General features: G+C 45.3%; 3 protein-coding genes across 6 annotated transcripts; 1 reads left to right on the top strand and 2 right to left on the bottom strand.

The window, feature by feature from the left end:
* Nucleotides 1-10,943: 10,943 nt before the first annotated feature.
* Nucleotides 10,944-32,690, bottom strand: syt13 (synaptotagmin XIII). The gene is made up of 6 exons (XM_078221368.1): nt 32,505-32,690; nt 23,939-24,161; nt 18,979-19,113; nt 16,415-16,725; nt 14,292-14,415; nt 10,944-11,248 (listed from the first exon to the last, which is right to left on the bottom strand). The coding sequence occupies exons 1-6, from the start codon at nt 32,688-32,690 to the stop codon at nt 10,944-10,946; spliced, it is 1,284 nt and encodes a 427-aa protein (XP_078077494.1).
* Nucleotides 32,691-47,073: 14,383 nt separating this feature from the next.
* On the top strand, nt 47,074-68,919 carry commd9 (COMM domain containing 9). The gene is made up of 6 exons (XM_078221225.1): nt 47,074-47,161; nt 55,593-55,718; nt 62,081-62,220; nt 63,764-63,798; nt 63,975-64,078; nt 67,642-68,919. Exons 1-6 carry the CDS (start codon nt 47,123-47,125, stop codon nt 67,780-67,782), a joined length of 585 nt encoding a protein of 194 aa, XP_078077351.1. The 5' UTR covers nt 47,074-47,122; the 3' UTR covers nt 67,783-68,919.
* A 49,031-nt stretch (nt 68,920-117,950) lies between these two features.
* On the bottom strand, nt 117,951-243,901 carry ldlrad3 (low density lipoprotein receptor class A domain containing 3). 4 transcript variants are annotated; one of them, XM_078220391.1, is made up of 6 exons: nt 243,462-243,901; nt 186,052-186,198; nt 180,925-181,050; nt 176,082-176,213; nt 120,282-120,645; nt 117,951-118,767 (listed from the first exon to the last, which is right to left on the bottom strand). In XM_078220391.1, exons 1-6 carry the CDS (start codon nt 243,565-243,567, stop codon nt 118,578-118,580), a joined length of 1,065 nt encoding a protein of 354 aa, XP_078076517.1. In that variant the 5' UTR covers nt 243,568-243,901; the 3' UTR covers nt 117,951-118,577. The 4 variants fall into 4 exon arrangements, with proteins under 4 accessions (XP_078076517.1, XP_078076514.1, XP_078076515.1 ...); XM_078220388.1 differs by having other exon boundaries at nt 176,082-176,216; nt 243,462-243,896; XM_078220389.1 differs by having other exon boundaries at nt 117,952-118,764; nt 176,082-176,216; nt 243,462-243,821.
* Nucleotides 243,902-266,165: the final 22,264 nt, after the last annotated feature.

Genomic DNA, 266,165 nt, shown 5'->3' with positions numbered 1-266,165 from the left:
ACACACAACGGTGGTCCATATAGGACAAAGGCACAACTGAGGTCCACCACAATGCAATACCCCCAGTCCTGTGTGTTTCAATTTTACATGCTAATTTCTTATGTTGGGCTTTGTCAAAAACCTTCCAAAAGTCTAAATAAACCATTGGTTTCTCCTCATTAACTCTGCTAGTTGCATCCTCGAAGAATTTCCAGTAGATTTGTCAAGCATGATTTTCTTTTTGTAACTCCATGCTGACTCTGTTCAATCCTGCTCTAAAATCCTTGATAATGTACTCTAGAACTTTCCCCACTACCAACGTCAGGCTGACTGGTCTATAATTATAATTAGTAAGGGTTAATGTGGGACTTGGGAAACAATACCATTCACGTTATGATGTAGAGTTATGTGACAGTAGACAGGGACAGGGCGGTGCAAAGAGGATCTGAGGGAAGTCGACATGATGATAGCACCTAGATAGGGCTAAATCTTGCAGATATGTATTTAGTTATGGGTTACCATTAAACAGTTTATGTTCAATCACACAAGCCTCCAGACCTCTAAGTAAGACACCAAACATCCTTACAACAGATGGAAGAATTCAGCTTAAGCAATTGTGGACATTGTGGTCACAGTCCATTGTGAGATGTCTGTCATGGGTATAGTTTATAGTGGAACTTCAATCACGACAAGCTTACCATTCCCTGCTGGCTCAGAGTATGGCCATTGCAGACTGTGGAGGCCAACATGTCTGTGCCTTAAACAGGATGACAGCACCACACTGATTTATGCTAAGCAGTTCCCCTGCAGAGGGTAGGAGTGAAGCGCTACTGATCCAGGAGAGGGATGATGCCTGACAATTGAAACATCATTCAAAGTGCCACCACATCTCATCCATTGCCTCCCCCTCAACATATACTCAACTTACTGCTTCCTTTAACAAGGGCTGATACTGTCCCTTCAAAAATGCAAGTTGAGCAGTCTTGGCTCCAACACTCAGGGCTTGTCAGCCAAGAGCATCTCAATGTCAGAACAGGGATCATAGTAACCCCTACCTCTGCTGAAGCCACCAGGATTGCATGTCATTGGAAAGGTGGGAGAAGGAAATGAGAAGCTTTGTGATTCACCAAGGGTATGCATATGACTGTGAAAATGCTACATGTGGAATTTTAAAATTAATTTTCCCTACTTTCCCATGTTCACCATTCTTCCCAATTGATTAGCAACTTGCCTTTTCAGTTTCTTGGTGATGATGGTGAGAACTTGAATTGTTGGGGACCAGTTGGGACATATGCAATGGGTGAATGGTTGGTTACAGGACAGCTTTGTGCCAGTGAGTGCAAGGGTTGTAGGTGAAATGGAAAGGCTCAGGGATGATAGTAACTTGGGCCCAGCGTAAATGGCAAACTGAATCTTTGTGTTATTATGGAATCCCTGACATTCCAAGAGGCAATGTGAGGGTGATGTCCGATGCTTTGCCTTCACTGTCCTCCTCACTGTCCTCTCTATGGGAATCCATTTCAGATCAGCACTGCTGAGCAGCTTGTCTCTCCTGTATCTTTCACCCTCTCTGCTTTCCTACACTGTACAGAATACAGGATGCAACAACTATCCCAGACAGCCTCGCTGACCAGTCCAGGCAACTAAGATTTGTCCCCAGCAGGTTTAGACAGATGTAGCAACACAATATTCTGTTAGGTGGTTGTCATTGCAGTAGTCATCCCTAAAGGTGTTTCCAGGCTTCAACGGGACAGGAATGTTGGACTGCTGCAGTATCATAGTTCACAGGGAACCTAGTACAGACCTGCATGATCCTTTACTAGCTAAACATTGATGGAATGAAATTGTCTGTGATTGACCAATGTTCCCAGCTGACCACTGTGCCATTGAATTCTGAATTTGGTGTGACATGTGTCTGCAGTGAACATGTAACATAGTGACCTGATCCAGATTTATAAACCTCTAATTTTTCCGTTGTATTTATATTTTTTGTGCTCATCAAGAGGATGGCAATATTTTCCCACTTTTGTTCCCATCAGGCACTAACAGGTCAGTTAAAGTGCGGTTTTTGGATGGGGATCCTGGCTTAATTTTTCTTCTGCTCAATAAAGAGATTTGAAACCAATTGTCGTACTCCAATTGCTGTCCCAGCTGAGATGAGACAACTTGCCGATGACGTGAGCTTTTTAGTCTATAGGAACTTCACTCTCCTGACATCGCATTATGACATTTCCTTTCGCCTCACCAACCTTCCTAGTGGCCTCTCCAATTTTTTTTGGCATGTGCCGTAACCACTGAGACAGGCAATAGCTTCTGCAGTGGCTAAATGGAACTCCCTGGGCCCTTTGGTGAATTTTGTTAGGGGACAGTCCTCATTGATGTTATTGATTGGGGTGGACCACAGTTGCAGTCCTGGTTCTCTGTCAGGTCCCATTTGTGCCTTGGCCAGTGTGGAATTGGTTGAGGAGTGCCCAATGTTGGCGTGGCAGGTTGAAGTCAGGTGGGCAGGCTGTGATGAGGATGTGGTTTTTAATGGTGGTGCATTTGTTGCAGTCCTGCCACTATTATAGGGCTTCTGTTGTTATTCCTTGGCATAGTGGTTTTAGCCATTCAGGCTGTCGTGAAGGGAGGTGTGATTGGTAAGGTCCTTGTGTAGCAGCAGGGTTGTGGTGATGTCAACCTTCTGCAAGCTACACAGTGAGATTCTCTAATGACTGGTGCTGGGTTATGGGCAAATTTGTGCTGTGACTGGCCATCAATTCTCACCCACGAGCTCATAGCTCGTGGACATCAGGGCAATTTAATCCAAAAAAAAACTAGACAAAGAGGTATATTAATGGCTTTATTCCCCACCAAGGAGGGAGTTCCAACCTTATTCTCCAATCTTGATATAAAGTGGCACTGATGACTGTACCTAAATTGTGATCATTTGTCATTTTCTTTTTCTTACAACCAATGCAGTTCAGTTGTATTTCACTCCCTTCAAGTCAAAACATGATCTTCTGTTGAACATAAACTGACATCAGTACTTGGGTGAACAAAGCGACGTTTTATTGTCACGAGCTAGCAAACAAAAATTCAAACAGCACTTCAGAAGACAAATTGTATCAGCCATGCCAAACACTGTATGTAGCAAACCAAATGACTGAAGAGGTGTGTTGATCAATATAATTAAATATAGCAGCAAGCAGTAAAAACCAGCATGTTGGGCAGGCTCATAGCGTTAGACAAATTAGCCAAATAGATCAGTTGAAAATGTATTTGCTGGCCTCAACATCATAGAATGTTTGCAGCACAGAAGGAGGCCATTGACCATTGACTTTGTACCAACACTCTGCAAGAGTAACTAGAACCCCACTACCCTAACCTTTCCCCATCGCCCAGTAACTTTTTTCCATTAGGTGCTTTTGCAATTCCCTTTTCAAAGCGTTATTGAATCTGCTTCCACCACACACTCTCAGGCAGTACATTCCAGATTCTAACTGCCCCCTGTGTAAAAATGTTTTTCCTCTTCTTACCACTTCTTTTGCCAATCATCTTAAATCTATGACCTCTGTTTCTCTATCCTTCTGCCAATGGGAACAGTTTCTCTCTACCTCCTCTGCCCAGACTCCTCATTTCTCGAACAAATCCCATCAACCTTCCCTTTTCCATGGATGGATCCAGCTTCTCTAATCTTTTCTTGTATCTGAAGCTCCTGATACCTGGAACCGACCATGTCAATCTTTGCTGCACCTTCATCAATGCTGTCACATCACTCCTAAAGTTCTAGAACCATTTACATCACAGAAGGAGGCCATTCAGTTCAACATTTCAAGTTCTCTGTGCTTCTGTCAGTCTGACTCCCCCGCCCCCCCCCCCCCCCCCCCCCCCCGGAACCCCAAATCCCTATAGATATATCTCTTTTAGGTGCTCATTCAATACCCTTTTGAAATTATTGACTAGTTCCACGTCCACCACCCTGGTGGGCAGTGAGTTACAGGTCATTACCACCCACTGTGTAAGTAGAGTTCCTCTTCACATTCTTCTTGCATTTCTTGTCCAATACCCCAGACCTGTCTCCTCTAGTCCTGTACTATCAGTTAATGGGAACAGTTATTCCTTGTCCAAATCTGTTATAATCCTCCACCTCTCTCAAATCTTCCCTCAATCTCCTTTGTTCCAAGGAGAACAACCCTAGCTTCTCCAATCCAACCAAATCTCCCATCCCTGAATAATAATACATGTCAGAAAGGAACTACAGAGTTATTCCTAAATTGAACACAGTCTTTGCTGGAATTACACGTACCCAGAACCAAAATACCCCCCTCCCGTGAATCATGGCCAGATAACTGAACTGTTGATAACTGAATTGAAATGAGATGGATTTTTTATCCTCATACCATTTTTGAAAACAGATCCTGCTTTGAAAATCATTTTGGAAGACTCGCCTAATCTACTTGACAGTTGCCAACAACCTTCATAATCGATAAATATAAAGGCCTGAAAATACCAGCCTGTGGTGTTAATGCATATTGATATTATTCTGAGCTATTTGCTATTTTGTATTGACACTTACTTCAAAGCACCTTAACTTGCTTTAGATTGAGCCACTTGCAGCCTCCTTGCTTAAATCACAACAATTGATTCCAGTGGCAGATTCAATATTGTCACTAAAATGTTTGCATTTTGTTTTTCTTGAAGTCAGTGGAAAAGGAAGTTGAGGGCAATGTAAAATAAACATGCCAATTCATCATGAACGTGTATGTATTGCTGAAAAAAGAGTGGGATTCTACCCTTCCTCGCCCCCAGCACCCTCCCTGACATGTTTTGTGGCAGCAGAGGTGGTTCACCATTGGTCAGCAGTGGGATCTTCCCGTCCCACCACTTGTCAATGAGGTTTTCCGTTGTTCACACCTCTGCAGACAACACATGGTGGGGTGGGGGTGGGGTCATCGGCAGCGGGAGTGGAAGATCTCACCACTTGGAATGGCCGGAAAATCCCTCACATTGTTTGTCGAAACTTTTCATCTTGTACTCATCAGGATATTCACAAGAATATGACGTAAGAGAAATCAATGTTAATTTTGCTTTTTCTCTTTCTTCTGCAGAGGAGATTGAGGGGAGATTTGAGAGAGGTGTAGAGGATTATGACAGGTTTGGACAGGAATAACTTCCCATTATCTGATAGTACAGGACGACTAGGGGAGACAGATCTGAGGCTTTGGACAAGAAATGTAACGAGAATCCCCGAGTTCTGTACTACCAAACAACTATTTAAACACGTTTGTGTTATTATCAGAGACCAATTTCACCTTCAAAGGATTACCATAGATCTTTCATCTCTGAGGCTAACCTTCTTATTTTTAAATTAATTACATTTTAAATGTATTTTTTAATGTAAGAAACACTGTTTAAAAACAGAAACCAAGAACAAAATATTTTAGTCACAGCAAACATTGCTGGCTGATGCCCTATTCCTTCTTGAAAGGGCATGCTGATTACTGGCATGACTGACTTGCTCTATGTTTTAAAATATTCTTCAGCCTGCTGAACTGTTTTTCTCTTTGGAAAGGATAACATCACTTATTACCAACTTATGAGTTAGAGCTTCATCTAAGAACATTATATATTAACTTACTTTTTGGATTCAGTAAATGCCAAAATGCCAGCTTTGTTTATGGTCACTTAGCCTTTGCCAAGTGTTAATTCCCAACTGGATCACATGAGCTTGGCTGCACTCTTATTGGTAGGCATCACGTGACAAAGAATCATAGATAGACTCATAGATAGTGTAAAGGTAGGGAACTCTGGATGACTCGGGATATTGAGACCCTGGTCAAGAAGAAGGAGGCACATGACATGCATAGGCAGTTGGGATCAAGTGGATCCCTTGAAAAATAAAGAGGGTGTACGAGTAGGGTTAAGAGAGAAATCAGGAGGGCAAAAAGGAGACACGAGATTGTTTTGGCAGATAAGGCAAATGAGAATCCAAAGAGCTTCTACAAATACATAAAGGCCAAAAGAGTAACTTGGGAGAAAGTGGGACCTCTTAAGGATCAACAAGGTTATCTACGTGCAGATCCACAAGAGATGAGTGAGAGCCTAAATTAATATTTCTCATCAGTATTCACTGTTGAAAAAAGCATGGATGTTAGGGAACCTGGGAAACAAATAGTGATGTTTTGAGGAGTGTACATATAACAGAGGAGGGGGTGCTGGAAGTTTTAATGTGCATCAAAGTAGATAAATCCCGGAGACCTGACGAAGTATATCCCAGGACACTGTGGGAGGCTAGGGAGGAAATTGCAGGTTCCCTAGCAGAGATATTTGAATCATCTATAGTCACAGGTGAGGTGCCTGAAGATTGGAGGATGGCAAATGTTGTACCTTTAAGAAGGGCTGCAGGGAAAAGCCTGGGAACTACAGGCCGGTGAACTTCACATCTGTAGTGGGCAAGTTGTTAGAAGGTATTTTGAGAGACAGGATCTACAGGCATTTAGAGAGGCAAGGACTGATTAGGAATAGTCAGCATAGCTTTGTGAGTGGAAAATCATGCCTCACAAATTTGATTGAGTTTTTTGAAGGAGTAACAAGAAGGTAGATGAGGGCAGTGCAGCTGATGTTGTCCATATGGACTTTAGCAAGGCCTTTGACAAGGTACCACATGGTAGGTTGCTGCACAAGGTTAAATCTCACGGAATCCAGGTTGAGGTAGCAAATGGATACAAAATTGGCTTGATGACAGAAGACAGAGGGTTGTTTTTCAAACTGGAGGCCTGTGACCAGCGGGGTGCCTCAGGGATTGCTGCTGGGTCCACTGTTATTTGTCATTTATATTAATGATTTGGATGAGAATTTAGTAGGCATGGTTAGTAAGTTTGAAGATGACACCAAGATTGGTGGCATAGTGGACAGTGAAGAACATTATCTAGGAATGCAATGGGATCTTGATCAATTGGGCCAGTGGGCTGACGAATGGCAGATGGAGTTTAATTTAGATAAATGCGAGGTGATGCATTTTGGTCGATTATTTTGGGCAGGACTAATTCAGTTAATGATAGGGCTTTGGGGAGAGTTATAGAACAAAGAGATCTAGGGGTACATGTTCATAGCTCCTTGAAAGTGGAGTCACAGGTGGACAAAGTGGTGAAGAAGGCATCCGGCATGCTTGGTTTCATTGGTCAGAACATTGAATACAGGAGTTGGGACATCTTGTTGAAGTTGTACAAGACATTGGTACGGCCACACTTGGAATATTGTGTGCAATGCTATTATAGAAAGGATATTATTAAACTAGAAAGAGTGCAGAAAAGATTTACTAGGATGCTACCTGAACTTGATGGTTTGAGTTATAAGGAGAGGCTATAGACTAGGGACTTTTTTCTCTGGAGCGTAGGAGGCTTAGGGGTGATCTTATAGAGGTCTATAAAATAATGAGGGGCATAGATCAGCTAGATAGTCAATATCTTTTCCTAAAGGTAGAGGAGTCTAAAACTAGAGGGCTTGGGTTTAGGGTGAGAGGGGAGAGATACAAAAGGGTCCAGAGGGGCAATTTTTTCACACAGAGGGTGGAGAGTGTCTGGAACAAGCTGCCTTCTAACAGTAGTAGAGGCGGGTACAATTTTGTCTTTTAAAAAGACAAGTTGCATGGGTAAAATGGGTATAGAGGGATATGGACCAAACGCAGACAATTGGGACTAGCTTAGGGATTAAAAAAAGGGGCGGCATGGACAAGTTGGGCCGAAGGGCCTGTTTCCCTGCTGTAAACCTCTATGACTCTATCCCCTACAGTGCGGAAGGAGCCCATTCAGCCCATTGAGTCTGCACCAACTCTCTAACAGAGCATCTTACCGAGGTTCTATCCCTGTAACCCCACATATTTACCCCACTAAGTGACCTAACCTTCACATCTTTGGACACTAAGGAGCAATTTACCATGGTCAATCCACCTAACTTGCAGTGGCCTGGCAATGTCCCCTGGCACTACCCCCCTGGCACAGGTTGGCACTACCAGGTTGGCACCATGCCCATGCCAACCAGGTAGTGCCAACATGGTAGTACCAACTTGTGCCAAGGAGCAGACCCCAGTGGGACTCTATCCCCTACAGTGCAGAAGGAGGCCATTCAGCCCATCGAGTCTGCACCAACTCTCCAACAGAGCATCTTACCCAAGTTCTATCCCTATAACCCCACATATTTATCCCACTAAGTGACCTAACCTTCACATCTTTGTACACTAACGAGCAATTTACCATGGTCAATCCACCTAACTTGCAGAGGCCTGACATTGTCCCTGGCACTACCCCTTGGCACAGGTTGGCACTACCAGGTTGGCACCATGCCCATGCCAACCAGGCAGTGCCAACATGGCAGTGCCAACTTGTGCCAAGGAGCAGACCCCAGTGAGAGCATATGAGGAGTGAGGAGGGTTAATTTAGAATTGGTTGTGGGTCGGGAGCAGATGGAGGAGCAGGGGATGCCAGCAATGGCCATTGTGGATGGGGAGAGGGATGTGGCAAAGTGGATTCCGGCTCTGACTTGGGAGGGGGGGGGGGGGGGATGGGGGAAGGGGCTGATGATCAGGGAGGTGGTGGGGCCATGGTCGGGGAGGGAGGGGAAGGGCCAACTCCAATCAGGAGTGGGAACAGGAGCCCCTGAGATGTCCATGCTTTGTTGGGGAGAAGGTTTCACAGAATCCCTACAGTGCAGAAGGAGCCATTCGGCCCATCAAGCCTGCACCGACAACAACCCACCCGACCCCCGTAATTCCATGTACTTACTCAATTAATCCCTCGACACCAAGGGGCAATTTAGCATGGCCAATCAACCTATCCCGCACATCTTCAGAGTGTGGGAGGAAACTGGAACACCCAACAGAAACCCACGCAGACATGGGGAGAATGTGCAAACTCCACATGGACAGTTTATTCATCTTCTGATCAGGGCGCCCTTTAAAGGTGTTCCTCCCCACTAATCTCAGTGCAGTTGGGTTTTGCTGGCGTTTTGAGGCCCCACCCCCTTACATGATGGCATGAATAATCACATCCCCTTGCTGTTTTTTGACAGAGTGTGGTAGAATCTGGAAAGAAAACCAACCTGTTTCTCTGGAGAAATACTCCAGTTTTCTCACCAGAAACAACACTGCCATTTTTTGGTAAGATTCTCCCCCTCTGTTTTTCTCTCCAGCTCCTAGTCCAGAGAGAGGAAATTCTAACAGGCTTTCCATGGATAAAACTTGATGCTGATCGGAATATTCAAAGAGAATGAACAATGAGAGCAAGCTGTTTGCCATTGCACTATGCAGCAGCTGCTATGTAGCACACAATGTTCAGTCCATGCAGGTTTCCCTAAATAATGTACTATTCAGTCCCTTGTTCAGTCAATACAGATCTTTTTGTGTAGTGCACTGCTCCATGTTACTCAGTCGCTTTCTTTAGCTAACTGGCAACTCAGTGGCAGATATCCAATGTGTATGCCATTCCAAAGAACCTGGTGATCAATTGGACATGATTTTGGAACATATGAACATGATTGTGTTTGTCTTAATGAGCTGAAGCATGAAAGAAAGGTTAATGTGTTCCTGAGTTCAATTCCCAATACCCAATATTGAAGTTGTAACAAAAACATTAGGAATTTTTAACATTAAGAATTCTTTCCATTCGTAATGCCCTTCTCCCCCACCCAATACAAACTGGCTATTCGAGAACTTCAATTCTGGGGGTGAACTTGGAATAATAATGCTTGAACATTTTTGGCCTCCATGATGTGTCCAAAGCACAATGATGTGAAATGCTGCATGACAGCACGTACTGTACTATATTTTTACAATGCTGATACATTCTGGTAAAGTTACAACCACTTGTCAAAGGGACATTTTGCTCGGGTGATTTTGTTGATCAGGAATTGGGAACTGCAACCAGGAAAGCCCATTTTGTTTTCGACACTGCACAGCACATGGATTGGACTACAAATTGACTGAATCACTAGGTCTGTAACTGTCTGCTTAACTGAAACCTAGAAACAGATTCCATATATGTCAGTGATGCATTTTACAACGTACGCATTTGTATAATTAGCTTTCCTGTCACTTACCAAGTTACCAAAGCTGAGCGATTTCCCAGCTGGAAACCAATTGACCCAAAGGCAAAACCAGACAGGTGTCTGTGAGGCACTTCAATCGATGGATTAATGAGGTGTCACCTTAATCAAATTATAACATTACATTTGTACCATAAAATACCACTTTGAAATTGGATAGTGTTGCACATTGGACACAGGGACTGATCCATTCACTGGAATGGGTAGGCTGAGTCACCTGATAGTGAGGCTTGGGCCTCATTGAGTTGTGAACTGTGAGCTACAGAAAGCTGCTGGGCATTCCCAGTCAGCTCATCAGAGAAGATAAATTTAGTTGCACCCCATCATATTACTGTCAGAGTCCTCAAGTAAGTGGGGGTGAAGAAATAGGCAAGGGCAAGCAGCACACAGAAGGAGGGGTGATCGGGAAAGCCAAGAGGCAAATTAGAAGAGGGAATGGTTTATTGGGAGAGGGATGGAGGTAATCAGTTGGGGGGGTGGGCGGGGAGGGGCGTTGAGTGATGGCAATGGTCATTTCACCACAATGGACTGCAGTGGGACAAACACTTCTTCACCTCCTGGCACCACATTCAAGTAAGTATCATTAAACCTACCTTTGTGGTGGAAGTTTTCAGTGGTTTCTTTTGGGCATATTTTCTTGAGTTCAGGGAACACAAGTTTTAAAAAGAGATCAATAGGCCCCAAATTGCATAATCAAAGGATCTAACACATTTCAAAGGCCACTTTGTTCATGCATTTACCAAAATGGCAGTGCATTTTGAGTGTGTAATGAGCCCACTTTTTGCTTGGAAAGCCATGTCCAATTTCCATGCCAATAGTTCAGGAAAAGGGATCTTGCTGGAGTCTTGCAGTTTGCTGGTGAATGCGGTGGAGCAGGAAGGGGATTATGCATGCAGTTTATGCCACATTGCAACCTGTTTCCTGGGCTTGTTTAGCATTTCCTGCCAGTGACTTAGCTCTAAGTCCTTGTTATTCAGACCCAGGCTACATTTGCCCAGTAAGTGGTTTTGCCCTGTACAGTCCTGGTTCAACACCTCCAGCTCAAGACAGGATTTAGACAGAAGCTCATAGGGCACCTCGAACATTATCATCTCGTTCCAGACTGGATTTATCTTGTGCTTCACATGTCCAGTATGTTTCTTCTTCAGCTTCAGAGACTGATGCATTAGGATGAGTTTGACTGATACATCTGCAAGAAAAAAATCACAAATTATTATGGCAGAGACTGGGTAACAAACTCTCCAACTAAAATATCACAGCTCTTAAGCTAGTGGTGGGCAATAAATGCTGGCCAGCGACTCCCACATGAATAAGAAAGAGCTAACACCAAGAGTAACTTAAAATTGGAACTATGCTATGATATTCCTTTTACAATTCAGCCCATTGAGTCTGCACAACAACAATTCCACCCAGGCCCTATCCCTACAATCCCACATATTTACCCAGCTAATCCCACTAACCTACGCATTTCTGGACACTAAGGGGCAATTTATCATGGCCAATCAACCTAACCCGCACATCTTTGAACTGTGGGAGGAAACCAGAGCACCTGGAGGAAACCCACGCAGGCACGTGGAGAATGTGCAAACTCCACACAGACAGTGACCCAAGCCGGGAATTGAACCCAGATCCCTGGAGCTGTGAGGCAGCAGTGCTAACCACTGTGCTACTGTGATGCCCCTTTAAAGTTATTGTGCCAGTTCCCAAACCTCTTTCCCCTCCGGTATAGACAGAAAATACTGGAAATACTCAATAGCCCTTGGAGAGAGCAACAAGAGTTAACGTTTCAGGTTCGTGACAGGTCTGATGATATACCACAGACCTGAAACATACCAGCCTGGCTTTTCAAGGAGTCAGGCTGATTCTGGTGGCATTTAAAAATTGGTCGGTGTGTCCCAATTCTGGGATTCCTACCCCCATTTCCAGTGCCAGTAATTTCTGCAAGGGTGCAGTTAGTGAGCCCGCACTCTGCACTCCAATGTGGCCAGCACCACTGCAGAGTTGGCATCTCACCCTACTGGAACCTTTCTGGAGTCGAGCCAGCTTCTGGATGACTCATGGTTCCTCTGAGGCGTCATGAACCATAGTCTGAATTCAGGAATCTCATAAAAGGTATGTTTAAAAATGTCTCAACCATCCCCCCCCCGTGCTCCTTTTATGTCTGTCATGGCCCTTCCATGCACCCTCACCCAGTATATACCATGTACAGATGAGTCCGTCTGACAGAGCCATTCATAGCATCAATAACAGAAGCTTTAGCTCACTTCAAACCTAAATCTTATCAAAATAAACATGCTAGTGAATCCCATAGAATCCCTGCAGTGCAGAAAGAGGCTGAAACAACACTTTATCCAGCACTATCCTCATGATCCATTTGCCAAGGCTAATCCTAACCTAACCTACACATCTATGGACACTAAGCATTTTAGCATAGCCAATCTCCCTAACCTACACATCTTTGGGCTGTGGGAGGAAACCAGAGCACCTAGAGGAAACCCACAAAGAAACGGGGAGAATGTACAGACTCCATACAGTCACCCAAGGCCAGAATCAAACCCGAGTCCCTGGCGCTGAGGCAGCAATGTTAACCACTGTGCCGCTCCCAGTCATTGACAAAATAGAACAAAAACTGAGTAATTTATTATAACCTCATAAAAATGTCAATCAAAGCACACACTCAACATCCACCTTTTGCAACAGAGCTCTTGCTAAGCTAATCCATTAGTGAGTCTTGGAGCTCAGCCAAACATTCATAATGAGGCTATCTGGAAATTGTATGGAGAGAAACAGATAGCCTGTCTCCTGCATGTGACAGGGCACTTTAAATTGAGACGGAAAGGAAAATTTCCTTACTTGAGTTAGCCAATAGTGAAAATCTGGCCTGTTAACTGTTTTGTTCCTCCAGAGATTCTGCCAGACTTACTGAATATTTCCAGAATCTTCTGTTCTTAAATCAGATTTCTTGCATCTTCAGTACTTTGCTTTTGTAGTACTGTTCGCTTCTCTTGGGTAAACACAAATGCCAATCCTACAACTTTTAACATCTGGCAGATATAAATATCTCATATAAAGGGCAGTTCTTATAAAGGACAAGTCTTTCTGATAGTCCTGTAATGAGGTTTTTAGTCTAGATTATGCACTCAAGTCTCTGGGAGACCTAAAACCTATAACTAGGTCGAATGTGGTCGACACTGCAGTTTAATTTTCCAGAGGTACTGAGGATATGCATTTTAATTCTTTTGCATTCTGTCTCAACTGAATTTCTGCATATTATTGAATTTGGTTTATGCTGTTGCTAGGTGGAAACATTAGAGCTTCTCTGCATTATTTAATTTGTTGTTAGAGAGTAAGAGCTCTTTTATAACAGGCCCCATTGACAAATTAGAATTAAATTAAACACAAAATGAGAAATGGTCAAATGCATTGAAGATTAATAATGCAGCAGTAGCTGTCATTCATCACCTTTGCAAATGCATTCACAATGGGCAGGGTTTTCCAGTTCCACCAATGTCTATGGCATTTTGCATGGCTCCCCCGTCCCGCCACTGGGGAACTTGCAGTGAGGGGGCCTTCAGAGAGACCGGAAGATCCAACCATTAGGAGGGGCTGGAAAATCCCACCCAATGGAACCCCTGCTTAGTGGCATTGGCATGAACTTTGTGACTGGGCACTTTCAGGTCTGATCCCTAAAACTGCCCTCCAATCTGATCTGCCAAAAGGTGCCAGGATATCTTCTGTCAGGTGTGTAGAGACGGCACACCACTCTTTAGGGGAGGTAAGACGTATTCGCCTGTCCTGCAAGTTTGGCTACCATAGGCCAACCGATGGCGATGCAGATTGTGAAACATCTGAATTAATAAAGGAGCTACAACCTTTATTGCAAAGATAGAAAAAACAGTGGTCATGGGTGGAATACATATATTCTGAAATGGCTGAAGGATAGGCAGCAAGGTGACACATAGTGATAATCATCTGATTTAAGTTTGCAGCTAAGCCAGAGGTACCTGAGGAGTGCAGGCAGAGGCCTAACCTGAAGAGACAGAACTGAGCTCACCACTAGAATAACTGTCAGTGGAGCTGGTAGCAGATGGCTCATCATTACCATACAGAACATGACACAATGCAGGAGCTTTGTCCAAAGAATAAATGGGCAAATTCCTGAAACATTGCATAGGAATTCTTTTTTTTAAGGGTATACACATGCATATCTAAACAAGTTGATGGTCTTTTACCTATCAAATCTTTCAGCTTATCTGAGTTTAAGTGCCGTGCCTTCATAACAACAACAATCAAACGGTTGGCAGCCGGTAGGTAGCTGATGGAAAGCAAAATCTCACCAGGCGATGTTACAGAATTCTAGAAAACAAGACACCAGTGACAATTCAAAGAAGTCTTAATCATCTATGTAGCTGCTTCATGTAGCAGTTTCTCTTCTTGTCAAAGCCATTTTACCCGGGAACATGAGGAGAAAAATCACATTGTAATTCCAATGTAATGTGCCAAATATAGATTAGGCAGCTCAATGGTGCTGCACTTAGTCACTCTTCTATTGAATTTCCGAGTATTGAACTGCACAATAATTTGAAAGCTGAGCAGAGCATCTCACACAGCTTCTGGTTTTACCTCTGGGACCTATAAACACTTCAGAATCACATGCAGCTGAACACAAGCTAATTTGATTTTCATCAATTCTTTTTAGAGAAAGGGAGAAAAACATGTTTACAGGTCCCATATGCCCAGGGCAAGATTTTATACTTCTTCCATTATTTTTAAGCAGACATAGAAAGGATGATTTGCTGTACAAGGAAAAGCTAAAAATCTAATTAAGGGTCATAAAGTAGATTTATTTTCTACAGCTGAATACTTAAAACCCACATGATTCCTACACTCTCTTTAACTAATTGTTGAGGATTTAAATTCCACATTCAGTGTCACGCTGCTGCTTGAGGTTGTGACAACTATCACTGTCTGGGCGGAGTTTGCACGTTCTCCCCGTGTCCGCGTGGTTTTCCTCCGGGTGCTCCGTTTTCCTCCCACATTACAAGATGTTCTGGTTAGGTTGATTGGCCATGTTAAATCATAGAAATCATAGAAACCCTACAGTGCAGAAGGAGGCCATTCGGCCCATCGAGTCTGCACCGACCACAATGCCACCCAGGCCCTACCCCCACATATTTACCCGCTAATCCCTCTAACCTATGCATCTCAGGACTCTAAGGGGCAATTTTTAACCTGGCCAATCAACCTAACCCGCACATCTTTGGACTGTGGGAGGAAACCGGAGCACCCGGAGGAAACCCACGCAGACACGAGGAGAATGTGCAAACTCCACACAGACAGTGACCCGAGCCGGGAATCGAACCCGGGACCCTGGAGCTGTGAAGCAGCAGTGCTAACCACTGTGCTACCGTGCCGCCCTAGTGTCAGGGGGATTTGTAAATCCCCCTGACACTAGGGAGTTGTAAATACTCCCTAGTGTCAGGGGGATTAGCAGGGTGAATGCGTTGGGTTATGGGAATAGAGTCTGGGTGGGATTGTGGTCGGTACAGACTCAATAGGCCAAATAGCCTCCTTCTGTACTGTAGGGATTCTATGAACTGCTGGACAGGCTTGGGGAGGTGGGAGGGAATAATCAATGCCTGGTGCTGCCCTCGCTCGCCTCCTGCAGGAAGGTGAGAGGGGACCAGTGCTGGACTCAAGACTGATGTGTTTCAGAAAGATGAAGGTCTCAGAACAGGTCAGCAGCAGCCTACCTTCCAGGCTGGTATTAGAGCATGACATGGAGAGAGACCGTAATGTATGTCAAAGGAAAGACACCCGAGAGTTCAAATCCCCCCTCCCCCTCCCATCTACCTCCAGTGTATCAGCTTATGTGGTGAACACTGACCCATTGAATTGTTGTAAGTGTGAGCTGGGCTTGTTTCTGGCTAGAACAGAGATCACCTGGTAAAAAGGTAGGCACTGTATTAATCGGGTGCATCACAGTTTTCTATAAAGGGCTTAGTGGACAAGAAGGTCTTTTCCTGTCATTGTTTTTATAAAGTAAGACAATAAGGGTATTTTACTATCTGTCATTGTTTACATAAAGTAAAACAAGAGACGGCTAAGGAAACACTGGTTAGTGTAAAGATATAGTATATCTTTTTTAACATTACGGTACTAGGCAATTCATTTTCCCTTTAAAAAAATCTTCATAACTCAAGATACATTTCCAGAACCTCTTAGCCTGACCAGTCCATTAATGATTCAGAAGTGGAGCTGCCTTGCAGCATTCGCTTACGCAGAGGCCTCACTATGACATGCATTGCAATCTCTATAAACAAGCTGAACTGAAGAGAAGGGAAAAATTTAATACCTTTTCCGGGGCCTTCAGATTTATCCAGGAATTGGTTCTAACATCCACAGCTACATCAGATAGATTCAGTTGTGCTTCCCCCACACAGTTATGCCTGGAATACTTATCACAGCTGTAGACGGCGAGTGTTAAAGTCCCCTCCTGCACATGTTCCTCAGAGATTGGGAATATCAGAGTCTCTTGCCAAACTGGGTATAAGGTCTTAGGTTGGTTGGAGGTCTCAGCCTTGGCCTTCCCAAGTTTCGTGGTCAAGGTGCCGACCACGTAGGTGTCGCAAGCATTCATGTTTTCCACCATATCTGCATACTGAGCTGGAGAGAGAAAGTTAAGGGAAAAGGGAGAAAGTTCAAATCTGGATTGATGGCAGCAATATTACTTTGTACCGGACTTAATGAATGAGGGGATCTGTACCCCTCAGAATGACTTCATGTCAAGCTAAAATAGTCACTGGCACAGCGGAGGTTTTTGGGCTCTCAGCTTTTTCAAATTTCTCAGTTTTACCAGTATTTTAAATATACTAAATAAAGAAACCAGATTTAAAAGTACAAATGACTGCTTGTTGAAGGAACAAGAGGTGTGGCGAAGACAAACACATTTCAAAATGGTGTCTGGAATGCCGGGGTGTTGGAATCCTGGGCTGCAGCTTTAGTGAGGTCCTGGACACCGATTCATGACTTTAGTAGCCTTCACCAAAGAGCACTCGTTTACAACAACCTCATTGTGGTAGAATATTAAACAGCCTCAGGACATTAGAGCTGTGAAGGTTAAGTGTGACGCGATGGAGCCTTTTATGATGGATTATAAGGGGTAAATGATAATACTACTGCTACTGCTCAGTGAAATAATGGGAGCTTTAAATACGTTTCTTTACACAGAGGGTAATTAGAAAGCACAAATCTCTAACAGAACAGAATTTGTAACTAATTTTAAAAGAGGTGCTTGATAAAGAGGAATGTATATGAGGAGTGAGAAAGGACATTGAATTAGTTGAGCTGGTTCATATGAAAGATACAACCAGCACAGATTTGAATGTCCAAATGGCCTGCTTCTCTTTGTTTTTCTATGATCTTATTTAATTGCTTTTATGAGACCCTGCTGCACACAAATTGACAATCATGTTTGACAGTAAAACAGTTCAGAAGTAATTTATTGGCTGTCAGGCACATTGGGACACTCTGCCAATGAGAAAGGCACAAGTGTTTCCTTTGTTTCCTTTCCCCAGAATGTGAAGGCAATCAAAGGGAGAAATTATGCTGGGATATCCTTATTTCTGGTTCGGAGTAGCACTGGTGAAGACTGGTGGTTAGCATTGTTGTCTCACAGCGCCAGGGACCGGGCTTCAATTCCGGCCTTGGGGTGACTGTGTGGAGTTTGCACATTCTTCCAGTGTCTGCGTGGGTTTCCTCCGGGTGCTCCAGTTTCCAGCCTCACTCCAAAGATGTGTGGGTTAAATTGATTGGTCATGATAAATTGTCCCTTAGTGTCAGGGGGATTAGCAGGGTAAATACGTGGGGTTACGGGGATAGGACATGGGTGGTATTGTTGTTGGCTCAGGCTTGATGGGCCAAATGGCCTCCTTCTGCACTGTAAAGATTCTATGATTCAAGATATTGGGGGAATTTTCCTGTCCCGCCCACCTCGGGAATAATAGCTGGCGGGGGGCGGACGATGCACAGGTCCGTTGACCTTGGGCAGGATTTTCTGGTCTTGGGGTGAATGCAGCCGGAAAATCCCACCCATTGGGTCAATCCACTGGCCTAACAAGTGTTAGGCTCAGAACATCCGGGAATGGAAGAAAATGGAGACGGGGAAGCAACTGCAATGATCATTCTATGAACCACAGTGGGTGGAGAGCAAGAAATTACTGAAGTAGCCTGTCATATCACTGCTATTTACAAATGGTAAACCACAAACAGCAAGGTGACTGGGGCAATTGGAGGCTCCACCACATCTGTAACAGTTCTGGAACAATGGAAGGCTATTCTTCAAAGGAGACATTAGTTCAAAAATGTTCTTGATACAAATGTCTTTCAGATTATTATTGCTTTTAGATATTGTTCGGAAGTAATGATTGGAATTGAAGATGGCTTTAAAAGTGACAGATCCACACATGGAGAATCATGACAATATTGTCACTGTGAATTTCTGAATAGCAAGTTCACCATCACCACACCATCTCAGATATAGCAGGAGGAGTGAGCTGTGATGAGCAGAGGCTACACAGAGTGCTGGATGGTGCACTCAGGATCCTAAGATGGAGAAAGAAAATGAAACTTTAAAATGTTCTTTATACCAAATGCAGATTATATATGTGTCACTGTGGGGATGCTTAATTGGACTCCACCATGCTGAAAAGTGTGTAAAGTTGTGCCTTGAGTTTATTAACAGGCTATATAGCAATATTATCTAACAGTATTCATATTACCGATTGCATTACTATATATCATTGCTTCAGTATGTTGGGTAATAACAAAACGCTCTGTTCTTCCAGTATGAAGTACTTATCACTGTGGCAACCACCTCCTTTACACTGTGCTCTCAATAGTACTGAACCAATGTTGCACCTTCAATAATGGTGAGATGCAGTTCCGACTTCTGGTAGTTATATTTCATTGCGTAATGCAGTTTCACAGCCTCCGTCCAATCCTCAGATATTTCACCCTTCATATTTTGTGATATAGGAGCAACATCAACAGCAGCTGACAGAAGAATCAGAAAGAAGGAATAGCAGTGGTTCAGATAAAGTATGTGGGAAAGTTTCTAATACAATATTACCACAGGTTCACCTATGATCAAGCACCTAACCAGTTGCAGTCATCTCCAAACCCAGTTCCTATGAACTGCAATGATTTTGGAACTGGTCCAAATTCTACAAAGCCCTACATCATGGCCTAATATCATGTGAAGTTTTACCTGTTAAACTGATCTCCAAGACCCTGCATGAGAGGCTAAAACCTCATGAAGTTAATCTCCCACTAACCGGAAGTAGCACAATATAGGCCACATGTAACTATCTGTAAAAGATATACATGAATAATTACCCAAACAGGCTAACTCCTAAATACCAGAGAGGGCAACCCTTACACAGAACCGTTGCATATAGACTCACCTCAGTCAAAACTTGATGTAGCATTTCTGCTTTTCCAAGCTCCACATTCAGGAAAGTATCAGTGTTACTGCTGTGCCTTGTCTGAACACAAGATGGTAAAAACAGATGAAATAGTTGGAGTGGGCTGTTTGGCCACTCAAGCCTATTCCACGATTCAGTACAATCATAGCTGATCTGATGTGGCCACTTTCCTGCTTGCCCCCCCACTCCCTCCTCCCGACACTCTTACATCAATCAAAATCTTGACTAATTCAGCCTTGACTCTGGTCTCTGTGCAAGAAAATTCCAAAGATTAATGATTCTGATGGAAGATATTCTTTTTCACATTCATTTCAAATAGGAGAGCCTTTATTTTGAAAACCATGTTCCTAGTTCTGGATTCCCTCCCATGAGGGGTAACATCCTCTCATCTACCCTGTTAAGTCCCATCAGAATCTTATGTTTCAATAAGATCATCACACATTCTTTTAAACTCCAATAAATCTAGGCCCAACCTGCTCAACCTTTTCTCATAAGATAATCCCTTCCTCCCAGGAATCAACCTTCTTCTGAACTGTCTCCAATGCAAGTATATTATTTCCAAAGTAAGGAGTACCTAAAGTACTGTGTACAGTACATTTTCACCAATGCCCTGTACAGTTGTAATAAGATTTTCCTATTTTTATACTCCGCCCCCCCCCCCCCCCCCCCCCCCTTGCGATAAAGGGTAACATTCCATTTACCTGTCTAATTATTTCCTGTACATGCATGCTTTTTCTGATTCATGTATGAGGACACACAGATCTCTTTGCATTCTGCAATCTCTCTCCATTTAGGTAATATCATGCTTATTTATTCTTTCTGCCAAGGTGGACAACCTCACATTTTCTACTTTATACTCTATTTGCCATTTTTTTTGCCCACTCACTTGACCCATCTATACCCCTACGCAAGCTCTGTGTCCTCCTCACAACTTGCTTTCCTTCCTATCTTTGATAGTTGGCAAAGTTGGCTACAATATACCCAATCCCTTCAAAGTAAAGTTTATTAGTTACAAGTAAGGCTTACATTAGCACTGCAATGAAATTACTGTGAAATTCCCCTAGAAATCCAGAACTAGGAACACAGTTTCAAAATAAGGGGTCTCCTATCTGAAATTCAATGGCATTAATATAGATGGAAAATAGTTGAGGGCCAGCACTGATCCCTGTGGCGCTCCACTAGTTGCAGTTTGCCGACCTGAAAACAACTCATCCATCCCGACTGTTTCCTGCTCATTAGCCAATCCTCTATGCATGCTAATGTATCACCTCCAACACCATGCGCTCCTTATGCAGTAACCATTTGTATGACACCTTACCAAATGCCTTTTGGAAATCGAAATAAACATCATCTACTGGTTCCCTTTTATTCAACCAACTGGTTGTTACAACTCGAATAAATTAGTCAAACATAATTTCTCTTCCACAAAACCATGTTGACTGCCAGATTTGATTATGATTTTCTAAATGTCCTGTTACAACCCCCTTAATAATGAATTCCAGCATTTTCCCAATGACAGATGTTAAGCATTGTTTCCTGTCTCTCTTCTGCCTTGATTAGTGGTGTTACATTTGCAAATTTCCATTCCACTTTTCAGACCTTTTCAGAACCTAAGGAAGTTAAAGTTTCCAACTAATGCATCCACTGTCTCTGCAGCCACTTCTTTTAAGACTCTAGGATCCAGGCCACCAGATTCAGTGGACTTGTCAGCCTTTCATCCCATTAGTTTTCCCAATACTTTTTCATAAGTGATAGTAATAGTCTTAAGTTCCTCCCTCCCTTCTACCTCATGATTTTATCCTATTATTATTGGAATGCTTTTTGTTTCTTCTACTGTGAAGATAGATGCAAAATACTTGTTCAAATTCTATGGGCAGGAATTTCCAGCCCCAACCACCAGTGGGATCTTCCGGTCCTGCCGAAGGCGACCCCTGGCAATGGCTTCCCCGGCGGCAAAACAGGCAAGCCACACAAAACGCTGTAGACATTAGCAGAACTGCAAGACCCCACTGGCAGCCAATGGCAATCTGCCACCGCCACTGGAAAACATTTCTCGGGCGAGGTTGGAAAATTCTTTACTATGAAATCATTCTTTACTCTTGTCTTATTACACATTAAAAGGTGTAAAATAGCCAGTTCCCTGATTAGTTCCAAAATGTATTGTTCTAAGATACTGTCCAGAATACATTCTATGAACTCATCTCCAAGGCCACCTTTGCCAATTTGATTTGTCCAATCTATATCAAGATTAAATCTCCCATGATTATTGCAGTTCCTTTCTTAAAAGCTCCCATTATTTGCAGATTTATACTCTGCCCTACACTGTAGCTAGTGTTAGGCCTGTAAACTACCCCCACCAGTGAGTTCTTCCTTTTACTAGTTTTTTTTAATTGACACCCAAATTAATTTGACATCTTGATCTCCTGTACCAAGATCATTTCTCACTATTGTACATCTTTATTAACAGAGCTACCGCACTTCCTTTTCCTTTCTCCTATCTTTCCAAAATGTCACAGACCCTCAAATATTCAGATGGTCTTTTTCTCTGTAATGGTTACCATACCATATCCATTATTTATATTTGCATTATCAATTCATCCATTTTGTTACAAATGCTGCATGCATTTAATTCTATCTTTTTACCATTTTTCTCTGATCTGACTCTATTTGCTGGTGCACTCTTACGTTTGTACACTTTGTTCCCTCCTGTCACACTCTGTTTATCAATCCCTGTATCATTACTCTGCATTATTGTTTTCTCCTTTGTTGTTAATTTTCTAAATCTTTTGAATGCTTGCCCGCCTACTTAGTTTACAGCCCTCTCTGCAGCCCTATTTATATGATTCTTAATACTCTGGTCCCAGGGGGAGTTTGAGTGAAGACTATCCCAAAATTACAGCTCTCTCTTTCCCCAGTACTGGTCCTGGTGACCCATCAATCAAACCTATTTCCCTCAAACCAATCTCTGAGCCACGCATTTAATTCTCTGATCTTATTTACCCTGTGTCAATTAGCACGTAGTTCAGGAAACAATCCAGAGATTATTATCCTTGCGATTCTACTTTTAAAATCTAGTCCTTTGTTGCTCACACTCCCTTATGAGAACCTCTTTCTTAGTCCTACCTATGTCGTTGGTGCCCACGTGGACATCAACTGGATCCTTTCCCTTCTGCTCCAAGATCCTCTCCAGCTTTTAGGAGATATCCTTAACCTGGTCATCGGGCAAGCAACAGCCGTTGGGACTCACACTCTCAGCAGCAGAGAACAGTGTCTATCTTCCTAATGAGACTGTCCTCTACCTCTAAATGCAATACCCTCCCCACCACTATACCATGGTGCTGTGGTCAATTTGCTCATCCTCCCTGCTTTCGTCCACACAAACTGCAAGAATGTTGTTAGGCAATTGCAACGGTTGTGGATCCTTTAGTGTTACCTTATGAATCCCTAGACTTCCCTCACTTGTAGTCACACCCTCCTGTCCCTGATTATAGACCAAATCTGAAATACCTAGACTAAGTTGGGGGGTGGGTGGCTGCCTTCTGGGCAAAGTATCCAGGACCCTTCCCCCTCCCTGATGCATTGCAGCTTCCAGAGCTTGGATTCCAGCTCATCAACTCTGAGCCAAGGTTCCTTGAGCAGCAGAACTTACTGCAGATGTGGTTGCTGTGGATCACATTGGAATCCACCATTGCCCATACGCTACAACTGCAACATATCACCTGCCCTGCCACCTATATTGTATTTCATTTAACCAATTAGGGTTTCATGTTTATAAAAAACACTTAATGATTAATTGTATTTATATCAAACAGGTTAAGGTATAAAATTGACACAATACTTGCATTAATGAGGTCTGCAGCCCAATCTTGGGGCTCATCATTTCAGGGTTGAAAATGGGCCTGAAGGAATTTTAACCCGTCTCACTAATTTTAACCCCTATTTCCCTTCCCAGAAGAAATGTTACCTTCACCTGTCCTGAGCACCTCCTGCCTTGACAACCTGACAAAGGTCAGGAACTCACAACAGTACACAGGCAAAATGGAACATTTTTCAATGATAAGAACCAATCAAACAACCCTTGGGATTAATAAAATGCAGCATTTTGTAAAATCTGTTCTACATCGCTATGTCATTCTGTCAGTATTGTTTCAATTTAAAAGATATTTCATCCACTTATAAGTCGCACTCTAGAATTTGTTAGAAATCGTGCCTTTATACACTTGCCCTTACACTGGGTGAAGTATGGCAGTCCCAATCATACACCAAATATAAAATAGTCAATCATTTTAGGCAGACTTATAAAACAAAATTGAAAATGTTGTTAATACACTAGTAATGTGTTAAAGTGTGGAGAATTCATAGCTCTCCATTTGCTCACTGGCTTCCCACCTTACCATTCTTCGAAACAACAAACAGTTCGTCAGATGAATCCATCATTAAACAGAATCTGTCAGCCTCCACCCTGTCAGCTGCCAGAGGGTCATTTGTCATTTCCAATGCGTAGTCGGTGTAATTAATGAACTCCGGTGATGTTGCCACTGGTTTAGGGCCGTAGATGTTTGGTGATGTTAGCCGGGTCCTCGGCTGAACTGGTTCGGTTGTCTTCTTCACTCTAAACTGTGACAGCAATTAAAGAACAAGAGTAGAATTCAGGCCCCCTTTTGTTGATAAGGAATTGAGCTTAGAACACTCTGGCAAGTTGTAGGTATCAGCTAATTTTTAATCATTTATTTGCAGCTTTGTGAATATATGCCCTTGGGCCACTTCCTGCTCACTTCCTTCCCCCGGTTTCTTTAGTTTGTAGAAAGTAGTACCTGAGGCTGGGAAGGAGATGATTAGTTGTTCCCGGCTCTACTACTGGTTAAGAAGCAAATCCATCTTAGCAGCACAGATGTGGGATTTTTTATTTTTCACTGACGGGATGTGAGCATCGCTGACAAGGCCAGCATATGTGCCCATCCGTAATTGCCCTTGAGAAGTCACATTCTCAAACCGCTGTGGTCGATGTGATGTATTAATGTGCTTTTAGAGGGGGAGTTCCAGCATTTCGACTCGGTGATGATGAAGGAACAAAGATATATTTCCAAGACAGGAACTTGCACGTGATGGTGTTCCCATGCATCTTCTGCCCTTGTCCTTCCTGATGGTAGGGGTCATGGGTTTGGAAGATGCTGTTGAAGAAGACTTGGCAAGTTCTTGCAGTGCATCTTCTGGATGCTGCACACTGCTACTACTACTACGTTGGTGGTAGAGGGAAGCAATGTTTAGGGAGTCCACAGAATTCCCATCCACTGGCTTGCTTTTGCAGTATTTATATGTCTGGTCAAGTTGAACATGTGGTCAATGTTAACATCCAGAACAAAGCAGCCATTTGCTTGACACTCCATGACTACCTTAAATATTCACACTTCTGCTACCAATGCACAGTGGCAGCAGTGTGTACCATCTCCAAGATGCACTGCAGCAACTTGCCAAGGCTCCCTCAGCAGCACATTCTAAACCCGCAATCTCTACCGGTACAGGGGCAACAGATGCATGGAAACATCACCCTCAAGTTCCACTCCAAGCCATGCACCATCCGGAATTTGAACTATATCTCAGTTCCTTCACTGTCACTGGGTCAAAATCCTGGAATTTTCATTCTAACAGCACTGTGGGTGTTTCCACAACATATGGACTGCAGCGATTCAAGAATGTCTCCTACCCCAGAGGACATTCTGTGCTCTTAATCCTTCTTCCAAGATGCATTCAACGTGGAGGAGTACTGATACATCAGCTGAGGGAGTGCAGTATGTGGTAATCGGCAGGAGGTTTCCTTGCTCATATTTGGTGTGACGTCATGAGACTCCATGGGGGTTCAGAGTCAATGCTGAAGACTTCCAGGGCAACTCCCTCCTCACTGTATAACACCATGCTGCCACCTCTGCTGGGACAGGACAAACAAAAGAAAAGAAAAAAGAACAGTACAGCACAGGAACAGGCCCTTCGGCCCTCCAAGCCTGCGCTGATCATGATGCCTGCCTAAACCAAAACCGTATGCACTTATGGAGTCGGTATCCTTCCATTCCCATCCTATTCATGTCTTTGTCTAGATGCTCCTTAAATACCACTATCATACCTGCTCCCACCACCTCCCCAGGCAGCGCGTTCCAGACATTCACCACTCTCTGTGTCAAAACTTGCCTCACACATCTCCTCTAAACAATTCCCCATGCACCTTAAACCTATGTCCCCTAATACTTGACTTTTCTACCCTAGGAAAGAGCATCTGACTATCCACTCTGTCCATGCCACTCATAATCTTGTAAACCTCTATCAGGTCACCCCTCAACCTCCGTCATTTCAGTGAGAACAAACCGAGTTTATCCAACCTCTCCTCATAGCTAGTACCCTCCAGACCAGGCAACATCTGGTAAACCTCTTCTGTACTTTCTCCAAAGCATCCACATCCTTCTGATAGTGTGGCGACCAGAATTGTACACAATATTCTAAATGAGGCCTAACTAAGGTTCTGTACACCTGCAGCATGACCTGCCAATTTTTATACTCAATGCCCCGACCGATGAAGGCAAGCATGCCATATGCCTTCTTGACTGCATTATCTATCTGCATTGCCACTTTCAGTAATCAGTGGACATGTACCCCTAGATCACTCTGCCTGTCAATACTCTTAAGGGTTCTACCATTTACTGTATAATTTCTACATGCATTGGACCTTCCAAAATGCATTATCTCACTCTTGTCCAGATTAAACTCCATCTGTCATTTCTCTGCCCAAGTCTCCAACTGGAGACATTGTCATACTCACCCAGGAATAGCTGTAAGGTATAATTTGATAGGTCCTGTCCCACTGGCAGGGCAGACCCAGCTGAGGTGGCAGCATGGTGTTATACAGTGAGGAGGGAGCTGCCTGGAAGTCCTCAACATTGACTCTGGACCGCATGAGGTCTCATGATGTCATGTCAAATCTCCAGAATTGGAAATTGACTGGGGATAGAGTAGATGTGGTGGGTAATGATGGGGAAGGGTGGTTTAAGAGCACCCACAGTCGGCAAGGTCAGGGATAGAAAGAGGGAGAGAGGGCACCCCCTGAGTGTAAGGACATAGGGGACATAACAGGTTTTGCAGCAGTTGTACACTTGATCGTATCCACACAGTCAGACCACTGGGAAGCAGTGTATATTGAGACCTCCTGGCTGAAGGTAACGAGGGTAAAATACTAAATGTCCAACCTGGTGCAGTAGTCTCATTCCCCCACTCATCCCCTTGAGCCCACTGGCCGTGTCCAACTCTGTACCCAACTAAATCCATCAAAATGCACTGCCCTGTGAAACCTCTCCCCAAATTACATTAATATTGGCTCAGTCGCCTTTTCAAAATTCCCCCACAATTTTCATTCCTACTGCGGTCAAAATAGTCTGATAATATTTTAGTTTCATTAAAGATAGTGCTCTTAATTGAAAACTGTAGGAACTGTTTGAGCTGGAGCTGGTTGTTATAGAAAATATTTCTGGGAACTATTGATTTTAAGATTGGATGAGGGAACTGTGAGGAAACTTTAGCTTCAGTGTACGGACATAAAACTTAATTTCACTGCAGCGCTTCAAGATTTTGGTCCAACAAATTAGATCTTCCCAGTTCATCCTGTTGTGTTAAATGTGATTGTGTATTAACCTAAGGCAATCAGACATTGCACAAAGTGCCCAGTCTCTGCCTACACCATCTCTCTTGTGAAGGAGACCCACATTCAACTGACATGCAATCATCTACATTGTCTCATTACTCAAAATGTTATAATGAGCGATAACTGTCTGCTGACCCGTCTCTGACAGCCTTCCTGTTTTTCCATGCTTACAGATCTAAACTGCTGATCAGAGGTAGCCTGGAGAAGAATTTGAAATGGAATATCCTCCTCAGTCACACAAATACATTTACATTCAGTGAAAATGATGGAAACAGAATAACAAAGCAGCCCGGTGGCACAGTGGTTAGCATTGCTGCCTTGCAGCTCCAGGGACCTAGTCCGATTCTGGTCTTAAATCACTCTCTGTGTGGAGTTTACACGTTCTCCATGTCTGTGCGAGTTTCTTCCAGTGCTCCGGTTTCCTCCCAAAGTCCAGAGGTGTGCAGATTAGGTGGATTGGCCACATTAAATTGCCCCTTAGTGTCCCAAGATGTGCAGGTTAGATACGATTAGCAATAGAAAACGTGCGGGATTACAGGGATAGGGCGGGGGAGAGGGCCTCGGTAAAATATTTTGTCAGAGAGTCGGTGCAGACTCAATGGGCTGAATTACCCCTTCTGCACTGTAGGGATTCGATGATTCTTCTATGATTCAAAGGACTTAGACTGGAACCAGCAGGTGATAAGTTTTTCATATCAGCTAAATAGACCATGGTGAGTGGAGCTTTGGTGTGAAAGTCTGTACAAATTTGTATGGTTCTACAGAGACTAGGGGTGAAGGCACGTACTTCCGGAACCTTGGGATGACATTGCGGTGAAGGATACACCACCCAAAACATGGGACAGAATTTTATGCTCCCCATAAAATGGGCAACTATTTGGCAAATGAAGTTCAACATAGATAAATGTGGGGTAGTAGATGTAGTAAATGTAGTAGATGTAGAGGATTTTCACAGTAACCTCATTGCAGTGTTAATGTAAGCCTACTTGTGACTAATAAATAAACATTTTAGTAGCTTTTGCTGAGAAGATCAGAAAGCTTTTTACTTGGAAGGTGTAAGTCGAGGTGGAGTAGAGGAACAAAGGGATCTTGGAGTACAAGCACATCAATCACTAAAAGTTGTGAAACTAGACAGCCAGATCATAAAAAAAACAAACCAACTACTAGGTTTCATTTCCATTGGGATCCAATTGAAAAGTAGAGAAGTTATGTTAAACCTGGATCAAACCTTGGTTATACCACATTGTTTTGCATGCAAAACTGCTTGCCATATTATAAAAAAGGATATAGAGGCACGGGAGAAGATGAAGAGAAGATTTACAAGAACAGTACTAGAAATGTGTGTGTATTCTTCCTTGGAAAGGATTGACAGGCCGAGCCTCTCGTCTCTTGAAAAAAGAAGTCTGAGGGTTGACTTCATGGAGATCTTTAAAATCATAAAAGGTTTTGACAGAGTGGATACATAGAGGATATTTCCCGTTCAGGGGAAGGGCATCACCAGAGGCCATGAATTTAGATCGTCACCAAGAAATCCAATAGGGAAATCAGAAGAAACTGCTTTACCCAAAGAGTGGTGAGAATGTGGAACTTGCTACCACAGGGAGTGATTGGAGCAAATTAGATTTATTAAAGGGGAAGCTAGATAATGTGTATGAGGGAGAAGGGAATAGATGGTTAAGATGGTAGATTCAGATGGGAAACTGAGGAAGCTCAAGTGAAGTATAAACACAGTATAGACTGGTTGGGCCAAATGGCCTATTTCTATAATAAGCTCACAAGGATGGATAGTAAGGAAAATGGAAAAATCACACTGTCCCCTGGAAGATGCTCAAGTGCAGTGCTGTGCAGGTATATATATTGGCCTCCTCCCTGTCTCGGGAGATGATGGGCGTGTTCCAATGGGTCACAGAAATGACCTCTCCATGGCACGTGCCTGGGCAGCATATATATCTGAGGGTTCTGGCTGCCCAAGTGTCAGAACCCCCTCTTGGCCTTACTGTTGGGGTCCAAAGGACTGCAAAGTATTACATTTGGCACCAGTTTTGGCTGCAGGAGCTGCCGGAACATGCTCCATTGCAGGCACACACACACTGACGGGCAGTTTTACCATGGTCAATCTGTCTAACCTGCACATCTTTGGAGTGCGCAGACACAGGTAGAATGTGCAAACTTCCACACAAACAGGCACCGGAGGCTGGAATCGAACCCGGTCCCCAGAGCTGTGAGGCAGCAGCACTAACCACTGTGCCACCATGCTGCCCTGTGCAAGTATAGTGGGAGCTTTAATTCTGCATTTGACACGTGCTTTATCTGACAAAAGATGAATTGGATGTTAAAACCCTGTAATTTCGCACTCAGTGGGAGTAAACAAGTGATAGCAAAGTGGTCAGCTATGTTTACACCTTGTATAGTTTTCTTCAGAGAAAAAGGGAATGAAAATTAAAACGGATTTTCAATTTGCTAACATCTGGTTTATGCCTGCTTGCTGAAGTTAAAATTACTGTCAGTGTGTTCCCAAAGTCACCTGCCCTCTGGGGAAGGGAGAGGAAATGGGGAGTGAGGGAAGTATTTGGCTGAGTTACATATTTGCAGCTTTTTTGATGTGCAGATTAATGTCAACTTGGTTCCTTAAGAGGGTCTGTTCATAGATAGTTAACCACAACGGCAAAAAATAACCTTTTTTATTAAAAATGTAACCAGACAGGAATTTATTATTCTTCATCAATTCTACCCAACATGTATTGTGAAGCATCATAGTGGTTTGGGAAAGGCTGGATAGACCAGAGGGTCGTTTCCTGCACGTCATTTTATGTTTGCAAAATGGCATTGTCTTTTCAGACTGTTTCGACTCACTTTACTTTGTTGTTTGATGATCTAATCTTACAAACAAAAACTATGAGCACCTCACCTCCAGACTAAATTACAGGGGGCACGTTTATTGCTACGGGGACAGTTATTTTACCCAACTGCCTTCAGTTCCAGCTGCCATTGCGCAATGTCCTGTCCACAGATCCTGCCGCCTCCTGATATTCAATACAGGTGGCACTGGGCGTAATTGGCAACTATCAAACCTTTTGACTTCTTTGTTAGTTTCCAGCTGATATTAACATTGGCAGGTCTTGAAAAATCTGACATTTTGGTACGAGACCATGACTACATTCAGTGTGTAAATGTTAATCGAACTGTTAGTTATTGTGCGAAAGTTTGCATATTTTAAATTTTTTTTCATTGGATTAGGCATTGCTGGCAAGGGCAGTATTTTGTTGCACTTATGCAGGTAAGTGGGGAATATCCCATTACACTCCTGATTTGTGCTTTGTACATAGTTGACAGACTTTGGGGAGTCAGGGAAGTGAGTTACTCTCCACAGATTTCCCACTCTTTGACCTGCTCTTTTAGCCACGTATTTATATGGCTGGAGCAGTTCAGTTTCTGGTCAATGTTAGTCCCCAGGATGTTGATAGTGGGAGATTCAGCAATGATAATGGAGATGGTTAGATTCCCTCCTGTAGGAGATGGGTATTGTCTGGCACTTGTGTGGTACAAATGTCGCTTGCTACTGATTAGGCCAAGCTCATGTTGCTGTACATGGATACTGCCTGCTTTAGGACCTGAGGAACGTGAATGGTAGTAAACATTGTGTTGTCATCAGCAAATATCGCTACCTCTAATTTCATGTTCGAGGGAAGGCCATTGATGAAGCAGCTGAAGATGTTTGCACCTAGAAAACTCCCTGTGGAACTTCTCAGCAATGTGCTGGAGCTGAGATTGGCATCCAACAATCATAACCACCTTCCTTTGTGCGAGGTAGGACCCCAATCAATGGAGAGATTTCCCCTGATTCTCATTGATTCCAGCTTTGCTAGGGCTCCTTGATACCATAGCTGGTCAAATGCTGCCTTCATGTCGAGGGCAGTCACTCTCAACTCACCTATGGCATTCAGCTCTTTTGTCCATGTTTGGACCAAGGCTGTATTGAGGTCAGGAGCTGAGTGACCCTGGTGAAACCAAAACTGAGCACCAGTGAGCAGGTTATTGCTGGGTAGGTATTGTTTGATAGCACTGTCGATGACCCCTTCCATCACTTTGCTGATGATTGATATTAAACTGATGGGGCAGTAGTTGACCACAATGCATTTGTACTGATTTTGTGGTCAGGACATACCTGGGGAAATTTCCACATTGCCAGGCAGATGCCAGTGTTGTAGCTGTACCGGAACAGCTTGGCTGAGGTAGGGTTAGTTGGGGATGTTTTGAAGCCTTCTCCTCACTTTGGTTGTTTAATTATTCATTGCCATTCATGGCTGGAAGTGACAGGACTGCAGAGCTTAGATCTGATCCATTGGTTGTAGCTAAGCTTGAACTCATGATTAAACTCAATTTTGCCACTTCTGCTGACACGGCGCCTTAAGGATGCCCTGATTCCTGATCAAATTTGGGAGTGGCGAAGGGGTTACAGTCCTAACTTAAGCATAATCCTATATTTCCAACTCCTTTATTTGTGCTCTGACTGACTTCAGTGTTGGTTACGGGACTTGAATAAAGAAATCATACAACAGACCAGTCCGATAACCTCTGGGAAGAAATTCATTGGTTCTATCAGTAACACAGTGAAACTTTGTCACATTAATTGTCAAGGGAGTCACTGAGTAGTTAGTGTCTCCCTGAAACTAAAGTATGGCTGCAGTCTGGACAGAGAAGTGTCCTATCTGTAGCACTCCCCCTGACTAACATAGAACCCCTACAGTGCAGAAGGAGGCCATTCAGCCCATCGAATCTGCACTGACCACAATCCCACCCAGACCCTATCCCCGTAACTCCATGCATTTACCCTGCTAATCCCCTGACACTCGGGTCAATTTAGCATGGCCAATCAATCTAACACGCACATCTTTGGACTGTGGGAGGAAACCGGAGCATCCGGAGGAAACCCACGCAGACACGAGGAGAATGTGCAAACTCCACACAGACAGTGAACCAAGGCTGGAATTGAACCCAGGTCTCTGGCACTGTGAGGCAGCAGTGCTAACCACTGTGTTACCGTGCCGCCCATATGCCTAATTTATATATGGCACAGGCAGCTTAGTTGAGAGAGCACCTTTGATCAGTAGCCAATGAATTCTCTGAGTGAATCTTTTTAATGTTTCCAAATGTATTTAGTTTCACACAAGATTCCTCGGGTGGGAAGTCTGAAAAGATTGAGTGAATATCTGTGAGTGCTGATATGGCACAAAGCAAAATCTCAACGTTTGGAAAAAGAGAGTTTCTTCACTTACCTGCTGCACCATGTGCACAATCTTACTCTGCCCGATGATACCCTCAGGTCCCTCATTCTCTGGGTCTTTAGAGACTCCTTTCTTCTTGAAACAGTGGCAAAGGAAGACTAGCACACAGATGACAATGAACCCGGCAACTGTGCCCAGTGTGCCCCCGACAGCGGCCAGTGGAAATGACACCACCATAATGCCAGGGCTTGAATTGTTCCAGCGATTCTCAGCTCAACTTTCACCTGGGAGAAATCTGCAGCATTCTCCTGGCTTCCCCGAACTGACCAACAGCTGAACTTATCCTTTCAACTACTCTGACCTGGGAGTTCAGTCCTCACACAAAACAAGCAGATAATTGGTCCGGTGTGGAGGAGATCCTGTGGACAGTCATCCTTAAGTCAGTCACAAGTGCTGTGGATTCAGTCAGAGGCAGCAGCATTTTATGTGGATTCATTCAGCGCAGAGCTCTGATCTCAGCAGTAGAGGCGGAGTTTGGTGATCTGATATTACCTGGGGCAACCAGTCAAAAAAAGAACTTATTGAGAAATGACATTTTATTAAGTGCATTAATATTAGTCGCATTTAACATTTCAAATGCACCCTCGAACTATCTGGAACCTCCTGTGTATTGATGATTTATTCACTAGTTAGCAGGAGAAAGAGAGGCAGGAGATACTGCAATGGTGCAGCAGGAAGATAATTTATTATTCATTAACTCCTAAATAGGTCCTGGCAACTACCGTAAGATAGGATGTATAAATAGCACTGGAAATACCTTTGTTTTAATGTCACTGATGCATTTGGTGATGTTTGCGCTCCACACAAGCAGGTAAGTACTGAAGGTAGAGCTGTTGTGGTCTATTTGAAAATCAATTATTCTATTCAATGTGAACGGAACAGTCAGATAAGTAGACAACAGATCCTGCTCTGTGCTCCAGCACTCTGTACAATGAACATGTAGTGTTAGAGAAAGGTAGCACCTCTCATGGCAGGCTTGCCGTACTCTCTGGAGTGACTCATCCTGTATAGGCATCACCCAAACAACCAGCTTTCCCCTTCGGCTCCAAGTACTCCCGGTAAACTATTGGGATGGGTCGGACAAACCAGGTGATGGTCGCCATTGGATATTCTACTCTCAGTGACTTACGTGTCTGTCTTCCTGGCATGAAGACTGATTCCAGTGGATTAGGTGGGTAAGACCAATCTAAGATCCAATGGTTTTAAAGATGCTGGGCTGTGGAATGCGTAAAGCTTGACAAGACACAGAAGACATCCTGGTCACTGGCCATTGTAACCAGATCTATATCCAGTCATCTAGACTCATTTTGTGACTGGACCAAGATAGACTAGGACAAAAGAGTGAGGCTGACGATGAGCACCTCTCCATTGCTATAACCCAATTCACACACAAGTCATGTTCATCATCTTTCTGTGAACTGCAATCCATCATCTGTTTCACCAGTCCTCTGGTGATTGTCAAGCACAGTAAGGAGTCTCACAACACCAGGTTAAAGTCCAACAGGTTTATTTGGTAGCACAAGCTTTTGGAGTCTCACTCCTTCTTCAGGTGAGTGAGGAGTTCTGTTCACAAACAGGGCACATATAGACACAAAACTCAATTTACAAGATAATGATTGGAATGCGAGTCTTTACAGGTAATCAAGTTTTAAAGGTACAGACAATGTGAGTGGAGAGAGGGTTAAACACAGGTTAAAGAGGTGTGAATTCTCTCCAGCCAGGACAGTTAGTGAGATTTTGCAAGCCCAGGCAAGTCATGGGGGTTACAGATAGTCTGACATGAAACCAAGATCCCGGTTGAGGCCGTCCTCATGTGTGCGGAACTTGGCTATCAGTCTCTGCTCAGCGACTCTGCGCTGTCGTGAAGGCCGCCTTGGAGAATGCTTACCCAAAGATCAGAGGCCGAATGCCCGTGACCGCTGAAATGTTCCCCAACAGGAAGAGAACACTCTTGCCTGGTGATTGTCGAGTGGTGTTCATTCATCCATTGTCGTAGCGTCTGCATGGTCTCCCCAATGTACCATGCTTCGGGACATCCTTTCCTGCAGCGTATCAGGTAGACAACGTTGGCCGAGTCACAAGAGTGTGTACCGTGTACCTGGTGGATGGTGTTCTAACGTGAGATGATGGCATCCGTGTCAATGATCCGGGGCACGTCTTGCAGAGGTTGCTGTGGCAGGGTTGTGTGGTGTTGTGGTCACTGTTCTCCTGAAGGCTGGGTAGTTTGCTGCGGACAATGGTCTGTTTGAGGTTGTGCGGTTGTTTGAAGACAAGAAGTGGGGGTGTGGAGATGGCCTTGGCGAGATGTTCATCTTCATCGATGACATGTTGAAGGCTCCGGAGAAGATGTCGTAGCTTCTCCGCTCTGGGGAAGTACTGGACGATGAAGGGTACTCTGTCCGCCGTGTCCCGTGTTTGTCTTCTGAGGAGGTCGGTGCGGTTTTTCGCTGTGGCGCGTCGGAACTGTTGATCAATGAGTCGAGTGCCATATCCTGTTCTTATGAGGGCATCTTTCAGTGTCTGTAGGTGTCTGTTGCGATCCTCCTCATCTGAGCAGATCCTGTGTATACGGAGAGTTTGTCCATAGGGGATGGCTTCTTTAACGTGTTTAGGGTGGAAGCTGGAGAAGTGGAGCATCGTGAGGTTATCCGTGGGCTTGCGGTACAGTGAAGTGCTGAGTTGACCATCCTTGATGGAGATGCGTGTGTCCAAGAATGTAACCGATTCCGGAGAGTAGTCCATGGTGAGTCTGATGGTGGGATGGAACTTGTTGATGTCATCTATAGTTGTTTCAATGATTGTTCGCCATGAGTCCAAAGGAAGAAAATGTCATCGATGTATCTAGTGTATAGCATCGGTTGAAGGTCCTGTGCGGTGAAGAGATCTTGTTAGAACCTATGCATGAAAATGTTGGCACATTGAGGTGCGAATGTGGTCCCCATGGCTGTTCCATGTGTCTGGATGAAGAACTGGTCTTTGAAGGTGAAGACATTGTGGTCCAGGATGAAGCAGATGAGTTCTAGAATTGCATCTGGAGATTGACAGTTGTCGGCGTTGAGTACTGAGGCAGTTGCAGCAATGCCGTCGTCATGGGGGATGCTGGTGTAGAGCGCCGAGACATCCATTGTGACGAGGAGTGCTCCTGGTTCAACTGCTCCATGTGTGCTGAGTTTCTGTAGGAAGTCCGTAGTGTCGCGACAGACGTCGGGGGTTCTTTGTACAATGGGTTTCAGGATGCCCTCGACGTAGCCGGAGAGGTTCTCACACAGGGTCCCATTGTCTGATACGATGGGACGGCCAGGTGTGTTGGCCTTGTGTATCTTCGGGAGGCAGTAGAGATCTCCAATGCGGGGAGTACGTGGGATGAGAGCACAGAAGGTGCTCTGAAGATCCGGATCAAAGGTTTTGATCAGTCTGTTGAATTGATGGGTGTGTTCTTTGTTTGGATCTGTGGGTGACTGTCTATAGTGTTCCTCGTTGTTCAGATGTCGGTACACTTCTTTGCAGTAATCCGTTCTGTTCAGTATGACAGTAGCCCCTGCTTTGTCTGCTGGTTTGATGACAATGTTGCGGTTGGTCTTGAGAGCGCGGATGACGTTGCGTTGTGCTTGGGTGACATTCAGGACTGTCTTGTGAGTGCGGCTGATGAATCTGGCATTGATGCACCTCCTGACGGCTTGGGCATACATGTCGAGCCAAGGGCAATGGCCTTCCGGAGGAGTCCAATTTGACTCTTTCCTCTTCGGTTGCTGCACCTCGGATCCCGCTGTCAGCTGTTCCGGTTCATTGGCTGTCTCATTGTGTTCACTGTTGGCCTCTTGGGGTTTGTGGAAGAATTCCCGCAGCCTCATTCGCCTGATGAATTCCTCTGTGTCTGCTGCGAGACTGATGGGGTCTATTTTGGTGGTGGGGCAGAAATTGAGCCCTCGCCTGAGAACTTCGATTTCATCTGGTTGACAATGGACTTCCCTGCAGTGGTACTGTTTTCTACTGTGGTACCGGCGGGGGGGGCTTGGTTGCTGCTGGTGGTGATGCTGAGTTTCTCCAGTTTCCTGTTCTTGGTGTGCATGTAGATGGCGTAGTTCCATTGTCTCGTCTGCTTGGCAGTGTTTCGCAGCTGGTCTGCGTCCTGAGCGCAAGTTGAGAATATGGACTCTATCTTGGTCTCATCTCCATTGAGCAGCATAGCAGTGGATTCACTGGGAACTGTAACTGTGACTCTGCACACAGGCTGCCTAGTCACGTGGAACTCAGCAATCCCGAGTGACTGAGCAGCTTCTTTTCTGCTCACCTCCTTGGTATGAGGAAGGGGTGAGAAAAGGTGCCCTAAACCATGTCTGCTTCACCTCCCTGGGCAGCGGGCTGCAGTTGGCAGCAATCCCAACAATGCGGTCATAAATCAATTCCTAAAAAGAAAGCTAAGGTGACACTAGTCACCACTGACAAATAGAACATATGAACCCTCATGACAATGTCATATATTTGGAGAATTAATATGTGGTATGGCCTCTTTAAGAGAATGGTCACATGATCACTCCATGACATTATTGGGTCTGAAGCCTGTACTGTGCACATCTAAAAATAAACATGCCTGTTTTTATTAAGATTTGTCTGAACCTCCTGAATTGAACTGATCTCTGCAGCCCCCCGAGCCATAGACAATACAACAGCCAATGCCACAGTCAACTGACCTGAGAGAAGAACGCTCTTGTCAGGAGGAATTGGCTAGGTACAACTTCCAGATCACCACCTTCAGCGGTACTCACCGACCTAAGGAGGGGCAGCTTAAGGAAATCGGTGCAGGCTACATCTTCTTTTGGAGTAATCATTTGAAAAAAGAATGATGTGAAGTTGAAATAGATGTTGCTCCCTTCATAAAATGATTTCATAGAATCCCTTCAGTGCAGAAAGAGGCCGTCTGGCCCATCGGGTCTGCATCGACTCTCCAAAAGATCATGCCACTCAGGCCCTCCCCTCCATGCAATCCCCATAATCTACCTAACCTGTACATCTTTGGACATAAAGGGGCAATTTAGCATGGCCAATCCACCTCATCTGCACATTTTTGGACTGTGGGAAGAAACTGGAACACCCAGAGGAAACCCATGCAAAAATGGGGAAAACGTGCAGACTCCAAGCAGACACCCAAGGTCAGAATTGAACCCAGTTCCCTGGTGCTGTGAGGCAGCAGTGCTAACCACTGTGCCACCTTGCCATCCCTTGAACCATCATGTCAGTAAGTTCCCTTCCCAAAGGTGTTAATGAGTGCCTGGTCAGAGGTAGGTTCTTCACTCAGAGAGTAGTAAGGGCGTGGAATGCTCTGCCTGCAGCAGTAGTGGACTCGTCAACATTAAGGGCATTTAAATGGTCATTGGATAAACATATGGATGATATTGGAATAGTGTAGGTTAGATGGGCTTTCGATTGGTTTCACTGGTCAGCGCAACATCGAGGGCCGAAGGGCCTGTACTGCGCTGTAATGTTCTATGGTGGTGCTTAACCTCCCCTGCACCATACCAGGCAAGCAACTCTCATTAGCATGTCTGCCTCTATCATGAACAACGCTAATGAAGTTGAGGATCAATTCTATGCTGACCTCCACTGTTCACTTGTTATGTGCCAAAGTCAGAGCAGCTAATCATTCCCGGTGACTTCAGATCACCAGGTGTGGAAAAGGGTCATCAGAACAATCATGGATGGCAGTCGTGAGATCAATGGTCTCCTCTTGCTGAAGAGCTCATAATCCCCAACACAATTTTCCACCTCCCTCATCACAACAAGATGTCTTGGATGCTCCTTCATTCTATGTATTTGCCTCTAATTGACTCTGTCATTGCTAGGCAGAGTGACAGGCAGGACGTTCACGTGATGAGAACCATGTGCGGCGCTGACTGCTGGATTGATCGTCATGTTATCATTTAAAAGATACACATCAAGATCTATTCACCCCTCCCCCATACATCTCGAGGCATGAAGGCCCAGAAGCATCTCAATGTCTCCAGACTCAAGCTTTTGAAGAATCTCTCTCTCTCTCAGAGAGGCTCACGAGTTGCCTGTGTACAATGAAAGTGGGCATTTACAGCTTTGAGGATGGTTGGACAACCTTCAGGGATATAATGTACTTCACTGCTCCAGAGGCCCTTGGCCTCTACCTCTCATAAACATCAAGATTGGTTCAATGAAAACAATGAGGGAATCTATAAACCATTGAAGGAGAGAAACATCATCTCTACAGCGTTCACCTCAATGACAAGTCATCACTATCCAAGCATGAAGCCCACTGAACTATCCGCAGGACTGTCCAATAGACTGACTCAGAAAGCAGACAAACTTCAGTCATATGCAGATCACAAACACTGTGATGCTCTGAAATGTGTCTATGGACACCAGTCCACTGGTTCATCACCAATCTTCAGTGCTGACAGGTCAACACTGCTCACAGGAAAAAAAACAAATTCTAGAAAGAAGGGGAGTGCACTCTAACCATGTCCTTAACTGGCTTTCATCCATCAGTGAAGAAGCAATCAACAGGCTGCCACAAGTCACTATCAACTGCTCTCTTGATGACCCTCCCACCCTGTGTAGCTGCAAAACCCTGGGAGCTAAAGCTATCCCAGAAGTGGTCTGAGAAGTTGGAGGTCAGTACCAGGCCAAGATGACCACTGAACTGTGGGAGAAATGAACCACCCCACAAGAATACAGAGGAGTCTCCACTGTTCACGTCGACAAGTGGGAAGCCATTTGCCAGAGCAAAATACTGCAGATGCTGGAAATCTGTAATAAAAACATAAAAATGCTGGAAATACTCAGGTCAGGCAGCATTTGTGGAGAGAAACTGAGTTGACATTTCAAGTTGAGATGACATTTCATCAGAACAGGGGAAGGATCATCTGGAAGGTACTTACCAATCGTGTGAGCATCAAAGAGGAAACTTACTCCTCTTCGTTGCCAGTAAAAGATTTACCACAATCATTCTGAATTGCTTAGTGCAACATCTAGACCAAGATCTTCTGCCAGAGTCAGAACGACTTCAGAAAATGTTGAGGAGCCACTGATATAATGTTGACAGCTCCAGGACACAACCAGTAATAGAACATAGACCTCTACACCACATTTGTTGACTTGACTAAGACCTTGGACATAGCCAACGGTGAGGGCCTTTGGAAGGTAATGGAGAAATTCATCACAATGATCTGCATGTTTTCCTCTTCCATGCTCTCTGATGCCTTCTGTAATGGTGATCCTGGCATCAAAAGCAGATATCACATAGACAGGAAGCTGCTCAATCTTAGATGACTCCAGGCAAAGACCAGGTTCTCCAAGGCAATGCTTCTTGTTTCCCTGTTTGTCAATGTCTTCCAGTTCAGTGTCAGATATGCAATGTAGCATGGACTTGTTCTCCACTGTATGCAATGTCTTTGGCCTTATGACAAGCAAAAAGAAAATTGAAGTAATGTACCAGCCTGCTCCAGGAAAACCCCATCTCAACCCCACAGTTTCAGTTCATGACAAGAACCTGTCAGCAGTTCACTTATCTTGGCAGCACACTCTCTCTCGAGCTGTCTATATTGATGACGGGACACAAGAATTTCCAAAAGCAAGCATAGCCTGCGGCAAACGTTGAACATCAGTCTGGGAAAGGAGTATGTCTGCCTCACAAACTGAAAGTCTATAGAACAATTGTCCTGCCCACTCTGCTCTACACAGGGTGAGTCTTGGACTGTATACCAGTGCCAAGTCAAGAAGCTCAACCATTTTCACTTGAGCTGCCTCCAGAAGCTTTTGAAGATCAGATGATAAGAAAAATATCAGACATTGAGGTGTTCCCTGAGTGGGCATATCAAGCATCCACACTATATTGGGACAGCCACAACTGAGTTGGGCTGGTTATGTAGCCAGGATACCTAACATTCACTTAGCAAAACAAATCTTCTTGGACAGCCTGAGTCTGGGGTGCAATCTCATGGTGATTAAAGGAAGGACACTCTGAAAGCTTAGCTAGGAATTTTGATATTGACTTTGACTCCTGGGAGAGGCTTGTCCAGGACTGCTGCATCTACATAACCAAATATAAAATGGTGCAGCCATCTTCAAACACAAACACATATCAGAGGCAGAGAGAAAATACAAGGAGAGGAAATCCTGAGACAGCAAATCATCCAAAACTCAATTGTCTGTGGTATCCTATCATATCTACAGCAGAACCTTCCAGGCACAGGTCAGTCTTAGCAGTCACGCACCACGGAAACCCTCTCAAACACTCCAGATGGTCATCTTCACCTTCAAAGGACAAACATGAAGACAGTAAGGGGACATGGTGGCAAAGTGATATTGTCACAAGACCAGGAGCCAGAGATCCAGACCAATATTTTGGGATCCCAGGTTTGAATCCCATCAAAGCAGATGCTGAAATTTGAGCTCAATAAAAATATGATTCAAAGTCTAATAATGACCATGAAACAATTGTCCTAAAAAACCCATCTAATTCATTCAAAGGAGTATGTCTGCCTCACAAACTGACAGTCTATAGAACAATTGTCCTGCCCACTCTGCTCTACACGTCTTGGACTGTATACCAGTGCCATGTCAAGAAGCCCAACCCCGTGGAACATTTCCCCAGCACTGCCCTGTGCAGTGCACAGACAGTGCCCGGCAATGGTCCTCCCCACTCTGGGGGCTTTACTCACCTGTGCATCTCCATAGGAATCGACTGAAACTGTGGTTGGGTTTGGAGGTTTATGCTTCTGTAAAGACAATCTAAACAATTTGTCAAAATTAGGCTCAATTTGTATCTTTTGTTGCCTGGCTAATTCAAATAGATGGCAGAGAATGGTTGCCTAAATGTGAAAGTTGGATACAATGGGGGAGATTTTCTACTCCTGCCTTTGGGGGGAATGGGGGATGGCAGAGGGGACGGAAAATAGTGTGCGAGTCCCAAAAAGGCTTTTACACTGACAGGATTTCCCCGATACATTATCCCTGCCCCCCACCAATGATGTAATGGGAATCCCTGGGATAAAAGTTGGATCCTCATTTATATCAATATAAACATGGTTATCAGGCCTTTCTGCTTGCTAATCCCTCCATGTTAAACTGTCTATTCATATTAGAGTGAGAGCATGCAAATGTGAATTGGGATAGGTCCCTCTCAAAATGCACCCGACAAGCAGTACCTGCTGGAAGCGCACAGGTGAGTACAGCCCCAGAGGGGAAGAGAAATATGCCCGGGCACTGCAGGGAGCAGAGCTAGGAGACAGCGCTGGGGAAATGTTTCATGGGGTGGCGGTGTGTGTGGTTGGGGGTGTGGCGGGGGGGGGGGGGGGGTGTTCTGCTGGCGGGGAAATGATGCAAAACTGGGTGTTGACTCACTATCGGCCACTTTGTTACTCTTTATAAAAGAATTATAGAATCTCTACAGTGCAGAAGGATGCCATTTGATCCATCGAGTCTGCACCAACAATCCCACCCAGGCCCTATTCCTGTAACCTCATGTATTTACCCAGCAAACCCCCCTGACACTAAGGGGCAATTTAGCATGGCCAATCAACCTAACCCACACAGCTTTGGACTGTGGGAAGCACCTGGAGGAAACCCATGCAGACACGGGAAGAACGTGCAAACTCCACACAGACACCCGAGGCTGGAATTGAACCCGGGTCCCTTGTGCTGTGAGGCAGCAGTGCTAACCACTGTGCCATCCCTTTTGCTGAGTCTCTAGGCTCACCCCCACCCTGCACCATCTTGTTTAAAATCTAGCCAAAGGTAGTCACAGTATAGGACTAATATTTCTCTGGGGCTGAGGATTCCTAATCGTCTATTGTAACGTTGGCCAAAAAAATCCATTGAAATTCCAGAGAAACAAAATAAAGGGTCTTTCACGAAATCCAATCCCTTAACTACTTCTAAAAATTATTTCTCTATGAATATTGCTGTCACACTTGCTCTGTTGTTGGAGCTTTTTATTTATTATTTATGTTTTTTTCTGTTTTAGGTGTAAATTCATCATGAATAACAGAATTTGTGTGACAGCTTTTGGGGGAAGAAGAATCCAGTTCTCAAGACCACATTGAACAGAGTTCAATTGCTTTGTAAATGCAATGATTTCTTCATAGCCACTTCCCTGAAATCAGTTGATTGCTCTGTGATTAATTATACTTAGAGAATCAGCATTAGACCTCCAGTCTCACCATTGTTACGGTCACTCTGCCTACTGCATGTCGGTGTAATGAAAGAAATACAAAACCTACATTTATACAGCATCTATCACATTGCTCCAAATTGCTTCACAGCCAATTAAATACTTTTGTGTTGTAGTCAGTGGTACAATGTGGGCAATGTTATCAAATGGCAGAGTAGGCTCGAGAGCATTAGAGATCTTGGCGTAAGAGGGTGCAATCATGGCTGGAGTTCTGTTCATTTTATTGCCAATGAAAGTTTGCTGTGAGTGGGTTTGTGGGATGAAATTGCCAGGACAGGAGTGTGTAATAGGCTCATAGTGAATCAGTAATCTGTTTTACACTGGACCTGATAGCAGGGTCACTTAGTTCCTCATTACTGGCAATATTATGTATGGATCAAAAGAGACATTAAACAGGAGCAGACTGAAACAATGGTTGTTGGATTTGGAGGTGCATGTCTGTAAGCTCTGTCTGTGTAAAATGAAAGCTTAGGAATGTGAAGATTAGACTGCAATTCCATTCTTCAAAGCCTAACTATCTGAAAAATATAACCATTCTGCAGCATGATGCCCATTTGACCCCCATCACCTGGGTGGCTGCGGGGTTGTGGGGGGGTTCCATCTGATGCTGCTTATCAGGGGTGAGGGGTCTTTCTGATGCAAAATATCCGGGACATGAGTCCTTCTGATGCTAATTGCGAGGGGGGTGCTCCATCTAGCCCTGACCATGCCATGGAGGGTCAGACTGACCCTGATCAATCACTCAGAGGTGGAGGAGTATTGGACAGTATTGGGGCGGCACGGTAGCACAGTGGTTAGCACTGCTGCTTCACAGCTCCAGGGACCTGGGTTCGATTCCCAGCTCGGGTCACTGTCTGTGTGGAGTTTGCACATTCTCGTTGTGTCTGCGTGGGTTTCCTCCGGGTGCTCCGGTTTCCTCCCACAGTCCAAAGATGTGCGGGTTAGGTTGATTGACCATGCTAAAATTGCCCCTTAGTCTCCTGAGATGTGTAGGTTAGAGGGATTAGCGGGTAAAATATGTAGGGATATGGGGGTAGAGCCTGGGTGGGATTGTGGTCGGTGCAGACTCGATGGGCCGAATGGCCTCTTTCTGTACTGTAGGGTTTCTATGATGATTCCTATGAGTTCCTGATCAATCATTCAGTGGACTTGTGGTGGGGATGGGGGAGCTTTCTGATCTGACCATGTGTGGAAGTGGGTCTTCCTCACCCTGATAGCAGTGCTCTCTAAGGGTGATTTGTTTTCGAGTGTAATGCTGCCCTCTGCTGTGGGAAAGGGAAGTTCTGGCCATCTGTTTTTCTCCTTTACTAACTTGGCTGAACTGAGACGAATTCCCAGTTCCTGAAAACTCAGAAACGTCACCAACAGCTGCCGTCCAAAAGAATGGTTTGTAATTTTGATTTGTAATAGTTGAAAATGAGTTTCTGTTCCTGAAGTTTACATTGAGCTTCATTTGGACTGTGTCACGGGACAAGGGCAGTGAATTAAAATGACAGGCTACTGAAGCATTAGGGTGACAACTGCAGACAGAAAGGTGTGAAGAGGTCCCCAAATCTGCCTTTCCTCTCCTCAGTGCAGAGGAAGCCATATTATCAGCAGTGAATACAGAAATACAAGCAAATCACTGCCTCACCCGAAAGGATTGTTTTGGGCCTTGGTTGGATGAGATGGGAGGAGGTGATGGGGGCAGGCATTGCTTTTCCTGGGGTTGCCTGAGAAGGTGCTATGAGAAGGGGCTATGAGAAGGGTGTTGCGGGTGATTGAGAAGTGGGACCAGGATGGCATGGAGGAAACTGTCCCTTTGGAATTCTGAAAGGGGACATTTTGATGGTGCTGTGACACTGGGGGATAATCCAATAAATATGGAGGACTGGTGGAGTGGAAGGTAAGCACAAAGGGAGCCCTTTTGTGGTTCTGGAAGGGAGGGGTGAGAGAAGAAGTGTGGGATATGGGAAGACATGGTCAAGCATCCTGTCAATGACATTGGAGAGGAATCCTCGGCTGAGGAAAAAGGAAAATATATTGGAAACGCAGGTTTCCTCCAGGTGTTCTGGTTTCCTCCCACAGTCCAAAGATGTCCAAACATCAGAACCCATTCCGGGGGGACGGAGAAACTGGGAGAATGAAATGAGATTCTTACAGGGAGCGGGGTAAAACTGGATGAAATGAGATTCTTACAGCAGGCGGAGTGTGAGGAAATGTAGTGAAAGTATTTGTGGGAGTCAATGGGCTTAGTGAATATTCGTTGATAGTCTATCCCCAGCAATCAAGATAGAGAAATCAAAGGGAAGAATCGGATAAATTATGTGAAGGTGAAGGAGGGGTGGGAATGTGAAGAAATTGCTATTTTCCAGTTCAGGGTGAGAGCAGGAAATATTACTATTACCAGAAAAAATAGTGAGGGAGTGGCCTGAGTTTGTTTAGAACAAAGAATGAGATCGAGTCCCATCCTTAAATTGTGAAAAGAGGATCTGCTTTGGAAAGCGATTATTAATCATCTGGATGTGCTGTCCAGACCATCAGGGCTGATTTCACATGATTGTGGTTGCGATACTGGGGGAGTTTTTTTTTACAAAATCTGGGAAGGGATCCTACCTCCCGTCTTCTAAAATGCCATCATTGTTTCATTTCGAGGATGATAAATCAATTTGTCGGAGCTTTAGAGGCATATCCCTTCCATCTGCTCTGAAGAAGATTCTCACATGAAATTTCCTGTACCACCTGCTACCTGTCAGCAAAGACAATCTTCTGAAGACCCCGTGTGGTTTCTGGACATCCAGGGAAACCAAAGACATAATCTTTGTCTCTTGACAAACCCAAAAGTATCTAGGACAATGCAAATAGCTCCACATGACATCTATTAATTGTCACAGGTCTTCCTGTCATTAGTCAGGAAGTTCTTTAAAAACAGAAAATGTTAGAAAATCTTTGGAAAGTCCTACGGAGTCCTTTTGTATCCAAATGAATGTGAAGCAATGCTGTGTGATTGCACCAACTTTTTTTCAATATTAATTTAGCTTAGTCACTGACTCATTCACGATCAACTTCCACAAGGTTCATCACTGAGTTTCAACTGGAGGGGAAGATTTTCAACCTCAACACACTGATGGCTAAGACTAAGGTGACTCTACAGCACATCCACAACTTACTTCATGTTGACGTCTGTGCACTTGTGGCCCAAATTGCAAACGATATTCAGTTTATCAGTATAATCACACATAGACTTATTACAGTATTGAAAGAGGTCATTCAGCCCATCATGTTTCACAGGCCCTCTGAATGAGCAATTCACTGTCATTCCCCAGCCTTGCCCTGCCCATTCTTCCTTTGCAGATTATAGAAACCCTACAGTGCAGAAGGCGGTCATTCAGCCCATCGAGTCTGCACCGACCACAATCCCACCCAGGCCCTATTCCCATAACCCCATGCATTTACCCCAGCTCATCCCCTGACACCAAGGGACAATTTAGCCTGGTCAATCCACCTAAGCCGCACATCTTTGGACTGTGGGAGGAAACCAGAGCACCCGGAGGAAACCCACACAGACACAGGGAGAATGTGCAAACTCCACACAGTGACCAAGCCGAGAATCAAACCCAGGTCCTGGCGCTGTGTGGCAGCAGTGCCACCGTAAGAAGTCTAACAACACCAGGTTAAAGTCCAACAGGCTTATTTGGTAGCAAAAGCCACACAAGCTTTCGGAACAGGCTGTCCCTTCCAGCCTGTTCCAAAAGCTAGTGGCTTTTGCTACCAAATAAACCTGTTGGACTTTACCCTGGTGTTGTGAGACTTCTGACTGTTTACCCCAGTCCAATGCCAGCATCTCCACATCATGACCACCATGCCACCCCAGATAAAGATCTAATTCCTTTGTGAGTGCTTCAATTGAACCTGCCTCCACCACACTCCCAGGTCACAATTGGCAGCCACCAATTATATTTGTAAATGGACAAGATTGTCTCAATTTATGTTCATAAATGGACATCCATGTGATACTGCGAAAAGAGATTGATTCTCCAGAGGAGTTTCCAGTGCTGATACTACAGGAACTGAACTATCAACATATCATAAACTCCTCTTCCCTCAGACACTACTCCCTACCAGCCTCTCCCACAATGCCCTCCGCAGACTCCTGCGCATTGGGTCGCAGAGATTGCAGCGCCTGCGCATTTAGACGTGGCCTGAGATTGCAGCGCCTGCGCAGTGGTTCATGAGCGGTAGGGATTTCTGCGCATGTGCAGTGGGTCATGTGCGACAGGGATTGTAGCGCCTGCGCAATGGGTCATGTGAGACAGGGATTGTGGCGCCTGCGCAATGGGTCATGTGAGACAGGGATTGTTGCGCCTGCGCAATGGGTCATGTGAGATAGGGATTGTAGCGCCTGCGCAATGGGTCATGTGAGGTCGGGAAGATGGCGACAGAGGTGGGAGCTTTGGAGCTGCTGCTGAAGGTAATAGAAAGCGAGAGGCGCTGGGAGCTTCGCCACTGTCCATTTACCCTTAGGGCTGGATTGTGCTAATGGCGCAGCAAACTCTGCCTGCCCAGAACTTTTAACAGATGGAGCTGTTGTTTTTCTATTGAAATTTGCTCCAGTCTCGCTTGTAAACTAAAACGAGTGAGTTTCACTTGAAGGATTTGTGTATTTTCGCCAAACTAGAGACTGATTGTTAGTTACCATGTCTTTCACTTTCTCTAATTAAATCGCCACATTTTACACACCAAGTTTAAACATGCAGAAATACAAAAGATTGTCATAGAGTAGAACATTCATTTTGCATGTTTCCAGTGAAATTGCAGGAACAGCTTTAAAAATGTAAAATTACAAAATTTATGAGGTTATGAAAGATGGATATTATTTCCTCTGGTTGTGAAATGGGTGATGAGTCCACAGAACCATAGCATCCCTGTAAAGAGCAGAAGGAGGCCATCAGGCCATTGTGTATGCACCAACTCTCTGAAAGATGGTTAACACAGTAAGAAGTTTAACAACACCAGGTTAAAGTCCAACAGGTTTATTTGGTAGCAAAAGCCACACAAGCTTTCGAGGCTCTGAGCCCCTTCTTCAGGTGAGTGGGAATTCTGTTCACAAACAGAACTTATAAGACACAGACTCAATTTACATGAATAATGGTTGGAATGCGAATACTTACAACTAATCCAGTCTTTAAGAAACAAAACAATGGGAGTGGAGAGAGCATCAAGACAGGCTAAAAAGATGTGTATTGTCTCCAGACAAGACAGCCAGTGAAACTCTGCAGGTCCACGCAACTGTGGGAGTTACAAATAGTGTGACATAAATTCTGATTCTAGGATCGCATGATAAAGACTCAGGAGGGAAAAAGCAGAAATATTTATGTGAAATAGTGTGACATAAACCCAATATCCCGGTTGAGGCCGTCCTTGTGTGTGCGGAACCTGGCTATCAGTTTCTGCTCAGCGACTCTGCGCTGTAGATGAAGACGAACATCTCGCCAAGGCCATCCCCACACCCCCACTTCTTGCCTTCAAACAACCGCACAACCTCAAACAGACCATTGTCCGCAGCAAACTACCCAGCCTTCAGGAGAACAGTGACCAAGACACCACACAACCCTGCCACAGCAACCTCTGCAAGACGTGCCGGATCATCGACACAGATGCCATCATCTCACGTGAGAACACCATCCACCAGGTACATCTCCACACAAAGATGGTTAATCCAGCTAACCACACCTTTTTTATTTATTTTTTATTAGTGTCACAGGTAGGCTTATATTAACACTGCAATGAAGTTACAGCACAGTGGTTAGCACTGTTGCCTCACAGCCCCTGGGACCTGTGTTTGATTCCTGGCTGGAGTCACTATCTATGTGGAGTCAGCATGTTCTTCCTGTGTCAGCATGGGTTTCCTCCAGAGTGTTCCGGTTTCCTCCCACAGTCCAAAAGATGTACTGGTTAGGTACACTGGCCATTCTAAATTCTCCTGCAGTGTACCTGAAAACAGATGCTGGAGTGAGGCGACGTGGAGATTTTCACAGTAACTTCATTGCATGTTAATGTAAGCCTATTTGTGACACTAATAAATCAACTTTGAACTACTGTGAAAATCTCCTAGTTGTCACACTCTGGCGCCTGTTCAGGTACACTGAGGGAGACTTTAGCATAGCCAATGCACCTAACCAGCACATCTTTCAGACTGTGGGAGGAAACCCTGGAGGAAACTCATGCAGACACGGGGGCAACATGCAGACTCCGTGCAAATAGTCACCAAGGCTGGAATTGAACCAGGGTCCCCAGTGCTGTGAGGCAGCAGTGCTAACCACTGAGTTGCCCATCACTATGTGAGGCAGGGATTGCCTCAATATAAAAGTTGTCACTGAGTGAGGAGAAGCGGTTAAGAGAAATCTGTTTACGTAATTTGTTCTGTACCTGAAGTGATTGAAGCAGAGAAATAAAATACTCGAATGGGAAGATACAGGGTAATAGAGTAAAAGAGCAGGGCAGTGTGATTAGTTTTGGATTGCTCGAGCAATGTCTGGGTTCTTATACAAGGTAAATGCATAGGGTTATGAGGTTAGGGCCTGGATGAAATTGTTGTCGGTGCAAGCTTGATGGGCCAAATGGCCTCTTTCTGTACTGTAGGAATTCTATGATTGTATTGGAAACTTTGTAGGAAATGTGTGTATAGTTGATGCAGGAGGAGACCCACTATTTTTAAGGGGTGCTGTCTTCCTGAAACATTTTGTGGCTGGAATAGCAGTTTGTAAATTTCTTAATTTCTGTTAAATTTTGATTAGGCTTGTATTATTGTTTCATGCTAACAAACAGTTGGACAAGGGTTCTCTAATTCTGTATGGAGCATAGGGTGGTTGTGAGAGTGCTTAATTAAATTTGTTTTAAGATCATGAATTTAGTAAAGGAAGGAGGTAGTCCTTTTTACCTCCAGTAGCTGATTAGAGAGTTCTGATTGGTTGGCAAGTGGACTTTGGTCGAGGGGTTTGTTTAGATTCAAATCGGGCAATAAACAAAATGTTGATAGTTAACATGCATTTCCATGGCAACATGTCTCTACTGATCAGTATCCACTTGCCAACCAATCAGCACTCTTCTCGTGCAGTATAAATTGTCGTTCCCTTTATACTTGGTATTCTTTTGAATCTGCCCTAATAAGTGAAAAACTTTGATAGCGTGTCCCTTTTTTCAGCAATACTCTGATATGATAGTAGACAAGCAATGCCTAGCATTTGGAGCGATTGCATAATTTGCAACAAACATGCATTCTGTTACAGTACAAAAATGGCTAATGTGAAGAATTAGAGATAGGATTAGACCAGAGGAAAAGACTTATAATGTTACCAAAAATAGCAGCAAGTCTGAGATTTGGGAGGTTTTATTTAAATTGACAAAAGAGGACAAAGAAATTTCTAAGGAAAGAGAACATGAGAATATACCAGCAAAAGACCTCGAAACAGGTAGGAAATGTTTTGGTAGGTATGCACGAAAGAGATTAGTGAAACTAAGCATGGAGCCATTGCAGGCCGAGAAGGCTGAAATCATTCTGGAGAATAAGGAAATAGCAGAGACATTAAACAAAGATTTTGTACCTATCTTTGCGATAGAAGACATAAAAAAAAACGCTTTGGAAATATTGGGGAACCGAGAGTCCAGTGAGAACGAGAAACTTAAAGAAATAGTCTGAAGAAATTAATGGGACTGATTGGTGACAAGCCCCTTGGACTTGATGGCCTGCACCCGAGAGTTAAGAGAGAAAGCTGCAGAGATAGTCAAGGCATTGGTTTTGATCTTCCAGAATTCCTGAGATTCTAAAACTGTTCCCAAGGATTGGAAGGTGGCAAACGTGACCCTGCTGTTTGAGAGGAGGGAGTGAGGAAATAGGGAACGATAGTTTGAAGTTTATTCGTGTCAGAAGTAGGCTTACATTAACACTACAATGAAGTTACTGTGGAAAATCCCCGAGCTGCCACACTCCGACGCCTGTTTGGGTACATTGAGGGAAAATTTAGCATGGCCAACGCACCTAACCAGCACATCTTTGGACTGTGGGAGGAAACCGGAGCACCCAGAGAAAACCCATGCAGCCATGGGGAGAATGTGCAAACTCCGCACAGACAGTGACCCGAAGTAGAAGTTGAACGCAGGTCCCTGGCGCTGTGAGGCAGCAGTGCTAATCACTGTGCCACCGTGCCACCTTAGCCAGTAAGCTTCACATCAGCAGTGAGAAAATGCTAGAAACTATTAGGAATATGGTAACAGAGTACTTAGAAAATACTATGATTAAACAACACACATTTATGAAAGAAACATAGAAAACAGAAACAGGAGTAGACCATTCGGCCCTTTGAACCTGCTCTGCCATTCATTTTGATCATGGCTGATCATCAAATTCAATATCCTGATCTTGCCTTCCTCGCATTATCCCTTGATCCCCTTAGCACCTAAAGCTACATCTAAGTTCTTCTTGAAATCTCTCAACGTTTTGGCCTCAACTACTTTTAAGTGGTAGTGAATTCCACAGATTCATCACTCTCTGGGTGAAGAAATTTCTCCCAACCCTCAGTTTGCCCCATATCCTCAAACTATGAGCTCTAGTTCTGCACTCACCCGCCATCGGGAACATTCTTTCTAAATCTGCCCTGTCTAATCCTGTTAGAACTTTATAAGTTTCTATGAGATCCCCTTTCTCTCTTCTAAACTCTGCTGAATACAATCCTGACATAGTCTCTCCTCATATGACAATCCTGCCTTCCCAAGAATCAGCCCGGTAAACCATCACTGCACTTCCTCTATAGCGAGGACATCCTTCCTCAGATAAGATAAATGGTGTTTGACAAACCTGTTAAAGAAGCTTTATGAGCATAGTAAGATGGATAAGGGAGAACCAGTGGATGCAGTGCAGTTAGATTTTCAAAAAAAGGTGTAGAAATCATAGAAACCCTACAGTGCAGAAGGAGGCCATTCGGCCCATCGAGTCTGCACCGACCACAATCCCACCCAGGCCCTACCCCCACATATTTACCCACTAATCCCTCTAACCTGCGCATCTCAGGACTCTAAGGGGCAATTTTTAACCTGGCCAATCAACCTAACCTGCACATCTTTGGACTGTGGGAGGAAACCGGAGCACCCGGAGGAAACCCACGCAGACACGAGGAGAATGTGCAAACTCCACACAGACAGTGACCCGAGCCGGGAATCGAACCCGGGACCCTGGAGCTGTGAAGCAGCAGTGCTAACCACTGTGCTACCATGCTGTAACATGACACTTTTATACAAAATTAGGATGAATGGAATTGGGAGTAATAGATTAGCATGGATCAGTGTTAATGGGGAAACGGGGAGAAAGGACCATTTTTAGGTTGTCAGGCTGTAACTAGCAGGGTCCTGCAAGGATGAGTAGACCTCAGCTACTATTCATCAATATTGATGACTTAGCCAAATTTTCTGATACTAAGCTAGGCAAGAAAGTACAGGTTGAAACGGATGCAAAGATGTTGCTGAGGGATATAGACAGGATGGGTGAGTGGGCCAGAACATTGTAAATGGAACAGAATATGGGAAGTTATCAACTCTGTTTGGAAAAATTTTAAAAAAGCAGTGTATCTTTTGAATGGCGATGACTGTAAAAGGTCTGCATTCAGAGGGACCCCTGGGTGCCCTTGTACATTAGTCACAGGAAGTCAACATGCAGGTACGACAAGCCGTTAGGAAGACACATAATATGGTAGATTTTGTTGTAATGGGGTTGGAGTGTAAAAGTAAAGAAGCCTTACTATAATTACACACGGAATTGGCCAGACTGGGAGTACTGTGCGCTGTTCTGGTCTCCTAACCCAGACAAGGACATAGTTGCCCTAAAGGAAGTGCAGCAAAGATTCTTGAGATGGGATGATTCTCCTGCACACAAGGAGCTGAGAATAAAAAGTGATGTAATTGAAACATATAAAATTGTTAAGGGCCTTAGCTGGGTGGGTAAACAGAGAATGTCTTCCCGAGCTGGGACTTAAGAGGTGGCCTACCTCTAGTGAGCACTGCGGCCTCACAGGGCCAGGGACCCAGGTGATCTGTATGGAGTTAGCTCCTTCTTTCCGTGTCTGTGTGGGTTTCCTCTGGGTGCTCCGGTTTCCTCTTGCAGATGTGCAGGTTAGGTGGATTGGTCATGCTAAATTAAAGTTTACTTATTTATTAGTGTCACAAGTAGGCTTACATTAAAGTTCCAATGAAGTTACTGTGAAAATCCCCTACTCACCACACTCCGGCACCTGTTCAGGTACACTGAGGGAGAATTTAGCCTGGGCCAATGCACCTAACCAGCTTATCTTTTGGACTGTGGGAGGAAACCGAAGCACCTGGAGAAAACCCATGCAGACACAGGGAGAACGTGCAGACTCTGCACGGACAGTGACCAAAGCCGGAATTGAACCCGGATCCCTGGCGCTGTGAGGCAGCAGTGCTAACCACTGAGCCACCCATAAATTGCCCTTAGTTTCAGAAGGACTAGCAGGGTAAATATGTGGGGTTACGAGGATAGAGCCTGAGTGGGATTGTTGTCAGTGCAGGCTCGGTGGGCTCAATAGCCACTTTCCGCACTTCCATGACATGGGATCGCAGTCCACAAATGCCACATAGACAGTTACACAAGGCTGGAGTTGAACCTGGGTCCCTGTATTTCTGTATATCTAAAAATGTTCAACTTGAGCAATCTGAGCTAAAGGACCCTCTGTATTTGTCTTTGTGTAAGGAACCAATCTCTTAAAGTCTTACACATTAATTATGGCTGAGGAAGGCCATTTAACCTATTTCCATCCAGAGGTATCTTAACATTTCTCCTTGTTAATCTTTGTACTGTGATAACAAAAGTACAACCCTATCAATTCTGATTCTGGAGGTCGCAGGATTCAAGTCGGAATGCAATTTAAACCATAAACTAGATGCTGAGGGGAATGCCTCGCTACCTGAGGTACTATCTTTCAGATGATCTTTAAACTAAACCGAGTCCCTGTCTCTCTCCTGGTGAATGGGAAGGATTCCATGGCACTATGAGAAGCGTGGGGAAATTCTCCCAGTGTCCTCGCCAAAACATCTCTCAACTAGCATCAGTTAAATGTGACTTCACAGCCATTTATCTCATTGTTGGCCCTTCCTGTGTGTAGATTTGCTTCAACTGCCATGTTGACTACACTGCAAAGCATTTCGTTTGGTGTGAAATGCTTTGGATTGGTGCTGAGAATAAATGGTACAATATAAATTGAAGTCCTCACTTCCTATCTCAACAGTTGTTCTCTAAATGATTCCAGAGTTTTTAACTTCTGTTCCATTTGGAAGGTCATTCCACAGATTGGTTTAATATGGATCTTTTCAAGTGTTGCTGTGATGACTATAGAATTTACTTTATGCCTAATTAATTTAAAAGGACTGCAGTTTCATTGATTCATGTGTCTCTGGGTGAGTAACCCCAGTCCTAAAGGATTTATACAATATCTCAGTCTTTTTGAAATAAAACCTTCAGTTGGCAAGGCTCCCAATCCTCCTTTGTGTTGTTGATTGCCTTTGCTGTGCAGTCATTCGGTCTCCCGAGTTACATTTCCATCAGTCTGCATTGCTGTATTGTGTTAATGACACTGGGAACTGTAAGATTTAAATCTTGTGTATTTCAGGAGTTGTGAGGCTCTTCTGTAAGCACTTGTATCCTTTTATTAAGATTTTATTTTTCACTTCTGCGGGTGTCAGTAGGATCTTTGTTCCACTGTCCTATAACATGAAAAATAATTGTTGTATAAGATGGTATTTATTAATTCTATTCTAACTGTAAGTATTTGAGATTCAGCTTCCAGAGAATGTGGATGCATCTCCCTTAGTGAGAAATGCAGATATTTAGTATTGCGAGCAACACCTCCTATACAGTGGATTCAGCTGTACTGTATCCTCCTCTTTGAGATTTGCTCTCGTTTGATGATGATTCTCCAGTTACAGACGTTTATCAAACTTCCCTTTTCTCTCTAAGCTGTGTCACTTTGCAATTGCCTCCTATCTCTGTCTGCCCCTCCTATTTCTCTCTCAAGCTCTACTGCCCATTTTCTGCCCTGCTCACCTCAAGCCTGTCCTTTGAAAGTTACCAGCAATGGACACTGGCTGTTACAATAGAAACTTCCCCTTCAAGCCTGCTTTGACACTCATGTCATGGATTAAGCCTTTATTCCCTCTGTGATCTAGCTGAATGGGCCTGTCCTTCTTTGGCATGTTCCTATCATTCCAAGTACTTCTCAATAGTCCCTCCTGCCTCCACACTGTGATCAGCTCATAACCTCCACACCCCTTGATCTTTATGCTGTCCCTCACTGGGATCAATAGGATAATTTTCCATGTGTATCCTGCTAACACCCAGTTCCACCTTTTCCATAGAACTCACTATAGGCTGTTGGACTATGTGTGCATGAGCCAGAATTTCATCAGAGCCATTTTAATACAGACTCCATCAAAGCTCTGTCCCTATGCCATCAACTCCATCCTATTCACAGACTATTACTCCAATGGAACTAGATTCTCTGTAATCTCGGAGTGTGCAACCTGTTTGACCAAGAGTTGCGCTTTGAAATGCAAGACTTGTATGACATATATACATATATCCAATCAGGTTTCTGCCCTGTCACAGTAGTTTTGTTCATTCATCTGGCCTCTGCAACTTGTCCTTCACTATGTTCCACTTTCTATGTTCCACCTTTCTCTCATAAACCTACACTGGTTCTTTGTCCCCAGTGCAGAGTGTTTAATATCATCATGCTCATCCACATGGACTTGTCTCAGTATTCCTCTTTTCCTATGTTAAAGGAGCTTCACATGAAGGCAGATAGTTGGTGATCGTTGACTTAAATTTCTGTCCTTAGGCATCTTCAAAGGATGTGGTCAGACATTTATGCCAGGAATGCTTTTCCCCTTTGGCGACCAACTCGGTCAGGTTAGTTGACAGCACTGTCAAGAGCTTATCGGTAACCCCCGAGGAGGCAAAGCAGGTAGGAGAAACCTTGAGTGTGCATGTATTATAATTATATATCTAATGTATGTATAGCCTTGCATTAAAATAGCGAATGATGTGAATTGAGAATGTAAAGCAGTATTGGATCCAAAACAAAAGGTTAGAGATAGGTGTGAGTTTGCCCGAATCACAGAACTCAGTATGAACCAGATATAAAGTCCATGTCTCTTGCTTTAACGAAAAATGTTTTAAGGCTGGGATTTAGAATTTTGGATCATTGGGATCTTTTCTGGGGAAGGGCTGATCTGTTCAAAAGGGATGGGTTACACCTGAACTGGAGGGGGACTAACATCCTGGCGGGGAGATTTGCTGGAGCCACTCGGGAGGGTTTAAACTAGTATGGCAGGGAGGTGGGATCCAAAGCAGTAGGGAGACAGAAGAAAAGATTGAGGACAGCACAGAAGTTAGAGCACATTAAGTAGTAACGGCAGTGTCAGCAATCCTAGTACCAGATAATCAAGCAAAAGCAAGACAGAGAGCAAGGGAAGTCCAGATTAAACTGCATTTATTTCAATGCAAGAGGCCTGACAGGCAAGGCAGATGAACTCAGGACATGGATGGCTACGTGGGATTGGGATATTATAGCAATTACTGAAACATAGCTAAGGGAGGGACAGGACTGGCAGCTCAATGTTCCAGGGTACAGATGCTATAGGAAAGATAGAACAGGAGGTAAGAGAGGAGCGGGAGTTGCACTTTTGATTAGGGAAAACATCACAACAGTACTCGAGGGATATATCCGAGGGTTCGGCCACTGAGTCTACATGGGCAGAACTGAGAAAAAAGAAGGGGGAAATCACTTTGATAGGGTTGTACTATAGGCCCCCAAATAGTCGGTGGGAAGTTGAGGAGCAAATATGTAAGGAGATTACAGATAGCTCCAAGAAAAATAGGGTGGTAATAATAGGGGATTTTAACTTTCCCAACATTGACTGGGACAGCCATAGTATTAGAAAGTTGGATGGAGAGAAATTTGTTGAGCGTATTCAGGAGGAATTTCTCATTCAGTATGTGGATGGCCCAACTGGAGAGGGGGCAAAACTTGATGACCTCTTGGGAAATAAGGAAGGGCAGGTGACAGAAGTATTAGTGAGGGATCGCTTTGGGACCAGTGACCGTAATTCCATTAGTTTTAAGATAGCGATGGAGAATGGTAGGTCTGGCCCAAAAGTTAAAATTCTAAATTGGGGTAAGGCCAATTTTGATGGTATCAGGCAGGAACTTTCAAAAGTTAATTGGGGGAGTCTGTAGGAAGGCAAAGGGACGTCTGGTAAGTGGGAGGCTTTCAGAAGTTGTTAACCAGGATTCAGGGTAAGCACATTCCTCTTAGAGTGAAGGGCAAGGCTGGTAGAAGTAGGAAACCTCGATGACTCGGGATATTGAGGTCCTGGTCAAGAAGGAGGAGGAGGCACATGACATGCATAGGCAGCTGGGGTCAAGTGAATCCCTTGAAGAGTATAGGGGGTGTTGGAGTAGAGTTAAGAGAGAAATCAGGAGGGCAAAAAGGGGATGGAAGATTGTTTTGACAGATAAGGCAAAGGAGAATCCAAAGAGCTTCTACAAATACATAAAGGGCAAAAGAGTAACAAGGGAGAGAGTAGGGCCTCTTAAGGATCAACAAGGTCATCTATGTGCAGATCCACAAGAGATGGGTGAGATCCTAAATGAATATTTCTCATCAGTATTTACCTTTGAGAAAAGCATGGATGTTAGGGAACTTGGGGAAACAAATAGTGATGTCTTGAGGAGTGTACATATTACAGAGAAAGAGGTGCTGGAAGTCTTAAAGCGCATCAAGGTAGATAAATCCCCGGGACCTGATGGGCTAGGGAGGAAATTGCGGGTCCCCTAGCAGAGATATTTGAATCATTGATAGTCACAGGTGAGGTGCCTGAAGAATGGAGGATGGCAAATGTGCCTTTGTTTAAAAAGGGCTGCAGGGAAAAGCCTGGGAACTATAGGCCAGTGAGCCTCACATCTGTGGTGGGTAAGTTGTTGGAAGGTATTTTGAGAGACAGGATCTATAGGCATTTAGAGACGCAAGGACTGATTAGGGACAGTCAGCATGGCTTTGTGAGTGGAAAATAATGTCTCATAAATTTGACTGAGTTTTTTGAAGGGCGAACCAAGAAGGTAGATGAGGGCAGTGCATTTGATGTTGTCTACATAGACTTTAACAAGGCCTTTGACAAGGTACCGCATGGTAGGTTGTTGCATAAGGTTAAATGTCAGGGGATCCAGGGCGAGGTATCTAAATGGATACAAAATTGGCTTCTTGACAGAAGCCAGAGGGTGGTTGTGGAGGGTTGTTTTTCAAACTGGAGGCCTGTGACCAGTGGTGTGCCTCAGGGATCAGTGCTGGGCCCACTGTTATTTGTCATTCATATTAATGATTTGGATGAGAATATAGGAGGCATGGTTAGTAAGTTTGCAGATGACACCAAGATTGGTGGCGCAGTGGACAGTGAAGAAAGTTATCTCCAATTGCAATGGGATATTGATCAATTGGGCCAGTGGGCTGATGAATGGCAGATGGAGTTTAATTTAGATAAATGCAAGGTAATGCATTTTGGTAGATTGAACCAGGGCAGGACTTACTCAGTTAATGGTAGGGCATTGGGGAGAACAAAGAGATCTAGGGGTACAGGTTCATAGCTCCTTGAAAGTGGGGTCACAGGTGGACAGAGTGGTGAAGAAGGCATTCAGCACGCTTGGTTTTATTGGTCAGAACATTAAATACAGGAGTTGGGACATCTTGTTGAAGTCGTACAGGACATTGGCAAGACCACACTTGGAATACTGTGTACAGTTCTGATCACCCTATTATAGAAAGGATATTATTAAACTAGAAAGAGTGCAGAAAAGATTTACTAGGATGTTACCGGGACTTGATGGTTTGACTTATAAGGAGAGGCTGGATAGACTGGGACTTTTTTCTCTGGAGTGTAGAAGGCAGAGGGGTGATCTTATAGAGGTCTATAAAATAATGAGTGGCATAGATCAACTAGATAGTCAATATATTTTCCCAAAGGTAGGGGAGTCTAAAACTAGAGGACATTGGTTTAAGGTGAGAGGGGAGAGATACAAAAGTGTCCAGAGAGGCAATTTTTTCACAGAGGGTGGTGAGTGTCTGGAACAAGCTGCCGGAGGTAGTAGTAGAGACGGGTACAATTTTGTCTTTTAAAAAGCATTTAGACAGTTACATGGGTAAGATGGGGATAGAGGGATATGGGCCAAATGCCGGCAGTTGAGATCAGCTTAGGGGTTTTAAAAAAAAGGGCGGCATGGACAAGTTGGGCCGAAGGACCTGTTTCCATGCTGCTTTTGTTTTTCCCCTACAGCAGATGTGGCTCCTTCACTCCTAAAACATGGATTTAAACTCAGCACAGCCTGAACCCTCACATGGCTGTAAATGAACTGCAGAATATGTTTCTGGCAGCAGTTCCCCCACAACATAACACGGTTGCAAATGTTTCAGATTTCCCCTGTTTCTCTTGTGTGGCAGATTCTCAACACCCCACTCCAGCAGCATGCACTGTCACAATGTGTACGGATTGGAGGCTTGATTACTCTGGAGGGGCTGGATATGGGCCGTCTAGTTTACCCTGGCAGCAGGATATTGGGCATTCCTAATACTGATAAGTGTAACCACCCATTTGTCAGCCTCATTCATATCGCAAGAAGTGCTGTAATACAAAACGGCAAAAGCTCCTGATGGGATAGAGCTGAAGTAGATCATTCATTCAAGTGGAGTACAGAGAAATTTGACAATGTCTGATGCTCAGTCTATACTCTTGTATAAAATATATACGTTATTCATACAATTTATAGAAGTACATTACATGATCGTTCAAAGTTTAACCTTGCAGAAGATGCATAACAAATCAGTTTCTTCCAATGTTGTATGTTACTCTCTACATTTATGGTTCATATTTCCAAGATTCGTTACATGACAAACATGCAGCCCAAGGAATTTTACCCAGTTTTCAGACCCTCGGTGTACAATAACTTAAAGGCTTTTGATGTGGCCGTTCTTCATTGCACCTCTGCTGCAGCTGCCCCAAGCTTTAATACGTCCTTAACACATCACTCTGGAACTTTTGAACATAGTAAGAAGTCTCACAACACCAGGTTAAAGTCCAACAGGTTTATTTGGTAGCAAAAGCCACTAGCTTTCAGAGCGCTGCCCCTTCGTCAGGTAAGTGGGAGTTCTGTTCGCAAACAGGGCATATAAAGACACAAACTCAATTTACAAAATAATGGTTGGAATGCGAGCCTTTACAGGTAATCAAGTCTTAAAGGTGCAGACAATGTGAGTGGAGAGAGGGTTAAGCACAGGTTAAAGAGATGTGTATTGTCTCCAGCCAGGACAATTAGTGAGATTTTGCAATCCCATGCAAGTCATGAGGGTTACAGATAGTGTGACATGAACCCAAGATCCCAGTTGAGGCCGTCCTCATGTGTGCGGAACTTGGCTATCGGTCTCTGCTCAGTGACTCTGCGTTGTCGTGTGTCGTGAAGGCCGCCTTGGAGAACGCTTACCCGAAGATCAGAGGCCGAATGCCCGTGACCACTGAAGTGGTCGAGCGGTGTTCATTCATCCGTTGTCATAGCGTCTGCATGGTTTCCCCAATGTACCATGCCCCGGGACATCCTTTCCTGCAGCGTATCAGGTAGACAATGTTGGCCGAGTTGCAAGAGTATGTACTGTGTACCTGGTGGATGGTGTTCTCAAGTGAGATGATGGCATCCGTGTCGATGATCCGGCATGTCTTGCAGAGGTTGCTGTGGCAGGGTTGTGTGGTGTCGTGGTCACTGTTCTCCTGAAGGCTGGGTAGTTTTCTGCAGACAATGGTTGTGCGGTTGTTTGAAGACAAGAAGTGGGGGTGTGGGAGTGGCCTTGGCGTGATGTTCATCTTCATCAATGACATGTTGAAGGCTCTGGAGAAGATGTCGTAGCTTCTCCGCTCCGGGGAAGTACTGGGCGACGAAGGGTACTCTGTCCACCGTGTCCCGTGTTTATCTTCTGAGGAGGTCGGTGCGATTTTTCGCTGTGGCGCGTCGGAACTGTCGATCGATGAGTCGAGCGCCATATCCTGTTCTTATGAGGGCATCTTTCAGCATCTGGAGGTGTCTGTTGTGATCCTCCTCATCTGAGCAGATTCTGTGTATACGGAGGGCTTGTCCGTAGGGGATGGCTTCTTTAACATGTTTAGGGTGGAAGCTGGAGAAGTGGAACATCGTGAGGTTATCCGTGGGACTTTTGAACATACCAGGCTGCAACACTTGGCCTTGGACAACTTTGCACTGGAAGCTCAGCAGGTTTCAAAGAGGTCTTTCACTAAATTGATGTTTATTTTGGTGTGCATCACTGGGAACCACCCACAGGACACACAGCCTTATGTCACGGACCTGCTCGGAATGAACCTCAATAAAAAAAACACTATATTTCTCTCTGATCATTTTGACAAAGGCCATTCCAGGCGATGGGTGATGGTTTCTTCCCCATCACAGCCACCTTGAGGGCACTATGTGTGAGACTACAAGTGTGTAGGAAAGATCTGGCACATGTCGTCTTTCTCATCACCAGCCAGGCTATGTCTTGGTCCTTGTTTGAAAGTTCTAGTGATGAGACATTCTGTCAAATAACTTCCACAGTCTATCCGACAGGATCCTCCACCACCTCCTCCCACAGGGCCCCAAGGGCATCACATGCAGAGCATTATCTGATGGAGTAGTGGCCAGAGTTGTTTTTCTGCATAAACCATTCTATGTAGGACACACAGCGCGGTCCGACTGCTTGGAGCATTCCACAGCAATGTGGCCAGACCCATCCTTTGAAACACTGGTTAAATAGAACCTCAGTGCATAATGGCACTTGGTGTTTGCATACAGCTTGATGCAGCCACACTCAAAGGTGGCCATCAGCATGAAGGCGATGTTGGGTATGTTTTTCCCCCCGCATTGTCTAGAGACTCTTGCATTGTGTCCTATGGACCTCATCCATTTTTGATTTTCAGGCAATGTGGAAGATGGCTCAGGTGATCGCCATGGCATAAGAGTGTGATATGAGCCAGACCTGTGCCACTATAACATCAAGAATCATAGAATCCCTACAGTGCAGAAGAAGGCCATTTGGCCTATCGAGTCTGCACCGACCACAATCCCACCCAGGCCCTATCCCCGTCACCCCACATTTAACATCAAGATTGCCTTGCTCTTGATGATGAGGTTCTTGGGTATTGTTTTGACTTCCCAATTTACTCTCTCAAGAGAAAAATGATTTTCTTCACAAAGCAGAATTATCTTATTTCTATTTCACTTCATTTCTACCTACAGTTGATCTGCTCCCTACATGGTTTCACACGGCAAGTTGTATTCCAAGGACTGACTTCAGCTGAAGAAATTCTCCCGCTCTTTCCTGATAACTTCCATCAAAACCTGAAGAATCTGTTAACTAAAATAATTCTTGAAAATATGTAAGTGCTTTTCTCTCTCCCTGTTGTGTTGCTGTCTGTTCTGCTGCACTCAGTTCAAAGGGAAAGTGCCAATTTGTTAAAACTGACAGTCAATCCAAATTCTCCTCTGGTTTAACTTGCTTGGGTTTTGTGTTCTTATTTGTGCGCCTGGGGTTTGGGGACTTGAGTACAATGTGATTTAAAATGTTAGAGATGTTTAAAATCCGAAGCAATTGCTTGTCAGCACTTGCAAATGGAATAAGTGATATAAACTACAGTAAATGAATATATACGTAAATTGTCTAAGATGAATATAATCTCAGAAAAGCCAATGCACAGAGTGGACAGGCCAAACCCTCAACCCATCTCTTTGCTTGCGCCAAAAACCAATTCAATTTGAATCCAATTCATGGTCCACACAAGATCTAAGTTGACAAGAAAGACATTGCACCCCATCTTGGGTTTGACCTGACGCTTGATCTTAGCCAAAAGGCTGAGACCAGAGAATTCATTGTGTTTAAGTATTATTAAGGGATGTCAACATTTCAAATTGGCAACAGAGTCAGTGCCTCTTAGTCCCGATAAATCCACCTTCCACTTCCTGTAATTTCATGGACAATAATTAGCTTCATGTACCTCCTCTAGACTTAACCATTCGAATGCTCCCTTGATTGGCTTCTCGACTTGCACCTTGCTTAAACTGTCTAAAACTATTGTCCATTATCTGAACTTACATCAAGTCCTGTTTATCCATCACCCTGTGTCAATGCCTTGATTTTAAAATTCTCATTGTTTTCAGACCACTTCCTACCTTGGCCCCTCCCTGTCACTAGCATCCTCCAGCCCTGTAACCCTCCAGGTTCTTTGTGTTCCACCAACTCTGGCCTCTTACACATCCCTTATTTTAATTGCTCCACCATCTGTAGCCAAGCTTTCAGCTGCCTTGGCCCTAAGTTCTGGAATTCCCTCCCACAACCCCTATGCCTCCATTCCTTCCTGTCCTTAAAATGCACCACTTTGACCAGACTTTGGTCACCTGTCCTAATATCTCCTAAAATAGCTCAGTATCAGATTGGTACAGTGGTTACATAGGTTTGGACAATTGTTTTACTTGTGGTGAACAGTACTTAAGCATGAGAATGGTCACTTCTCCCATCATGAGCAGCTTGAGAGAATCAGGACAAGAGTCTCCATGTGCACATGCAAAGTCACGAAATTTGGTGTACGTTTGCATGCGGAAACAGCAAAATTGCCCTCCTGAAAGAATGTGATCTGCACTCAGATAAAGCACTGCTCTGTCTGTATTCTATGCTGTGATGGCTTGAAACTCCCTCCCTAACAGCATTGTGAATGTACCTACACTTCATATACTGCACCAGTTCAAGAAGGCAACTCACTACCACCTTCTCAAGGGGAATTAGAGATGATGATTACTGGCCTAGCCAGCGAAGGCCACATTCCTTGAATGAATTAAAAAATACTGTTGCCTCAGATCTTCTTGTAATTTGGAGGAGGGATGGGCGATGTCTATTCTCTGAAAATTAATTCTAAATGTCTATTTCAGAGCTGCCTGGAGGAATGAAGCTCTTGCAAATCAAAGTAAGGGCAACTTTCTTTACTTGCCTTAATCCATATTCTATCCTTGTATATTCTGAGGTATGTCCATTGTATGTGATGAGATTCTTATGATATTCAATTCTTTCCCTCCAGTTACCATTACCTTAAGAATACTGATTGCTTACCCAATGTTTTCTTTTGTTGTTTCTCTCCCCTAGTTTCTCTACCCCATCTCATTGACATGGACTGGAGAGTGGATATCAAAACCTCCTCTGATAACGTCAGCAGAATGGCAGTGCCCACGTGCCTGCTCCAGATGAAGGTATTACTTTGTGATTCACATTCATAACATTTTGAGAATGCAGAGAAATCAACATCTCCTGGAAAAATATTTTTGAAGAATACTGGAGAGGCAATGGCAGGCATTCAAGGAACAAATAGGTGAACTCCAAAAATTTTATTCTTACTTGGAGCAAGAGTGGAAAAGGAACTGTGGCCAAACTATAGCTTACAAGTAGAGATAGTATTCAAAGAAGCGTCCAAATTGGCAAGAAAAAGCAATAGACCTGAGGGTTGAGAAGAGTTTAAAATTCAGCAAAGGTGGATCAATGGGTTGATTAAGAAGTGGAAAATTGAGTATGAAAGTAAGTTAGTGGGGAATATAAAAACAGAAAAAATTCTATAGGTATGTAAAGAGAAAAAGATTGACAAAAACAAATGTAGGCCCATTACAGTCAGAAACAGGGGAATTCATAATGGGGAACAAAGAAACGGCCGAGGAACTAAATTAGTACTTTGTTCATGTCTTCCTTGGTGAAAACAGAAACAATGTGCCGGAAGTTCTGAGAAACACAAGTTTTAGTGAAGAGCTGACAGAAATCAACATTACTAGAGAAATAGTCTGGGGGAAATTAATGGGATTGAAGATGGATAAATCTCCAGGGCCTGATAATCTTCATCCCAGAGTACTTAAGGATGTGGCCCTGGAAACAGTAGATACATTGGAAGTCATTTTCCAAAATTCTTTGGACACTGGAATGGTTCCTACAGATTGGAGGGTAGCTGATGTAAACCCACTATTCAAAAAGGGAGGTTGAGTGTAAACAAGGAATTATAGACTAGTGAACCCAACATCGGTAGAGGGAGGTTGTTAGTGTCCATTATCAAGGATTTCATAGCACAGCATTTGGAAGGCAGTGGTATAATCAAAGTCAGCGTGGATTTACAGAAGGGAAATCATGCTTGACAAATCTGTTGGAATTCTTTGAGGATGTGACTAGTAGAGTTGACCAAAGAGAACTGATGGATGTATATTTAGATTTTCAGAAGGCTTTTGACAAGGTCTCACATGGTGGATTACTATGTAATAATAAAGTGCATGGGATTGTAGATAGTCTTGAGATGGATAGAAAGCTGGTTAGGAGACAGGAAGCAAAGAGTTGGAATAAATGGGTCTTTTTCTGATTGGCAGGCAGGGACTAGTGGGGTGCCGCAGGGATCTGTGCTAGGACCCCAAATGTTCACACTATATATTAATGATTTGGACAAGGGAGCTAAGTGTATTGCCTCCGAATTTGCAAATGATACAAAGTTGTGTGGGAGGATGAACTGTGAGGAGGATGCAGTGATGCTTCAGCGTAATTTTAACAGGCTGAGTGCGTGGATATATGCATGGAAAATGCAGTATAATGTGGATAAATGTGAGGTAGAAAATATAGGAAGGCAGATTATTGTTTGAATGGGTGTAAATTCAGAGAGGTGGATGCTCAGCGAGACCATGGTGTCCTCATGCATTAGTTGCTGAAAGTGCACAAGTACAGCAGGCAGTAAAAAAGGCAAATGGTACGTTGGCCTTCATAGCGAGAGGATTTGAGTACAGGAATAGGGAAGTTTTACTGCAATTGTACAGGGCATTGGTGAGACCACATCTGGAGTATTGTGTGCAGTTCTGATGTCCTTATCTGAGGAAGGATGTTCTTGCTATAAAGGGAGTACAGTAAAGGTTTACCGGGCTAATTCCTGGGATTTCATATGAGGAGAGACTAAGTCGGTTAAGATTAATATTCATTGGAGTTTAGAAGAATGAGAGGGGATCTCGTAGAAACTTATAAAATTCTTACCGGGTTAGACAGAGCAGATTCTGAAAGAATGTTCCCGATGGTGGGAGAATCCAGAACTAGGGGTCATAGTTTAAGGATAAGGGGGTAAACCGTGTAGGACTGAGGTGCGGAGAAATTTCTTCACCCAGAGAGAGATTCACCAATCTCTGGGATTCACTACCACAGAAAGTAGTTGAGGCCAAAACATTGTGTGATTTCAAGAAGGAATTAGATTTAGCCCTTGGGGCTAACGGGATCAAGGGATATGGGTGGGGGGCGAGGTCAGGGTATTGAATTTGATGATCAGCCATCATCAAAATGAATGGTGGAGCAAACTTGAAGAGCTGAGTGGCCGACTCCTTCTATTTTCTATGTATGTTTCTATGCAGACACAGCACAATTTCAGCTGGGCTAATGTGGTTTTTCTCTTCAGTACTGTTAGCGTCAGGTAACTATGTTTACCACCTTATTGTGTTATAATCTATACTGTACTAATCATCCCTCCTATCTACTATTATTGTGTAGGATAACAATTTTATGAGGAGAAACCTATAAAATGAATATATTTGAGGCATGAAAATCAGACAAATTAATGACACGGTTTACAGTAAATTAAACTGTTCACGTCCAATGGAACAGCCTTTCCTTTCAGTGTTTCTCTGTGGAAAATATTAATTCACATGAATGATTTATGAAAACATTCTTTAATGTATAAATATCGATACAAAAAGTGAAAACCAGTATTCTATAAAAATGCAGAACTTGTAGCAGGATCTGTGAATTCACGGGAGCATCACATAATTTAAAATAGAATTCAAGTAGTATGCAGAGTTCTTGTTAATGGTTTTATTCATTATGGGGGTGTGATTTTCTTTGGGTGAAAGAGCATTCCTCATCCTTAATGTGTGGTGACATTAATGCAAGATTAATAGCTTTGAGCAAACGTTGTGAATTTTTAGAATAATTGCAGTTCATCAGGAAATCTTGTGCTCAGTAATTTTTCTTGTTCCGCATTAGACATGTACAGAATGTTGTTTTGGTGAGAATGTTGAAATTCAAAGCTGCACTTGCTGAGGGTCATACTAGATAGCTGCCACTGCCTAATTTCCATTCCATCTGACGAAGGAGCAGCGCTCCGAAAGCTTATGGTATTTGCTACCAAATAAACCTGTTGGACTTTAACCTGGTGTTGTGAGACTACTTACTGCCTAATTAGGACAGGTTGACTGTTGCCTCAGGACTTTAAGATACCAACACACAGTTGTCAGATAAAGGTTTCAATGCTATGGAACCATGACATTGGGATACAGTATGCGTTGCTGTCATTGGATTAGGTGCTGCCAACAATAATCATACCTGAATCCCAATAGAAGTATCTTCCTATTTGCACCCAAAAAGTAGGACTCTAATGGAGTACATTCCTTTTCAATTCTCGTGGATAGAATTCCAATTCAAGCATAAATTAGTCCCTGGTTTTCCCCATTTCATCTCATAAAAGAGTCAATATAGCTGATATTGGGTAGAGACAGCAGTAGCTTTGTGTAGATTAAATCAGAGTGGGTGACAAATTGACTCATTTATACAACTAATGCGATTGTGCAGCCTCTTAGAAAGCTGTTTATCCAGATTCAGCAAAATTGTAAAAAGGTCACTTTGTTAAATTGCATTCTGCTTGTGTCGTGTGTGAATAAAAAAATTTAACAACTCCTCATGTCGCAGCCACCTGCACTTCCTGGTTTAACAAAAAAGTTATGTTTATCTTTTCTAACTGTTGTGCTTCTGTCAGATTCAGGATGACGTCAACGTCAGTCGAGGTGGACCCATCATTTCCACTGTTTCTCTTGAGCTAAGTAAAGAAAAGCTGGATACAATGTTGGACGGACTCAGTCGGATCCGGGATCAGCTTTCAGCTGTGGCAAACAAGTAGCACGTTAGTTAACTGTTTCTGGAGGAGTGAAAATATCGGCAACGTCTAAAAGTATCATGTTTGGACCTGAAGACTTGTTCCGTTGCCCTGTTTCGTTATGTGGGACTTTGCACTGCTACGTTTTCACACTGTTTGAGAGTTAATTTCAAACACGTTAAATCAATGATTCCTGTAGATTTTCTCTTCCTTTCTTTGTCATTTGATGTAAAATATCGTATGCTTTTTCTGTGTTTTGTCACAACTTCTTTCTCCTGTGAATTTGAGCTTTGCATTGTATGTACTTGCCTGAGTTCCTCAGTTTGGTTGACTGAAGATCTCCAAATAGTGTAAAATATCCACAGAAGATCATTTTTGTAATTAAAAGCAATGTCAAAACCTATTACTATTTTTTAAAGAGCCTTTATTCCTTACATTGAGAAATCCTGTGTGAAGTGATTTAAGAGACAATGTGTAATTTATATTTTTTTAAAGATTGAATTGGAACTGCATAAGTAATGATCGGTCCTAGACTGAGGATTTTGCTGAACTGTATTAATGTGTGGCTGCATGTAAGTCTTCATGTTCACCCTAGCTTTTCAGAGCTGAACAGAATATGCTGTAATTGGCAGCCTCACTTGTGATTCGAGTAATACTGTACTGTTTAACCTTTGATCGGTCATCAGATTGAGGCATTGCGGAATGTGTTGCAAAGTGGAATCTGAATGCACTTGGGAACACCAATGCGGAATGGAGTTTAGGTTGCCTGTATCCTCCACTATTATAAGTTGATTTTATAATTTTTCAAGGTCCTGAATGCCCAGTAAAATATGAAATGAATGAGTAATAGGTCGCAAAAAACATATAACGGGCTTGGATTCAAAGTTGGTAATTTCACTGGCAGATTGAGATCATGATGAAAACCTTTCCCTTTTTCCCCACCCGTTATTTTTACACCTCTAACTATGTTGTATTTAACTGTATTAATTTCTTGTTTCAACTGAGACTGCAATTGCTGTGCCAACAAGCAGTCTTTTCTGCAAATGTAATGCTCCAAATTATGGAGGTAATTTCTTTTGCTAAATTTAGCTTATAACTTTCTCAATGTCCTTTGATTCAGCAAGCCTAAATTTTGTCTAAAATATCTCTTTGGTCACCTTTCTTTCTGTCTTCCTTATTTTTATGTTCAATATCCCATAGTTTTTTTTAAATGGAGTACATTTAATTTCCTTAGTGCTTCATATAAATGAACAGAATTTGAGCAGTGGTTTTGCCAGTTGCACACTATATTGTGATGAAGATTAATATTTCACTAGTCATCTCTCTCTCATTCCCCCCCCTCCTTGCTCTTGCCCCAAAGGTTTTATTTTTCATTGTCTCTCCTAAAAGTGTATGTCATGCAGCGGGGGTCAGTTTAAACAATGCCCACAGTGGTTCTGCTCTTCATGAATCCACTAAGATAATGTTAACAGGTTATTTGTCCACTCCAGACCCTGCAGACTTCAAGGAGGGCTCTTTGGATAGTTGTCGGGTGTGTGAAGTTTAACTAGTAAATAATGTTGAGCCCTGTAGGAATAGTGGGCAGGTATTGGTCTAGATGAAGGACTTGTATGCTTGTAGCCAGAAGGTGGTTATTGACAGTGGTAGTACTGTGTGGAAACCAGTAGCTAATGGTGCCGCATGTATTGGTGCTTGTCTTTCTGGTTGAAAATTTGGTAACTACCCACAAGGATGCTTTATACACAAGGGTTGAATGACCATAAATTAAAAAACTAGATCACCAGGAGTTTCAGATGGATGGGACAGGGAAGGATGTACCTGGTAGATTGTTCTATATTCAACCATATTAGACACTATGTAATTGGGTAGAGTATATGCCATGCATGTGTACATCATGTGGATTCTGTGCTGTTCAGTGTTAGTGCAATCACTTACAGGTTCAAAAGGTTGGATTCCTGAGTCTGGCCATATGGAAGATAGTTGGTACTGGGGGTGGGGATGATATTGTGCCATATTACAGCAGTCTCTTGTATTTACTTGGTCATCTTTGGGGCTGAGGATTTGGAGAGAAACTTTCCAGATTGACTGCTTTGTCTCTCTTTGCCACTACCAGAGAACTGCCCTGACATTGGTGGGAGGAATAGAGGACGTACAGATGGGGCACTGAAGTTGTGCCATGAGAATGGACAGCTGGTCTTCACTGTTTCCTTTTATGTATGTCCTCAGTGATTTCCCCTGTCTAGTCTGCTAACCAACCTGATACTAGTGAACTCAGCACCGACCAGCAATTGACAGAATGCACTGCATTTAACAACCCAAAGGTTGGGGGAGTCAGAAGCTGCTTGTTTCACTGAAACCACCTTTTGTGCTTATGTTCTTGTTTAAAGTTTAAGTTCCTTTATCTGAGGCCCATGGTGTAATTGGTATGTAGGGAGTCTCTGCACAGTAGTCTAATCTGTGGGAATAGATTTTGAGAAATTGTATATGGCACCAAGACTGGTGCTGATGACTATTTATTCCTTTCCCCTTGCACTTTTATATTAGAATTTTCTCATCTGCTTCAGTGGACCTTTGGCAAAATTCAAAGAGGTGTTATTCTTGTTGAGATTAATCAAATTGCCAAATCCTCTTTTTGCTTTGAAATTTTTCGCAAGATTGTTCTTTCTGAGGTTGAATCAAAGACCACCAGAGGGCGCATGTGCACTTTGGAAATATTTAGGTTTAGCTGTATGAGATGATGGAAAGTCTGGCAGCAAACTTAATTGAGCTTGGGTTTGACAAATTAATGCCCATCGTTTTGAACTTTTGGCCATTGGGTTTTCAGTCCGAGTCTTTGCATTGTTAGACTCATGATTTGACAAAGCTTCAAATTTTAAATTCTCCTGTGTTTTCAAATACCTGCATGCCCTCACTTCTCCCTTTAACCTTTTCCAGCTCTACAGTGACCTCCCCATCAGGGAGTCTGTGCTTCTCAAATTTGACCTCTTATTTTAGTCACTTCACCACAGCTGTGTGGGTGTTAAATTCTGAAATTTCCTCCCTAAACCCCTCTACCTCTTTTCCTGTGCTGCTTCCTAAATTCTACCTCTGGTCACATATTAGGACAGATGACTGACTGTAAAATGCTATTTAATTATGCTTCTGTAGAGTGCTTTGGGATGTTTTGCTATGTTAAAAGGCGCTTTCTAAATACAAGTCATTGTTGACAAGTAACGATCACTGTTGTACCGTGCCCAGGTTTACACTTTGATTCATCATTTGGCTCAGTTCCTGATTCCAGCTGTGATGTTGTTGTGAGATGGGCAGAATCACAGTGAGGTTTGCCCCCCCCCCCCAGCTTCCTGGTGGAGGTAGAATCGGAGCAGCATGGGGGGGGGAGTTGGGTTAAGGCTCTGGGATAAATTATCTGCCTCTCTTGTCTTACGAGCAGTGTTTGGCTTTGGGAGGCCAGTCCTTTTCTTAAAATTAATTTTAAGAAAATGCAAATGAGATTGTTTTAACAAAATCTATAATGTGAAGTATCCTATTTTTGCAGATATATCGGCACAAAGTTATATGGGCAAACATGGGGTGGAGGCAGCAGAGAGTTGGAATTTGAACCTATGCATCAAAGTGATAATGTCTCATTAGAATGTATAGCTGATCTTTTCATTTCAAATACTTGAACAGTGAATTATGGAGTAACAGGGTTTTGATATTGAATTTGTCTTTTCTAAGTGCTGTTGTAGAACGTTTGTTTTATAAGCTTCCAGTGTGATATTTCCATTGGTTCAGCTTTCTATGTGCTCAGTGCAGACATGTCATTGTATATATGGATGATAAACTGTCCTTGACAGAAAACTAGTTACTTGTGTAGGCAGCAAGTTAAGCTGGAGAGCCTAGATAGTAAATGCAAATTACAGCGACAGCCTTGTATGGGCAATGTTTGTACTTAGAGTAGAAGTTGTACTTGGAGGTGAACAGTCATGTTGCTGTCTTCTGATGTATTATTGTTCGTCCGCCTAGAACAATTTTTGCATTCGTTATAGTGGAGCTGAGGGCCCCTATTATACAAACAGGCACAGGAATGCTGTGTTGCAGACAGAATGCCTAATTATGTCTGGTTCAGTCAGCAGCAAGTGCCTGATATTGGCTACGCTATTCCTGCACTTTTCAGCAAGAAGAATAGAAAGCCCTGGGGCGAAGAATTTATTCCTGTAACTTGAAGGCTGATTGGAAATTTGAGGCTCAACTGGAAGAAGGTAGATGGCATGCTGAGAATCTGAGAAAGAATACTGAACAGGGAAGAAAAGTGTTGAGTTACAAAGCCTGTTATATTAGCATGTCCTTACTGTCTGTATCCACAGATGTAACTGGCTACCATCCACAGATGCGACGGGCCTTGTGCTGTTATTTTCAAAAGCAAATGCATGACTTGTAGCAGGTTATTGATGCTCCAGAATGTTCTGGACTCTTGAAAACCATGCAAACAAACATTGAGTGGCCCATGTTCCTGACCAATGATAGTCTTTTAAAATTGCCCTACTCACCTGTATCTCTAACGCTTAGTTACTTCAAGACTTTATTACCATAAAGGTAAGTTTTACTCAGTTTATTGCCCACCAGTCTTAAACATGTTCATCTCTGAGTGGCGCCCTGTTACATAGAACTTTGTGCCATGATATTTGTTAGGGACCAAATCAGAAGCCTGACTAGATCCCATTTTTTTTATTTTGGCATTAGTTTGAGGATAAGGAATTTCACTCCAGGTATGATTCTATTGACACACTGGGAAGTTTTTATCAAAACAAACTTTATTTAACAATACAGTTCAGACATTAATTAGCTTCACTTTTACAATTGAAATACTTAAATGGAACAAGATACAATTCTTAACTGCTAACCTTAGTTCCAATTTAAGCAATATTCCTCATGGACTGAAACTCCTCATCAAAATCAGTTTGCAAACAACACAGGCTTACATGCTGGTATGTGAGCTACCAGTCCTCAAGCCTTTGAACACTTTTGGAGATAGTGACAGAGAGACACTTGTGTTCTGATACTCAAACAGCAGCCTCCGGATAGAGAAACAATACCTATTGCTTCTTTCAGGGATCAAGCAGAAACTAAGCTGTTTACTCCTGTAAGCTTTGTTCCACCCATTCACATGACTCTGTCTCTTATCAATTAACCTAATTAAATCCTACTCTGAAACTCCAGGGGGAAAAAAACAAAAATAGACAAAAATGCATTCATTTAGAATTAAAACAAACACCCCATTATCTCGATCAATTATTCTCCTGCATTCTTAGCATGGAGCTGCCTGGTTTGCAGACAGATTGGCACCAGGTAAACCAAAGCTGAATTTTAAACATACCACTCACTAGAAACATTTCATAAAGGCACAGTATCATCACATTACATTAAAATCAAGGTGTTGCAGACAAAGAAACATAACCTCTATATTGGTCAGCAGTACCGTCGTTCAGGCAATGTCACAGGCCCATGTCACTATCTCCCTGGTTAAACTCAGGAGTTCATCCCTGCCATCGCATTGTGCTGTTTTTCAATGTGTGATGAAGTTGCATTATCTGTACTCAGTAAAGAATTCCAAGCTGTGCATTTGGCTGGGCTCTTAGCAGTTCTGGGGCATTGTGGTTCTGTGACACCAGCTTGTCATTCAAAAATCTAATTAATTGTGACTTCTCCCCTGGCGTGAGCTGGATGGCTTGGCTACTTTTGGCTTATTGGCCTGGCCTTGAAACCACTCTAGACAGATCTCATAAATCCCTCTTTGCTTGCTCCAAGGGTCGTTTGTGTGTGTTAAGCATGTGCTGGGTAATATCACACTGGTGGAGCAAGAGTTGTCACCGGTATTTTTGTTCACTCGATGCTTCCTTAACCAATGTTCCACCATTTTAAAAAAATATTGTGCACGGTGAAAATAGGACCGAGAACAATTGGCAGCTCACTGATAAAGCAAAAGAAATGCACACAGTCTGTGCCATGCAGGTGCCGCATCCTGTGGGAAGACAGTATAATGGAAGGCCACATCTTTCACACTGAATGTTTAATCAATTGTTTTGTCCACCTGACTATTGCTCTAGAATTAATTCATTGTAAGTAGTGTTTTGAGACATTTCAATGACATGATAAGGGGAGATGTAAATGTAAGATGGCTAGTGGAAGCAGCTGTTCCATAACCCACATTATCCCAGATTCAAAACACAAAGTTGGACTGGACCTGTAACCTGGCCCTTGTGCACCTGGCTTTTTTTTCTCAATTAAAATGCTGCCCAGGGCAGCTGAGCAGTAAATTTGTGAGAGATTATGGTAATAAAAATAAAATAAATTATGCAGAGGTTTCTATTATTTGACAATGTCAAACTTTGCCTGTCTTCAGGGACATGCTGCCTGGTATCGAGCAGAATTACATTTAAACGCACCTCACGTTGTAGACAGCGAAACATTTGTACAGTTACAGCTGCTCATTCAGGCAGCCTGATGTAATTCTCTGTTTTATCTTAAGGTTATCTGGTTTATGCTTTTTGTGCTTGTGACTATATATCAGTTTGGTAAAGAATAGTGCTTTGTATTGGAGGAGGCAGAAATGGCCTGTTGGGTTCATTTAACATGTTCATGGAAAGTGTTTTGCAATGAGCTAAATCTTGCTGCTTTTATTCTCCTCTGTTGGAAGGTGTCACACGCAAGCACTTGTTTACAGGAGAAGCCTGTACACTGGTTCTCACCATCGCATTTTTCTGGGTAGGTAATGCTAGTGTAAGGGAGCTAGTTTTAATCGTGTGAATTTGGGAAAAGAGCACATAAATGAGTCTGTGTTAAATGAGCAATAAAGGTGCCAAGGATTCACTTTAAAATTTGATTCCACCAGCCCTGCTTCAGTACAAGCAGATCAGAGAGTCGGGACTTGGATCAGGAGAAACATTTTGGGTTGTGTGCTATGACCATAGAATCCCCATAGTGCAGAAAGAGGCCATCCAGCCCATCAAGTCTGTACTGACTCTGAAAGATCATCCCACCCAAGCACCCCACCGCCCTCTGTCCCTGCCCCAGTCCTCTTCCTCACTCTATCCCCATAACCCCACACATTTACCATAGCCAATCCACCTAACCTGTATATCTTTGTACTGCACTGCCTGGGAGCAGACCTAGTAACTTTCAAAAGGGAATTTGATATCTGTATGAAAGGTATACAAATGCTTGCCATTAGGCGAAGAGCAGCTCTAATTGGATAGCTGTAAAGAGAACTAGCACAGCCACAGTGGGCCGAGTAGCCTCCTTCTGTGCTGTATCCTTTGTAAATTTATCTGGACCATGTTTTCATCGCTATGAAGGAATGACATTAGTTTTAGTGACATCTTTGCTGTCATGTGTTTGACAAACGAAAAAAGGAGCTTGGCACACCTTCAACAAATTCTTATCCAAAACTGCATGGTACTTTTAAAAACACTAGTGCTTCCAAATCACGGCTGATCTATCATATTCATGAGCTGTCAGCAAAAATAAAACATTAGAGAAGTGAAGATAACATGTAAATTGTTGAAGTGCAAATTCTCTGAGAAAGAGGCATTTCAGGACTCTTGTCTATATTGTAACACTCACCCAGGTCATTTTTATCAAGTTAGTGGGAAGTGGAGCAGGTGAGGTTATTATTCGATAATGTACAGTTGAAGGAGCGTAAAACTATACTGTGCTAAAGCACATCCTGTGATTATACTGCAGTATTTTATCATGTGATCATACATCTTTATAATTGATTAGACCCTCTATGCTATTCATTTTCCTGACACCACTGGCAATGTGAGCAAGCTTGTGTTGTATTTCCGTCACTCTCCAGCTCCTCCAAGCCATTTTCTTTATTCCAGTTTACACCCCATTGTGACCCGTGCATCCAGTTTTCCGATTGAACAGTGTTCCATCATTTCTCTTGTTCTGATTTGTGAAATTATTTTACCAGCTCCCACAATGAAGTTGAACCAAAATGCTCTGTGTTTGAACGGTTTTCCAGTTAGATGCTTAGAAAAGACCCAAGATGTGTGAGTTGGACAGGAGAACAATGCAGAAACAGAGGGCCTTGCAGTTTTAATGTTGCAACCCTAGATGTCAGTAGGACATTGAATAATCACACACATGCTGTAGGAAGCTAGCCGTGGAAGCATTCCCCCTTTTCTTCACTTTGGACCCTTAAAACTAAGAAATTAACATTATGCTGGGCAGATATATATTTGCTGTTTATGTCCCTTGCCAAACTAAATGACTGTGCTTTGGAGAAAGTGCCTTTTAACTTCTTTTAATTACCTTGCAGCCAGAATATACAACAACATTCTTCACTGTGCTTCAAAAAATAAATGAAAGAATGCCAGTTCGCATTACAAACTCCTACATCAGTGACTAAACTTCAATACTATTTCATGGTTGTGAGGTGCTTTTTGAAGCCCTGGGGGCATGAAAGGTACTAGGTGCTACATAAATGCAAGACTGTCTTTCTCAACTGTAGAAATAAGAGGCAGTAGTGGCAAAGAAGGGAGTGGGGTGCACTGGTTTGTTGGTGCACCCATTGTGCTGTGAATTTGTTAGTAAACAGGTGCCCATTGTTCTAATTTTAATGGTGTGGCTCTAGAATTAATCAGTGTGACTGTTGTTCTGTGACTGTGTTGGTACACATAGTAAGAAGTTTAACAACACCAGGTTAAAGTCCAACAGGTTTATTTGGTAGCAAAAGCATATACACATAGTATGTACACATAGCATGTACACATAGCCATGGCTCTATTAATTTATTGACTTTCTGATATGCTGACTGCGACATTGATTTATTAATTCATTGGTGTCTTTTTTCTCATTTTCTGATGTCTTTTGCTACTGCTGCATTAGTTTATTAATTCACTGGTGTCCACTGTAATCACAATTTATTTATTAACTTGGACGCACTGATCTACATACTATTGAGTCAGTGGTGCCGACACCTTCATTAAACGTTCCTACCTCTTCAGCTGTGCTTCAATGTTCAGCATTTTTGATATTAAAAATTGATGTCGGCGATGGGTGTGGTGGTAATGTACATGATGGGTGTTAGGAAAAGGACTAAACTAAAGCAACCAGACTGTGATGTTTTGGATTTTGTAATCAGAGTAATTGTACAGAAAGAGCAAGTACTATGAAGCTTGCATCTCAACATAATAAAAGTAGCAGATTATGTGGTAAATTGGATTAAACTTTGTATTTGTTCCCGTAATCTTCCAATAATTGATGTTGGTTCGCCAAAGCTTGATTTGGGTGACTAGAATTTATATCTTTATTATTTGGTCATGGGATCTGAATGCCAGTAGCAATCCCAACTTTTGTTGGCCACCCTGAATTGTCCTTGAGAAAGTGAAGTTGAGCAGCCTTCTTGAACTGCGCCAATCCTTGTAGTTGAGCGACATCCACAGTGCTGGTGGGAGGGGAGTTCCAGATTTTTGACCCAGCTACAGTGGAAGCATGTTGGTGTAGTTCCAAGCCAAGATGTTGTTTAGCTTGAAGGGAAAATGCAAGTGGTGGTGTTCCTATGCACCTGTTCTCCTTGTCCTTCCAGATGATAGATAGAGGTCATGGGTTTGGAAAATGTTGTCTGAAAGGCTCGATGCAACTTGTACCACTGGTGGAGGGAGTGAATGTTTAACGTGGTGGATGGTGTGGCCAATCAAGCGGACTACTTTTTTTCCCTGGATGATGTTTAGTTTCTTTAGTGCACACCTGACACAGCTCATTCCATGAATTTTTCATCTCCACTTTGAGGAGTTTCTGATGTCCTTTGTTTTCTAGTGTATCATTTTCACAATCTGAGAATTACATGGCAATGCTCTTGAAACATTGCAGAATCTTAACTTCCCATGTGCAGCACTGTTTTGTCGGCTAATGGTTGTGTGTAAAAAAAAAAATGTAACATACACACTCATCATTTTCCCATGATGTTGCACGCTGGGATACTTGACTAGGTGTAATCGGCATTTTTAAAAATTCATTCATGGGACATGGGCATCACTGGCTGGCCAGCATTTATTGCCAATCCCTAATTGCTCTTGGAGGGCAGTTGAGAGTCAACCACATTGCTGTGGCTCTGAAGTCACATGTAGGCCAGACCAGGTAAGGACTGCAGATTTCATTCGTGAACCAGATTGGTTTTCCCACAATCGACAATGGTTTCATAATCAGCAGTAGATTTGTAATTCCAGATTTTTTTAAAAATTGAATTCAAATTCCACCATCTGCCGTGGCGGGATTCAAACCCAGGTCCCCAGAACATTAGCTGAGTTTCTGGATTAATAGCCCAGTGTTAATAGCACTGGGCCATCGCCTCCCCTGGCAGAGGGATAATTGAAGCATGTTGTACACGCATAATTAAGTCCCTATTTTTAAATTCCATATCCTGTCCCTGTTTGTATATAATAATTTTTATATTATTACCAATAATACAATAAGTTTGGGAAGGATTGGGGTTTCTCAGTGTTATAGGTTGAGGGGCTGGGAGATGCAAACCTGAGACATTCTAACACTATCAGTGAAAAATTACAGTACAGCAAGTTGACATTGACACTTTACAAAGTGCGCGTATAATTGTTTAGACAGAAATGTCAAGCATACAAAAGATCAGGGAGAAGGATGTAATCATGGCATAAATGACAAGCTTCAGTTTCACAATTCTCCAGATCCCTTTTGATTTAATTACAGTACAAATCAAAGCCAAATTGGATATACTTCTCAACAGTAATTGATGACTTTCAAGTATTGTGGCAAGATCCACAACTGCAAAACACTCCAGTAACTTTACCTAAAAAGAGGACAGTAATTGATGCCTTTCAAGTATTGTGGCAAGATCCACAACTGCGAAACACTCCAGTAACTTTCCAATTTTTGCAAGGAAGTGAACCTTTTGGACATTTCCTTCATGCGTGTGCAGTGTACTGGCTGTATGAATATTCAAAGCTTCAATCTGTTGCCTGGCTTTTTGACCTCCAGTTCCTTTTCCAATGGCAGATCCACTTTCCCAGATGATTAAATCCAGTGTAGTTCCTTTCAAAACCTTCCACGGATGGTTCAGCTTGCAAGAAAATGACTGTTAAGTTGTGCTGGATACAATCAATGCCTGCAGTGAATTTTCAACATCAAAACCATTTGTGACTAAATGACAGAGAGTTGTTTTATGGACGGAAGGAGTAGATTGTGTTATTCCCACAGTCCAGCTTTATCTGCATCGTTTGTTTAACGGGAAGTACAAACCACACTCTATTGGCACTCAATCCAGCTTTCCATTCTCAAGCAGATAGACAATTCACCCTGTGTCAGTTCATGGCAGATGAAAATGTTTATTGATTTTTACTGTTGATCACAAAGTTCTCATAGAATCCCTACAGTGCAAAAGAGGCCATTCAGTCCATCGAGTCTGCACCAACTCTCTGACAGAGTATCTCACCCAACTCCCCTCCCTCACCCTATCCCTGTAACCCCACACATTTACCATGGCTAGTCCACCTAACCTACACTCCTTTGAGCCATTGACCTTAAAGTTTATTTATTATTTATTAGTCACAAATTGGTTTACATTAACAATGTAATGAAGTTACTGTGAAAATCCCCTTGTCGCCACACTCTGGCGCCTGTTCGGGTATACCAAGGGAGAATTTAGCGGAACCAATGCACCTAACCACCACATCTTTGGAGTGTGGGAGGAAACTGGAGCACCTGGAGGAAGAACCATGCAGCCATAAGGAGAACGTGCAAACTCCACACAGACAGTGACCCAAGCTGGGAATTGAACCCGGGTCCTTGATGCTGTGAGGCAGCAGTGCTAACCACTGTGCCACCACGCCTCCCCTTAAACAATGCCCAAGGACTTAGGTGTTGCTTAATTGATTACATCAGTTAGTTTGAGGCATCGTGGTATCAATGCTATATTCTATTTCATCTCGGCATTCTTAAATCTCAACTAAGATTTTCAACCTGAAGTTTGCATTTTACCCACGCGATGATCCAACATTGAAAGATATACATCATATTCTGTGTGTTAAACAACCATGTGGAACGATCTGCTGACTACTAAATATAATGCCTGGCCTGACAATTAAAGAAACTATTCATTTAGAAGGATTGGTTCTTGAAACAGGCCTTAACATCAAATCATTGATGGTGCAGCCCATTTTGACATGAGAATAGCTGAAAGTGTGTAAATTGAGGAAGAACTTCCAAGTTATTTTTAGTGGAGTCTGTCAAATTCTTTCAATGAAGTCTATCCTGTAGATATTTGCTGCCATTCTGCACTCGCACTCTGATTCGCAGTGCTTATTTATTTCATTCTGATGAAAGGGTTGCTGTCTCCTCGGCTGTATCAACCATAGCTTATTCTGCAGGCTGTCTGTGGGAAAACAAAGTGAAAATGGGTATATGAATGGATTTAAATGCATTTTGGGAGGAGGAGGAGGCAGGGAGACATGACTCCAATTGTAATGATGGCCATTACCTGCGCCAAAATACGTGGAAGGGAAACTACGGGATCAGGTTAAATGAATGGGTGAATTTAAAAGATGAATGATTGATCATGAGATTTAAGATTATAGCCAGCATAGTACAGAAGTACATAATCTTTGAATCTAATGTGGCTGTAGACATGGCATCTGTGGAATGTGGATTGACTGCAAGTTCAGTTGTTACCCAGAGTTTCACAACATTATTTGTGGTGTGGAATGGGCTGGGGGAGGGGGCGTAACTGGTGGCCACAAGTTCACGGAGCTTTTCTGTGTTTGATGTAGTGGAGCTGGCTGCAGAAGCAACGTTTAATTGCTGTCTCCCCACAATTATATTGTTTGAGGGTGCGACGTTTTACTTGACAACGATACAATTGCAACTTGCATATTCTGGTGTGAAATCTGCACACACAATCATGAAAAGGAACTTTTGTAATAAGTAAACTAAAAATAGTGAACAAAAGTTTCAGGAATCAGCAGTTGCTGCCATCTGATTCTCTTTCACTCAATCCTCTTGGGGATCCTGACTGCTTGGGGGCCCTATGCAGTCTGGTCCTAATTATGACATTCCTGTTGTGTAAAAGACCCAAGACATTGATAAGTCAGTAAGAAGTTTAACAACACCAGGTTAAAGTCCAACAGGTTTATTTGGTAGCAAAAGCCACACAAGCTTTCGAGGCTCTGAGCCCCTTCTTCAGGTGAGTGGGAATTCTGTTCACAAACAGAACTTATAAGACACAGACTCAATTTACATGAATAATGGTTGGAATGCGAATACTTACAACTAATCCAGTCTTTAAGAAACAAAACAATGGGAGTGGAGAGAGCATCAAGACAGGCTAAAAAGATGTGTATTGTCTCCAGACAAGACAGCCAGTGAAACTCTGCAGGTCCACGCAACTGTGGGAGTTACAAATAGTGTGACATAAATTCTGATTGATGGTGATTGACATGAGAATAGCTGAAAGTGTGTAAATTGAGGAAGAACTTCCAAGTTATTTTTAGTGGAGTCTGTCAAATTCTTTCAATGAAGTCTATCCTGTAGATATTTGCTGCCATTCTGCACTCGCACTCTGATTCGCAGTGCTTATTTATTTCATTCTGATGAAAGGGTTGCTGTCTCCTCGGCTGTATCAACCATAGCTTATTCTGCAGGCTGTCTCCGGAGCCTTCAACATGTCATTGATGAAGACGAACATCTCGCCAAGGCCATCCCCACACCCCCACTTCTTGCCTTCAAACAACCGCACAACCTCAAACAGACCATTGTCCGCAGCAAACTACCCAGCCTTCAGGAGAACAGTGACCAAGACACCACACAACCCTGCCACAGCAACCTCTGCAAGACGTGCCGGATCATCGACACAGATGCCATCATCTCACGTGAGAACACCATCCACCAGGTACACGGTACATACTCTTGCAACTCGGCCAACGTTGTCTACCTGATACGCTGCAAGAAAGGATGTCCCGAGGCATGGTACATTGGGGAAACTATGCAGACGCTGCGACAACGGATGAATGAACACCGCTCGACAATCACCAGGCAAGACTGTTCTCTTCCTGTTGGGGAGCACTTCAGCGGTCACGGGCATTCGGCCTCTGATATTCGGGTAAGCGTTCTCCAAGGCGGCCTTCGCGACACACGACAGCGCAGAGTCGCGGAGCAGAAACTGATAGCCAGGTTCCGCACACACAAGGACGGCCTCAACCGGGATATTGGGTTTATGTCACACTATTTCACATAAATATTTCTGCTTTTTTCCTCCTGAGTCTTTATCATGCGATCCTAGAATCAGAATTTATGTCACACTATTTGTAACTCCCACAGTTGCGTGGACCTGCAGAGTTTCACTGGCTGTCTTGTCTGGAGACAATACACATCTTTTTAGCCTGTCTTGATGCTCTCTCCACTCCCATTGTTTTGTTTCTTAAAGACTGGATTAGTTGTAAGTATTCGCATTCCAACCATTATTCATGTAAATTGAGTCTGTGTCTTATAAGTTCTGTTTGTGAACAGAATTCCCACTCACCTGAAGAAGGGGCTCAGAGCCTCGAAAGCTTGTGTGGCTTTTGCTACCAAATAAACCTGTTGGACTTTAACCTGGTGTTGTTAAACTTCTTACTGTGTTTACCCCAGTCCAACGCCGGCATCTCCACATCATTGATAAGTCAGCCAGTGGCCGAATGTGGTCTTTTCGAGGAAGCAGGACCAATGATTTAAGTTACTTTTTGTTATGGTTTGTTTTGCACTATACCCAGGGAGTCTTGGAGAGACAGTCCGATCATATTGGTAACTTAATAAAAATAAAATACAGCATCGAATGGAAATCTGAAATAAAAACAGAAAATGTTGGATAAACTCAGCAGGTCTGACAGAAACTGTGGGGAGAGAAACAGTTACCATTCTGAAGAAGTGTCGTATGGTATCGAATAAAGTTTTTCCAGCATTTTCTGTTTTTATTTCATGTTGGTAGCTTCTCTTACTTTTCATTCTTTTTAAAAAATAATCATAATGATAACTATTGAATACACTTTATACCATCTCTAATTTTTTTCATGCAATCAATTACTTTTAATGAACAGTCCCAATGCAGCCAAACAACATTAATGTAGTGGAATGTTTTGGACAATAAAGGCTTTGATCAGCTGTGTCAGTGCCGATTTGATGGGCCGAAGGGCCTTTTCTGCACTGTATGACTCTATGTAGTGTGACAGAAATACTTTGGCAGAGTTTAGCAAAAAACTGACTGATGATGAACCTGGTGCATACTCCGCCCAGGCAAGGTTCCCAGTACCACATAGTGATTGGCAGTTCAGATGTGAGTCAACAACATTGCTGTCATAAAAGCAGGGAGGTACAGACCGGCTAACCTAATATCAGTACGAGGGAAAATGCTAGAATTCTAAAGAATGCAATAACAGGACACTTCAAAAATATCAACAGGATTAGACAAAGTCAGCATGGATCTATGAAAGGGAAATCATATTTGAAAAACCGACTGGAGTTTCTTGAGGACGTAACTAGCAGAATAGATAAGGGAGAACCAGTGGATATGTTGCATTTGGATTTTCAGTAAGCTTTTAATAAAGTCCCACATAAGATCTTAAGTGTGCAAAATTAGAGTGCACGAGATTGGAGGTAATATATACTGGCATGGAGTAGAAATAAATGTTTTTTTCGGCATGTAGGGTGGAGTGACTAGTGGGGTATCACAGAGATCAACGCTTGGGTCCCAGTTATTGACAATATATATCAATGATTGGCCTTTTGGCTAAGATCAAGTGTAGTATCGACATGCTGTACTTGGTTGAAGTCATTAGGGTACATTTTAGCTTCATTTGAAGCAATTTTTAAAAGCAGTATCTCGGCCTTTTGGCTAAGATGCAAATGAGATCAAGCCTTGGAGGAGGTGCAATGCCTACTCCAATCAACTTGGATCATGTAGATCAAGCCCAAGACAGGAACAAAGAACAGTACAGCACAGGAAACAGGCCCTTCGGCCCTCCAAGCCTGTGCCGCTCATTGGTCCAGCTAGACCATTCGTTTGTATCCCTCCATTCCCAGATTGATCATGTGACTATCCAGGTAAGTCTTAAACGATGCCAGTGTGTCTGCCTCCACCACCCTACTTGGCAGCGCATTCCAGACCCCCACCACTCTGTGTAAAAAACGTCCCTCTGATATCTGAGTTATACCTCGCCCCTCTCACCTTGAGCCCGTGACCCCTCGTGATTGTCACCTCCAACCTGGGAAAAAGGTTCCCACTGTTCACCCTATCTATACCCTTCATAATTTTGTACACCTCTATTAGGTCTCCCCTCATTCTCCATCTTTCCAGGGAGAACAAGCCCAGTTTACCCAATCTCTCCTCATAGCTAAGACCCTCCATACCAGGCAACATCCTGGTAAACCTTGTCTGCACTCTCTCTAAAGCCTCCACGTCCTTCTGGTAGTGCGGCGACCAGAACTGGACGCAGTACTCCAAATGTGGCCTAACCAGCGTTCTATACAGCTGCAACATCAGACTCCAGCTTTTATACTCTATACCCCGTCCTATAAAGGCAAGCATACCATATGCCTTCTTCACCACCTTCTCCACCTATGTTGCCACCTTCAAGGATTTGTGGACTTGCACACCTGGGTCCCTCTGTGTTTCTATACTCTTGATGGCTCTGCCATTTATTGTATAACTCCCCCCTACATTAGTTCTTCCAAAATGCATCACTTCGCATTTATCCGGATTAAATTCCATAAAGGAGGTGAGAGCCCTGTCTTGTCAGCTTGGATCGGGAATGGCTCACTTGATGAGACTCTGAATTGGACTTTGATTGGATTGAATTGGATATATAAACGAAAAATGTTTTCCAAGTTGGCTAATAACACAAAACTAGGTGGAATTGTGAGTGATGTGGAGGAAGTAAAAAGCCTTCAACAAGTTGAGTGAGTGGGCAAAGACATGGTGGATGTATGATAATGTGGATAAGTGTGAAATTATCCACGTTGGTTGGAAAAACAGAATGGCAGAATATTATTTAAATGGTTATAGATTGGGAAATATTGATTTTCAAAGGGACCTGGGTGTCCTTGAATACCAGTCACTGAAACAAATATGCAGGTGCAACAAACAGGGAGCTAAATGGTACTTTGGCCTTCACTGCAAGAGGATTTGAGTACAGGAGCAAGGATGTCTTACTGCAGCTGTTCAGAGCTTTGTTGTGACCACATCTGGAGTATTGTGTGCAGTTTTCATAGAATCTACAGTGCAGAAGGAGGCCATTTGGCTCATCGAGTCTGCACCGACAACAATCCCACCCAGATCCTATCCCCATAACCGCACGTATTTACCTCCTAATCCCCCTGACACTAAGGGGCAATTTAGCATACCCAATCAACATAACCCATACATCTTTGGACTGCGGGAGGAAACTGGAGCACCCAGAGGAAACCCACGCAGACACGAGGAGAACATGCAAAGTCCACACAGTCACCCGAGGCCGGAATCGAACCCAGGTCCCTGACGCTGTGAGGCAGCAGTGCTAACCACTGTGCCACCCCTGTGCCACCGTGGACTAAGAAAAGGTATACTTGCCATTGTTATATATTTAAATTAGTTGCATTCTGCTGGCATAACATCACGTGACCTAAGCGGAGGTATTCGTAAGCTTCTGAGTCTCTTCCATCTAAGACAAGCAACATCTGAATAAACTTGCATCATGTTTGACTGAAATCCACAACTGTGGCACCTCATTACTTTTCCCTTTACTTTAACTTCCGGTCAATATTTAACAGCCATAGAGAAAGTGCAGCGAAGACTGATTCCTCGGATGGCAGGGATGTCATATGAGGAGGAATTGGGTTGACTAGGTCTACGGGTTTGGAAGAATGAGGGGGAATCTCATTGAAGCACACACAATCCAACAGAGCTGGACAGACTGGATGCAGGGAAGATGTCTCCTTTGGGTGAGGGGGTTATCTAAAACAAGGGGGTCACAGTCTCAGGATAAGGGGTTGGTCATTTAGGACTGAGATGAGGAGAAATTTCTTCACTCAGGTTGGTGAACCTGTGGAATTCTCGACCACATTACACTGTGGAGACCAAGTCACTGAATGTATTTAAGAAGGAAATAGATTTCTGGACACTAAAGGTGTCAAAAGATAGGGGGAGGGCACAGGAGTACGGTGTTGAGATAGAGAATCAGCTATGATCACATTGAATGATGGAGCAGGCTCGATGAGCTGAGTGGCCTACTCCTCCTATTATCTATGTTTCTCTGTCATGTACACATTGCAGTGATGATCAAAACCCACAGGAAAAGAAACTGAACTTCCTCTGGGCTCCCTGGACTTTCATTCCAGATTTCAAAAGATGCCTGATTTACAGTTTGGGATAAGTCAGCTCTGATAACACTCCTGATCAGATATCATAGAAATCATAGAAACCCTACAGTACAGAAAGAGGCCATTCGGCCTATTGAGTCTGCGCCAACCACAATCCCACCCGGGATACGCCTATATATTTACTCACTAATCCCTCTAACCTACACTTCTCAGGACACGAAGGGCAATTTTTAGCATGGCCAATCTCTTTGTTTAACTGGAGTGAGAGTGGGGGAGAGAGTCTTAGCAGGAGTGCTGAGAGTAAGCTAAGAAGTGATTTAATTATTCATTTATTCATTTAAGGGTATTCCTAGTATATTTCGCGGGCTTTTTTCAGGGTTTTGAATTGAGGAAGTGAGGTCAGCTGAAGGGGATTCTGGGAGGTTGAGTCTTAGTATAAAAGGCAGTTACCTGGGGGGTTCGTCGGGAGCATAAAAAGCCGTCTGCACTATACAGCGGGCAGCGTCGGGAGCGGGCAGTGGAGTGAGTGGGTAGCAGAGTGTGCATTATAAGGGCTTTGGCTCACAGGGCTTGGGCTAAAAGGGCAAGGCAAGGCTAGTTATTTTTTACCCAACCCTATAAAGGATAAGGGCAGGTATGAGTGATCGGCCAGTTCAGTGCTTCTGATGTGGGATGTGGGAGTTCCTGCAAACACCGAGCTTCCCAGAGGTTCACATATGTGCCAGGTGCGTGGAACTGCAGCTCTTGAGGGACCGTGTTAGGGAACTGGAGCTGCAGATCGCTGACCTTAGCCTAGTCAGGGAAAATGGGAGAAAAATTGACAGCAGTTATAGGCAACTAGTTACACCGGGGCATCGGGAGAATGACACGTGGGTCACAGTTAGGAGGAGTAAAGGGCAGAAGGGTAAAGTACAAGGGAGGTCTCCAGAGGTGTCTCAAAATAGGAAGGGCTTGGTGACAGGTGTGAGAGGGGAGGGGAGTGGACAGATAGAAGAAGGGTCACCTGTGGTTGTCCCACTCCAAAACAGGTACATTGTTTTAGATAGTGTGGAGGAGTGTGCCTCTCCAGGGGTAAGACACAGTGACCAGGTCACTGGCACACAGTCAGGCTCTGTGGCCCGGAAAGGGAAGAGAGGGGTTAGGAGAGCGATAGTGGTGGGGGATGCGTCAGTTAGAGGGACAGACAGGCGATTCTGTGGGGGCGAACGGGACTCCAGGATGGTAGTCTGCCTACCTGGTGCTGGGGTCACGGATGTCTCCGAGCGGATAGGAGGCATTTTAAAAGGGGAAGATAAAGAAACGGATGTCATTATACACATTGGTGGAAATGACGTAGATAGGAAGAGTAGGGGGGTCCTAAGAGAGCAATTCAGGGAGTTGGGAAATAGGTTAAAAAGTAGGGTCACTAGGGTGGCCATCTCTGGGCTGCTCCCAATGCCTCGTGCCAGTGAGGATAGGAATAGGGAGTTGGTTCAAATGAATGCCTGGCTAAAGGACTGGTCCAGGAGGGAGGGCTTTATTTTCATAGACCAATGGGAGGTTTTCAGGAGAGGATGGCACCTGTACAAGAGGGAGGGGTCACAACTAAGTTGGAAGGGCACAAATATCCTGGCTGGGAGCTTTGCTAATGCAGTTCGGGGGGGTTTAAACTAGTATGGCAGGGGGGTGGGGATCAAACTATTAGGTCTATAAGTGTGGTGGCTGGGGACGAGCTTGGGGCTGGGACAAGGCTGGCAAAGAAGAAGAGCACTCTGGGGGAGGACGACCTCACTGAGCCTGGGGGTCTGGAGTGCTTATACTTCAATGCAAGGAGCGTAGCAGGTAAAACAGACGAACTTGGGGCCTTAATGTGCACGAGGAATTTGGATGTGGTTGCGGTGACGGAGACTTGGTTGAAAGAGGGACAGGACTGGCAGCTGAATATTCCAGGGTACAAGTGTTTTAGGCGAGACAGAGGAGGGGCCAAAAGAGGTGGGGGAGTAGCGGTATTGGTTGGAGAGCATATTACAGCGGTGCAGAGGGAGGACAATTCGGAGGAGTCGTGTAGCGAGTCACTCTGGGTGGAGCTTAGAAACAGGAAAGGCGCAGTCACTATGTTGGGGGTGTACTACAGGCCCCCCAACAGCCCAAGGGAAGTGGAAGAATGGATATGTCAGGAGATACTGGATAGGTGCAGGAAATATAGGGTTGTTGTAGTGGGAGACTTCAATTTCCCTGGTATAGACTGGAAATCGCTGAGGGCAGGGACTCTGGATGGTGAGGAATTTGTAAAATGTGTACAGGAGGGTTCGTTGGAACAATATGTGGACAGCCCAACTAGAGAGGGGGCTATACTGGACCTGGTGCTGGGGAATGAGCCCGGTCAGGTCTTCAAAGTTTTGGTTGGGGAACATGTGGCAAATAGTGACCACAATTCTGTTAGCTTTAGGATAGTGATGGAAAAGGATGAGTGGTGTCCCAAGGGTAAGGTGTTGGATTGGGGGAAGGCTAACTTTATTGGGATCAGGCAGAAATTGGCAGCTCTTGATTGGGAGAGGCTGTTTGAGGGTAAATCCACATCTGGTATGTGGCAGTCTTTTAAGGAACGGTTGTTAGGGCTACAGGACAAGCATGTGCCTGTAAAAAATAAGGATAGGAAGGGTAGGATTAGAGAACCGTGGATAACCAGGGAAATTGAGGGACTGGTCAAAAGGAAAAGAGAGGCGTATGTTAGGTCCAAGCAGCTAAAAACGGAGGGAGCTCTGGAGGAGTATAATGAAAGTAGGAAAATACTCAAACGGGGAATTAGAAGAGCAAAAAGGGGTCACGAAATGTTCTTGGCAGACAGGATTAAGGAGAATCCCAAGGCATTTTATTCATACGTTAGGAACAAAAGGGTTGTTAGGGAAAAAATCGGACCTCTCAGGGACAAAAGTGGGGACTTATGCTTGGAGCCCAAAGAGGTAGGGGAGATCCTAAATGAATACTTTGCGTCGGTATTCACTAAGGAGAGGGATGTGTTGACTGGGAGTGTCTCAGAGGGGAGTGTTGAACGGTTGGAGAAAATCTCCATTACAAAGGAGGAAGTGTTAGGTTTGTTAGAGAATATAAAGACTGACAAATCCCCAGGGCCTGATGGAATCTATCCAAGGCTGCTCAGGGAGGCGAGAGGTGAAATCGTTGGGCCTCTGACGCAAATCTTTGTCTCGTCACTGGACACAGGTGAGGTCCCAGAGGATTGGAGGATAGCCAATGTGGTCCCGTTATTTAAGAAGGGTAGGAAGGATAACCCGGGTAATTATAGGCCGGTGAGCTTGACGTCCGTGGTGGGGAAGTTGTTGGAGAAGATTCTTAAAGATAGGATGTATGCGCATTTAGAAAGGAATAAACTCATTAACGATAGTCAACATGGTTTTGTGAGAGGGAGGTCATGCCTCACGAACCTGGTGGTGTTTTTTGAAGAAGTGACCAAAATGGTTGATGAAGGAAGGGCCGTGGATGTTGTCTATATGGACTTTAGTAAAGCATTTGACAAAGTCCCTCATGGTAGGCTAGTGAAAAAGGTTGGATCCCATGGGATAAAGGGGGAGGTGGCTAGATGGGTGGAGAACTGGCTTGGTCATAGAAGACAGAGGGTGGTAGTGGAAGGGTCTTTTTCCGGCTGGAGGCCTGTGACTAGTGGTGTACCGCAGGGCTCTGTATTGGGACCTCTGCTGTTTGTGATTTATATAAATGATCTGGAAGAAGGAGTAAATGGGGTGATCAGTAAGTTTGCGGACGACACAAAACTGGCAGGACTTGCAGATAGTGAGGAACATTGTCAGAGGCTACAGAAGGATATAGATAGGCTGGAAATTTGGGCAAGGAAATGGCAGATGGAGTTCAATCCTGATAAATGCAAAGTGATGCATTTTGGTGGGAATAATGTAGGGAGGAGCTACACGATAAATGGAAGAACCATAAAGGGTGTAGAGACGCAGAGGGACCTGGGTGTGCAAGTCCACAGATCTTTGAAGGTGACGTCACAGGTGGAGAAGGTGGTGAAGAAGGCATATGGCATGCTTGCCTTTATAGGACGGGGCATAGAGTATAAAAGTTGGGGTCTGATGTTGCAGATGTATAGAACGTTGGTTCGGCCGCATTTGGAATACTGCGTCCAGTTCTGGTCACCACACTACCAGAAGGACGTGGAGGCTTTGGAGAGAGTACAGAGGAGGTTTACCAGGATGTTGCCTGGTATGGAGGGGCTTGGTTATGAGGAGAGATTGGGGAAACTGGGGTTGTTCTCCTTGGAAAGACGGAGGATGAGGGGAGACTTAATAGAGGTGTATAAAATTATGAAAGGCATAGATAGGGTGAACGGTGGGAAGCTTTTCCCCGGGTCGGTGGTGACGTTCACGAGGGGTCATAGGTTCAAGGTGAAGGGGGGGAGGTTTAACACAGATATCAGAAGGACATATTTCACACAGAGGGTCGTGGGGGCCTGGAATGTGTTGCCGGGCAAGGTGGTGGAGGCGGACACACTGGGAATGTTTAAGACTTATCTAGACAGCTATATGAACGGAGTGGGAATGGAGGGATACAAAAGAGTGGTCTAGTTTGGACCAGGGAGCGGCGCGGGCTAATTGTTCCTGGTTTCTCGTTTCAAGGCTTCATTCTATGATCATCTTGCTGGTGCCAGTACAGAGTGAGACTGCGGATAGTTGGGAACCTGTCTCGGGGGCAGGGAATTCATATGGTGTTCGTGGAAGTGGAAATGACTAGGGTTGGGAAGCATTTTCCGATCGGGGCCATTGTGATCTCCTGGACTCGTTTCGATCGCCTCAGGGGGTCGGAGAGGAATTTCCCAGATTTTTTTTTCCCCATATTGGCCCTGGGGTTTTTCACTCTGGGTTTTCGCCTCTCCCTGGAGATCACATGGTCTGGAATGGGGGGGTGGGGGTAAGTTAATAGGTTGTAATGAACAAAGCATCGTAGCTGTGAGGGACAGCTCGGTGGATAGGATATTGGTATGTAGATAGGCTGGAAAATTGGGCGGGGATCCTGGATTCAGGATTCAATCCTGGACCGGGGAGCGGCGCGGGCTTGGGGGGCCGAAGGGCCTGTTCCTGTGCTGTATTGTTCTTTGTTCTTTGTTCAATCAACCTAACCCGCACATCCTTGTAAATCTATTCACATTCTTGGTGTTATGTTCAAACCCTCTCGATAAGAGTCCTGACATGGCAGCGTATGGTGCCGTGACAACAATGGTTTGACTGCACATGTTCCCTATTGCTGCAAAGAATCAGCCTGGTTCGTTCTGTGCCCTACATGGTTTAGAAGATCCTCATCACAGGCCTACAGGAACAGGTCCCTTTTTATTTTATTTAATTGGGCAAGACCCTCTTGTTGGGAGTCCCAATTCATCACTTTAACCTTTAAACAGGAAATAAAATCTGAAGAAAGGACTTGTTTCTCTGTGCTTGGTTAACAGCAGCTTGACTTTTCCAGCTTGAGTTACTCATTAGCTTTTCTCTTCATAGCACCAATGATTCGATCTCTCTATGCTAAATAGCCACTTGCATTGAATGTGCCAGTTAACTGATTCCAGCTGCTAAGAACCATATGAAGCACTCCCTTGCTCCTTGTAAACTGCAGCAATGCTAACTATCTGACAGCACAGCATAGAAACCTTCCACTCCACCTTTTACTTAACTGAGCCGTGCGCTGAATCCGTTGGAGCAGATGGATTCAATCTCATGGCGTAATGCGGATAAACTGGGATCTGGTGATTTGGATAAAGGTTTAGCCTGATCCAAGGCAGTATTTCACATTGCTGCTTCTGTTAAAATAATCTGGCAAACCCTCCTCCCTTCACTGGTGCTAACATAGTTAATGGAAAACGGTTTAAGCACACTAACTTTGTGAGATCCCTGCAGTATTTACAGCCTGTTCCAGTTGTCTGCTACTGTCTGACTCAGTGCTGCTGATGCACTGAAACATTTGCAGCATTGCTCAAAGCAATGCGAAAACCTAATGAAATGCTTGTAAAATTTGCCATGGAGGGTCCACAGTGAAACCTGCAAATCTTTTGTTCAGGAAATGAGACTGGGGAGAGGAGGTTGCGGAGGTTGTGATAAACCTTCACTCTTGTTGATTGTATGTTGTTAGGTCACGTTGGAAAGAAGCCCAAGTCAAGAGAGGAAATACCGACTTTCTGGCTCACAAGTGCATTAAAAGTCCCCAACAAATGGTCTTGGGCTCTTTTACTATGTTAAAGGTGCTGTATAAATCTAAAATAAAAACAGAGATTACTGGAAACCAGTGCAAAGAACAAGGGCAGCAGATGCTTAGGAACACAATCAGCTGCAAGCTGGTTACCCACCATCCTGAATTGGGAATATATCCCTGCTCCTTCACTATTGTTGGGACAAAATCCTGAACTCTTTCCCCAACAGCACTGTGCGGAGAACCTACAACACTTGGAGTGCAGCGGTTCAATAAGGTGGCTCACTACCGCCATTAGTCAGTTAACTAATCTGGTTTATTGTTCCTTACTAAACCTAAAATGGCTTACTCCCTTTCTTAATTCTAGGACACATTGGCTGGAATTTTCCATGTTTTCTGGTGGTGGAGGTGGCTCGCCGTTGGCTGCCGGTGGGATTTTCCAGTCTTGTCAAAGTCTGGCATTTTGTATGGCCCACCCGCTTTGTGGCTGGGGAACCCACTGTGGAGAGTCGCCTTGGACGAGACTGGAAGATCCCACTGGTGGGAAGGGCCAGAAAATCCCACCCATTGTTTCAGAAAGTTATTCCAGCCATACAGGAATTCACTAAATTTCTGATACGTGCTGGCCTGCTTATTTCAATCTATATGAAAGTATAAAAAGTTATATATATATAACTTTCAAATCTCAATCTATATAAAATTCCCCATGAGAGTCACTCTGCCTTTGCTGCATGCCTGTCCAATCTCTGCAGTTATATAAGCTCACTTCACAGATGCTGTCAGGCCTATGTGTAACTCCCACCACTGTCTTAAATCCTGTTCTTTTTCTTAATTCGAGCCATATGTATCCAGCCTCTGCTTACCTCTTACATCCTCCCTTATCACTGAAGTGATTTAATCACTGATCATTATTGCTACTCCCTTCCCTCTCTACCATGTTCCCCTGATGTCCCTTTTAACCTGATATATTTATTTAGTTTTCAGTGCTGACCATCTTGCAGCTATCTCTCTGTAATGGCTACCATATCTCCTTTCAAAGTTGAATTGGGGTCTGACGTTCATTCATTTTGTCCTTTTATGCTGTGGATTTATATAAAGAGGGTCTATATGTGCAATGCACCTCAACCTTTCTTTCTGCTCTCTCATTCTTTTTATTTCTTTCTCCTAGTTTAATCACTTTACACCTTTTAGTTTTCCCCTTTTCTCTGTGGTGCCTAAAGCACAATTTCTGGCTGTTATTCTACCCTCATTTGTTTTCAAACTATTATAACCTGAAAATCCCTGCGCAGGCCACGCACAAGTTACATTCTGTGTGCAGCCAAGCAACAAATGTAAAGTGGCCTCAAACTTAAATAAATCACCCACAGCCAAAAGAAATTAGAGGGAATAGTGAAACAGAACCCTTCTTTCCCACATTATTCCTTCAGCTACATCTTCATCTCCCTAATCAGCATATCCCAATGCCTATTTGCAATTGGTTGGTTGTGGGGGGGGGGGGGGGGGGGGGAGCAGGTTATAATCCTGAGATAAAAACCCTTGAGGTCCTATTGCTTAATTTAGCTTCTCTTTCTCAGTGCTCTCCAAACACAATCTCTTGCCAACTTTCCCCCATGTTATTGGCTCCAGAATGGATCATAATGAATGGATCCTCCCTCTTCCTCTGCAGTATCCTTTTGAGCTTTTTCAAGATGTCCCTCACCCTGGCATGAAATAGGCAACATACCATCAGGACTCTCAATCCTGCTTCCAAAGGATGTTAATCTCTTTAATTACTGAAGTCTCTACAACTACCACATTACCATTCCCCATCTCCTCCTCCCCACCCCCTTTACATGTCCTCCTACTCCAGGGTTCATGGCCTACATTCTGCCTGTCCTTCTGACAATTTTTCTCCTCTTTCTTTGGCAGTTTCTCAGGATTCAGGTTGATTTGCTTCCACTCTGGTTTGATGGTTCTGAAATAGTTGATAAATCTAATGCGTGATCTACAGACCCTCCCACATTATGAAGGGCTGGGTAGTTGGGTTGTTTGGAGTCTTGTGTGTTCCCTCTCATGCCTCAACTTCACCTCTATATGTTTCCAAGATGTCTATTGACATGGTTGGCATCTTCCCCAACGTTCTTCTCCATTTTGCACAGTCACAGGCCAGGGTCTCCTATGAGTCCGCGAGGATGTTTGACCCTTTCAGGGCTGCATTGAGGACATCCCAAAAGCATTTCCACAGTCTCTTGCCACAGTTGGGTTCTGAGTAAAGCAGTTGCTTCGGGGGTCTGGTGTTAGACATATGAACTATATTTGTCACCTGGTGGAGCTAGTTTTGGGTGATTAGTGTTTTGATACAGGTCAGGTGGGTTAGGAAGAGGATGCTGCTATTGGACAGTATTTCTTGCTAATAGATTTGGAGAATCTTGTGAAGGCGCCATTGACGAGACTTCTCCAGTGCTTTGAGATGCCTGCTGTAGGTTGTCCAAGTTTCTGAAGCCTATAGGAGCACAGGAATCACTTCTGTCCTGTAAACCATAACTTTCAAATCTCAATCCTTGTTTGGAATCCCACCTTAGCCTGTCTTGTTCCTCCCTCTTCAGTCTTCCTGCATCCCAGCGTACACCCTGATCTTCTGATTCTGCCCACACTCTGGATCCACTGACAGTTGCTTCTGGTCCCTACATTGTGGAGCTTACTCTCTGAAGCTCCATACTTTCTATCGCAACAACTTTCTCTACAGAGAAGGAACAGTTATTATGTGAAAGGCCTTATATAAGAGCAGGTTACATCACTGATGTTACAGATGGTTGAATTCTCCGCCAGCCGTGAGTTGAAATGATTGGATTGGAATGTTAGTCCATGTCCATGCAAAAAACTGAGCCAGTAACTTGTAAAATGCTGCGGTACAATTGATGTTAACAGCACCAGGCCTTTTGAATTTTGTCTGGTAGTCATGAAATGACTTTTATCTTCAGCTTTTATCTGTTGGGAATGTGACTTGTTCCTTGATGTTTGATGTTCGATAACAGTGGGTCTACCTTGTGAGGATTAGTATCTTGCTGCTTTATTTCTATGAGATAATGTTGTGTCCTAAATTGCACCAGATGTCTCCCCAGGCTCCTGCATTCCCCATATCCTTCCTAGGCCTTTGATATCCATATCCCTATCTCCAGCACTCCCTGTCTAAGAGTATAAGGAGTGATTAATGGACTTCAAGCTGCACATTGACAGGGAAGGGGAATCCTGTCCTGTGAATCTTTCCTGTTCTTGTGTGACAGTGTGAACTCAATCCCTTTCTTCCTTCTGAGGCACAGAAATGTTGTTCCAGATTATCTTTTCACTTTGATGAGGGGCTTTCATCTGTGGATCAGTTGACTGTTCTGTGACTGCCAGGTCCTAATGCGCTCTGTGCTCCGAGCTTTCACACGTGGATAACTCGCGTGTGATTGAACTATCTCAAACATTTGTGCATCCTGAAGGTCCCAGCTTCGGATTTTAAATCTTCAAGTCTGATCAAAGAACATTTCCCTAACTAAAGCTTTCCACTTCCTTTATGTTTACAAAAAAGATTCACTGGTAAGCAGAGAAATCACATTCTCTTTAAAGTGAATTAAATTCTTGTATCACCTTAGAAACGCCCAGCAAAGATCGAACAATATTAAGCACCTATCTAGCGATAATTCTTACATGTTTAAAAAGGTTTAATATTTAGTCGCGAGATGTTCATGTTTACAGTGCCTGCTTTCTATCTGGGTCAGACATTAAAACTCCGCCATCTCTGGTTGATTCTCAACCCAATGTTAAAAATATAGTCTTGTTCTAAAATGTTGTGGCTCATGCCGGGTGGTTCCCAGGACGTTGCCCAGTCATGAATGAACAACAGTAGGATACTTTACTCATGGGCATCGTAAAGGAGCCCCTATTCCTCTGTATTCCTGAATTAATCTACAGGCACACTCAGCAGGGAGGAGCGGATAATGATCAGAAGCTGGAACCTATGCTGATTTTTCTCACATTCCCAGCAAGGTGCCGCAGAAGCCCTCCAGTTATTCTGTACGATAAAAAGAGTTTTCTTTCAAAAAAAATAGATAATTACCATACTCTTAGATGTTTGGTGGATGAAAATCGCTTCTGGGCTGACACAGTTCCAGGGAAGGAATCACACAGAAAGAGATGAAAAAAACCCTAGCTGTCTGATAAGCTATTTCATATCACATCATGTACTTGTGCTGTGTGGTGGAGCACAATATATGATGGAGTGTTGGAAAATGTAGGACAATCATATCTCAAGCAGAATGTGAACACCCACTCTCAGTATGGATCTGTGCGGAGGAAGTTGGAAATGAAAGATTAATTCATGGGGCCCAGCCATGCATAATTCTGTTGCTTCTTAGTCTTTTGGCTAGGATCAAGCATCAGATCAAGCCCAAGATGGGGTGCAAAGACTTATCTTGTCAGTTTGGATCTTGTTTGTCTCTCTTGTGGGGACCATGAATATGATTCAATCCAAATCTGAATTTGGTTTTTGGAGCATGCAAGGAATGGATTTGGGTTTACCCAGTCCTCTCTGAGCAGTGGCTTTGCAACTTTAATGAAATTTTTTTTTCGTCTAACTCACCAATTGAGGAACCAACTCTGATCTTGTGTCAGTGTGAAAGCCTCTGACCCTTCTCCTCTCCTCCTATGCATCTCCCTTGCAGTAGATCAGGATAGGACTAGAATAATGGTCTAGATGCAGAAGAGGCCGGAAATCCTTGCACCTGGGACTACAGCAGTATAGAAGATCATTGCGCCTCCTCATAGGAATTCACTTCTGTTCATTAGAGTCACAAAATAGTTACAGCACAGAAGGAGGCAACTGGTCCGTCATGTTCATGCTGGCTGTCTATAAGAGCAACTCAGGCAATCTCACTCCCTCGGCCTTGTTCTGTCGACCTGCAAATATTTTCTTTTCAGTTGATCATCCAATTCCCTTGACCGGTTAGCTCAGTTGGTTAGAGCGTGGTGTTAATAATACCAAGATGGCAGGTTGGATCCCCGTAAAGACCAATACTTTGGGGATCGATTAGCTCAGTTGGCTGGATGGCTGGTTTGTGATGCAGAGCCACAGCAACAGTGTACCGGTTGAGGTTATTCATGAACTTCTCAACCTTGCCCCTCACTTGAGGTTTGCTGACCCTCAGGTTGAATCTCCACCAGTCACCCCTACCCCTCAAAGCCTGCTCTACCCTACATGCAACTTCAGATTCATAGCAATGTGTGACTGAAATGGAGGGCAGTTAGGGATGGTCAATAAATGCTGGTCCAGCCAGCGATGCTCTGCTTTTAAACACCTCTGCTAAATCTCCACAAACATTTGATCACTCCACCACTGACGAACAGTGTAAGCCGCGTGTACCATCCACGAGAAGCACAGCAGGAATTCACTAAGGCTCCTTAGGCAGCACCTTCCAAACCCACAACCACTTCCACCTAGAAGGACAAGGGCAGTAGATACCTTACCATCCTGACTTGGAAATATATCGCCTTTCCTTCACCATCGTTGGGTCAAAATCCTGGAGTTCTCTCCCTAACAGCATAGTGGATGTATCTGCACCTCAGAGACTGTAGCGGTTGAAGGAGACAGCTCACTATCACCTTCTGAAGGGCAACAAGGGATGGGCAATCAATGCTGATCTCGCCAGAGATACCCACACACTGTTAAATTAATTTAAAAAAAAAATAAAATTGTGATTTTAAATGAAGCAACTTTAAGTGAATCAAAGGTTCACATAGGAATCACTGGGGTTAATTCTGTTGGACATTTCTTGTCTGAAAATATTAAATAGAATAAATTGTAAAGTAAAAGAAATGACTAAATTTAAAATAAATACTGTATAAATTTAAATGGGATAGCACTCACCAGTCTCCTTTTTCTCAGGATTGAGGATGATTGGCTTCACTTTGGTTTGATGGGTCATCAGATGGCTAAGTTCAATGTGCCATCCACAGGCTCTGTCACAAGTAGGGCCATTGGTGCTTAGAGGCTGGGTAAATGAGTTGTTTGGAGGTTTGTTCATTTTCTCTGGCCCTCGACTTCATCTTTGCACATTTCCAATTAAGTCTCTCAATGTATTTGGCCCTTCCCTGGATGAACCTTCTCCATTTTGATAGGTCACAGACCAGAGGTCTCCCAGGAGTTGGTGGGAATTTTTGATCCCCTCAGGGAGATCATCCCTAAAGCATTTCACCAGAACTGATTTTGAGTGATTAGCACCTCGTTGCTGGGCAAGTTGGCTTGGGAGAGTACTCTACTGTTGGACCACCATTTTTTGTCACCGGATTTGGAGGATCTTGCAGAGGTGCCACTGGTGGGACTTCGCCCGAGGTGCTTGGTTGTTCAAGTCTCCGTGGTATATAGGAGCACGGTGCAATCACTGCTGTCTGGTAAACCAGTAATGTTTGTGGAGCTTGATAGTAGAAGTGGCAACTAATGAAGTTAATGGGATGAAGAGGTAAGAGTGTCACCGATCTTAAAAAATGTAGCCAAAGATTGTTGGACAGTTTTATTGTTCTTCTGTCAGTAGATCTTCTTGTAGCAGTCAATGCCATCATTGATTGCCCTGTTCATTTGAAGTTATGTTCTCTATTTGAAGTGTCCTCGGTGAAGATTTCCATTACTAATTCAATAAGTTGGAAAGCTCTTGGCAATTGTTTTGATGTTAATATTGAAGGAGGTAGTGTTTCAACACTGTGGTTGAAAACTTGATGCACACCAAGCAGAAGAGTTGGTGAGGCCACACCTAGAATATCGTATGCAGTTTTGGTTTCCTTTTCTGAGGAAGGATATTCTTGCTCTCGAGGGAGTGCAGCGAAGGTTTACCAGGCTGATTCCGGGTACGGCGTACTGATGTATGAGGAGAGATTGACTAGGTTAGGATTGTTTTCGCTGGAGTTCAGATGAATGAGGGGGAATCTCATTGAGACTTATAAAATTCTAACAGGTCTAGACAGGGTAGATGCAGGGGGGAGATTCCTGATGGTGGGAGTCCAAAACCAGGGGTCACAGTCTGAGGATTCAGGGTAGACCTTTAGGACAGAGGTGAGGAGACATTTCTTCACCCAAAGAGTGGTGAGCCTGTGGAATTCATTACCACAGAAAGTAGTTGATGCCAAAACATTGAATGTATTTAAGAGGCGGCTGGATATAGCACTTGAGGTGAATGGGATCAAAGGTTATAGGGAAAAAGCAGGTTAAGGCTATTGAGCTGGATGATCAGCCATGATCTTAATGAATGGTGGAGCAGGATCAAATGGCCTCCTGATTGTTTGTTTATTCTAACCACCAGTTACCTGGATGAACTGGGAGACGTTCGATGTAAATAATCAGCCTTGGACATCACTATTGTCCTCTGATCCTTGGAGTGTAGCTATTAAGTCATGTTAAGTGGCAAGAAAACTTGATTCACACCAAGCAGAAGAGTCCAATTTGTTGGGTTTAAATCCTGACATAGTCTTTTCACCTTTGGAAGTGTATGTTCTCAGTGGCATACGCTTCCAATAAAGCCCTGTCTCATCCACGTTAAAGACTTGTTGTGATAAGTAGCCACTCACTTTGTTGTTTTTCTCCAAATTGGCAGGGAATTCATCAACTGCTTCGAAATTGGCATTAGTTGTTCTATTAGTTACTCTGATGTTATGCAAATTGTTACACCTCTTAAGATGCTCCAGCCAACCAGGACCAGCACCAACACTTTCCAACTGTGAACTCTCATCCTGCTCATCTAAGTTGTCTTCGAAGCTTTTAAGATTTTGCCTGGATGGCCATCATACTATGAACATATAGCATTCGCTCTGGTCATCAATGCAGCATTCCCAAAGTCTTTCCATATTTTTCACTGCTTCTGATACGACTTATCTTGGTAACAATGAAAGACGTAATACTTAGTACACGTTTGAACAATGTAGTCATTAATGTTTGTGTGCAGGGTTGCTGAACAGGGTGAGACAAGGATGGGGTGGAGTTTGGGTTGGATGTAGAGATTCTGCAGGATATTACACTGGGAGGAAAAAGGAATTTTTCACAATCACCACTACACGTGCTGGAAATCCACGTGAGCTTTGCTATGTGGGGTTTTTCCCCCCAATGTTTCCTTTCAGTTGAGGCCTCAGTGAGCTATCCAGTTACTGAGCCAGGGGTATAACTATTGGGTTAGTAAGTGGGAAGCTGACAGACGGCTCTCTTTATGGGACGTGAATCATCTGTTACACAACCTGATGCTGAAACCAGAGCCCAGAGTGACATGTCCCTAAACGTGTGGTGCTATTGAATGTTCTGTCCAAACCAGCAGCAACATCAAAGGTTTAACACAATGTTACAACTGAAAATACAACTGAACGCTGGGAGAGAATGGAGAACAGCTCAGCGAGTGGGAGACTCCAGAGGAGTTGATCAATACCACAAAGAAAGTCAAATCAATAATGGTTGCAGGAATTTGCAGCCTAAATGAATCCTGAAACTGTGAGTAGGAGAGAAAAATGGGCATTGAAACCTAATTCTCCTGAGATTTTATGTGCAAGATCTTTCTTCAGGATTAATTCACAATGTGTATTATAATTGGATTTTCACTTAATTACAACATTCTTTTCTCTCATTGGTGAGCAGGACTCCACTTTTTTTTCGGACTTGCAATAAAGTAGAACATCTTCACCAGGATTGCAGTAAAGGGCAGATCTCACCATCAGAATTTTGTTATTTATTCATTCCTGGGATGCGAGTGGTGTTGGCTAGGCCGGCCGCCAGTCCCTAATTGAGAAGGTGGTAGTGAACTGCCTGCTTGACTGGCAGTGCTGTAGATATTTGAATAAAGGTTAAATCTTATAATTGAAACTAATAGTGAAAATGATATTAGCTGGGTCCCTGATTTTTTTTCCCTATTCATTCATGGGATGTGGGTATCGCTGGCTGGGCTGGCATTTATTCCCCATCCCTAATTACCCTCGAGCTGAGTGGCTTGCTAGGCCATTTCAAGGGGCAATTAAGAGTCAACCATGTTGTTTGGATCTGGTGTCATATGTAGACCAGACCAGGTAAAGATGGCAGATTTCTTTCCCTAAAGGACACTTGAATCAGATGGGTTTTTACCACAATCAATAATGGTTTCATGGTTATCTAATTCCAGATTTTCATTGAATTCAAATTTCACCATATGCTCTGGTGGGATTTGAACCTGGTCCCCAGAGCATTATCCTGGGTCTCTGGATTATTAGTGCAGTGACAATACCACTGCATTGTCACCTCCCTTCTTTAAAGGAAGTTCTAGCTTCCTGAACAGGTGCATATACTGTGAGGTGACTGCTGTTTATGTGTGTATGTTCTCTGCACATTCTGAGCTGGAGTTTCATCCTGGGATCAGGTCCCAACATCTGGAAAATTTCCTGGTTTTGACCCCACAATACCTATGAAGCCAGCTTGCGCTTTTTTGTCAACCTGGCCTCAATCGGTCCAATATCAAGCTAGCTGCCTAATTATGGGCAGTGAGCATGGGGAGGAGGTGACAATCCAAAGGAGAGACCCTATTTAAAGGGGGCACTGAAAGCAATATGATGCTGGCCATTGGAAAGAGAGGTGCAGAAGGCAGCAGGATGGTCCAATGGGAGGGTAAAAGGGCCTCCCAGAACAGTGCCAGTGTCCTCTGATATCTCCCTGGATCCTCTGCTAGAGGATGTGGCAAAATGGAGTGCAATACCATTCCCTGTAGTGGCAGGACAGCCCACCACACCAGGCAAGGCTGGGAGAAGCAAACGTTATCAGCAGCCAGCGTTTGTTCTCACTGGATCTCTTTCTCAGCTGTCCACATCCACTGCTCCACATCATTGCTGCACTCTATCTCCATTGCCAATTCTGGTCCTTCTTGCCTTCAGCTGTTCAGTCAGGGGTTTCCAGGCCCTGACTCCTCTGCCCCACCCAAAAATGGCAGCTTGAGCCTCCCTCCCTAGAATAAATTTCCAGCAGTCTAATTCTTAGAGAGCTCAACTGGCAACCACGTACCAAAGCCTGATGGGCTATTCTGGGTCTATCCCCTGCTTACAGAGTTTCCTGACACCACAACTGGCTCTCTGCTGTATTCACACCTGCATGTTGAGTTTGGGAACCTTCATTGATCCCATGCAGCAGGTTAAAGCTTGCAGACTGGCCCTTTGCGAGCGGTCACAGGGCAGCTTATCAAGCTCAATTGATTATTTACATTTTTGGATGGGTTGCTAGTCCTCCCATCCTGAAGACAACATGAAAGTTGCCTCACATCGGAAGAGTGTCCAGAAACCATGCCACCGCTTGCAATTTTGCAAACCTGTCAACCCATCTCTGACTGTGCCCACATAATTCCACAAAAAAATTAGCCTGCCCTGTGTGTTACGGGCATTTGAATATTATATGTATATGTGTTCCACATATGTTTTGTGTATGTACAGACTCTTTTGAATCATGTTTGCTCCTGTCTCTGCCCTGTCCACAGTTTCTGGAAGTTACATACATCCCCTGTGACTGTGGTGTGTTTTCCCCTTAAATGACCTCACTTCAAACTTGGTCAAACATCACTTCCTTTTCTACAAATTCTCATCTGCGATCCACTTTGTCAGCATTGCCCTCGCTCCTGACAATAGCCTTGCTTTCCTTCTTCCCTTGTCTACGTGATTACACCCATGGATAAGGAGCTAGTTTCCAAGTGAATGCTGACGATACACAGCTTGAACTCCCTGGCACCACTATTGTGCATGCTGACTCCTTGCCCGACATCAAGTTGTGGATAAGGCAGAAATGTTCTCCTGCTCTCACCAAATGCTCCACAATCTAGCCCTGTGTGCTCTTTTCTGGCTACTAATTTAGACTGGACTCGATTGTGTATAACATCAGTGCCTTGTTTGACTCTCAAACTCAAAGCTCACACACCATAACCATTCCCCAGACCTCTGCTGCAGTGCATGTACTTCCCACTTCCACCTCAACTCTCATCCACAGGGCCAACTCATTTTTCACACACGCACCTCCTGGCTCATCTTCCAAAATCCATCCTACATAAACTGCAACTTATCCAGAACATTGCTGTCTGCATTCTATCCTACGTCTTGATCTGTTCCTCTGTCAGCTCTGATTTCCATTCACTGTGCCCGAACATATCAAATCCATAATCTCTGTCCCTGGTTCCAGGTTCCTTTGTGGCCTTGGGCCTTCCTAGCTCTTCAAACTCCTCCATCCATACGTGCCAGTATGGTGCTGGCAACTCAGATTCTGGCTGTTCTGATCTAACCTTCATTCATCCAGCTGTTGCTCCATATCTCTAGTTCCCCATGCCCAACAATTCCAAAGAAGCGTCATATAGACTCAAAACAATGTTTCTCTCTCCACAAATGTTGTCAGACCTGCTGAGTTCTTTCAGCACTTTCTGGTTTAATTAAAAATCAATTCTCTTTAGTCTTGAACATTTTGATTTACCCAGTACCCACAGCCTTCTGGGGGAGGGAGTTCCAGAGTTCAACCACCCTTTGCACAATGAATTGCTTCTTGATTATGGCTGGGATTTTCCAACCCCTCCCCGCAGCATGTTTTCCAGCGGTGGAGACGGTCCGTCATTGGTCGCTGGCAGGTGTCTACAGCGTTTTATGTGGCTTGCCCTTCCGCTGTAGGGGAACCCGTCATGGGAGGGGGAGGGGAGGATCAACTTCGGCAGGACTGGAATATCCCCACAGCGGGAAGGGCCAGAAAATCCCACTCAATGTCTTTTTTTTGTGTATATGCTGTATGTATGTGTGTGCTGTGTGGTATGTGAATGCAACAATGCCAGAGTCAAGATTCCTGTCCAAGATAGTACTTGAGAGTCATAGGCAACTCACGGCCTTCTCCCTCCTCCTGGTGGGCTGAAGAATTGGATTTGCCAGGAGTCTAACAGCAGACCAGTACAGGACAGGGAAAGGAAGCAAAGACAGAGAGAGAGAGGAAGCATTAATGAGAGGTATAGATAGAGTGGACATGGAGAGGATGTTTCCACCAGTAGGAGAGACTAGAACTTGAGGGCACAACCTCAGGGTGAAGGGACGCTCCTTTAAAACTGAGATGAGGAGGAATTTCTTCAGCCAGAGGGTGGTGAATCTGTGGAACTCATTGCCACAGAGGGTTGTGCAGGCCAGGTCATCGAGTGTCTTTAAGACAGAGATAGATAGGTTCTTGATTAATAAGGGGGTCAAGGGTTACAGGGAGAAGGCAGGAAAATGGGGATGAGAATCATATTCTATGAATGAATGGCGGAACAGACTCGATGGGCCGAATGGCCTAATCCTGCTCCTATATATTATGGTCTTATGGTCTAATGAGACCAATATATAGGGAGCATTTTCCAGTGTTGTTCATGGTACAGGTGAAACAGGAAGTATGCTTTCCTGCTGTTAACCTTACTGCAGGGCTGATATAGGAGAGAATGGGAAAGGCTGGATTGATCAAATCAGCACCTGATGTGTAATCTGAGGTAAATAGACCGCTGACAGTTCCACTGCCGGCTGTGAAAAAAAAACAAGTAGAAGATGTTGCCTGGTGTGTTGGAATGCAATATTTTCCCCCGAGAACAGATTGCCTTGTTTTACTCACCGCAGTTGTGCTCAGTAAGAATGGTTTCCAGAGCAGACGCATCCACTTCAAAACCAAAACAGAAACTGCTGGAAATACTCAGGCAGTGGGCAGCAACTTTTCAGGTTGGTGATCTTTCATCAAAAGTACACTTTTAAAGAGCTGTCCTTGTGAATTCTACCTATTCCCTGCTTGTAAATTTAAGAACCTAAAGCATGAAGTATTAACCATGGCTCAGTGCTATCTCTCTCATCTCTGGCTCAGAAGGTGGTGGGTTCAAGCCCTACTCCAGGGTCTTCAGTAGAAAATTTACGCACACACTCCAATGCAGTACTGAGGGAGTGCTGCACTATCAGAGTTGCCATATGAGCTGCTAGACCAAGGCACTGTCTATGAAAAGTACTACTGGAAGAAATAGATGGGAAGTGAGAGCAGCCTGGCTAAAGTCCATCCCTCCAGACTCCTCACAATGAGAAGAGGGAAATCAGGCACTCTGCTCTAAGGCAGCCATACAGCAGTTTTCTAATAGACGATTCTCCGTCTGGCCACAAATACCCTGTGAGGGGGTTACTGTTGGAGAGGTTTGGGGGGGTGGGGTGAGAATGAGGAAATAATTTAATAACAGAATCACACCAAGTTCAAGTCTCTTGCTGTTGGCCAGAACAAAGTCACCTATTGATTGAGGTCAAAAAGAACAGAATCCTTCACAGAGCAATCATTAACCACAAATCACTCGAGAGAAACTGCAGCAATAATGTGACACTGCTATTTATTCTGTAATATATACAGATTCCTAGTCATAAACAGCCTCACAGTAACTGCGATTTATAAACTTCATTCTCTTCTGTCAAAATACACACTATTTGAATGACAACATTTCCGCTTATGCTTGTGGTTTTGAGAAGGGTGATGGATTTATTCCAGGGAAACAAAAAATAATGATTCTTGTAAGGTATTAACATCCAAGTTTGATACTAGCTTTTTGAATACACCGCTGACAACTCAGCTGAACAGAAAGTACAAATGCGCCTGAGACTCTCAGTAGAATTGTGCGCCCTTCCTCATGGCAAGGGTCATTTAATCAGGCAGGATGATGGTGGGTAAGGACCCGGTCACCTTCTCTTCTTCACCCCAATTAAGACCCTGGTGGCCTTTCTGCCCTGTCGCTAATGGCAAATACCCAATTACGGACCTTTTCCCAGCAGTGGGCAGAGTGGCTCAACATGTGGGGAGCATGACAAGCAAACCTTGGCATGTTTCCTAGGGGACCTGGAGGGGTGGATGGGGTGAGGGATTAGGGAGGGTGTTCCCTTGTTCAAAGGCATTCATTGTCTGATCAATGGACCTGGCATCGGGACATGGGGATGCCTCTGAGAGCTGCCCCCTGCCCTTGTTCCCGACCTCCATTCCTGTCCTTGGTCAACGACCCTCTGGCTTTTAACAACCCTCCCCACAATCACTTGCCTATGCCTGGGTCCAGCCTTGGGTGGGTGAGTGCAGTACCAGTAGCAGCCACTGCCTTCCTGGTGGTGTTGCTAAGTAAAGACTGCCTTCTAATTGGTTGGCTGCTCTTGGTGGATAGGACTTCCATCCAGAGGTTGGGTCCTTGGTCCTGGGGGAGGGGAGGCCTGCCACTTGGTCTGCCAAATACCTGAATGGCATATGATGTGGCAGGCCCTCCTGAAATGGGGTGACACGGGTTTCTGCCAACTGTCCAGCAGCTGCTGAAGCCCCTGTTGTCTCCACAAAATTACAACCTCTGAGAATTTTAAAAGATCAACAGACTGTTTAAAAATTGGACGGATTGTATCTTATACTTACTATACTGTACATGGCCATGAAAACAAATGAGATTACTTCAGTTCAATAAACTGAAATTAAATTATAGAGCCTTTAAAACACTAAATTCCAACTCATTGGAATCAAGGTCTATTCATTAATAAATGATTCAATATCAGGCCTTAAGGCAACTTAATGTATCTAGAAGAAATTATAGCAAGTCTAGGGGGTCGATGTTTTTCCTGCACTAAGTCAGTAATGCCTCAGAATTAGTTCAAATCTCACCAAATCTCATAGGGGAGACAACGAGTAGGAGAGAAACAAACAGAAAATGCTGGAAAATCTCTGCAGGTCTGACCGCATCTGTGGAGAGAGAACAGAGCCCTGGCGAGATGCGCCATTAACAGGTCCAGGCAGCGGGCGATCGATGGGGTCGTCCATCCTGACTGCCCCTCTACCGCGGCTAAGTTCGTGGCCAGGTGTCCCTGGAGAGGGAACATGCGCTGTCCACGGGCGCAGTTGACGCCTTCCACACCCATTGGGCACCGCAGGGGCTGGGGTGCATTATAGACTCCGATAATCACATTATGATTTAATGTTTTAAGTTTCCTTTGTACTTTGGTTCTGTTCGGGCTGTTCCCCCTCCTTTTGGGGAGCTGCCCCTTTTACTTTGTCCCTGAGTTCATTTGAGTTAGTTTATTTGTTTTGCCCTAAAAGAGGGAGAGGACGGAGCCAGCGTTTCGAGTCTGGATGACTCTTTGTCATATAACCCTTCTTTGGACCTGAAGAGCGGCAGAAATGTTTTTCACATTTGAGGAAGCGGGTGGAGCAATAAAGGGAAGATCAGGGATGGGTTAGAGGGCTGGAGGGATTAAATTACAAAGGTGTTAAGGTACAAAAGGCAGAGAGAGGGAGGATGGTAGTGAAGAAACAAGCATTCTCACTGTTCTGCATTCTGAACTTTCCATCCAGACTTCTCAAATTGGAAGAAATTGTGTGTGTGTGTGGGGGGGTTGTGCGGGTGGGGAGGGGGGCGTTCATCAGCAGCAGATCTGATGTATGAATCTTTGACATTCCTGGTGCATAGTCTGAACCCCAGTGCTGTGTGCATTTCTGGTATAAATGTAAGCAACTCTTAGTGGAGATGCTCTATTCCTGACTTTGTGTTGGCCCATTGCAAGACTATTTCATTGTTTTGAGTGCTAATTGATCATTTAATTCTGATAGTTCCACACCAGAGATGGGGTGAAACAAAACGGTGCCAACTCATTTACCTCTATTTATATTTAGAGCATTAGCGACTCTTTGGCCTGACTGAGTACATTTGCTAACTTGTGATTTGGATCTGAAATTACTGCCTTGGAGTTTGCTGGAGGCAAATTCAATTATTACTTCCAAGAGGGAACCTGAAGAGAAAAGATATTCTTCATTCCGGGGAAAGGATGCCAGGGGTTGGGTGAACTAGCAAAGTTGCACTTGCAGGGTGGATACGATGGGCTGAATGGTCTCTTTCTGGGCTATAACCATTCTATGATTCTGTGTGAAAGTCTTGAGTTGTGGACCGGTGCTGTTCAGGGATTGAGTAAATATGGGATTCAGAGGGTGTAGACAGTGTAGGTACAGAGAAATCAACAATAAAGGGACATAATCTTCAAATTATTGGGACATTCAGGAGCAAAACCAGGAAGCACCTTTTCACACAAAGGTCCGTGGAAATCTTGATTTCTCTCCCCGAAAGATTGTGGATGTTGAGACAACTTGAACTTTCCAGACTGAAACTGGTAGACTTTTGTTCGGGAAGAGTATCAAGATACCTTGAGCCAAGATGGCTAAATTATGTTAGGTACAGGTCAGCCATGATCTCATTGAATGGCGGAGCAGACTCAAAGGGCTGAACGGCCTACTACTTCCTAAATTGTCCCCATGCCATGTAGAGCCACTGTGTGGCTGGGGAACTTCCATTGCATCACTCTGCACTGGATTCAAACCCAGGTGCCAGAGGGAAGGGATAATTTTCTAATTGACTGCGCCATCTTTCTTTAGAGATTGAGTGTTCGGGTGTGTTGGGGTGGTGTCTGAAAACTAAAGAATCTTCTATATTTTACTTTCCTTTTCAAATATTTAATTTTGCAAATCCAACCTCCCCAATTTGCAGAACAAGTCACATCATAGATATTATGGTGAAAACAATACATAATATGTAAGAAAATAACTTCTTTGCACACTCAGTAGATACAAGGTAGAATTTTACCAAATCCACGCCAGTGGGTTCAATGACGGGTGTTGGCAGGGTGGGGAGAATATGGCAGGAGGCCCAGAAATTGGTTTCACATCAGAATTAATTTACAGCAAGATCTTCTACTGGTGCCTGCCATGGTGGGTCAGAAAACCCGCCAGGGAATGGCGTGAACCCCATTTGCATCCCGATAATGGGATGCAGATGAAGGCCCAATCCCCCATGCCAGATTTTTCACAGTGCCAATGGGAAACACCCTGGTGGGACACACTTTCGGAACAATGTGGCGTGCAGATGTCGGGACTCTTCTTAACAATACCTGGAGCTTTTTGTAATTCATTCAGGAGATGTGGACATTGCCTGTGGGCCAGCATTTACTGCACAGCCCTAATTGGCCTTCAGGTCAGTGGCTTGCTTGGCCATTTTGAAGGGCATTTAAGAGTCATTCGCATTGCTGTGGATCAGGTGTCACATATAGCCCAGACCAGGTAAAGAGGGCAGATTTCCCTCTCTAAAATACAGGAGTGAACCAGATGGGTTTTTATGATAATCAACATGGTCATCATCGTTATAATTCCAGAATATTTACTGAATGCAAATTTCACCATCTGCTGTGGAGGAATTCGAATCTAGTCCCTAGAGCATTACCCTGGGTCTCTGGATTCCTACACCAGTGACAATACCACTATGCCACCCCCTCCCGAGTTTAGGATGGAGGCTGTCTGTATCCCTTAACCCTGGAACACCACATCAGTGGGTTGGGGGGCATTTACAGTTGGCCATTCCAGATTCAGTGTCCTGGCGGGGATCCATCTTTCAGCCTCACAATGTTGCTGGATCCATCTTCTTTCGTAGGAGGTCTTTCTTCTTTCTTTGATTGTGGATCAGTGATGTTGGACACCTTTTGAACATGCCACATGGATACAATGGTGGATTACATGCCATCCAGGCCTGCCCTGCTACTGAATACGACAGAAGACACCTGGATGCATAATTAACAGGGCTGGAAGATTGGCGCGACTTCCTGCCAGCCTCCACACTCCCCTCACCCGCCACAGCACTTAGCCTCAAAATGGGAGAATTCTGCCCACAGTCTCTAACAGAGACCCCAACTTGCTGCATGATATCAAAACCCAAATTAAAACATTTTTAAAATGTGCTTCCTTCTGAGGTTTCACAAGCAATACTTTCCAGACTGTGTGAAGAAGCAGGAGATTTGATGAGAGACAGGACAGATGCTGCTAATGTTTGGAAAGGCTGATTTGGATTCAGTTTGTTACTCAGTTCCTGAGAGACAAGATGAGGTACTTTTCCAAATTCAATTATACAAGTGCATCCAACATAGTTTTATGCATCACAAAGCATGGATGTAGAACACAATCAACATGTACTGTGGTACTGTGCTGCAGTGATAAAATAACGGGCTGAATAACTGTTGCTAAATGCACCTAATTTCTACAAATGATTTTTGTTCTGAAGCATAAATCTTTACCCGCTAATCCGGTTTTGAAGAAGGCTGCTCATGTTATTGGAGAGGAATTTGATTTTAAATATTGAACTATTTTCAGGATTGATCACACCACATGTTCAGTTTCAAAAGAACTGTGTGCAATTGTGGCATTGGTGGCATTGTTTACAATGGGATGGGGTTTGGTACAGTGGGATTGTTTACAATGGGATGGGGTTTGGGATTGTTTACAATGGGATGGGGTTTAGTACAGTGGGATTGTTTACAATGGGATGGGGTTTGGTACAGTGGGATTGTTTACAATGGGATGGGGTTTGGTACAGTGGGATTGTTTACAATGGGATGGGGTTTGGTACAGTGGGATTGTTTACAATGGGATGGGGTTTGGTACAGTGGGATTGTTTACAATGGGATGGGGTTTGGGATTGTTTACAATAGGATGGGGTTTGGGATTGTTTACAATGGGATGGGGTTTGGGATTGTTTACAATGGGATGGGGTTTAGTACAGTGGGATTGTTTACAATGGGATGGGGTTTGGTACAGTGGGATTGTTTACAATGGGATGGGGTTTGGTACAGTGGGATTGTTTACAATGGGATGGGGTTTGGTACAGTGGGATTGTTTACAATGGGATGGGGTTTGGTACAGTGGGATTGTTTACAATGGGATGGGGTTTGGTACAGTGGGATTGTTTACAATGGGATGGGGTTTGGGATTGTTTACAATAGGATGGGGTTTGGGATTGTTTACAATGGGATGGGGTTTGGGATTGTTTACAATGGGACAGGGTTTGGGATTGTTTACAATGGGATGGGGTTTGGGATTGTTTACAATGGGATGGGGTTTGGGATTGTTTACAATGGGACAGGGTTTGGGATTGTTTACAATGGGATGGGGTTTGGTACAGTGGGATTGTTTACAATGGGATGGGGTTTGGGATTGTTTACAATGGGATGGGGTTTGGGATTGTTTACAATGGGATGGGGTTTGGGATTTACAGTGGGATTGTTTACAATGGGATGGGGTTTGGTACAGTGGGATTGTTTACAATGGGATGGGGTTTGGTACCAAGTTATGTTCAGCAATACAATGGGAGTTGAAGGAAGTGAAATGTGATTCTGCATTGAGGGAAATTACTTTGTATACTGTAATTTTGTACACTGTGCTATGTGTGTGTATGTGCTGGCTACGATTTTGTAAGAGTCAGGAAACTAGAATTTTGCCAGAAAGATGTATTTTTCTGATTTTCCCACCCCATTGCCAGTAATGTAATGAGGTTCCGCCCAGAAATGTCAGGGGGGAGAGGGACATTCCCGGACAGTAACCTAGCACTGCCCTGGACCCCTCTGAGGAGCTCCACTGTCTGGGTGCTTTTTCGTAAGGGAGTGTGTCCACCTACTCCATTGGGGGGGTGCCCCTTCTGCCAGTGGGCAGCGCCAGGGTTCAGTTCAAGGAGAGTCCCTCCCCATAATTCCATTGGAGGGGGTCCCCTTAACTCTGGGGGAGGGGTTCCCCTTATCTGTGGGGGTGTCCCCTTGTACATGCAGGGCGTGGGAATTTTGTGTATGTGGCGGGTGGGGGAGAAGGGATGGTTATATCAGGGAATTATATGCAATAGTTGGTTCTATAAAGGAATTCTATGTAATGGAGGTGGGTGTCCAAGGAAACTTTACACAGTAAGAGTAGGGTACACAATGAAATTGTAACCAATGGTCGCGAACAAGAGGGGTGTTGTGCAATTGAATTCTACAGAATGAGGGGCCTGGCGTGGAATACTGCACAGGTAGAATTTTCCCATCCCGCCCGCCACAGGAATCGTAGTGAGCGGGGGCAGACCATGCAAAGGTTCGTTGACCTCGGGTGGGATTTTCAGGTCTTGGAATGAGCGCGGCCAGAAAATCCCACATAACTGTGAGGAGGATAGAACTTCAGAAGGACTTTGACAGGTGGAATGGGTGGGCAAGTGGCAAACAAAGTTCAGTGCGGAGAAATGTGAAATTATTCTTTTTGGCTGGAGAGCATAGAAAGACAATATTGTGTGCAATTCTAAACGGGGTTCAGGGCAGAGGGACCTAGGTTTATATATGCATAAGCCATTGAAGGTGACAGGTCAGGTCAAAAGAACGGTTAAAGTATCCTAGGCTTTATGAAAGGTGGTACAACAGCAAGGAAGCTTTGCTGAACTTGTATAAGACACTATTTTGGCTTCAGCTGGAGTACTACATCCAGCTCTAGGCACCACACTTTGGGAAAGATGTGCAAACATTGGAGAGAGTACATAAAAGGCTCACAAGAATGGTTCCCAGGAAGAGAACTTCAATTATTAAAGTTGACGAGACATGTTGGGGTGAATTTTCCCATTCCACCCACTACGGGAATCGGAGTGGGCGAGGAGCGGACTGTGGAAACGGCCGTTGACCTCGGAGAGGATTTTCCGGTTTCGGGATGAGCACACCTGGGAAATCCTGCCTGTTGGGTTTGTCAGAGGAATTCAAAATCCCGAGGGGTCTAGAGAGAGCAGATAGGGAGGAAGTGTTCTCATTCGTGAAAGGACCGAGAAGAGATTTAAGGCAATTTGTAAAAGTGATATGAGAAGAACTTTTTCATGCCGGAATGCACTGTCTGAGAATGTGGCTGAAGGCAGGTTCAATCGAGACATTCAAAAGGGAATTAGACTTGTTATTTCAAAGGGAATAATATGCAGGGTTATGAGAAGGAGAGAGAATGGCACCAAGTAAATTGCTCATGCAGAGAGCCACTGCAAACATGATGGGCTGCATGCCCTCCTCCGGCACCATACAAATTCTGTGACTTGGATGAGGCCTTAATGCTGGGAATTTTGTATCATGAGGGATTGTGGCAATGTAATTTTATACAAACAGGGGGCTATATATTGTAGAATCATATGAAATGCAACAGGGCTTGGTAAGTGCAATATTAGTCCATAGGAGGATTTGCTTTGGCAGAATTCTACAATATACAGCGGTATTCTATAAAACGGGAGTTGTATGAATCTATCTAACACTAATGGTTTTCCACTATTTATTGCAGTGTGAGGAGGGTGTGGTACAAGAAGCTTGTACAGAGGAACTTTATATAATTGGAGGGCCTTTGGTACAATGGAACCCATCTTTGATGAACTGAAGTTGTTTACCTTTCTTGAGTTGTAAGTATGCCTACATTCTGAATGTTTTACTTGGCAAAGGTATAATGGCGTTGAATACACACATTGTTGGGAAGGTTTCCCTTATGTGCCGTGAAATAATAAAGACATCCTTAACAAAATGGGTCTATAGTTCTGCTTGACTAATGAAAAGGAATCGCCTTAATAAGAGCATGAGACACTGCAGCAAGTGCACTGCAATGGTCTGGATAGTTATAAAAGCCAGACAAACATAATAGGACAGTACCAGTGTTTTGGAAGAGAATCTCAGAATACAAACTACAACTGTTGGAAATACGCAGCAAGTCTATCAGAGCTTGGAAAGGTGCAAATTTATCGATTGAGAATTTATTGGGTTTGGAACAGCTGGTGTACTTTTTGTCATCAGCCCTTCATGATGTCGCAACATGTGTCCAAGTGACTGAAACCTGAAACACTCGGAGATGTTGTGGGTGATGTTGCTCAGAGAGGGTTCTAACTCTTAATTAAATGACATTCCACAGGGCAGTGTTGCTCAGTTAAAGACCTTGGTTTGAAAAATGTACCGGAAAGCACATCATTATTCTCAAAATCACGGTGAACTTTGGCATTTCCATCAGCAAAACAGGCAACAGTTAAAAACCAATTCTGACACTGGAAGGAAACGGATGTGAACTTTCCTCAGTTATGTTGATGTGCACCTTTGTCTTATATTCAGAAACAGCTACTGCAATGACACCCAGATGTGGGGCAATGAGACTTTGATCAAACAGATTTTGCATTCAGGGACCCTGCTCCAAAACACACTGCACTCAGGGACACTGCTCCAGAACATGCCGCACTCAGGGACACTGCTCCAGAACACACTGCACTCAGGGGCACTGCTCCAGAACACACTGCACTCAGGGACACAGCTCCAGAACACACTGCACTCAGGGGCACTGCTCCAGAACACACTGCACTCAGGGGCACTGCTCCAGAACACACTGCACTCAGGGACACTGCTCCAGAACACACTGCACTCAGGGACACAGCTCCAGAACACACTGCACTCAGGGGCACTGCTCCAGAACACACTGCACTCAGGGGCACTGCTCCAGAACACACTGCACTCAGGGGCACTGCTCCAGAACACACTGCACTCAGGGGCACTGCTCCAGAACACACTGCACTCAGGGGCACTGCTCCAGAACACATTGCACTCAGGGGCACTGCTCCAGAACACATTGCACTCAGGGGCACTGCTCCTGAAAACACTGCACTCGGATACTGATCAGGAACATGCTGCACTCAGCGACACTGCGCCAGAATACGCTGCACACAGGGACACAGCTCCAGAACACGCTGTGCTCAGGGACACAGCTCCAGAACACATTGCACTCAGAGACACTGTTCAGAACACACTGCACTCAGGGACAATGCTCCAGAACACGCTGCACTCAGAGACACTGTTCAGAACATGCCGCACTCAGGGACACTGCTCCAGAACACACTGCACTCAGGGACACTGCTCCAGAACACACTGCACTCAGGGACACTGCTCCAGAACACATTGCACTCAGAGACACTGTTCAGAACACACTGCACTCAGGGACAATGCTCCAGAACACACTGCACTCAGGGACACAGCTCCAGAACACGCTGCACTTAGAGACACTGCTCCAGAACACACTGCACTCAGGGACACTGCTCCAGAACACACTGCACTCAGGGACACAGCTCCAGAACACACTGCACTCAGGGACACAGCTCCAGAACACACTGCACTCAGGGTCACTGCTCCAGAACACACTGCACTCAGGGGCACTGCTCCAGAACACACTGCACTCAGGGACACAGCTCCAGAACACACTGCACTCAGGGTCACTGCTCCAGAACACACTGCACTCAGGGGCACTGCTCCAGAACACACTGCACTCAGGGACACAGCTCCAGAACACACTGCACTCAGGGACACTGCTCCAGAACACGCTGCACTCAGAGACACTGCTCCAGAACACACTGCACTCAGGGACAATGCTCCTGAACACGCTGCACTCAGGGAGACTGCTCCAGAACACACTGCGCTCAGGGACACTGCTCCAGAACATGCCGCACTCAGGGGCACTGCTCCAGAACACATTGCACTCAGGGACCCTGCTCCAGAACATGCTGCACTCAGGGACAATGCTCCAGAACATGCCGCACTCAGGGGCACTGCTCCAGAACACACTGCACTCAGGGGCACTGCTCCAGAACACACTGCACTCAGGGACACAGCTCCAGAACACACTGCACTCAGGGGCACTGCTCCAGAACACACTGCACTCAGGGGCACTGCTCCAGAACACACTGCACTCAGGGACACAGCTCCAGAACACACTGCACTCAGGGGCACTGCTCCAGAACACACTGCACTCAGGGGCACTGCTCCAGAACACACTGCACTCAGGGACACTGCTCCAGAACACACTGCACTCAGGGACACAGCTCCAGAACACACTGCACTCAGGGGCACTGCTCCAGAACACACTGCACTCAGGGGCACTGCTCCAGAACACACTGCACTCAGGGGCACTGCTCCAGAACACACTGCACTCAGGGGCACTGCTCCAGAACACACTGCACTCAGGGGCACTGCTCCAGAACACATTGCACTCAGGGGCACTGCTCCAGAACACATTGCACTCAGGGGCACTGCTCCTGAAAACACTGCACTCGGATACTGATCAGGAACATGCTGCACTCAGCGACACTGCGCCAGAATACGCTGCACACAGGGACACAGCTCCAGAACACGCTGTGCTCAGGGACACAGCTCCAGAACACATTGCACTCAGAGACACTGTTCAGAACACACTGCACTCAGGGACAATGCTCCAGAACACGCTGCACTCAGAGACACTGTTCAGAACATGCCGCACTCAGGGACACTGCTCCAGAACACACTGCACTCAGGGACACTGCTCCAGAACACACTGCACTCAGGGACACTGCTCCAGAACACATTGCACTCAGAGACACTGTTCAGAACACACTGCACTCAGGGACAATGCTCCAGAACACACTGCACTCAGGGACACAGCTCCAGAACACGCTGCACTTAGAGACACTGCTCCAGAACACACTGCACTCAGGGACACTGCTCCAGAACACACTGCACTCAGGGACACAGCTCCAGAACACACTGCACTCAGGGACACAGCTCCAGAACACACTGCACTCAGGGTCACTGCTCCAGAACACACTGCACTCAGGGGCACTGCTCCAGAACACACTGCACTCAGGGACACAGCTCCAGAACACACTGCACTCAGGGTCACTGCTCCAGAACACACTGCACTCAGGGGCACTGCTCCAGAACACACTGCACTCAGGGACACAGCTCCAGAACACACTGCACTCAGGGACACTGCTCCAGAACACGCTGCACTCAGAGACACTGCTCCAGAACACACTGCACTCAGGGACAATGCTCCTGAACACGCTGCACTCAGGGAGACTGCTCCAGAACACACTGCGCTCAGGGACACTGCTCCAGAACATGCCGCACTCAGGGGCACTGCTCCAGAACACATTGCACTCAGGGACCCTGCTCCAGAACATGCTGCACTCAGGGACAATGCTCCAGAACACACTGCACTCAGGGACCCTGCTCCAGAACATGCTGCACTCAGGGACAATGCTCCAGAACACGCTGCACTCAGAGACACTGCTCCAGAACACACTGCACTCAGGGACAATGCTCCAGAACACGCTGCACTCAGGGAGACTGCTCCAGAACACACTGCACTCAGAGACACTGCTCCAGAACACGCTGCACTCAGAGACACTGCTCCAGAACACACTGCACTCAGGGACAATGCTCCAGAACACGCTGCACTCAGGGACACTGCTCCAGAACACACTGCACTCAGGGACCCTGCTCCAGAACACACTGCACTCAGGGACACTGCTCCAGAACACACTGCACTCAGGGACACTGCTCCAGAACATGCCGCACTCAGGGGCACTGCTCCAGAACACATTGCACTCAGGGACCCTGCTCCAGAACACACTGCACTCAGGGACACTGCTCCAGAACATGCCGCACTCAGGGGCACTGCTCCAGAACACATTGCACTCAGGGACCCTGCTCCAGAACATGCTGCACTCAGGGACAATGCTCCAGAACACGCTGCACTCAGGGACACTGCTCCAGAACACACTGCACTCAGGGACACTGTACCATAGAACCATAGAACCCCTACAGTGCAGAAAGAGGCCATTCGGCCCATCGAGTCTGCACCGACAACAATCCCACCCAGGCCCTAACCCCGTATCCCTACATATTTACCTGCCATTCCCTCTAACCCTCATATTTACCCGCTAATCCCTCTAATCTACGCATCCCGGGTGTGCAGCTGGTTCTGTGTCTGCCTGAGCAAGGGTTAAGAAAGAAAAGGAAGAGCTAAATAAATTGCTGCCTCACGTGATAAACAATAACACTGTTCTATTTGAATACCAATAGTAGAGGGGCCAGAATGTACAGACTTTTAGATTCCACAATGTAGAATCTACATTTAGGCCTAGCAACACAAGCAATAAAACCTACAGAACTCTGCTCATTTCCATTATGTTCAGACATGCCACTTGAATCCCACCAGTGATTCACAACATTTCTTTACATCTCGGTTGCATCATTGCGCACTGCATCATTTGTACTCGGGACCTGTCAAAAATCATGCATCTCCACAGTTCACATTCCTGTATTTACTGTTTTCGATTTACAGTCCATTCTCCAGGCCGCCCCACAGTGACGGCTGCAAGGTGGTCCTAACTGGCCACCCATGATTAAGGACAATTGATTGGCCGTCACTGACAGATCGCAAGCCTCCAGGGTCAAACATCAGTAAAACGACTGGATTGTGTTACTCAGGATCTCACAGCTGGTTGCCAGGGTTGTGTCTCCATAATAAAAAGACAAAACAAGTCAACAAGATTAAAGTGTGTGAAATCTTCTTTCCTTTGCTTCTGGAGTTTAAATCCTTCAATGAAGGCTCTTTAAATAATAGCTAGTGCAAGAACACCACTGCCATTGCACTCCTTTGTTTGCGACGGTGCTCACAGTCCCTCCCCCAGTCTGGTGTCGAGCAGGCAGTCTCTCATTTCAGCGCTCTCCTGTAGGCTGCTGGCGTGTTCAGTGCTCAAAGTGCTCCCTGCCCTGGAGCGATATGGGGGCAGCTCTGGGTGGCTGGGAATCTCTGTGTTCGAGAGGTATGGCGGAGGGGGGAGGTCGAACCACGGTGGTCTGCTGGTGGAAAGAAGAAACTGAGTACGGAAACACATAGACTGTTAATGAAGATGTTTGAGACTGATGGAAGCTCTGGGGATTTTCAATAAGTGCTTAATGGCCTTCGGGACTCACCAGTGAATAGTTTCAAGGGCAGCATGAAGCAACATTCATGTTAACTTGAGCTCCTGATTTATATTCAGCACTGATACTACTTAACCCTCTGAGTGTCACACTGAATTGTGTAGCACACTCCAAAACAAAGTTTGGTGAATCGGGGCGACTGGGACTGCTGCCTTATGGCGCCAGGGACCCGGGTTCAGTTCCACCCTCGGGAGAAGATGACATGATCTGCCCATAAATTCAATGACCCCTTAAAGTTTCACCTCAAAACACAATTCAACAAAGAGCAAACAAACAAAGAACAATACAGCACAGGACTAGGTCCTTTGGCCCCGCCAAGCCTGCGCCAATCACATTGTCCTATCTACGCTAACTGCCGGTATCCCTCTATTCCTCGCCTGTTCATGTGTCTATCCAGATAAGTCTTAAATGTCACTAACGCGTCTACCTCAATGACCTCACCTGGCAGTGCATTCCAAAAATACATAATATAACCAGGCAGAGTCAGCAAGGCCTCCTGAAGGGGAGATCATGCCTGGCAGATTCATTATAGCTCTTTAAAGTGGAATGACTCCATCAGTCTATGTACTCGTTCACAGGACCTGCATTTATTCTTCATCTGGAGGAATCCTTGCGAAGGTTATGGCCAGCTGTCTTGTTGAACACGGCCTCTGTGTGGTGAGGGTGCTCCGACAGCGCTGTGAGGGAAGAGGGCGGGGTTCCAGCATATTGACACAGGAACCACGAAAGAATGGTCATTTATGTTCAAGCCGGGATGGTGGTGTTCCCAGGAACACTTGCTGCCATGATCTACTAGCAGGTGGAGGTCCAATCCAATCCAATCCAATCCCTACAATGCAGAAGGAGGCCTTTCGGCCCATTGAGTCTGCACCGACCACAATCACACCCAGGCCCTATCCCTGGAACCCCACATAGTTACCTTGCTAAATCCTCTAACATACACATCCCGGGACACGAAGGGTCAATTTAGCATGGCCAATCAACCTAACCTGCACATCTGTGGGAGGAAACCGAGCATCTGGAGGAAACCCACGCAGACACGGGGAGAATGTGCGAACTCCACACAGACAATGACCCAAGCCAGGAATTGCCTGGAGCTGTGAGGCAACAGCGCTAACCACTGTGCCACCGTGCCACCCTGGATTTGGGGAGTTTTGTTGAAGAAGCCTGGGTGAGTGGATCCTGTTGATGCACACACACTGCAACCATTGTGCATCGATGGTGGAAGGAGGGAATATTTAAGGTGATGGATGGGATGTCGATCAAGCGGATTGCTTTGTCACAAAGCAATTTATTTTGCAATATCATGCAGCTAATATGACAGTTATATTTAATAGTGAAGCAACGAAGGGTTAGTTGTGAGTGGTTTTGTTGAGATAAATACTTCATACCTGTGTTCCAGCACAGCCTCAGAGTATGAGGGTGGTACTTCCTCCATTGCCAGTGGTTGGTGATACATGGAGTTGGATGTGAGCTGAATGCCATTGCTGGTGTTGTATGTGACGCTGCAGTGGTGGGTGCGGTCCAGGATGACAAGCCGTGACAGGAGCAGCGGGTGCTGCAGGCGGTGCAGGGGTGGCGTGACATGCCCAATCAGGTTGTTGCGCTTGCGGTGGTGGTGCAGCATCATGGCGAGCAATGCCACCAGCAGGATGAAGACAACCGAGCTGCCTATGATGGCGAAGATGACACTCGGGTAGTACGGGAAGCGGACATCAGATGTAATATAATCGCGATCTCCATCCAGACTGTCTTCTATGAAAAGGAAAGGAGAGGAATTATTGAATGCTCCAAGAGCCAGAGAATCTGGAGTACCCCTGCAAACACGAGACAAAATGGACATGGCAAACTATCATTTGGCTGCACTGAAATGATAATAACTGAAAGCTGCCCTGACCCATTTGAACTTGCTCAAAATACTCACTTGATTTCCATTGCAATTTGCTGCCCTATAACAAGGGAACATGTAATATTACTTTCCAGAGCTGTTCATTATTACAGATGGTATCACACAGTCTATTAGTGCCATACTGTTGGTCACAGGAAATTGGAGATTATATTTTTATTACGGACTGGACAATCCTACTATGTGACGCAAAATATATTTCCCTGTTGCTAGGGTACATAAGGGTATTAGCTATGAGGGGAGGTTGGATAAACTCGGTTTGTTCTCACTGGAACGACGGAGGTTGAGGGGTGACCTGATAGGGGTTTACAAGATTATGAGTGGCATGGACGGAGTGGATAGTCAGATGCTCTTTCCTAGGGTAGAAAAATCAAGTACTAGGGGACATAGGTTTAAGGTGCGTGGGGAAAAGTTTAGAGGGGATGTGCGAGGCAAGTTTTTTTTTACACAGAGGGTGGTGAATGTCTGGAACGCGCTGCCTGGGGAGGTGGTGGGAGCAGGTACAATAGCGGCATTTATGGGGCATCTAGATGAATGCATGAATAGGATGGGAATGGAAGAATATGCACTCTGCAAGTGCCTACGGTTTTAGTTTAGGCAGCCATTATGATTAGTGCAGGAGGAGGGCTGAAGGGCCTGTTCCTGTTTGTTTTTTGTACACAAGAGGCCTGGCTCTTTGATGTCACAACATCGAATGATGGTGAATGGATAGGTGAGGTCAGTTAGGGGCTAATTGATGTTGGACACATCCTGTTTTTCAAAAACTCAGCATGGTTGGAGGGAACCAACCAAAGCAGTTGGTTCCCTCTCTGTTTTCATTGGTGATTTCCTGGTTCTTGATGCCGCTGGGCATCACAGCCTCCGCATGTCTCCGGTAGCCAGATTTCCGGCGCCTTTAGCTTCGCACCAGAATTTGGTGTGGCGCTGCATAATATATGCAGATTCTAATTTACATACAATTTAACTCCTATTATTGGGCCCAGGACTGAAATCTCCGGGCCCGCTAGCATCTCCCACCACCCCCGGCAAGCATGATCCACTCCAGCAGCGGTTAGTATAGCTCTCCACTTGTGAGGAGCTCGCGGCCCGACCCTGCTTGAGTGAAGGGGGCCATCGAGGAAACCCAGAGGGTCGGGTCCTGGGGGGATGTGCCCCCTGGGCATTGCCACCTTGGCAGTGCTAGTCTGGACCCCCTGCCACAGTCAAGGGACAAAATGCCAATGCCCAAGGGGGCACATTGGCACTACACACTGGGCATAGGGCAGTACCAAGGGGGAGGGGTCTAATGGGGGCAGAGCTCGATGGCGCAAATCTTTGTCTCTGACGCAAATCTTTGTCTCGTCACTGGACACAGGTGAGCTCCCAGAGGATTGGAGGATAGCCAATGTGGTCCCGTTATTTAAGAAGGGTAGGAAGGATAACCCGGGTAATTATAGGCCGGTGAGCTTGACGTCCGTGGTGGGGAAGTTGTTGGAGAAGATTCTTAAAGATAGGATGTATGCGCATTTAGAAAGGAATAAACTTATTAACGATAGTCAACATGGTTTTGTGAGAGGGAGGTCATGCCTCACGAACCTGGTGGTGTTTTTTGAAGAAGTGACCAAAATGGTTGACGAAGGAAGGGCCGTGGATGTTGTCTATATGGACTTTAGTAAAGCATTTGACAAAGTCCCTCATGGTAGGCTAGTGAAAAAGGTTGGATCCCATGGGATAAAGGGGGAGGTGGCTAGATGGGTGGAGAACTGGCTTGGTCATAGAAGACAGAGGGTGGTAGTGGAAGGGTCTTTTTCCGGCTGGAGGCCTGTGACTAGTGGTGTACCGCAGGGCTCTGTATTGGGACCTCTGCTGTTTGTGATTTATATAAATGATCTGGAAGAAGGAGTAACTGGGGTGATCAGTAAGTTTGCGGACGACACAAAACTGGCAGGACTTGCAGATAGTGAGGAACATTGTCAGAGGCTACAGAAGGATATAGATAGGCTGGAAATTTGGGCAAGGAAATGGCAGATGGAGTTCAATCCTGATAAATGCGAAGTGATGCATTTTGGTGGGAATAATGTAGGGAGGAGCTACACGATAAATGGAAGAACCATAAAGGGTGTAGAGACGCAGAGGGACCTGGGTGTGCAAGTCCACAGATCTTTGAAGGTGACGTCACAGGTGGAGAAGGTGGTGAAGAAGGCATATGGCATGCTTGCCTTTATAGGACGGGGCATAGAGTATAAGAGTTGGGGTCTGATGTTGCAGATGTATAGAACGTTGGTTCGGCCGCATTTGGAATACTGCGTCCAGTTCTGGTCGCCACACTACCAGAAGGACGTGGAGGCTTTGGAGAGAGTACAGAGGAGGTTTACCAGGATGTTGCCTGGTATGGAGGGGCTTGGTTATGAGGAGAGATTGGGGAAACTGGGGTTGTTCTCCTTGGAAAGACGGAGGATGAGGGGAGACTTAATAGAGGTGTATAAAATTATGAAAGGCATAGATAGGGTGAACGGTGGGAAGCTTTTCCCCGGGTCGGTGGTGACGTTCACGAGGGGTCATAGGTTCAAGGTGAAGGGGGGGAGGTTTAACACAGATATCAGAAGGACATATTTCACACAGAGGGTCGTGGGGGCCTGGAATGTGTTGCCGGGCAAGGTGGTGGAGGCGGACACACTGGGAACGTTTAAGACTTATCTAGACAGCTATATGAACGGAGTGGGAATGGAGGGATACAAAAGAGTGGTCTAGTTTGGACCAGGGAGCGGCGCGGGCTAATTGTTCCTTGTTTCTCGTTTCAAGGCTTCATTCTACGATCATCTTGCTGGTGCCAGTACAGAGTGAGACTGCGGATAGTTGGGAACCTGTCTCGGGGGCAGGGAATTCATATGGTGTTCGTGGAAGTGGAAATGACTAGGGTTGGGAAGCATTTTCCGATCGGGGCCATTGTGATCTCCTGGACTCGTTTCGATCGCCTCAGGGGGTCGGAGAGGAATTTCCCAGATTTTTTTTTCCCCATATTGGCCCTGGGGTTTTTCACTCTGGGTTTTCGCCTCTCCCTGGAGATCACATGGTCTGGAATGGGGGGGTGGGGGTAAGTTAATAGGTTGTAATGAACAAAGCATCGTAGCTGTGAGGGACAGCTCGGTGGATAGGATATTGGTATGTAGATAGGCTGGAAAATTGGGCGGGGATCCTGGATTCAGGATTCAATCCTGGACCGGGGAGCGGCGCGGGCTTGGAGGGCCGAAGGGCCTGTTCCTGTGCTGTATTGTTCTTTGTTCTTTGTTCTTTGGGGCGGGCCTCTGAGGGCAATCGGTGGGGATGGGGGTGTCCCGCTGGCAGATTCATTTTGAAACTGCCGCTGAAAAAACCAGCAGGATTTACTCCAGTTTTTACGCAAATTCGACACTTAGAATTTGTTTGGGAGAAATGCCCCCAATACTTGTGCCAAAAACATAGCAATTTAAACATGTCCAGTATGCCAAGGTAAATTGCTGCTAAAAGCCTCGAGACGTTTTACTGTAATTTTCTTCTGGGAAGTTCAATGCTGAATAAAGACTAGTGTTTACTTTAAGTTGGCAAATTGTCCTTTAAATTTATTGAAAGTCTGTGAAAAGGAGAGATGATGTTAATATGGTTTTGATTACAAATGAATATGCACATATTTTCAGAATTTGGTTTGAAGTAAGTGATTATTCTTATATAAAACATTTCTATTAATAGAAACTTTACCATGGCATTACCAGTATTCTATCTTTATTGAGTACACACTTAGTGCATCAGCCGTGTCCTCTGTCTCTACAAGGTCTCTCTTTTGATCTCTAACCTTTCCTTTGATGACCTTTTTATTATTTATAAGTCTATAAAAAACATTGTGCTCCCAGTGATGTTATTCATCAATCACATTCCATCTCATTGCCCTGCTTATTTCCTTTTCTATCCTCCCTTGTATTCCCTATGTCCAGCTTTGTTTTTTACTGAATTGTGAACATACCATTTACCATAAGCCTCCTTTTGCTTTTTAATTTTAATCTTTATATCTTGTCATCCAGGGAGCTCTAGCTTTGGACGTCCTTCCTTTCCCCACCATGGGAATGTGTCTAATCTATACCCGCACTATCTTCTCCTTGACAACCTCGCATTATGATTCCACCTACCAATCTTAGATTCTAATTCACCTAAACCAGGTTACGTTTTAACTCACTGAAATTAACCCTTCTCCAGTTAAATATTTTCATGTTTGGTTTTTCTATGTCCTTTTCCATAACTACTCTAAACCTAATGATATTGTGATCACTATTTCCCAAATGCTCTCCCATTGAAATATGCTCTATATCATTCCCCAAAAATAGATTCAGTGCTGCTTCCTTCCTTGTTGGACTGGAAACACACTGATCAGTTCTCTTCTACATATTTCAGGAATTCCATCCCCTTGTCCTGTACAAAGTTATTTTTGAAGCCTGTATTCAAATAAATGAAGGCCTCCATTATCACTACTCCAAGATTCTACCATTTCCCTGTGTACCATGTACAAAATGCATTACAGGAATTCCCAAAGATTCCTTAGGCAGCACCTTCCAAATCCATAACCACTATCATCTAGAAGGTCAAGGGCAGCAGATACCTGGGAACACCAGCACTCGGGAGGTTCCCTCCAAGTCACTCACCATCCTGACTTGGAAATATATCACCATTCCTTCACTGTCACTGGGTCAAAATCCTGGAACCTGCTCGCAAACAGCATTGTAGGTGTACCTACATTTCAAGGACTGCAGTGGTTCAAAAAGGCAGCTCACCACCACCTTCTCAAGGGCAATTAGGAATGGGCAATAAATGCTAGCCAGTGATGCTCATATCCCGTAAATGAATTCTTAACAAATACCTACAAATGTGCCCTCTGTCTCATTAGAGCAAGGAGGTTATGCTGAAACTATATAAAACATTAGTTAGGCCACAACGTGAGCATTATGTGCAGTCTTGATCACCTCATTACAGAAAGGATCTAATTGCATTAGAGAGAATACAGATGAGATTTATGAGGATGTTGCCAAGTCCAGCAAATTACAACTACAAGGAAAGATTGGACAGGCTGGAGTTGTTCTTGGAACAGAGGAGACTAAGGGGAGATTTGATTGAGATGTCCCAAAATTGTGAGGGGCCTGGATAGAGTGGATAGGAAGGGTCTATTTATTTTAGCAGAAAGGTCAATGACGAGGGGCAGAGATTTAATGTGATTGGTAGAAAGGTTAGAGGAGAGATGAGGAAGGATTTTTTTCTCTGGGAGGGTTGTTTGGCCTGGGATTCACTTCCTGAAAGGGTAGGAGAGGCAGAAACCCTCAACTCATTTAATAATTGTCTGGATATGCACCTAAACACAGTAAGAAGTCTCACAACACCAGGTTAAAGTCCAACAGGTTTATTTGGTCGCACAAGCCACAAGCTTTCGGAGCGCTGCTCCTTCATCAGGTGAGTGGGAGTCGTGCTCACAAACAGGGCATATAAAGACACAAACTCAATTTACAAGATACAGGTAATCAAGTCTTAACGGTACAGACAATGTGAGTGGAGAGAGCGTTAAGCACAGGTTAAAGAGATGTGTATTGTCTCCAGCCAGGACAGTTAGTGAGATTTTGCAAGCCCAGGAAAGTCGTGGGGGTTACAGATAGTGTGACATGAACCCATGGGTTCATGTCACACTTGCCTGGGCTTGCAAAATCTCACCAACACCGGCTTCTCCACATCATATACACCTAAGACCATAAGATATTGGAGTAGAATTAGGTCATTCGGCTCACTGAGTCTGCTCTGCCATTCGATCATGGCTGATATGTTTTTCAACCCTATTTTCCCCATAACCTTTGATCCCCTTACCAATCAAGAACCTATTTCAAGTGCCATAACTCCAGGGTTACGGACCGGATGCTGGGAATTGGGATTAGGCTGGTGGCTCGTTTTCTTTGGCTGGCGCAGACATAAATGGGCCAAGTGGCCTCTTTCGATTATTATTCCTCTATTATTCTATGATTTGATGGCATACAGTACATGTCCAGTCGTGTAAAAGTTCCTCTATTGAACATGAACTCTAACCAAATAAATGCTGCCTTTGAATCTTCACCTACATCATCCCTTTCTCATGCTGTAACAGTGTCTATGATCAATACTGCCACCCATCCCTTGACTTTCATCCTGCCCTATCTTTTCTCGTAGATTGTAGGCGAGATTATTAAGTGTCCACCTTGCCTTGGTTTCAGCCAGATGTCTGTTACCATCACCATGTCATATTCCCACGTGGTCACTTGTACCTGCAGCTCACCGATGTATTTAGCATTCAGGACATTTACACATTTTAAAACCATCTTAGTTTGGCGAGACAGTGGCATATTAGTCAGTAATCCAGAGGCCCAGGCAAATGCTCTGACGATGTGGGTTCAAATCCCAACCTGGCAGCTGGTGAAATTTAAATTCAATTAATAACCTGGAATGCTAGTCTCAGTAATGATGACCACAAAACATTATCGATTGTCGTAAAAATCCATCTGGTTCATTAATGACTTTTAAAAAAGGAAATATGCCATTTCTACCTATTCTGGCCTACGTGTGACTCCAGGCCCACATCAATGTGGTCAGCTCCTAACTTCCATCTGAAAAGGTGAGGCAAGCCACTTAGAATCATAGAATCCTACAGTGGAGAAGGAGGCCATTCGGCCCATCAAGTCTGTACCGACCACAGTCCCATCCGGCCCCATCCCCGTAACCCCATACATTTACTCTAGCTAGTCCCCCTGACACTAAGGGGCAATTTAGCATGGCCAATCCACCTAACCTGCACATCTTTGGACTGTGGGAGGAAACCGGAGCACCCGGGGGAAACCCACGCAGACACGGGGAGAATGTGCAAACTCCACACAGACAGTGACCCAAACTGGGAATTGAACCTGGGTCCCTGGTGCTGTGAGACAGCAGTGCTAACCACTGCGCCACCATGCTGCCATGCCTCAAGAGCAATTAGGAATGGGCAACAAATGCTGGCCTTGCCAGCGCGCCTACATTCCATGAAAGAATACATTTTAGAAAAAGTTTTCATCACATGTCTCTTTGACTTATTTGTCTGATTTCTAAGCCGCCTTTATTGTAATGCTGTTTGGTTCTCCATGTCTTCAGTTTGCCTTGTTTCTACTCTCGAATGCTTCCTCCTGGTGCCTCTCCCCCTGTCAAATTATTTTAACCCCCTCCTCAACACTACTTTTCCATGAGGATACTAGCTCCAGTCATTACGAGAAGAATCCTTTAAAATCCTGCCTTTAATCTTCCTCCCTAGCTCCTGGAGCTTTGTGTGTAGGACCTCACACCTTTTGCTCCCTGTCATTAGTTCCAACATAAACCACAACTTCTTCCCATTTCTCTGTAAAGTGTTCTGCTGCCTTTGAATCTTCACCTACATCATCCCTTTCTCATGCTGTAACAGTGTCTATGATCAATACTGCCACCCATCCTTTGACTTTCATCCTGCCCTATCTTTACTCGTAGATTGTAGGCAAGATTATTAAGTGTCCACCTTGCCTTGGTTTTAGCCAGATGTCTGCTACCATCACCATGTCATATTCCCACGTGGTCACTTGTACCTGCAGCTCACCAACTGTGCTGTTCTTTACCCTGGCAACAGGGACACACACACCATGCAAGACTCATATCAGCAGTTGCACAAATACCTGTTTATCCCCCCTGACTATTGATTCCCTGATGGTCACTTCATGTCTACACTTCTCCCCGTGCAGTCATTCACCTCACAGTGTTGGGGATCTGCTCCAGACTGCACCTCCCTGAGGTACTGCCACCCTCATCGGCTATTCAGCACTGAAAATTACTCTGCGAGTGCCACACTCCCCGAAGAGCTTCCTTCTTCTTAACATGTTGGGTTGTCACCCAGTCTCTATCCTCCTGAGGTTTCTGTAGATGTGGGGTGATCACTAGCTGGGACACCAGCACCAGGAAATTCTCAGCCTCCCATTTGCCCTGCAGTGAATCCAGCTACTCCTTGAGCTCCGAAATAGGAATTGTCTCTCTGCTGAAAACCTTGTTCAGTGTGTCCCTGAGTTAAATTATGTTACTTTACTCTGTATCAATGAGGTGAACTTGCTTCCTTTGAAAGTCTCTCAGTGATAAACAAGGCATGCCTCTGCAGGCTTAATGAACACAAAACAACTCCAACGAAAACAAAAGCACTACTGTGGTAGGTCAATGACATTCCGATCTGGATTTGGAGCCAACCCAGCTCTCACGATCAAACGGAAATGTCCCAGGCTGGTGGATCACCAATTAGGAACCCATCATTCTGCCAAAATGCTGGGACATCTCATGAATCTCGAATGTCTCAGTAATTGCAGCCCAACAACAAAGTAGTCATCAGGGGATGTTTACCAGAGCATTCTTGATCTTTCAAATGCTCTTCCATCATGTTCAACAAGTGGGGTCAGGGACTCAAAACTTATTCAGGCTTGTAAATATACCCTCAGTTTCAGGGATTTTAGCGACAGGAACATTTTCAGTTAGCTGGGTGAAGATTTTGTGAAAAACATTCACACCACAATGAACACTGAGCTACTTGGTCCTTCTGTGTTTTGTTTCAATCAGCATTTCTCGGAATTGGGAGGCAAACAGATTGTTGTTGAATCTTTCAATAGCTCACTGAATGATTCACCCACAGACACAATCCAAACAAAAACAGGACCATTTTTGGTAACTAAAAGCACACATTAAAATAAGGAGGATTTAACTTATGCTGCTGCTTCTGGGTCACAGTTTTGACAGGACATTCACCAGAGATTATTCCACAAGATTACTGGAAGGTGTGTGAAGCAGGGTCAGGGGAGGAGCGCGGAGCAGGCCGGGGTGGGGGGGTGGGGGGCGCGGGAGGAGCGCGGAGCAGGCCGGGGGGGGGAGCGCGGAGCAGGCCGGGGGGCGGGGCACGGAGCAAACCAGGGGGGGAGCGCGGAGCAGACGGGGAGGAGTGTGAAGCAGACCGGGAGGAGTGTGAAAGCAGACCGGGAGGAGCGTGAAGCAGACCGGGAGGAGCGTGAAGCAGACCGGGAGGAGTGTGAAGCAGACCGGGAGGAGCGTGAAGCAGACCGGGAGGAGTGTGAAGCAGACGGGGAGGAGCGTGAAGCAGACCGGGAGGAGCGTGAAGCAGACCGGGAGGAGCGTGAAGCAGACGGGGAGGAGTGTGAAGCAGACCGGGAGGAGCGTGAAGCAGACCGGGAGGAGCGTGAAGCAGACCGGGAGGAGCGTGAGGCAGACCGGGAGGAGTGTGAAGCAGACGGGGAGGAGTGTGAAGCAGATGGGGAGGAGCGTGAAGCAGACCGGGAGGAGAGTGAAGCAGACCGGGAGGAGCGTGAGGCAGACCGGGAGGAGTGTGAAGCAGACGGGGAGGAGTGTGAAGCAGACCGGGAGGAGTGTGAAGCAGACCGGGAGGAGTGTGAAGCAGACCGGGAGGAGTGTGAAGCAGACCGGGAGGAGTGTGAAGCAGACCGGGAGGAGTGTGAAGCAGACCGGGAGGAGAGTGAAGCAGACCGGGAGGAGTGTGAAGCAGACGGGGAGGAGTGTGAAGCAGACCGGGAGGAGTGTGAAGCAGACCGGGAGGAGTGTGAAGCAGACCGGGAGGAGTGTGAAGCAGACGGGGAGGAGTGTGAAGCAGACCGGGGGGAGTGTGAGGCAGACCGGGGGGAGTGTGAGGCAGACCGGGGGGAGTGTGAGGCAGACCGGGAGGAATGTGAAGCAGACCGGGAGGAGTGTGAGGCAGACCGGGAGGAGTGTGAGGCAGACCGGGGGGGGAGTGTGAAGCAGACCGGGAGGAGTGTGAGGCAGACCGGGGGGGGAGTGTGAGGCAGACCGGGAGGAGTGTGAAGCAGACCGGGAGGAGAGTGAAGCAGACCGGGAGGAGTGTGAAGCAGACGGGGAGGAGCGTGAAGCGGACCGGGAGGAGTGTGAAGCAGACCGGGAGGAGTGTGAGGCAGACCGGGAGGAGAGTGAAGCAGACCGGGAGGAGTGTGAAGCAGACCGGGAGGAGAGTGAAGCAGACCGGGAGGAGCGTGAAGCAGACCGGGAGGAGTGTGAAGCAGACCGGGAGGAGTGTGAAGCAGACCGGGAGGAGAGTGAAGCAGACCGGGAGGAGAGTGAAGCAGACCGGGAGGAGAGTGAAGCAGACCGGGAGGAGTGTGAAGCAGACGGGGAGGAGTGTGAAGCAGACCGGGGGGAGTGTGAGGCAGACCGGGAGGAGTGTGAGGCAGACCGGGAGGAATGTGAAGCAGACCGGGAGGAGTGTGAGGCAGACCGGGAGGAGTGTGAGGCAGACCGGGGGGGGAGTGTGAAGCAGACCGGGAGGAGTGTGAGGCAGACCGGGAGGAGAGTGAAGCAGACCGGGAGGAGTGTGAGGCAGACCGGGAGGAGTGTGAAGCAGACCGGGAGGAGTGTGAGGCAGACCGGGAGGAGTGTGAAGCAGACGGGGAGGAGTGTGAAGCAGACCGGGGGGAGTGTGAGGCAGACCGGGAGGAGTGTGAGGCAGACCGGGAGGAGTGTGAAGCAGACCGGGAGGAGTGTGAGGCAGACCGGGAGGAGTGTGAGGCAGACCGGGGGAGGAGTGTGAGGCAGACCGGGAGGAGTGTGAGGCAGACCGGGGGGGGGAGTGTGAGGCAGACCGGGGGGGGAGTGTGAGGCAGACCGGGGGGGGGGGAGTGTGAGGCAGACCGGGAGGAGTGTGAAGCAGACCGGGAGCATTGTGAAGCAAGACAGGATTACTAAATTGAGAGCGAAAAGAAAAATCAAAACATGCTGTCACTGGAAGGCCATGTGTTGATTGACTGGGTGCATTTTAGCTTTGTTTCCGTGTCTCTGAAGTTAACTTGACAGTCTAAGGATGTGAGAATTTAATCAAACAAATCTTTTTTTTTGATTATAAGGTTGAAGTGAAGCATTTCAATTAACCTCGCTATATTTAAATAGCAACAGAATTAGAGACTTGAGTGAGTTTTTAAAAGTTGTATGTTTTATATCTAATGGGTAGTTGATTGGCAGGATAGCTCAGATACCTGGACTGCACATTCAGTTCCATGTTGGAACTCCACAACATTCCCTGTATTCTGGTTATGTGAGCAGGAAATGTCTGCTGCAGCAGCCCGAGCTTCGGGATTCAGAGCTTGAACAGCAGCTGGCATCACTGCAGAACATCTGCTTGGCTGATTGCTTTGTGGATAACACATTTATAGATTTGGTCACCCTACAGCTCAACAGAGTAGAGGGAGAGAAGAAATGGGGGACAACCAGACCGTGAACATGAAACAGACAGGGAGTGCAGGAATTCCCTGAGTGCGTCTCATTCAATTCTGAATACCTGTAAAAGAAGTGATGCTTCATCTTGGGACTGCAGCCAGAGTCAAGTCCATGGTATCAGGGCTGGCTGAGCTGTCCAGGAGGCACAAAGAGACTGAAATAGCAATAGTGATAGAAGGTTTGATGGTTAGGGGAACAGACCATGTTGTGGCAGCTGCAGGTGTGAATCCAGGATGTTGCCTCCCTGGTGCTCGAGTCGAGGGTGTCACTGAGTGGCTGCAGAACACCCCGAAAGTGAAGGGTGAACAACTGGTGTTCGTGGCCCACATTTGTAACAACGATATATTGGTAAAAAGTGGGATGTAGTCCTGAGTCAGAATTTACGGAGGTAGGTAGGAAGGAAATTAGCAGGCAGGACTCCAAAGTAGTAGGGGGCGATTCTCCCAGCCCCCAGCATTGGGCTCCAACCCCTTGGCACTGCCCAATGCCCAATGGGCATCAGGCAGTGCCAAGGGGGTGGGGCCCAATGGGGGCAGGACCTCTGGAGAGGGGGTGATCGGTGGGGGTGGGGGGTCCCGCTGCCACTCTGCACTTGGTAGTGACAGAGGGAGGGAAGGCCAGTGATCGGGGCTGGCCATCACGTGGGAGGGAGGTCGGCCTGCCGGGGGGGGGGGGGGGGGGGGGGGGGGGGGGGAGGAGGTTGGGAGATCACGAATTTTTCTGGGAGAATCCCACCTGTAATCTCTGGATTAGTCCCAGTACCATGTGCAAGGGAGTATAGAAATAAGAAGACAGAGCAGATGAGTGCGTGGCTGGAGAGATGGTGCAGGCAGGAAGGCTTTAGATTCTTAGAACATTGGGATCAGTTCTAGAGGAGATGGGAACTGTACAGGCCAGACAGTTTGCACCTAAACAAAGCAGGACCAATTTCCTTGCTGGATCTTTGGGCAGTGTTCAATTAAAGTTGGCAGAGGTATGGGAACCAGGAGGTAACACTGGAGATCAATATTCAAAAGGAGATTGGGACAGACAGATAGCACTAGTGTAGGAATTAGGTGGGTTCAGTGTAAGGAGGAACATACTAAAGTCTAAACTGGATTTACAGTGCATATATGTGATTATGCAGAGTGTGGTAAATAAGATTAGTGAGTTGCAGACGCAGATAGCCACATGGAAATATGATGTTGTGGTGATAACACTGATCTGGCTCAGAAAAGGACAGGACTGGATATTAAATATTCCTGGATATAAGCTGTGCGTGAATGATAGGGAAAGGAAAGGGGTGCAGCATTGATTAAGCAGGATGTGGAGATGCTGGTGTTGAATTGGGATGGGCACAGTAATAAGTCTCACAACACCAGATCAAAGTCCAACAGGTTTATTTGGAATCACGAGCTTTCTGAGCACTGCTCCTTCATCAGGTGAGTGATTAAGCAGAACATTGCAGTGCTGGACAGAGATGTTGTCCCAGAGGGGAAAGGATAAGTCTATTGGGTTAGAGCTAAGAAACAAAAATGGTGCAATCACATTGCTCAGTATTGTCTATAGGTCACCAATGAGTGGGGAAGATATAAAGGAACATTTGCAAGGAAATAGTAGAGAGTTGCAAGAAATATGGAATGGTTATACTTGAGAACTTGAATTACCCAAATATAGACTGGGATAGTAGTAGTGTAAAGAGCAGAGAGGGATAAGAGTTCCTCACATGTGTGTTCAGGAGAATTTCCTACAGCAATATGTTTCCAGTCCAATGAGAAAGGTGGCATTGCTGGGAATAGGCTTCTTGGTAATGAGGTGGGCAAAGTGGATTAAGCGTCAGTTGGAGAACAGGGGACAGTGATCGTTGTGTCATAAGGTTTAGTTTAGCTATCAAAAAGGACAAGGAGCAACCCAGAATCAAAATGCTTAACTGGGGGAAAGCCAACTTCAATGGGGTAAGAATGAGTCTAACCCAGATAAATTGGATTCAAAGATAAGTAGGCAAAACTATAACTAAACAATGGGCTGCCTTTAAGAAGAGATAGTTCAGGTATAGTTAAAGTATATTCCCACAAAGGGGAAAGGTAGGACAAACAAATCCCTAGATAAGGAGAAAGATAGATTAAAATGAAGAAGAAAATGTGTGCTTATGACAGATGTCAGGTGGACAGTATAATTGAGAACCAGGCTGAATATAGAATGTTTAGAGGGGAATTGAAAAAACAATTACAAAAATTAAAGAGAAAAGATGAGAAGAGACTGGCAACTAACATAAAATGGAATCCAAAAGTCTTCCATAGGCATAGAGATAATAAAAGGATGGTAAGAGGAAGAGTGGAGCTAATTAGAGAGTGAAAAGAGGATTTATGCATGGAGGCAGGGGGCTTGTCTGAGGTATTTAATTTAACTGCATGTCTTTACCAAGGAAGAAGATGCTAACCAGGTCACAGTAAAAGAGCAATTCGTTCAGATATTTGAAGATATACTGTGTACAATTCTGGTCACCCTATTATAGAAAGGATATTATTAAACTAGAAAGAGTGCAGAAAAGATTTACTAGGATGCTACCGGGACTTGATGGTTTAAGTTATAAGGAGAGGCTGGATAGACTGGGACTTTTTTCTCTGGAGCACAGAAGGCTGAGGGGTGATTTTATAGAGGTCTACAAAATAATGAGGGGCACAGATCAGCTAGATAGTCAATATCTTTTCCCAAAGGTAGGGGAGTCTAAAACTAGATGCCATCAGGCCCTCGACTGCTCAGGGAGACGAGAGATGAAATTGCTGGGCCTCTGACGGAAATCTTTGTCGCTTCTTTGGACATGGGTGAGGTCCCTGAGGATTGGAGGATAGCGAATGTGGTCCCGTTGTTTAAGAAGGGTAGCAGGGATAACCCAGGAAATTATAGGCCGGTGAGCTTGACGTCCGTGGTAGGGAAGTTGTTGGAGAGGATTCTTAGAGACAGGATGGATGTGCATTTAGAAAGGAACAATCTCATTAGTGACAGACAGCATGGTTTTGTAAGAGGGAGGTCGTGCCTTACAAATTTGGTGGAGTTTTTTGAGGAAGTGACAAAAACGGTTGATGAAGGAAGGGCCGTGGATGTCGTCTATATGGATTTCAGTAAGGCATTTGACAAAGTCCCACATGGCAGGTTGGTTAAGAAGGTTAAGGCTCATGGGATACAAGGAGAAGTGGCTAGATGGGTGGAGAACTGGCTTGGCCATAGGAGACAGAGGGTAGTGGTCGAAGGGTCTTTTTCCGGCTGGAGGTCTGTGACCAGTAGTGTTCCGCAGGGCTCTGTACTGGGACCTCTGCTATTTGTGATATACATAAATGATTTGGAAGAAGGTGTAACTGGTGTAATCAGCAAGTTTGCGGATGACACGAAGATGGCTGGACTTGCGGATAGCGAAGAGCATTGTCGGGCAATACAGCAGAATATAGATAGGCTGGAAAATTGAGCGGAGAGGTGGCAGATGGAGTTTAATCTGGATAAATGCGAAGTGATGCATTTTGGAAGAAATAATGTAGGGAGGAGTTATACAATAAATGGCAGAGTCATCAGGAGTATAGAAACACAGAGGGACCTAGGTGTGCAAGTCCACAAATCCTTGAAGGTGGCAACACAGGTGGAGAAGGTGGTGAAGAAGGCATATGGTATGCTTGCCTTTATAGGATGGGGTATAGAGTATAAAAGCTGGAGTCTGATGATGCAGCTGTATAGAACGCTGGTTAGGCCACATTTGGAGTACTGCGTCCAGTTCTGGTCACCGCACTACCAGAAGGACGTGGAGGCGTTATAGAGAGTGCAGAGAAGGTTACCAGGATGTTGCCTGGTATGGAAGGCCTTAGCTATGAGGAGAGATTGGGTAAACTGGGGTTGTTCTCCCTGGAAAGACGGAGAATGAGGGGAGATCTAATAGAGGTGTATAAGATTATGAAGGGGATAGATAGGGTGAACGGTGGGAAGCTTTTTCCCAGATCAGAAGTGACATTCACGAGGGGTCACGGGCTCAAGGTGAGAGGGGCGAAGTATAACTCAGATATTAGAGGGATGTTTTTTACACAGAGGGTGGTGGGGGCCTGGAATGCGCTGCCAAGTAGGGTGGTGGAGGCAGGCACGCTGACATCGTTTAAGACTTACCTGGATAGTCACATGAGCAGCCCGGGAATGGAGGGATACAAACGATTGGTCTAGTTGGACCAAGGAGCGGCACAGGCTTGGAGGGTCGAAGGGCCTGTTTCCTATGCTGTACTGTTCTTTGTTCTTTCTACTAGAAGGCATAGGTTTAAGGTGAGAGGGGAGAGATACAAAAGGGTCCAGAGGGGCAATTTTTTCACACTGAGGGTGGTGAGCGTCAGGAACAAGCTGCCAGAGGTGGTAGTAGAGGCGGGTACAATTTTGCCTTTTAAAAAGCATTTAGACAGTGACATGGGTAAGTGGGTATAGAGGGATTTGGGCCAAATGCGGGCAATTGGGACTAGCTTAGGGGTTTAAAAACAAAGGGGTGGCATGGACAAGTTGGGCCGAAAGGCCTGTTTCCATGCTGTAAACCTCTACGACTCTATAAGAGCTTAAACTGATAAGGAGGACATCTTGGGTAGGCTATCTGTAAGGTACCAGGACCAAATGAGATGTATCCAACAATGCTGAAAGAAGTGAGTGGAAATTGCAGAGGCACTGGCCATAATTTTCCATTCTCCCTTAGATGCAGGGATGGTGCCATCGAACTGGAGAATTGTGAATGTTACACCCATGTTCAAAAAAAGGTGTAACGTTAAGTCCAGCAAGCAAATTCCAGCCAGTTTAACCCTGGTGGTTGATAATTCTTTCGAAATGATAATTTGGAACAAATGCAGGTTCATTAAGGAAAGTCAACATGGATTTGTTAAGGAAAAATTGTGTTTAACTAACTTGTTGAAGCTTTTTGATGAGATACAGAGAGGGTTGATGAGGGTAATGGTGTTGATCTGGTGTACATGAATTTCCAAAAGGCATTTGATACAGTGCCGTATAACAGACTTCTGAGTTATAACTCATGGAGTAAAAGGGACAATAGCAGCATGGATAAATTGGCTGAGTGACGGAATTGTGGTGATCAGCTGTTTTTCGGACTGGAGGAAGGTTTATAGTGGGATTGCCTAGGGGTTGGTGGTAAGACCCCCTGCTCTTTCTGATATATATTTATGGTCCAAACCTTGATGTACAGAGTACAATTTCAAAATTGTGGATGATACAAACCTCGGAATTGTAATGAATGGTGAAGAGGATAGCATAGAACTTCAAAACAACATAGACAGGTTGGTGGAATGGGTGGACAAGTGGCAGATTAAATTTAATGCAGAGAAACGTGAAGTAAATCAATTTGGTAGGAAGAGCGCAGAGAGACAATATAATATGAAAGGTACAATTCTAGAGGGTGCAGGAACAGAGGGACCCAAGTGTATATGTGCATAACTCATTGAAGGACACGTTGAGAGAGCAGCCAATAAAGCATACAGCATCCTGGGCTTTATCAGTAGGGGTATAGAGTAGAAAAGCAAGGACGTTATATTAAATGTGTTTAGAACACTGGTCTGACCTCCACTGGAGTGAAGGGTACAGAAAAGAGAGGGGACAGAAAAGATTTACGAGATTGGTTCCAAGGATGAGAAAGTACAGTGAAGAACTAAAGTTTGAGGGGAGATTTGTTAGACATATTCAAGCTCATGAGGGTCTGTACAGGTCACGAACCAGCGAGTACAGATTTGGGGTAATTGGCAAAAGAAGCGATGGTGACAAGAGGAAAGGTTTTTTTTACAAGCAGTGAGTAGTTAGGATTTGGAAAGCACTGCCTGAGAGTGTGGTGGAGGCAGGATCAATTGAGGCTTTAATAGGTAATTGGACCATTATCTGAAAAGGAGACATTTGCAGAGCTACAGGGAAAAGGCAGGGGATGGCGCTAGGTGAATTGCTCCTTCAAAGGTCCAGCACTGACATGACAGGCTTCTTGTAACCTTACGATTCTACAAGTGGGAAATGGTGGTGGGTGGGTTAACAATAAATGCTTGGATTCTAAATAATCAGCTTCAATAGGAGTTAACCCGCTGGAACTTTGTGCAACAGATACAAAGCTCTTTGCCAGATGGGAGTGAAGTGGAAAGGAACTGGGCTGCTCAAATTCTCCAACGGGAGTGAATGGATCACTCTTGAGGAGCAACATGATGAAGCAGTTACATGATACAGTACGATACACAAAGAATTGTATGAATGTAGTGCTTTGCAAGTTAGTGCATGCACACTGAGAGGGAGCTGTGAAAATGCAGGAGATACACAGAGAGAGCATGAAGAACACAAATTTATATCATGACCTTCATGAGCTCAAGAGGTCCCAAAGTCACTGTTGTAACATAGAAAAGTAACACTGAGCCTCAGTGAGAACATGGTGTTGAATTATGCACTTTTTTGGCATTAATTTTAAAAATTAAGAATTTTCTGCTAAATCTTTGCATTATCACCAACTTTGTAGGCTAGGTCTGCCCAACCACAACTGGCAACCTGAACTATTCCACGGATATCTGGGATCATAGGAGCGACAGAAGGCCATTCAGCCCATCAAGCCTATCCTACCATTCAATAAGATCTTAACTGCATCTACTGGCCTTTGCTTGATATCCCTTAATATTCTTGGTTCACAAATATCTATCCATCTCTGATTTAGAATTATTAATAGAGTTGTAGTCTGCTGATTTTTGTGAAAGAGGTTTTCAGATCCATACCATCTTTATCATGAAGAAGTATTTCTTAACTTTGCAAATGATGAAAGGTCATTGACCTGAAATGTTATCTCTGTTTCTCTCTCCTGCGGTTTACCACTGACCAGAAATTTAACTGGACCAGCCATATAAATACTGTGGATACAAGTGCAGGTCTGACACTGGGAATTTTGCAGGGTGTGACTCACCTCCTGTCTCCCCAAAGCCTGTTCACCATCTACAAGTCACAAGTCAGAGTGTGGTGGAAGACACTCCCCACTTGCCTGGTTGAGTGTAGCTCCATCAACACTCAAGAAGCTCGACATCGTCCAGGACATAGCAGCTCGCTTGATTGACACCCCATCCATCACCTTAAACTTTCACTCCCTCCACCACCAGTGCAAAGTAGCAGCAGTATGTACAATATACAAGATGCACAGCAGCAACTCACCAAGGCTTCTTTGACAGCACCTTCCAAACCCCTGACCTCTACTACCTAGAAGGACAAGGGTAGCCGATGCATGGGAACACCACCACTTGCAAGTTTCCCTCCAAGCCACACAACATTCTGACTTGTAACTACATCACCGTTCCTTCACTGTCACTGGGTCAATATCCTGGAACTCTCTTCCTAATAGCATTGTGGGTGTACTTGCAACCAAATGGACTGCAGTGGTTCAAAAAAGCAGCTTATCGCCACCCTCTCAAGGGAAATTGGGGATGAGTAATAAATGCTGGCTTTAGCCAGAGATGCCCACGTCTTGTGAAAGAATAAATAAAAATCAAATTTCTCCAAGTGCTCCGTCATTTTGCCTTCAATATTCCAATAACTTCCCCATAAGCAATGTTAGACAATCACAATGTTAACAAGTCCATTTCCTCCAGTTTCTCCCTCTCAACTTCCTTAAATAGTGGAGTTACATTTGCAATTTTCCAATCTAAAGAAACAATTCGTGAATTGATTTTAAAATTCTTATTCTTGCTTGGAAATCCCTCCGATTCTTTAATACTCTCGATCTTTATAACCTTCTCTAGTCCTGCAGCCTTTGAGATATCTGTGTTCCTCCAGTCCTGGCCTCTGGAGCATCCCTGATTTTAATGGCACCACCACTGGTGACTATGTCTTCAACTGCCGAGGCCCTAAGCTCGTGAATTCCCTCCCTAAATCTCTTCACTGCCCAATCTTCCTCCATGCAGACCCTCCTCAATATCTACCTGTTTGACCAAGCTTTTGGTCACCTACTCTATCATCTCCTTCTCTGGCTTGGTGTCACATTTGGTTTGAAAGTGTTTCTGTGAAGTTGCTTCGGACGTTGTACTATATTAACAGTGTTATCTAAATGCAAGTTGTTTTGACACTATTGTCAAATTAAGAAAACTTTGGAGAATCATGACTAAATTATCTGCAATTTCCTCACCTCCTTCCTTTAAAGCACTGGGATGGAATTTATTAAGGCCTGGGGAATTGGCAGCTTTTTGTGTCATTATTTGTTCTAACACAGTTATCTTGCTTTATTGAGTTTCCAGTCCTTGGTTCATTATTACTTCCCTGAGATGTCAGGTATATTCTCTGAATCTACAGTGAAGACTGATACAAATTAATCATTGAACAAGTCTGCCATTTCCTTATATTTATCTGCAATATAACCTGCATCTGTTTTTAAAGCGACCACATTACCCTTGTCAACCCCTTCTAGTTGTAAAACCACATTGTGTTCATCTTGACATTCCTCACAAGTTTCTATTTATATTCCCGTTTTGTAGCTCTTACTAGCTTTTTGTCTTCCTTTGCCTTTCTTTTTCCCTCTCCCAGCATTTTCTCACCTCTTGTGTGACTGTTTTGCCCTGTTCTGTAAGTAGAACTCTTGCTCTTTAGTGGTTTAGACTCTCCTGACCTGTGCTGAATCAGTTCCCTTAATGGGACTCCCCACCCTGCACAGAGCCTTGTCTTCAATGACTTCCAGTACAGCCCATACCATGCTCTACTCGTTCATATAGCCCTATGTGTTCCAGTAGTCAACAGCCCCAAGAAGATGTGATGGAACTTCCAGAAAGCCAACTGGACAAAATATGGCAAAACCTTGGAACGCAGCAGCTCAACAATCCCACTACGAAACATCACTGTTGACAAAGCAGCCTGCACAGCAATTCCCCGAGGCTACCAACCCATCTACATCCCATGCTTAGATGAAGAGAGTGCTGCCCTCCTAAAGGCATACAAAACATCAGGGGACCCAGAGGTAGGAGACCATTTGATTTAGTTCCTCAATGTTGCGTGCCACACCGAGTGAGAGGAACCCAACTGGAGATAAATTTCACACATTCCAGCAGGAAGTGCTGGAGCCTAATCTGTCGCTCAAAGCCATCCACTCAAAACTGCCCCTCAGTTACTCCCAACGATGTCTCCAGCCATCTGTTTTCCATAGCTAAGGTACCCTGGTCAAAAACACCAAAAGAAACATCCGGGGTGAACTAAGACAACACCATCAGCATCACAGAGAAGACACCAGACCTGCTCCCTTTGAGGTTAGTCGTGTAGCGAGTCACTCTGGGTGGAGCTTAGAAACAGGAAAGGCGCAGTCACTATGTTGGGGGTGTACTACAGGCCCCCCAACAGCCCAAGGGAAGTGGAAGAATGGATATGTCAGGAGATACTGGATAGGTGCAGGAAATATAGGGTTGTTGTAGTGGGAGACTTCAATTTCCCTGGTATAGACTGGAAATCGCTGAGGGCAGGGACTCTAGATGGGGAGGAATTTGTAAAATGTGTACAGGAGGGTTCGTTGGAACAATATGTGGACAGCCCAACTAGAGAGGGGGCTATACTGGACCTGGTACTGGGGAATGAGCCCGGTCAGGTCTTCAAAGTTTTGGTTGGGGAACATGTGGCAAATAGTGACCACAATTCTGTTAGCTTTAGGACAGTGATGGAAAAGGATGAGTGGTGTCCCAAGGGTAAGGTGTTGGATTGGGGGAAGGCTAACTTTATTGGGATAAGGCAGAAATTGGCAGCTCTTGATTGGGAGAGGCTGTTTGAGGGTAAATCCACATCTGGTATGTGGCAGTCTTTTAAGGAACGGTTGTTAGGGCTACAGGGCAAGCATGTGCCTGTAAAAAAGAAGGATAGGAAGGGTAGGATTAGGGAACCGTGGATAACCAGGGAATTGAGGGACTGGTCAAAAGGAAAAGAGAGGCGTATGTTAGGTCCAATCAGCTAAAAACGGAGGGAGCTCTGGAGGAGTACAATGAAAGTAGGAAAATACTCAAACGGGGAATTAGAAGAGCAAAAAGGGGTCACGAAATGTTCTTGGCAGACAGGATTAAGGAGAATCCCAAGGCATTTTATTCATACGTTAGGAACAAAAGGGTTGTTAGGGAAAAAATCGGACCTCTCAGGGACAAAAGTGGGGACTTATGCTTGGAGCCCAAAGAGGTAGGGGAGATCCTAAATGAATACTTTGCGTCGGTATTCACAAAGGAGAGGGATGTGTTGACTGGGAGTGTCTCGGAGGGGAGTGTTGAACGGTTGGAGAAAATCTCCATTACAAAGGAGGAAGTGTTAGGTTTGTTAGAGAATATAAAGACTGACAAATCCCCAGGGCCTGATGGAATCTATCCAAGGCTGCTCAGGGAGACGAGAGGTGAAATCGTTGGGCCTCTGACGCAAATCTTTGTCTCGTCACTGGACACAGGTGAGGTCCCAGAGGATTGGAGGATAGCCAATGTGGTCCCGTTATTTAAGAAGGGTAGGAAGGATAACCCGGGTAATTATAGGCCGGTGAGCTTGACGTCCGTGGTGGGGAAGTTGTTGGAGAAGATTCTTAAAGATAGGATGTATGCGCATTTAGAAAGGAATAAACTCATTAACGATAGTCAACATGGTTTTGTGAGAGGGAGGTCATGCCTCACTAACCTGGTGGTGTTTTTTGAAGAAGTGACCAAAATGGTTGACGAAGGAAGGGCCGTGGATGTTGTCTATATGGACTTTAGTAAAGCATTTGACAAAGTCCCTCATGGTAGCTAGTGAAAAAGGTTGGATCCCATGGGATAAAGGGGGAGGTGGCTAGATGGGTGGAGAACTGGCTTGGTCATAGAAGACAGAGGGTGGTAGTGGAAGGGTCTTTTTCCGGCTGGAGGCCTGTGACTAGTGGTGTACCGCAGGGCTCTGTATTGGGACCTCTGCTGTTTGTGATTTATATAAATGATCTGGAAGAAGGAGTAACTGGGGTGATCAGTAAGCTTGCGGACGATACAAAACTGGCAGGACTTGCAGATAGTGAGGAACATTGTCAGAGGCTACAGAAGGATATAGATAGGCTGGAAATTTGGGCAAGGAAATGGCAGATGGAGTTCAATCCTGATAAATGCGAAGTGATGCATTTTGGTGGGAATAATGTAAGGAGGAGCTACACGATAAATGGAAGAACCATAAAGGGTGTAGAGACGCAGAGGGACCTGGGTGTGCAAGTCCACAGATCTTTGAAGGTGACGTCACAGGTGGAGAAGGTGGTGAAGAAGGCATATGGCATGCTTGCCTTTATAGGACGGGGCATAGAGTATAAAAGTTGGGGTCTGATGTTGCAGATGTATAGAACGTTGGTTCGGCCGCATTTGGAATACTGCGTCCAGTTCTGGTCGCCACACTACCAGAAGGACGTGGAGGCTTTGGAGAGAGTACAGAGGAGGTTTACCAGGATGTTGCCTGGTATGGAGGGGCTTGGATATGAGGAGAGATTGGGGAAACTGGGGTTGTTCTCCTTGGAAAGACGGAGGATGAGGGGAGACTTAATAGAGGTGTATAAAATTATGAAAGGCATAGATAGGGTGAACGGTGGGAAGCTTTTCCCCGGGTCGGTGGTGACGTTCACGAGGGGTCATAGGTTCAAGGTGAAGGGGGGGAGGTTTAACACAGATATCAGAAGGACATATTTCACACAGAGGGTCGTGGGGGCCTGGAATGTGTTGCCGGGCAAGGTGGTGGAGGCGGACACACTGGGAACGTTTAAGACTTATCTAGACAGCTATATGAACGGAGTGGGAATGGAGGGATACAAAAGAGTGGTCTAGTTTGGACCAGGGAGCGGCGCGGGCTAATTGTTCCTTGTTTCTCGTGGAAGTGGAAATGACTAGGGTTGGGAAGTATTTTCCGATCAGGGCCATTGTGATCTCCTGGACTTGTTTCGATCGCCTCAGGGGGTCGGAGAGGAATTTCCCAGATTTTTTTTTCCCCATATTGGCCCTGGGGTTTTTCACTCTGGGTTTTCGCCTCTCCCTGGAGATCAAATGGTCTGGAATGGGGGGGTGGGGGTGAGTTAATAGGTTGTAATGAACAAAGCATCGTAGCTGTGGGGGACAGCTCGGTGGATAGGATATTGGTATGTAGATAGGCTGGAAAATTGGGCGGGGATCCTGGATTCAGGATTCAATCCTGGACCGGGGAGCAGCGCGGGCTTGGAGGGCCGAAGGGCCGGTTCCTGTGCTGTATTGTTCTTTGTTCTTTGTTCTTTGTTACAGAACTAAAGAAGGCCCTACAGGGCTTGAAGTGTGGCATGGCAGCAAGATTTAACAACATTGCACCAGAATTTACGAAACACCCTGAGGCTCTGAGCTCTTGCCTGGCTGACCCAGTTTTACACGATGGTCATAAATTCCAACACCATTCCAAAGAAATGGCAGACAGTAAAAGTCATCGCTGTACCAAAACCTGGAAGAGACCCCATATTTGCAGCTAGTCGCTGTCCAATTTCTCTCCTGTTAGGCCCATACAAAATGCTTGAATGCCTCATCCTTCAGTGCATATCCCCAACCGAAGAAGAAGTCCTTAGCATTGACCAAGCTAGTTTCTGTAAGGGCTGCCATACTGGAGAACAGGTACTGGGCCTTACCACTTACACAGTTTGCAGAAAAGGTTGAAGACAGATGCAGTATTCCTCAACCTCACTGCCATCTACGACACTGTTTGCATAATAAAGCCAAACCAATGGACTCCCCCCAAGGCTCAGTACTGGCTCTAGCCCTGTTCAACTTGTAAACATATATATGCCGACGACATCTGCCTCACAACTCAAGCCCCCAACTCAAGACCCTATATAAGGACTTGTCAAAACTTGAACACATGTGACTCAAGGCAAGCCCCACAAAAACAGCATCCAGCTTATTCCATCCTCACAATGCAAAAGCCAAAAAAGATCTCACCGTTCAAATGAATGGCTACAAGTTAAAGCACCACCCAACTCCAACATACCTCGGAGTGACCTTAGGTAGGACATTGACCTTAAAACAACTGCAGCCAAGGTCAGAAATAATTTGATTACCAAATTAGCCGGCTCAACATGGGATGCTGCTACCACCTCCCTTCGAACCGCAGCACTCGCACTCTCACATCCAGCAGAATACTGCACCCCTGTTTGGTCAAGATCATCACACACACAGTGCTGACACCCAGCTGAATACTACCATGTGTATCATTACTGGAACACTACACTCAACACCACTCCCTTGGCTCCCTAGCGTAGCAAACATCACTCCTCCACATATCCACCGACTTGCAACAACCCACAAATGATAGAAAGAATTTACAATATCCCCCACCTGCCATTTCATGTTGACCTATTCAGCCCACCCAACATACGAGTTCCATCAAGATGGCCGATCTGGAAAACCCCTCCCACACAGGACTTTAACATAAACTCCACATGGACAAATGAATGGGAATCACTGGACACAACAAACAAGTGCCTGGTCTCAAAGCCAACTGCCTGGGTTCAACCCTCCAAAGAATGAGTGATCCACCCTCAACAGGTTCAGGACTGGCCATGGCCCCTGACTGGCCAATCTCTACAAATGGGGCATTGGTGCCAGCTCCCATGTGCCTGCGGGACAGTAAACTATGCACCACATGATAGAAGTGTGTCCAATCACAGATTCAGCAGAGGCCTATTCGCACTCAACAGAGCAGGGCCGGAAGAAACTGCTTGGCTTAGAGAATTTGCACTCGCTAAATAAATAAATTAACCGGAAATAAAAGTGACATACTCTGGATATTGGAGATCTGAAATTAAAGCAGAAAGTTCTGGAAAAACTCAGCCAGTCTGGCAGCATCTGGGGAGAGAGAAACAGAGTTAACATTTCAAGTCCAAATCGTCCCTTCATCGATGAGTCCAGATGCGCTGAGCTTTTCCAGCATGTTCTGTTTTCATTCCTGTATTAAGGCAAATTATTTTTGAAATAGTAAACCCCCACCCCACCCCCAAAATATCTCGTAGCCAGCCAAGGTGACTGGCCAATGAGAACAGGTTCTGGTCATGCTCAGCGTCTTTTTCTCACCCTCCCTGCAGCTTCACCAGGGAGCTGGCAAACTCACTCAGTGGGGAAGTGAGTGCCATTAATCTGACACACGAGGCTGCCATTAAAATCCTGGCCTGAGGGGGGCACTCCAGGCTCTAACCTCTGCTGTCTTCAGCTGCCTCCTGGTTTTATTTAAAATGTCTGCTTTCAAATGGAGACAGACACTAGTTTGAACTCTCTTCCCCTTTGATTCAGCTCTTTGTTCCCAGTTTAACTATTTTTCCAACCTTCGTTCCTACAAAGCTCCAGAATCTATTTGATCTACATTGAGGTATTGAAATAATTAACTAACTTCCAGCAGAATAACTGGTTCAGGACAGGGTTATGTATTATAATTTAAAAAGTGCATTAATTCCATTCACATTATATGAAATGAATAATTTAATATTTATGATGAAATTTGGAGGGCTTTTTTTTGCATTTGTGGTAAATGTCACAGATTAAATTTTTTGCTTTACTCTGCAAGATGCTTACAAAACCTCTGTCTGGAAACTAATTAAAAGCACAAGAAAGGGACAAGAATAGACATGTCGCCACACCAGATACAATCCACTGGACCCTGTTTCATTCATTCAATTTGCCCGAAAGAAACTAGTGTAGGTGTAAGGTAATCAGCAAAATGGAAGATTTATCCATTACTACATCATTGGTGTTTGAATTGCAGACAACATATTAGATTTTATGTTGGGCAATGTCAGAGATCAGCAAATATGAATTGATATTCCATTTGTGGTTTTATCACCCATCTATACAGGGTTCAAATGACTGGTTTCAATTAACAGCCAGATGCCCTGAAGCTGTTTACCAGTATTTGATTGGCTTTCTGTTGATGTGCAGTCAACATTTTTTGCCTCATTTATCTGGCTGAGATTTAATTAATGCTTATCCTTCAATCCTTTTCCTTGATCATTGCTCTGAGCTACAGCTTCTTCATGGTGTATGTGTTTACTATTTCCTGGAGGATTCTGCAAAGTGTCACACAGGTTCAGTTCCCTTTATCCATACATTTGGAATAAATCCAAAGACCGCATTTTTATTGAACCTCATCAACCTTTAGCGACCCGAACCGACATGCTCACCGATTGCACACGGTCTTTAGCGCGGGAAGTCCCTGACCTGAGCCAACACGAACCTGACCGACCGCGTTCAACCTTTAGCGTGGGAAATCTAGTTGTTTGTCCGAACTGTTTACCTTGCGATTGTTGTCTGCACTGTTTGCCTTGAGAACCTTCTCCTTAAGCAGAATCGTAGATGGCGCCATGGGTGAGAACTTATTACAGGTTCCCTGTATTTATTATTCAGTAGCACATCTTACTTTTGAAGTCATTGTATTGACTTTAGGCTATAGCTAGCCTAGGTTTCAACTGCCTAGGCCTACATGCGGTTCCCGAAAACCAAAATGATCGGAAATCCAAAACGCAATCAGCCCTGAGGGCTTCAGATAAAGGATATTCGACCTGTATTCACCCGCATTAAAATTCCACTGCCAATCAATATCCCCTTCTGCACCACTGATCCAGATTTCTCTAAATGCACTTCCCTCGCATCGGTCACCCAGACGGCTTGATGCTGTCAGTACACCTTTATAATTTCACAAGTATCCTTTTTTGCAAATTATTATTTTGAAAAGCTCAATGTGAAATAAAGAACAGGCCATTGTAGAAGTCTGCCGTTCATGTTTGCATTTATGGTGACTTTCTATATCCTCTTCCCATTCCAGCACCTACTAATGACATGAGCCTTTGCTTACGTCTGTTTCTTCCTTTTCTATATCTAACACCTACATTATACCTAGAAATGATTTAATAATGTGTTTGGATCTCTAAGTGTCATTTGTCAGTAGTGTCTAATATTAGTGAGAGTTGAATTCAAATCCAATTCACAACATAGAAAAGGCCATTCAGAATTAAGATTCTCCAAGAAATCTGCATGATGGGAGCAAACAGTCATGGGTTAGACTGATAAACCAGGTGTAATGTACACTGGTAATGAAGGGGAAGAAAATTAGCTCATAGAAATCCAGAGTGTGGGATTGAAGAGGAACGGATTTAGTTCATTTCGAATTCTGTGTAATGAGGGTGAAGGGGTAACATTCATTAAAAATCCAGCTAATGATAAGGAACCAGTTAGATCCATTATGCTTCTATGTAAATAAACAACTGGAATCTATACAACATCTTTCAAAACCTCAATGTCCCAAACTGCTTCACAGTTCTTTGAAATGTAGCTGCTGTTGTAATGTGGGAAACAAAGTAGTCAATTTGCACACAGCAAGCTCTCACATAGAGGAATGGTTATGATCAGATCATCTATTTTTCTGATGCGGGTTGAGGGATAAACATTGTCCAGGAGGCTGGTGGGAGCTCCCCTGTTCTTCTTCAAAATATTATGGGTACGGGTATAGATAGAGTGAATGCAAGCAAGCTTTTTCCGCTGAGGCTAGGGGAGAAAAAAACCAGAGGGCATGGGTTAAGGGTGAAAGGAGAAAAGTTTAAAGGGAATATTAGGGGGGGCTTCTTCACGCAGAGAGTGGTGGGAGTGTGGAATGAGCTGCCGGATAAAGTGGTAAATGCGGGGTCACTTTTAACATTTAAGAAAAACTTGGACGGGTTCATGGATGAGAGGGGTGTGGAGGGATATGGTCCAAGTGCAGGTCAGTGGGACTAGGCAAAAAATGGTTCGGCACAGACAAGAGGGGCCAAAAGGCCTGTTTCTGAGCTGTAATTTTCTATGGTCCTATGGTTCTATTACCATTGAATCTTATGTTCACCTGACAGGGTAGACAGACACTAAGTTTAATTCTAATCTACAACAGGTCACCATCACCAAGCAAATGCAATAGCAATCCAATTCCCTTTTGAATACCTTGATTGAAAGAGGGCGGCATGGTGGCACAGTGGTTAGCAGTGCTGCCTCACAGCGCCAGGGTCCTGGGTTCGATTCCCGGCTTTGGTCATTGCCTGTGTGGAGTCTGCACATTCTTCCTGTATCTGCATGGGTTTCCTCCGGGTGCTCCAGTTTCCTCCCACAGTCTAAAGATGTGCGGGCTAGGTTGATTCGCCATACTAAATTGCTCTAGTTTCGGGGGGATTAACAGAATAAATATGTGGGGTTACGGGGGTAGGGTGGGATTGTTGTTGCTGCAGGCTCAGTGGGTGGAATGACTCCTTCTGTACTGTCGGGATTCTATGAACCTGCCCTCTTAGGAAGTTCATTACAGACTCCAACCACTCTGGCTGAAAAACTTTCCTCACATCACTTCTACTCCTTTTTGCCAATTATTTTGAACCTGTGCCCTCTAGTTTTTGCTGCTCTGTTGAGTGGGAACCGTTTCTCACTATTTACCCTGTCCATACCTCTCAGGATCTTGACTACCTCTATCATGTCTCCTCAAACAACCTTTTCTCCAAGGAAAGCAGTGCCAACATCTCCAGTCTATCTGCACAGCTGCAGTTGTTTAAACCTTAAACCATTCTTGTGAATCTCCTCTGTACTCTCTCCAAGCTTCCTCAAGCAATTGTTTATGCAGCATTCTCTCAATTATGTCAGTCTAAATTATAGATTTAACTTTCTGGCATGGGATTTGAACTTGTATCTTTCCGATTCGGAGGCAAGATCACTAGCCACTGAATTATATCTGATAGAAATGAATGGGGAGAAATTTGGATTTTTGAACTCTGTGCCACTATTCAGTTTTTGTTTATGTGAAATTAGGAAATAAGAGTGAACTCTGTGGAAAATTAATAATGTTAGCAGTGGAGAGATGGGGTGTGTCCTGATGTTTTAAATAAATCATAGAATCCCTACAGTACAGAAGGAGGCCATTTGGCCCATCAGGTCTGCAAAGACTCACCATCAGAGGCCCTATATACCTGTAACCCCATGTATTTACCCCGTTAATCCTGCTATCCTACACATCTTTGGATACTAAGGGGCAATTTAGCGTGGCCAATCCACCTAACCTACACATCTGTGACTGTGGGAGTAAACTGCAGCACCCGGAGGAAACACACGTGGACACAGAGAGGACGTGCAAACTCCGCACAGTCACCCAAGGCCAGAATTGAACCCGGGTCCCCAGAGCTGTGAGAGAGGCAGTGTATAACCACTGTGCCACCATGCCACCTAAGAGTAAGAATAAGAGTAAGAGTGTAATCTATAAAAATGGTAGTTAGCTGCTTGTGGATATCATCATCTCAGTGCATTCTTCTGTTCCTCGTACAGCTACCTCAGAGTGTTTGGAAGTGTCAGAGCGTTGGAAAAAGCATCAATGCATTCCTTCCTTGGAACATAGGAACACGGGAGTAGGCCATTCAGCCCATTGAACCTGCTCTGCCATTTAATACAATCAAGGCTGGTCAGATGCTTCAATGCTTTTTACACCCACTCTCCCCATAACCCTTTACGTTACTGTTAATCAGAAATCTATCAATCTCTACCTTAAACATACACAATGACTGAGCTTCCACAGCCCTCTGAGGTAGAGAATTCCACAGATTCACAACCCTCTGTCTAAATAAATGTCTCCCCATCTCAGTCCTAACACACTCTAGGCCTGGTTCTGAACCAGTGCTGAGTTCTAATGGTCTCAGTGTCCTCAATGGCAACATTCAGTTTGTTCACAGAAAATACAATGTCACAGAGATTCCCGATTGTGCTGCGCTGAGCACAGCCTTGTGAGGCGGGGGGTGGGGGTGGGAGTTGGGGAGGGGCTGGGAGGAATTGGTTGAACACAGTAAGAGTTTTAACAACACCAGGTTAAAGGTGTTGTTAAAACTCTTACTGTGTTCACCCCAGTCCAACGCCGGCATCTCCACATCAGGAATTGGTTGCACAGAATCAAAACATCCTACACCGGATTCAGCTATGTGGTTGGGAGGGAAGTGAGATAAAATTCCCTGGAATTCAAATTCCAGCAAACATTCACAATCTGCAGTATTTTTCTGCAGGAGCTTTACAAAAGTGAAGAATTTCAAAGATTATGCTGCATGTTTCCCACTTAAATAACTTCCTGCTTCGAACTGAGTTATAGGTTTCTGTTTTCCTGTCTTTCTTTTGAACTATTTATTGTACACATTTGAAATCTTGGGATGAATTCTATCCTTTTAAAATGGCTGGGAAGAGAAGAGAAATTGAAAATTAAACCAGTGCTGGTGTTGATCATTCCCAGTTTGGATACCGTGTGGATCTACTGAAGGATCATGTTTCTCTGCACTGTGCCACTAAGCGCTTCCAGGTCATGTGCAGCAAGAGCCTTTGTCTTTGCAAACTACATATCACTCAAGGGTTTCCTATCAAGTTTAAATCACTGTTGAAAGTCACTGATAGATTCTATCCTCATATTTATGATTTAACCCACCAAAGGCAACAGTGTTAAAGAAGAACCCCTTTCAAACTCCAGGCTCTCAAAATGCAACAGGACAAAGCAGTGGGTAAGAATTATGCTACATTAAGAATTATGATAGGGTGGCACGGTGGCACAGTGGTTAGCACTGCTGCCCCACAGCACCAGGGACCCAGGTTTAATTCCAGCCTCGGGTCACTGTCTGTGTGGAGTTTGCACATTCTCCCCATGTTTGTGTGGGTTTCCTCCGGGTGCTCCGGTTTCCTCCCACACTCCCAAGATGTGCGGGTGAGGTTGATTGGCCATACTAAATTGACCTTTAGTGTCAGCAGGACTAGCAGGGTAAATGTGCAGGGTTACAGGAAAAGGGCCTGGGTGGGATTGTGATCGGCACAGATTCAATGGGCTGAATGGCCTCATTCTATACTGTAGGGATTCTATGAACTGTGGTTCTTGGCCTTTGGGTGTCCTTTTGCGCAACCCCCCCCCAAACACACACACACTCACACACCTCTGCCTCATCAAGAACCTCAGTTCAAGTGCAATATGACCACAGCCACAATGAAATCCTTTCTATTAATTCATCAATGCCCAATATTCACAATCTCAGAAAATAATTTTCTACTGAATCTGTGTGTGATTTTCACTTCCTATGCCAGCCAGCCATGACCGAGACTAATCATTCTGTATCTGCAGGCTGTGTTGTGTCGAGGATTTGCGTCCACTGTGTGGCCAGTAGATAGTTGATATTCACACAGACTGTGAATAATACTCCAGTTCCCAGCAGTGCTACCTGCCATCTTACTTATCTCACTTTCCTCCAGAAAAAAGGTGATTCAAAGAGTAATTAGGGAGGGATTGACAGAGAGATTTTTTCAGTAGAAAAGCAATAAAGCAATCTATGGGTAGATGGAATCAACTTGTAGTTCTAGGCAGGCAGCCAAAAGATACCCAAAACACATTGATCCTTAAGAAATTGAGTTACCATCACTGAGATCCCAGCCACTTGCCATTTATTCTCTCCCAAAACAAGATTTACACTGTGTCTATGTCCCTCTTATTTTGCTTTTCATTGTGTGTTTATAAGAGGTAAGTGAATGGTTTGTCTGAATTCATGACAAATAATCAATTCATGCAGAGGGTGGGGCATATATGGAATGAGCTGCCAGAAAAAGTGGTTGAGGAAGGTAATCATAGAAATCATAGAAACCCAACAGTACAGAAAGAGGCCATTCGGCCCATTGAGTCAGCACCGACCACAATCCCACCCAAGCCCTACTCCCATATACAATAGCAACATTTAAAAAGCATTTGGAAAGTACATGGATGGGAAAAGAATAGAGGGGTATGGACCAAACATGGGCAATTGAGGCTAGCTGGGATGGCACCATGGTCGGCATTGACCAGTTGGGCCAAAGGGTCCGTTTCTGTGCTGTACTGCTCTATGGCTCCATGACTCTAAAATGAATTTATTCTTAAAGAAGCTGGTGTTTCTCATTTCAAAAAATCTTTGCAGTCTCATATTATATCTCCTTCGGGACCAGGCACCAAGCAAAAGCCTCCCCCATCCTCTTGGCTAACATTGTGACCCTCCAAGGTCCTATGAGTTTTGCATATGCCGGCCCACTTGTGGTTTGATGCCATTGTAAAGGTTGTGTACAATAGTGTTACAGTACAGGGGCTCCAGCAGATCTGGAGATACCACATGAAAAGGTGGGTCCAGATAGATTCAGAGCTATTGAAATATTGCACTGGATTTTCATGAAATCGGGGAGACTCCATGGAGGGGTGAAAATGGCATCTTAAACCCAATTCCAGAATTCCCGATCCCATTCCTGGCAGGTTTGGATCGTGAGCCCTCTCCCTGCACTCCTGACCTGGCTGACTCAATTGTGGGGATAGGCATGTCCAATCAGGCTAGCTTTTCGAACAGTCGTAATTCATGGCACCTCCGAGTTGTCGTGAGTTCAAAAGGTCTTCCTCATTTCACCCCTTCCATGCTAAAGAATGACTCCTACCCATCAGTATGGTCCTTCATGCCAAGCTATGGCATTTTCATTCCCACTTATTCACTCTATACGGTAGTGAACCAATGAATCCTATATTGATAAGAGTATGTGAAACAGCCACAGTCACTCATTGATAACTTTTCACTTTCCTTACAAAAAAAACTTATCTTTACTACAGACCCAATAAAAGTGTCAATCATTCAGACTCTTCAAAGTATCAATTGATGAAACTGCAAGCACTTGAAACCTCTTTATCTTGTATAAACATTATGCAATTGACAGAAGAGATCACATTTCCAGAGATGTCAACCAAGCAATGTTTTCCCTGGGGCTCAGAGGTTTCAATACTCCAATAGATGTCTGGGCTTTCACTGTTTTTTCCAAAGCTTTTATTTTTACATATCTCTGCAGTGTATAATGGGTGAATGGTCATGGAAATGCTATAGCTTGGTATAGGGACATGAAGAGCTATAAGGGGTGGGTAGGGGTGCATGAATTGGCATAGATGGGGGATGGGGAATGTGTGGGGCTCAGGGGATGTGGAGGGTGAGGGCTGTTCCATTACAATTGGGACAAAGTCCCACAGCACAGAAGCGGGCCTTTTAAATAGCCCACGCTGACTGCAGCCCGCACTCACCTCCTCATAATGAAAATCCCATCCTTCCTGCCACATTCACCAAAGGTGGAATTTTCCCAACTCCCGCCTCAATGATGAAAATGCAGTCCATAGACTTTCCTTCAGGAAGATTTTAATATTTTCAATTTTGATGTGCTTTGATTATTTTTAAGAATGAAAATTATTCTCCATTTTACTTATATATATATGATTCTGTGTAGTGTGCGCCGAGCATGCACAGTGTATTCTCAGCGGCCATCTTGTGTTGGCAGCAGTCACTCCATTTATTATGTGTATGCAGATTTACTTTAAGGTGCTTTTCTACATCTATAGGGCGGCATGGTGGCACAGTGGTTAGCACTACTGCCTCACAGTGCCAGGGTTCAATTTGGACTTGGGTCATTGTCGGTGTGGAATTTGCACATTCTTCCCATGTCTGTGTGGGTTTTCTCCGGGTGCTCCGGTTTCCACCCACAGCCCAAAGATGTGTGGGTTAGGTTGATTGGCCATGCTAAATTGACCTAGTATCAGGGAGATTAGCAGGGTAAATATGTGGGGTTACGGGGATAGGATCTGGGTGAGATTGTGGTCGGTGCAGAATCGATGGGCTGAATAGCCTCCTTCTGTACTGTAGGGATTCTATGATTTAAAAGCAAAATTAACCCCAATGATTTGAAAAATCCAACTTAATTAAATACTAATCAAAAAGCCGATAGGGCTAGTTTGACTTAAATAACTGTTAACTCAATTCAAAAGCAGCTGCCCATCATATACATAACTGAACCAATTACATGACATGTTTATATTTATAATATGTGGCATCCCAACACTTTATATCGAGATGGGTGAGCACTTGATTCTGAAGGGTCAGTAATGAGCAGATTATTGATTTCAGATAATTAGCAACTAAAAGCCAGAGGAGGGAGATATAGACTTAAAAAAGGAAATAGAAGGGTAAGAGTAGGGGAGTGACATTAAGTGGATGGCTTTCTAAGGGTAGGCATATACATGATGGGATGAATAGCCTCCTCTGTGCTGTATGATTCTGTATTGTGTCAGGTTAAAGGGATTACTAATAAATCGATAAGATTAAAATGCTGCAATTTCGTTACAGTCATAATAAAGTAGAGTGGGTGAATAAGACCATGATGAGGGAGATAGAAGAATCAAAGGACAATGTCCCAATGAGGCATTGAGGCATAATGCAGATCAAGTGTAGTATGCGGATGCTGCACTTGGTTGAGGTCATTAGGTTACATTTAAGCTTCATTTTCATATGAAGGAATTTTTAAAAGCGGCATCTCGGCCTTTTGGCTAAGATGCAAATGAGATCAAGCCTTGGAGGAGGAACCCTGCCCCTCCTCCAATCAGCTGGGCTCATGTAGATCAAGCCCAAGACAGGAGTGGAGGCCCTGTCTTGTCAGCTTGGATCGGGAATGTCTCAACTTGTTGAGCCGCTGAATTGGACTTGATTTGATTGAATTGGAATAAATTTTTAAAAAAGATACCTGATAAAAACAACAGATCTCAGTTAATATACATTGTAAAAGAACACAGGAACTGGAATAGGACATTCAGCCCCAGAGTCTTTTCTGTCAGTTAATCAGCTGTCGCAGCTTTTCAGCATGTTTGTAAATGAGTGAATACTTAGCCGAATACGACAGCTAGTGCCTTAAAAATGGAGTGCGGCTTATGTTATGCCTATGATCCCGCCTAACGAGGAAGCAATTGGATTGAAGTAGAAGCTCGGGTCAGACGGTCAGTCGGTCAGCAAAAATGTGGAGCTCGGGTGTTGTGTGAAAAGAGCAGAGCAGCAAGCTGATGGTGATTACCACTCCTCTGAAGATGTGGGCAAAGGTTCTAGCTCAGCTGGGTAAACAGTTAATGTTACAATCTAAGATAACACTTCTACCACAGCCTGAAACATACCATATTGTGAAGCACTGAAGTATTAACATCCACTTAAGACTGGCCAAGTTGACAAAATTTCCTGTAGATAAGGTTCAGGCTGTCCTGGGAATCTACCTTGCTCAATGTACTGTTAACTAATTCTGATCATCTGCTGCCCATCTGTACCACAGACTGCACAATAGAGACCTTCATAAGTCACTCTCAAAGCTGATGCAGACCAAAGCAAAGCCAGTCAACAGTTTCCACCTGAATTCAGAGTTGCAGTAACCCTTTCGCTACTTAAGGTGGTGTTTTATTCACCCTGCTTCATGGTCGTGACAATCTCAGAGATTGCTGGCTCTCCTGTGCATTAACCAAACCTGTCCAAAGTTCTAAACAAACCATTTCACATTATCAAAGGGCAACCAACACAATGCTTTCCCTGGACGGGGTTAGTATATTTCCTTAGGAAGACATCGGAGTGGGAAACTGACCATTTATTGACACCTGGGTTAACACGATATTTATGTTTTGCCACCAACTGATATCTCCAGTCCCACCAAAAGAGGGTCAGGACAGGACTTCGTCCATTCTCCTGGCTCAGAGTTTATTGGCTATGTAGAGTTATCTTATATTGGCATCTCTAACACATTATCCACTTGCCATCTTTGAGAGTGAGACTGACAAGCTGGTTTACAGACAATTTTATGCTGTGAGCTTCTGCTGGATGAGTTGGGTTGAGAATTGGAGTTGGGATTGCTTTCGATTTAAAAATATTGACCCTGCAATGGTGGGATCAGAGGTACTAAGTGCTTGGGGAATATGCACCATTCCTTCTTAACAAATTCCACTTCAACTATCAATTGCAGACATACTGTACATTAACAGAAATGCAGATTGATGGATACATGGTGAAATAAAAGCAGCTACACAAGTGGTTAATTACACATAGTTAAGGACATTTAGTCTTTTAAAAATTTTGCACCGTCTTTTGAATATAAAAGGGGATCTGAGATCCCTTGTTCGAAATAACTTCATGTGATGTTATATCCCAGTGGTGCCTCTTGCTGTCAAAGTAAAGTCTGTTCTCAATAGCCAGCCTCATGCCACATGCCTTTGTGCCAACAGAATGTTCCTTTACTTTTGCCGTCAGGAACAATGATACCTTTTCAGTGCACCCTATCAAATGGGCCCCACAGAGGACAGAATGAGCACCAGCTCAGAATAATAATAAGGCTGGAGCTTAACACACAGCCACTAATTCTGTTTTTTTCAACTGGGTTGTTAGTTTAATCTGCTCAGAGTGGGAGCTGGACACACTGATCCCCTTTCAGAGCTGTCACAACAAGTCATTCCCCCCGGGGGATACTGGCTGCCCTCATTTTTAAACAGCTTGTGCCAGTGATCAGAACGTTCGAACAAAGAGAAGAGCCTTCATGGGCCACATCATCACCGGTAACTGTCTGCATCCGTTCTGGTCTGGCGATGCTTCTCATGAAATCCAGGCAAATTCAATAACGGATGAGCTTCTGTATTTCTGGGTTTAACACTTTCTGAATTTAGCTTTGCAGAATAGACTGGGAGGTAATTTTGGCTTTGGCTGACAGAGTATAAAGAGGAATAACGGATTCATTGCCTGTTGGGAGAGACTGTTTTGCATTATTGCTGAAAGTCAAAAGTGCCACCAATGAACTGGTTAACAGTCCGATTATCTATTTTACATGTGACAAAATAATTGACTGAGGTTTAATCTTACTGTATGTATTAGCATTGTTTCCATGGTGCCGGCTGAAGCTCTATTGTGTTTAGTGGAAATGCACAAACCTTGACAAGATTAACCCCTGATCAACAGCATTCTGTGGGTCTTTGTGAGTTTGTAAAGATGGGGCCTGACTGCTCTCTGAACCTTTGTCAGTCTGGAGCCTGAATGCGCACAAGTTGATCAGCATGCTGTTTGCTGCATGCTCCACTTCACCAAGTTTCATCAACCCCGTGCTTTCCCAAGGAGCGCTGGGAAATTGGAACTTTTAAATGTTGGATAAATCTGCAGAGGGATTAACCTTACAGCTGTAAGACGCAGCTGCTGAGATCAGAGAGTTTTGAAGAACGTTTGTGGAGCTCAGTAGCTGAGGAGATGGGCGTCCCGCAGAAGGTGTGAACTTTCTCTGTGAGAAAATGGCACATAAATGTTTGGAAGTTACGCTGGCACTAACAGATTAAAGGGAGTTTATTGTCTTTATCTCCCTGGAGTGAAGACTGAATGACATGCAAGCAGGAAAGCTGGAGAGGACGCACTGCCCGATCACAAACGAGCCGGGCTCATTTTCTCCAATTTATTGCAAGAAATATCAGTAAAGTTCTGCACTAATATCGGACAAGAGTTTCCATTTTGCACTTCAGCCCAATGATGCTGAATGCTGTTATGAAATGTTAAACTTACCGTTCTGCAGCATGGGGAACAGCATTCTTGGTCGCTCTGCTCCATCATGGCAGGATAAAGAGTTTGTTATCCTGTCCAGTGAGACTACTCCTATGTACTCCTGATTCTAGACAAGTACCTCTACCTAAACCTCTCTTCCCACAACTCCAGCATCATTTCAGGAGTTTCGCCCAAGAATCTATCTTCACCCTCTTCATCTTCCTTACCTACACACTGCTGCCTTACTGCTATTCACAGACATGGGGCCACTTCCTAATTTTTGCTTAGGACACACAACTCTATCTGAACACCAACTCTTTGATCGCTTCACTGCCTCCATCTCTGGGAGATCACTAAACAAGTCCTCCCATTTTTGAGATCTCTAGCTAAACTCCCCAAGGAACATTGCTGGCCATCGCCCAAGGGGTCGCGCAGCAAGCGTCTTATGGGAGGCAGTGGCATCTGCTGTCAATGATGTGGAGATGCTGGTGTTGGACTGGGGTAAACACAGTAAGAGTTTTAACAACACCAGGTTAAAGTCCAACAGGTTTATTTGGTAGCAAATGCCATTTGCTACCAAATAAACCTGTTGGGCTTTAACCCGGTGTTGTTAATCTGCTGTGAATGTCAGGACACTGACCCCTTGGTCTGGAGAGCAGTGCCACAAGAAAATGAATGATCTTCTTCGGGTTGCAAGGGTGAGTGTGCATCCCATTCTGAAACCTGTACATGTGCTCTGCCTACAATGTCAAAACATCCCCATACACCTCAAGGGCAGCCACCAACAAACCCACCCCCCCACCACACACACACAGTGGGGACCCATTTCCCTGAAATGGCCACTACAAGCTCCCCAACCCTGACACACATTGCACCCCATGCCCTTCCATACATCAATCCCCCTTATGTCCCCACAGGAGAAAAATGTGCCAACCGCCGTGAGAGGGAAAAGACTGGTGGTGGTGTTCCCGAGCTGCGGCTGTTAACGGGGTCTGTGAGCAATGTAAGTGAGCATCAGCTGAACCCTATTCCTAAGGTCTCCTGTGAAGTAAGTGTGTGGGCTGTTTTCCCTCCCTTCCCCTAACGTGTGTTCTTTCTTCCAGTGCTGGATCTTGATGAATCAGGTCCTTCTGGTGTCACCCCCATCCCCTCCCCATCACTATCACCATGGTGGGTCATGGTAGTGCTGAGGCTTCTGGGTCACTTACTGGTGAGCACATCACAGCCTCTGATGCACATCCCTGGGCTCGGGCACACGGGAGTCTGCCGGAGGTGAGGATTCAGCTGGTCCCAAGCCAGATGCTGGGCCTCAGGGTTCGTTCATCCCGAAGCTGGTGGAGATGCATCAGCAAACCCGGGGAGTTGTAGATGGGCTGTCAGCAACCATGCTGTGACTGCAAAGCTGTTTAGAGGAATCAAACAGAGTGCTGTGGCAGGAGATGGTGCCGACACAGCGTGTTAACCAGGCCAGCATTGCAAGGGTATAGCATCCGCAGTGGAAAATCTGGCAAAGGGATCTGGCCTCAGGGTGACAGGGTCCAGGCCATCCTGGAGACACAGCGGGCCACAGCCGAGGGTGTCGCCGACATTCAGGAGGCACATCGATCTATGGCCACGAGTATCAGGGGCATGTTGGATACACAGCGGCCCTGGCTGGGACCCTCGACAACTTAGCCCAGTCTCAGCGGTGTAATTCTGAGGGCCTGGCTCACTCACAGAATGCTGTAGCGGAGGGGCTCCACAGCGTGGCCTAGTCTCAGAGGGCCAGAGGAGAGGGGTCACAGACCATGGGGCAGACTCATTTGGGCCTCCAGGTCTGGCAGAGCCAGGTGACGCTGGAGTTTCTGGAGCTCAGTCCAGCTACCCTGGCATCCCAGAGTGTCCCCGAGGCCTATGGGCACCCTGAGGGGGGAGGAAGGGCTAGAGCTCATGCCAAGTTTTCTACCCAGGAAATACCGGACGCCCAAAGACCTTCCGATTCCCCCCTTCCTCACACCGGGGCATCTCAAGGCCAGTTGAATGAACAGGGTGGCACAGAAACATCCGTGTCATCCACAAGTCAGCCGGGGCCCTCCAGGTCTCGGCCACCCCCGAGGAAGGCTGCCAAAGGAATCATGGACAACAGGGTGCGGATCACAGTTGGGAACCTCCATCTCCGATGTAAATCCTGGGGGAGCACCTAGACAAAGCAGTAGGCCGCGCAAGATTAGAAAGTTGTAGGTTCTCTAGAGGGTGAAGGTCAGCAGTAGTCAGAGTTAAGTTTTGGTTAATATTAAAAGCACAATTAAAAGTTATTTGCTCCTCACAGCTATGACTAATCTGTCTCTGATTCTCCCCCCACAGAGCTGAGTGTACCCCAATCCCAAGCATCGAGGCGCAGACTGCTGTGCTGCGCGGTACCGGCCCCTCGGCATAAGTTATAGACTGCCTGCACTACTTTCCCCACCATCCACCGGACCCTTAATCAAATACTACTCCCTGTCATGCCCCAGCCGCACCCCCCAACCCGTCGAGCCCCCAACCCATTGCCCCACATGATTGTGTTCCCAACCGTTACTGCTATGTGGGCCCAGGTGGCAGTGTGCATTCGGAGAACAGGTAGTAGTCAGACTTGAGTGGCACCAAGGGCAGGATCCCAATGTGCCTCACAGCAAATCATTATCATCCTCCAGCTTTCACCAAAGGCTTGCTACCAGGGCCAGCCCAGGCACTTTAACCTGTTGTGGTGTTTTCCGAGGTCAAGGAGTGGGCTGAGAGAGGGTGGGGCAGGGGAAGGATCATATGGGTTGAGTGGCGAGCTTTGGGTTGTGGGGCCTATGGGCACCCCCAGGGAGGAGGAAGGGCAAGAGCCCATTCCGGGGCCTTCCACCCAGGAGACTCCGGATGTCCCGAGACCTTCCACATTTCCCCCCCTTCCTCACACCAGGGCATCTCAGGGCCAGCTGGAAGGACAGGGTGGTACAGAAACATCAGTGTCATCCGCAAGTCGGCCGGGGACCTCCAGGTCTCGGACCCCCAGGGGACAGCCAGTAAGGGCATCATAGGCAACAGGGCGTGGATCACAGCTGGGCACCTCCACCTCCGATATGCATCCTGGGGGAGCACCTGGATGAAGCAGGAGGCCACACAATATTAGAAAGTTGCAAGTTCTGTAAGGGGGCGGCTGCAGTGGCTCCTGGGGTGTGGTGGAAGTATGTTGGGACTAGGCCCCCAACACTGCACAGCACCAGCAGGCTGCTATCAGGGTCCCCCTTGCTGCCCTGCCCGACACCGGTCATCGCCGCCTGTCCTCCATCCTCCGGCTCCTCATATGGAAAGTCGTCAAGTTCTGCCTGGTGTCAATCCTCCTCCTCCAGCTGGTCTCCCCGCTGCTGCGCGATGTTGTGCAGGATGCAGCACACAATTATAAAGCGTGAGGCCCACACAGGGTCAGACTGGAGGACACCCCAGTGCGGTCCAGGCAGCGGGATCAAATCCTCAAATGAAATGCACAACTATGGGCCGGGTGGCAGTGTGGGCCTCATTGTAACAGGTCTCCGCCTCGGCTTTGGGCCTCCACACTGCCGTTAGCAGCCATGACCTCAGCGGGTAGCCCTTGTCTCCCCCCACCAGCCATCCCTTCAAAGAGCCCAGGGATGTCCGACCACCTCAGCACATAGCTGTCATGGACACTCCCTGGGTGGCGTGCACAGACCTGGCATGCACAGACCTACATGATGTTCACCTGATGGTCACATATGATTTGAACATTGAGGGAGTGGAACCCCTTTCTGTGAATAAATGGTTGTCCCTCACCTGGCGGGGACCACAGGGTGATGTGTGGCCCATTCCCTGCCCCCTGGACATGGGGCATCTTGCTGCATCTGGCCAACATCAAAGTGGATGTATTGGCCTGCCCAGGCAAACAAGGCATCTATCACCTGGCAAACGCATCCGTGAGGCCTGCAAGATTCCACAAAGGATGCCACTGTGTGCCTGAAACGACCATGTTGCACAGAAATTAAGTGCCGCTGTCATCTTAACTTCTACTGGCAATGGGTGGCCGCCCTTCCCCTCAGGTGCCAGCTGTGCAAGCACCTCACACAGATGCCAGACCGTTTGCTAGATAGGCAGAGCCAGTGACGACACATGACCTCTGACAGATCTTCGAATGATGTCCTGGTCCGCTACCACCTAGGCCTCTGCATCCTCCTTCTTCTGGCTGCCCTTTCGGGAGACTGCTCTCCCACCTCATGACCATCAGTGGCAGCCCCCTGTCCTCTTCTCTGCACTCCGGGGGCTGCAGCTCCATAACACTTACCTCCTTACTCCTGTTCAGTGCTGTCACGCCAGGTCCCGGCTTTCATAGAGCAGTTGTAATCCCCGCCTGCATGACGTCACGCCAGAGAGGGGGAGATGCTAGGGGGGGTGGAGATTCGAGTCACACACCTGCTAATTAGATGTTAAGGTATGTTAACGCATGCTAATATCCATTACACTGATTTTCAGAGTGGATCCATCGACACTAAAAAACTTAAGCTGGGAGACAGGCGGAGGCCCGGCTGCCCAGCATGAATCAGCCACCGCTGGAGTCTCCTGCCCACTGTGCGACAACATCAGCGCAGCAGGAAGGGAGAATCACCTCCGAAGTGCTACCTCCAATCTAGGACAATACCGGAGAGGAACCTTGTGTTGGCCATGTTTCATTTAGCTGAGGTACGCATCAAAAGTCTGTGGTTCAAACGTCACAATGGATATCTCAGCACTCTACACCAGCATCCCGCACGATGACGGCATTGCTGCAACTGCCTCAGTACTCAACGCCGACAACTGCCAGTTTCCAGATGCAATTTTACAACTCATCCACTTAATCCTGGACCACAATGTCTTCACCTTCAACAACCAGTTCTTCATGCAGACACACGGAACAGCCACGGGGACCAAATTTGCACCTCAATATGCCAACATCTTCATGCACAGGTTCAAACAAGACCTCTTCACCGCACAGGACCTTCAACCGATGCTATACACTAGATACATCGGATACATTTTCTTCCTTTGGAGTCATGGTGAACAATCACTGAAACAACTATATGGTGACATCAACAAGTTCCATCTCACCATCAGACTCACCATGGACTACTCTCCGGAATCGGTTGCATGCAGTTCCATCAAGGACGGTCACCTCAGCACTTCACTGTACCGCAAGCCCACGGATAACCTCACGATGCTCCACTTCTCCAGCTTCCACCCTAAACACGTTAAAGAAGCCATCCCCTACGGACAAGCCCTCCATATACACAGGATCTGCTCAGATAAGGAGGATCGCAACAGACACCTCCAGACACTGAAAGATGCCCTCATAAGAACAGGATATGGCGCTCGACTCATCGATCGACAGTTCCAACGCGCCTCGCGAAAAACCGCACCGACCTCCTCAGAAGATAAACACGGGACACGGCGGACAGAGTACCCTTCGTCGTCCAGTACTTCCCCGGAGAAGAGAAGCTACGACATCTTCTCCAGAGCCTTCAACATGCCATTGATGAAGACGAACATCTCGCCAAGGCCATCCCCACACCCCCACTTCTTGCCTTCAAACAACCGCACAACCTCAAACAGACCATTGTCCGCAGCAAACTACCCAGCCTTCAAGAGGACAGTGACCACGACACCACACAACCCTGCCACAGCAATCTCTGCAAGACATGCCGGATCATCGACACAGATGCCATCATCTCACGTGAGAACACCATCCACCAGGTACACGGTACATATCTTGCAACTCGGCCAACGTTGTCAACCTGATATGCTGCAGGAAAGGATGGCTCGAGGCATGGTACATTGGGGAGACCATGCAGACGCTACAACAATGGATGAATGAACACCGCTCGACAATCACCCGGCAAGAGTGTTCTCTTCCTGTTGGGGAACACTTCAGCGGTCACAGGCATTCGGCCTCTGATCTTCGGGTAAGCGTTCTCCAAGGCAGCCTTCACGACACACGACAGCGCAGAGTCGCTTAGCAGAGACTGATGGCCAAGTTCCGCACACATGAGGACGGCCTCAACCGGGATCTTGGGTTCATGTTACACTATCTGTAACCCCCACGACTTGCCTGGGCTTGCAAAATCTCACTAACTGTCCTGTCTGGAGACAATACACATCTCTTTAACCTGTGCTTAACGCTCTCTCCACTCACATTGCCTGTACCTTTAAGACTTGATTACCTGTAAAGACTCGCATTCCAACCATTATTTTGTAAATTGAGTTTGTGTCTTTATATGCCCTGTTTGTGAACAGAATTCCCACTTACCTGACGAAGGGGCAGCGCTCCGCAAGCTAGTGGCTTTTGCTACCAAATAAACCTGTTGGACTTTAACCTAGTGTTGTGAGACTTCTTACTGTGTTCAAACTCCAAATGGTGTTCTCCAAGGCGGCCTTCACGACACACGACAGCGCAGAGTCGCTGAGCAGAAACTGATAGCCAAGTTCCGCACACATGAGGACGGCCTAAACCGGGATGTTGGATTTATGTCACATTATCAGTAACCCCCACAGCTTGCCTCCTGGGCTTGCAGAATCTCACTAGCTGTTCTGTCTGGAGACAATACACATCTCTTTAACCTGTGTTTAATGTTCCCTCCACCCACATTGTCTGTACCTTTAAGACCTGGCTGGCTGTAGGATTCGCATTCTAATCAGTATTCTGCAACTTGATTTTTTGTCTGTTTGCACTGTTTGAGAGCACATTTCCACTCCATCTGACGAAGGAGCAGTGCTCCGAAAGCTTATGGTATTTGCTACCAAATAAACCTGTTGGACTTTAACCTGGTGTTGTGAGACTTCTTACTGTGTTCAAACTCCAAGTCAGAGAACTGAGCATATAATCTCGCTGACACTCAGCAGTACTGAGGGAGTGCTACGCTGTTGGGCCTGCTGTCTTTCAGATGAGATGTGGCAAGAGCTGGTAGAAAAAAGGTTTCACAACACTGTTCAAAGGAAAAAACAGGGGAGTTCCCCAGTGTCCCGGGCCAATACCAACATCCAAAACAGATGATCTAGTTATTATCACATTGCTCACTGCCTCGGTAATGACTTTCCAAAAATATTTCATTAGTCGTTACGTGCTTTGGCACTGAGGCAGTGTGTGACAGAAATTGAGGTTCTTTGTGGAGCTGCTCTATACCATAAATATCTGCCACCATCCTGTATCGGTACAGGGAGGATAACTGAGGAGACACCATTCGTAGTTCTGACATCCTGTCCTCTAATAATGGAACATCGAGTCTGCCACTCTTTAATGGGATGAAACACAATTGTGCTCACAAAATATTTTGCCAAGTTCCATTTTTAAAAAATGGACAAATGCAGTTCACAGGATTGGGAAAGAAGGAACTGGATGTCTTCATGTTCGAGGAGCACACTGCACTGATTTGATTTGATTTATTGTCACATGTATTAGGATACAGTGAAAAGTATTGTTTCTTGCGCGTTATACAGACAAAGCATACCGATCATAGAGTACATAGGGGAGAAGGAAAGGAGAGGGTGCAGAATATAGTGTTATAGTCATAGCCAGTGTGAAAAGAAAGATCAGCTTAATATATGATAGATCCATTCAAAAGTCTGATGGTAGCAGGGAAGAAGCTGCTCTTGAGTTGGTTGGTACGTGACCTCAGACTTTTGAATCTTTTTCCCGACGGAAGAAGGTGGAAGAGAGCGGCAAATCTGTAAAGACCCTCCTATTTATACCAAGATTTTTATAAACCCCAAATAGTGAGGGGTGCGATTATAATCTCCTGTAGGACAGGGGATTTAATCTTCCCGTACAGTCATCTGTAAATCCCCTGATGCTGGGCTCCATTCCTTCATGTTCACTAAAGCAGTCATTCTGAAAACATGACTCCATCGGAGTCACCTTAGGTGATCTCCTGCAATCAGCGACTCTCCCTGTGGTGTTTGGGAACTCAGTATCTGCCACAGGTAGAGTGAGTTTAGGTGACTGTCACACACAGTAAAAAGCCCCCTCTGCTTATCCAGCACACCGCCGCGTCCCCTCCCCCATTCCCCCAGGGGCTTGCCGTTCACACGATCTGGCAGGTTGTTTGAAGCAAAGCAGAGGAAATGGCAGGGGTCCACGGAGCTGCTGAGATTTAGCTGGCAAGGCACTGAGGCTCAGGAAATCTAAACACTGGTTCCCATGGCAATAGGCTGATTAAACAGATTTGCTGCTCTTAAGTGAAATTTGACGCCAGAATGGATTTCTGTTCTCGCTGCAGATTATCTGACGCCGTAATTCAGCACCAAAAGGAAAATCATTGTGCAGACAAATAACAGCCTGACTGCTAGAAATACAACTCATGCAACGGATTAAAACCATGGGAATTAAAGACGTAGGCAGCCTGACGCGAGGTCTGAACAAAACTATTGCTTCACTTTGCAGTATGGAGCCGCTTAAAGTGACTGCAATCTCTGAGGAAGCAGAGGCGTCAAATCAGGACGATACTTTCTCCTCCATTTTCAGAGTGGAATCTGAGAAATGGGGGTTAATTTAGGGCGAGGCATCCGAGACTTGCCAAATCTCAATCTCTTCAAATTCATCCTGGAATGGGCAAGTGAACAGTGCATTGTGACCCTGTACAAACTGAACTATATATAATGTACTTCCTGTCATTAGCAACACAGTCCTGAACTTCAAATGTCCCTGAGTGGCTCAAGGGGATCACATCTTGAAAAAGATAAGTAGGGTCACTGATTAATGTGTTGAAATCAGAATATTATTTGTGATAAAATCATCAAGGTGAACAATCTTTGAATTTTTATATTGTGACTGACCCCTCACCTACCTGAGACTGGGCATTGCACTGACCCCTCACCTACCTGAGACTGGACATTGCACTGACCCCTCACCTACCTGAGACTGGGCATTGCACTGACCCCTCACCTACCTGAGACTGGACATTGCACTGACCCCTCACCTACCAGAGACTGGGCATTGCACTGACCCCTCACCTACCTGAGACTGGGCATTGCACTGACCCCTCACCTACCAGAGACTGGGCATTGCACTGACCCCTCACCTACCAGAGACTGGGCATTGCACTGACCCCTCACCTACCTCAGACTGGACATTGCACTGACCCCTCACCTACCAGAGACTGGGCATTGCACTGATCCCCCACCTACCTGACACTGGACATTGCACTGATCCCTCACCTACCTGAGACTGGACATTGCACTGACCCCTCACCTACCTGAGACTAGGCATTGCACTGACCCCTCACCTACCTCAGACTGGACATTGCACTGACCCCTCACCTACCAGAGACTGGACATTGCACTGATCCCCCACCTACCTGACACTGGGCATTGCACTGACCCCTCACCTACCAGAGACTGGGCATTGCACTGACCCCTCACCTACCTGAGACTGGACATTGCACTGACTCCTGACCTACCTGAGACTGGGCATTGCACTGACCCCTCATCTTCCTGTGACTGGGCACTGACTGACCCCTCACCTACCTGAGACTGGGCATTGCACGGACCCCTCGCCTACCTGAGGCTGGGCACTGACTGACCCTTCACCTACCTGAGACTGGGCATTGCACTGACCCCTCACCTACCTGAGACTGGGCATTGCACTGACCCCTCGCCTACCTGAGGCTGGGCACTGACTGACCCCTCACCTACCAGAGACTGGACATTGCACTGACCCCTCACCTACCTGAGACTGGGCATTGCACTGACCCCTCACCTACCTCAGACTGGACATTGCACTGACCCCTCACCTACCAGAGACTGGGCATTGCACTGATCCCCCACCTACCTGACACTGGACATTGCACTGATCCCTCACCTACCTGAGACTGGACATTGCACTGACCCCTCACCTACCTGAGACTAGGCATTGCACTGACCCCTCACCTACCTCAGACTGGACATTGCACTGACCCCTCACCTACCAGAGACTGGACATTGCACTGATCCCCCACCTACCTGACACTGGGCATTGCACTGACCCCTCACCTACCAGAGACTGGGCATTGCACTGACCCCTCACCTACCTGAGACTGGACATTGCACTGACTCCTGACCTACCTGAGACTGGGCATTGCACTGACCCCTCATCTTCCTGTGACTGGGCACTGACTGACCCCTCACCTACCTGAGACTGGGCATTGCACGGACCCCTCGCCTACCTGAGGCTGGGCACTGACTGACCCTTCACCTACCTGAGACTGGGCATTGCACTGACCCCTCACCTACCTGAGACTGGGCATTGCACTGACCCCTCGCCTACCTGAGGCTGGGCACTGACTGACCCCTCACCTACCTCAGACTGGACATTGCACTGACCCCTCGCCTACCTGAGGCTGGGCACTGACTGACCCCTCACCTACCTGAGACTGGGCATTGCACTGACCCCTCACCTACCTGAGACTGGGCATTGCACTGACCCCTCACCTGCCTGAGACTGGGCATTGCACTGACCCCTCACCTGCCTGAGACTGGGCATTGCACTGACCCCTCACCTGCCTGAGACTGGGCATTGCACTGACCCCTCACCTACCTGAGACTGGACATTGCACTGACCCCTCACCTACCTGAGACTGGGCATTGCACTGACCCCTCACCTACCCGAGACTGGACATTGCACTGACCCCTCACCTACCTGAGACTGGGCATTGAATGACTTCTCACGAAGGCAGCTCACCACCACCTTCTCAAGGGAAATTAAGGGTAGGCAATAAATGCTTACCTATCCAACAGGGGAGGTGATAGCACAGTGGTATTGTCACCAGTAATCCGGAGACCCTGAGTAATGCTCTGTGGACCGGGTTCAAATCCCACCATGGTGGAATTTAAATTCAATAAAAATCTAGAATTGAAAGTCTAATGAGGACCATGAAACTATTGCTGACTGGGTATTGCACCCAGCCCTCACCCATGTGAGGTTGATCATATGCAGAAATTACAACATGGAAACAGTTAAGTTAAGTTTATTTATTAGTCACAAGTAAGGCTTACATTAACACTGCAATGAAGTTACTGTGAAATTCCCCGAGTCGCCACACTCCGGCACCTGTTTGGGTCAATGCACCTAACCAGCATGTCTTTTGGACTGTGGGAGGAAACCGGAGCACCCGGAGGAAACCCACGCAGACACAGGGAGAACGTGCAAACTCCACACAGACAGTGACCCAAGCCGGGAATCGAACCTAGTCCCTGGCGCTGTGAGGCAGCAGTGCTAACCACTGTGCCGCCCCACCTTTACAGAAGGAAATCTGCCATTCTTATGACCTAGCCTACATTCAGATCCACAGCAGTGTGGTTGACTCTTAACTGCCCTCTGATATTGCCTAGCAAGCCAAAAGATAAGGAATTTGCTGAGCGGATGATCCACCTCGGCATCCTCCCAAGGTTCCCAGTATCAAAGCCAATTCAATTCACCCCACATTGGCATCCATGGCAGGTATGACCTGTACACAAAAAGCAAGATAAATCCAACCCAGCCGATTACTGCCTCATCAACCCACTCTCAATCATCAGTGAAGTGATGGAAGGGGTCATAAATAGTGCTATCAAATGCTTGCTCCCTGACGCTCAGGGTCAGTCAGCTCCTGACCTCATCACAGCCTTGGTTCAAACAAAGACCTGAACCCCAGAGTTCAGAGGTGAGAGCCCCTTGACATCAAGGCAGCATTTGGCTGAGTATGACATCAAGAATCCCTATAAAACTGGAGTCAATGGTAATCGGGAGAGAAAACACTGCTGGTTGGAGCCATACCTGGCATATAGGAAGATGGCTGTGGTGATTGGGAGTCAATCATCTCAGTCATAAAAAGATGGCAAATAGAAGCAAGAGTAGGCCATTCAGCCCTTCAAGCCTGCTCCGCCATTCATTTTGATCATGGCCGATCATCAAATTCAATATTCTGATCCCTCCTTCCTGCCATATCCCTTGATCGCTTTAGCCCCAAGAGCTATATCTAATTTCTTCTTGAAATCAGACAACGTTTTGCCATCAATTACTTTCTGTGGTAGTGAATTCCACACATTCACCACTCTAGGTAATGAAGTTTCTCCTCACCTCACTTCTAAAAGGTTTGCCCGTTATCTTCAAACTATGACCTCTAGTTCTGGGTTCACCCAGCATCGGGTACATTCTTTCTGAATCTACCCTGTCTAACCCCGTTAGAATTTTATAAGTTTCTATGAGATCCCCTCTCACTACTAGAGAGTAGTAAGGGCGTGGAATGCCCTGCCTGCAGCAGCAGTGGACTCGTCAACATTAAGGGCATTTAAATGGTCATTGGATAAACATATGGAATATATCGGAATAGTGTAGGTTAGATGGGCTTTAGATTGGTTTCACTGGTCAGCGCAACATCGAGGGCCGAAGGGCCTGTACTGCGCTGTAATGTTCTATGTTCTTCTAAACTCCAGTGAATATAATCCTAACCGGCTTAGTCTCTCCTCATATGACAGACCTGCCATCCCAGGAGTCAGACTGATAAACGTTCGCTGTACTCCCTCTATAGCAAGGACATCCTTCCTCAGATAAGGACACCAAAACTGCACACAATACTCCAGGTGTGGCCTAATCAATGTCCTGTACAATTGCAGTAAAACATCCCTATCCCTATACTCAAATCCTCTCGGTATGAAGGCCAACATACCATTTGCCTTCTTTACTGCCTGCTATACCTGCACACTTAACTTTCAGCGACTGATGCACGAGGATACCACCTCTCTCAATTTACACCCATTCAAATAATAATCTGTCTTCCTATTATTGCTACCAAAGTGGATAACCTCACATTTATCCACATTATACCGCAGCTGCCATGCATATGCCCACACACTCAGCCTTTCCAAATCACACTGAAGCATCTCTGCATCCTCCTCACAGCTCACCCTCCCACTCAACTTTGTCCCAGGACATTATGGCAGGAGTTCCACAGGGTCGTGTCCTTAGGTGCAACAAACTTCATCGATTACCTTCCTTCCATCATAATGTCAGAAATGGGGATGTTCGTTGATGATTGCACAATGTTCAGCACCATTCACAACTCCTCAGGAATAACGTTCAAATGCAGCTAGACCTGGACAATTTCCAGGCTTGGGCTGACAAGTGGCTAATAACATTCATGCCACACAAGTGTCAGGCAATGACCATATTCAACAAGAGAGAATCTAACCATCGCCCCTCGACATTCAATGGCATTACCATCACTGAATCCCCCATTATCAACATTCTGGGGGGGTTACCATTGACCAGAACTTAACTGGATTAGCTATTTAAATAGTGGGGTTATAAGAGCAGGTCAGAGGTTAGGAATCCTATAGTGAGTAACCCACCTCCTGACTTTCCAAAGCCAATCCACCATCGACAAGACAAATGCCAGGCATATGATGGAATACTCCCCACTTGCCTGGATGAGTGAAGCACCAACAACATTCAAAAAGCTTGACACCATCCTGGATAAAGCAGCCCAACTCATTGGCACCCCTTCCACAAACATTCACTCCCTCCACACATAGTGGCAGCCTTGTGTACCATCTACAAGATGCATTACGGGAACCATCAAGTCGCCTTAGACAACACCTTCCAAACTCACAACTGCTATCATCTAGAAGAACAAGGGCAGCAGATAACTGGGAACACCACCACCTGGAAGTTCCCCTCCAAGCCACATACCATCCTGACTTGGAAATATATCACCGTTCCTTCACTGTCGCTGGGTCAAAATCCTGGAACTCCCTCCCTAACAGCACAGTGGGTGTACCTACACTTCATGGACTTCAATGGTTTAAGAAGACAGCTCACCAACACCTTCTCAAGGGCAATTAGAGATGGGCAATAAATGCTGGCCAGCCAGCGACGTCCATGTCCCGTGGGCTTGAGTTTTAGCCTTATTTCAGCATTAACAATGGAGTGAATTCCACAGCTTTAAACCCTACTGTAGGAAGGAGTTGCTTCTGTTCCAAATCCCAGCCTCACGTGAGGGAGGGGAAGGGAAGTTCACTGTGTCCTCCAGCCTCGTTTAAATCTTCAAACAATGTTTGGTAGTTAACTATCAGTCATCATTAACTGGCGCATTCTCCATGGCTACACCTCTACCAATCAATCTAATTGCCAATCAACTAACACCTTCTTCTCATGCAGTAAAGGTTGTTGTTTCACCTGATATTGGTATTCTTGGGATTGTCCTGGTGAGTGCAAGATGAAAAGTTTCGGCATGTCCCTTTTTTAAAGCAATATTTGAGATCACATGACTCGAGTGACCATTTTGAAATCTTAACATTCAGTTGAAAACTCAGAAGCAGGCTAGTCTGTTGATTTACCTCCAACCTGCAAGATCAACAGCAGAACTCCAGGCTGACCAAGCGACCTGCAACAACTCGCAGCCCCTCTATTGCTTACCAAGCCTATGTACAGCAATCTCATCTCAATTCATTGCCATCCACTTCAGGGAATTCTGCACTACTGCCTTCTACCAGGGACCTGCCAGAACTGGAACTTCTCCGTTAAGGAACCTCCGTCTGGACTTCTGATATTCTGGACTCTGAAAATCAGGTGAAACGATATCCATTTCTGTGGGTTTTTTGGGGTTACGTTTTCACAGTTGTAATTCCTCTTTTCTAGCCCCGTTAATATAAGTTTGTGTGAAATTGTGATCATTCCCCCGGGTTTGAATGTGTGAATAAACTAACCTTCGGGTTTAATCATAAAGAGAGTTTGGCGAAGTCACTTTAAAATTGGACTTCTCAAATTGAGGGTTTGGGGAAATGATTAAAAAACACCTCTTCTTGCAGTGAGAGGATGAAGGAGTTCAGTTTTGCTGCTCTCTCCTGTCGGTAACAGAAATATTTGTCTTTTTATTCTGTAGAATATAAACGTTTCAGTTGACTGAATTACAGCATAGTTAATGAAACATTGCAAGTCTGAGTAATCCATTTTTCAAACATGCTTTTGGATGACTCTTTCTTGCTATCAAAAATGAACTTTCCACTGCTCCAAATCCCTTTCCCCCAATATTCTCTTTTCTGATATTCCCCATTTTCCCTGCACACTCCCTCTATTCTCCATTCTTCCTGTGGAGTTGCCCGCTTTTATTTTGGCCCCTCTCTGCTATCAATCAACCATTCCAAGTGGCCAAACTGGCCACATCCCCTTATCCAGGACTTTGTGTGAGTGCTTTAAATTTAGGGGGGAATTGGAATGCTGCAGGGCCTCTGCCTCTTGTGGTCACATGATGCTTTAAGTTTATTGAGCTCTTTGAGAGACCCTTCCTCTTGACACCTCTTCTCTGCTGAATCATGATGAGGTTGGCTGGGTGAGGGATGAGATTGGTGCTCCAATGTCAATGAACTAACCCACTTTGAGAGTTGACACCATGGTCACTGCCTACACATGCTGGTTGTTTGTGGTCAGTTTTACAATTCCATCCATTTGTCTTGCTCCTCCCTATCTTTATAACGTCCCACCAATCTGAACCCTCTGAGAATGGTGCACTACTTCAGTTCTGGTGTCTTGCACGTCGCCAGTTTGAATCACTCTTTCAGCTTTCAGCTATCCAGGTCCTAAGTTCCAGAATTCCCTCTGAGCATCTCTACCTCTCAAACTCCTTTAAAATACTCCATAAAACCTAATTCTTTGACCATGCTTTTGATCCTAATATCTTATGTGGCTTGGTATCAAATTGCACCTGATACCAGGCCTGTGAAGCACATTGTGACATATTTTACAATAAAGGTGCATATTGTTGTTCAATTTAAAGGGACAAACCACCCATCAAATATTTGTTAAACCTCACTGAAGAGAAAAGAGCTGGATCTCATTTTTTTCAAAATGGCGGCTCATGTGGGATGCAGCAATGGTCTTGTGTGTGAACAATATCATCACATGGTGTGTCTGTAAAGGGGAGAAGGTGCTTTATAGAAGTGGTGTTCCTTTAAGAGACTTGTAAACCCAGGATCGCGTTCATGTTTAAAGTCTGGGTTGAGAATTGGTGGTGAAATTGTTATGTGAACCAAGCATGTGAAGATCAGGACTTGCTTATTCCAATCCTGCATCAGAAGTGTGATTAGGATCAGTCAGAAAGTGAGTTTACCGGGACACGATCCTGAACCTGCTACTGCAAGGGCTGAATAGTGTTTGTGACAGCACTGAGAAAGAGATCAAACATCGACATGGCAACGCAGCCAATTCATTTCTGGAAATGTTCAAGCTGCTCCCGGATGTTTATTTAATGGACAAGAGTCTGAAACAAGAAAATACAAAGCAGCCAGAGGGCTGACACTATTGGTCACACTAATCTAATCAGAGATACAATATCACGCAGTGGGCTGTCGAACACTCCGAAATCATCCCCATCATCAGCCCTCGCAGCATGAGACTACTTGAACTCCACACACAGAATGTACAGGAATCTGTACTATACATACCAATCGTACATGGGGTATATGTGGATTTGTAACACTCAGTCTGTGCAGGAATCTGTACACAAAGTCTGTACGGGGTTCTGAGTGTGGGAGGGGAGGTCTATCAACAGTTTGAACAAGGATCTTATGGTATTATAGAATCACACAATACTGAAGGAGACCTTGTGGCCCATTAGACCCTTGCTGGCACTTTTGAAAGAGACATCCAATTAATCTCATTCCTCAGCCATTCACCCAGAACCTTGTAATTTTTTCCTTTACAAGTAATTATCCAATTCCCTTTTGAAAGTTACGATTAAATCTGTTTCCACCCCCATGACCAGGCACACATTCCAGATCACAACAATTCACTGTTCATTGCTTATATAAACGCCTGGTCAAACAACCTTTTCATCTTCACCTTACTTCAGCATAGGTCAAACCCTTTGGCTTGCTCTATAAATTCAGTTTGCCAGATCACTTTGTCCCTTCCTTTGAAGTATTGTTCATTCTATTGCTTTTCACCATCCGTAAGAAAATGTTCAGTACTCGATAATGTATTGTGGATGGCCTGACCTCTCTCTTCCTCAGGCCTCCCTCCCTTCACTTCTTCCATGCAGTGTCTTGCTGAGGTCTTTCTCACCTTAATCTAATAATAATGTGAAAATTCTTTTTGCTTAATCCTTTTCCCCTCTCTTTTTGTTCTTTTTGATATTTTATGGTGCTTGGTTTTATACACAGCCTGCAAGGGGATCTGTACAAAGGCTGCATAGGAGTCTTTGCACAGACAATATAGACTCTGTACACACAGTCTGTGTATGGGGGATCTGTACGGCACAAGCGGATTGCAAAAGGAACTGTACTGTATATAGACTGTTTATTGTATTGTATATAGACTGTATATTGCACTGTACATAGACTGTGTAATGTACTGCATACAGACTATATTGTACTGTATATAGACTGTATATTTGTACACAAATTCTAAGGGCTCTCTGCTGCCTTGAGAATATATCGATTCTGAACTTGAGAGACGGAGCAAACAATGAGAGCGACCAGAGACAGGAGGAAAAGCAATTGTATAAGTCAGGTGAATTGAAATGTAATTTGAGCATAAGCATGCCAGAAATTAAACAGTTACCACCAGGTTAATAGCTGGGTGATACTTTGTGAAGCTGAATGACAGATTTGGACCTGAGAGTGGAAGTGGGGTCAGCGACACCGTACCTGGAGAGATCTCACAGTTGTCCTCATCACTGCTGTCTTGGCAGTTATTCACTCCGTCACACAGAAAGCTTTTGTCGATACACCTCCCATTCTTACAGTGGAAACGGGCTGTCGAGCATAACAGGGGATTTGCTGCTATGAAACATAAAGAACAGCATTAGAGAGTACACACAGCTGACTGTCAAGAACTGACTGCTACATCAAGAGAAATGGAAACTCGACTGGACACAGACTAAGAGTAGCACCGTGCGATACAAAGACTGACACAACATCTATCTGATAGATTGGGTTGGATTCAATGCAGCCGGTCGCGATGGGAGAAATGGAGACCGGGCCCTCTTAATCGTGAAAGAGGCCCTGAGTCAGACTCCCCTGTGGAGGGAAAAGCCACCCCCATTAACTGGGAGGATGAAAGTGATGGGTGTGGGATTCACAACCACGGGATATCAATCAGTCACTGTGTGTTATACCGAGACCAAGCCAATAGCATTGATCTATAGCATTTTTCCACACTTGTAGTAACTTTGTAGTTTGGTCCTGGGGGGATAATTTAGTAATAGAATATTTCTTCAGTTGTTGAGAATATTAAGTGATTTTAAATGGCCCTCAGTTTCGATTTCTCTTGCTGCTGTACTGATCTGTCAGTGTTGATTACAGCAATCAGAGGAACTCACTCAGACCCACGCACTGGTTAAGCAATAAAGTCAAGATGAAAAACACGTGCCTATATTTAGTGAATCACAGTAACATTGCTGTTCTCAGCAGGGGATAAATTCTAGTTTACAACATCCTGACACTGCCATTCTAACACGTGGATCTCGAGGAAGCAGTCAGAAATTTCAGGAGCAGAAATTTGATATGTGCCCATTGGAAGAGTTAGCCGAGCGACTGCCAGACTGAGGTCCCAGCCAGTTGTTTCTTCAGGCCTGGCAGACAACAGGCACCCTGATGTCAGTCACACTGCAATTACAAAGCTCAAGATAAAGGCCAGCCAGCATGTTAAGTCATGCTAGGAGTCAGCGGGAGGGAGGGGAGATTGGAGGGAGGGGAGATTGGAGGGAGGGGAGATTGGAGGGAGGGGAGATTGGAGGGAGGGGAGATTGGAGGGAGGGGAGATTGGGGTGAGTGGGGAGGGGTGAGAGGGGAGTGGGGTGTCAGTCCCAGAATGTGCAGTTGGTCTTGGAGAAGGGAAAGGGGAGGTAATCCCAAAATTTGGTGGAGGCAATCAGAGGGAGTAGGATTTGAGGTAAGAGAATGGGGAAAGCTCTGGTATGGTGATGCCAGAGGTTGCGAGGAGAGAGTGGGATGGAGGGTTGATCTTCGAGGGAAGGTAGGTGGGAATTGGTTCCTGAACATGCCAACAGGGGAGTGTTGGTTAGCTCAGTTGGCTGGTTAATGATGCAGAGCGACACAAACAGGGCGGGTTCAATTCCTGTACCAACTGAGGTCATCCAGGAGGTCTCCGTCTTCTCAACCTTGCCCCACGCCTGAGATGTGGTGACCCTCGGGTTAAATCACCACCAGTAAGCTCCTCTCCTCAAAGAGGAAAGCAGCCTATAGTCATCTGGGACTATGGTGACTTTACCTTACAGTACAAGTGGTAGCTTGGGTACATACTTTGCCAGGTTACTATTATTTCGATTTGCAATCAGATGCCAGGTTGCCTTACAGTCGACTGGGCAAATTCACCATCTTTAGAATCACAGAGTTAGGGCTGTCCCTTTTCCCTACTTCAAGGTGAGATCAATGGTGTCCACAATGCTTTGCTGTTAGATCCCACAGAACTACGCAGTGCAACCTTCCCCCACTCAGCTCCAGCTATCGTTAAAGTTTAAAATGAAAGTTTAGTGTCACAAGTAGGCTTACATTAACACTGCAACGAAGTTACTGTGAAAATCCCCGAGTTGCCACACTCCGGCGCCTGTTCGGGTACACTGAGGGAGAATTTAGCATAGCCAATGCATCTAACCAGCACATCTTTTGGACTGTGGGAGGAAACCGGAGCACCCCCATGCAGACATGGAAAGAGCATGCAAACTTCACACAGTCACCCAATTAGGAATCGAACCTGGGTCCCTGATGCTGTGAGGCAGCAGTGCTAACCACTGTGCCACCGTGCCGTATGTTACTGCTTTCCAAGTATACCAAGCTTATGTGACAACTTGCAGAGGAATTAACATGTTAAGCCCCAACATGCTGGAACAGTCTCAATATTTTGCATACTGCAAAACCTCATCCGTCACAGAATATAAGAACTGGCTCGTAGGTGCCAAAGAACCCCCCTCTGTTCCTGTTGAGAATGACCTCAGTCAGAGTGTACTGATGTCTCTAAATGGTTGGTCAGCAAGAGGACCATCAGGGCTTTATGGGAATGCTTTGAAAGGTCACTGGCAAAAGAACCAGAGGGGTTCTGGAGGAGACATTTTTGCTGTGATCTAGAAAGCCTTGTCAGAAAAGGTGATGAAATACATTTCAAAAGGGATTTGGATAAATAAGAGGGGGAAATTTTTCAAGATTTTGGGGAAATATCTATGGAGAGGGATTAATGGATAACTTGACCAAAGCACCAGCATAGGAATGATGGGCTGAATAGCCTCCTTCGATTCCGGAATATTCTATATAACATCATGAATATCTCCTTATTTTCAGGCTTTGTGACTCTCTTCTTCTCTGGTAGGGCTCACTGTGCGAGCGAGTCTGCAACCTGTCATTGCTTCAGCAGTCAAGCAAACAGCTCTTGCCCGCAGGGAGAGGTCGGGGTTCTTGGGGAGGAGCGGGGGCTGTCAACAGATGGCATCCAGGGTCATGGCCTTCAGGGGTCAGGGAGGTCAGAGGCACACAAATGACTTCATCGCGGTAACATCACAAGAGGAAACTCCTGAAGCTCCTTTTACATGAAGCAAAGGAGGGATTGTGTTAACACACTATTGCTTCAATACTCTCAAATGAGGCCGCGGCCAGCCAAGTGCACACTGTCAAATAAGATTAGATACGGTGATTTTATAACTTTAACCTTTACCAGGCTGAGCAAACAGCAGTGCCCTGTGGCCACTGCAACAGAGTAAGCAGAGTTTCAAAGGGTTAAAATAATAGTTGAAGTCACATGGACTGAGTGCCAGTGAAGACAGGCTTTCCTCTTTGAAAATAACTTTTCCATTGACAGGAACTCCGATTAACTCTTAGCGTGCATACTTTGTTTGAAATGAGTCCCATCTTCTTACGGCCTCAACAGTGGAATGATCAAGAGGGTGTGAGATACTTCCATAGGGAGGCAGATGAACATGTTAAATACTGTTGCAAATTCCTGTGGCAAAGCTGTAATGGAATTTCTGGCAAACACAGTGACATTGGAACAGAGACTTAGGAGCAGGAGTGGACCATTCAGCCCTTTGGGCCTGCTCCACCATTTGATGAGATTATGGCTGATCTGGTTGTGGTCTCAGCTGTCTGCCCCCCATAGCCCCTGACTCCCTCATCCATCAAAATCTATCTAACTTTGCCTTCAATAAATTCAACAAATAAATTCAGCTCAGCCTCTACTCTGGGGAAAGAGAATTCCAGAGACAAATCACCCACTGAGAAAAAAAATTCTCCTCATCTCTGTCTTAAAAGGGACCTCTTATTCTTCAACCAAATCCCCTAGTTCCAGTCTCCTGCACAAGAGGAAACATCCTCCCAGTGTCCATCCTATCGAGACTCTTCAGGATCTTGTATGTTTCAATAATATGACCTCTCATTCTTCCAAATTCCAATGAGTACAGGCTTGGCCTATTCAAACTTTCTTCATAAGATAAGGCCTTCATTCCAACATATCACGACTAATTTTTATGTGATGTGCTTCTGCAGCAAAATTAAAGTGACCTATTACACCTCTTGTGTTCTGTGGAATTCTGTGATTCCATTTTATGTTGTGTCGCGACATATTTCATTGTGGGACTGTCACCATCACTGGAAATGAAATGGGCAGCCGAGCCCGAGAGTCTTCACAAAGACAAGTCACTGGGTGAGATGTGTTAACCTTCCTAAACATTGCAAGGTTATGATGGGGGTGGGGTTTGGGATGGGGGAAGGGAACTGTCAAGTGCTCTCTGAAAACGTGAGCATAGAAAACAAAGTAAGTACACACCACCAGCAAGCAGTGTGTGACCACAGAAAGGATTAAAACTGGGGCAGAAATAAACAATAAAGAGCAACGGAATGGTACAGGCTGTCTGGCCACACAATTGAAAGCTGTTCACATTGAACAGGCTGCCATACAGCACTCTCTCATTCTTTTTGGGACTGCGTGGGTGATTTATTTAAGTGTGTGGCCCCTTTAAATTTTCTTGTGGGTGTAATTTAATGAAGCTGACTGGTACACAGCCTAGATGGGACAGTTAGGGTGGAATTTACAGGGAATATTGTTGCCAACTCTCCAAGATTGTCTTGGAGACTCCCGGGATTAAAGATTAATCTCCTGGATACTACTACAAGCAACCTGGGAGAAAAATCATAAAGGAAATGAAAATAAATTGCGTGTTTTTTTAAAGTTTTCTTTGTTATAAAATAATAACCCATTTTGGAAAAAGGACTATTTGACTAGGCAGAAATTGGAAGTTCATGTGGTGAAACCTTTAGGAACCAGAGTTGGCAACCCAAGAAACATTAGGAATTAGGTGTATGATCCCTTAAGGGATGAGACAGATTCCATAATCATATCAGGAAAAGGTTCTATACGTTAAGACGATTGAAACGGTTAACATTTTTGAACCATTGAGTAAAACCAGTTTGAAGGCGACTAAAGTTAGCTCCTTTCTCTCCCGGCATATCTATTTATCATGGAAATGAGGCTGAGAACACTTACTGCAGTTTTCCTCATCGCTTCCGTCAGGGCAATCCTCAAATCCATTACACCGGAAACGCCCAATGATACAGTGGACACCGCTGGCACAGGGGAAAAAGGTCGGTGCACACTTGGATTTGACTTTTGCTGTAGGGAGGTGAGAAAGAAAGATGAGAGAGAAATTCATGGGAAAAACAAACACCAACCTATCCAAACACCAAAGACAAAGGATCTGAGAGTCTGGAGCCCCCAAGTCTAAACTCCACAAGCCCTGTGAAATCCAAATCAGCTCTGCTCATTGACCCGTGACAGCAGGAATCACAATCAGGAAAATCAACAGCTGCCCTCAGATTAGAAATACTGCCTGAGCTTGTCAGCTAATAAATCTGCCCATCCCTTTCCCCTCACCGCCGTTCCCAGCAGATGGCCTCTGGGAATGGGAGGGGTTCTGAAACTCTTTTCACACCAATGCCCTCTCGCCTTTGTTCCATCGCCGCAGTGTTACGATGACAACCAGAATGTGACAGCTGGAAGTGGAGCCAAGTATAAAGAGCTGCACAGGACCTGAGGAGCACGTACAGGATTTGAAGTGGGAGCCTTAAGTCACACTCCAGTGCAGGACAGAGGGAATGCTGCACTGTCAGAGGTGCTGCCTTTCGCATGAGGCCCTGTCTACCCTCTCAGACATAAAAAGATCTCCTGGAACTATTTTGAAGAAGAGCAGAAACATTTCCCTGTGCCTTTTGTCAATAATTATACCTCAAACAGTACCTAAAACAGATTGTGTGGCCAGTTATCTCATTGATATTTGTAGGAACTTGCCATGTGAAAGGTTTTCCACATTGCAACATTGACTTGTGTTGAAAAGTACTTTAATGGTTGTAAAATGCTTTAGAATGTCTTGAGGTTGTGAAAAGCACAATATGAATATAGTTCATTCTTTCTTTTATCAAAAACACTGGCAGCCAGAGAATGCATGCTCCTATTGCCAGGTATGCACACACAGGCCGCACTGCGGAAGAAGAATATGCACAGGCCTGGGCTTCCAATCCTCAGTTATACATAAGAACATAAGAAATAGGAGCAGGAGTAGGCCATCTGGCCCTTCGAGCCTGCCCCGCCATTCAACAAGATCATGGCTGATCTGAAGCGAATCAGTTCCACTTACCCGCCTGCTCCCCATATCCCCTAATTCCCTTATCGATCAGAAAACTATCTACTCGTGATTTAAACATATTCAACGAGGAAGCCTCCACCACTTCAATGGGCAGAGAATTCCAGAGATTCACTACCCTCTGAGAGAAGAAGTTCCCCCTCAACTCTGTTCTGAACCGGCCCCCCCTTATTTTGAGGCTGTGCCCTCTAGTTCTGGTTTCCCTTCTAAGTGGAAAGAATCTCTCCACCTCTACCCTATCCAGCCCCTTCATTATCTTATATGTCTCTATAAGATCACCCCTCAACCTTCTAAACTCCAACGAGTACAGACCCAATCTGTTTAATCTCTCCTCATAAGCTACACCCCTCATCTCCGGTATCAACCTGGTGAACCTTCTCTGCACTCCCTCCAAGGCCAATATATCCTTTCGCAAATAAGGGGACCAAAACTGCACACAGTACTCCAGTTGCGGCCTCACCAGTGCCTTGTACAGTTGCAGCAAGACCTCCCTGCTTTTATATTCTATCCCCCTCGCGATAAAGGCCAACATTCCATTCGCCTTCTTGATCACCTGCTGCACCTGCAGACTGAGTTTTTGCGATTCGTGCACAAGGACCCCCAGGTCCCGCTGCACAGTCGCACGATGTAATTTTTCTCCATTTAAATAATATTCCAATTTACTATTATTTCTTCCAAAGTGGATAACCTCACATTTGCTAACGTTATATTCCATCTGCCAGATCCTCGCCCACTCGCTCAGCCTATCCAAATCTCTCTGCAGACTTTCCACGTCCTCCACGCAATTCGCTTTCCCACTCACCTTCGTGTCATCAGCAAACTTGAATACCCTAGATTCAGTCCCCTCCTCCAGATCATCTATGTAAATGGTAAACAATTGAGGCCCCAGCACCGATCCCTGCGGCATGCCACTGGTCACCAATTGCCAACCAGAAAAGCACCCATTTATCCCAAGTCTCTGCTTCCTGTTAGATAGCCAATCCCCAATCCACGCCAACACCTTACCCCTAACTCCGTGTACCCCAATCTTCTGCAGCAACCTTTTGTGAGGCACCTTATCGAACGCCTTCTGGAAATCTAAAAACACCACATCCACCGGTTCCCCTCTGTCAACCGCACTAGTGACATCTTCATAAAAGTCCAGTAGATTCGTCAAACACAACTTTCCCTTCATGAATCCATGCTGCGTCTGCTTGATCGAACCATTCTTATTCAGGTGCTCTGTTATTTCCTCTTTAATAATGGACTCTAGCATCTTCCCAACTACGGACGTTAAGCTAACCGGCCTGTAGTTACCCGCCTTTTGTCTACTTCCTTTTTTAAACAGCGGCGTAACAGTAGCTGTTTTCCAGTCAGCCGGCACTACCCCAGAGTCCAGAGAATTTTGATAAATTACTACTAACGCATCTGCTATTACCTCAGCCATTTCTTTCAGTACCCTGGGATGCATTCCATCCGGGCCCGGGGACTTGTCTACCTTCAGTCCTATTAGTCTACCAAGCACCACCTCCTTAGTAACAGTAATTGTATTAAGGACCTCCCCTCTCACCAACTCTCGATCTCTAATATTCGGCAAACTATTTGTGTCTTCCACCGTGAAGACCGACACAAAGAACTTATTTAAAGTCTCAGCCATTTCCTCGTTTTCCACTATTAAATCCTCCCTCTCATCTTCCAAGGGTCCAACATTCACTCTAGCCACTCTATTCCTTTTTACATACTTGTAAAAACTTTTACTATCACTTTTTATATTTTGAGCTAGTTTAGTTTCATAATCTATCTTTCCTTTCTTAATCGCTTTCTTAGTCGTTCTTTGTTTTTCTTTAAAGCTTTCCCAATCCACTAATTCTCCACTATTTTTGGCCACTCTGTACGCATCTGATTTTATTTTAATACTCTCCTCTATTTCCTTCGTTATCCACGTCCGGTTATCCTTTTTCTTACAGTCCTTCTTTATCACCGGAATATATTTTTGCTGAGTACTTTAAAAAATCTCCTTAAAAATCATCCACTGTTCCTCAGCTGTCCTGCCTACCAGTCTGCTCGCCCAGTCTACATTAGCCAATTCCACCCTCATCCTATCGTACTCCCCTCTGTTCAAGCAGAGGACACTGGTTTGGGACCCTACTTTCTCACCCTCCATCTGTATCAGAAATTCCACCATATTATGATCACTCATCCCAAGAGGATCCTTCACAAGAAGATCCTTAATCCTACCTGTCTCATTGCACAGAACCAGATCCAAGATAGCTCGCTCTCTCGTAGGTTCTGTAACATACTGTTCAATGAAACAATCCCGACAGCATTCCAAGAACTCTTCCTCAAGCCCTCCACGTCCAATTTGAGTCGACCAATCAATATGTAGGTTAAAATCCCCCATGATTATTGCCGTTCCACTTTTGCATGCATCCATTATTTGCTTGTTTATAGCCCTCCCCACCTCTAAGTTATTATTTGGGAGCCTATAGACCACGCCTACCAGTGTCTTTCTCCCCCTACTATTCCTTATCTCCACCCACAACGATTCCACGTTTTGCTCCTTAGAGCCTATGTCGTCTCTCACTACCGTCCTGATATTATCCTTTATTAACAAAGCTACCCCACCTCCTTTTTCTACCTGTCTATCCTTCCTAAATGCCTGATAACCCTGTATATTCAGTTCCCAGTCCCGGTCACCCTGCACCCTGGGAGGGCAACAGAGGGAGGGAGAATGACATGACCTTGTCCTGGTCCTCATCACACTTTCATGCATCTCCTTGCTGGCACAGGCTTCCTGTCCCCATTCTTATTATTGGGATGTTGTATAGAGGAGCAAGGCCAAAATGGGGAACGGGGAGCTCTGAGGCCGTGTGGCTTGTGTGAGGAGAGGGGAAATAAGGGAGAAGGGATTTTGAAATGAGAAGACTTTTTATAATTTTGGTTTCTTAAACCAAGCATTTTACAGTCACTTCCAGAATGGTATCAATCCATCTCAGTTGACTCCAGTGCGGGTCGCTTCTGCAGATTGCTAATTGTTGCTCAATTGGCTAGTTCGTTTTGATTCGCAAATGTACAAATTTCCATTTTACCCCTCTGGGCCCAGACTGGGTGGCATAAATAGCAATGCACTGCGGTTTCACCAGCACAACTGAAGAACTGCTAGCCAGGAGGAACGGTGGCACAGTGGTTAGCACCAGTGCCTCTCAGCCCTTGGGACCTGGGTTCAATTCTGGCCTCGGGTCGTTGTCTATGTGGAGTTTGCACATTCTCCCCGTGTCTGTGTGGGTTTCCTCCCACAGTCCAAAGATGTGCAGGTGGATTGGCCATGCTAAATTGCCCCTTGGTGTCAGGGAGACTAGCTAGGGTAAATAAATGGGGCTATGAGGATAGTGCGTGGATGGGATTGTGGTCTGTGCAGACTTGATGGGCCAAATGGCCTCCTTATGCACTATAGTGATTCTATGAGGAACGGTTACGGTGGGACAGGGTCAGAAAGGCTAACTGAACTTCTAAATTTCCCCAATTTTATCTTGATGCTGGTGGTGGCTGAGTGACAGTCACACTACGGAAACCAATCAAGGAAGTCAAAGAAAAACTTGCATTTAGATAGCACCATACAGACCTCAGTACATCCCACAGCATTTTGCAGCCAGTGAAGTACTATTGAAGTCTAGTCACTGATTTAACGTAGGAATATAAAAGCCGATTAAAAGGTAAATCTGACACTCATGAATACATTGGGTCAGGAAAGATGCAGGTACACAGTTGCCAACACAGTATAATCTTTAAGCAATTCATCATGTTTCTCCAGACACAAATATATTTAAATGTTGAGTAATTAATCGTCAATCTGCTTCCAGTTTTCAGTGATGTATGACTGCCTGCCAATTCCGTCACAGATGACTGGGCACGTGAGAGGTAACATGGGTTTTAAATCACCCACAGAAAGACCTGGAACACAAGCAGTTTAAGATAAACAGTGAACCATCACTCACGACATTCCTTTTCATCGCTCTTGTCAAAGCAGTCAGGCAGGCCGTCACACTGCCAGGCACCTGGAATGCACTTGCCGTTGCTGCATATGAAGTTCCCGGGAATGTTGCACTCGTTGGTGAAATTGTTCCCAGGCAGGAGCTGGCTTTCTGTTTAAATGACAAAACATGGGAGAGAAACCCAGTCAACAAGGAGAGTGAATGAAGTTCGATCTGCAATATTGTCATGGATTAAGCAAACATGTGCACTACATCTGTATGCCCATGCAGCTGTGTGTTGCACTTCATTGAATCCCTACAGTACAGAAGGAGGCCATTCAGCCCATCGAGTTTGTCCCGACCACATCATGGCCCTATTCCCGTAACTCTACACATTTACCTAGCTAATCCCTCTGACACCAAGGGGCAATTTAGCATGACCAATCAATCTAACCTGCACATCTTTGGACTGTGGGATGAAACTGGAGCACCCGGAGGAAACCCACGCAGACATGGGGAGAATGTGCAAACTCCACACAGACAGTGATCCGAGGCCGAGTTTACACATTCTCCCCATGTCTGCGTGGGTTTCCTCCGGGTGTTCCAGTTTCCTCCCACAGTCCAAAGAGATTTGCGGATTAGATTGATTGGCCATGCAAAATTGAGCCTAGTTGTAGAGTGCTTGTTTCTACTTTTAGCTGTATGTGCATATGTCTGTGAGCATTAGTGTACATCAGGGAAAGTGCTCCTGTTTGTGCGTATCTTTATATATATAATTATATATTCTGGTCCATGAAAGTCACTGCTAGTGCATCAGTTGATTGGGGAATAAGAACTCAATTATTCAATGTTCAGAGTTTATTGTTTCAATTGAAGGTTTCTGTGGCTCTTGCTGTCTCTGATTGCAGGATCTATGGGCTGGTGGATGTGTTTTATAGATACGTTAGAAATGCAATAATTCCCACCTTCACTCTGCGCTGTTGAGTAAACTGCAGCATGAGTTGAAAATGTCTGTTGTCCTTGCGCTAAACATGCTGACATTAATTTTCTTCCTGCTGGGAGGCAGGTAGAATATGGATAAGAGTGAACTTGTTGAGGTATTTTTAAACCCAGTATTTTATTCTTCACTTACACTTAAGAAATAAAAGTCTGAGGTCACGTATCAACCGATTCAAGCTTCTTCCCTGCTGCTGTCGGACTTTTGAATGAACCTACCTTATATCAAGTTGATCTTTCTCTACACCCTAGCTGTGATTGTAACACTATATTCTGCAACCTCTCCTTTCCTTCTCCCTTATGTACTCTACAAACGGTATGCCTTGTCTGTATAGCATGCAAGAAACACTTCTCACTGTATACTAATACATGTGACAATAATAAACCAAATCAAATTAATCACATTTCCGCTGCCTGTAACCTAACTTGTACTAAGTCCTGTTTACCCAACACCCCTGACTACATTAGCTTCTGGTTCTGTAACACATTGAGGCTGCGATTCTCCCATCGTGACCCGCAGCTTTTCTGGCGGGTCAGGGTGGGAGATGCGCGTCACCGGTCTTGTTCCGGGATTTGTGCACGTGCCGGGAACGCATGAGCATCTCCCAGAGCCGGCGAACAGTCGCCAGTCAGACCCCACTGGAAACTGGCGGGAAGGAAGGCAAGTCATTTGAATCTTTTTAAAATATGTTTTAAATGTCTTTTAAATGTAATTATCAGGAACTTACTGGCCCCAATTGAATCTCCCACCCCGCCAGGAGTACTTCATTCTGACAGGGTTTGCACTAGCTCCCCATGCTCAGGGAACTAGCAGCAGACCGCGCTGGAATGAAGGGGGGGCAATCAGGGCCCCCCCGGGGCTCGGACAGCAGGAGGGTGGTGCCCCCTGGGCATGAACACTCTGGCAGTGCCCAAGCCCAGGGGGCACTTTGGCACTGCCCATCGGGCAGTGTTCTATTGTGGGTGGGGTCTCCGGGTGATTGGTAGGGGTGGGGGGGGGGGGGGGTCCCGCTGCCACTCTGCATGGGGATCGGTGTGGGATGGAGGGAGGGCTGTGATTGGGGCGGGCGTGGTCTGCTGGGGGTGCCCTGCCTCCCTGGGGGGGGGGGGGGGGTCTGCCCAGGTGAGGGGTGGGGAGATTGCCACTGCTGTTTGGGGGGGGGGGGGGGGGGGGTGGCTGTACATCAGGGCCCTCCGGAGCAGTGGGGGGGGATCAGGACTGGCCCTGGAATTGTTGCCTGGAATTGTTGTGGGGCCACGATCGGGCCATAGGGCGGGGGGAGGGGTGTGGTGGTGGGGGGGGGAGGGGCGTGGTGGGAGGGGCTGGCCAATGATTGAGTTGGCCAGCAAACGGAGAGTCTGACAGACCACTGCGCATGCGCAGAGTTCCAGAACTGTCAGACTCTGGCACGAATAGGCCCCACCCATCTGGGTTTTTAATGAGATTCACAATTGGGACCTCTGTAGTGCACAGAGTGGGGAGATTCGGGTGAAAAGTTGAACTGACAAAACAGTTGGGATCTAGAAGTTTTCCCGCCAATTCAGCGCTTTTGGAAGAATCGTGGCCTGAGTTTGAAATTCTCATTCTTGTTTTCAAATCCATCCCTGGCCTTTGCTATCCACATCTCTGTAATCTTGTCCAGATCACAACCCTCTGAGATCTCCAATTCTGACCTCCTATGCATCCCCGTTTTTAATTACTGGTGGCTACACTTTCCGCTATGTAGGCCTCAGCCTCTGCAATTTTCTCCCTAAGTTTTCCACCTCTCTCACTTCCTTAAAGACAATTGTTGAAATCTACCTGTTTGACCCAGATTTTGGTCATCTGTCTTCCTATCTCATGTGGCTCAGTGACTGATTTTATTTGATAATGTCCTGTGAAGTGCTTTCAGACATTTTCCTGCTGGAAATAGCTTGTTGTTGTTGTTGTTGTGTGCCTCACCCCAGACTGCTGGGGAATTGTTAAGCTGCCTTTTCTCTTTATAGCACTGAGTGACTTACTGTGTCCTTCCAGTATATTTCTGTTTTCATTCCATATTTCAAACATTTGCACCATTTTGTTTTGAAAAGTAAATGCCAAAATCCTTGTGATTCTGCCATGCCGTTTAACTTGGAACAGTGCCTGTAATGTGAGGTTTGTAAGTGAAATCGAATGATCACAATGTGCTCCCTTCACCCGGTGTTCCTCTCCACCTGGAATGTGAAATGAAAGTGGCCACCGTTCCAGATGACCACAGGCTGCTCTTCCCTTAGAGGTGGAGAGTTGACTGGTGATGATTGAACCTGAGGATCACCACACCTCAGGCGAGGGGCAAGTTTGAGATGGCAGGGTCTTCATGAATAACATTGGCAGGAAGGGGAATTGAAACCCATTGTATTGGTGTCCCTCTGCATCACAAACCAGCTGTCCAGCCAACTGAGCTAATCGACTCCCTACCTGGAATGTACAAATCCATTGAATAACTTGGATACAGGTCAATGGACACTTCTGAATTGGCTCGTAACCACAGCAGCAGTCAAAAGGCTTATTTCCCAAAACCTCTTTCCAGCTGTTCACTTTTTAAGACAAGACGGAAATGTCAGAATCTGATTTCCAAGATTCCCTCAAAGGGCGCACAGTCGGAAAGGTTCAGTTCCCCATCTCACAGCGTGGCAATAAGACTACATCTGCTGGTTGACAATTAGCAGTTGCTAAGTTGACTTCTGAGCCACAGTGATTAACTCGACCTGAATTTATATTACACCATTCACAACCCACCAAATCCTTCCCAATCAATGAATTACTTTTGAAGTGTAGCCACTGTTGTAATCTTTGGATAAGTAGAAACAATGTTTTCTCAGAGTTGTGCAAATCTGGAATAGACTCCCAGCTACACTTTTCAGAGATTTCAAGACATGTAGCTCCCTCCGAATGTCACTGAATCCCAGCGTGCTTTAACCCAGACTAGATAATCATGATCCAATCCATCCCCAGGTTTTCCAACATGAACTTTGTGAGACCCAGTGCATAATCACAGCACCAACCGAAGCTGAAAGGTCATTGGAGCAATTAGGGCCAAATCGACTGTATTTCTATTGGGAGTAGAATGCAAATGATATTCACGGATGATAATGGAGTTTAACACTCCACAATGCTGTGGGCGTGTACCTCTCAACACATTAAACTTTTATCACCCATCAAACCTTCATCCCAGCAAGCCATCTCATGACGATACGACTGGGGCCTTGAACTCTCAAGGGTTTCCATTATCTGCTACCCCATACATCCTGCCCATAAATCAAAGTACTGTATCAAAATTAACAGCTCCTGTGTATAACTTGTTCACTCAAACAACAGGTTCAATACCAAACAGAAATTGTTCCTGTTTGCCAGGGACGGTGTTTCGCTCAGTAATACACAGCTGATACTGAAACACATAGGAAGTAATGATGACAGCGTCTGTTGAGGAATATAAGGCCTCAGGCGACCTTAAAGAATGTCTCCTGTAATACCCGAGAATCGATGATGCTCAGACAGCTGGGTCATAGAGACAGGCCTCAGGCTGGAAGCATGTGTTCCTGTCAGCACGACACCACTGAGGGACTCTGTGGCAAATTATTTTAGGTAATTGAAAATTCCATCAATTAAGCAGAAGATGAGTTGATTCAGATCCTGTACAAATGATACAGATTACTGGGTAAGTACACTGACTGTCACAGGAAGGGTGGTTCCGCATCCTCTAATTAACAACATAGCAACCCTTACCCTCAACTCCAATTACTCCATCTCCATCCTTCCCTAATTACCAATTATAACTCTCATTTGCTCTAATTATGATTACAACCCACAATTACTCTCGTTACTAATTGCAAATCATATCTATTCTAATTATCTGTCGCAGACCCGGCTCCTCCGCCCGGCGTGGCGAGCCCGGCTCCTCCGCCTGGAATCTTCATAGAATCCCTACAGTGCAGGAGGCCATTCGGCCCATCGAGTCTGCACCGACCACAATCCCACCCAGGCCCTACCCCCACATATTTACCCACTAATCCCTCTAACCTATGCATCTCAGGACTCTAAGGGGCAATTTTTTTTTTTAACCTGGCCAATCAACCTAACCCGCACATCTTTGGACTGTGGGAGGAAACCGGAGCACCCGGAGGAAACCCACGCAGACATGAGGAGCATGTGCAAACTCCACACAGACAGTGACCCGAGGCGGGAATCGAACCCGGGACCCTGGAGCTGTGAAGCAGCAGTGCTAACCACTGTGCTACCGTGTGGATACATCTATAGGGAGGGAATAGAGGGATATGGACCGAGTAAGGGCAGAAGATTTTTTAAGTTTAGTTAGGGCACCATGATCAGCACAGGCTCAGAGGGACAAATGGCCTGTTCCTGTGCTGTACTTTTCTTTGTTCTTTGTTTCTTCCCACAGTCCAAAGATGTGCAGGTTAGGTTGATTGGTCATGCTAAATTGTCCCTTAGCGTCAGGGGGATTAGGAGGGTAAATGCGTGGGATTATGGGGATTGGGTCTGGGTGGGATTGTTGTTGGTGCAGGTTTGATGGGTTGAATGGCCTCCTTCTACTCTGTAGGGATTCTATGTTGCATTCTCTGAATGTTCCCAATGATGGCTCCCTCACATTTCCCTGCCACGATGAGAAGAATAATTTGGGTTCCAATAACTACCTCAGCTGGTACAGGGACTGAACCAATGTTGTTGGTGATGTTAACCACCTTACTTTTAGCCAACTAAGCTTGTCAGCCCGCTCCTCCATTTTTACTTGTTACTACATGAGCTCCTCTACCTGTTCTAGTTACAGCTTTCAACTCTCCCACTTATTCCAAGTTAGAATCCATAGAATCCCTACCGTACAGAAGGAGGCCATTCGGCCCATCGAGTCTGCGCTGGCTCTCCAAACAAGCATGAGAGCCAGGCCCTCCCTCCTGTCCTACCCCCGTGCACTTGCTCTGGTTAATCCACCTAATCTACACATCTTGAAACATTAAGGAACAATTTAGCACAGCCAATCAACCTAAACTGCATCTCTTTAACCTGTGCTTAATGCTCCCTCCACTCACATTGTCTGTACCTTTAAGACTTGATCAGCTGTAAAGACTCACATTCCAATCATTATTCATGTAAATTGAGTTTGTGTCTTTGTGCCCTGTTTGTGATCAGAACTCCCACCCACCTGACGAAGGGACAGCCTGTTCTGAAAGCGAGTGGCTTTTGCTACCAAATAAACCTGTTGGACTTTAACCTGGTGTTGTTAAACTTCTTACTGTGCTTACCCCAGTCCAACTCCGGCATCTCCACGTCTTCACTAAAGCAAGCAGAGTTCAGCATCTTAGGCTGAGAAAAGGCAGTATTGTCTTGGACAACTGAGGTCCTGAATAACGAATTACTGACTAAAGTCAATAGCCAGGCCCCAAATATTATTATATAAATGTCAAAAGCATCACTGCCGCTTACATAGTACCGTTAAAGCATTAAACATCTCAAGGTGCCTATCAGCAGAGAAACCAAATATGTAGCATTAATAGAGCACAAGGAGATGACTAAAAACATGGTAAACAAGATAGATTTTAAAGAGGTTTTTGAAGGTTTAGTTTATTTTATCATTGTTACAAGTAGGCTTACATTTACACTGCAATGAAGTTACTGTGAAAATCCCTGAGGCGCCACACTCCTGCGTCTGTTCGGGTACACTGAGGGAGAATTTAGCACATCCAATGCACCTAACGGCATGTCTTTCGGACTGTGGGAGAAAACCGGAGCACCCGGAGGAAACCCGCACAGGGAGAATGTGCAAACTCTGCACAGATAGTGACCCAAGCTGGGAATTGAACTCGGGTCCCTGGCGCTGTGAGGCAGCAATGCTACCCACTGTGCCACCATGGAGGTTGGTTTGTTGAGGAAATTAACAGGAAAAAAGCTAAGAGAAATGAGTGTTCACACCAATCGTGGAATCGAGGGGGAGTTGGAAGTATCCACAGCTCCATTTCGGTGACCTTGAGAAATCGTATCCAATAATAAGTCTCACTTCGTCGCACTTCCCAAATCTCACCACCTTAATTACAAAGGTTTCTGGGGGGAGTTCACATCAGCATCAGGGAATCAATTCTCAAAATTCAGGGCCCCCAATTTCCTCGAATGGTTCCAAATATCCACGTGATCCCAAATTTTCTTAATGGTCTTTAAAATTAATCCAAGAATCCTCAAAATTCCTCGAAGAGCTCTGAATTTCCTCAGACCTTCTGTCATGCATGAAGGGGATTTCTCTTGCAGTTCTGACAAAGTTAAAGTCGTGCAGTGGTTGAAACTGCGCAGAAAATCAGGGCCTAGAGATATAAAACTAATTGGTAAGAGTTAGCATAGATTTAGAAAATGGAGGTTATGCCAGAGGAATTTAACAGGTGAAGATGAGAATGTCAATGCAATCTCCTTGGATTTCAGTAAGGGTTTTGTTAAATGCCTCATCAAATGATCAAATACAGTATTGGTCGCAATGTGCTGTGATGGACTAGATAATAGTTGGATGGGAGGAAATGAGGGGGTCTGTTTTTCTTTATTCATTTATGGGATGTGGGGATTGTTGGCTAGGCCAGCATTTATTGCCCATCCCTAATTGCCCTTGAGAAGCTAATGATGAGCTGCCTTTTTGAATCACTGCAGTCCATGAGGTACATCCACAGTGCTGTTAGGGGGGGAGTTCCAGGATTTTGACCCAGCGACAGTGATTTGTCCTGGATGTTGTCAAGCTTCTCGAGTGTTGTTGGAGGTGCAAAGGGGAGAGTATTCCATCACATTGTGCCTTGTAGATTATGGACAGGCTTTGGGGAGTCATGAGGTGTTACTCACTGCAGGATTCCTAGACTCTGACCTGCTCTTGTAGCCACAATATTTAAATGGCCAGTTTAGTTCTGGTTAATAGTAACCCCCAGGATGATAATATGGAAGCATTCTGGGCAAAGGGGTGTGATGAGAGAGTCCAGCAGGGCTTGGGACCATTGCTTTTCCAACATTTGGGTGGTTAGTGCTGCTGCTCACAACGCCAGGGACCGGAGTTCAATTCCGGCCTCGAGTCACTGTCTGTGCAGAGTTTGCACATTCTCCCCATGTCTGCGTGCGTTTCCTCCCACACTCCAAAGATGTACAGGTTAGGTTGATTGGCCATGTTAAATTGACCCTGGTGTCAGGGGGATTAGCAGGGTAAATACGTGGGGTTATAGGGATGGCGCCTAAGTGGGATGTGGTCAGTACAGTCTCAATGGACCGAATGGCCTGCTTCTGTACTGTAGGGATTCGATGATTCTATGATTTTTAGTTGAGGCGTTCACGTGACCTGACAGTATGGTAATGGTATTGAGCTTTCTCTGACAGCATCTCTTAATCCTGAGAACTATATCCCTAAGAAGGACAAGAGCAACGACAACAACAAGAAAACACCCCTACGTTCCTTCCAACTCAGAAATCATCCTGAGGTGGAAAGGGAAAGGAATATTAGTCCTCAGTAGGGCAGCACGGTAGCACAATGGTTAGCACTGCTGCTTCACAGCTCCAGGGACCTGGATTCGATTCCTGGCTTGGGTCACTGTCTGTGTGGAGTTTGCACATTCTCCTCGTGTCTGCGTGGGTTTCCTCTGGGTGCTCCGGTTTCCTCCCCCAGTCCAAAGATGTGTGGGTTAGGTTGATTGGCCATGCTAAAATTGCCTTTAGTGTCCTGAGATGCGTAGGTTAGAGGGATTAGCGGGTAAATGTGTAGGGATGTGGGGGTAGGGCCTGGGTGGGATTGTGGTCGGTGCAGACTCGATGGGCCGAATGGCCTCTTTCTGTACAGTAGGGTTTCTATGATTCTAGTTACACCCTCCAACAACTGGGTGTGCCATAGCTCCTCAGATTTGCATTGAAATCCTCAAACCACACTGGAGGGAATGCCAAAGCTAAAACTAATTCTATTTCCCAAATTTGCTGGTGAAAAAGCCAGCATTTTGGGTTTCATTACAAGAGTTTGAAAGCAACAATGTTCTGCTAAGCCTTTATAAATCACTGGTTAGGCCTCAGCCAAAGTAGTTCAGAAAAGATTTACTAGACTAATACGAGAAATGGGCAGGTTGTCTTATGAGAAAAGTTTGGAGAGATTCGGTTTGTATTCACTAGAATTTAGAAAAGTAAGAAGCAACTTGATCAAAATCTTTAAGACCCTGAGGGGCAGTATGGTGGCACAGTGGTTAGCACTGCTGCCTCACAACGCCAGGGACCCGGGTTCAATTCCAGCCTTGGGTGACTGACTGTGGTGTCTTTCCTTGTCTGCATGGGTTTTCTCCGGGTGCTTTAATGATAGGGTGGATGTAGAGAGGATGTTTCCTCTTGTGGGAAAATCTAGAACAAGGGAGGTCACTATTTAAAAATAAGGGATCCCTCATTTAAGACCGAGATGAGGATTATTTTAATTCCCTCAGCAAAGTCACGAGTCTCTGAATCCCTGTACCTCAAAAGGCGGTGGAAGCAGTCTTTGAATATTTTTAAGGCCGAGGTATAGATTCTTGATTAACAAGGGTTATCGGGGTAGGCAGGAATGTGGGCTGAGGATTACGGTCAGATCAACTATGATCTTATTGAATGGCGGAGCAGGCTCGAGGGGCCAAGTGGCCTACTCCTGCTCCGAATTCATATGTTAGTACTGTGTTCAGTTCTGGGCACCACACTTTGGGAAGGATGCCAAGGCTTGTAGAAGTTGCAAAAGAGATTTATTTGAATAAAACCAGGACTTGGTTTATGTGGCGCTGGAATGATTTTCCTTGGAGCAGAGAAGGATAAGGGGAGATTTAATAGAAGTGTTCAAAATTATGAAGAATTTTGACAATCTAATGAGGAGAAATTATTTCCACTAGCAAGCAAGGTTAGTAATCTGAGGACACCGATTTAAGGTAATTAGCAAAATAATCAAAGGTGACATGAGAATATTATACTTTTTAAGCATATTGTTATGATCTGAAATGCACTGCTGACAAGGGTGGTGAAAGCGGATTCAAATAATGACTTTCAGAAAGTGAAATGGATATATATTGAATACGGAGCTAGCATATGGACAATCAGGCTCCCTCTGTGATCTATGATTTCATGATGGCAGTGTATATAACTTTAAACTGGGAGCTAGAGGGAGCTTTTGTGTACTATTCCTGGCCCTGTTGTTAGGAGGTACAGGTTCAAGCTCTGCCTGAGGTTGTTTAACTATGTTTTTAATCAGTGTGATTAATTTTAACGGTGTGATCACATTGATGAATTGTAAAGATTGTCAGTTCTAGCTGTACACGGCCATGGGTATCTTCACAGCACTGACTTCATTTCCCGTTCCTGTACAAAGCTTTTTATTTTTTGAAATCTTTCTTGAAATGTCCAACTCTGGGTCTGACCTGGAGTTATCTGCTCCCTTTTAAAAATTCTCTCCCATTTGGTGCAAATTGCACAGATTGTTCTAGACCTGCATAAACCCTGAGCAGATTAAAACCACTTTTCCTCTCCGAGTTTGTCAGATTTTCCTATCATTGCTCAGAGCAACACCAGATGTGGAAAAATAACTTGTTTCTTGAAGAGCTCCCTGGAACATTTGAAGAGGTGAAGGAAAACTACTTTTGTATCTCACCCCACTTCTCTGGAAAGCCTTTGGCTTTAAGAAGCTGGAGCTGCCTGCAGCGTGTTAATAGTAAGCAGACATTTGCTTTAGCTCCCAGCAGGACCTCAGCCCATACTACAGCAGTCTAAGTTTACAGAGTGCCGCTGCTCCCGATTAGGTTTCTCTTTCACATCAAAGATGATGGAATAGTCTGCTCTCGCCCTCACTGTCCTTTTGATGTCTGCACAAACTCGGACTTTCTGAGGAACATGTTCGCTCCTGAACTGGCTTTCCCAGGCACACACCTGCTTCCCATAAGCAAGACGGAAAACTGACAGTTCCTTCTGGATGCTGCTCCTGCTGAAATGAGCCAAGGTGGAACTCGAGTTAAATTAAGTCTCACCATCCTATAAACTATATTGTTAATCACTTCTTCAGTAGCGTAATGGTTAGCATTCTCGTCAGTTGGGTGGGTTCCATTTCCCAATGAGGAGCTTGTGTCTGTAGATGTTGGCTGTGGCTTGGTGGTAGTTCCCCCCCTCTCTGGGTCAGTAAGTTGCTGGTTCAAGTCCCACTCTGAAATACACAATCTAGGCTGTGCAGTTGTGATCTTTTCGGATGAGGCCCCATCCTTTTCAATTGGATATAAAACACCCCAAAACAGGACAGGGAGTTCTCCCCTGTGTCTTGGACAACATCAATCTCTCACCCAACAGCACTGACAGAGATTGTCTGCCCATCTTCTCATTGTTGTTTGTGGAATCTATCCGTGCACAAATTGACTGTCACTTATTCGACATGACAACACTTTAAAAGTGGTTTGTTGGCTGTGAAATGTTTTGGGATGTCATGAAGAGTGCTAAATAACACAAGTCTTTCTTTCGTTCTCTACTTCAATCCTCCTGACTGGGGAAGTGGGCCAGCCGCCTGCTAACACACTTCAGATGAAGCTGAGCAAAGAAACCAGGGACAACATGCCCTTTATTTTCTCAATCTCTCTGGAAAGGACTGGCCCTTCTCCACCTGATGCTGCACCTTGGACAGCAGTGTGCTAGAGGAATGGTGATATAATGGTTATATTACTGGATCAGTAACATAACCTAATTAACTAATGATCTGATGATATGAGACCATAGTGGCTGGGGAATTTCAATTCAGCTAATTGAATAAATCTGGAATTTAAGGAAAAGGACCATGGATCTACCCGATTGTTGTGCAGACTGTCTAGTTTACTAATGTCTTTTTAAATCCTTTCCCAGTCTAGTCTATATGTGATGTCCGACCCACAGCAATATAAAGCTCAATTTCTTGGGCACTTACATGGGCAAACAAAGTACATCAAAAAGCTTTAAAAGTGAAGTATGATACACTGACTGCTCACGTGCATGTATAGTATATTAGAGAGTTTGTTCTGATACATTTTGACCTGTGTTATCAGTTTGAGTTTCCTCCCGTTAAACATTAGGAAAACTTAAGTTATTATCTTTGGCCCTATCCCAAACCCTGACACTGGTTTTAATCCTCTTCCCAGGCTGCTCCAGTCGACCTGACCATTTGCAACCTCACGTCCTATTTGGCGAGGTTGAGTTCTGATTCCATATCTTCTCCCGTTGGACTGCCGACATCTACCTCTGTAACATTGCCCGCCTTTGCCTCTGCCTCAGCCCATCTATTGCAAAAGCTCTGATCCATGTTTTTGGCAACCTCCAGACGTGACTGTTCCAATGCTCTCCCCTTATGACCTCTTATCCTCAATACTCCATGAACCCTCAGTGCGAGTTTGGACACAGGCATCAAAGCCCCATTACCCATCGTCCCTATGCTGGCTGATCTACATTGGTACCAATGCCTCAATTTAAAATTCTCATCCTCACATTCAAGTGGCTTCATCCCTCCCTACCTCCGTAACCTCCTCCAGCCTCACAACCCTCTGAGATCTTGGTGCTCATCCAATTCTGGTCTCTTGTGTAACCATTGGCAGCCCTGCTTGCAGTCAGTTCACCTCTCTCTCTCCTCTCTCTAAACCTCAATCTTTCTCCACCTTGTTCTCCTCTGTTAAGGCGCTCCTTAATTCCTACTTCCCTAACTGAACATTTAGTCAGCCTCTTGGAAAACAGGATCAGGAGTTAGAACATAGAACATAGAACAGTACAGCACAGAACAGGCCCTTCGGCCCACGATGTTGTGCCGAGCTTTATCTGAAACCAAGATCAAGCTATCCCACTCCCTATCATCCTGGTGTGCTCCATGTGCCTATCCAATAACCGCTTAAATGTTCCTAAAGTGTCTGACTCCACTATCACTGCAGGCAGTCCATTCCACACCCCAACCACTCTCTGCGTAAAGAACCTACCTCTGATATCCTTCCTATGTCTCCCACCATGAACCCTATAGTTATTTCCCCTTGTAATATCTCCATCCACCCGAGGAAATAGTCTTTGAACGTTCACTCTATCTATCCCCTTCATCATTTTATAAACCTCTATTAAGTCTCCCCTCAGCCTCCTCCGCTCCAGAGAGAACAGCCCTAGCTCCCTCAACCTTTCCTCATAAGACCTACCCTCCAAACCAGGCAGCATCCTGGTAAATCTCCTCTGCACTCTTTCCAGCGCTTCCACATCCTTCTTATCGTGAGGTGACCAGAACTGCACACAATATTCCAAATGTGGTCTCACCAAGGTCCTGTACAGTTGCAGCATAACCCCACGGCTCTTAAACTCCAACCCCCTGTTAATAAAAGCTAACACACTATAGGCCTTCTTCACAGCTCTATCCACTTGAGTGGCAACCTTTAGAGATCTGTGGATATGGACCCCAAGATCTCTCTGTTTCTCCACAGTCTTCAGAACCCTACCTTTGACCCTGTAATCCACATTTAAATTAGTCCTACCAAAATGAATCACCTCACATTTCAGGGTTAAACTCCATTTGCCATTTTTCAGCCCAGCTTTGCATCCTATCTATGTCTCTTTGCAGCCTACAACAGCCCTCCACCTCATCTACTGCTCCACCAATCTTGGTGTCATCAGCAAATTTACTGATCCACCCTTCAGCCCCCTCCTCTAAGTCATTAATAAAAATCACAAAGAGCAGAGGACCAAGCACTGATCCCTGCGGCACTCCGCTAGCAACCTGCCTCCAATCCGAAAATTTTCCATCCACCACCACCCTCTGTCTTCGATCAGACAGCCAGTTACCTATCCAATCGGCCAACTTTCCCTCTATCCCACACCTCCTCACTTTCATCATAAGCCGACCATGGGGGACCTTATCAAACGCCTTACTAAAATCCATGTATATGACATCAACTGCCCAACCTTCATCAACACACTTAGTTACCTCCTCAAAAAATTCTACCAAATTTGTGAGGCACGACTTGCCCTTCACGAATCCGTGCTGACTATCCCGGATTAATCCGCATCTTTCTAAATGGTCGTAAATCCCATCCCTAAGGACCTTTTTCATCAATTTACCAACCACCGAAGTAAGACTAACCGGTCTATAATTACCAGGGTCATTTCTATTCCCTTTCTTAAACAGAGGAACAACATTCGCCACTCTCCAGTCCTCTGGCACTATCCCCGTGGACAGTGAGGATCCAAAGATCAAAGCCAAAGGCTCTGCAATCTCATCCCTTGCCTCCCAAAGAATCCTAGGATATATTTCATCAGGCCCAGGGTCTTATCGACCTTCAGTTTATTCAAAACTGCCAGTACATCCTCCCTCCGAACATCTATTTCCTCCAGCCTATTAGCCTGTAACACCTTCTCTTCCTCAAAAACATGGCCCCTCTCCTTGGTGAACACTGAAGAAAAGTATTCATTCATCACCTCGCCTATCTCTACTGACTCCAGACACAAGTTCCCACTACTGTCCTTGACCGGCCCTAACCTCACCCTGGTCATTCTTTTATTCCTCACACAAGAGTAAAAAGTTGGGGAACTCAATCCTGTAGTACCATTTATTTCGGATATAATTTATCTGTACGTTAGTTCCACCCCATTTACTCTACATTCATTCATAACCTAACAAACAAACATCTTAAATATTTCAATTGATCCAACGTCTATTTACTTTTGGGGGAGAAAGTTCCAGATTTCCACTTCCCCCTCAAAGTTATCATTATCATCGCTACAATCCAGTTTTTCTTCTTCCTCTTCTACTTTACCCTCATATTCCCCTTCAATAAATTGTTACCAGAACAACCAGAATCCGAACTTGGCTATCTTTCTCTAACTGTACTTAGCAACCCTTTCTACTCTTGATCTAACCTACTAATTTGTCTTTCCATTCATCCAGTTGATTTGGAGCTTTCTCTGCCACATCCACATTTCAATAGCAGTTAACCTCTCCCCATCCTCCTTGCTCAAGGTCCAACTCTCACATCCAAAGAGTGCAACACTCCAAACGAATGACAGTATCAGACATTTTTTTCAGCTTTACGCTGATGCTTTTGGATTTTCAGCCACCATTTAATACACTCACGCCTCTTACTGTAGCTACACAACCTGGATTTCATTTTTTTGGTGTTTATTATTCAACTAAGGTACTGGAATTTGTCCACTGCCACGATCTCAGCCTCATAATGATGGTTTTTGCCTCATTAATGTTCAGTCCAAAAAACTCAGTTTTTTTTTGACTAGATATGCCATAATCTCTGGAATTCCTTTGTTCTCGCTGTGTGGTGTCGCCTGTATACCTGAGATTGCATGGGTTACGACCTCCTACGATACAGTCACATCTCTGTAACTCTTCCTGCACCATCCTCATTATCTTCTCTTCCCCAGCATTAAACAGCATGGGTGACAGAACACACCTTTGCCTGACTCCCTTCTTTAACTGCTCCTCACCAACTCTGAAACATTTCTGCCTGGCTCTTTGTATTAGCTAGACAATAATTTACTAAAGTCTTTAGCTGTCATAGCACATCATGCCGGAATGTGTCAAAAGCTTTGGCAGATCAATGAAAAGGAGCCAACGCTGAGATCCCTGCTTATTTTCACAATTCTCTATGAGATTTCTGACGATAAGTACAGGGCTGGTAGGAATGAAGACAAACTGCTCCTCTGCCACTTCTCTGGTTCCCACACAGGGTGACTCTCTGCCTGGTGATGTAAAGCAGTACTATAGATGCATGACTGGTGAGACGTAGCATAAGATGTTTTGGACAGTTCTGTGTACCTGCTATCTTGGGCACTGTGACCATCTCAGATATAGTCTTCAGCTATGGTGGGTGCTTTTGTATTTTTGCTGTCCTCGAACAGCACTCTGAGGCTCTACTGGCCTGCAGCGTTCATGCTGCAGATACAAAGTGGACTCCTCTCAAGTGGAAGATTAGCTGTAGCAGTCCTTCCAGCAAGATTGCTCAGCAGTGTGACCATTTCCTACCCCGTGCTCACTGCTGGGAGGAGATAATGCCAGGATCAATCAATGACACAGTGCGCAGCTTTTAAACTTCGTGCAGGCACAGCTTGGGGCTGGAGAAAGCCTGACCAACGAACTTTGTGACTTTCCGAGGAGGCAGCGAAGCATGAGAAAGTGGCGTGTCTCACATGCTCAGGACATCCAAAGCACCTCCCAGCCAACTAAAGCACTTTTGAAGTATAGCCCTTGTTGTTTTAAAACAAAATGTAGCTGCCAATTAGTACATAGCAAGATCCAAAAACAGCAATGAAACAAATTACCAATATGTGCTTTGTTTTTGCAAACGTTTGTTCAGGGATGACACAAATAACTAACACCAGAGGTACATTTCTAAAGACTATCATACTGCAACATCATCTGGAGATGTTCCAGCATCTGTCGACTCACATCACTCTAGCCTTAGACACCAGTTCAATTGCAGTATAATGACTCCTAACTGGGAAACACAGATCAACAAGTAACTGCAGGCAATTGGAGTTCTTATACAGCGAAGACTATAAAGTGGAAAGGAAAGAAATAACGTTCACTTACATATCACCTGCCACAACCTCAGCATGTCTGATACAGCCTTGGAACTTTACGAACTGCAGTCACTATTGTAATGAAGGAAGCACTGTTCCCAGCTCACAACCTCTATCCCAGTCCTTTCAAACAGATTTGATTTCCCTTTATTTTTACAAATGTGGTGTGTGCGTGTGTGCATGTGCCCAGTCTGTGTGCGTGTGCCCGTGTCTGAGTGCCTGCACGTGTGTGTCTGTGTGTGCATGAGTGTACGCAAAGACGTTTCTAGAGAAGGAATCTTGACCAATTTGCTCTTTATTTGAAAAGGAGAGGGATGGTAAAGCTAGAGGGCATGTTTGGTTCGATATCAGCAAGTACATTTTTTCAGACCATCCACACCCTCTGGAACAAGCTACCAAATGATTTACACAATACACTGAATGTGACAAGTTATAGAGGGGAGCTTGTAAATTTGATGGGACTGAGAGGAGTTATGGGTTACTGCGGTCTTCTGGAAGCCTTACTCAATTGCCTTAGGGAGTTGAGAGGAATTCGCTGGGTTTTCCCCGGAATTGATCAAGGGAATTTGAGGAGTGAGTGTGGTCAAGGCTGGCTGAATACTAAGGAACAGCTGCAGAACATCCTTCGGGTGGGGAGTGGTGGGGGCGATCAGCCAGAAGTCGTGGTCCACATTGGTACGTAGGGATGACATAGGGACGGAGGCAGGAAGAGGGATGAAGTTCCGAAAACAGATTTCAGGGAGTTAGGGAGGAAATTAAAAAGCAGGACCTGAAGAGCAGCAATCTCAGGGTTAGTCCCAGTTTCCGTGCTAGTGAGCATAAGAATGGGAGGGTTAGTTGATTAAATACGTGGCTGGGGAAATGGTGTAGGAGGGAGGGCATCAGAATTCTGAGGCATTGGGACCAGTTCTGGATCAGGTGGGACGTGTACAAGATGGACAGGTTACATCCTAACAAGACTGGCACTGAGATACTTACAAGGAGATTTGCTAGTGTTGCTGGGGTGGTTTAAACTAGCTTGTCGGGAGGGTGGGAGCCTGAAGTGTGGCCCAAATTGGAGGGAAGTAATGCTGATCACAGGAGATAGTAATCAGAGTAGAAGGCAGGTGAAACAAAGCAAAGCATTGAGCATATGTGGAAAGTGAATTTGTGTCAAAAAGACAAAGTTAGGGACATTCGACTAGAATGAGCACAGCATTCGTAACAAAGTAGATGATCTAAAGGCACAAATAGAAATAAAGGGGTGTGATATAATTGCTATTACGGAGGCATGGCTACATGGTGACAAAAACTGTGAACTGAATTTTTTTTATTCATTGTGGGACATGGGCATCGCTGACTGGCCGACATTTATTGCCCATCCCTAGTTGCCTGAGGGCAGTTGAGAGTCAACCACATTGCTGTGGCTCTGGAGTCACATATAGGCCAAACCAGGTAATGACGGCAGCTTTCCTTCCCTAAAGGACATTAGTGAACCAGATGGGTTTTTACGACAATCGACAATGGTTTCATGGTCATCAGTAGATTCTTAATTCCAGATATTTTTTATTGAATTCAAATTCCACCATCTGCCATGACAGGATTCGAACCCTATAGACCTGTTAGCCTTACATCAGTAGTGGGGAAAATGCTAGAATCTGTTATGAAGGTTGTGATAAATGGACACTCGGACAATCATGATCTGCATAGTCAGCATGGGTTTACAAATCGGAAATCATGTTTCACAAATTTGTTGGGAGTTTTTTGAAACGTTACTAACAAAATTGATAAAGGAGAGTCGAAGGACATGATATGTTTGGACTTTCAGAATGCTTTAGAAATGCCCCCCACAGGAGGTTAATTAGCAAACTAAAAGCACATGGGATAAGAGACAACATACGGTCATGAATTGAGGATTGGCTAACAGGTAGAAAACAGGTCATTCGCGCATCGGCAGGCTGCGGCTACTGGGGTACCACAAGGATCAGTACTTGGGTCCCAGTTGTTCACAATATAAATCAATGATTTGGATGTGGGGATCAAATGTAATATTTCCAAGATAAAGGCAAAATATTGTGGATGCTGGATTCTGAAACAAAAACAGAAAATGCTGGAGTAACTCAGCAGGTCCAACAGCCTCTGTGGAGAGTGAATAGAGCCAACGTTTCGAGTTTGGATGACCCTTCATCAGTGCTTTGAAGGAACAGATGTGCAGGGTATTTCCTAAATGATAGAAATTATAAAATGTAGATGTACAAAGGGACCTGGGTGTCCTTGTCCATAAGTTACTGAAGGCTAACATGCAGGTGCAGCAAGCTATTAGGAAGGCTAATGGAATGTTAACCTTTATCACAAGAGGGTATGTATTCAGGAGTAGTGGGTCCTTGCTTCAATTGTATAGAAGTTTGGTTAGACAACACCTGGAGTATGTGTGCAGTTTTGGTTCCTTTATCTCAAAGGATATTACTGCCATAGAGGAATTGCAACAAAGGTTCACCAGACTTGTTCCGGGGATGGCGGAACTGTCTTATGAAGAGAGATTGGGCAAACTGGGCCTGTATTCTCCAGAGTTTTGAAGAATAAGAGGTGATCTCATTGAAATCTACAAAATACTTAAAGGAATAGACAGGGAAGATGCTGGGAAGATGTGTCCCATGGTTTGGCAGGGGCACATTTTCAAAATAAGGGGGATGCCACTCAGGACTGAGATATAAAAAGGGTTGTGAATTTTTGTAATTCTCTACCCCAGAGGACTGTGGAAGCTCAGTCATTGTGTATGTTGAAAGCAGAGATTGATAGATTTCTGATTAACAGTAACGTAAAGGGTTATGGGGAGAGTGGGTGTAAAAGGCATTGAAGTGTCCGATTAGCCAGGATTGTACTGAATGGCGGAGCAGGCTCCTATGTAACGTCGCACTGAACTGATGTTACTGGGGTATCACTTGATTTTTTTTTTCCCCCTTTTGTGAGCATCTACTGGCAATGAACCCAAGATCAGCTCATTGACCACTGCCTGGGGTTGGACATTATAGCTGCCCAGCACACTGGATAACTAAAGGGTTGCCAAACCTGGGCTGAACAATTGAGGCGATGAACCTTTAAAATGTAAACCAAATACCCAGAAGGAGAAATTGGTCTTTGCCAGTGGCTCAAACTGGGAAAGGGGGCACAGTATAAAACGGGCTGCCAGTTTTCGTCAAGTCCATTTTCTTCAAGGACTTAAAGAGCTTTCTTAAAGAGCTCGAGGTAATGTGGGCTGGTCTGCCCTGTCACTTGGTTTTTCAAACTGGAATAAATCACTTTCCTGTTTCTCCTACCAGCTGCCCCTGGACTTTCCATATAGGGCCTTGGGAAAACTGGGCTTTACTTGGAACGGCCTTGAGGAGGTCGGGTTCTGCTCAGCATTGCATTAGAGCAATAAACTGCAGAAATAAATTACCCTGACACAACTCTGACAATATAAACAGCCCAAAAGCCTGATCGGTCGCAGCTCTGAGAGAGACCAATTACTGAAATTCAGTATTAGGTACACCATCTCTTTGTGTGTCATTTATAGTCACTGCCAGCCCTGAGCTACTCATTATAGGCTGTAGCGAGTAATCTCAGGGCTGATAATGAGCATATTATGCCTGAACAAAATGCTGTTTCCTCAATAATTCGGTGTCTAGGTTATTGCCAATCCATCTATCACACATTAATCACCATCCATTGAAGAACTGGATTGCAAAATCTAAATAGATTCATAGTGCGTGTGAGCAAAGTGCCTTCCTTCACATTGGCTCAGCTTCCTATTCACAACTAATTGATGGCAGTCACTGTTAAAGCTGCGTTAATGATTCTTCAGGCCTGTGAAATAATGAAATGCACCATCCACCTCATTTGTCAGCAGCCTTGCTTCTGTCGATATAGTTGACACCTCCCCCCCATTCAGAGCACTCTACACCAACATGAGTGTAGGGCAGCCACCAAATCTTGAACCACATATATGGACATTGTTGCATGCACCACATAAGGTAGAATAATTCATAATGCTACTGCAGAACTGGGGTAATCAAGCAGGTAGGTTTACTCACTGACCGGAGTCCTCATTCATTCAGCACAGTATGGACTGCACAGTGTGTAAACTATTCATTCACAGTATGGACTGCAGTGTGTGGAGCAACTATTCATTCAGCAGATTTATTATTGTGGAATGTAAAATCTCTTTGGTAGTTTTCTGAATGGTTAATATCACCGAAAAATAGCAATTTGGGTAAAAGATAGTCTAAGAGAGCAGCATGTGCGTCTGCATGTAGTATCTTAATTAAACCATACAGGAATCAGAAGTTTAACATTTTAAACATTTTGCCAGATATGTGGAAGATGGAAGATGGTTGACAATGTAAAATGATGACTTAGACAATGGGAGAGGGTCTGATAAAAATGTGTCCCGTGTTGGAGAATCTGTTCACTGATGTAAGCATTATAGATGCTCAACAAAGTTAAAGACTGAAGAATCACAGGCAAAACCTGACAAATGGAGTTTAATGCGGAAAAGTGTGAGGTGATTTACTTTGGAAGGAGTAACAGGAATACAGAGTACTGGGCTAATGGTAAGATACTTGGTAGTGTGGATGAACAGAGGGATCTGGGTGTCCATGTGCATAGATCCCTGAAAGTTGGCACCCAGGTTGATAGGGTTGTTAAGAAGGCATACGGTGTGTTAGCTTTTATTGGTAGAGGGATTGAGTTTCGGAGCCAGGAGATCATGCTGCAACTGTACAAAACTCTGTTGCGGCCGCACTTGGAGTATTGCGTACAGTTCTGTTCGCCGTATTATAGGAAAGATGTGGCAGTGTTGGAAAGGGTGCAGAGGAGATTTACCAGAATGTTACCTGGTATGGTGGGAAAATCGTATGAGGAAAGGCTGAGGGACTTGAGGTTGTTTTCATTAGAGAGAAGAAGGTTAAGAGGTGACTTAATAGAGGCATACAAGATGATCAGAGGATTAGATAGGGTGGATAGTGAGAGCCTTTTTCCTCTGATGGTGATGGCTAACATGAGGGGACATAGCTTTAAATTGAGGGGTGAGAGATATAGGACAGATGTTAGAGGTAGGTTCTTTACTCAGAGACTAGTAAGGGCGTGGAATGCCCTGCCTGCAGCAGTAGTGGACTTGTCAAAATTAAGAGCATTCAAATAGTTATTGGATAAACATATGGATGATATTGGAATAGTGTAGATTGGAGGGGCTTTAGATTGGTTTCACTGGTCGGCGCAACATCGAGGGCCGAAGGGCCTGTACTGCGCTGTAATGTTCTATGTTCTAAAATGATTTATGAAGGTCACATGCCTGCACATTTGTATAATTATTGAGGAAGAAAAAGCTGTATCCAACTCTGATATAGACACGTAGTCAGCTTTGAGCCAAAATAGGTCATTCAGGAATATCCAATTTGCACTGTTCCAAGTTCCATTCACCCATCAGCCCTGTGCCCTCTGACCCACTCACCCATCAGCCCTGTGCCCACTGACCCATTCACCCATCAGCCCTGTGCCCTCCTGACCCACTCACCCATCAGCCCTGTGCCCTCTGACCCACTCACCCATCAGCCCTGTGCCCACTGACCCACTCACCCATCAGCCCTGTGCCCTCCTGACCCACCCACCATCAGCCCTGTGCCCTCCTGACCCACCCACCATCAGCCCTGTGCCCACTGACCCATTCACCCATCAGCCCTGTGCCCACTGACCCATTCACCCATCAGCCCTGTGCCCACTGACCCATTCACCCATCAGCCCTGTGCCCACTGACCCACTCACCCATCAGCCCTGTGCCATCCTGACCCACTCACCCATCAGCCCTGTGCCCCCTGACCCATTCACCCATCAGCCCTGTGCTCACTGACCCATTCACCCATCAGCCCTGTGCTCACTGACCCATTCACCCATCAGCCCTGTGCCCTCCTGGCCCATTTACCCATCAGCCCTGTGCTCAGTGACCCATTCACCCATCAGCCTTGTGCTCAGTGACCCATTCACCCATCAGCCCTGTGATCGCTGACCCATTCACCCATCAGACTTCTGCTCACTGGCCCATTCACCCGTCAACCCTGTGCTCACTGACCCATTCACCCATCAGCCCTGTTCCCTCCTGACCTACTTTGACTCCCAGTGAGGGAACAACACAATTTTTACATCACCATTCTTGTTTTTGGAACTTTCGATGCCTTGCCACACCCTATCTCTTAAACCTTCTCTGGCCCGGAGAGATCAGTCCTTATCTATATCCAGCCACTTAAACATCCTTGAATATCTTCAGTCCATCATCAATGCTGTGCGTGGGCCCGAGGCTCTGAAATTTCCCCCCCAAACCTCTCTGCCTCTCTCATTCTCTTTCTTACTCAAAAAAACAACCTTTTCACCAGGCTTTTGGCAATTTGACCTTATATGGCCCTTATGTGTCTCCGTGTCTAATACTGCCTTAGAATGTCTTGTCAGGCAGCTTGGGCCATCTTATGACATTATTATGTTATCTTATCAACTGCATAGGAACGTACTTCAGCAAGTATGTATATTATGGAAAGTAGCTGACCACAGTCACTATAAATCTGTTATTGTAAAGGATTGTATTATAACAGGACGAGTAGACTCTTGTTTACTATATTCATTCAGTGTATAATTATGGTTGAAGGCCTTTTGATAAATAATGTAAAATGTTGAACCAACATCTCGTGAGTTAATTAGATCCAGTTACACAACTGTGGAGCATGTGTTTATTCACAGGATAATTTAACTCACTATGCAGAGGTTCCTATTCATCAAGCAGGATAAGGATTACACACTAGAGTACCTATTCATTCACAAGGTATGGGTTACACACTGTGTGGTAATTCTTATTCATTCAGGAGGGTAAGGGTTACTCAGTGTGTACAATTTTATTTGAATTGAAATTTTTTTATCATTTATTTGATTTTTTTTATCTTCTCACTTGCTTTGGGGTTTGGCAGCTGTGTTAATGTAAATTAGTTTTTATCTCAGAAGATCAGGACTTCTTGTACTGAATGTATTAACAGCTAACCAACTCATTCTAATTGCTGAACAGTGTCGTGATTAGTGGGACCAGTCTCTCCCTTCACTGGGCTCCAGAATGTGAAACACCCTTGTTTAACTGGGTGCTGAAATCCTCCCCAAACTTTCCTCTTGGCTAATTTTAACCTATTTTACTCCCCACCTCCAACCCCTGTCTCCTTAAACACTGCACCTATCCTTCGTCAAAAAGATGGCTGGAGGACGACTCTCAAACCTCTGCCAATGTTTCAATTACTCATCCTCCATATTTACCCTCTCCCCAACTCTTACTTCAAACCATGACTTACAGGAGCATAGACACCTCTTGATAAAGTTAGACCTGTTCTATATTCAAACCCAAAATTAGTTTTAATAATGGACTGGGATCAAAAATAATTATTTTACACTAAAAATTGTCTAACATCTGTTTCCTGAAGAATTCAAGAAATATAGGGGAAGATTTTCACTGAGGAAACTGAGGGACAACAAAGAACATTCTCATGATTTCACCTGAACCCCAAACACAGGAAATTACCCTCTAAAGACCAAACCAGATACTAACTTTCTATTTAGATTAAAGCACTACTCTGCCTTAACTGAGTGCAAAGGGAGATAGCTGTAAGTAGGATGGGCCCCACTGCAGTCTCTAGTTTTAATAACCATTGCAAACTCTCAGCAGCACTAACAGACTAGGAGCTAACCATTTAGGAGAAGGGGGTGGGGTCCCCTTTGCTGCTTTGGGATTTAAAACTCTGCAGCAGCTTAAAGGGGACAGCACTTATTAAAGTTTTAATGCTTATTTGTTAGTGTCACAAGTAGGCTTTCATTAACACCGCAATGAAGTTATTGTGAAAATCCCCTCGTCACCACACTCCAGCGCCTGTTCGGGTACACTGAGGGAGAATTTAGCATGGCCAACCAGCATCTAATCAGCACGTCTTTCGGACTGTGGGAGGAAACCAGAGCACCCCGAGGAAACCCACGCAGACACGGGGAGAACATGCAGACTCCACACAGACAGTGACCCAAGCCAGGAATCGAACCCGGGTCCCTGGTGCTGTGAGGCAGCAGTGCTAACCACTGTGCCACCGTGCTGCTTAAATTCTGGAGCAAGTAAGTTAGACTATCAGGCACTCTGTAGAGATTGTAGTTTTCCCCCACGAGTTATAGAAATGCCTCTTTTGGAATTTAGACATCAGAAAGATGCCCTGTTTGGTTTAAAGTGACACAGATGGCAAAGGAGGTGCAGCCCAGGAGCAGGGCCAATCAGATGTGCAGGGCAGAGCAGTGAGTTCCAATGGAATGATTCCACACAGGGCAACTGAATGCCAAGAAAAATGGTCAACAACTTCACCAGAACAGAAAAGGTAAAAAGCAGCGTTCCCAGAGTGCACCTCAGCCACGTACAGACATATTTCCTCTTGCAATCACCTTTCACCAAAGGATAGGAGGCTGAATGGTGCCCTGTGCAAAACCCAAATGTCATCTGGAATTGTACCTTCAGTTGAAGCCTCGGGTGCATTCAACTCTCGAAAATCCTCACATGATACAATTGTTTGACTTGTGCAGCCTGTCATCACTTCTATAATATTCTTTTGTGTTTAAAATCTGTACAGACAATTCCACTGATTGCAAACGGGACCCTGCTCACACATTTTAAATTTGATTGTAAACTAGGCAGTGTGTGTGTAAAACCCACTCACACTTTTTATTTAATGTTATTTTTTATTTGCTAAGATTTTCCAGATTAAAACACAAAATATAAACATCAGGTTGCATTAATGTCTTGTGATAGAGAGAACAGTATGAAATCAATGATCATTGAAAGGAATCAACTTGTGTACAACATCCCCGACAAATACATGCACACAGGAGAAAATTGAAAACACATGCTGGGCTTCTTGGTAAACACAGTAAGAAGTCTCACAACACCAGGTTAAAGTCCAACAGGTTTATTTGGTAGCACAAGCCACTAGCTTTCAGAGCGCTGCTCCTTCATCAGGTGAGTGGGAGTTCTGTTCACAAACAGGGCATATAAAGACACAAACTCAATTTACAAAATAATGGTTGGAATGTGGGTCTTTACAGGTAATCAAGTCTTAAAGGTACAGACAATGTGAGTGGAGAGAGGGTTAAGCACAGGTTAAAGAGATGTGTATTGTCTAGAGCAGGGTAGTTAGTGAGATTTTGCAAGTCCAGGCAAGTCGTGGGGGTTACAGATAATGTGACATGAACCCAAGATCCCGGTTGAGGCTGGACCAGAATGTGTGCGGAACTTGGCTATCAGTCTCTGCTCAGCGACTCTGCGCTGTCGTGAGTCGTGAAGGCCGCCTTGGAGAACACTTACCCGAAGATCAGAGGCCAAATGCCCGTGACCGCTGAAGTGCTCCTCAACAGGAAGAGAACACTCTTGCCTGGTGATTGTCGAGCGGTGTTCGTTCATCCATTGTGGTAGCGTCTTAATGGTCTCCCCAATGTACCATGCCTCGGGACATCCTTTCCTGCAGCGTATAAGGTAGACAATGTTGGCCGAGTTGCAAGTGTATGTACTGTGTACCTGGTGGATCGTGTTCTCATGTGAGATGATGGCATCCGTGTCAATGATCCGGCATGTCTTGAAGAAGTTGCTGTGGCAGGGTTGTGTGGTGTCATGGTCACTGTTCTCCTGAAGGCTGGGTAGTTTGCTGCGGACAATGGTCTGTTTGAGGTTGTGCGGTTGTTTGAGGGCAAGAAGTGGGGGTGTGGGGATGGCCTTGGCAAGATGTTCATCTTCATCAATGACACGTTGAAGGCTCTGGAGAAGATGTCGTAGCTTCTCCGCTCCGGGGAAGTACTGGACGACGAAGGGTACTCTGTCCGCCGTGTCCCGTGTTTGTCTTCTGAGGAGGTCGGTGTGGTTTTTCGCTGTGGCGCGTTGGAACTGCCGATCGATGAGTCGAGCGCCATATCCTGTTCTTATGAAGTCATCTTTCAGCGTCTGGAGGTGTCTGTTGCGAACCTCCTCATCTGAGCAGATCCTGTATACATGGAGGGCTTGGCCGTAGGGGATGGCTTCTTTAACATGTTTAGGGTGGAAGCTGGAGAAGTGGAGCATCGTGAGGTTATCCGTGGGCTTGCGGTACAGTGAGGTGCTGAGGTGACCATCCTTGATGGAGATGCGTATGTCCAAGAATGCAACCGATTCCGGAGAGTAGTCCATGGTGAGTCTGATGGTGGGATGGAACTTGTTGATGTCATCATATAGTTGTTTCAGTGATTGTTCACCATGAGTCCAAAAGAAGAAAATGTCATCGATGTATCTAGCATCAGATGAAGGTCCTGTGCGGTGAAGAGTTCTTGTTCGAACCTGTGCATGAAGATGTTGGCATATTGAGGTACAAAGTTGGTCCCCGTGGCTGTTCTGTGTGTCTGGATGAGGAACTGGTTGTTGAAGGTGAAGACGTCGTGGTCCAGGATGAAGCGGATGAGTTGTAAAATTGCATCTGGAGATTGGCAGTTGTCGGCGTTGAGTACTGAGGCAGTTGCAGCAATGCCATCATCGTGGAGGATGCTGGTGTAGAGCGCCGAGACATCCATTGTGACGAGGTGTGCTCCTGGTTCAACTGCTCCATGTATGCTGAGTTTCTGTAGGAAGTCCGTAGTGTTGCGACAAAAGCTGGGGGTTCTTTGTACAATGGGTTTCAGGATGCCCTCGATGTAGCCGGAGAGGTTCTCGCACAGGGTCCCATTGCTCGATACGATGGGACGGCCGGGTGTGTTTTCCTTGTGTATCTTCGGGAAGCAGTGGAGATCTCCAACACGGCGAGTACGTGGGATGAGTGTACGCAAAGACATTTCTACAGAAGGAATCTTGACCAATTTGCTCTTTATTTGAAAAGGAGAGGGATGGTAAAGCTAGAGGGCATGTTTGGTTCGATATCAGCAAGTACATTTTTTCAGACCATCCACACCCTCTGGAACAAGCTACCAAATGATTTACACAATACACTGAATGTGACAAGTTATAGAGGGGAGCTTGTAAATTTGATGGGACTGAGAGGAGTTATGGGTTACTGCGGTCTTCTGGAAGCCTTACTCAATTGCCTTAGGGAGTTGAGAGGAATTCGCTGGGTTTTCCCCGGAATTGATCAAGGGAATTTGAGGAGTGAGTGTGGTCAAGGCTGGCTGAATAGTAAGGAACAGCTGCAGAACATCCTTCGGGTGGGGAGTGGTGGGGGCGATCAGCCAGAAGTCGTGGTCCACATTGGTACGTAGGGATGACATAGGGACGGAGGCAGGAAGAGGGATGAAGTTCCGAAAACAGATTTCAGGGAGTTAGGGAGGAAATTAAAAAGCAGGACCTGAAGAGCAGCAATCTCAGGGTTAGTCCCAGTTTTCTGTGCTAGTGAGCATAAGAATGGGAGGGTTAGTTGTTTAAATACGTGGCTGGGGAAATGGTGTAGGAGGGAGGGCATCAGAATTCTGAGGCATTGGGACCAGTTCTGGATCAGGTGGGACGTGTTGGAGATCTCCACTGCCTCCCGAAGATACACAAGGAAAACACACCCGGCCGTCCCATCATATCGAGCAATGGAACCCTGTGCGAGAACCTCTCCGGCTACATCGAGGGCATCCTGAAACCCATTGTACAAAGAACCCCCAGCTTTTGTCGCAACACTACGGACTTCCTACAGAAACTCAGCACACATGGAGCAGTTGAACCAGGAGCACTCCTCGTCACAACGGATGTCTCGGCACTCTACACCAGCATCCCCCACGACGATGGCATTGCTGCAACTGCCTCAGTGCTCAGCGCCGACAACTGCCAATCTCCAGGTGCAATTTTACAACTCATCCGCTTCATCCTGGACCACAATGTCTTCACCTTCAACGACCAGTTCTTCATCCAGACACACGGAACAGCCACGGGGACCAAATTCGCACCTCGATATGCCAACATCTTCATGCACAGGTTCGAACAGGACCTTCAACCGATGCTATACACTAGATACAAAGATGACATTTTCTTCCTTTGGACTCATGGTGAACAATCACTGAAACAACTAAACGATGACATCAACAAGTTCCATCCCACCGTCAAACTCAACATGGACTACTCTCCGGAATCGGTTGCATCCTTGGACACATGCATCTCCATCAAGGACGGTCACCTCAGCACTTCACTGTACCGCAAGCCCACGGATAACCTCATGATGCTCCACTTCTCCAGCTTCCACCCTAAACACGTTATAGAAGCCATCCCCTACGGACAAGCCCTCCGTATACACAGGATCTGCTCAGATGAGGAGGATCGCAACAGACACTTCCAGACGCTGAAAGATGCCCTCATAAGAACAGGATATGGCGCTCGACTCATCGATCGACAGTTCCGACGCGCCACAGCAAAAAACTGCACTGACCTCCTCAGAAAACAAACACTGGGCACGGTGGACAGAGTACCCTTCGTCATCCAGTACTTTCCCAGAGCGGAGAAGCTACGACATCTTCTCCAGAGCCTTCAACGCGTCATTGATGAAGATGAACATCTCGCCAAGGCCATCCCCACACCCACACTTCTTGCCTTCAAACAACCACACAACCTCAAACAGACCATTGTCCGCAGCAGACTACCCAGCCTTCAGGAGAACAGTGACCACGACACCACACAACCCTGCCACAGCAATCTCTGCAAGACGTGCCGGATCATCGACACAGATGCCATCATCTCACGTGAGAACACCATCCACCAGGTACACGGTACATACACTTGCAACTCGGCCAACGTTGTCTACCTGATACGCTGCAGGAAAGGATGTCCTGAGGCATGGTACATTGGGGAAACCATGTAGACGCTATGACAACGGATGAATGAACACCGCTCGACAATCACCAGGCAAGAGTGTTCTCTTCGTGTTGGGGAATACTTCAGCGGTCACGGGCATTTGGCCTCTGATCTTCGGATAAGCGTTCTCCAAGGCGGCCTTCACGACACACGACAGCGCAGAATCGCTGAGCAGAGACTGATAGCCAAGTTCCGCACACATGAGGTTGGCCTCAACCGGGATCTTGGGTTCATGTCACACTATCTGTAACCCCCACGACTTGCCTTGGTTTACAAAATCTCACTAACTGTCCTGTCTGGAGACAATACACATCTCTTTAACCTGTGCTTAACCCCCTCTCCCCTCACATTGTCTGTACCTTTAAGACTTGATTACCTGTAAAGGCTCGCATTCCAACCATTATTTTGTAAACTGAGTTTGTGTCTTTATATGCCCTGTATGTGAACTGAAATCCCGCTCACCTGATGAAGGGGCAGTGCTCCGAAAGCTAGTGGCTTGTGCTACCAAATAAACCTGTTGGACTTTAACCTGGTGTTGTGAGACTTCTTACTATGTTTACCCCAGTCCAACGCCGGCATCTCCACATCATTCTTCGTAAACAGAGAAATAAAATGGGGATGGGGCACTCATGAAATAAAGCTTTTAAATGAAAAAAAAAGCAACAGGCAATCTACTGTGGTGTGGGTTGAGTTGTAATTTCTCTAGATTTGCTAAGAATGTGGCACAGTGGTTAGCACTACTGCCTCACAGCGCCTGGGACCCGGGTTCAATTCCAGCCTTGGGTGACTGTGTGGAGTTTGCACGTTCTCCCCGTATCTATATGGGTTTCCTCCGGGTGCTCCAGTTTCCTCCCATAGTTCAAAGATGTGCTGGTTGGGTGGATTGGCCAAGTTAAATGTGCAGGGTCATGGGAATGGGGTGCCTGAGTAGAATGCCCTTTCAGAGAGTCAGTGCAGACCGGACTCCTCCTGCACTGAAGGGATTCTATGGTTCCAATGGTAACCAAATCTTGTAGTTGAGCCACATGGCGTGTACCTTATTTTTTCCAATCTCATGAAATGTAACATCTTTAATCCAGTGGGAGTGGGATGCAGGAGCACATGACTTCCATCTAAGTAAAATTAAATATCTTGCCAGAAGAGTCGTAAAGGCTATGAAATTAGTTTTATAATTGGCCAATGGAAGGATTGTTGGTGGAACACCGAAAAATGTAGTCAATGAAATTGTCAATAGGCGTTTGCAATATTTCAGAAATAGTCCTAAAGGTGGCTGGCGAGTAAGTGTGTAAGGATGAGCAAGACGAAAACATATGTCTCACAGTCGCAGAGACCTGATGGCGCCTGTCACAGGTGGGATCAATACCTTGATAAATCTTAGATCGTCTGACTTTAGTCAGGTGGGTACGATGGAAGATTTTATATTGTGACACTGTGTTTAAAGTGGATGGATAAGGAATGAATGCAATACAATACTGCATCCCAAGTCTCATCTGTAAATTCCTCACCTAAGTCTTGCTCATATAAAGCCTTTGCAGTTAATAATGAAGGACTATGAAGAGAAAGAATTATAGCATACAGAATAGATTCAACTCCTCGCATAGTTGGAATCAAAATGCATCAATAGGGCAATGTGAGGGAAGTTTAGGGAACTGAGGGGTGATATTGTACTCAAAGTTGCATACCTGCAAGTATCTGAAAAAGTGGATTTTGGAAAGGGAAAATGTATCCATAATCTGTTGAAATAAATGTGGCATTGGCAAATAGATCCTTCAGTGTCTTAATGCCATGAGTGGACCAAATATTAAAAGCTCCATCCAGGAAAGAGGGAAGAAAGAAGTGGTTTGCTGACAGCGAGGAGAGCATTGAAAACGTTTGCAAGCCAAATTGAAGTCTGAATTGCATCTAAATTCTAAGGGTTGACTTAACAATGATATAAAGAGAGGTGGCGGAAATGATAGGAGAGTAAATTAGAGCCACCAAGGAGGAAGGGGAACAAATGCCACCAGACTGCGGCGACCAGTTGAAGTGTCTGCCTGTAACCAATATAAGACAGCCCTATAACAAAGAACAAAGAACAGTACAGCACAGGAAACAGGCCCTTCGGCCCTCCAAGCCTGTGCCGCTCCTTGGTCCAACTAGACCAATCGTTTGTATCCCTCCATTCCCAGGCTGCTCATGTGACTATCCAGGTAAGTCTTAAACGATGTCAGCGTGCCTGCCTCCACCACCTTACTTGGCAGCGCATTCCAGGCCCCCACCACCCTCTGTCACTAATGCCACTAGACCAAGGCTAAAGATAGTCTATGACAAGATATGCTGCCTCAAATATCATTACACACTCTCCTCTCCAGAATAAATAACCCAGATATAATTACCCTCCCCCACCAATCCCTCAATCTCCCACTGTTGACTCTCTGGAATTGGCTGCTGGAACATTTAAAGAAATCAATGCTTATGTGACTCTCCCTCTGGCTTCCTCCCCTCACATGGGGAAATGCTGAATGATGTGGAGATGCCGGCGTTGGACTGGGGTAAACACAGTAAGAGTTTTAACAACACCAGGTTAAAGTCCAACAGGTTTATTTGGTAGCAAATGCCATTAGCTTTCGGAGCGCTGCTCCTTCGTCAGATGGAGTGGAAATCTGTTCTCAAACAGGGCACAGAGACACAAAATCAAGTTACAGAATACTGATTAGAATGCGAATCTCTACAACCAACCAGGTCTTAAAGATACAGACAATGTGAGTGGAGGGAGCATTAAGCACAGGTTTATTGTCTACCTGATACGCTGCAGGAAAGGATGTCCGGAGGCATGATACATTGGGGGAAACCATGCAGACGCTACGACAACAGATGAATGAACACCGCTCGACAATCACCAGGCAAGACTGTTCTCTTCCTGTGGGGGAGCACTTCAGCGGTCACGGGCATTCAGCCTCTGATCTTCAGGTAAGCGTTCTCCAAGGCAGCCTTCACGACACACGACAGCGCAGAGTCGCTGAGCAGAAACCGCTAGCCAAGTTCCGCACACATGAGGACGGCCTAAACCGGGATGTTGGGTTTATGTCACACTATCAGTAACCCCCACAGCTTGCCTCCTGGACTTGCAGAATCTCAGTGGCTGTCCTGTCTGGAGACAATACACATCTCTTTAACCTGTGCTTAATGCTCCCTCCACTCACATTGTGTGTATCTTTAAGACCTGGTTGGCTGTAGAGATTCGCATTCTAATCAGTATTCTGTAACTTGATTTTGTGTCTCTGTGCCCTGTTTGAGAACAGATTTCCACTCCATCGGATGAAGGAGCAGCACTCTGAAAGCTAATGGCATTTGCTACCAAATAAACCTGTTGGGCTTTAACCTGGTGTTGTTAAAACTCTTACTGTGGAAATGCTGAATGTCAGATTCACTCTGTAGCTGCCAAGACTGCACAGTCTGAGAGAATCACAAGTAACTAACAATGTGACCACTCACTTTGTCACAGTGCAGTTACAACAAAGGCCAACATCACCGGAGGCAGCAAGTGGCTCTCCACTCCCAGAAGTGTAGGAACAAAGTAGACAATATCTAAATTCTTTTTAGGCAGTTGGATATAGCCAATTTTAATTTTGATCTCGGCTGCAGAAATGTCACTGCTGGACTCAGAAGGCTCCAGAAAAACAAAACTTAAAATGCTAAGCTAAGAGTGACAGGAAACTGAGAGTAGTGGTGAGTGGATGTTTTTCAAACTGGAGGACAGGTTAGGTGGGATAATTGGATAAGATTTTCGTGGCTGTGGGTGGGTGGGTGTGGGGGAAGAAGTGGCGAAGGAGAGAGGAATGGGCTGAATTACTCCATAAGAGTTTTAACAACACCAGGTTAAAGTCCAACAGGTTTATTTGGTAGCAAATGCCATTAGCTTTCGGAGCGCTGCTCCTTCGTCAGATGGAGTGGAAATCTGCTCTCCAACAGGGCACGAGACACAAAATCAAGATACAGAATACTGATTAGAATGCGGTCATGACGGACTGAATGGCCTGCTATAAACATTCTATGATGTGGAGTTGCCAGTGTTGGACTGGGGTAGGCACAGTAAGTAGTCTCTCAACACCAGGTTAAATTTGGTAGGTTTATTTGGTAGCACGAGCTTTCAGAGCGCTGCTCCTTCATCAGTGGAGTGCCTGATCAGGCACTCGCCTGATGATGGAACAGCGCTCCGAAAGCTCGTGCTACTAAATAAACCTGTTGGATTTTAACCTGGTGTTGTGAGACTACTTACTATAATCATTCTATGATTCTGATTCTAAAATCACTAATCTGATATTAAGGACAAATTGCAACATATCACCAATTTACTTCCACTTCCAAGCAATCCACATTGACCTCCAGCATCCCTCATCACTCTGCCTTAAAACATTAGCTCCTCCGATATCACATTTCCAGATTCAGACTCATTTCTACAATGGTAGCACTGAACAGGCAAATCCACATTAAGCCACCATCCAAAACCCTTTGCCATGGCACCATAGTCTCTCATACCATTTAGCTTTTAATCAGACATGAAATGGAAAGATTTGCTCCCAGAGTAACTCTGGAGTTGAAATTCCAATTTTTCAGATCCAAGGGGATCTGGTTAGGTTTGGAAGCTTGTCTCTTAAAAAGTGAATCACATCGTCTGAAACAACATGAAAACTGCCCAAGAGCCAGTTTCACCATACGAAACATAAAAGTGAGCAGCCTAGATATTCAAACTTGTCTTTCCCGTTTTAAAATGGGAACATTAAGCAAAGAACATGTTGCATACACATTGTTTCAGAAATGCACTGCCTGCCATATTGATTTTAAAAACTCTTGCGTAGAAATGCAGGATCCACACCTGACACAGTGCTTGGTCACTTTGCAAATGGGACAAATGGACCAAATGCTTTTTGAAGCTTCATTTGCAAAATGTGTTTGCATCCACTGGTAAATTCTCAAACACTTGGCAAATACACCAGCAATTTAGCACATTTCTTGATGTTGTGTCAATCCTCTCCTGCTGCCTTTTTCCAACAAGCCAATCGTCACCTATTTCCATTACAATTACCATTTTGCGGTGGATTCGGCCCATTTTATCTACACAATACCTGACAGTTTTCTACTTGGCTATAAAAATTTCTTACAGCTCCCTTCTTTCCCCTGAAGTTTAATCTATTGTGTGGTGTCTTGTCCAAATTAGACTTTGGCTTTGCACAGCTGGAGACACACAAGGCAGACAAAGTACATGCTTACATCTGTTTCCATAGCTTGTTTTCTCTGGAACAGCTCCCGAGCCTGAAGCCAAAGGCTATGCAACTTGTGAGGACACCACTCCGCAGCAAGCAAGGCTGACCAGGTGTCTCTCCCACTCTTCCTGCCTGATGTAGGCATGTTGGAAGGATTTGCAAGTTAACAATCCTTGCCATTTTATGGATGCACCTTTCATCAAGTCCTGGAGTGGCACTCAAACCCAAAGCTTCTGGCTCAGAGATAGAAGCACTACACACTGCACCACAAAACCACCTCTCCTGTCTGAGTGATTCATCAAGTGTCATGAAAATCAACATTACTAAGCTCTGATTTTGCAGACATCCAGATGTAAATTCACAGAGATTGATGCAGTTTTAAAAAAAATATTTATTGGATGTGTCACCAGCAATGCCATCATTTATTGCCCATCCCTAGGTGTCCTTGAGATGGTGGTGGTGAGCTGCCTTCTTGAACCACTCCAGTCCTTGTGGTGTAGGCATACTCGCAGCGCTATTAGGGAGGAAGTTTCAGGATTTTGACCCAACAACAATGAAGGAATGATGATGCATTTCCAAGTCAGGATGCTGAGCGACTTGGAGGGGAACCTCCAAGGGGAAACTAGATGATAGTGGTCGTGGCTTTGGAAGGTACTGTTTAAGGAGTCTTGGTGAATTCCTGCAGTGCATCTTGTCGATAGTACACACTTCTGCCACTGAGTGTCGGTGGTGGAGGAAGTGAATGTTTGTGATGGGTTACCAATCAAGCGGCCTGCTTTGTCCTGGATGGTGTCGAGTTCCTTGAGTGTTGCTGGAGACCTCACTTGCAAACCATCAGATCCTGCAGCTGGACCTCCAGGTTAGAGTGAAACAGCAGCTTTCCCAGGTCTCCTCTCCGTTCCTGTGCTTTCTGTAGCCTCAATGTACAAGTGCTGGTTCGCCTTTGTAACTCATGTCATGGTCTCTTTCATTAGAAATACTTCTTTTAACAGAACAAATGTTTCATTCTACCTGCCCTCCTGACTGCTCAGGGAACGTGGAGGTGGGTTCATAATGCTGTGCCCCTGCAAAACTCACTAATTAATAAAATGGATCCCCAATCCACAAATGGTTCCACCGTTCCAGCAGGGGCTAATCATAGAAACTTTCACCAGGGTCTCAGTTTAAAGTCTCAATCAAAAGATGGCATCTCTGACTCCCTTAATTCAGCACTGAAGTATCAGCCTCTGGACTGAAGCAGCCCATGTCCAACTGCAGCAAGACTGGAACTTGGGCTAACAAGTGGCAAATAATATTTGCACCATGCCAGTGATAGGCAATGACCATCTCCGACAAGGGATAAACTAACCATTGCCTTTTGACATTCAATGGTATTGACATCACTGAATACCCCACTATCAACATCTTAAGGGTTACAATTGACCAGAAACTGAACCAGTTATATAAATACTGTGGCTACAAGGGCAGGTCAGAGGATAGAAATCCTCACCTCCTGACTCCCCAAAGGCTGTCCACCATTTGCAAGGCACAAGTCAGGAATGTGATGGAATACTCTCCATTTGCTTGGATAAGTGCAGCTCCAATGTTCAAGAAGCTTGACACCATCAAGGACAAAGCAGCCCACTTGGTAGGCACCCCATCTACAAACATTAACTCCCTCCACCACCAAGTAACAGTGGCAGTCGTGTGTACTATCTGCGAGATGCACTTCAGGAACTCACCAAGGTTCCTTAGACAGCACCTTCCAAACCCACAACCACTACTATCTAGGACAGAGGCAGCAGACACTTGGGAACACTAGCAACCTTTAAGTTCCCCTCCAAGTCACTCACCATCCTGATCTGGAAATATATCACCGTTCCTTCACTGTCGCTGGGTCAAAATCCTGGAACTCCCTCCCTAACAGCACTGTGGGTGTACCTACACCTCAGTGACTCCAGCAGTTCAAGAAAGCAGCTCACCACCACCTTATCAAGGGCAATTATGGATGAGGTCCAACCAGTGACGGCAATATCCCAGGAATGAATTTTGTTTTAAATTGTGCTCAAGGTCTAGAGCCGATTTGAACCCACAACTTTCTGACTGAAAGACGAGAGTGCTACCAGCAAGTCATGGTTGGCAGAAAGGGGCATGCCTCACAAATCAGCTCCACTTGTTGCCATGAGTGCACCCACATCACAGTTGAATGCAGCCTAGTCTTGTAAAATTGTCACTATAATATCCATAAACATATCCTTAACTGCCAACTGTTCTCCATCATTTACAAGGATGTTGCCTGGATTGGGGGGCATGCCTTATGAGGATAGGTTGAGGGAGCTTGGTCTCTTCTCCCTGGAGAGACGAAGGATGAGAGGTGACCTGATAGAGGTTTACAAGATGTTGAGGGGTCTGGATAGGGTGGACTCTCAGAGGCTATTTCCAAGGGCTGAAATGGTTGCTACGAGAGGACACAGGTTTAAGGTGCTGGGGGGTAGGTACAGGGGGGATGTCAGGGGTAAGTTTTTCACTCAGAGGGTGGTGGGTGAGTGGAATCGGCTGACGTCGGTGGTGGTGGAGGCAAACTCGTTGGGGTCTTTTAAGAGACTTCTGGATGAGTACATGGGATTTAATGGGATTGAGGGCTATAGATAGGCCTAGAGGTGGGGATGTGATCGGCGCAACTTGTGGGCCGAAGGGCCTGTTTGTGCTGTGGCTTTCTATGTTCTATGTTCTATGTTCTATAAAGAATTTGAATATGCTTTCAGACGAGGACCATATAATAAAGGACGGCTTTGAGTTATTGCTTGTACTTTCAGTCAACGCTCAAGACATTTATTTTTATTATAAGGCTCCGATTTTCTTTCTCCATCCGATATCCTACAGTTCAGGCTGATGGCCAACATAATGCAATCCCAAAATGACAACAACTGTGTGCATTGCATTAGAATTTGATTGACGTGGGCCTTGAATAGTTGGACGCAAGGCGATGTGGAGTCTGACCTCAGTTAAGTTTATATTGGCCGTACTTGGAGGGAAAGCTGAATGGTGAGTGCCAGAGTGCCAGTCTGGACCCTGTCCTTGATCATACAGTAACATTGAGAAAACAGCAGGGTCTGCTTCCGTCTGTTCACTCAGCCAAAGAACAAGTACAGTGCAAGGCAACTAAAGAAATTCCAAAAGACCAACAAAAAGCCTACAGACTCTGGACATCTTATCCATCTTTAACAAACAGCAGCCAAACCTTTACAGCATATTACTACACAACACAAATACTATACACTTATGTAGTGTACACCCAACTGTATAAAATATATATAACCCATCTTTTTTACAGTGTATAACAGAGCCCAACCTATATACAGCACATTGAATAACACCATTCAGCAGATATAGTGAATAAAATAACAATGCCATCCTTACTGATCTCCCCATTCTATAAACTTCACTCTATCCAAACTCTCATGCTCAAACCTTATCCAGGCCAAATCACTTTTGCCCTCACTGATCTACACTGTCAGTCCTAATTCATTTTGCTTTGGCTGTAAATACCTTCACGGCCTCATTCCTCTCCATCTCTGACACATTCTCCAGTTTTATGGTCCCCAAACCTCTGTTCCTTGTTTGCTTCCCTCCATTCTGCCCCTTTATCAATAGGAGCTGTACCATCAGCATCCCAGGTTCCACTCATTGAAATTCCCCTTCCTGGACCTCTGCTCCGCCATCTCCTCCTTTGAATCTCTTAGTGTGCAATCCTGTCACAATGATGTGTATGCTCTAACTGTAAGTGAGAGCGGATGTTACAAATTAGGGAAAGTTAAGGTATTAAGTTTAAGTTAATTTATTAGTGTTGCAAGTAGGCTTACATTAACACCGCAATGAAATTAGTGAAAATCCCCTAGTCACCACACTCTGGTGCCTGTTTGGGTACACTGAGGGAGAATTTAGCATGGCCAATCCACCTAACCAGCACATCTTTCGGACTGTGGGGGGGAACATGAGCACCCAGAGGAAACCCACGCAGACACGGGGAGAATGTGCAGACTCCTCACAGACAATGACCCAAGCCGGGAATCGAACCTGGGTCCCTGGCGCTGTGAGGTAGCAGTGTTAAACACCATGTCATCTGTTATGGTTCAGGTCAGAAACTCCAAAGTTATTTTATGGAGCCTACCTGGATTATAAGTTTTGCATCTTGAATTTGGCTAGGATAAGCCAAATGCCAGATGTTTCACTTCAGGTATGATTCAAACGAGGGAGCTTTTATCAAACAAAGTTTATTTAAGAATATAGTTAACATGGATAGTAAGAAAATTGGCAAGAACTTTTATCAATTACAAACAAGAAACCAAACAACCACTATAATGTATAACCTTTAAAGATATATAAAATGTTCTAATCAAACCAATTCCATAGACAAAAGACCCTTTTCACAGGTTTAACCCAGCAAAGACTAATGCTCACTTGATACTGGACTTGAGTCCTTTGGATGAATGCTGTGGATCTCCTGACACTCAGAGCAGTTAGAAGTCAGAACAACAGGGAGAGACTCTGGTCAAAGCACCAACAGCAGATTCTCCCCCTCAGAAAGGCAAGACCTTGCTTCCAGCTAACCAGCAGAATTTCCAAAACCAGGGAGAGAGAGAGAGAGACTGCTTTCCAGCTTGATGTCCCTTCTAAAACTAAAACCTGCAGCTCCAAACTGAAAATGAAAGAGCTGCAGTCACCTGACCTGCCAACCTCCTAACAATGCAGGGAGAGGGCCATACGGCAGGGCATAGTTTACAATTGGGGGAGAGGTAATTATGATGCAATCAGGCAGGAATTAGGAAGCATAGGATGGGAACAAAAATTGTCAGGCAAAGGCACTAATGATAAGTGGAACTTTTTCAAGGAACAAATACTGCGTGTCCTTGATAGGTATGTCCCTGCCAGGCAGAGAGGAAATGGCCGAGTGAGGGAACCATGATTCACAAAAGAGGTGGAATGTCTTGTCAAGAGGAAGAAGGAAGCATATGTTAGGTTGAGAAAACAATGTTCAGTTGGCTCGATTGAGGGTTACAAGTTAGCAAGAAATGAGCTGAAAACGAGGCTTAGGAGAGCTAGGAGGGGGCATGAGAAGTCCTTGGCGGGTCAGATCAAGGAAAACCCCAAGGCTTTTTACTCTTATGTGAGGAATAAAAGAATGACCAGGGTGAGGCTGGGGCCGGTCAAGGACGGCAGTGGGAATTTGTGCATGGAGTCAGAAGTGATAGGAGAGGTGATGAATGAATACTTTTCTTCGGTGTTCACCAAGGAGAGAGGCCATGTTTTTGAGGAAGAGATGGTGTCACAGGCTGATAGGCTGGAGGAAGTAGATCTTTGGAGGGAAGATGTACTAGCAATTTTGAATAAACTGAAAGTTGATAAGTCCCCTGGGCCTGATGAAATATATCCTAGGATTCTTTGGGAGGCAAGGGATGAGATAGCAGAGCCTTTGGCATTGATCTTTGCGTCCTCACTGTCCACGGGGGTGGTGCCAGAGGACTGGAGAGTGGCGAATGTGGTTCCTCTGTTTAAGAAAGGGAATAGAAATGACCCTGGTAATTATAGGCCGGTTAGTCTTACTTTGGTGGTCGGTAAGCTGATGGAAAAGGTCCTTAGAGATAGGATTTACGACCATTTAGAAAGATGCAGCTTAATCCGGGATAGTCAGCACGGATTTGTGAAGGGCAAGTCTTGCCTCACAAATTTGATAGAATTTTTTGAGGAGGTAACTAAGTGTGTAGATGAAGGTAGTGCAGTTGATGTCATATACATGGATTTTAGTAAGGCGTTTGATAAAGTCCCCCACGGTCGGCTTATGAAGAAAGTAAGGATGTGTGGGATAGAGGGAAGTTTGGCCGATTGGATAGGTAACTGGCTATCTAACAGAAGACAGAGGGTGGTGGTGGATGGAAAATTTTCGGACTGGAAACCGGTTACCAGCGGAGTGCCACAGGGATCAGTGCTTGGTCCTCTGCTATTTGTAATTTTTATAAATGACTTGGAGGAGGGGGCTGGAGGGTGGATCAGTAAATTTGCTGATGACACCAAGATTGGTGGAGTAGTGGATGAGGTGGAGGGCTGTTGTAGGCTGCAAAGAGATATAGATAGGATGCAGAGCTGGGCTGAAAAATGGCAAATGGAGTTTAACCCTGACAAATGCGAGGTGATTCATTTTGGTAGGACAAATTTAAATGTGGATTACAGGGTCAAATGTAGGGTTCTGAAGAATGTGGAGGAACAGAGAGATCTTGGGGTTCATATCCACAGATCTCTAAAGGTTGCCACTCAAGTGGATAGAGCCGTGAAGAAGGCCTATAGTGTGTTGGCGTTCATTAACAGGGGGTTTGAGTTTAAGAGCTGTGGGGTTATGCTGCAACTGTACAGGACCTTGGTGAGACCACATTTGGAATATTGTGTGCAGTACTGGTCACCTCACTATAAGGAGGATGTGGAGACACAGGAAAGAGTGCAAAGGAGATTTACCAGGATGCTGCCTGGTTTGGAGGGTAGGTCTTATGAGGAAAGGTTGAGGGAACTTGGGCTTTTCTCTTTGGAGCGGAGGAGGTTGAGAGGAGACTTGATAGAGGTTTATAAGATGATGAGGGGGATAGATAGAGTGAACGTTCAAAGACTATTTCCTCGGGTGAATGGAGCGGTAACTAGGGGGCATAACTATAGGGTTCATGGTGGGAGATATAGGAAGGATGTCCGAGGTAGGGTTTTTACTCAGAGAGTGGTTGGGTTGTGGAATGGACTGCCTGCAGGGATAGTGGAGTCAGAAACTTTAGGAACATTTAAGAAGCTATTGGATAGGCACATGGAGTACTTCGGGATGATAGGGAGGAAATAGCTTGATCTGGGTTTCAGACAAAGCTCGGCACAACATCGTGGGCCGAAGGGCCTGTTCTGTGCTGTTCTATGTTCTATGTTCTAATGCAGAATCATAAAATCCCAAAGTAAAAATAAACAAACCCCCATTTAAGTAGCAATAAAAGGACCTCAAGACGCGCTGGTGCCATAATGAAAAAACTGAAGAAAACATGATTTAGAAAAAAAATCTCTTAAAGGTACACTAACATCACACACTGTGCCGCCCCATTATTCTTAAACATAAAGAAGAACTGTGTGGAGGGTGGGCAGAAGGGTGGAAGTCGGTAGCTATGTTTGCTGGAGATTGTGAATAAACTGATGTTATGGAAAGCCTAGCTCCAGATATTTCCTTTATTCAGTGAATTATAACAAAGTCCTCCTTAACATTTAATACCTTAACCAAGCTTTCCTCAACTCTCCAAATCTCTCCTTTTTTGCACATTCTATTTTTCTCACACTTCAGTGGAGAGGATATTTTTCGATGTTAAAGGCCCGAGATAAACAAAAGTTGTAAAATACAAGCCAACCTCGACAAAGAGCAAGACACCTACTCAACTAAATTAAGACTAATACTTTATACAGTATACAATATCAAATACAGTGTAAAACACAGCACACCTTCTATATAATACAGAAAATCTCCTCAATTCAATCGTAACATCCAATCCCTCCTTTCTAGAGCATAATGCAACTCATCGTCAATGACTCAACCTCTAAGGGGTGAGTGTGTGGTATAATCCAACCTATACAATGTAAAACCGAGGGCAGCCTCTGGATAGAGTATATCACATTCCAATTTGTACAAATAGTCTAACAGAGCCCAACATATATAAACAGGGCAGAATTCTCCCAATTTGATGCTAAATACGATGGAGGGCAGCTCCAGAAGCGTCTGTCCTGCTGATGAGAAGAACGCGATCCCACGCCAGATTCAGCATTTGGAACCTCATTAGTTATGTACAGACAAGTTCCCCTCCGACTCTCCTGGTGAGCCAGCAACTGATGCATTTCCCCCACCCGCAGCTGACGGGTTTGAAGGTCTCTGGTGCTATTTTTAAATGTCCAGCACACTCGTATCACACTCTCCAGCCCACCTATCTTCACCAGACCGTGCAGGGTATCTGGAACCCAGGGGGAAGGGTTAACAGCCTCAAGAAGGCAGCACCAGCTTTTAGTACGGCCTTGTTCAGGGAGCTTGGGCCCACCAGCATGCCCTCTATCCCAGGGAAGGGTCAAAGAACCACATCAGCCTCACCTCTCCAGTTTGGAAAGTTGTTGCCCAGGAGGTCAGTATGGCTGTCACACACCCCTGCAGCAATATCCAGGATCTGCTCTGCCATGGTAAGTCCTCTCTCAGCTCCCAGCATAGCATCATGTAGTCAAACGGCTATTCGCTTCACGGATCTCACACATTCAATCTCAGGAAATACATTTCAGCACTTGCCGTCTCAACAAGACTTTCACAACACCACCATCTCATCTGTCTTGTTGCTCAATCTCCAATCTCTATCCTTTTTGAGGCGGGCTCACTACTTACAGGAGATCTGTGATTTACCCAACCTCTGGTGGGCACCATCAGGATCTAGGTCACATGGGGACCAGGCACCTTGTCCTCCCTCCAGGTGCCCCATCTCCTCCAGGAGTCATGTCGGACCCCTATGACACCTCCTGGGAAGATGAACGTTAGCCAGACACTCCTTTCAGGACACCCCAAGTTTATGCCGCTGCTCATAGTCCCTTCTGCCTGCGTCCATACCAACTCCAGCAGGCCACACCAACAAGGGTGTTTCTGCTCCTGAGCAGGAGACCCTTATGAGACTGGGCCCCTCCAGAGCCACCAGTGTACAACCGCCAAGGTCATCACAGGCATCAGGGTGCAGCTGGCTGCCTCTGCCCTTGCTGCAGTTGTCAAGTTGTGCAGTGATAGGGGTTAGGAAAGTAAAAAGGTTTAGCTGTCACCTCAGGATCATGGGTATTCTATCACTGTGAATAAATTACATTCTTTTAAAAGCCATTCCATGAGAATGTGAATGTTTTGATCAGATGAAAACCTTTGGGTTTGAATTTTTGCAATGCTCTTATTCCGATGTTCAACCTCTCCCACACTCAGAGATTAAGCACCTGGGAGTGATTGAGGAGGTCAGAGTCAGGGCAACTCCCAGGGAACTGTGCACAAACGTGTAGGATGTGCTTTCTATGGTCACTTCCAACTGCACATTGACAGAATGGAAGCCCTTGCGGTTGATGAACCTCATGGGTATAGCCTATGCTCCCTGAACTCTTGGTGACCCAGAGATAGCTGCAAACCTCATGAATCTCTGTGCCTGGTGATCCTCATGCAGAATAAAGTTCACATAATGATGGGCCCTCCTGTTAAGGGCATTGGCCACCTCCTGAATGCACCAATGTGTTGCTGAAATGCCACACAGATCACCAGTTGCTGCCTAAGACCCAGAGGCAAAGAAAATGAATGCTGCTGTCGCCTTCAGGGCCACTGGCAGGGGGAAGCCTCCAAACCCATGTGGTGTCAGGTCTTCTCGGGGCAAGTGGCTTATGTGATGGACCAGATCTCTGGACAATGGCAGCCATGCCCTGTACTGCCTCTCACTCACTTGCAGAAAGGAGACTCATGGACAAGTGTCATTGCTGGTCGTCTCTGCAGTCTGGGTCTCTGCTCCTCAGCCTCTTGTTGATGCCCCCGCTCCCCCTGGCCTTGTCCCGCATGCAGTGCCTCCTGCTGGAACTGCACATGCAGACACCTTTCCCTCTTTCAAATGAGGATTTGTATAAAAGCTCCCTGCCCCACTGGATCCATTCTCACTTTTAGCTCCTCTCTGTAAAGAGATATTGAAGACCAGAATAGATAAAGGGTGCTGAATACAAAGGTGTGAACGAGAGACCTATGGGAGAAGTCGGGCAAGTTAAGCTTTGGCACCTTAGATTGGATTGCTCCCTCAAGCTACCTTAGCCCTGGGACTCTAGCACACGCGGGACAGGTGAGCAGCATTCCATCCCACATGTGTTATACCTGTGGCAGGTGTGAACCTGTGATTTTCATCATTGAACCAATGTGGCTCTGAACTCCACTCATTGATTTGTCATAACTATGAGCACTTGTTTGCTCATGGTGAGTGAATGGAATCTGTTTGGCCACTGATACCCAGAGTCCAATGCCGGCATCTCCACACCCCAGTCCAACGCCGGCATCGCCACATCATGGCCACTGATAAACAGCCTTCATTGTTAAGCTGTGATGGGATGGCAGAATTGATGCAGCTGTTCCCCTTCACTCCCCAAGGCTGCATTCCTGTCTTCCGCTATGTAACATTTCCAAATTTGACACACATCAATTGAACTGTGCCTATCCCTTTCAGAGAGTGAAATGTGAAATTTGGCTTGCTGTTGCTTCCTGGGCAATGGAGTATGCCTCTTGTGTAACTGACCTGGACCCTGTCCACTGTAGAGGCAACAACAAGTGAGTATGAATGCCAAGAAAGAGCCCCAAAGCCCCGCTTTGCAGTTCTCCCACATCTCATTCTACCCTTCCCAGACGTAACCAATCTTACTTCTGACTTTGGAAGGTGCCATTTTATTTGAGTGTCCAGATACTACGTTTCTGTGACAGCATGGAGTTCGACCCTCCCTCTCTCATTGACCGCATGCTTTTGAGTTACCTGGAGCCTCACAATGTGCAGGTGGAGATGCCACCTGTTATTCCCCAGCCTCCCCCACTACTACTGGATCTTGTCATTGTGGGATAGATATTGCACAGCACTCCTTGCACATTCCCCCCCCACCGCCTCAACGATCTTCGTCTGGCCACCCCCACTACTGAGCCCATCATCTCTGAGTGCCCAAGCCTCACGTGGACCTGTACCCATCCCGTTTCAAGGCTAATTGCACCGTCACTTTAGGGTCCCTGCCTGCACGTGCCTCACCCTCCACCCACCCGCCCCCCCACCCGCACGCAATGACAGTTTCACATAACTCCCCTCCTTACACGATCCCTACCTACAGGTTACAGGTGCCCCCATGACCCTTGCCATACCCTCACACCAACACAGACTCTGCCACACCCAGAGACATCAGCTGTAGGACAGCTGTGCACACCAAGCTGTACATTTTACGTTTGAAGCACGCAGCTCTTACCCCTCCATGCAGCTGGGGTACACCATGTTTCCAATGTTTGCACCATCTGCATGCCCGCTGCGCTCTTCTGCACTGTCTTCTTTCTCTGACTTCAGACTGAGGTCCACATCACCCCTGCACTGTCCGACATTTATGACTCCTTTCCATTTCTCAGCAGGAACTTCTACACCCTCTGATTCCTGCCTGCCAGCCCTGAACTTAACTAGGAGCCTTGACATAATTCCAATTTCCAAAAAGCACTATGAACAGTAACCTTCATGCACCCATCTATTGATCTGTCATCTGCATTCATCCCCTTCAAGTGAAAGGTGGCACAGTGGCTAGCATTGCTGCCTCACAGCGCCAGGGACCCGGGTTCAATTCCCGGCTTGGGTCACTGTCTGTGTGGAGTTTGCACGTTCTCCCCGTGTCTGTGGGGGTTTCCTCCGGGTGTTCTGGTTTCTTCCCACACTCCAAAAATGTGCAGTTAGGTGGATTGGCCATGCTAAATTGCCCCTTAGTGTCAGTGGGACTAGCTGGGATAAATTTCAGAGCTTATGGGGATAGGGCCTGGGTGGGATTGTGGTCGGTTCTGACTCGATGGGCCAAATGGCCTCCTTCTGCAATGTAGGATTCTATGATTCATATGATGGCCCCTAGGTCCCTCGTTTGCATGCATTTCAAGCAGCCATGTCAGGGTCCAGTTTCCCTTCTCTCGGTCTTCCCTCTGCCTTCCATTCATCTACTTCATCCACCTCCTTATCCCTCTGTCTGCCATCATGAGCCCTTGTCCTTAACTCAACCCCCCTTCATTCTACATTTGCCCCCCTTATCTTCGTCTGCCCACCCCCATCCTCCTCCCTCACCTCACACTCCACCCACGGTCAAACCTTAGACCTTTGTTGTTGTGGCTGCATGAATCCCGCAGCACAGTGCTGTCCAGATACACACTGGTGCATGGCACCAGGGGGAGTGAGATCCTTAATAAAAGCAAATTACTGCAGATGCTGGAATCTGAAGCCAAAAGAGAAAATGCTGGAAAATCTCAGCAGGTTTGGCAGCATCTGTAAGGAGAGAAAAGAGCTGACGTTTTGAGTCCAGAAGACCCTTTGTCAAAGCTAAAAGGCATAGAAAGTGGGAGATATTTATACTGCAGGGTGAGGGAATGAAAGATGAGTCATAGCCACAGAAACCAGGGGAAAAGTCTGCTAATAACTGTCCACAGAGAGAATAAAAGGCAGAGAAGCTGTAAGCTGTGACAGATGGAGATGTTGGGGGATTGCGGGGGGGATGGGACAGAGGTAGAATATAGAAAAGAGGAAGTGGGTGGGGAGAGAAAAGGTAAGGGAAGGGGGATGAAGTAGGGGGAAGGAAAGAGTGGGGGGGGGGCGGTTATAAATATCTCCCACTTTCTATGTCTTTTAGCTTTGACAAAGGGTCTTCTGGACTCAAAACGTCAGTTCTTTTCTCTCCTTACAGATGCTGCCAGACCTGCTGAGATTTTCCAGCGTTTTCTCTTTTGGTTTGGAGGGAGATCCTTGTACTCCCCAACCTCAGGTGCAGGACTGATTCTAATTGGTGACACAGGAGGGTCCATGGGTCCAGCAGCACAGTGCTCTCCATGAAAACCAGCTCGGCATAGAGATGGGGGGCAGGAATGGGTCTATCTGGCACAGTGGTGTATCAACAGCAGAGCAGCACTATGGCAGGTAGGCGTTGCATGTTGGACTCATCTCAAAGTCTCTGGCGAGCTGATGACCGCCTTTCGCATGTCAGCCTTTACCAATCAGGTTTGACGCTGATGTCATTTCCTGCTGACATGACACTAAACTGAAAGGCCTGATGGGACACCAGCAGCAGCTGTTTTAATGAACATTCATGAGATGAACATGAATGTAAATGACATTCGCAACACGAACCAGCGGGAAGACCGACCCACCGTTAACCTGCCATTGGGAAAATTGCAACGTGCTTTTGCGCCGGCTTGTTTCCAACTTTTTGTCCCTCACCAGATTTTCCACGTCCACACACCAACAAACACACCGCGGGGTGGTTTCGGAGAATTCTGGCCAAAGTGTAAATCATAACTCAACCCTATATAAAGAAAACCAGCCTCTTCGGCTTGTATCGGAATTCAACCTATATATGGTGCATAACAGAACCCAACCTATAATGTGTATGATGCAATCCAACTATTATACAGTGTATATCAGAACCCAACTCACGTACAGCACATATTGCACCCCAACCCAAATACAATGCATATCACATCCCAATTCATATACAGTGTAATACAGAACACAAACCACACACCATGCATATCAGGACTGACGTATACACAGTGTACATCACTCATCTCAACCCACACAGTCTCAATCACAAATGCCAATTCACATAGTATATATCATCTTCTAACCCATATGCAGTGTATATCATAACACAACAAGCCTTAAGAGTGTTTGATCAATATTTTCAGGAGTTTTGTTTATATTTTGGTCCCGCTATGTGGTGGTGTTACAACAATATTTAGCACCTGCCTTCAGCCATTCTGTTTGCACAGCTTTCATTGACTCCGTCTAATAGTGTTTTTCCTCTGCCCAGATTTTATTTCTGCCTCATGTTACATACATGCCTGATGATCCTAAAATTACCTAGAAGATAGGAAGGATGGGACAAGTGATCTTTGCTCATCCTCTCCCATGTGGCAATGTTGCATGCCAAGTGCCACTGAAGGTTCATGTATGTCAAGTTTGACTTGCAAAGAAAAAACTCCTCAACCAGCAATGAGCAGCAGCTGCCAGGATGATTACCACCACCTCTGAACATTTCACCAGAGAACTTGCTCTATTTATGGAATTGTATTACACAGGAATCCACTCAGCCCATCATACCTAGGCTGGTTTCTTGGCTGAGTTATCAAATTAGTCCCAATCCCTGCCCTTTAACCAGAACCCTGTAATTTCCTCCTTTTCAAGTAATTAGCCAATTCCCTTTTGAAAGTTACGATTGAATCTGCTTCCACCCAGTGATCAGGCAGTACATTCCAGATCAAAATAATTCATTGTTCATTCCTTTTTCATTTATTCTAACCTCTGGTCAAACAAAAGCAATGTCATCTTGACCGTATTTAAGTTCAGGTCAAATGTTTTGCTTCCTCTATAAATTTTGTTGGTCAGACTTTTGGCGACATTCCTACTTCCAGCAATAACAGCAGCGTCACTGGCAAATTTCACACCATTTAACATCTCCATTCACAGCATCCAGATTCCTTACAATTGCAGCTAACATTACTTTGATACACTTGAGAAATGCAACAGCCTTGCGCTACTTCAACCAGTAAGAAGTTTAATAACACCAGATTAAAGTCCAACAGGTTTATTTGGTAGCAAAAGCCACACAAGCTTTCGGAGCTGCAAGCCCCTTCTTCAGGTGAGTGGGAATTCTGTTCACAAACAGAGCATATAAAGACACAAACTCAATTTACATGAATAATGCCCTGTTTGTGAACAGAATTCCCACTCACCTGAAGAAGGGGCTTGCAGCTCCGAAAGCTTGTGTGGCTTTTGCTACCAAATAAACCTGTTGGACTTTAACCTGGTGTTATTAAACTTCTTACTGTGTTTACCCCAGTCCAACGCCGGCATCTCCACATCATGACTACTTCAACCAGCCAGACAACTCATATATGCTCACCCAGCATTTAGAAAATAATCATACACCGCGCAGGCTTACAACCCTATTTACATTCAGCTCACAGTTCCATATTATTGCTCACAATCTGTCTCTTCAGATCTTGTCAAATACTTGTCTGAAAACACTCTCAATGAGATATTGGTTGTTTTCATGGTATTTTTCAGATAGCTGCCTGAGGGTAAACAGATTGGTATACTTTCCCTCAGTTATAGCTCAACCCATTCCACCAAGAAGTTAATGATCTTTTTATTTGCAATTTGATTACTCAAGACTGACAAATACTTTATCAGTTACGCCCAAGAGGCTAATTCCGGAGTAGACTTTACACTAGTTTTTATCTCCTCTTTTGAAATATTGTTCTTTCCATTCTTTTCACTGTCTGTAGGAAAATGTTCAGTATTCCATATTCTATTGTAGATTGTGGCTGTTTTCCCATTTGCCCAGGTACCTTAATGACTTTGAACTTAATATGCCATTTACAATCTATGCCTCACCAACCTTTCCAATTGGTGGAAGTCCTCCCTCCCTTCATTTTCTCCTTCCATCCATTGTCTTGTTGAGGCCTTTTTCACCTAGGCAACCTCATAACAATTTGTATGCTAAGAGAATTCCAGTGAAGACCTTCTAGTTAAATCCTTTTCCCTTCTCTTTTTGATCTGTTTCTACTGTTTTATGGTGCTTGGCTTTTCATCTGGTTCATTCCACTTTCTTCCCCATGGGCCTTTTTAGGTCTCACTGAGGTCTGAACAGATTGACTGTCCATAATAAACAGTTATGGTTCCTTGGGTCTAGAATGTCCCATGGTGACCAAGATGTGGAGATGCCAGCTTTGGGCTGGGGTGAACACAGTAAGAAGTCTCACAACACCACGTTAAAGTCCAACAGGTTTATTTGGTAGCACGAGCTTTTGGAGCACTGCCCCTTGGTGTTTGCTACCAAACACCACAGCACAACTCCAGGCTGACCACTCACCTGATGAATGGGCAGCGAATGGTGAGTGAAAGTATGTGCCCCTTTGGCGGTGTACTGTTGTGTATGGGGGCGGGGGGGCAGGACTGGGCTGGTAAATGGCTGCATTGCCCATCTATGTACCCTAACAACCCTTCACTGGCCTGTAATTTCAACCTCTGAAAAGCTTAGATTTGGCAGGGGAGGGTTGTGGAAATCATCAGGGAGAAAACCACGGTGACACTACCACCGAATTCAAAACAATCCACATGAGTACATTACTTGTCACAAAATTTCCTAGAAACAACGAAGTTGTCGGGAAATAAGGTTCACATGCCACTAGGTACAGAAACAGTTCAAACCTTGTTCACAGGTATCACTGGGTGTTCAAAAATAAACTTGCATAAATGCTTTCATTTAAGAAATTTTCAAACATTCATGAATGCCTTTCTAAGCAGAAGGCCATATCGATCACACCATTTTCTCCAACAACACCTCTCTGCAGATTTAAACACATCAGCGAGAAATAAATGAGCAAGCCACTAGATAATGTCTAGCAAAAAAAAGTCCAGTCAATATACAGAATTCAAAATAATCAAATCATTATACAGCATATAAAACAGCCTGGTCAATATACTGTGTATTAAATTACCTCAGTCACTACACAGAATGCAAAACAACCAAGTCGCTATACAAAGTATAAAAGAATATCTTTTATTTATTTAGCAGATCTAACATAATATAATGTTCCAAGGTGCTTCACAGCAGCAACATAAATCAAAAATTGACAGCAAGCCACATAATGAGGTATTAGGGCCATCAGGTCCCGAAGACATGAAAGAAATCAGAAACTGGTTGAATCAAACCATTTTTTTGCTCATTTAAAGAGTGGACATTGCTGAACCAAAATAATGGCTGCTACAGGTCACTTGATTCACAAGTTGGCTACAGTTTCTGGAAATTTACAACAGCAGCAACGAAACAAAAGCTCAATCCACGTCCTTGTGGAATCTCAAACCTCTCATGGTAATGACACATTGCAATCAACAAAACCTGGAATCAGGAGATGATCCATCTCCCTATCCTGGTCCTATAACGAAGGGAGTGCCATCAACGTTTATTATATTTGCAGAGGTGCTATTGGCCACTGTCTCCTAAGGGGAACAATGGATTTTGACCAGAGGCACAGAAACTGCTCGTCAGCCTGCAAGTGATTCATTAAAATGGGCAACATCACATGATCTAAGCTTCTGGCCTTTGGAAAGTTTCAATATTACATTTCCAGACTCACAACTCAGTCTACTGTTTAAACTCCAGCCTGCAAACATCACAGCACAACTCCAGGCTGACCAACGGTCTATAGCAAGTCTCTGCTTCTTCGAAGCTTGCTTCTCTAGAAAAGGCCTGCCATTGCCTGTTGAAACAGATGAAATCTCTGTATACCAACCTCATCTCGCTGCGTCACCATCAACTTTTAAGGAATTCTGGAATTCCTGCTTCGGCTAGCTAGGCCCGCCAGAACTGTAGCTCCTTAGTGAAAGAACTCTCACTGGACACTGACTTTCTGGATTCTGGCAATCACATGAACTGATATCCACAGCTGGAACTTCCCAGCCATTCAGCTGATTGGATTTTCCAGTCCTGTCAATGGCGCACCCCTGCCATGGGTTCCTGGTATCATGGAGTGGATTCAATGGGAAATCCCATTGACAGCGGGGGGACCAGAAGATCCCTGTGCCAGCGAATGGCACGCCACCTCCTGTCGCGTGAAACACGCAGTCGGAAGCCAGAAAATCTCACCCAGTACCTGTGTTTTTTTTCTCGTAAGTATTCACAGTTGTAAAAACCCCTCTTTCCTATCTTCTTATTGTGCGCTTGTGTGTGTGTGTGTATGTCTGAATTTGCGACCATTCCTCGGGTTTAAATGTATGAATAAACAATATTTCTGATTTAACCCTAAAGAGAGTTTGCTGCAAATCGCTTTCAAATTAACATCACAAATAGGGGGTTTAGGGAAACATGCCACAGCCTATTCCAAAAATAAAAACAACTCTGCTTGCAAATAGCCAGCAAGAAAAATAATGGAGTTCAGATTGCCTCACTGCCCTGTCCTTAACAGGGGAGATGACTAAAGGCTTGATCAGAGAGATATGCTCTAAACGGTGTAATATGGAAGAAGACAAGGTGGAAAGGTTTAGGAAGAGAATTTCAGGGCCATGCAGCTGAGGGCCCAGCCAATGGTGGAATGATTAAAGAACCGCAAAGATCTTGGAGACTTGTGTGGTTGAAGGAAATTACAGAAATCCGGAGGGGCAAGTCCATGGTGGAATTTAAAAACAGCAATGAGAATTTTACAAACTGGGGTTTGGTTCTTGTTCAACTCGAGTGTTTGGGAGGGTTCCAGTGGGTACATAGGACTCAGAAGCAGGAGTAAGCCATTCAGCCCCTCCAGCCTGCTCCGCCATTCAACAAGATCATGGCCAATCTGGTTGTGTTTCAACTCCACTTTGCCCCCCATAACCCTCGACTCCCTTGTCTCGTCTTTTTCCATTTTACACTTTTGTGGCCCTCAGTCAGCGGATGTTCCATTCGGAAAGCATCACATTAACATGGTCCACTTGTATTACAAGTTAGCATTTCAAATACTCCAGCTCCCCAAAGATAAGCCAACATTACATGGCCACAGTCTCCATGGCCCCAGGATCCAAGAGCTGGCATTCCAATCTGCGCACTGGGGTCACAGTGAGGTAAAGGCCACCTACCCCACCCCGCCTGAGACTGCCTTTCTGAAGAATGCTTTAAAAATCTCCTTCTTGCCCCTCGCTGTCCGGTTTGATAGCTCTATAGCAAGTTAAAGAATTTGAATTGGCTGAATGATGGCAGCGGACCTCAGTATAGGACAAAAAGGATAGATAAGTGACTGCTGAGGCTGATCTGCAACTGGAAGGTTCTGATGTAAACAGGCCAGGATGCAGCAGAGGATAAACATTTGGACAAGTTACTGGCTCAGGATTGCCTCTCCTTGCGTCTCCTCTCTGCCTCTGAAAAGCACTTGCTTTCAAAGGGGGTTGCACCGGTCTTTATTTGGTTAAGTCAGGTGCAGCGAACATGGGCAACCCTTCACCCAGCACTCAATATTGATATCAAAACTCCTAAGTCAAGCCATCAGAGTATTCTCATGGCACTTCCTTTGACTGCCCCACCCATCATATGGGAGTGCACCCTAGACACATGCTCTCAAAAAAAGTTCTTGTTTTGGTAAGCGAGTGTCAGGCATTCTGGCTATATGGCTATTAGTTAATCAAGAGCCACAGTAGATGAGGGAGGGAATTATAGAATCATAAGAACAGGGGTTATGGTGAACGGGATTTTATGCAAGCAAGGAAATGTCAGCAGCTTCTTGAGCTCAAGTTTACAGGCTCAATCTCCATACAGAAAATAAGGCAATCTATAAACTACTATGTAATTTTAAAGTAACTTGGTCACCATACAGAGTATAAAATATCCAATCACTGTACAAAACGTAAAATAACCCAGTGGGGTGAATTCTCCCGTCCCGCCCGCCACAGAAATCGTAGTGGGTTCAGGGCAGATCATACAAAAGTCCATTGAAGTCAGGTGGGATTTTCTGGTTTTGGGGGAGCACGGCTGTAAAATCCCGCCCAGTGTCTATATAGAATATAAGATAACTGAGTCACTACATAATGTAGAAATGACCAATGTCTATACATAATGAGTCATTATACACTACATGCTACTGTGCATTAAATAACCCAGTCATTATATAATGTAGAAAATAGCTCAGTGTCTAGTTAAGAGTCATATACATTATATATTACTGTATATTAAATAGCCCAGTCACTATATAATGGAGAAAATTACCTAGAGTCTACAATTAGAGTCAATAGAAACATAGAAACCTACAGCACAAAACAGGCCCTTCGGCCCCACAAGTTGTGCCGAACATATCCCTACCTTTTAGGCCTACCTATAACCCTCCATCCTATTAAGTCCCATGTACTCATCCAGGAGTCTCTTAAAAGACCCTATTGAGTTTGCCTCCACCACCACTGACTGCAGCCGATTCCACTCGCCCACCACCCTCTGTGTGAAAAACTTCCCCCTAACATTTCCCCTGTACCTACACCCCAGCACCTTAAACCTGTGTCCTCTCGTAGCAGCCATTTCCACCCTGGGAAAAAGCCTCTGAGAGTCCACCCGATCTATGCCTCTCAACATCTTATATACCTCTATTAGGTCTCTCATCCTACGTCTCTCCAAGGAGAAAAGACCGAGCTCCCTCAGCCTATCCTCATAAGGCATGCCACTCAATCCAGGCAACATCCTTGTAAATCTCCTCTGCACCCTTTCAATCTTTTCCACATCCTTCCTGTAATGAGGCGACCAGAACTGAGCACAGTACTCCAAGTGGGGTCTGACGAGTGTCTTATATAGCTGCATCATTATCCCCGGACTCCTAAACTCAATCCCTCGATTGATAAAGGCCAGCACACCATACGCCTTCTTAACCACCTCCTCCACCTGCGGGGCCGATTTTAGAGTCCTATGGACCCGGACCCCAAGGTCCTTCTGATCCTCTACAGTACTAAGAGTCTTTCCCTTTATATTGTACTCCTTCATCCCATTTGACCTGCCAAAACTACGCATTTATCTGGGTTGAAGTCCATCTGCCACTTCTCTGCCCAGTCTTGCATCCTATCTATGTCCCTCTGTAACTTCTGACATCCCTCCAGACTATCCACAACCCCATCAACCTTTGTGTTGTCGGCAAACTTACCAACCCATCCCTCCACTTCCTCATCCAGGTCATTTCTGAAAATGACAAACAGCAAGGGTCCCAGAACAGATCCTTGGGGCACACCACTGGTGACCGACCTCCATTTAGAAAAAGACCCATCTATACCCACTCTCTGCCTCCTTTGGGCAAGCCAGTTCTGGATCCACAGGGCAGCAGCCCCTTGGATCCCATGCCCGATACATATATTAACACACACACCCCTCGGTATGAGGACTCTGAATGTCCCTCTCAGCCCTCTGACCTCCATCTTGGGATCGTGAGCCCACCTGATTGATTTCCCCCCTTTCCCCATCCCTAATTTCTAATTTCTCTTGTAGGTCTGGTCAGTAAAAGTTCCCTCTACATGTTATTCTTTACTCGTGCGATAGTTACGGCTCAAAGAGCAATCCAACATAGTGTTCTGATCAGGCTACTTTCAGTGATCATGAGATTTGTCTTGTGACCTAGTATTACTCTGACTTCTCCTATTCAAGTTTAAGTTAGAAGGAAACTAAAAAAATGTGAATGCTGAACTTCCGAAATAAAACTGAAACACGTACCTAAGATGAGTGAACTTAATTCAGAAATGTTCCTTCACAAACTATATTCAAACCAGTAATTATAATCCTCAACATCTGAAATCATCAGAAAATGAAAAATCACACTGTGTATGTGGTCTTTTGTTAGTTTCATTAAATCAATTTAATGAAAGCTGAGATCCCAGCCCCTAAAATGATGTGCCAATTTTACAAGTAGAGCACTACACACTTAAACAACTGGTGAACCTGGTCAAATAATGCATACAACTGTGTCATTGGTCGTGTGGTCAGGTCAGTGCATTCCTAAACTGTGATATCATACCAGGTCCATGTAGTATTCTCTATGCAACTGTACAACAACAGCGTGTATTTGTATAGAATCTTTGGACATGGGAAACGCCCCAAAGCACTTCACAGGAAGATTATTAGACAAAAAAAATCACATCATACCACATACTCAGATATTAGCACAGGTGACCAAAAGCTTTATCAAAGTAGAAGGTTTTAGGGAACATATTTTGTGTAACTTGCCATTAAATATCTGCTTGCTATAGTTTTGACTCATTCATCTGTATCTGATATATTCTGTTACTCTAACAGATGATAGTAGCTCAGTTAGTTACATTCTTGCCTCTGAAGGTTGTGGGTTCCAGTTGCACTGAGACTTGAGTGCCAAAGTTTTGGTTGACAATCCAATGCATAATTGGAAGTGTCATTTTTCGGATGGAATGTTAAACCGAAGGCCGCTCTGCTCACATATAAAGGATCCCAGGGCACTGCTTTGAAGAAAAGCAAGGGAGTTATCCCTGCTGTCCAGGTCAATATTTAATCCCTCAATCAGCATCACAAAAAACAGACTATCTGGTCATTATCCCTCCAGCATGTTGATTTGATTTGTTATTGGCACATGCGATGTTTGCTGTGAGCAAATTGGCCACCACATTTCCTATCTTGCGTGTGTCAGTTTATGTAATGAATAACAATTTATATGTACCTGTCCTGATAACTCACTCACTCCTGTCTAGATGTTGTTCTCAATGTAACTCATTGCTGCGGAATTGTTAACAGACTGTACAACACATTCCAATGGCTGTGTTCCTGTCCACATCCATGCAACTCCATCCAATAAATAGTATATTAACAGCACTCCCTCACTGTTTGGGAATTAGACTGACCACCTGTTCCTCAAACCACAAATATAATCCAGCAAACATCACTTTGTAGCTACTCTAGCAAAAAGTAAAGTGTTTGAGGGGTTGAACTTAATGGATGAGAGAAAATACTGAAGTTGCAGGTGAGCAAAAAGGTGAGAGTGAGGAGGGAGTTTTCAACAAAAAGCAGGTCACACATTCCCACACACTCCACACAGACACACACATCGACTACACACACTATTTATACAAAGACTTCATACAATCGCAACACACATACTTTACAGACATTTAATATACATCCACTACATACTTTATACCCACACCTTGCAGCCACACTTCACCCTCCAGTCCTGTCCCCTCTCTCTGGGAGGGTAACCCGCTGCTCAGGGACAGACAGGCGGCTCTGGCTGTGTTGGGAGCCGGGGCCCAGGCAGCAGCGGCCCGGCTGGATCAGCTCTCCCCGAGCTCAACTGCTCCCTCCCGGGGAAAGGCCAGGCCAGAGGGCGGAGGCTGAACACACTGCAGCCGAATGGTAAAGTGACAGCTTCCCGGGCCCCCCTCTCCCCCGGGGCGGACACCCCCGGCACCCCCCCTCTCCCCCGGGCCGGACACCAGCCCCCTCCCCTGGCCCTCTGGACACTCTCATCCCGGGCCCGGACACTCACCCACGGCGGCGATCAGCAGGCAGAGCGGCCACATGCTCCCCACACTCGGCGTCGCTCCCGCAGAAACTTTCCCAGGAACTCCGGCTGGGATCCCGGATCCCAACATCAGGCAGCTCGATCCCAGTGCCAGAAACCAACAGGCACCGCGGCTCAGCCCAGAAACAGAGTGTGGGAGAGAGAGAGACGGGGGAGAGTAGATAGAGAGAAAGGGACAGAAGAGTGAGAGAGAGAAAGGGACAGAAGAGGGAGAAAGGGATAGAGAGAAAGGGACAGAAGAGGGAGAAAGGGATAGTAGAGTGAGAGGGAGAAAGGGATAGAGAGAGAGGGACAGTAGAGTGAGAGGGAGAAAGGGATAGAGAGAGAGGGACAGTAGAGGGAGAAAGGGATAGAGAGAGGGACAGTAGAGTGAGAGGGAGAAAGGGATAGAGAGAGAGGGACAGTAGAGTGAGGGAGAAAGGGATAGAGAGGGGCAGTAGTTAGAGAGAGAGGGGCAGGGGATAGAGAGAGAGAGAAAGGGACAGTAGATAAAAAGAGGTAATGGCTAGAGAGAGAGGGGATAGAGAGAAGGACAGGGAATAGAGAGGAAAGAGAGAAAGGGACAGTAAATAGAGATAGGGAGGATAGAGAGAGAAAGGAGCAGGGGATAGATAAAGAGACAGGGATAGAGAGATAGAGGGAGAGAGGAGGATAGAGAAAGAAGGATGTGAATAGAGAGGGGAAAGAAAGAAAGGAACAATAAATAGAGAGAGAGAAAGAGACAGGGGATAGATAGAGTAAGAGACAGGGCATAGAGAGGGAGAAAGAGTCAGTGGATAGAGAGCGAGGCAGAGAGACAGGGGTTAGAGAGAGGGGGCGGGGGATAGAAACAGATAGAATAGAGAGAGATTTTTGGGGTCAGACAGAGAGAGTGCATTCCCCTTTTCTTCGTGCTCTGCCACTTTTCTTTCAGCTCATGTCCAACCCTTGTTGCTCCCAGTGATGCCTTGCCTTTATCTTGTGGCTTGTTGTCTTCTTGTCTCCTGGGCCTTTTTCTTATATATTATTATCCGTGTTAGTTTTTTCTTGTATGGGGTGGTGTATGGCGAGTACAGCACTGTGAAGAGAAGGGATGGGATGGGGGGGGCAGGGAGAGGACAAAAGGAAACAGGGTGATGATCTGCTTCTGTCATATTTTAGGTGGTTGGGGGGAGGTGGTTGTTGAGGTGGTGTGTGTTAGGAGGAGTGTTGGTGTTTCCATGTCTCCGGGGGCTGGGATGGATGTCCAAGTGGTGTGTGTGTTGGAGAGTTGTTTTTTTAGGGGTTTCTTGTCTGGGGAGTTTTTGTGTCTGTTGCTGAGTCGGATTCTGTTTTTTCAGAGAGGGGTTGGTGGGGGAAAGGTTTTGTTAGTGGATGGGCTACTGAGGGGGTAGCAGGTGGTCTACTGGGGGGGGGGAGGTCAAGAGGTGGGAAAAAAGGTCCTGGGGGTTTCCTGATAGGGATGTTGGTGGGTAGGTTGTTGGATGAAGGATGGTTTGTTGTCCTCCCCTGTCTTGGTGCTTTCGTCTCCGTGTGTGTGCCTGTTAGGGTGGGTGAGGTGAAGGGGCTCCCAGAGCTGGTGGGGTGGGGTGACTTTTTATTCTTTGTGGGTGTTTTATGTTGTGGTGGGCAAGATGTCGTGGTGTGGATTTGGGTAGTATGCATTGGATTGTTGTGGGGACACTAGCTGGCGGAGCACGTTGGTGTAGGGACATTCCCGTTTATTTGGATGGTTTATGGGTTTGGTATGAGGAAAGGTCTTTTGTTGGCAGTGCAAAAATTACTTCATAGACAATTTATCTGTTTATTTATTAATTAATTAGTGTCCACAGTTGGCTTACATTAGCAATGTAACGAAGTTACTGTGGAAGGGTACACCAAGGGGGAATTTAATATGGCCAATTCACTTAACTAGCAATCTTTGGAGGATGGGAGGATACCGGAGCGCCCGGAGGAAACCCACGCAAGCACGGGGAGAACGTGCAAACTCCACACAGGTAGAGATTCAAGCCAGAACCCTAGCCTGCATCCCTGATCCTGTGAGACAGCAGTACTAACCATTGTGCCACTGTGCTGCCCAAAGATGAATGGCTTACATGTCTGTCTTCTCACCATGCTGGCTTTCCTGCTGTCTATCGTGGTTCTCCCTTATTTGTTTGTCCTCAGTCCTTGGGGTTGATCTCCTGTGCCCCCTCCTCGTTCCATACCTTCTCCTCCTTGTTGTGGTTCCCTAGGGGTTAGAGAGAGGGGGCAGGGGATAGAAACAGATGGGATAGAGAGAGAGAGGAATGGATACAGAGAGCAATACAGAGAGAAAGGGACAGGGGGTAGAAAGAGCAGGTCAGAGAGTGACATGGGATAGAGAGAGAGGGAAAGGCAATAGCGAGAGTGATAGGGGATAGATAGGGACAGATTGAGAGAGGGAGACTGATAGGGGATAGACTGATAGGGGATAGACAGATAGGGACAGAGTGAGAGAGGGGGACAGGGGATAGAGAGCGAAGGAGAGTGATAGGGGATAGTGAGAGAGGGACAGAGTGAGAGAGGGGGACAGGGATTTGATTTGATTTATTATTGTCACGTGTATTAACATACTGTGAAAAGTATTGTTTCTTTCACGCTATACAGAAAAAACATGCCAATCATAGAGAAGGAAATGAGAGAGTGCAGAATGTAATATTATAGTCATAGCTAGGATGTAGAGAAAGGTCAACTTAATGCAAGGTAAGTCCATTCAAAAGTCTGACAGCAGCAGGGAAGAAGCTGTCCTTGAGTCGGTTGGTACATGACCTCAGACTTTTGTATTTTTTTCCCCGAAGGAAGAAGGTGGAAGAGAGAATGTCCGGGGTGCTTGGGGTCCTTAATTATGCTGCTGCTTTGCTGAGGCAGCGGGAAGTGTAGACAGAGTCAATGGATGGGAGGATGGTTTGCGTGATGGATTGGGCCACATTCACGACCTTTTGTAGTTCCTTGCAGTCTTGGGCAGAGCAGGAGCCAGACCAAGCTCTAATACAACTAGAAAAAATGCTTTCTATGGTGCATCTGTAAAAGTTGGTGAGAGTCGTAGCTGACATGCCAAATTTCCTTAGTCTTCTGAACAAGTAGAGACATTGGTGGCGTTCTTAACAATAGTGTCGGCATGGGGGGACCAGGACAGGTTGTTGGTGATCTGGACACTTAAAAACTTGAAGCTCTCGACCCTTTCTACTTTGTCCCTGTTGATGTAGACAGGGTAAGAAGTTTAACAACACCAGGTTAAAGTCCAACAGGTTTATTTGGTAGCAAAAGCCACACAAGCTTTCGGAGCTCTAAGAAACGCTGCAAGAAAGGATGTCCCGAGGCATGGTACATTGGGGAAACTATGCAGACGCTGTGACAACGGATGAATGAACACCGCTCGACAATCACCAGGCAAGACTGTTCTCTTCCTGTTGGGGAGCACTTCAGCGGTCACGGGCATTCGGCCTCTGATATTCGGGTAAGCGTTCTCCAAGGCGGCCTTCGCGACACACGACAGCGCAGAGTCGCTGAGCAGAAACTGATAGCCAAGTTCCGCACACACGAGGACGGCCTCAACCGGGATATTGGGTTCATGTCACACTATTTGTAACTCCCACAGTTGCGTGGACCTGCAGAGTTTCACTGGCTGTCTTGTCTGGAGACAATACACATCTTTTTAGCCTGTCTTGATGCTCTCTCCACTCGCATTGTTTTGTTTCTTAAAGACTTGATTAGTTGTAAGTATTCGCATTCCAACCATTATTCATGTAAATTGAGTCTGTGTCTTTATAAGTTCTGTTTGTGAACAGAATTCCCACTCACCTGAAGAAGGGGCTTAGAGCTCCGAAAGCTTGTGTGGCTTTTGCTACCAAATAAACCTGTTGGACTTTAACCTGGTGTTGTTAAACTTCTTACTGTGTTTACCCCAGTCCAACGCCGGCATCTCCACATCACGATGTAGACAGGGGCATGTTCTCATTTACGTTTCCTGAAGTCGCTGACAATCTCGTTTGTTTTGTTGACATTGAGGGAGAGATTATTGTTGCCGCACCAGTTCACCAGATTCTCTATCTCATTCCTGTACTCGTCATTGTTTGAGATCCGACCCACTACGCTGGTGTCGTCAGCAAACTTGAAAATCGAATTGGAGGGGTATTTGGCCACACAGTCATAGGTGTATAAGGAGTATAGCAGGGGGCTGAGAACACAGCCTTGTGGGGCACTGGTGTTGAGGATGATCGTGGAGGAGGTGTTGTTGCCTATCCTTACTGATTGTGGTCTGTGAGTTAGGAAGTTCAGAATCCAGTCGCAGAGGGAGGTGCCGAGGCCCAGGCCACAGAGTTTGGAGATGAGTTTCGTGGGAATAATAGTGTTGAAGGCTGAGCTGTAGTCAATAAATAGGAGTCTGACATAGGTGTTCTTGTTATCTAAGTGTTCCAGGGTTGAGTGCAGGGCCAGGGAAATGGCGTCTGCTGTGGACCTGTTGCGGCGGTAGGCAAACTGTAGTGGATCCAGGTAGTCTGGGAGGCTGTAATTGATTCTTGCCATGACTAACCTTTCGAAGCACTTCATAATGATGGATGTCAGAGCCACCGGCCGATAGTCATTAAGGCACGCTGCTTGGTTTTTCTTAGGTACCGGGATGATGGTTGTCTTCTTGATGCAGGTAGGAACCTCATATTGTTGTAAAGAGAGGTTGAAGATGTCTGTGAATACCCCCGCCAGCTGATCCACACAGGATCTGAGTGCACATCCGGATACCCTATCCGGGGCAGTCGCTTTCCGTGGGTTGACCTTCAAGAGAGCTGCTCTGACATCTACAATGGTGACCCCAGATACAGGTTCATCCAGGGCTTCCAGGGTGGAGGGAATGCTCTTGCTGACCTCTTGCTCAAAACGGGCGAAGAATGCATTGAGCTCATCAGGGAGGGGTGCGTTGGAGGCGGTGATTTTGCATGCCTTGTAGTCTGTTGTATCTTGCAGACCTTGCCGTAGTTGGCAGGGGTCGGTGTGGCTAGATTGGGACTCCAGCTTGGTCCGGTACTGTCATTTGGCATCTTTGATGGATCTGCTTAGATCGTATCTGGTTTTCTTGTATAGGCCAGTGTCGCCTGACTTGAATGCCTCAGACATGGACTTCAGAAAGCAGTGGATATCCCTGTTCATCCATGGTTTCCAGTTGGGAAACACACGGATTTGCTTCTTTGGCATGCAGTCTTCTACACACTTACTAATGAAGTCAGTTATTGTAGTGGCGTACTCATTCAGGCTGGTTGCAGAGTTTTTAAATACTGACTTGTCCACTGACTCCAAGCAGCCCCGTAGGAGATCATCCGATTCCTCAGACCAACATTACACAACTTTCTTAAATGAATTCTCCCACTTCAGCTTTTGCTTGTAAGCTGGGAGCGCGAGCGATAGAGTGGTAGGCATGTTTGATATTTGTGTAGCAGTGGTCTAGGATGTTTGGGCCTCTGGTGGAGCAGGAGACGTGTTGGTGGTAACTTGGTGGTACACTCTTGAACTTGGCCTGATGAACAAGGTCTCGGGATGTTTCATCTCCAGGCTATTCGTAGTGCTGTATATTTCGTTCAGATCTTCACATCCGCATGGGGTGGAATGTAAACTGCCATCAGGATGACGGAGGTGAACCCCCGCGGAAGATAGTAGGGGCAGCATTTTAGCGTCAGGTATTCTAGGTCTGGGGAGCAGAAAGTTGCCAGTGTTGCTGCATCTAGGCACCACGAGGTGTTGATTAGGAAGCAGACCCCACCTCCCTAGCCTTGCCTGAGGCTGCTGTACGGTCCATTCGATGGATTGAGAAGCCCTCTGGTTGTAGGGCACTGTCCGGTGAAGCAGGAGTGAGCCACGTCTCTGTGAAACAGAGCACACAGCAGTCCCTCAGTTCTCTTTGGAAAGTGAGTCTGGCTCTAAGTTCGTCTAGCTTGTTTTCCAGAGACTGGACATTTGCAAGGAGTAAGCTGGGGAGGGGGGCCATGGGACCCCATTGTTTTACTCTCACGTGCAGGCCTGCACGTTTTCCACGCTTCCTGCAGTGTCTGCTTCTTTTCGAGCCTGGGAGATGGTTAGAGTGGTTTGCAGTGTTAAAGGTCTGGTTGTGTCCAATGAGGTTCTTCGCTCTGGTCGGTGTGCGGATGAAGGATTTGTTGCCTTGCTTGCAGTTCCTGCGTTGGTATATGGGCCGTGAGGTCGGGTGTTCCGGGTCGCTGTCGGGCTGCGTTTTAGCTTCGCCGTTCGGTGGATATCAGTGGAGAGAGGGGGACAGGGGATAGAGAGGGAGGGGGGCCATGGGATAAAGAGACCGGTCAGGGGATAGAGAGAGGGGGGGGGGGGGAATAGAGTGAAAGAGAGAGAGGGGATAGAAAGAGAGTGTCAGAGAGCAAGGGGGGGGGGGGGGAATAGAGAGAGAGAGAGACAGTGAAAGAGGCAATAGAGTGAGAGGGAAATCAGATAGAGGGGGGACAGGGAATAGAGAGAGGGACTTGGGAGAAAAGGACGTTATGGGATAGATTGAGAATGAGTCAGACAGAAGGGCGGGTTAGAGAGAGAGGGTCGGTCTGAGAGGGACGAGGATAGAGAGAGCGAGCGAGAAAGATGAGATAGTGAGACGGGCTAGAACAATAAGGAGAAAGGTGATAGAAAGAGAGGGAGGGATAGGGAATAGAAAAATAAATAAGATAAAGAGAGATAGGATAGAGGGGAGAGACTCAGGTGGTAGAGGGGCAGGGAAAGGAGAAAGAGGGGATGGGATCGAGTTGGACAGGGGATAGAGAGTGAATGAGGCATCGAGAGAAGATAGATCACGGATAGACAGAGAAAGAGATAAGGAATAGAGAGGGGAGTTGGGGTGGGGGGAGTGAGTATAGAAAGAGAGATGGGAGATGGGATAGAGAAGGAGAGAAACATTGGTTATAGTGAGAGACGGGATAGAGAGAGAGGTTGAAGAGCTGGAGAGAGAGAAGGGGATAGAGAGAGAGAAAGGAGCAGGGGATAGATAAAGACAGTAAGAAGCCTCACAACACCAGGTTAAAGTTCAACAGGTTTATTTGGTAGCACAAACCACAAGCTTTCGAGCACTGCCCCTTCATTAGGTGAGTGGGAGTTGATGTGGAGTACACTTCATTGAGAGCAGCAAATGCAATTGACTATAATAAAGGAGGTGCGTGTGAAGTGCTGCTTCACTTAAAAGGGATGTTTAGGACCTGCGTTGGTGAGCAGGGAGGAGGTAAAGGGGAAGGTGTTGCACCTTCTACGATTGCATGGAAAGGTACTGTGGGGGGTGGGTGAGGTATTGGGTGTGATGGAGGAGTGTACCAGGGTGTCCCGGAGGGAATAATCCCTGCAGAATGCTAACAGGGGGAGTGACGGGAAGATGTGTGGAGTGGCATCGTGCTAGGAGTTGGTGGAAATAGCGGAGGATGATCCTTTGAATGCTGAGGCTGGTGGGGTGAAAAGTGAGGACAAGGAGGACACTAGTTCTGGGATGGAGGGGCGGCGATGGGGGGGGATGGGAGCAGAGTTGGACACAGTTGAGAGCCCTGTCAACCACAGTGGATGGGAAACCAAGACAGAAAGGTACTAATATGGGAAATGATAAACAGGCTGTGACAGGAAGAGGCCGAGAGTACAAATCTAAGAGCAAATCAGTAGATAAGACTAGACAATACAAAAATAATAAAGGGCCATAACTTAATGCATGTAGCATTCGAGACAAAACAAATGAACTGTTAGTGCAAATAGAAATTAATAAGTACAACCTGATAATCATTACAGAGATATACTACAGGATGACATAGATTTGGGACCTGAATATTGAAGAGTATGTGACATTTAGGAAGGTCAGGAAGTTAATTAATGATGGTATTAGCACATTAGAGAAGGATGATCTACGTTCAGGAAATCACAATGTAGAAGCAGTTTGGGTTGAGATGAAAAATTATAAAGGCAAGAAGGTGCTGGAGAGGCCCCCGAGAAGTCAGCGGCAAAGGAACGGTGCTTTCATTGCACAAAATAAAGTAAAGTAAAGCCACAAGCCTGTGGTGAACACAAACGGGTCCAAACTGGGACTATACAACAATGGACCCACTCAGGGGCCTGCTTTATTCAGGGCTGGGTATACGAGCTCCACCTGGTAATGTAATTACCAATCACCAGGGAGCTTGTATTCAATGAGGCCCACAGGAAGGTTAATCAGTGATTCCCCATGTAAGTCCTGGGGGTTATCAGAGTCCTCTCCCTCTGAGTCTGAAGGTTCCCCCTCACTCTTTTGGCCCACGGCCTTCTCTCTATTTCATACTCCGCCCAGTCAGGTGGGGTATAGTGTATCGATGAGTGTCTCTTTCTGGGTGATTGTTGAAGTATCACTGGGGGTGGTTTTACCTCAATGACGACTTTGGGCTGGGATTCCTCTGCTTCTGTTTCCATTTTGGAGTCAGAAATCTCATCGGCTGTTTTTGAGCCTCCCATTGGTTGAGTTGCTTTGTTCTTCCTCAGTGCACTTGGTGCAATAAAGCACTGTAGTGATATAAACAGGGCCTAGTTTTAAGGCTGATAAAATTGGATATCCTAAATTCAAGAATCGGGCATATTAAAATCAAACACAGTCAAACCTCAGGCAGGCCAATTGTACAAATACACAAACGTGTCTGCGCCTGACCCATCAACCACCCATCAAAGGTCGTTACTGATACTTAGCAGGAGACCATTGTACCTCATTGAAATGCACTGGCCTATTGTTAGAAGCCCAGATCGGGCCAGACTTTCTGTCACCAAGAGTTCCTGTAGATACCTTACCTGATAACAAGTTATATGTGAGCAACAGCATGGAGATGGGACACCTGGGGGCGGACCCTTGTGTCCTGTCAGGCAGACATCAAGAAACCTACTGGGTATTGGAACCCCTCCTGGAGCTTCACTGGCCGGAAGCCAGAGAAGTTTCTGAAAAGGCAAGCAGGCTGGGGGATAAAGGGACACAGTTGGAGACACACAGGAGCGAAGACTCGACAGGGGAGACGACCGTGACCATTTGGAAGACTGACCAGAGAAGGAAGGAAGGAAGAAGCTGCCATCGAGACTCACCTTCGTGACGACGGACCAGAGGGACTCAGAGAATCGAGCCTGCAGTTTAACCAAGCCATCTTTGCGGGTAGTATACTTGAATCTGGGGTATCCTCTTGTTTTATGTGGGTAATTTAAAGGTTAAAAGTGTTGTTATTAATAAACTTGTTGAACCTTTTACTTGTGTTTGTCGTTTGTCCATCTTGCAAATAAGGGCACCGGGGTAAAACCTTGTAGTAAGCAAACTGGTCGAAAGTATCTGAGAATTAACAGGTACAACAGCACCAACATTGCTCGCTGAGTTGGCTGCTTCTGTCAACAGCACCCGACATCGTAGGTGGTCTAGATGTTTCCTTAGGATCTTGTCCCCAATATTTACAGTACAGGACATTTGCCCTGTCCTTGAAAAACATTGTTCCTGGTATCCATAAGGTGCTGTCTCCAAATTTTTGCATTTGGACCATATCTCCTGGCAAAAGAACTCCATCAACGTTTAGTCCATCACGGCCCCTTTTTTGGGCTTCTTGCTTTTCTTCAATTCTTCCGCTTAAGTTCAGAAGGTGAGGTTTGGCCTGATCTATAGGCGCCTATCAGTAACTCTGCCAGGGCTAATCCTGTTGTTACTTGCGGCATCGTCCTGGAATTGAAAAGAAAATGTGTCAATTGTATCTACAGATCCTCTGGTCTATTTTTTCATTCCATTTTTGAAAACTTGGACTGCTCGCTCCGCTAATCCGTTTGACGATGGATGATATGGAGCCATGCGGACATGTAATACTCCATTTGTTTCCATAAATGTTCTAAATTCCCTACTGGTTAATGGGGTTCGGGCTGATGCTATTATGGGGAATCATTTTGTGCTCAGAAAGAGGGCCCAACAGAGGTTTGTGCTCTGTTATGAAGGTAAAAGGGGATTTACACAGTAACTTCATTGCAGTGTTAATGTAGGCCTACTTGTGACTAATAAATAAACCTTAACTTTTTTAATGTTTACTTTAAAATGTTGACCATACACACATTGATGGAATTTCTTCACTGTGAAGACCATTGCCAAATCCTCCTCTTCGATCTGTGTGTATCTTCTTTCCAAATTGGCTAATGTCCATGAGGTGTACACAATCGGAAGCTCCATCTCACTGCTCCATCGGTGTGACAGTACTGCACCTAATCCATTGGGAAAGGTCTCACATTTTATAACCAGTGGCCTTTCTGGATTGAAGTGGGTCAATACGTTATCCGACTGTAATTAATACTTGACCCTCACAAAAGTATCTTCCTGTGGTTCTTGCCATGCCCACTTCTAATGTTTTTTCAATAAAGTATGTAGGGGTGCCAGTAAGGTTGTCAAGTTTGGAATGAACTTTCCATAATAATTCACGAGGCCAAGAAACGATTTTAATTCTGTTATATTCCTTGGTGTTGGAGCCTCTTTTAGGCTCTTACCTTTTTCAACTGGGTCTAGGCCATCATTCCAACCCTGTATCCGAGGTACTTTATTTCAGCTGTTTGGAAAATGCATTTTTCTCTTTTTAGTCTGACCCTGGCTTCTGAAAACCATTGGAAGACTTCCTCTAAATTTTTGTGGTGTTCCTTGGCAGTGGTTCCTGTGATTAAACATTATCTAAGTAAACTGTCACTCTAGGTAGCCCTGCAGTATGCCTTCCATTACTCTTTGGAAAATAGTGCACGCCGATGATACCCCAAAAAGTAGACGAGTATATTCATACAATCTCTTGTGTGTGTTTACCATTATATATATTTTTTGATGATGCTTTTAATTCTAACTGGAGGTATGCATGACTCATATCCAACTTTGTAAAGATCTGGTCTCCAGGTAATTTTGTGCAGAGGTCCTCTATTCGCAGCATCAGATATTTATCTAAACAAGATGCACTGTTCACTGTCATTTTATAATCACCACAGAGGCAGATTGCGTTGTTTGGTTTTCACACCGGAACTACCAGTGTGGCCCACTCAGCAAATTGGATCGAATAAGACCCAACTCTTCTCATCACTTCAGTATGGTCTCTACTTTCGCTCTCAGAGCGTATCGAGGTGGTCTTGCCTTTAAAAAACTCGGTTGAGCATCTGGGTCAACCTAAAATTTTGCCTTGGCCCCTTTTATTTTTCCAAGACCGCTGGGTACTTTCCTATTACCTCATATAAGTTACCATTACCCATTTCAAAAATGTGCTGCCATCAATCCAAGTGGATTTTTTATAATCAGTCCCTCTCAAAAGGCTGGCCTCTGGTCCTTGTGCACTATCAACGGGAGCTGGACTGTTTGTTGCCCATGTATGATAGGGATTACAGTGGTCCCGTTTATATGTAATGGTTCTCCTGTAAAAGTTGCCAATCTTGCCTCAGTGTCCCTCAACTTGAGTGATAAGATGCCCAATCATAATCTTCTAAATTCCCGCTCCCCTTCAATGGATACTGCTGCCTCTGTGTCCACCTCCATGTTCAATGGGTGTCCATTCACTTGGAGCTGGATCTGTATTGGGGCCACCTTTGAAGTGGTGACATAATTTAATTGTACTAGTTCCTCTTCAGCCTGACTTACCTGATACATTCTGTTTTTGGGTAGCTTCACCCTTCAATCTGGGCGATGCACGCTCTGCTTGTTAAGGTAACCTTGCAAGGGTCAGGTTCCCTGACTGCATGCACAGTGCTGTTGTGCTGGCTACTCCCTAAACAGTGGATCTCCCTCTCGCCTGGTGCCAGGATTTCCTGGTTCCCTTGTCTGCTCGTTTTCCAGCCTCAAGACTGGGGGCATTAGCGTTTTCAACTGGGGACCTGGGCCTGCGGTAGAAGGCTTGCCCAAGCCTAAGAATGATGTTATCTATGGGTCCTTGCTGCTCCTGGGCTCCTTTTTCTGCATTTCTTGAGATAAGTTTAGTTCTATGGGGTTTTTAAAAAATCTAGTTTTGGCTTTGTCAAAAGCCGACTTTAGGTTTTAGATCATTTATGCTATATACTAAACAATCTCTCAGCATTTCAGGTAATGCTGGGCTATACTCACAATGCTCTGCCAATTTTCGTAGTCATGTCAGGAATTTGGTCACTAGTTCCTCTGCAAATCCAATAATTGTATTGAAGCAGTGTCGTTGCAAAATAACGAATGGTTTAGGATTGTAATGATTTCCCACCATTTCCACTAATCATCAAAGGTCTTGGATCGGTGTTGCCGGATACATCAGACTTTTATAATACTGAACATTGCAGCCCCATAGGCAGCCATTAGGATTTGCTGGTTATCTCCTATATAGTTAGTCTGAAAGAAGTACCTCACTCTCTCAGCATATTGTGGCTAATCCTCATCACTCATGTTGTATGGCTCCAATTTCCCGAAAAATGGCACTGCAAAAACTTAATGATACAGGCTTACCAAGATCTGCTGAACAGGGTTACTGAAACATTCATTTTACCATGTATAGTAGAAATCTCCCTAATGGTTATAATAGAGGTGGTTTTATCATGGTCTCAAGTCCATAAGCGACTGACTTTATGCTGGCTAAAGAAAGCACTCAAAGAGACATCTAGTGTGGCCAATTACCACTTGCAATACCACTTGATATTCGGGTAAGCGTTCTCCAAGGCGGCTTTCATGACACACAACAGCGCAGAGCCACTGAGCAGAGACTGATAGCCAGGTTCCGCACACATGAGGACGGCCTCAACTGGGATCTTGGGTTCATGTCACACTATCTGTAACCCCCACAACTTGCCTGGACTTGCAAAATCTCACTGGCTGTCCTGTCTGAAGACAATACACATCTCTTTAACCTGTGCTTAATGCTCTCTCCACTCACATTGTCTGTACCTTTAAGACTAGATTAGCTGTAAAGACTCACATTCCAATCATTATTCATTATTCTGTAAATTGAGTTTGTGTCTTTATATGCCCTGTTTACTGTTTGTTAGCAGATCTCCCACTCACCTGACGAAGGAGCAGCGCTCCGAAAGCTAGTGGCATTTGCTACCAAATAAATCTGTTGGACTTTAACCTGGTGTTGTTAGACTCCTTACTGTGTTTACCCCAGTCCAACACCAGCATCTCCACATCATAATTACCACTTCATCAGTGTACTCTCAATCACTAGTAAAGTGATGGAACATTTTTAAAATTCTTTCATGGGACATGGGCATCGCTGGCTGGCCAGCATTCATTGCCCATCCCTAGTTGCCTGAGGGCGGTTGAAAGTCAACCACATTGCTGTGGCTCCGGAGTCACATGTAGGTCAGACCAGGTAAGGATGGCAGATTTCCTTCCCTAAAGGACATTAGGGCATATCGTGAACAATGCTATTGAGTAGCACCTGCCGCAGCAATAACCTGCTCACTGACACTCAGTTTGGGTCCTGCCAGGGCCAATCAACTCAAGACTTCATCATAGCCTTGGACCAAACATGAACGAAACAACTGAATTCAATGGGGTAGGTGAGAGTGACTGTTCTTGATATCAAGGCAGCATTTGATCCTGATGCATTTGGCATCAAGGAACCTGAGCAAAGTTAAAATCAATAGGAATTGATGGGGGGGAAACTTTCCACTGGTTGGAGTCATACCTAGCACAATGAAAGATGGTCGTGATAGTTGGAGGTCAATCATCTTAGTCTCAGGACATCCTCAGGGTAGTGTCCCAGTCCCCAGCATCTTCAGCTCCTTCATCAAATAACTTTCCTCCATTATAAGGTCAGAAGTGGGGATGTTCGCTGATGACTGCACAATGTTCAGCATCATTTGCGACTCCTCAGATACTGAAGCAGTCCATGTCCATATGCAGCAAGACCGGAACAACATTCTGGTTTGGGCTGATAAGTGTCAAATAAGATTCGCACCAAAGAAATGCCAGACAATGACCATCTCCAATAAGAGAGAATCTAACCATCTCCCTTTGATATTCAACAACATTACTCTCACTGAATCTCACCATTAACATCCTGCAGGTTACCATTGACCAGAAATTGAACTGGATCAACCACATAAATACTGTGGCGACCAGACTACGTAGAGACTCGGGATTCTGCAACGAGTAACTCACCTCCTGACTCACCTCCAAAGCCTGTCCACCACCTACAAGTCAGGAGTGATGGAATACCGTCCATTTGCCTGAATGAGTGCAGCTCTAACAACACTCAACACCATCCAGGACAAAACAGTCCATTTGATTGGCACCCCATCCACGACCTTAAACATCAACTCCCTCCACCACCAGTACAACAGCATGTATCATTTTCAAGATGCAATGCAGCAACTCACCAAGGCTCATTCGATAGCCCAACACCACCTGCAAGTTCCCCTCCAAATCACATACATCCTGACTTGGAACTATATCACCTTGCCTCCACTGTCACTGAGCCTAAATCCTTGTGCTCCCTTTGTAATGAAACTGTCGGTGTACCGACAACACATGGACTGCAGTGGTTCCAGAATGTAGCTTACCTTTTCAAGGGCAATTAGGAATGGGCAATAAATGCTGGCCTTGCCAGTGACATTTGCATCACAAGAATATGAAAAGAAGAGAGAAATGGTTTCATACTTTAATAAGTAAAGGAAAATGCAGCATATTTTAGGAGATCTGGATGAACTAGTTAATCATTAGTAAATGGCTCTTGAATGACTCTATTATGCAGGGCAATAGATGGATGATGGAGTGCGGACTGAAGGGCAGGTCATCCTGTTCCTTCAGAAACACCAATTCCCACACCAGGCTGCAATCCATCCATCAGTGAATCTCAATAACAGTCACTGCTCTGGACATTTCATCCAGTCCTGGCTGGAGTAAAAGAAAAAAATGACTGCTTTGATATGATGCCTTTTAAGGCCGTGCATCTCTTGAAATGCACTTCTTAATCTTTTGTGTCCTCCCCTCTGTGAAGTGTCGTAAAATGTTTTTGGAAAGAGAAAAAATATATCCATAAATTGCATGACATGAGCCCAGGACTTTAATTTTGAAATGTAGTCACTCTGTATCATAGGGAAAAGTGGCAGCCAGTGGTGCACAGCAAGATCCCACAAACAGCATTGTGTTAATGATCAAATACTGCTCAGGACATTGGAAGAATCCCCTTGCTCTTTGTTGAAATAGTGCTGTGAGATCTTTTATGTTCATCTGAGAGGGCAGAAAGAACATGTTTCATCCAAATGGCACCATTCTGACAGTGCTGCAGTCCCTCAGTACTGCACAGGAATGCCAGGCTAGATGTTGTGAAATCATAGAAACCCTACAGTACAGAAAAAGGCCATTCGGCCCATCGAGTCTGCACCGACCACAATCCCACCCAGGCCCTACCACCATATCCCTACAGATTTACCCACTAATCCCTCTAACCTACACAACTCAGGACACTAAGGGCAATTTTTAGCATGGCCAATCAACCTAACTCGCACATCTTTGGACTGTGGGAGGAAACCGGAGAACCCGGAGGAAACCCACGCTGATGTGTTGTGCTGATGTGTCTGGAGTGGAATTCAACTCTCTGGCTAGAATTTTACCGTCCCGCCCATCACAGGAAGCGAAAGGGGCGAGGGGCGGTCCACGGAAAGGTCCGTTGACCTCAGGTGAAATTTTCCGGTTTTGGGGCGAGCGAAGCCACAAAATTCCACCCTCTAACTCAGTGGTGAGCATATTCTCACTGAATCAGGGCTGACACCTCAGCTTGGAGCAGGCTAGACTGGTTTCAGATTGAAAGTTTGGAAACAAACTTTTCCCTATTGGATAAAGAAACACTCCAGGGCCTTATCCCTTTCCCAATAGGGTTTGAAATGTGTATACTTCAATGCCAGGAGTATTCGCAATAAAGTGGGTGAACTTGCAGCGTGGATCAGTACCTGGGACTTCGATGTTGTGGCTATTTCAGAGACATGGATAGAGCAGGGGCAGGAATGGATGCTGCAGGTCCCGGGGTTCAAATGTTTTAGTCGAAGTAGGGAAGGAGGTAGAAGAGGGGGAGGGGTAGCATTATTGGTCAGAGATTGTATCACAGTGTCAGAGAGGAGGTTTGATGAGGACTTATCTGTTGAGGTAGTATGGGCGGAGATTAGAAATAGGAGAGGAGAGGTCACCCTGTTGGGAGTCTTTTATAGACCTCCTAAAAGTTCTAGAGAGGTTGAGGAAAGGATTGCGGAGTCAATCCTGCTTAGGAGTGAAAGTAATAGGGCAATTGTTATGGGGGATTTTAACTTGACTAATATTGACTGGAATTGTTATAGCTCTAGCTCGTTAGAGGGGTCAGTTTTTGTTCAAAGCGTGCAGGAAGGTTTTTTGACTCAGTATGTGGACAGGCCAACTAGAGGTGAGGCTATATTGGATCTGGTGCTGGGAAATGAGCCAGACCAGGTGCTAGACTTGGAAGTTGGTGTGCATTTTGGTGATAGTGACCACAATTCGGTTACGTTCACCTTAGTGATGGAAAGGGATAGGCATGAACCTCGGGCCAGTGGTTTTAGCTGGGGGAAGGGTAATTATGAGGCTATTAGGAGAGAATTAGGAAACATAGGTTGGACTAGGAGATTACAGGGACTGGGAACGTCCGACATGTGGAGTTTTTTCAAGGAGCAGCTACTGCGAGTCTGTGATAGGTATGTCCCTGTCAGGCAAGGAGGAATTGGTAGGGCTAGGGAACCGTGGTGCACCAAAAAAGTTTCTTTGTTGGTTAAAAAGAAAAAGGAGGCTTATGTTCGGATGAGACGTGAGCACTCGGGTAGTGCACTAGAAAGCTTTAGATTGGCTAAGAGGGAGTTGAAGAGCGAGCTTAGAAGGGCTAAAAGGGGACATGAGAAGACTTTGGCGGATAGGGTTAAAGAGAATCCTAAGGCGTTCTATAGGTATGTCAAGAACAGAAGGTTGGTTAGGGCAAGTTTAGGGCCAGTTATAGATGGCAGAGGGAAGTTATGTGTGGAACCGGAGGAGATTGGTGAAGCATTGAACCAATATTTCTCTTCGGTGTTCACGCAAGGGGACATGAATATAGCTGAGGAGGACACTGGGTTGCAGGGGAGTAGAATAGACAGTATTACAGTTGATAAGGAGGATGTGCAGGATATTCTGGAGGGTCTGAAAATAGATAAATCCCCTGGTCCGGATGGGATTTATCCAAGGATTCTCTGGGAGGCAAGAGAAGTGATTGCAGAGCCTCTGGCTCTGATCTTCAGGTCGTCGTTGGCCTCTGGTATAGTACCAGAAGATTGGAGGTTAGCGAATGTTGTCCCATTGTTTAAGAAGGGGAACAGAGACTTCCCCGGGAATTATAGACCGGTGAGTCTCACTTCTGTTGTCGGCAAGATGTTGGAAAAAATTATAAGGGATAGGATTTATAGTTATTTGGAGAGTAATGAATTGATAGGTGATAGTCAGCATGGTTTTGTGGCAGGTAGGTCGTGCCTTACTAACCTTATTGAGTTTTTTGAGAAAGTGACCAAGGAGGTGGATGGGGGCAAGGCAGTGGACGTGGTATATATGGATTTTAGTAAGGCGTTTGATAAGGTTCACCATGGTAGGCTTCTACAGAAAATGCAGATGTATGGGATTGGGGGTGATCTAGGAAATTGGATCAGGAATTGGCTAGCGGATAGGAAACAGAGGGTGGTGGTTGATAGTAAATATTCATCATGGAGTGCGGTTACAAGTGGTGTACCTCAGGGATCTGTTTTGGGGCCACTGCTGTTTGTAATATTTATTAATGATCTGGATGAGGGTATAGTTGGGTGGATTAGCAAATTTGCTGATGACACCAAAGCCGGTGGTGTGGTAGACAGTGAGGAAGGGTGTCGTAGTTTGCAGGAAGACTTAGACAGGTTGCAAAGTTGGGCCGAGAGGTGGCGGATGGAGTTTAATGCGGAGAAGTGTGAGGTAATTCACTTTGGTAGGAATAACAGATGTGTTGAGTATAGGGCTAACGGGAGGACTTTGAATAGTGTGGAGGAGCAGAGGGATCTAGGTGTATGTGTGCATAGATCCCTGAAAGTTGGGAATCAAGTAGATAAGGTTGTTAAGAAGGCATATGGTGTCTTGGCGTTTATTGGTAGGGGGATTGAATTTAGGAGTCGTAGCGTTATGTTGCAACTGTACACAACTCTGGTGCGGCCGCACTTGGAGTACTGTGTGCAGTTCTGGTCCCCACATTACAGGAAGGATGTGGAGGCTTTGGAGAGGGTGCAGAGGAGGTTTACCAGGATGTTGCCTGGTATGGAGGGGAAATCCTATGAGGAGAGGCTGAGGGATTTGGGATTGTTTTCGCTGGAAAGGCGGCGGCTAAGAGGGGATCTTATTGAAACATATAAGATGATTAGAGGTTTAGATAGGGTGGATAGTGATAGCCTTTTTCCTCTGATGGAGAAATCCAGCACGAGGGGGCATGGCTTTAAATTGAGGGGGGGTAGTTATAGAACCGATGTCAGGGGTAGGTTCTTTACCCAGAGGGTGGTGAGGGATTGGAATGCCCTGCCAGCATCAGTTGTAAATGCGCCTAGTTTGGGGGCGTTTAAGAGATCCGTAGATAGGTTCATGGACGAAAAGAAATTGGTTTAGGTTGGAGGGTCACAGTTTTTTTTTTTAACTGGTCGGTGCAACATCGTGGGCCGAAGGGCCTGTTCTGCGCTGTAATGTTCTATGTTCTATGTTCTATGTTCAATCTGCTCCTGTGGTGCCCAACATTGTAGAACACCCCAGTTCAACATCAGGTCGGATGGCTTATCAGTGCTGTCATTTTGAAGGCAGAGTTTGTGGATTCAGGCCCCTGGTATGATGATCAAACTGAATTGTTGAAGACGTCATTCTTTGAATAGGACATTTACCTGAGGTATAATCGGCTTATTCCGATCTAGTGGATGCTAATGGTTTCTGTTCATTCAACAGAGTGATGGTTACTCACTGTGTAACTATGTGGAGTTTCTAGTCTCTCAGAATGGTTAGGGATAATGACTCTGACTCACTCCTGTAGAAAGAAGGCAGATGAATCAGATAAACCCCGAAAACTATCATTAGTTTATTCGTTCTCAGAATTCTGGGGGCACTGACAAGGCTGCATTTATTCTCTTTCCAATTGTCCGATGGTTGGGTTTGGGCCTACTCCATGAATCACCGCAATCCTTGTGTGCTTGCTGACCTACACTGGCTTCTCGGTAAAATTTTACAATTCTCATCCTTGTTTTTCAAATCCCACCATGGCCTCCTCCTCTGTAATCTCCCCCATTAGTGTGACATGTAAGCCATGATTGATGATTTGATTTTGATTTGATTTATTATTGTCACATGTATTGATATATAGTGAAAAGTATTGTTTCTTGCGCGCTATACAGACAAAGCATACCATTCATAGAGGAGGAAAGGAGAGAGTGCAGAATGTAGTGTTACAGTCAAAGCCAGGGTGTAGAGAAAAATCAACTTAATGTAAGGTAGGTCCATTCAAAAGTTTGATGACAGCAGTGAAAAAGCTGTTCTTGAGTCGGTTGGTACGTATCCTCAGACTTTTGTATCTTTTTCCCGACGGAAGAAGGTGGAAGAGAGTATGTCTGGGGTGCATGACATCCTTAATTACGCTGGCTGCTTTTCCAATGCAGCGGGACATGGAGACAGAGTCAATGGATGGGAGGCTAGTTTGAGTGATTGATTGAGCTACATTCACGACCCTTTGTAGTTTATTGTGGTCTTGGACAGAGCAGGAGCCATACCAAGCTGTGATACAACCAGAAAGAAAGCTTTCTAGGGTGCATCTGCAAAAGTTGATGAGAGTCATAGTGGACATGCCAAATTTCCTTAGTCTCCTGAGAAAATAGAGGCGTTGATGGGCTTTCTTAACTAAAGCGTTGGCATGAAGGGACCAAGACAGGTTGTTGGTGATCTGGAACCTAAAAATTTGAAGCTCTCGACCATTTCTACTTCATCCCCATTGATGTAGACAGGGACATGTCCACCACTACGCTTCCTGAAGTCGATAACGACCTTCTTCATTTTGTTGACATTGAGGGAGAGATTACTATTGTCGTACCAGTTCACCAGATTCTCTATCTCTTTCCTGTACTCTGTCTCATCATTGTTTGAGATCCCACCCACTGTGGTGGTATCATCAGCAAACCTGAAAATCGAGTTGGAGGGGAATTTGGCCACGCAGTCATAGGTGTATAAGGAGTATAGCAAGGGGCTGAGGACACAGCCTTCTGGGGCACCGGTGTTGAGGATGATCGTGGAGGAGGTGTTGTTGCCTGTCCTTATTGATTACGGTCTGTGGGTTAGGAAGTCCAAGATCCAGTTGCAGGGGGAGGAGCCAAGCCCCAGACCACAGAGTTTGGAGATGAGTTTTGTAGGAATAATGGTGTTGATGGCTGAGCTGTGGTCAATAAATAGTCTGACATAGGTGTCCTTGTTATCTAGGTGTTCCAGGGTTGAGTGTAGGGCCAGGGAGATGGCATCTGCTGATTTTGATTTGATTTGATTTATTATTGTCACATGTATTAACATGCAGTGAAAAGTATTATTTCTTGCGCGCTATACAGACAAAACATACCGTTCATAGAGAAGGAAATGAGAGAGTGCAGAATGTACTGTTACAGTCATAGCTAGGGTGTAGAGAAAGATCAACTTAATGCAAAGTAAGTCCATTCAAACGTCTGACAGCAGCAGGGAAGAAGCTGTTCTTGAGTCGGTTGGTATGTGACCTCAGACTTTTGTATCTTTTTCCAGAAGGAAGAAGGTGGAAGAGAGAAGGTCCGGGGTGAGTGGGGTCCTTAATTATGCTGGCTGCTTGCTGAGGCAGTGGGAAGTGTAGACAGAGTCAATGGATGGGAGGCTGGTTTGCGTGATGAATTGGGCTACATTCACGACCTTTTGTAGTTCCTTGCGGTCTTGGGCAGAGCAGGAGCTGTGATACAAGCTGTGATACAACCAGAAAGAATGCTTTCTATGGTGCATCTGTAAAAGCTGTGGACCTGTTGTGGGCGGTAGGCGAACTATAGTGGATTTAGGCAATCTGGGAGGCCAGAATTGATTCATGCCATAACTAACCTTTCGAAGCACTTCTTATGATGGATGTTAAAGCCAACGGACGATAGTCATTAAGGCATGCTGCCTGGCTTTTCTTTGGTACATCGATGATGGTCATCTTCTTGAACCAGATAGGGACCTCAGATTGGTGTAGAGAGAAGTTGAAGATATCTGTGAATACCCCCGCCAGCTGATCCGTGCAGGATCTGCGTGCTCGTCACCAATGTTCACCAATGGAACAACCACAGGCCCTATCTCAGTGAAGAGTGGGTTAAAAAAAGGTAGTCTCACACCAACTCTTTCTCGTTCCATATTACAGCTCACCTCCGGCACAGTACCTATAGCTGTGCACAACAGATGGGAACTGTACAACCTACAGTGACTTCAGTCCAAAACCAAAATCACTCCAACTTTAGTCACTGAGCTGCAGTATACAGATGGTGCTGTGTGGGTGTGTGTGCATTCACTCAGAAACTGAGCTCCAGGTCACTGTCAACTCCTCCTCTGAAGGATATGAGAAAATGGGCCTTTCATTAAATACTTCTCCAACCAGCTCCCACAGTGCAACACCTCCCCACATCGATTAAGATCAATGCCAAGATCCTGAAGAATGTAGACCATTTTCTGTATTTTGGGAGCCTCCTCTTAATGAAGGCAGAAGTGGAGAATGAAATTCATCATCACCTCCAATGTGCCTGCTCAGCCTTCAGCCGAGTGTGGAACAGAGTATTAGTGACCAGGATGTCAAACCCCAGACTAAGGTTATGGTTTGCTGGGTAGCAGTGATCCCCATGTTCCTCTCGGCTTTGAAGATTTGGACAACCTACAACAGGCACCTCAAAGCACTGGAGATGCCCCATCAGCGAGGCATTCGCAAGATTCTCCAAATCCAGTGACGGGAACGGCTGTCCAATAGCAGCGACCCTTCCCTAAACAACTTGCCCAGTTTCGAGACGCTAATCATTCAACACCAGCTCCGCTGGGTGGGACATGGGCGGCACGGTAGCACAGTGGTTAGCACTGCTGCTTCACAGCTCCAGGGTCCCGGGTTCGATTCCTGACTCGGGTCACTGTCTGTGTGGAGTTTGCACATTCTCCTTGTGTCTGCGTGGGTTTCCTCCGGGTGCTCCGGTTTCCTCCCACAGTCCAAAGATGTGCGGGTTAGGTTGATTGGCCAGGTTAAAAAAAAAAATTGCCCCTTAGCGTCCTGGGATGCGTAGGTTAGAGGGATTAGTGGGTAAAATATGTGGGGGTGGGGCCTGGGTGGGATTGTGATCGGTGTGGACTCGATGGGCCGAATGGCCTCCTTCTGCACTGTAGGGTTTCTATGATTTCTATGATTTCTATGTAGTTCATACGCCTGACACCAGACTCACGAACAACTGCTCCACTCGGAACTCAGTCATGGCAGGAGACTCGCAGGAGAACAGTGGAAATGCTTTAGGAATGTCCTCATAGCGTTCCTGAAGAGGTCAACATCCCCGCTCATTGGAGTCCCGACCTGGCCAAAGTGGTGAAGGTTAATTCAGGAATGCATCGAACACATTGAGAGACCTCACTGGGAATGCGCAGAGGCGAAATCGAGGGATTAGGGTTAGTGCATCAGCCTCCAAACAACTCATCTACCG

The sequence above is a fragment of the Mustelus asterias genome, chromosome 9 (genome assembly GCF_964213995.1).
Source record: "Mustelus asterias chromosome 9, sMusAst1.hap1.1, whole genome shotgun sequence".
NCBI classification, from domain to species: Eukaryota; Metazoa; Chordata; class Chondrichthyes; order Carcharhiniformes; family Triakidae; genus Mustelus; species Mustelus asterias.
Note: the sequence above shows the minus strand (reverse complement) of the source record. Positions and strands in the feature narration are given on the sequence as shown.

Bases quoted from the DNA above. Each gene is read 5' to 3' on its own strand.
- syt13 (XM_078221368.1), bottom strand. From the start codon at position 32,690: ATGGTGGTGTCATTTCCACTGGCCGCTGTCGGGGGCACACTGGGCACA. The intron at 24,162-32,504 runs GTAAGTGAAGAA...TTGCTGTCACAG, and splicing joins TTGTGCACATGGTGCAGCAG to TTTAGAGTGAAGAAGACAAC. The intron at 14,416-16,414 runs GTATTAAATTTT...CTTGTTTTCTAG, and splicing joins ATCTGAAGGCCCCGGAAAAG to AATTCTGTAACATCGCCTGG.
- commd9 (XM_078221225.1), top strand. From the start codon at position 47,123: ATGGCGACAGAGGTGGGAGCTTTGGAGCTGCTGCTGAAG. The intron at 55,719-62,080 runs GTAGGAGAAACC...TTCTACCTACAG, and splicing joins CCCCCGAGGAGGCAAAGCAG to TTGATCTGCTCCCTACATGG. The intron at 63,799-63,974 runs GTAAGGGCAACT...TCTCTCCCCTAG, and splicing joins TGAAGCTCTTGCAAATCAAA to TTTCTCTACCCCATCTCATT.
- ldlrad3 (XM_078220388.1), bottom strand. From the start codon at position 243,567: ATGTTGGGATCCGGGATCCCAGCCGGAGTTCCTGGGAAAGTTTCTGCG. The intron at 186,199-243,461 runs GTGAGTGTCCGG...TCATTTAAACAG, and splicing joins CCTGCTGATCGCCGCCGTGG to AAAGCCAGCTCCTGCCTGGG. The intron at 118,768-120,281 runs GTATGAAGTATT...TCTTTCCACCAG, and splicing joins GAGGCTGTGCTGGAACACAG to CAGACCACCGTGGTTCGACC.